The sequence below is a fragment of the Chlorocebus sabaeus genome, chromosome 1 (assembly GCF_047675955.1).
Source record: "Chlorocebus sabaeus isolate Y175 chromosome 1, mChlSab1.0.hap1, whole genome shotgun sequence".
NCBI classification, from domain to species: domain Eukaryota; kingdom Metazoa; phylum Chordata; class Mammalia; order Primates; family Cercopithecidae; genus Chlorocebus; species Chlorocebus sabaeus.
Genome location: NC_132904.1, coordinates 34186890 through 34462244, shown reverse-complemented (window position 1 = coordinate 34462244; position 275355 = coordinate 34186890). Strand labels below are relative to the sequence as shown.

Sequence of the window (275355 nt, the reverse complement as noted above, 5' to 3'; positions counted from 1 at the left end):
AAGGTATGAAATGCTTAGAGCCAGAAGTTGGTCTATGGAAAATTCTTCCAAATCTTAGAGCTCAAATTTAAAAGAAACATGTAGAGGCTTGCCCGAATTTGACAACAATCCTAAAAATTTATTGATATTACCCATCACAACTGATGTAGCTAAAAAACCTTTTCTAACCTACCAAAAGTAAAAAAACAAATTCTGATGATAAAGACAAGATTGAATTATCTTTTTATTTTTGCTTTAGAAAATAATACTACAAAATGATTGTTAAATAAGAGTTGATTCAAAAAATGTAGGAAATAAACATAATAAAGAGATTTGTTGGACAATTAATAATATTATCATGTTATTTTTCTGACTTTTGTGATGTCTGGATTTTTTAAAATCTATACTTCATTATGTTTTTCGATTTAAAATAAAATTACTTTTGCACCTAACTTTGTAAGTACTTTTATATTAGTTTTCTTAAAGAGAACCTCTCAAATTGTATAAATGTCGGCTCTCATAAAACTTGAATTCATCCCTGTTCCTGAGGCCTGGGTTAGCTATTTTCAAAGTGCTGTTAGGCAAAGATGGTTAGATTTGTTTTATACAGTAGCAGAAGGCTAGAACTTTAATGATGGGAGTTACAGGAGGACAGATTTCAGGTCACTTTAAAAATATATTTTTATATTCAGAGGCTTCCAAAGATGCAGAGGGAAGCTATAAGAAGCAATGAGCTCCATGGCAGTGGAGCTACTTAAGTAGAGGCTGCACAGTCATTACACACGGCCATCGCCTCCTAGGCTCAAGCTTAGAAGACTGGGTGTTAATGAGCTTTCAGAGATACCACGCTGCAGAATCTCTGCTTCTACCTGTCTGTCGTACTCTCGTGGTCTTTCTTACATCTCCAATTTTGTTCTCACAGTAGAATCTTGGGGAGGGTGCTGAGAGAGATGGGAATAATGAGAGCAGAAAACAAGAAACAACAATCTTTTTAGGAAGACGAACTGAGGGCTCGGAAGTGAGATTAATAGCATCGCATGTTCAGCAGTTGAGAGGGTATCCACAGCAGACAGCTTCCAGAAACACCTCTACAAGCTTCTCAAAGACCTAATCACGTCCTGAGGGAAAGGCTCAGCGACTCACTAACGGTGAAGGCAGTTGCTTTGACATTAACCTTTTCAAAGGGTCACTTCCACACCGTGAGCCCAACATGCCACCCAGAAAATGTAACTGAACATCAGTTTTGCTTTTCCTCTTGCTTAACTGTTTTAAATGTCCTTGAACTGCATTTCTCCACCAGGCTTAATTTTATGGATTGTGGATTACATTTACTGCTCAGCACTTCTTGCTCAACCCTGGACAATCCCAGACCTACTGAGTTGTTAACTCACATGGTCAGCATTAATGTCTGAGACTAGTTATAGCAAATGACTGTAGCATAGCGCGATTAACACCTGGCCTTACAGCGTCCCAATGAAATCAGCACTTTGGTTCTTCTTTCGCACCCAGAAAAAAACCCAGGAGGAATGCGAGAGTAATGACTTGGGTTAACTGTGCTTGTCTTCCAAAGAGTTCAAATTTCTATACCAGTCTTACTACCTCCCTTGTCTTGGAAAATTGTATTTGAAAGCTGTAGAATGGCTAGTTTCCCCATCTTACAGGCATGTTGTAGAATTCCATAGGAAGATTGTAACTTCTTCAAAATCACACAGAAAGTCATTATGTTATCCTGCTTCTTGTTTTGTCTTGTTACTTTTTTTTTTCACTAGCCCAAGTCACTTGACTATAATAATTCCAAAAAGTGGTTGTAGAAAATACAAATGGTTTTTGAATCATAAGAATCGTAAAGCTGAAAAAGACCCTAAGATATATTTATTGTTTGCACCTTTATGTTTCGAACATCTTCTCAGATAAAGTTGACTACAACTTGCTACATGTATGACCACCTTCAAGCCACCTTATCTACTAATGGAAATGAAAAACCCACTCATGTCAGATGAATGAATCCAAGAAAGTAGAGTATGGTGAGTACAGCTAGTGTCTGAAACTCACTAAAATCATTACTAAAATATTCCCAGTTTGGTATTAATAACTTTACCAACTTTTCTGGTTGTTTTTTTTTTTAATTTTTTCAACCCCATTTGGTATAGATTGTTGTACTGTGAAAGTCTGTCATGTGCTAGGATGCTAAGGTTAAGAATGTCAGCAGTTCTATTTAGGAGGAGGGGTAGCTGCAGCTGCTGAGGATGGGGGGAGAATTCTGAATGTCCTCTCTTGATTCACTCAACCATCCCTCCCATTGCTCCCGTGAAGGGGAGGTTGACAAATTTCTGATATCAAAAGCAGCTGTCAGAACAACATAGGGTAATAGCTGTCCTTGTCAAATGTACCAATTAATTCACCTGACTGTCAATGCTGGGATAATTGATAGACTCCACAATCTGTCTGAGAAATGAAAGTTGAAGGCGTTACTAAGTCCATTTCACCTCTAACAGGTCTTGCAGTAGAACTGGGGCTGTCAGAGTTGGACAATATCAATAAGCCTTTACCAAAACTGAAACTTGATTTTTAAAAGTATGCGTGTAGGCAAGGGGTGGGAGTTTCTTCAATCAAGTGTATCAGTTACTATGAGACCAGTTCCCAAGAATATTACCAGAAAATGCTCAGAGGAAAGCACGGCAGATAAATAAACATTCTACTTGTTTATTCTGAAGTTTGTCTGCAAGCAGACCAGAATCAACACCTCATTGTTTGAGGATATTAGTTAAGACTGCAATAACCTGGAACTTCCTGTACTACTTACTCAGCTAAACATGGAAAACAGAAGTTTAGATTATCAGGAGGCTAGGCAAATGATTTGGTAGGAAATATTCCTTATTCCTATATCAGGATAACCCAGAGATTATCATGAATGAGTACTCATGGCTAAAGATCTTCATTAACATATGCTGATATAATCTAAAACATTGTGAATTCCAGGATAAGCGTCACAATTAGACAGGGAGGAACAGGGCAGTTAAAACTCTGATTGATTCCCCAGGAAAACAAAGGGTCATTTCTAAGGAAGTCAGCTAAGACAAGAAGGAGCAAGTAGGTACAACAGTATAGACAAGTAAGATGTCAAATATAAGGATCATAAAATCAATATCTGTGAACAGGGTTGAACTTTGGTCTCTGCATTCTAACTCTGTTGTTTGTTTCTTCTACTGATTTATACTATTTGCTGAGCATGAACCATCATCAGCCCAAAGGTAATAGTAATAAAAAATACAATTTGTTGAGCACTTGCTGCGTCCAAGCACTTTGCTTAAATTCCATATACATTATTTCATTTAATCGTAACAACTTTATGAGGCAGCTATGACAGCATAAACATTTTTAATGTTCATAGACTTCTAGCCCAACAAAGAGACATCTGTAATAGCCACCTCAACTTTCCTTGTATTCCTCCCTTTCAAAGGAGAAGGATTCTTTCTTGCTGGGAGAGAGGCCAAACATTGAGATAATTAATAAGATGCTGATAGAAGAGAGGGGTAAAGAGTGGAAGAACGACATGGAGACGGTGGTGGAGGATGGGTTTAGTTTTTCATAGTATTTGAGGAGAGAGTCTTTGGAGCAGCTGCAGGGAGTAAATTAAGTGGATGGGAAAGTGCAAAGGTTGATTTAATATTGCTGTAAACCAAGTATTAAATCCTCTATAAAGTCTGCCGGATTCCAGCAAAAAACAGAATATCTTTTCAACAACTTTTGGGCTGTTGAAATCAGTGCTTATGATATGTGACGTTACTCTAAGGCAAAGCTACATGATCTCTGAGTTCATTAGAATTGGGTATAAATATTATCTATTTAAAGACAATGATATCCAAACCCAGAGAAATTATATAATTCACCTAAAGCTTTCAGTACCTCTGTGGAACTATGATTTAGCAACAAGAAAAAACTACCCATTTTTACATTCCTACCCAAGCCATTCTGGAACAATCTCATACTCCAGGATGTTCTTTGGTCAATTATACAAATATCCTTCAGAATCTCAACTCAGAATTGTACTGCTTTTCTCTCAGTAATAATACTTTCAAACATTGAGTGCTTACTACGTGACAAGCTGTGCCAAACCCTTGACTTGCATCTTCTCACTTAATCTTCACGTAATGCCCAGGTAGATATGATTACCTCCAATACACAGAAGAGAAAGCTGAGGCCACAGGAGATGAAGTAAATTCCCTAATGTTGCACAGCTAGCACAGAGCTGAATCAGAGCTTAAACCCAGCTCTGTTTATATATTTTCATTTTTATTATTTATTATACTTTAAGTTCTAGGATACATGTGCACAACCTGCAGGTTTGTTACATATGTATACATGTGCCATGTTGGTGTGCTGCACCCATTAACTCGTCATTTACATTAGGTATATCTCCTAATGCTATCCCTCCCCCCTCCCCCGTCCCCACAACAGGCCCAAGTGTGTGATGTTCCCCTTCCTGTGTCCAAGTGATCTCATTGTTCAGTTCCCACCTATGAGTGAGAACATGCGGTATTTGGTTTTCTGTTCTTGCGATAGTTTGCTGAGAATGACATGAACTCATCCTTTTTATGGCTGCATAGTATTCCATGGTGTATATGTGCCACTTTTTCTTAATCCAGTCCATCACTGATGGACATTTGGGTTGATTCCAAGTCTTTGCGATTGTGAATAGTGCTGCAATAAACATACGTGTGCATGTGTCTTTATAGCAGCATGATTTATAATCCTTTGGGTATATATCCAGTAAGGGGATGGCTGGGTCAAATGGTATTTCTAGTTCTATATCCCTGAGGAATCGCCACACTGCCTTCCACAATGGTTGAACTAGTTTACAGTCCCATCAACAGTGTAAAAGTGTTCCTATTTCTCCACATCCTCTCCAGCACCTGTTGTTTCCTGATTTTTTAATGATTGCCATTCTAACTGGTGTGAGATGGTATTTCATTGTGGTTTTGATTTGCATTTCTCTGATGGCAAGTGATAATGAGCATTTTTTCATGTGTCTGTTGGCTGTATGTCTTCTTTTGAGAAGTGTCTGTTCATATCCTTTGCACACTTTTTGATGGGGATGTTTGTTTTTTTCTTGTAAATTTGTTTGAGTTCTTTGTAGGTTGTGGATATTAGCCCTTTGTCAGATGAGTAGATTGCAAACATTTTCTCCCATTCTGTAGGTTGCCTGTTCACTCTGATGGTAGTTGCTTTTGCTGTGCAGAAGCTCTTTAGTTTAATTATATCCCATTTGTCAATTCTGGCTTTTGTTGCCGTTGCTTTTGGTGTTTTAGACGTGAAGTCCTTGCCCATGCCTATGTCCTGAATGGTATTACCTAGGTTTTCTTCTAGGGTTTTTATGGTTTTAGGTCTCACATTTAAGTCTCTAATCCATCTTGAATTAATTTTCATATAAGGAGTAAGGAAAGGATACAGTTTTAGCTTTCTACTTATGGCCAGCCAATTTTCCCAGCACCGTTTATTAAATAGGGAATCCTTTCCCCATTTCTTGTTTTTGTCAGGTTTGTCAAAGATCAGATGGCTGTAGATATGTGGTATGATTTCTGAGGGCTCTGTTCTGTTCCATTGGTCTATATCTCTGTTTTGGTACCAGTACCATGCTGTTTTGGTTACTGTAGCCTTGTAGTAGAGTTTGAAGTCAGGTAGTGATATGCCTCCAACTTTGTTCTTTTGGCTTAGGATTGTCTTGGCAATGCAGGCTCTTTTTTCGTTCCATATGAACTTTAAAGCAGTTTTTTCCAATTCTGTGAAGAAAGTCATTGGTAGCTTAATGGGGATGGCATTGAATCTGTAAATTATCTTGGGCAGTATGGCCATTTTCACAATATTGATTCTTCCTATCCATGAGCATGGTATGTTCTTCCATTTGTTTGTGTCCTCTTTTATTTCACTGAGCAGTGGTTTGTAGTTCTCCTTAAAGAGGTCCTTTACATCACTTGTAAGTTGGATTCCTAGATATTTTATTCTCTTTGAAGCTATTGTGAATGGGAGTTCATTCATGATTTGGTTCTCTGTTTGTCTGTTATTGGTGTATAAGAATGCTTGTGATTTTTGCACATTGATTTTGTATCCTGAGACTTTGCTGAAGTTTCTTATCAGCTTAAGGAGATTTTGGGCTGAGATGATGGGGTTTTTTAAATACACAATGATGTCATCTGCAAACAGGGACAATTTGACTTCTTTTCCTAACTGAATATGCTTGATTTCTTTCTCTTGTCTGATTGCCCTAGCCAGAACTTCCAACACTATATTGAATAGGAGTTCTGTTTATATGCTGGATTATGTTTATTGATTTGCATATGTTGAACCAGCCTTGCATCCCATGGATGAAGCCCACTTGATCATGGTGGATAAGCTTTTTGATGTGCTGCTGGATTCGGTTTGCCAGTATTTTATTGAGGATTTGTGCATTGATGTTCATCAGGCATATTGGTCTAAAATTCTCTTTCTTTGTTGTGTCTCTGCCAGACTTTGGTATCAGGATGATGTTGGCCCCATAAAATGAGTTAGGGAGGATTCCCTCTTTTTCTGTTGATTGGAATAGTTTCAGAAGGAATGGTACCAGCTCCTCCTTGTACCTTTGGTAGAATTTGGCTGTGAATCCATCTGGTCCTGGACTTTTTTTGGTTGGTAGGCTATTAATTATTGCCTCAATTTCAGAGCCTGCTATTGGTCTATTCAGGGATTCCACTTCTTCCTGGTTTAGTCTTGGGAGAGTGTAAGTGTCCAGGAATTTATCCATTTCTTCTAGGTTTTCTAGTTTATTTGCATAGGGGTGTTTATAGTGTTCTCTGATGGTAGTTTGTATATCTGTGGGGTCGTAGTGATATCCCCTTTATCATTTTTAATTGCGTCGATTTGATTCTTCTCTCTTTTCTTCTTTATTAGTCTTGCTAGCGGTCTATCAATTTTGTTGATCTTTTCAAAAAACCAGCTCCTGGATTCATTGATTTTTTTGGAGGCTTTTTTTGTGTCTCTGTCTTCTTCAGTTCTGCTCTGATCTTAGTTATTTCTTGCCTTCTGCTAGCTTTTGAATGTGTTTGCTCTTGCTTCTCTAGTTCTTTTAATTGTGATGTTAGGTTGTCAATTTTAGATCTTTTCTGCTTTCTCTTGTGGGCATTTAGTGCTGTAAATTTCCCTCTACACACTGCTTTCAGTGTGTCCCAGAGATTCTGGTATGTTGTATCTTTGTTCTCATTGGTTTCAAAGAACATCTTTATTTCTGCCTTCATTTCGTTATGTACCCAGTAGTCATTCAGGAGCAGGTTGTTCAGTTTCCATGTAGTTGAGTGGTTTTGATTGAGTTTCTTAGTCCTGAGTTCTAGTTTGATTGCCCTGTGGTCTGAGAGACAGTTTGTTATAATTTCTGTTCTTGTACATTTGCTGAGGAGTGCTTTACTTCCAACTATGTGGTCAATTTTGGAATAAGTGGGATGTGGTGCTGAGAAGATTGTAGATTCTGTTGATTTGGTGTGGAGAGTTCTGTAGATGTCTATTAGGTCCACTTGGTGCAGAGTTGAGTTCAATTCCTGGATATCCTTGTTACCTTTCTGTCTTGTTGATCTGTTTAATGTTGACAGTGGGGTGTTAAAGTCTCCCATTATTATTGTGTGGGAGTCTAAGTCTCTTTGTAAGTCTCTAAGGACTTGCTTTATGAATCTGGGTGGTCCTGTATTGGGTGCCAATATATTTAGGATAGTTAGCTCTTCCTGATGAATTGATCCCTTTACTATTATGTAATGGCCTTCTTTGTCTCTTTTGATGTTTGTTTGTTTAAAGTCTGTTTTATCAGAGACTAGGATTGCAACCCAGCTCTGTTTAACTTCAACCCTCTGCCTCCCATTTATTCTTTAGGGTCAGTTTCTTTTGCTCCCAGCAAATGCAAATTGTTGGGAGGAAAACGTCTTGAATTTTGTTCATAAGCACCGTAAGCATTCTTCTCACCTCTGCCTGTTTTTTGTTGTTGCTGTTGTTATTGTTGTTTTTTGTTTTTTCTGGTTGTTTGGGTTGTCTGTTGGTCTAAAATGGGCACACCATTTGAATAACCTGTGTACTCAGAGGAGAGAAACATAGAGCAAAAGAGAGAGCAGTGAATGCCAGGCAGGCTGGGGTGCAGGGGGTCCAGCGGTTGGATTAGCTTCCTCCCAGCCACCTGATTGATAAGCTGGGATTTGTCTAGGCAGGCAGTCTTCAATTTGGATTTGTCAGGATCAGGAAGATTTGTTTTCTTCTGTAGTAATGTGAGGCTCAGGGTGAGTTCAGTGTAAGATTTACTCACCTTGACTATGATCTTTAAAATCATGACCATGTTTCTTAAGTCACCCATCTGAGAAAACACAAGCATAGATTTTTGTAGCATTTTCCAAGGAAAATATCTTCTCATGAAAAGATAACTTTTTTTTCTTTTTATACTTCACCTTGAGTGAAGTTTTTTATTTATTTAAATTCATTAATTTTTTCAGATACAAGATCTTATTCTGTCACCAAGACTGGAGTGCAGTGGCACAATAATAACTCATGGTAACCATAAACTATCATTATCAAGCAATGCTCTTGCCTCAGCCTCCCAAGTAGCTTGAACTAAAGGCATGTACCACCACTCCTGGCAATTAAAAAAAAATTTTTTTTGTAGAGAGGATCTCTCTCTGTGTTGCCCAGGCTGGTCTTAAACTCCTGGCCTCAAGCAATCCCCCTCTCTCAGCCTCCCAAAGCACTGGGATTACAGGTATGAGCCACTGTGCCTGGCCCGAAGTTATTTAATAATAATAGTTTTTAAAAGATACAAGGAAAAGAAGAAAGAGAAAAGGGAGATCCTGTCCAGATTTTTGTCCCAAGGATAATGACTACGATATTTCCTAATTAGATTGACGTTCTTGTATGAATGAAAAATAGATGTTTGGTATCCAATAAAGTCATCTTTCTCTTCTTCCCCAATACCTCAATTCAAGAGGCTTTCATTTCATTTCATTTCATTTTTACTTTGGCCAACTGAAGCTGTCATGTTCGGGAGCTAAATGTGTTGTCCTGCGTGGGTATCACATCCATCAATTAACGTTTCTGCCTTCTGTGCTAAAGGAATTATCTCCAAGTTCATCGTTATGAATTTTTCTCTCTACCTCATTACCCAAGCTGGATACAGCAGACTTTTCATGTTTAATGGCTGCCATCTTACACACATTCTGATTCTTTTGAACACACACATGCCCATTTATGGAGGCCCATGAACATTCCATTGACTATTTTTTTTTTTTTTTTGCATTAGAACCACTTAAATTACAATAGCAATACAAGTCCCTTATAAAATAAAATAAAACATTGTATGTGTTTTTTTAAGAGAGAGCCCTTGAAGAGATGTTCAATACATAATCAAGAGTGAAGTCATACTATATATATGTGTACTGTACTACATACTCCTGCAATTTGATTTTTTCACTTAATTTTTTTTTTGAATCGGTGTAATGGCAAAACCGCAATTCCTTTTGCAAATGATACATAGTAAATCAGAACATGAGTAACTGACAGTTTTCTTTATAAATTTTACTACTTAATAAACCTTTACATCTTTAGAGTGCATTTAACCTTTAAACATATTTATATTTAATTTTCTAATTATTCCTCAGATGGACTTATGAGGTTTTATTAAAAGACACCCTCAGTCACCAAGATTCTGAGGTAAATTTCTTATAAATTTCCATGTTTACTTGCTCAGTTTCTAACTATACCAATTGAATGTGGATTTTATGAGGGCAAAGGATTTTGTCTGTCTATGCCATGCCTATTTTTCCCAGTGTAGAGTTTGTTATCAATAAATATTTCTGTATAAATAAACAATAATTTATTCTATATAACTCTATTTTCTGTATAATCAACAGTTCAAGTTTTAAAAATCTAAATGAGTTTATTGTTGAGATATATAAAAGGCTTCCTTGCCTTTTAAAATAGAGCATATTGTCCATAATCTATTTCTTTGAGGTACAAGATTAATACTTGGTTGTGTATTTTACTACCATGATTTTAGGAACAAGACATTTCAGTTTCTTTGCCCTTGCCCTAACTGACCTAGACATTCATATAATCCTATTTGAATCCTCGGGTTTTCTGCCTTAAAAAAAAAGTGACAATTGATGGCATCAATTTTATTTCAGCAAACATCTACATTGAGTGCCTATTACATGCTAGATATCATGCTGATTACAAACAACAAAGACAGTCCCAATACACAGAGACATGTGATCTTATTTCCTTGATGTTAGTGCACAAGAATCTTTCTCACTTTGAATCTGCTTTTACTCTGTAATGTTATGTAGTGAGACCAGGAATCAATATCCAAGTTTATTAGCAACATGTGTAAAGTATGACAAAGAAGGTATGGAGAGAGGACTTTTCCTATTAGTACCATTAGGAAATTTTAAAATGTGGATTGAATAATATCTAGTTTGGTCTTTGAGGAGGATTTTTTTAAAATTGCATTTGATTCTCAATCATGTTTAGGATACCCAAGTTATTTTTTTTATTTTTTATTTTTTATTTTTTTTTTAGACAGTCTTGTTCGGTCGCCAGACTGGAGTTCAGTGGCACGACCTCAGCTCACTGCAACCTCTGGTTCAAGCAATTCTCCTGCCTCAGTCTCCCTAGTAGCTGGGACTAAAGGTACACACCACCACGCCCAGATAATGTTTGTATTTTTAGTAGAGACGGGTTTCACCACGTTGGCCAGGATGGTCTCGATCTCCTGACCTTGTGATCCACCCGCCTCAGCCTCCCAAAGTGCTGGGAGGCGTGAGCCACCGCGCCTGGCCAGGATACCCTAGTTCTTTTTAAAGGAAGTATCACTGTATGTCCATACGACAAAATGAAACTGGACTTGAAAGAATAAATCTCTTGTCCAAGTTTGCATGGCTAGTTAGACGCAGAACCAAAACTAAATCTCACCTTTCTTGATTGCTAATTCCATATGCTTTCCACTAGACCACAAAATGACAAGAATTTGTCACAACATGACAAGCCATACCAGTGTGCCCCTTATGTGTCTGTGTATAATACTCCTAAAAGTTTTATAACATAGAGGATGAGAGTCACTTATTTCCCTTTCTACTAAGCAAGTGCCCAAAGTGAATTTGTTAAAGTCAAATCCTTTAAAAGCAAAGAATTGAGACAAAGTTTTGTGACGTGTGTGTAAGGGACAGGAACTTAGGGAAAACAGCAACAGACATGGAAGCCAATTCAAAGGATAATCAGGTGTCATCTCTTGCTTTTCTCAAATTGTAAGCTTTTACAGATTCCCAAAGTACTAGTTTAGGTGAAGCAAAACCCCTAAGCAGGTAGGGAATGTAATCAATGTCAATATGGTTTTATTTCAATGTGAACTTGTCCTCAACACATGCTTTTTCTGGTCTGGTTTATATTGCTTTCTAGGGGCTGGGTCTTTGTAGCTTCAGTTTCCTGTTGGCTTGGCTTTCCAAATTTTCATGATGGGTGGGAGGTGGCATTTGTGTTGTCTGCTGCTGTGAGGGATCTTCATGCAAGTGCACTGTTACTGAACACAGTCACCAGATGGGCTTTTCCAACATAACAATCCAATCATGTCATTTGCCATCCACCCCAAAACCTTCCACTGTCTTCTTATTGCAATTATAATGAAAACTTAACTCTCATCAAGGCCTGCAAGGATGTTGATGAGTTAGCACCTGCCTCATCCCCTATCTTTCTCCTTACCTCCTCTATTCTCTGGCCATACTGGCTTTTTTTCTACCTTCTTATACAAAAAGCTCTGTACCTGCTATTTTCTCTGCCTGAACACTTTTCTCCCAGGTCTTCATGTGGCTGCCTCATCCACATCACTTAGACTTTTACTTACTGGGTTTCTTATCAGAAAGTTTCTCTGTAGTCACCCTCCTTAATGTCACTCACCCACTCCACCCTGCCCTGCCAGCTAACTTCTATCCCATTACATGATTATTTTCTTCATAGGGTTTATCAAAATTTGAGGTTTTTTAAACTTATTTTCATTTTTTCTTCTTTCTTTCTCAACAGAAGATGAGTTGTAGAGGGGCAAGGACCCCTTCTTATTCATTGCTTCTGTTAGTCCATTTGCATTGTTATAAAGGAATATCTGAGACTGGGAAATTTATAATTAAAAGGGAAGCAGAGGATAAAAGTTTGGAAAATTCACAAACTGATTGTGTGGTGGAGAAGGGAAGAACGTTTTCAGGAGAGAAATATGAGCAGGCTGTGGAGCACCCACTTGCTAGACAGATTAGCACGGGTGAAGGGGAGCCAAGTGCTAATAACCAAGACATTGGGGAAAAGGCCTTGAAGGCATTTCAGAGATTTTCAAGACCACCCCTCCCATCACAGGCCCAGAGGCTTAGGAGAAAAGAATGGTTTGGGGAGTGACACTCAGTACCCCACTGCTCTGCACATCCTTGGGACACTGCTTCCTGCATCCTGGCAGCTCCAATTCCAGTCTTGGCTCAAGGCATAGATTAGGTTGCTGCTTCAGAGGGTATAAGCTGTAAGCCTTGGGAGCTTCCATCAGGTGTTAGGCTTCCAGAGCTGTGATTTAAATAAACCTCTTTTCTTTATAAAATACCCAGTCTCAGGGATTCCTTTATGGCAGCAAAAACAGACTAACACATTGCTGCTTTCCCAGCACTTAGCACAGTGTTGGGGTTCAGAATTTGGATCCCGAATAAATGAATGAACAGAACTCAGATCGGTTGAACTTCAGTAACTCTTGTCACTGCTGGTCCCGCCCTTGAATTCATTCACAACAGTCAAACCCTTCTGATTATGCTAGATGCATGGTCCATGATTCTTACCTTCACTCATATTAGTAGGATTATTATATAGGTCACACATAATAACAATAACAAAAGCAATAGTAGTAGTAGTAATAATAGCCAACACTTATTAAGCCCCTGTCAAATGTTGGGCACTGCACTTGCCTCATATATGCCTAATCTTCACTACAGTCCTGCAAAGTAAACAATACAATCCATGGCTTGCAGATCAGAAAACAAGGCCACATAACTGGTAGTGATGGAAGCAGATCTGAACCCAGGAGCATCTAACTGCACAGAGGGCATGTATATAAGCACAGCTGGATTTCAAAGCCACTATTATCTCAATACTACAATTAATTACTCTGAACATCTAAGCCACACTCTCTCTTTAGTGAAAGACACACAGACACAGTAAAAAACAAACTTGTACAGAGACCTCTGCTGTCAACAGGCACACAACATCTCCATGGCTGAAATGTGAACTCTGAATAATTCTATGACTAAGTTTTCTTAAAATCCACAAGCAGATGCTGTGTACTTGTCAGAATCTTTGAAAATTCCATTTTCAGAATGTTTCATTTATTTGAAACATTTATTATGTTTCAGGGATATTCCCAGTCCCCCATATTCCTTTCAGCATGCTTATCAATATAAATTCCTACTCTGAACAGATAGTCTTTCAGAGGCTGAAGATAAAGGAGGCTTTCAGGGAGGGATAGGAAAGGAGAGTGGCCTCACTGCTGCTGACCACACGGGATTGGAGAGACGCCGTCACATGCTCTGCTTCCATCAGAAAAGGAACTGAGCCATGGGATCAGGGAGCATGTGGGGGTGGTCCCCAAAACACTCAAGGGTTAATGAATTTCATTTTGGGAGAAATATGTGGGAGCTTGGTAAGCATGCTAGCTTCTTTGAGGTGCTGTGGTGCATGATTCCATCTTCTTTTTTTGTTTATAGTGAACAGTCCCAGCAAAGCCCAGTTTGCAACAGAAATTTCCCCCCCTCTCTCCAGGCCTCCACTCCACTGCATTCCACACTGTGACAGTGACAACCCTAATAGCAAGTAAATACCTAGACCTGGCCCTTTTAGAGTTTAAGAGTGGGGACCAGCAGGGGAGGGGCAGCCACATCGTGTCCTTGGCAGATGCCTGACGATGATGCCGGCTTTGTGGGAGGAAGGTGGGAGCTGGGGTGTGCCCAGCTGGAAGCCGCCCGTAATTTAACACTCGCAGATGGAGACTGAGGGTGATATGATACCCCCAGCTGTCTACCACTGCCGCCTTCAAGGCCCCCCTCGGCTGCCTGGGACTTGGGATGCTTTGGGAAGGGCCTGGTGCGGGTGGGGGCGGCCTAATAAAGCAGCTGGTCTATTAGAAGATAAGCTTTGTGGAGAATCACACAATCATCCTGAATCCCCCTAATCCCAAACTTTATTGCCCTAGATAATAAGCTTTGGTGGCGACGCTCCATTGAAATATGGAATTGTCTTCAGGCTGGAGGCACCTGCTGTGTCACTCAGCTCCAGGCCGGCAACTGCCACACACAATTCAGGGGCAGGTGCACAGTGCCCGCCTTGGCTCCCGGAGGGAAGGGGGACAGTTAAGGGGGCCAGACGCTCTCCCACAGAGGGCTCCAAACATTCTGTGCTGGGAAGGCCTGCCTTAGGCCTGAGAATGTTCTCTCTGTGGTTTTGGCATGAAGCTGTTTTGATGACTTGGGAGAGAAGGAGCAGGAGGGACTGCTTGTTGGTAGGGGATGTCGAGGCTTAGAGAAGGGATCAGCTGTCTGCAGAACTGGGGTCGGGGAGGTCATCAGTGACTGATCTGTCTTTCCTTTTCTCCTACAACACCTTATTGCAGTGGCCCCTTATGCACTGACTCCACCTCCCCAGTCTGTTTCCTCTTCCAGCACAGCCCTTCTCCACTGCCTTGCCTATTGTCCACCAGGTGAGCTTCCCTGTCCCCTTCTCCTCATGCCTTCTTTGTCCTCACCAAGGAGAGGCATCTTCCTTCCTTCCTGTGTGTCTCTCTAGTTCTTGATTCATGCCAGGATTGTAACTCACATGATGCTAATTCATCAGATCATCGATCAATTGTGTCTATGGCAGTTTCCTCTAGACTAGGACATTTTTGAAGACAGAGAACATATTTTTGTCCTCAGTGCCTTGGAGATGCTCACAGGGTTTACCAAAGGGGAGAGATAGAAAGCAAGAGGGAGAGAGAGAGATGAACACGACTTACATTACTCAGTTTTCTCTCTGACGGTGTCTTGATTACCTTCCCATTCTCATAAACAACCCCTCAGCACATCTCTGGAGGACGGACTGTGCTAGATTAAGTTCAGAGCAATCTTGGCTTTTAACAAGGCACCTCCACCAAGCAGTTGCCTTGCAAAAGTGATTCATGAATTTAGTGGCCTCTAGCAATGAAGGCTGACCTCTTCCTCCAACAGTCTTTTGACCGCTTAGACTAAATTCGGGAGCCTTGACTGAGGTTGGGTATATTCCCAGCTACACGAGATAGGATATGAGGTAGAACATAGTGTGTGTGGTCACCCACAGAACCAAACTAAGAGCTCCACTCAGGCAAAAGTGGCCAACCCTTATATTTGAAAATGATGCCCTGGAGATTGTCTATTCACTGAGGGTTAATGTGAAATAGGAATTCTTTGTGGTCCTCCTGCTAAACTGCTATGCCAGTTTTTGCTTCTATGTTTTCATAAAATACGTACCAGTGGTTATGATTCTGATAGGCAGAAATTCAGGGACTCCCTGCTTCCTTTCCTCAGGTGGGATTTAGGTTTAAAATAATTCTCAATTAACCAATGAAAAATTTAATAATCCTGAATGGCTTCATTTATATATCCTATCATACGCTGTGCCACCACAATCCTCTGCTTCTCTAGAAAATATATTGTTACTTTTCTACAGCCACTCTGCCCAATTTGGTTGCCTTGACTCTGGATCAAGGAGTCTCTGAGAGGCTGAGGCAGGTGTTAGCCTTTTCAGAAATTGAAAAGGCTAGATAGGGGTAGATAGGGAGCCCTTAGTTTTTTGGAACCTCATAGCTAATGTTCTCCCTAAAGACCAGATAACATAACACAGCAATAATCTGGGGCATCAGAGTATAAGTTAATGGCCAAATACACAGAGTTCCCAAGCCCATCAACACACAAAATACCCACAGCTACTGAATATCTTCATGGGCCCCAGATCACCTGCCTTTAGGAAAAAGCCTCTTATACTCTCTATTCAAGAATGACGGTCCAAATTAAATATATTTAGTATATAAGCGTTGAAATGTAGGCATCTAATTGGCATTTATTACATTTCACAGACATTCAATTATTTATTAATTTGGATTCTCAGCTTTCTTTTAAAATATGCCAGAAATATGAATTTCTAACTTCCCACTTGAGTTCAAATAACAAATTCAACAACATTTTTTGAGCACTGACATGTAGAAGATAGTGATTGACTCCCCTCTAACAGTTTCTTTGTCTAATTTTGGGGTCTTTGCCAGAAGCCACAAAAATAGTAAGCCTCCTCTCTCTTGAAATGTCAAATGCGTTTTTGTCCTTATTAACTGTTCTCACCGGTCTGTCTCTTTAAGGAAAAGTTACAATACTTTTTCTAGGCCTCAAATGTTGACAGCCTAATAGTCTGGGTGTCCACCTATGTTGGCCGAAGTATAAAAAGCCCTGAAACCATCCTTTGGTCCCTGGAGGAGTTTATGGTAATGGAGGCAGGACTCTGGAGAATATATCACTGCCATTGATTGCACTGTGGCAGGTGCTGAAGTATGTCAACCAAGAGTGCACCCTGACACTGCTCTGAACTTCAAAGAAAGACTGTTTCAGTTAGCCTCTGCTGTGTAACAAAGTACACAAAACCTAGTGGCTTAAAACAACAACTTATTGTTAATATCTTTTGGGATTCTCTGGTTTGACTCCAAGGTCGCTGTGCCAGTTTTGCCTGGCAGCTGCATGTAGCTGCAAGGTCAGCTGGGTCCAAAGGCTGAGATGGCTGCCCCTCTCACGTGTTTGGCAGTGCTGCTACCTGTTGGCTAAGGCGCCTCACTTCTCTTCCATGGGGCCTCTTATCTTCTAGTCAATGAGATCAGTTTCTTTGTAGGGTGGTCTCAGGGCAGCATTCAAAGAGGGTGGAAGTGAACTGATCAAAGCAAGTCACACCACCAGCCCAGATTCAAAGGTGTGGAGAAACAGACAGTAGCCCCCGACAGGAGAAGTGGCAAAATTATAGCGCACAGGGTCCTGGATCCTGGAATGGAAGAAATTTGCAACCATTAAACAATGTACCACAACCAGGCCACAGATGGATTGCAGATCCCAGAAGTGAGAGACGGAACTGTCTAGGGGCTTCAAATAAGCTAGGGAATTGATTCTGAACTGCAAGCCCAGTGGCTATGGGCCCCACTCCCTTTATAAAGTAGCTTCCCTCTGGAGGGAAGCTTAGCAGCTTTTTTGCTGAATGGCCTAAAAGACAAAGGCTAACTGCTCTTTGGTATGGTCATTTCAGCCTTTGTCTTGCATCGCTTATACACTCTGTACTTTGGAAGTGATTGTAGACCAGCCCTCAGGTTCCTCATTGAGGAAATCTGGGGCAGGCACCTAACTTTATCAGTTGGCGGAGCAGGCAGGAGAAGCCATGGTCTCCAAATGAAACAGTTGGTAGGACAGTCGGCTCTCAGATAAACATGTCTGGGTTCAGATCCTGGCTCTACCACATATTGCCTGTGATATATGAATAAGAATTCTCTAAGCCTCAATTTTCTTTTCTGTAAAATGGAATGATTGTGTAGGTTTCTAAATGTTTAATCGTATGTGTATATGTGTGGATTCAATAAGATCATGTCATTTTGCTTCAGTGTCTGGCATTTATTAGGTCTTAACTATTAGTTTTCATTATTTTCCAATCAACATAGAAGTCAAACTGAAAAGTGTTGTTTGAAATGAATTTCATAATATATATTTATAGAATCTAAAATCAATAAAAAATTAAAAAATTCAACCTCCCCAGTTACCTTCACATCTAAAACCCCAACATTAGGCTTTAAATTAATGTGATTCAGGAAGTCACATGAAAAGGGTCTGCGTTTTCTAGTCACATCAACCTGGACGCTAATCCTGGCTCTGCCAGTTACCAAGTGTGTAATCCAGAGCAAATTACCTCTCTAAGCCTCAGTTTCCTCATCTGCAATGGAACATATAATAGTAGTACATATAACTACTTTGAAGAAGTGGATGTGAGAATTAAGGTAATTATGTAAAGCACCTGGTGTGTGGTAGGTATTCAAACTACACTATTTCTCTTCCTTCCACTTTGAATTTCTAACTTCCCACTTGAGTTCAAATAACACATTCAACAACATTTTTTGAGCACTGGCATGTAGAAGATAGTGATTGACTCCCCTCTAATGGTTTCTTTGTTTGATTTTGGGGTCTTTGCCAGAAGCCACAAAAAGAATAAGCCTCCTCTCTCTTGAAATGTCAAATGCGGTTTTGTCCTTATTGACTGTTCTCACCGGTCTGTCTCTTTAAGGAAAAGGCCCTGAACAGGCTGCTCACCCCATTAATACTAAAGGCTGTGAGTTTTTCAGTTCCACTGAACTCTGTGTGACCTTCGCAGACAATAATTACTTTAACATAGGGTTAGGCAACAGCAACAAACTTGTCTAAAAATAAGCCAGGGCTTAAAATACAACTTAACCTGGGAGATTTAAGTAGGTAAAGAAGATGGCTTCTCTCCGGAATTGCTTCTTGATTAATCACCCCATCTGAGGTCGTTGGAAAAATGACAGTTTTCAAACAGGGCTTTAAATGTCTCCTGCTCTACTTTTCTACCCTGGCAGGAAGCCAGTCCCTGCAAGCCACTGGTTCTTAAAGGAGACGGGTTCCCTTGGATTTCCCTGAGCTGGAGCTCAGGAGCATGAGATAGTAATGGACAGACAGATGGGAGGGAGTGTTAATGCTCCCCATTTAAGGTTCGTTCACCTCCAAGGTAGACTCAAAGAGCAGTCACTGAGCCAGGAGGAAGGAAGCAGCAATATCTGAGGAAGAAGTGCCTATTTTAAACTGTGCTCAGGGTTTAAGGCAGTGTGTCCACTAGCTTCTTTCCAAACACTTTATTCCATATCTTGCCTTCTATGCTTGGGTCCTGGCATTTTGTCAAGTTGATTGTAGTCTTCCCTCTGTTCCTCTTGCTGGCTTCTTCCCATCCTAGGGTTCTTCTCAACCACCACTTCCCTGAACATTCACTCCTTGTATTTGGGAACCTTCAATTTGTGCCCAATCTGGAGATCACCTCCCATCGACAGTTGTTTCTCTTTCTCCAATTAACTATGAGTCATGTGGGTCAGAGTCTTGCCTCTCCACCACACCTGCTGGGCACTCAGGACATCACTGGAAGCCCAAAGCCAGTGTCCCACCTCTGTGTCCTTCCTAATAGAACCTTCCTATCTCTGCTCTCACTATATCCTGGACACAATCCTAAAGACCAAAGTCTTTAGGTGACTTTGGCTTTATCATCCAGGCCTAAAGCATGCCTCCAACTCATAGGATTTTCAGACCAGAGTTCATCTTGGCCTTGGGTAAGAGATTTTTCCATAGAAAAGTCCCTTCCCTTCATCCCAAACCAAATCAGCTCTGTCCAGGGATGGTTTGGCATAACCTCCTGCAATTTCCTATCCTGCTTACCGGAGTACGTATACCATCTAAGGTAGTATATAGTTATTATTTATTGTAATGTAACCTCCGAGGAGTTTTTGTTATGTTTAGAACTTCATCCTCTGTGCCTAAAACAATGTGGACACATAGGTAGTGCTCAATAAACATTTGTCCAATAAATAATAAATGAATAAATTATATTTAAAGAGTCCCAGAGTTCTGGGGTGTTATGCCTTGTTTATCATAAGTTAGAATGGCTTCTTGGTGGGATCGTTTTTTAAAATATGTTTAATTTTATCCTGTTTTTAAAGTTAACATACAGTTAATTTGACTTGTTTTTGGTGTGCAGTTCTGAGTTTTAACACAGTATAGATTTGTGTAACCACTACTACAATCGGGATACAAAACAATTTTATCAGCCCCCAAAACTCCCCTGTGTTGTTCCTTTGAAGTCATGCTTTGCCCCCATCCTAACCCCTGGCAACCACTAATCAGTATAATTTTGTTTTCTTGAGAATATCATACAAGTGGAACATACCTTTTGAGACTGTCTTCTTTCACTCAGCATAATGTCTTTGCGATTCATCCAGACTGTTATGTGTACTAATAGTTTACTCCTTTTTATTACCAAGTAGTATTCCACTTTATGGATGTGTAACAATTTGCTTATCCCTTCACCTGCTGAAGGATATTTGGGTTGTTTCAGTTTTTGGTGATAATAATTAGAGATACTATAAGCATTTGTATGCAGGTTTTTGAGTGAACATGAGTCATCATCTCTCTAGGGTAAATATTCAGAAGTGAGATTGCTAGATCACCTGTACATGTATCTTTGAATTCATGAGAAACTGCTAAGCTGTGTTCCAGGAGGCTGTACCATTTTTCATTTCTATAAGTAATGCATGGCGATTCCAGTTGCTCTGCATCCTTGATATTTTCAGGCTTTTTTTAAATGGCCATTTTAATAGGGATGTAATGTTATCTTGTTGTGGTTTTAATTTGCATTTTCTTAATAGCTAATAAGGTCGAAAATCTTTTCTTATGCTTATTTGCCATCCATAAATCCTCTTTGGTAATGTATTTATTCAACTTTTTACCCATTTTTAATTTGGTTGAATTTTAAGACTCCTTTATATATTCTAGCTACAAGATCTTTGTTCGATATGTAATGCGCAAATATTTTCTCCCACTCTGTAACTTGTGTTTTTATTTTTCAAAAAGCATATTTGACAGAGCAAGTTTTAAATTCCAATGAAGTTCAACTTACAATTTTTTTCTATCATGTATTGTATTATTGGTGTCATATATAAGAACTCTACATCATTCCAAGTTATGAATATTTTCTCCTGTTTTCTAGATTTATGCTTCACATTTAGATAGATAATCCCTTTTGAGACAACTTACTTTTTTCTACATGTGTAGTTAAATTGTTCAACGCCATTTCTTTAAAAGATGAGACTTTCTTTGAATTGTCTTTGCACCTTTTTCAAAAATCAATTCGTCATACTTGTGTGGCTCTGTTTCTGGAATTTCTGTTCTACTCCACTGTAGTATGTGTCTATCCTTTCAACAGTACCATAGTATCTTGATTAATGTGTATTTATCATAATTATTCAAGTAGCATGAAGCCTCCAACTTTGTTTCTGAATCATTTTCTAACCACTATCATCCTGTGCTACAAAAGTAGGAGAATGTGGAGAGAAAAAAATGAGCTTTTGTTGAGTACTGTCTATGTGATAGCTAATGGACCATGGGGATTTACAGTATCACTTAGATTTTAAAACAATGTATTCCAGGTCAGTACTATTTTCTCATTTTTGAAGATAATAGAATTGAACCCCAGAGAATTTTAATAACATACCCAAGCCTACTTAGTTAATATAAGCCAGAGTTAGGACTCAATCCTAGGTCAGGTCAGGCTGACCCTCAACTTCACACCCTTCCTACTGCACAATGGTTCATGTCAACTCTTCTGGATTCTGGAGGTATGGAAGAGACCTAAGAATACCTTGGATGCTCTGTGTGGATTCAATTTTTCAAAAATCATTTATATTAGAAAGAAGCCTCTTATGAGTTCCCAAAGGATATTTTGTTCCCATGGTTGAGATGCAAACATATTCCTATTTATACAGTCTGAACAGACTGCTTAGTTTGGCCTCTTAAAAAAAATAGTGGTGAGTTAATAATCTAAGAGTAGATTGTCACACTGGCTACAGGAAGATAAATAATAAAGGATTATAAGTCTTTAATTTAATATAACTTATTCTCATTAATTAAATGCCAATTACCTGCTTGTCTTTCCTGGGAACTGGCCTTTGCAATCAATCTTTTCAGAAATGTTGTACACACACGTTCATGGAGGTATTAATATCACTCTCAAGATTTACAAGCACTGGACTCTTTGGCTTAAACCATCCTCAAACACTCTACACTGTAACCGCAGATAATCGTCATAAATTTCCTGATCTTTGACCTAAACGGTTCTTAAATTTCCATTCCCTAACGGGCTTGAGGAGATCGTATTTATCATACTGAGATGCTTGCTTTTAAGGATCAACGCATTCCAGCAAGGCTCTGGATTTCAGATCTCTGATCCATCCTCCTACCTTGGGCTTTTGCTATTCACAACAGATGAGAATCCTTGGGGACTAAGAAAGAAACACTGTCCTGATTCCCCTGTGCAGGGACATAAAGCAAAATCATTCATTCATGGACAATATAACCTTGCAAAATATCTGGAGCAACTTGACCCCTCAGAAGCCTTTTGAATGCCCCACCTGCACTGATTTAAGCATTCAATGGCAGCAAATATCCACTGCTAAAAATATTCCCACTCCAGCCTTTACCAGCTGCCTGTATATACCTGCAGTTTTTCGTAAATTTCTTATCCTCGAGACGGCCTATTCCTTATGCTTAGACATAACAATACCGTTTATGTTTGCTATACATTTAAGTCTTGAAAGTTGTTAATAGTTTGTGTTGCAGAACTGGTCTGGAATATGTGCCTTCTAATTCCGTATTTCAGCTCAATGAAACAAGGAGACAGAGAAGGAAACCAAACTTAATGAAGGAAAACCCAGGTTTACTTGCAAGCTCAGAGACACACCTTCCTACATCTGATCAGCTTCCACCCTTTCTTTCCTATAATTTCACTTTAGGTGCCTGAATAGAATTATCTCCATTTCAACCATGAGTTTGAATGCTCTTTTTTCAGTTTATTTTAAAAACTTAAAATAGTAATGCACACACATGCAAAGTGTAGAAAAATAGAAAGGGAAAGTAAAATTCTTCCATTTCTTGTCCCAATCCTGGGGCAACTACTTTAGCAGCAATTAAAATTTACACGGTATGTTTATGCCTCAATTTCTGGATATATCAAATTAGGTAGCAACTAGTGATTCCCTGCAAAGAAAGACAAGACCACTAATATGCTCAATCTTCTATCTCTCTTCTTTATTCCTATATGTCACCCCTAATTTTTGTTATATATATAGTTATTCTCACATTTTAAAGGCTTATATTCTGTTCTATAATTCAAGTTTTAGTGCTTTGTATGTAAATTGTAATATTAAAACCCAACAATATTGTGCATTGTGATTAAGAAAATATTTACTATAAAATAATGTGATTAAATTAAGAAAAGTATAGAAGTTAAACTCTTTTTTTTAAAAAAATTTATTTATTATTATTAAACTTCAAGTTGTAGGGTACATGTGCACAACGTGCAGGTTTGCTACATATGTATACTTGTGCCATGTTGGTGTGTTAAACTCTTAAAAGAGAAATTTCTAAGTTTCTCAAATGGATTCTCTTCCATTTCTACCTTCTTTTCCATTTTCTGAGTCATACTTATCAGACATTATTTCTTGTATGCTAGTTTGCTCTTCACTTTGGATCTTGTTATAAGTTTCCTGGAGCATCTCCTCTAGTAACTTTCATATAGAGTACGCAGGTGGTAAGCATACTGTAGTTCTTACATATTCAATAATGTATTTATTTTGCTCTTACATTTGGTTGCTATTCTTTGACTTCATAATCATTAGGACTAATTTTGATGATAAAAACTATAATATTGTCTTGACTATTTCACTGACTGCAGTAAGTTCATGGGATTGTTGTGAGATTCAAGGAAGATAAGTCATAAAACAATCACTGACATTCATAAAAGATCTATATAAATGCTTGATAGTGGTAGTAGCTCACGTATCAGGTACCTTGCTAAGCTCTTTACATTCGTTTTCTCTCTGATTTCTTTCAACAATCCTATAATATCAGTACACTTATCACTCCCATTTTAATGATGAGGAAACAGAGGCTCAAAGAGATTAGTTGATCAACAAACACCTCACTAACTAGTGGGCAGTAGAGTCTTGTCCTGCTGTTTGATCCAAATCCCATGTTAAAAATATGATACTAAAAATGAAAGCAACACCACCATTATCATCAACTCATGTTCATTTTTTCAACCATGTACCCCGTGAACTGACTTAACCATGTAATTTAAAAATCAGTCTATTTTGAGTCTTTAATGTAGACCAAACATCTTGCAAGATCTCTTGGATGGAGATTTGTTACTAAGTCATTATCCTTGCAGATAAACATGGTACTAATGATTCCTATCAGTACCTCAAGGGCTATGAATTATCACAGCTGTTTTTTTCTTCCATAGCAGAGTTAGATTTGCCTCAATTCACTCATTTTCTTTCAACCAATCTCCATAGTCATGCTAATGAATTATTAAGTGATAGGGCCGAAATTGTTTGGGACTGTGGATAAGAATAATGAATAATGTTTATGTGATTAACCCTCAAAACTTGTCCTCATTAACACACCACTTTCACCCAAACTCTACCTACCCCACTCATTCCCATAAAGGGGCAGCTTTAGGTCTTACATGACTGGGGCTACAGTTAATTAGATTGGGGTGAACACATGATCTGGGGGTACCATTCATTCACTAGAAGAAAGCTGATCAGATGATTTTTTTACTAAGCTGATCAGATGGTCAGATGACTTTTTCTAAGAATCAGATAGAAGGTCCATGAACAACTACTGAGATTACATGAGGCTGTGAAGGTGCCTGAAGATTCTTGGTTCTTTCCCTCTCTGGGCTTCTTGTTTCTTGAAATTTATTATGTCCGTATCCTATAACAAACCTCTCTTTTATTGATCAAATTGGAATAACTTTTAGTTCCTTGAAATCAAACATCACCCAGCCAAGAGAAAGCTTTTAAAATTTCCTTAATATAAGAAAAAAATCCTTTGGAAATACAAATATGCCAAGATCCATCCACTAAGGAGCATAAAATAGTATGTATCGGACTTGAAAGAGTTAACTTGCCAACCAAAGACTAAAGACTTGACTTCCTTCTCTTCAGTTGGGACCAGGTTAATTCTGGTTGATTATAACGGTTATAAATGGTTTTATATTTGAGAGGCATGGGACATACGTGATGCATGTGAGGACGACCACATGTCTTATAAAGAGCTAATTGTGAAAGATGCTCCACCAGTGACACACACAAGTCTGATATAGTCTGGTGGCCAGCTCTTCTACAACAATTTCATTAAACCAATCACCCTTACACAAAAACATAATGTGACAAAACAGATATTGTCCTCTTTGACCTTGGCAGGATATGGAAACATTAAAAAAAGATCCGATACTTTTTTTTTAATAAACAACATTGTGAAGACCTAATCACTTGGCATTATAAGCCAACCATTTTCTCATTAACACTGTTGTTAATTTTTCATGCTGCATCCAATTTTCTCCATGTCTCAGACAAACCACTTACAAAGGTAAGAAAAAAAATATATGTTTCTCTTTTCCTCCAGAATTAAGACTCCCATCACAGAGAAATGGAATTCTTGATTCGAGAAATCATTTCTTCTAATCCTTTAAATTGGTATTTTATCAATTCTCTGTCCTCTGGAATGTTGGCAGGCATCACACAGAGTGGAACGTAATGCACTGTTTTGTGTCTTTGTAAAAATCATTTTGCATTTATCTTCAGAATTATTTTATCCTTTTATGAACAGATTAACATATTTACTTGTGTGTAAATGGACAATGGGTGAAGATTAGAGAGGTTTCATTTGCAGTGAAGACCTCACTCATGTAGAGTCTCAGTAGATAAATTCATAGAAATATGTTGACTTACCAGCTAAAGTTTATAAACTGTGGATACAAATTTATGGTTAATAAACTCTAACCTTTAAGATTTTGCTTTAAACAGAATAGATAAAAAATATTGGAAGAAAAAATTTGTATTACAAGGATATGTACATATTTAAACCTTTGAACATGCTTGTATCCATATATACACTTTTTTGGTACCAGCCTGACAACAAAGACAGACCTAAACCTTAACACTGTATTAGAGAAACATTTAAAGTCTTAAGTTTGTACTAATATCTTTCACTGTAATAAGAGATAAGTATTTGTGGAGGGTTTATTTATTTTTAATTTTTTTTAGATGCAAGAAAGATTTTATGACAGTCGAAAAATCAGGGTTATACAGCATATTATTTTTAAATTTCGTAGCGATAGGATCTTGCTCTGTCATCCAGGCTAGAGTAGAGTGGCACAATCACAATTCACCGTAATCTCAAGCTCCTGCATCAGCCTCCTGATCAGCCTCCTGAGTAGCTAGGACTACAGGTGCATGCCACCACACCCAGCTAATAAAAATACATATATATATTTAGAGATGGCGGTTTTGCTATGTTGCCCAGGCTGGTCTTGAACTCCTGGCCTCAAGCAATCCTCCCACTCCTGCCTCCCAAACTTTGGGATTACAAATGTGAACCACTGCACCTGGCCCTATGGAGAGTATTTTAAGTGCCTTAATGGAATGAAAAGGAAAATACCCTAAAACTGTAGGAAAGTCTGGGAAGTGTCCAAAGCTTTAGGATGATCAAGGTCCTAGTCATTCTTCATATTTGGGTGTCCATTCCAATATTACTTTGCAGATGTCAATGTTAGTATTAGCCAGACATGTCCTAAATCTTTGAAGACTAGAGCATGCAACTCATTAACCTGTCATGAGACATCATCCAAAGAGTGAAAAGTTTAAAAGGACTGGAACTTTAATTCCCAAAATTCGACATTACCCAGACTTCTCTGGCTTATAGACATGTACTCCAAACTACACCATTCAAGATCAATTACTTACCATTTATTTCTTTTTCCAATAAAATACATTTGTCATCATTCTTTTTTTTTTTTTTTTTCTTCTGAGACAGCATCTTGCTCTGTCACCCAGCCAGGAGTGCAATGGCACAATCATGGATCACTGCAGCCTTGACCTACCAGGTTCAAGCAATCTTCTTGCCTCAGTCTCCTGAGTACCTGGGACCACAGGTGCATGCCACGACACTCAGCTAATCTTTTTGATTTTTAGTAGAGACAAGGTCTTGCCAGGTTGCCCAGGCTGGTCTAGAATCCCTGAGCTCAAGTGATCTTCCTGCCTCAGCTTCCCACCATGCTGGGATTACAGGTGTGAGCCACTGTGCCTGGCTAAACATTCTTAAATGAATTTACTGATACCTTTTTCCTGTTTATACATATCATGGCCCCCAAAAACTGTTATAAAAATAGTGTGGTTTTTGAAAAATCAGTAGAGAAGGTCGTGACTGTGTATTATAGGACAGCAGGTGGAGAAAACAGAACAGCACCACTGATTTTTATTCCCATCACTTGGAAAGAAACAGGCTCATTTGCCCTGGTGCTATGGGTAAGGCTAGTAGTTAAAGCTTTGGTTGGATTCTCTCTTTGGCCTACCTCTGGACTGAATCTTATGCTAAGTAAAGTGCCCTGCACAGGAGGGCCTTATGATACCATTTACCTGTTGCATGGCTGTGAAGGAACAGATGTCCAGTGCTGACCTCAATCTAACTTCCTTTAAGTGCAAGTCAATGGACACTAAAAGCACCTGAAATGATATGTACTGGGTGTGCTATCGCACTTCTAAGCCTCATCCCTAGAATAGGGCTAAAACTGAATATTTTTACCTTTCTGTGGGTAGCAGAAGCATTTTCTTACAAACTAAAGGAACTATATCCATAGATTCAACTGAAAGAAGGTCGACTGTAATTTTTCAAAATTTTCTGAGGAAAGGAACTACAATTTTTTGTTTTTTTTGAGATAGTCTCGCTCTGTCGCTCAGGCTGGAGTGCAGTGGTGCGATCTCGGCTCACTGCCAACTCCGCCTCCCGGGTTCACACCATTCTCCTGCCTCAGCCTTTTGAGTAGCTGGGACTACAGGCGCCTGCCAAAATGTCCAGCTAATTCTTTTTTTTTTAAAGTAGAGACAGGGTTCCACTGTGTTAGCCAGGATGGTCTCGATCTCCTGACCTCGTGATCCACTGCCCTAGGCCTCCCAAAGTACTGGGATTACAGGTGTGAGCCACTGCTCCTGGCCTATGTAAGATTTTTAAAAGGGCTAATGTACACCACCTTTCACAATTGCCTCTAGGTCAGCACAATAATTATTTGGGGGTTATGAAAGGAGAATGTCTCTACTGAATTTCTTTTAACATTGGTCCAAAGTGGTGGTGATTAAGGGGTTTTTTAAATAGCTTTGAGAATGCTGAGCTTTAAAAATAGTAGGTGATGTCCTCAGCATCCCAGCCAAGCTATTCACTGCAAATACTACGAACAACCGCAGCGCTACTGGCATGGATATAAATATTCATATCAATAAATGGGATACTGCTGAATCCACAAGTATAGCCAGAATAACCTGCATATTGTCACTTCACTGGAGATACATGATTTATTTCTTGAGAAAAGTCTTCTTCGAGAGTAACATCCTCACAAAACTCTCTTATGTGCCATTGTGTTGGAAAAGCCCATCACAGACAGAGTGTGATGAGGAGTCTGCCCCTCCTGGTCCCCCATTAAAGCCAGCAGACCTCATATTAATAAAACAACCAGGCTACTCACCTGTCCTGACATCAGAGAAGACAAATCTATTAATTTATAATCTTGAGAAAGATAGTGATAAAAAGATGTACAGAAGTCTTGCATTTTTTTTTTTTTTTTTTTTTTTTTTTTTTTTTTTTTTTTTTTTTTTTTTTTTTTGAGACGGAGTCTTGCTCTGTCGCCCAGGCTGGAGTGCAGTGACCGGATCTGCTCACTGCAAGCTCTGCCTCCCGGGTTCACGCCATTCTCCTGCCTCAGCCTCCCGAGTAGCTGGGACTACAGGCGCCCGCCACCTCGCCCAGCTAGTTTTTTGTATTTTTTTTGGTAGAGACGGGGAAATCTAAAGGTTCATTCAGTTTTGGGTCAGGACAATTTTCTCCTTCCTATTCCTATTCTCCCACCCCCATCTTAGCTTTTTATTAAGTAAACTTCTTTGAGTAATCTCTGAACTCAAATACATTTTGTTATTCTTGGATGCTGTTCTCATGGATATCTCACTTCTTTGGGAAAATGACCTATTAAATAAAAATGTGAGAAGTACAATGCCAATTTACCATAGTTTCTGAATCTCAGAACACAGATTCCATTCATAAGATGTGAAATCAACATATTGCTTCCACTGCAGCTTACAAAATTAGCTCTGGATTTTTAATTTTGGTTATTCAGTCCATTAGAAAACAAGGTAGGACGTTATTATCCTTTGTACACCTTATTTCAATTTTGCTGGGACTCGGAAATATAGGCAGTCACAGGAAAGAATTAACATATGAGACACAGCATCATTGAGGTAGGTACACACATACATTCACCAAAAATACTTTAATGCAGAAACAATGTGTGATGAGTACTGTTATTTTTCTTGTTCCTACAGAATTGACTTCAACAAATTTTCTCAGGTGAAACCTTCCAAATTACATTTTTCAGCTGTTTGAAACAAGAACTAAGAAGGTAAATATAGTATTTCAAACCTCATCAAAATTAATGCTACGGAGAGGAATACTATGTTTAATGTCCAAGGATCTCTATGCCATTTGATGCTTCAAACCTTTTATCTTCATTATCACCATCGTTTAATGAGACAAAAGCTATGTGGAGTGGCCCCTTCTGTTAATTGAGACAGTAGTAGATCCTACTTAAAGATGCCATGCTTTGGCTTCTCTCAAGGAATCTTTAGCAGGTAAGAATTATCTTGATGTTCCTATTTATTTTCCATTTCTGATCCACTACTATGCAAAACTCAGAGGAAGAAGGGGTTATATGTCTTCAGCATGGGGAGATGGAGTTCAAGGAAGTGAGATGAATTGAAAAAGGAAAAGAAAATGCACTCAGATATGTAACACCCTTTCTCTTCCTGTTATGAGTTCCAGAGAGCTCATGAGGGAATCTCATTGCTTGTTCAAATGCCCACTCATAGCCAAAGGCCAAAGCCCTGGTTTTCATTTCCCATCATCCAACCCTAGTAGCCATACCCAGAAGAATACAAGGTCTTGCATCCAGGAGTTATATACCACCATGGAGACCTGGCCTAGCTTCCCAGGAAACATTGGTCAGGAAGATACCATTGTAGCCCAGACCAAAGTCACACTTCAATACACGTTGAGAGATGTACAAAGAAATAAGCGATCAGGGCAGTATTTCTCCAGAGAGCTATTTTGAATTCTCCATAAGAGTAACTGGTGGCCTTGGATAAATCATTCCTCTCATTTATGTGCTGAATGGGAGAAAACAAGTCAACAACTGATGCATGCAAAAGCATTTGGAGGTGATGGATGGAGACATTATGGTGCATTTCGTCAACGGCATGCCATTAGAGAAAACCATTTCAAAGAGTAAATTAAAAAACAAACCAGCTACGTGACAAACTTGGAATTGCCACTGGCCATGCTGGTTTTTCTCCTTCAAGAATGAAGCTACGTCGGACTGACACTGACATTAGCGTGCAGACACCCTTTCTTAGGCTGTCTGTGCTTGTCTGAGTTTTATGCCCCACCTCGTACGTCCCCATACCTATGGCCACTCATGTAACTGGAGAAACCTGTGTATTCCAGACCTCAACTTTCTTTTATTGTTGTCTTAACTATTATTTATATTTTTCATTACCATTTACCTTCATGTGTCAATATCTTGTTTTCTTCACCTAGTTATAAAGACTCTTTCATGGTAAATACTGGGTCTTACAAATGAAGCTTACCAGTATAGCACCTGGCTTATGGTGTTCAGTAAATATTTGTTGATTTCATCTGTGATTGATTTTGCCTATCTTTCTCGCATACCCGGCTGTTATTTGCCAAATAGTGATTAATTCATTAAGAGGGTGTTTCTCTGAACCTAGATGCTGTGAATGCGGATAGAAGGCATCGTCTCTGACCTTGGGGTCTCTATGCAGACAAGCAACAATCAGAACGTGGCACAGCTGGACGTATGTGTGGGAGGTTATGGCAGCACCTAAGGGGGGTGTTCTGGGTCAAGGTAGGTTGGGGGATCCAGAAAAGGCTTCCAGAAAATAGGAGTCCCTTTCAGGATTATGTAGTTGCTACCTAAACATGATAGTCCGTTTGTGCAAAGGCATTTTGGTGAGCCCATGCAAACAGCGAGCATTTGGGTTCCAAGTCATTTGTGATTTCAGGATCTCCAACTGAAAAGCTCAACCTTCCCAAAGTCATCAGCTAAGGTCAGGACAGAAATGGGCTATGAAATCACAGGCCCTTTCCCTGTGGCAAGCAGGCTCTGAGAGTGTTCAGATGTACCTCATGGTAACTGTGGCTTCATAAAAATCTAAGCTGATTGATGGGAGGAGGCTCTCTGTGTTCATGTGTTTAGTCTATCCGTGCTTTTAGTTCCACTGTGGCTGTGCTTCCTAATGGAAATGCATTTCTCTCTCTCACCATTACCCAGATATAGATGCTGTCAGATATGAAAGAGCCTTTTTACCTCAAGATTTTTGTCTTGTAAGGCGTCCTTAATTCAGGAAGGAAATGAGGAGGAGTTGACAAAAACCCACCACAAATATTTTGTCAGATAGTTCAGAGAGAGAGAAAGTTAAAGAACTCATTTTCTGTATAGTTTCTTATACAGTCCAGTTCAAGGGCTGTGGTCATCAGAAAATAATATAAACTTTTGTTTTTGCCCTCTGCTCCTGCCTTTTTTTCTTTTTCTTTAGGAAATTACAATTGACAGAATAAAAATCCTCTACCCAGGGTCCTGTCGATATTACCATATCAATTCTGACAAATCCACTGCAAAATGGGAATGACTCCTTTTCTACAAGTGTGGAATCTGAGGCTGAGAGAAGTAAAAGAGCACATCCAAGGCTACCCAGCATGTCTGATTCCAAAGTTGGGTGCTCTTACCAATACCCAACAGCTTCCAGACCTGACATACACATGTATGTCAAAACGCATGTCAAAGAGCCATCATGTTCTGAGGTAGAAAAGGTAGAAATTGAGCACCCATCTCTCTTGTAGAAGGAGGAATTGGAAGCCTATCGGAATTGTTGCGGGTGGACGGGTTGAAGAAAAGGAAAATGAATCCTCATGGGAACATTAATGGTAAACCTCAGATTCTGAGGTTTCTTTCAAATAATCTTGTTTTCTCTTCATAGATTGGCAGCTTGTCTTGTGCTACAAAATCACACTATGTTAGGCCAAAACTGATCTCTCCATCTTTGATTATTTCTGAATGTCAAGCTGAAAAATCAGTTCATGCTCAAAATGGAATGTCCAAATGCCAAAGTGGAGCATTATCTTTGAATTGCTCTGTGACCATGGTGATGCCACTGACCCTCTCTGAACCTCTCCTATCTCCAGAGGCTGACTTTATAGGGGCACCAGGGAAGACTGGAGCTTCTCAGGGAGTTTTCTGAATCAGTGTTTTTCTCTCCCATGGAAGAGCAAAGTAGGAGGAGGAAGGTAGAGGGGACACTTAGAAAAGGAAGGGAAAAGTAGCTCTAAAATTCTGGAAGAGTGATGCTAGAAGGCCAACACATCCTGCTATTTAATGCAAGATAGGAGAAAACAAAACAAACAAACAAAGTTTTGTGCTAAGAATCTGACATCCAGAAGTGGTCCTGGAGCCTTCTGTGAAACAACACATTAAGACTGTCCCATCCTGGAACCTTCCCCACAAGCAACTGTTCCTACGCCATACCTAGCAGTGTTTCCAAATGCTCAGCTCATGGCCAAATCCTCAAAACAAAGGAGATCTTAATTCACTTTTGTTTAATAATTACACAAAAAGCATCTTAAAACTTTCAGGAAAGTGGGAATAGGGTATGAAAAGAGACTAGGAAGCAAAATAGTATCTGGGAAGTTGACTCTGCCAAAGCTGCACATCCTTGCTGGATGAGCGTGGGGAATAGGGCATTATTCTGAGACACAGCAAGTGTTTTATCCGCAATTGACAAATCCCAAATCCTCCCAGCTTCCGTTTCTCCCTACTTAAGACCTAGGTCACGGTATTTATTTACTTAAATGATGGAGATGAAGGCAGGCTTAAGGCTGGCCACCTGTCAGAATAACAGTGACCTGTTTCTAAAGGGATTTCAGCAACCTCCCAACATAAGACAAAAGGGGATTGTGTGAAAAACAGATAGAAAAGAACTCACTAATTGCAGTAAAAGGGGATGGTGAGGTGGAGTGGAAAGATTGCAAGGGCAGAGAGATGCTGTGAGAAATAAGCAGATCTGTGGGTGCCCTTCCAAGAAACTTGAAAGAGGAGAAACCCCCTCCTCTTGGGAGATTAGAAGTGATTTTGCAAAGAACGATAGCCAAACTGGGAAGTCAGGCTCCCTTATCTGTCTCTCACTAATGTCCTTGGGCTTCTTCCTATCCTTAGGAAGACAGGCTTGTTACAGTTCCTAAGCAATGCAAACACACGTTCTCAGAAACAATACCACCGCTGCTTTCTAGGTTGGAGAGTCAACAGACAGAACCCTACCTGGAGGCCAGGAACGGTGGCTCAGGCCAGTAATCCCAGAAATTTGGGAGGCCGAGGCAGGCGGGTCACCAGAGCTCAGGAGCTGGAGACTGGCCTGGGCAACATGGGGAAACCCTGACTCTACAAAAAATACAAAATTAGCTGGGCGTGGTGGCACAGGCCTGAAGTCCCAGCTACTCAGGAGGCTGAGGTAGGAGAATTGCTTGAACCTGGGAGGCGGAGGTTGCAGTGAGCTGGGATTGCACCACTGCACTCCAGACTGGGCGACAGAGTGAGACGCTATCAAAAAAAAAAAAAAAAAAAAAAAAAAGTACAGAATCCTGCCTGAGGAATCTAAAGACAAAGCGTGGGTGACCTTATTTAACAAACACATGTGCAACACTTACTAGATATCAGACAGTCATCTCCAACCATGAATTCACATGGCAGTTAGAACAACTTCCTCCTCCTCATCACCCCCATTTTACAGAGAAAGTGAGTACCCAGGCAAAGAAATAAGCACGAGTCCGAGGTGGGGCCAGTATGTGGGCAGGGATGCTGTCCCAAGGGTCTGTGCCTTTATCCACCGTGCTGTGCTGGGCCTCGGCGGAGAGGATGTGGTGCCATTGTGGTTGTCATAGAGCCACACTGCAGGGTGTTTCAGGGAGCTGCTACTTGAGGGATAGGATATATCCCCAGGCTTGTGCCAGTCTCTCTCTCTCTCACTCTCTCTCTCTCTATTCTTTTTTTTTTAGACAAGGTTTTCCTTGTCGCCCAGGCTGGAGTGCAATGGCACTCTCTCGGCACTCACGGCAACCTCCACCTCCCGGGTTCAAGTGATTCTCCTACCTCAGCCTCACGAGTAGCTGGGATGACAGGCACATGCCACCATACCCAGCTAATTTTTGTATTTTTAGTAGAGTCGGGGTTTCAGCATGTTGGCCAGGATGGTCTCAATCTCTTGACCTTGTGATCCACCCACCTCAGCTTCCCAAGTGCTGGGATTACAGGTGTGAGCCACCGTGCCCGGCCACCAGTCTTATATCAGCTCTCAGAGGGCATCAACTTATCAGTACAGACACAGAATGATTAAAAGGGCATGGGCTATGTACAGATCTGCTTTTGAACCTTCCATTTTTCCTAGGGAAAGTTATTTAATTTTGGTACATCTTACTTTCCTATCTGTAAAGTGGGGCTTATGTGACCTTACCCAGGATTCTGTGAAGATTAGAAACAAAATACACAACCTGCTCAACAGAGTGCCTGGTGATGGAAGGATAGGAAGTGCCCAATTTGTAAGAGCTGTTTTGAGTATTTCCTTGTTGTAAGGCCCAGCGTAGAAAGCGCTGGGCATCTGGACAGTGATTACGAATGCTTCAGAGGCAGTTCGTGCATATGAAATGGTGGACTGGCTGAAGAAAGCTTTATCCACAAACGAGTCTGCCTTCTAGATTTAGTACACTGGGTAGCTTCCTGCCTCCACAAAATGGAAAGCAATTTTAGTAAGTGCTTAGCTCAATTAGTTTGTGTCCAGACGAACTCTCAAGGGCTGTGCATACACACTTGTCATCATGATTACCCACCTATGTCTGGGAGGCTTGTTTTTCCAGAAGCCACAGGCCTGAGTCTCTGGCTTCTGGTACACTAACCAGATGAAATTGCCATTCAGTAGCTTACCTCTCACTCCAACCCCCTAGGATGTGGCTTTACGTGAACACCCTCTTCTACTGATGTAGAAGGTCAAGGAAGGGTGGTCCATTTGTCATAGTACCTCTTTTGGTCCATGTTAGCTGCGACGGTCATGAGCTCCCTCTGGGGAGCCCATGGGAAGCTCAAGCATCTGCTCTGCAAGCTTGACCCAAATGTCTACCACAGCCTATGGTGACATCCAAGATACTTAATAACTATTAATAACTACAACAGACCAAGATGGTTACATGTGAATCTGAGCGGGAATTCTGGCCTAGAACATTCTCTCAAATTCTGCTGGTACCGAAATCAAGAATTCCTTTCAGAAATTGCACCAAAGGATCCACAATGGGTAGAAAGGAAGAAACATATATCCAGAATACAATCCAACGAGCCCTGACACATAAGACTTTGGGGGTGCACTGCAGATCCAAGATTATGCTGTTTTGCTTCAGTGGTTCTTCCGTGTGATGTTTTTTATTTTATCTGTTTTTCGCCACCCTTCTGCCTATCCCCTCTTGGTTGCCACAGCATTTTGTGGGTGAGCATCACTAAAAAAACCAGTGAGAAGGAGATGGTGACTGCTCTTGGGGAAGATGAGAATGTGTAGTGATTACTGTGTCATAGACTGTTTCCCTAAACTCACTATCAAAAACTTGCCCAAAATACATCCACAGCCTTAACTGCAGTCTCTCTGTTCCTGTGGAAATTACAACAGCCAAAGATGAAATCTAAGGCAAGAGAGATGACAGCATGATGGAAGGAAAGAGTACACTGAGTGCCTTATCGATCTATCTGCCAGCCTGTGAATGGTGGATAATAAAAATTTATTGAAAATTAGGGGAAAAAATCACTTACTCTAATTCTTCTGAAAGGCATTACTGATGCTACATATGAATAAATCCCTCCTTCCTCAGGACGAAACTACCATCCTCCACCAGCCAACCCTCCAAACAGCACGAATTTAAAAATCTTGCAATTTTATTTGCATATAAAGGCCGCTAGATATAGAATATCACAATAAATTTAAAGAAACAACTGCTTTCCTAAATTTCATTAACAAGGTAACGTAAAATAGAATAAAGCTCAACAGCATTTACAATGGGAAAACAGAAATGACTATTAGCGACAATATTTTGTGCTAGCGAAGATTGCATCGACACACAGTGCAAAATGGGAGAGGGGAGAGGAAGTAAGAAGACAATTTGGGGTATTTAAATAGAAAGGACAACTAAGCCTTATTTTAGTTAGCTTCCATTGCATCCATTTAAGTCTATACACGCCTGTAACTGTACCTAGATTTAACTCAAGCTCTTTAAGACCTTGAGTTCTGAGAAAATATGTCAGTTCCTTCCGACTTCTGATGTGCTGCTATACAGCATCCCTTTGCAGTTGTACTGTCCTTGGCAATATTAAACTCCTAACGTAGTCATAATACACAAAAAATACTTATATATATAAACCCATATTGAAAAGGAGTCTGCATGTTCATTTTTTTAACCGTATGAGATACCTGCTCTTGACAGATTCCATTTCTGTATTTTTAAAGCTAAAATAATTTAAAAGAAACAAACAAACAAGAGACCTTGTATAACCACAATAGGAATCTCACTAGCTAAACCATCCTTTAAATGACAGCCATTTTCTTCTCAATGCAGCTTTCTTTATAGTGAGTGTGAAAAGACGTCTTTTCCATGCCTGCTTCTGTTGAGAAGATTGCTATAAATCGGGACCACATCTGCAAAAAAGAAGCATTACCAAGAAAACAACAACAACAAAACATCGCAAATTAAAATATTTCAAACAACACTCTTAAACAGTTGTGCAAATCTCTGTTGGTTTTTAAAACACTGCCTACCTGTTTCTTATTTTTTTCTTTCAGCTTAAAGCATATTAAAATAAGACTTTTACCACTTTTTAAAAGAAAGCTTGGCTGTCCTTTGGCGAACACTAACAATTTACAATGGCATGGCCTTTGAGAAAACAGAAGTCATTTTACAAATTCACAATGTTCCTCTGATTTCAAATGGATGCCCCATTTAAAATAAAATAAAATAAAGAAGAAGCACAACCTCTAGCATCATTTGTGTTCCAACAATTTACAAAAAGAACTCACAGGGTTTGGAAATAAGTAAGAGAATGTAAGTTTATAATTAGAAAAATGGCAGTTTATAGACCTTCCCTCACATTCCAATAGGGCATTTAGAGCTTCAGGAACCCTGTGGGTTTGGAAGGTCAAATATAATTGGAGGGTTGGTCGGTTGAAAGCTGACTGTACACGTCGAGGCATTGATGTACGTTGTGTAACCGTCGGTCATGATGCCATAACCTGTGGGGAGAGAGTGTCACATTTACTGTAATATATTCAAATGAGAGTGACGGAATATAGGGCTGTCAGGCAAGGAAAACAAAAAAATTTTGTCAATGGGCAGTGAGATGAAATTCAGTTGAGCCTCCTCAGATATAATGACTTTCAGAAGCTACTGCCCAATTTTACTCTATTTTCTTTAAACGGGAGAATCTTCTTCAACTAAGAGCGATTATTTTTTTCTTTATTTCCATGCTAAACTTGTTGAAGAAGGGCTGTGATTTCTTTACCAGGGAGAATAAAGAAAAACTTTTTTTCCTCCTTTTAAAATAGGATTTTCATTTCAAAGCCTTGTGTTAACGGTTGAGTTCTAGGGAATAAAATGAGTGATAGAAGGATTACTCCTCAGGGGCAAACACAGCCAAATTCCAAGTGTGATATGGGGTAGGTGAGGGGGAAAGGATACTGCATTGAGAGTTAAGAAATGTAGACACTTAATTTACTTATTTATGAAATAATCTCTTAACTGTCTTTACGAAAGTTAACCATACATGATTTTTGAATTGTGTGGCCTTAATACAATTCCATTTCATTCAAAAGTGTCCACTAATCGCATGCCCAAGTGATGTGTAGAAACATCACCCTAGGTCACTGTTTCCTAAGCCTACCTGGATACTAGATCTTCCCATATGCAATATAAACCTTTTGTGATTTGTCCGGAGCTGCGCGCCCCGGCCATGGCAAGTAATTATTGACGATTAAACGCCTGAGCGCTATTCATTTCCACCTCTCACCTCCTTCCTAAATTTGTCCTTTTCCCCTGTATTAAATACCTCACACAAGATGGCGCTCTTCCTGCTTCTTCTTCACCCATCTTTCCCGCGCGCGCGAAAGTTGTTACTTTATAGCGCAGGCGCAACATGACGTCCGACCGTTGAAACCGAAACCTGCCTGGCCACGCCCTCCGAAATGAGATCATTTCCACCTTGGCCCAACCCCTTCCTCTCCAAGTGTATATAAGGCACTGCATTACCGCCATTAAACGAGACTTGATCAGAGCACTGTCTTGTCTCCATTTCTCGTGTCTCTTGTTCCCCAAATTCCCACTCCCTCCTCCAGGGCCTGCTTCGACAATCCCGCGGGCCGGGATAGTGATTTATTGGGAGAAAGCTGTTTCCCTAGGTGTTTGGTATATATGTTCCCTTGATAATTTTTACTATGTTAAAATGCTTAGCATGTTTGCAAGTTTGCACATTTCCCTTAATACCTTATATTTGCCTTATAGCCTCTTCAACTAAGATTGTAATTCTATGTGGGTATCAGGCTGTTATGGCGCATAAAAATATAGCTGTGAAAAAAATAAAATTACCAAGATATATAGAAGTAACTGAAAAGGCTTTTTCCACATTTGCTAAAATTTCTCCAAGTAAGCCTGTGGAGAACTTAATGAGGGTCAATGGAAAAATCCCTTAAGAAAAGAAAAGAGGCATTTAAAATCTGCGCTGTTTAGTTCTGGGGTCATAAAGTCTTGTTATCTCTCTCCATCAAGAGGTTGGTATTTGCCCTCTTCCTGCCCTCTTCAGCTGTCTTAAGTGAATAAAAGTGAGACAAGTTTATTTGAATATGATCTCCTCCCTTTTAGGCAAGTTTATTATTTTGGGGCTTCGGTGGAATTCCCCAATTGTCTGGCTAGTTTAAAGGTAATTAATGATTTTTTTTTAAGGATAAAATGCAAACTCAGAGTCATGCTGTAGGAATTCAGATCTGTTTTCAGAATAACAGTCCCCCAGAAATGTTGCTTAGTTTACATATGAGGCCCCACCTCCCTGGTCCCCGCTTCAGGCACTCCCCCATCACTGGTGTTCCCTCCATCATACCTTAGGGCAGTATCCTCCTTTACAGGGAGCACAGCTCAAAGCCAGGGCAGGCTGACATCCACTCTCTGGGAGCTGCACCCTGCTTTCCACCCACTCAGCTGGTACCTGCACTTGGAGCAAGCTGAATTTTCTCTGGCCTCAGTAGGATGATTTTCAATATGCTCTTTATTACCCACCTAACCAGGAAGCCACTGGATTTGTGGGCTTTGAAAAAGCCAACTTTGCTTTTTGCTTCCTCAGGCACACAGCCTTAAACACCTCAACTTGACTGCAGATTCATAAATAACTCCAGAGAGCTGCCATAAGCAGGAGCTGGAGAGAATATAGCGGCTGCCCACGTAAATACGGCCATTGCACACAAGCGTGTGTAACTGGGAAAGTCGGCTAGGGACAGAAACCCTTAGGCTTGCTGAAAGAAGGCTTTGTGTCTGTCCCAAAGCCCAGATACCCATGATTTGAAAAAGGTGGGTTGGAGAAAACCCAGATCCCTTGAAGGTTCCTGTGAGGCTTTTGGTTCTGTGAACCTGACTCAGCTTACCTTGAAAGGCAGAAAAACGGCAACTGGACCAGTTCCCATTTAAGACAGATTTAATTATTCTGCTTAACCTCAGCCTGAGCTAATAGCTCTGTTGACTTCTGAGAAGTCTGAAATAGTTTTCTGAGGTTAGTAAGGAAAAGTCTACCTGCAAATGTGCATGTTCCCGCCACTTCTGTTACATACCTTTCACTGCATGTCCCAAGCTATTTTTCAGAGAATGCCTTGTCTTCCTGGGTCTTTGTGTTAATTCCGTATGAAACACAATATTTACAGGTAGGAGGGGACTATACAGGCTTAAAATATCTTCTAATATCCAGACCTTTTCTTCTAACTCTCTTAAGGAGAAAATGACTCCTTGTGTACCTCGGAGTTGCTCTAAAGCAGTGGTTATCAAACATTCCTCGTTAAAGCCCTGAGATTCCAGAAGCTGTCAGGGGGAATGCTGGGTTTGCAGTAAAGTAGACCAGACGTGCTTCCTACTTTCCACTCTGCTTACAAGAGAGAAGGTCCACATAAAATATGTATCAGCTTTATATACAGATATTTCTCATAAGACTTCATCTTATAAAAGGGTCGCGCTGCTAAAAAGTTTGAAAACAACTACTCCAGTTATTCCTAGTTGTAGACTGAGATCTTGGATAGAGACATAACATGTTTTGAATTCTTTTCCGCTGTTCTTACCTTCATGGATTCCACCAAACACATGGAGCTTGGGCCGGACTCGCCTCTGAACCGTGTTTAACAGCTCCACACAGCCCACTCTTTGAAGCTCCTTTGGAACCCAGTCTCGAAAACCTAAGGGCAAAATGCAATCAATACACTTAATTTTCTTTCTTCAGGTAAGGTTTCATTTAGACTTTCAGGAAGCCATAACTCACAGAAGGTTTATTACATTATCTGTAATCCTAGCCCCTCCATTAAAGCTCACAATGGCTTTTAAGAAACTTCTCACTCGTCACTTTGTCTTCTTTAGATTCTTGAAATTTTTTTTTTGGTTTCCATTTTTTTTTTTCTTCCTGTTAATTAACATTTTTTTTTTCTGTAAGAGATTTGATTTATTCAGCCATGGGTTTCAAATCTTCATGAGCTCAGTGACATTTATTCCCGGCAGTCCCATAATATCTCTTTCTCTGTCAGTTCAGTTACTTTCTCTTTTTTATTACATCTTTCTTATAGCAGTTTACTTCTAAGATGATTCAAAGAAGAAGGACTGGGAGGGCTGCCTGTAAACTGGTCACAAGATACCCAGCTCTCTTTAGATACACTAAGTCTTACCTCTTGTGGTTCCCGATGACCAAAGCTTTGGAAAGCCAGGTTGTCGCTGTGGTCCTGTCCTCTCCAGCGACAGGCAAAAATGTGACCTCACAGTGGCATCCAGCAAGCTGGGGCTAATTGACTACTTTTAAAGTAAAAGCCACTTAGTTCTACACTTAATGCAGAAAATCCATAAAAACTGACATCAATTATAGCAAAAGTCAGCTATCTGGATGATTATGGCCTGGAATGGAATCCATACGCCTCAGCAGGATAGGGCATAAAGAAGGCAGGTAGGATGAAAGGCTAAATTGTAATCTCTGGAAATCCATTCCACAGCGCCATTAGGTTATTTCTATTATTTAGAAATAACTGGGCAGTAAGGAACAGCTTTCTGCTTTGTTGGGTCAAACTGCACACATGAACGTTCAGTGTCTCTGTAAAGACACATTTGTGGGGGTTTAAGGAGTGACCAGAGAGTCTGAGAATAGATGGAAGTGAGGTCGCTAGCAAAAATCTATTCAGCATTTTCAAAACTTTTTAAATGGTGGGGCAGAATCCTTAAGGTACATTGACTGGCATATTACCTCATGCATGTGTTTTTCCTGAAGGGGGAATATATTCCATTTCATATGCAAACATCTGAGAAAGCATCTTACTCATACCGTAATAGTGAAGTCCCACAGCAGTGTGGCGCCCCTCACCAGTAGGAAGACATTCAAAGCCAATCTTTCCACTCCCCTCTCCAATGTCACGTTTTCACAAGAATCCCGATAGCTGTATCAACCAAGGTTCAATAATACCTTATGAAAACTTTGCCTGACCTTTTATTTGGGATGATGTAGCTGTCACTATTCTCTACTCACAGCCACTCTCTCATTGACTCCACCTTTACCATAAAGAGAGGGATGCTAGCTTCCCTATTAAGAGTTTCTGGGATGTCTAAAATCCTTGGAGTCTACAGTTCAGACTTACTCTTATTGCCATTTGCTTTTATACCAAAATCAATGACTTGATAAGTTTGTTCTGTTCAAAGTTATATTTCAAATAATACCCCAGTCATGTAAATGTTTCTCTGCTGAAGATGGCCAAGTCCCTTGAAATAAACAACCAAAGGGGAATCATGTCTGCACCCAATTAGGCTGCTCAGACAAAAGGATGAAGGTAGCTGAAAAGATAACTCTGTAGGGTGCTCTCACTGGGTAACTCGTGCTGATCAGCAATTTAATGATGTAGCTACTCTAACGGTTGTAAAATAGGGAACTTAATTATGACTTGATAAAGGTTGTTGGCAAGTGTAATGTTTTAAAACATGGGTTGGGGTGGTCTGGGGATGATGAAAAAGCATGGGAATGGTGATTCTGAAGTGTTAAAAAAGTGAGGAACTGCTGGTCCTGTGCAAATCTGTATAATTCCCATGTCTGCAAGAGAGCTGGCTCTTCTTCTCTTACTTCCCCCATTACTAAAACGTGCCACTATGGCCTCCGCTGTGGTGCTCACTTCCACTGTTTCTTTGTGAAACATGGGCCACTTCCCCTGCAAGAGAAGGAGAGAAGCACCAAGTGCCTTGGAGGAGAAAATATCTACAAAGGTTGAACCTGCATTAGGAAATGAGGGTTAGTTTTTTTTCCTTTTCTTTTTAGGGATGACAGAGGAGGGGAGTAACATGGATAAAAACTCCAAACCACAGGAAAATTTGTGGAAATTATTTATATTTGTATGAAGTGTTTTTCCCCTCTCTCCAAACCAACATGATTAAGAAACTCTTTAAGCACTGTACACTGAAAAATGTGTTAAAAGGGTAGATTTCATGTGATATGTGTGTATGTGTGTGTGTTTAGCCACAATTTTAAAAAGAAAGAAAAAATCGAACACTTCTATTAAAAGTGGAACATCTGAATTTCTTGAGCACACCTTAGTTGTTTAGAAAGGGTCCTGGCATAATGAGTACTGAGTAGATGTGGAATCAGGGTGGTAGTCCTTGTTGAAGAATGTTCTGTAGCTAAACCAACAGATAACAAGTTCGTGAAAAATTAGTAGATAATAAGTCAAATGATCATTCTCTGACCCGTAATGTGGCTCACTCGTGGGTAGGCTTTGAAGCACACAGACAATATAAATCTGGATGCAGGCTCCATGTGCCTGTAGGATAAGTATCCTTAAGTAACTTTCAGCGTTAAGTTCTTACTGAAATACCTCAGCTTAAAAAAAAAGGATTCTTTTCTAAAATTATCAGCTCAAATGTTAAACTCTAAAGGTCTCCCAGGTTCCAGCATTATATGGAAAAGGAAAATGAGCTCCTTTGAACAAAAATTTCCATCATTTCATTGCCATTCAAAAGCCCTGTGATTGGGAGGTCGGTATCTTCCTTCCTTTCTCCACCCCACCCCCTTACTCCAAAGTGAATACAGTTCTTAAAATAAATTATCAAGCTCAAAAGACTGTGGTGCACCATACTCATTTGATTTTTCCCTGACTTGACTAAATCAAAAAATTTAATTTCAAGAACACCTGTAAGCCCAGCAGAACTGCTGAGTTTAATTATCATACTGAGTTTCTTTAAAGACATCGACTTTTCTTTTCGTATTCACTTTTTTTTTTTTTTTTTTTGGAGGAAAATGATTATGTCCCTGAAGCATTATTCATTATGCCTGGAAAAAAAAGGCATCTGGATGACAAAGGACAACCTTTGCTTCACTTACCTAGAGGAGGTCCATGTGTCATGAGTATGTCAATGCCCTCAGGGATGAGGTTCCACTTGTCCAGCAGAGACTGACCTCTGGGTAGGTTAAAGCCCCATCCATTAAACCACGGGGTCCTTTGGGGGAGATAATGCACATGGTATCAGGCCAGCAGAGCCACGGCTCCGCTCTGCAATATTTCTCTCTCGCACATTCCCCCACGGTTTGCATTGCTCTCTTTTCTCTTTTTGATGGTTGGCCCTGGCAGCAGGATGCTTTTTTGTTGACTGCTTCAAAACCAATCCATTTGAAAGCAAGCGTGGAGCCTACGAATTGTTCCACTAGAAAGGGGCACAGGAGCCTTTACAGTGGAGACTTTCCCAGCAGGCCTCTATCAAAATCTTGACAATGCTTTGTCTTCCCCCAAATCTCAGTGCTTCCTAAGATACCCAGCCCTGATCCAAAGCATTTCCACCCTTCCTGTAGTGTCTCACAGCTAAGAAATTCTGCAGTACTCCTTCTCCCTCGCAATCACTGTGGAACTACTTTTTCAGAAAGATTCTCACTAAGTCCTTGGAGAAAAGGATGAGGGCTCTGATACAGACACCTCTGTCCATTAAGATGGTTTGTATACCCTGGAGTGAGATTTCCAAAAAAAATGGGGGCTCTGAAAAGTGAGAAGGAACACAGTAAACAGAAAGTAAATGTAGAACTTTTCTCCTGCCACCAAAAGGAAGATTTGGGGACATCCCTGGTCACTCTGGAATCTACTCTCCTGACAATGGACGTGAGCTTTTTCCAATCCCAGGAACTTCTGCTCCAGGAATGAGTTTTTGAGATTGATGTTCCAAGTAGAAGGGAATGAGTCTTTGTCCATCCACTGAGCATTTCTGATTGGTGCTGAAAATGTCTCTACCATTTAAAATACAGGTAACAGGAGACTGATCAATTTCTCTCTGCAAATACTACAGGCTAAATCACATTAGAACTAAGTAGTTCCCAGTGTCATCCTATTCCAAAACAGAGGTCTAGATCTTATCAGTATTCTTTAAAACTGTTCCATTTTGTTCTGTGGGTAAATTCTAATTTGCTAAGGCATACACGTAACAAACAAGTGGGTCAATTTTCTGGCCAAGCCCAACTTACCCTTTCAGCTTAACCCGCCCCTTCCATGCCAAATGAAAGAGGTAAACCTGTGTATAAGGTGACCCTAACCTTGTCAGTCACAGTTAATCAAACGGAGTGTACCCTTATTTAAAGCCAGTCACTGGCCAGACTAATCAGATTCTTTCAAGAATTTGAACTTAGAAACACTGACACAGCATTCATTTGGTGGTGGACACATATAGTCAAGACCAGAGGGAGAAGAATGGTCATCGAAAGCCATACAAAAATCTGTGGTACACGTGCAAACCTCAGTTCATGCTGATATGGTGGAGAAAGTTCCAGAGAGGAGACTGTGTAGCCCTAGCCAGAAAAGGAGAAACCAGGAAAGTATCAGACTTGCTTCCTAACCACTTTCCAAGTCCTTAAGACATGCCCAGGGTGCTTGCTCATAACAGAAATAAAAATATGAGAAGAAGAAGAATTATTATAGCTATTATTTTATTTAATGCTTTTTCTGTGTCAAGGTACCACTCTAAGCACTTTATTTGTATTAACACATTTAAGCCTCGCAGCAAACTCATGAGGTGGGCACTATTATCATCTCTATTTTACAATGAGGAAACTGAGGCACAGAGAGGGTTAGGTAAACACAATTAACAACTTGGATATAAACCCAGGCAGTCTGGTTCCAAAACCAATGTTTACCACTATGCAATTCCTCTTCTTATATACTATTTGAATTAATTTTCTCCTTGCTCTGGGTGAGACTCTTCTGTACTCTTTCAAGTTTGGGTATCTTGTTGCTTGAAGCCTAATGAGCTCTGAACTGGAATAATGTATCAATTTCATGGTTCTGAAATCCAGTAATAACATGGTGGAGTGGACACCTATTGCTTTTGCCTGTTCAGATCTTTCCTCCGTCTTTTGGTGACAACATCTGAGTTTGTTTGGAGAACCACTCCCTTTCCCACTCAGTACATGTGCTTCTGGTAAAACTGATTCCATCGCTGCTCTAGACTGAGTCTCAGGGATGTACATATGACCCAAGTTGTGTCAACGAGAGTCACCCTCAGGCTTTGGCTGGTGCTATCTAAGAAGAGGTCATGGTTTTTCTCTCTGGGATCCTGAGTCTTAAGACTTATATGAGCCTAGAATTGCCAGGGAGCTATTTTATCTGTCCTATAGATAGCCCTTGCTTGAGAAACCACCACAAGAAACTCCAGACAAAAAAAAGAGGGCTCTAATGATGTTGTTGAACACGTGGATCCAGCTTTACCCGAAGCCAACTGAACTTTTCCTTCTACGAGCCAGTAAAATCTTGTTCTTTTTATTAACTTTAGTTAGATCCAGTTTCTTGAAACTTCAGAAGTCCTAATATATACAATTATTATATGTACTTGGGGTAAGCAATAATGTCTCCTCCACTCCAAGATGTCCACATCCTAATACCTAGAACCTGTGAATGTTACTGTACATGGCAAAGGGAAATTAAGGTCACTGATGGAATTCAGCTGACCTGAAAATAGTAAGATTATCCTGGATTATCTAGGTCAGCCCAATGTAACCCCAAGGGTCCCTAAAAGTGGAAAAGGGAGGTGGAAAAGAAGATCAGAGTGATGCAATGTGAGAAGGACTCAACCTGCTATTGATGGCTTTGAACACAGAAGGAGGAGACTAGGAGACAAGGAATGTGGGCAACTTGTAGAAGCTGGAAAAGTTAAGAAAAACCCAGATCTTCCTATAGACTCTCCAAAAAAATGCAGCCCTGCTGACACCTGGATTTTAGTCCAGTGAGACCCATGTCAGACTTCTGACCAATATATTTGTAAGATAAATACATGTTGTTAGAAGCCACTAAAGTTGCTGTGACTTGATAGAACAGAAATAGAAAATTGATACAGTACCTACAACATCTGAGCTGGCTATAAAAGGCAGGCACAGGGAGTGGCCCTGGGCCTCAGTTGACATATGGCACATGGTCAGTCAACACAGCCCCGCCCCAGCCACACTGCCTTGCTCAGTTAGATGCAGTGCTTTTAGAGAGGAGAAGGTAGTGCTCTCTTTCCTACCTCAATTTGCTTGGGAGGCATCTGGCATTGGAAGCCTGGGGATAATGCCAGGTAGACCCTTTTGGAGTTCAATGAATTGGTCTTTCTCTCTTGTCCTTTAAGATTCTTCACCTTCAGGTTCTTAAACATTTTTATTAGAGTCTAAAATAGAGCTTTTATCATTCGGGATGCCCATCCTTCCTCTTCATTTTACAGTGACCCTCTTCTAAGGTTTGTCTTAAAAGTAAAAACAAAACAAAAAGGCAACTTCGAAATCCAATGAAAACTCAGTGAACATTTTGGACAAAGAGAGGCAGACAAAAACAAGCAAAAGCATCTGTTTTGCTAGATTTTGAAAACAAGTTTCTGGGCCTATGGTTCTCATCTGGACATCTGATAAAGAAGGATTTTAACAAGTCTCAAACACACTCAGGTAGTTGGTACAACGAGGGGATCTGATTTTGCTGTCAGCAAGGACAGTCAACCTTTGATCCCACAGGACACCCAAGGGCTTCCAGAGGCAAAAGAACAGGGCTTAAATTTTTCAGTCTTTCTGGTTTTCCCTTGCAGAATTTTCTCTTAAAACTCCAAAGCCATATTCCCCCAGGAAATCCTCAGTTTTATAAGTGCTCTGTAAAAGATAAGACAAACCTATGGCCTATATTTACAGAGACCCCAAATTTCATTTGGTTAATGTTAAGCTGTGACAAAATCCAGAAGTTTCCAAGTTAAGGGTGAACTTTAACAATGTCTGTCTTTTATTTCAACTCAGATCCTTAGGTGTATGAGAAGAAGAACAGTTATATTCCGGGAAAAAAGAAAAAAAAGAAAAAAAAAAAAACATTTATCATGGCCTTGATGTGCTTTTACATAGAACTTTTACATAAGTTATTGGATTTAGTTCTTCACAGCAATTTTTAAGGTAGGTATTATCAACTCTATTTTTAGGTAAAAACTTGAACATCAGGGATATCAAGTAACTTGTCCATGTTCCCAGGACCAGTAAGTAGTAGAGCCAAGATCTGAACCTGGATCTGCTGGCTCCAAAGCTTGGGTTCTTCCGTTGCACAATGCTGACCAAAACCTACTCGCCAAATTTCAGTTTCTGCTCTCACATAGGTAAAGTAAAAATGAGGCTGTTTCATACAGTGTCTTAGTCTGTGTACTGTACAACTCCAAGAGGTGCCATGGAATTGTGCAACTGCGGTGGCCTTTGGTAAAACATAGTATGATATGGCTGTTCTGGGGGCTCTCCAGCCCTCTAAATCCTCTAGGTAAGGTGTTTCCACAAGACAGTGGCAGGCAGTGGGAAAACCAGGCCACTGATGGATTCCAGAATTATCTCAGCGTGGCATAACAAATGGGGCATACAGAAGTGGGGAAATGTGTGTGCTAATTCTCATGCTATTAATTCACTGGCTCACCTGAACCTTAGGTTAGCAAAAGCTCCCCACTGGTTCAGTTTCCTCACCTGAGAAATGAATGAGTGAATGGACTCAATTACTGGATTTCAAGATTGCTTTTAGGTTGTAGAAATCTCATGCAGAAATGCAATGCACAAAGCGGGCAAATGCAAAGGTGGGGACTGGGAAGAAGAAACTTGGAGCCTGCTCACTCACTCAGCTCCCTCCTCTTTTCCAACATGCACCTCTGAGCACAGCTGGCCAAACCTGCCACTTGATGATCTTTCCATGTTCTAAAAATCCCAATATTTTATAGTCCTGTGCAGATTATCCATGTTCTGAGTAATTGCAGTGAACTGCTCTCAGTGAATTACCTAAACTGCTTGTTAGGGACCAAGTCTAGTGTGAGAGAAATATCTATACAGAGCAGAACACTGAATGTGTCAGTGCCAATGAATAATGCTTTATCCAGTTGAGTTTCAACCTGAAACATGAAACCCCAGCAGTGAGCCCATCAGGGGTTCACTGGAAAATACGTGCACAGCCAACCTCCAGAGCCCCACAATGGGTTTTGTTGTGTGGCAATAGGGGGCGAGGGGGGAAAGGAGGAGGGGGGAATCCAAGGGAACAATGTCTATTGCTTCAGCCAAAGGACTTAATAATTAGCTGTGACTAACAAATACCACATGGGAACCAACTTGTAAGAAAATGTCCCACAAAGCACCCTATTGCCAGTGGGCCAATTTGAGCCTGCAACCTCTTCCCTTCTAGGGAGAGATTCGAAAACTAGAAGGAAGGGGAGCAACTCCATCTGCCTGAAGCCACTGGACCAAAGACTCAGATGGATGGAAGCTGGGGATGCTTTCAAGGCACCCTCCCCCTTGCTCTTGAAATTGCAAGCACTTCGTCTCCCTGGGCTGAAATTCCAGGGGCAGGGGCTAAGGGAGTTAACATAGGCAGAACTTACTCCAAACAATGTCAATACAAAACAGGTTTTCTTTATGGAAGCAAGTTGGGACAAAATCGCTGCAAAGGTCATCTGTGTTTGCAGTACACAGTACGGTGGTGCAGGCAGAAGGGAGCTGCCAAACCATAAATCCAGGGAGGCTTGGACAGGTGAATAGCTATTTACTCCCCCAGAAACTTCAGTGGGGGCTGGGTGCGTCCTAGGAAAGCAGGATTTGGAAACAGGACGTTGGTGCCTGTTATCCTCAGGTGGGCTACTCAGCGTCACAGCCCTGGTGTTACAAATCAACGTCTACAAATTTTCAATGCACAGACAGGTCCTGAGCTGGCTGCATCACAAAGACTTGGGTTCTTATTATTATGGTCTCCTGGGCACCTTCTGCAGGGATTACAGCTTGGAAGCCTTGGGGCAGCTCTGCTCGGATTTGGCACAGAAGCTGTGAAGGGGAAAGTGCAAAGATCACATAGCACCCAGACTTCAGGAGCTGGCAGGCTGGCTGTGCCACTTAGCGTAACGAGGACCTGTAGGCTCTTAAAAAATTAGCCATTCTTATTCTGAAGGCAGTGGTTAAGAGCATGGATTATGGAGTCAAACAGACCCACGTTCAAGTTCCAGACTGGCCAATTATTGGCTTCTCTGGACTTCAGTTTTTACAAATAAAAACAGAATGTTTGCCTATGTGGATAAAATGAGTGAACTTTTGTAAAATTTTTGGCACACAGGGTTAATGTACCGCCTTTAATTTACATATGATATATTTTAACACGCATGTATGTGTGTGTACATATATACAGACACACACAAAATTGCTCATATTATTTTTTTCTTCCTAGAATTTCCCAAGCAATGGCTCATCAAATCATAGACCCTCCTGCTCCAGACTTTTGAAAAGTCCCCAATGAATAGGCAAGCATTACTGGATGGCTAGACAGAGCCTGATTTCCTCTGGCTGATTACTTATTAAAAGGCACTTCCTCAGTTCACTTTTGAGTGGAAGTTTTTCAGAAAGCCATTCGCTCACTCGCTCACTCGCTCGTTCCCTCACTGGCTCAGTCTTGCATAGACAATCCTGTGGAATGCAAGAGCACAGGGCAAAACGGTTAGTCAAGGCTGCTTAGCCAGCTAGTACAGGTGGTTAGATTTTGACAAGATCTTAAATTGGGGAAGTTCAGACAAGGGGTTACTTTGGGTCCTTGGAATATTTATAATAGGGGGCGCAGAGAGGTTCACCGAAGGAATTGACAAGCTACTAATTAATGCCATCACTGCTGCCAGGCACCTCTATTAAGCAAAACTCAGAAACGGAGAGCCAATTTTCACATACACTTTCTTTTCTAAATGGTAGTAGCCCTTCTGAATTGCAACCTTCTTCACGCCTGGCACTCCCAGCCGCCATCGGCCCCTCTCCGACTGCACATCACACCAGGTCCAAGAGAAGCTAATTTAACCACCGCTGGTTAAAATCATACTGCACTTCACAGCGCCTTTCACATGCCATGAAGCTGTCATGATAATTCTTGATCTCTAGCTCACCTGACAGCTCAGCCCTCCCTTGACTGCAAAGCTTCCCCGTCAGTTAGAAATAGCAGTTTCCCTGGCACCAGATGTGTCATCCTGAATATCCAGATGAAAGGCAGACACCTGGCCCCTGCTCCCTCGCCTCCCTGCCTCATTTTCCCTTCTTAGCTCTGGATTTTGTTTGGGAAGGCAAGTACCACCCCGCCCCCAACTCCCAAGTCCCTCCTCTGGGCAGCCTGGAAGTTTCTCTTCTGCACAATTCAGAAGATGTCTAGCATTAGCCCACAGAGCAACTTCACACCTTGTGCAGCAAAGAGACACACACACACACCAACTGACATCGCTAGGAGAGGGAAGGAAAACTTAACATCAGGGCAAGATGTCCACCCTGTGCAGCTGCTTGGGAAGCCTGGCTAGCCCAAACCACCGGCCCAGCTGCCTCCAAAGGGCAGTGCTGGCTTCTCTTTCACCAGCTGTCTGGTCCCATCTCTTCACTACGACTTTGTAGCTTGGTCTTTCGTTATGAGGTCCTTGGGATGAAAAGAGATATTGTGTTGATAAAAGGCAGGCCTGAGTGAATAATGTGGTCTGTGTGTCATGGACAGGAAAGGAACAAATTGTGCCTGAGGTGGTCACCTGAGCCCCATGAGCTACTCGTGGGGGCTTCTTAAACCCAGGCAGCATACGCGGACATCTTTACAAACACACCCGCTGTGTCCCTTTTTTGGAACTAATAAAGAACAAGTGTCAGAATTAAGCCTCTGTTACCGATTTTCCTTTCCCCTGCTGGAAAGGAGGTAGTGTAAGCAGAGTTTGCTGTAGAAACCAAGAAGCAAAAGACATCATGACCAGTTTTCGAACTTGGTGTGCTCTGAATTATTAAAAATAATCCTATAGTGTCTGCCCAGCCCTCTCAAGCATACCTGCCTTTAATCTTGTAAACAAGTTCATAGCAGGAAGGGGAATATTTTCAATCTGCTTCCTTCTACGCGGCTGTAAGAAACGCGACACCCATCCATCATGCAAAGAGAGCCTGACAGGGCAGAAGAAAGATCATGGCAGGACTTCTGTCTTGGTGGACAGGTGAGGCAGATTTTGGACATGACTTGGTGCTTACATAAGTGGCTCTTTGTTTTGCTGCTGCAGAAATCAAAGGACAGCGTACCAGGGTGCCCTCAGTTAAAACAAGGGCTGGTCCTGTTCAGCCCTGGGACCCTGACAAGAGGAAAGGCGGCGAACTTAGCAGCCCCCAGTGGGACCTGCACTGATGTCCAATCCTCGGCAGGGAGAATTCCTCAGAGAGGAATCTCACAGCTCCCATTATCCAGGTTTGAAAGAAAAAGGGAGGCTTAACAGATGGAGAGAAGTAGATGTAAAGAAAAGGGATATTTGTCTTCTCTTTTCCTTTCTTCGTGGCAGTCTTTTTATTGTGGTAAAATATACATAACACGAAAGTTACCATTTTAACCACTTTTAAGCATGTAATTCAGTAGCAATAAGTATTTGGTTGGTGCAAAAGTAATTGCTGTTTTTGCCATTACTTTCGATTACTTTCACCACCACTATCCATCTCCAAATTCTTTTCATCATCCTAAATAGGTCTGTACCCATTTAACACTAACTCCTCCATTCCTTCTCCCCCAGCCCCTAGTAACCACTATTATCCTTTGTCTCTATGAATTTAACGATTCTAGGTACTTCATGTAAGTGGAATTAGACAGTAATAGTCTGGCTTATTTCACTTTGCATAATGTTGTCAAGGTTCTTCCATATTGTAACATGTGTTAGAAATTCATTCCTTTTTATGGCTGAATGATATGCCATTGTATGGGTATGCAGAATTCATTTTTTTCATCTAAGAAGGTTTCTGAATGCCCAGTATGTGCCAGGCACTAAGCTTAACCAAAGAGAGACCTGGATAAGAAGTCCCAGTCCCTTTCTTTGTGAAGTGCACAGTTACTGGATTGTAAGCCCAGTGGGGATTGGCTCAGTAAGGTGCCTCCCAGGGTATACACTCCTTCAACAGACATCACCTGGATGCCCATAATGAGCCAGGTTCTGGCATGGTAGGTGCTGAGAAAATGAAATTGAATACAGTTTGCAGAACAAATCCACAGCCAGCCAGTTCATAGGTAGCACTGCCCTAGACAGAAGTCTTTAAACTTTGTCCTTCTTTTTTAAACAACCTAATTTCAGAGGAGCTTGGGGAACATCAGAATGATGTGAAAATTAATCCAGCAGTTCTAAATGCAGACAGGCCCTGAGGCCAGGAGGTGACCTGGGGCATCTGTGACAGGACTGGTGTGAGCGGGAGGGAGGTCCTTCCATTTCCTCCTATACATTCCCTAATAAGGCTCTGCAGCTGCAACTAGGACTACAACACACAAAAACCCACATCCTACTAGAGACTGAGCCTGCAAGGGTGGCGTGTGTCACATGCCTGGCAGGCTCCAGAGCACAGGATAAACAGGACAGGGGAGGAGGTGGGAAGACCGCCAAGTACTCAGGAAATTCACAGGTAATACCTGTGCCTCCCCTGCCCCATCCCACCCTTTAGGCATGTCAAGGCAACCAGGCAGGTAGATTGTTTTTCTAACTTAGGTTCCCCAACAAAATAAGAAAAAGAGGAAAGGTAGGTTCAGGAGTAGCTGAATTTTGTCTTGTTACATAGTGAACTCTCAAGAATTGATGTTAATAAACAAGTAGGAACTGATGAAATCTCTGCCCACCAATACAGGAGAATTCCCAATTTTATTATGTTTGGTTTCATTTAGAATGTGTTTGTGTGTGTGTTGTTACACATTTATGTTGCTAATACTGCTTTCTTTTGTATGCTATTTAATATTCTAGGGTATCATCAAGGGGATACAACTAGGGAGCATTTTCCTGGTAAGAAAGCCTGCTACCTGAAAAATAGACCCAAAGGGGACGTTGGTAAGTGGACAATAAAATACCATACAGCCATTAAACGTAAGGTCGATTGGAAACTCAATGAGTCTGGCTCACTACTGTGTCCCCGTCACCTGGCACAGAGAAGATGCGTATTTGTCAGCTGAATTGAGTTAAGAATGAATGTTCATGAAGAGTTTGTAAGTTCATGAGAAAATGTGTATTCCTGGACGGTCAGTGGAAAAGCAAAGTATTACCTTTCATGTATCACTATGAATTCAAGCATGTAAAAATCACTTTGAAGAAAAAGAAACAGACGGACATGCCTAATGGTTAGGTTATCTCTGGAGGTGAAGGAAGAGGGGAACGATTATGGGTGATGTGAATTTTTTTCCCTTTCTGTTTCTTTTTTTAAAAATTTTTCTATAATGACTATATATCATTTGGGGAAAAAAATTTATTAAGTGTAAAACTCTCCAGATGACTAAATGCAAGTGGAGCATGGATGGAAGAATTTGGAGAATTCAACATCTACTTCGACTCTACTTTTTCTAAGGTGGTTTCTTCCCTAGCTACATCCCTTTAATGCCCTGGAGTATTAAGGGGGTAGGGAAATTAGTGGATTTGGGGACTTTTGCTCAGGAAGCTGACATACAGCCTGCCTTCTTTCTCTCTACCGCCCGTTTGCATATGTGGCAATAAAAAAGCATCTTCAGCAACGAAAGTCTTAAATTCATCCATGGAATGAATATAAGCCACATTATTGAGCACCTGCTTAGTGCCAGACATCACTCTGTTGCTGGTATATATCTCTCATCTGATTGAGAAATTTCAGTTTAAATGTACACATTATATATCTGTATGCCACTTTGCTACTTACAAATAATCGTCACATTTATCAGTTCACCAAGAGGTGAGCAAAGTATTAATTTTGGGAAAAACAGCCTACATAAATAGGATTTTGGGGGCCGGGCATGGGGGCTCATGACTGTTGTCCCAGCTACTTGAGAGGCTGAAGAGGGAGGATCCCTTGAGATCAGGAGTTTGAAGATGCAGTGAGCTCTGATCACACCACTGCACTCCAGCCTTGGCTGTCTCTAAAAGTAAAAGATAAATAGAAGTTATAGTGACTTGTCTAAGGTTATCCAAGCTAGGCTGGCATGAACCAGAACTTTGTAGTGCAATGATTAAGTTAAGAGGGTTAGAAGTTAGGTCCGGATTCAAATTCCAACTGCTTTCTACTTAGCAACATGACCTTGGATAAGCTCATCTGTTTGATCTCAGTTTTCCCATCCACAAAATGGACATAAGAATAACAACCATACATGTGTGTTGTGCAGATTAAACATTATAATATATGTAATACATTTAGCAGATAGCCTGCCTATATAGATTAAGAATTAAATGGTGACTCTTATAATCATCATTATGAATGTTAATATCATTATAGATATTAATATCACCAACCCTTTGGTTTTTATTCCCTAACTTATCTTCTCCACACTTCGTATCACCTCCAAGTTTACCTTTTGTCTACTTTTCAGTTGTAGGATGTGGATACCAAAGAATTGAGTAGATCTGTCACAAAGCAATGGAAGATGGCATTTGATATGGGTGGGCCAACTGCGAATAAAAAGAAGATGTGACTTGGGAGATAGAAAAGAGAAGTTCTAGTGATGACTTTTCCAATTTACTTGCTATGTAACCTTGAAGAGGTACCCTCTCTGAATTCCTGTCTCCTTACCTGTGGAATGAAGACAAAAATTCCTAAGGCTCTAGCAAGATTGTCAAACAAAGGCCTGTATGTGTGAGTTGCAAACAAAAAGAAAGCACCTTCTGATAAGTGTCTTCTAATTCCCATGTCATTTCTTGTCCCTGTGGCCTGTTTGTGCCGTTTGAAAGCTTGGGGGAATTGGAATAAGTGACAAGGAGGTCAGACGTAAGTTAAAGTGTTAGCCCCCATTTATCTACCATTTTGGCTCTAAACGACTAGTTTCAGTCCAGACCGATTTAGTAAAGTGAGAAAACTGTGACTGCAAACTGGCAGTACACACAATCAGAGGAATGAGTAAAAAGCTTAGGCTGCCCTTCAATTCAGAGGTTAAAGCAAGCACACAGACCCGGTGTCTCCCTCACTGTGTGCCAGCCAACCATATATTATTAATTGGGCTCAACAAACATTATTGAGCACCTTCTATTGCAAAACTCTGGCAGGGCGCTCTGGGGAGATCTAAATGCAATGCGAGGCAATGCCCCACTCTTCACCAACCTGCCATCTGGTTGGGATAACAAGATCGTCACAGGCAAAACTGTTCTCCCCTATCTCGGCCCATTAAAATTTCACTGAGCCCTCAAGGCTCAACTCATAATTAGATTTTCCCCAAGAAGCTTTCCCCAATCCCCTCAGCCCTTTGTTTAATCCTCATTTCTGGAATTTGTCATGCTCTGCATTATTACTTGCTTGTGTGTGTCTTTTTCTCAAAATTATTTCCCACCTCATTCCAACAAGCACTTGAATCCACGTCGTGTTACGGGTATGTCTATATTCTCCCAACGGGTTGCAAACCAAATCCTATTTATCTTGGTGTCCCCCAAGATCTAGCACAGTGTCTGACACAAAATAGAGGTCAAGAAAATATTCATAACAATGAAAAAGTCAAGATAGCTTAAAATAAGTGCCCAAGGGAATGAGCCAGATAATATGTGTGACTGGAGGAGGTTAGGAAAGGGCAAGGCAGATGAAGGTTCAGCTTTTAAAAAGCAAAGGTCATTTTAGAATACTGGATTAGACATATCACAGGCCTGTGCTGCCCAATATGATAGCCGTTTTATGTGGCTACTGAGCACCTGAGATGTAGCTAGTCTGAATGGAGATGTGCTGTGAGTGTGAAACACACATCATATTTTGGATGCTTCATTTAAAAAAACGTGAAAATACTTTAATAGTTTTTATACTGAATACATGTTTAAATGATTTGTTTTTGATAATTGTGTTAAATAAAATATATCATTAAACCAAATTTCATTTTATGTTTTTACTTTTTAATGTGGCTACCAGAAAATGTAAAATTACATATGTAGTTCACATTATATTCATATCGGAAAATGCTGTCACAGGCCATCTATAATGCTTATACTGTGATTCAGTAATCCCTGTCTAGAAATTACATCCTAATGAAATAATCCAAAATTAAGTAAAAACACCATGCACAGAGTTGTTCATCACAGTGTAATTTATAACAACAAAATACTAGGAACAATTCTTTCTAAATTCTGCAGAAAAAAGAATGGTTAAAAAAATTGCCAAAATTGGAATATCCAGTAGAATACGTATTATCCAAATGTTAATTCTGAAGACTAGGTGGCAACACAGAAAATCCTTTAAGACTTCACGTTGCTTGAGAGAAACCAGCCCACAGCACACACTGCACACCATGTTAGAGTCTATGTACAGTCTGCATCTGGACATGCTCTTCCATTCACCTATTGTACACTTGCGGAACTATGACTTCCCACCAGGTTCTGTATTCAGGAAAAATCAAAATTAGAGATGAAAGAGGATGAGGAGGCAGCCAGGTAAACACACAATTGTGTCTAAAATATACGCAGTATATATATGCAAGGTGAGATGAGCACACCTAAGTTTTCCGAAGCTAAGAAATGGCTGCGAAAAATGTGAAGAAAAGCAGGAAAGCCATTCTTTTTGTCATGGATGATGTGGATTTTTTGGGGGGGGGATTCCTATGCTTTCTTGGATTATTACGATAAAAAGGCAGACTAGAGATCAACCTCTGTCTCTACATTGAGCCTCTGACACAGAGCGTGTGTGTATTCTCTGTTGGTTCACTGTTGGCTCTGTGAGGAGCCAGGTAGCACTTAACAGTGCAGCCCTGAAGTCAGACCTGTGTCTGAACCAGCTTTAACGCCTCCAGAGGTTTGAACTTGGGTAAGCTGCTGTACCTCTCTGAATCTGTTTCTCAATCTGTAAGACGGAGATAATTATATTATCTATGGCAATGATACATTGTTGGGAACATTAAATGAAATAATCCACATGAAACTCCTAGCAGAGTGTGTGGCACACAACAACCCCTAAATAAATGTTGGCTTTATTGTTATTGTAAAGATTAGGAAACAGCATGATACATAATTGATCAGAATGATAAAACAGATGGTGGAAACTGCCTGCTTCCTACACTACATTCTAGTTGTACTGGGTCATTACTTTCAGTTTCTAGAATCTTCTATAGCCATTGAATTTACTCAACCAAGGTTTCTTCTCTGTTTTTCCAAGGTTTCTTCTTTCTGTGTGTGTGTGTGTTTTGTTGTTGTTGTTGTTGTTGTTGTTGTTAACACCTTGAAGGATGATGAAATTATAAATGTTCTATATAATGTGATACTGAAATAACCTGATAATTATTTAGGTCCTGTGTTGCTTACTCAGTGGCATAACTCATAAGAGAAAGACTGCACCTTCATTTCAAATTCCACTTTTTTTCAGCTGGGCATGGTGGCTCACACCTGTAATTCCAGTACTTTGGGAGGCCAAGGCGGTTGGATCACCTGAGGTCATGAGTTCAAGACCAGCCTGGCCAATATGGGGAAACCCCATCTCTACTAAAAATACAAAAAAAAAAAGTGTGATTGCAGGCACTTGTAATCCCGGCTACGTGGGAGGCTGAGGTGTGAGAGAGAATTGCTTGAACCCAGGAGGCAGAGATTTCAAGGAGCCAAGATCGCACCACTGCACTCCAGGCTGGGCAATAGAGCAAGATTCTGTCCCAAAAAAACAAAAAACAAAAAAACAAAACAAAACGAAAAACCATTTTTTTCCCCCAAGGGTGTTACTCATTAAGCTCCAATCTACCCAGTTAGAATATTAAGCACAATTTATCAATCTCCAGGTAACCTCTCATTAGTCAAAACTAAAACCAGATCAATTGCTTTGCTGTGTCTTAAAGAGATGCTGATGAATTCAAGGAATCTTGAAAACAGAAACATTGCATTTTTCTGATACTCAGTCTTGCTCTTTTCTCTTATTACTAAGCAACTTTGCATGAAAACTGACTCTGTTTTATAAATAGAACATTGTGCAAGGTTTTCTAGAGGTGTCTGCTAAAAATAAAGTGGGTTATAGTTTACTTCTTTATAGCTTTCAAAACAAAACAGCCTGAGCTTGACTAAATTTGCTATATTTCATTTTTGAAAGGTATCTTTATGTGAGCCAGGTCTGATTTCTTGAAATGAAATTCCCCAGAAGTTAGATTTCCTATATTTATACAAGGCATGCCTGTGCAAAGTAATGACACTAGTGTTTTGTTTTGTTTTTTTTTTACCATATGCCCCAGAATGAATACAACTTAGCGATGCTATACCTCCACCCTATAAAATACACAATTCTTTTTTGAAAATTGCTTACTTCGAAGAGTAAAATAAACATTTCGATGTATATATTTCTAGGTTATCTGCTCACAAATCAACAGTATTACTTTGAAGCTAAACTACAGGTCCCCAACTTGTAAACTATATTCTAACCTATTTCTAGGTTGCTTGATTAGAACTAAAGTGTCATGGTATGGAAACAATGCTAGCTTCCCAGGCAAGTCCCCAGGAGCCAAACTAATTGATATGACAACATACAATGTTAGAACAATGTGAACATGGAAAAGAGCCTCTAATCTTCACCTCTTGATACTAGGGACATGCTTCTCCTTGCACTGTTCTGATGGGGGTCCCCAGTCTCCAGTTCGGTGATGACTCTAGAAGCTGGGTACAGGGACCATGAGTTGGAGAGAGGTGAACTAAGGTTTCCTGGTGTAACTTTCCAGGGCAGTATTTCTCATACTATGTCCAATAAATCTGATTTGCTGAGATTGTTACAGATCAGAAAGCGTTCTATGGTTAAATAAGTTTGAGAAATGTTCTTGCATTTTTCCTCCAATTTTAAGGTATAAAGTGAACATTACCATAGTAAAGATTCTGAGAAACACTGCAGAAAAGAATTCTGTTTGATGTAATGGATCATGTTCCAAACATATTGGACCCCCTATAAATTCTGTTTCACTTTTAAAAAATAATGGCTATTCATAAGAGCTAATATTTACATAGAGCTTGCCAGTAGCATGTACTATATGAAACATTTCATGTACATGAACTCAATACACACAGCATCTCTTTGAGGTCAGTGCTGTGATTAACCTTATTTTATAGATGAGGAAACTGAGGCCAAAAGAGGTTAAAGATTTCCAAAGTCACAGGGAGACCTGTACTTAACTACCATGCCAGAATAAACCCTGGAAACCAATCTCCTTGAACGTCACTTTAGGAAACATCCGAAGGGCAGGTCCACCCCTGTCTTACATTGGTCCCTTGCTGTCATGTCTCAAACCCATGGTTATTCTGAAGCTGGAGTGGGAAATTTTCAAAGGGATAAAAGTTTCTCTCTTTTGCAACAGAGAAAGAGAGAGAAAATTCATTCACATTTTAGAGGAAATCTAGGCTTACTCTATCCTACTATATTGGTTTCCTATGGCTGCTGTAACAAAACAACCCACATTTATTATCTTATAGTTCTGAAAGCCAGGAGTCCAAAATTAGTCTCACTGTACTAAAACCAAGGTATTGGCAACGCTGGTTTCTTTTGGAGGCTCTGAGGGAGAATCTAATTCCTTGCATTTTACAGCTTCTAGAGGCTTCCCGCATTCCTTGGCTCCCGGCCCTAAATTACTCTGACTTCTGCTTCTGTGGCCACAACTCCTCGCACTCTGACCCTCCAGCCTCCCAGTTGTGGGGACCCATGTGATTACACTGAGCCCTCTCCGCTAATCCAAGATAATCTTCCCATCTCATGGCCCTTAATTTAATCACATCTGCAAAATTCTCTCTTCCATGTAAGGTGACATTCACATATTTCTGGGATTAGGATGTGGACATCTTTAGGGAGGGGGTCATTATGCTGCCTACCACATTGGCATGGCACTATTGATGAGCTGAAGAGGAGGTGGGCAGGGATCCAGAATTGGCAGGGGAAGGAGGAAGAGACAAGATCATGGGGCATATCCCTTCCTCACTTGCCCCTCTTACCATCATCAGCTCATCCACCATAGCCCCTGAGCAGCAGAGGTGAGATAAAAAGAGGAGTGCAGGGCTGTAACTCTCAAACAATGGTGTGTTAACTCCCAGGAAGTAACATCTGGATCCATAGATCATCCTGGAGCAACAATTTTCATTTAAGATAATGAGAATTTTCAACTTTAAATCACAATTTTCATATTAATACAAGCTTGTGCATTTCTAGTTCTGCATAAAAACATTTAAAAGCTCTTCCTAGTTGCCAGAGTATATGGAGATAACAGTCTATCTCCAATAGTAATAGTGATATATAAATAAATTGATACCTATGAAATGCTTAGATCAACTTGGCCCATAAGAAGCTCTCAGTAAGTGATACCTTTCTGTTTTGTTGCTATTCCACCATCACTGAAACAATTATACAGTTATCTGCTGGGTGCTTTCAATACATTAGCTTCACAAGAACTCTGGAAGATATAAACTGTTAATTTTTTTTTTTTTTCAGTTTTACAGACAGTCGAATGAGGAAAGGTACACAGTGTTTAATCACTCGATTAGGGTCGTGCATCTGACTGACAAAGTTGAGATCCAAACTCAGATCTGGTTGCCTTTGGAACCTCCAGTTTCAACATTTCTTCTTCTTCAAATTTGCTACCCAGGTTTCTCTGGGGCCGGGACAATGTGTCAGAATCATGAGTTAACCCAGAATTAGCATGGTTTGCGAGTGCGTTCCTAAGAGGCCCTTGTTTGTATGCTTTCTGAGTTATTAGTTCTACAAAGAACACATTTCTTCTTACTTACTTCTTTTGCCAATGTTTTAGAAGGCGAGGGACCAGAATTCTCTTCTCTGGAAAGTAGGTGATTACTGCATGGTATCCCACTCTCCCCAGTCCTCTACTCTTTATCTGGTGACACACCATCTCTTATGTGAAAGCCAGTCAAATACCTTCTTCTTAAAGCCTTTTAACAAGCATGCTATCAAAAGTGGCACTGTCTGCCTTTTTCAACAAATGGAAATTTCCAGAACTCAGGTTTTTGCTGGCTCTCCCTAAAACAGAAAACTTTGAACCAGTGGCAGTGACGCTCGATCACGGTGGCTATACGTTTGGAAGCATGTCTAATATACACACAAAATCTATGCTGCTTCTGAGGACTCTGGCTAAGCATACTGCAGTGAGAAGGAGAGAAAACTGTATTTCAAAATCTCACAAAGTTGAAGAGCAGGAAGTTTTGTGAGTCCAAGAGCAGTGACAGACACTGAACCAACAAAGCCTGGCCACCCATCATTCACATCCCTTCCCTGGACTGGAATCTCTCCCAATTTTGTGAGCTGGCAGGAACTGTGGACTGGAATTTCCAGCTCTGCCTCTACCAACCACTGTTAACTCTGCCCTGCAAACCCCAACCCCATGTCAATCTGTGTGCAATGAAATCAGTAAGTGGCAGAGCTGGGATTTGGTCTCAGGTCAGCCTGTCTATAAACCTCATGTTTTTTCCCCCTAACAAGACACAGGGCAGAGGAGGTGAGGAAAACATGCTCAGCATAGCACAGGAGAGACGCCAAGATCAGGAACCAAGAGACCTGGGTTTGCAACCTCAGTTGTGTCACCAGAAGTAAGCTACTAAACTCCTTTATGTGGCGTTCCTTCCTCTGGCTATTAGTGTTAAAGTTTAGCTTTTTTTTTTTTTTTTTTTTTTTTTTTAACTAACTGAGAATGTAATCTGCCAACCCGAAATAAGAGAGCTTAGAATTTGAATTACTTAATTTTCTTTAGAGTCTGTAAATTCTCTAAATTGTAAACCCCCAGAGGGGAGGCATTTTTGCCTTTGTTGTATCTCCAATAGTCCCTGTCACTTATTGGGTACTTGATAAATATTTATGGAATGTAAGAACCAATTCTGGAAAAGTAGCATCCTGTAATGCAATGTTTTTCAAACTTTAGAGAGCATCAGTCACCTGAAGCCACTCCAAGGTTCTGTGGCTCTAGGATGGAGCTGAAGAACCTTCATTCTAACAAGGTCCCAAGAGATGCAGATGCTGCAGTCTTGGGACCAGAGTTTAAGAAGCACTGTTGTCAGGGTTAAGAGCCAGAGTCTAAGGCAACTCTCCTGAATTCAAATCCTGGCTGTTAGCTTCATTTACCTCTCTAGGCATCAACTTCCTCATCTGTAAAAATGCAGATAACCAAAGCACCTACCACACAAGGTCTATGAAGAAAAAGACTTTGAACAACCTGGAATTTAATAAGCATTTTGTTTGCTATTATTATTACTGTGGGAGTTTTCTCTCCTGCTTTGATGTTTTAGCCTGTGCTGTGTTTATATTTGTTCTTCAAACAACAAAATGCGTATGTATAATTCAAAAATCCTGGACACTGCTGGGGCTCACATTTTTCCCATTAAGTCCTAGATGGATTTAAGTCTAGCTGAGTAATGGAGGAGATTTCATATTCAATAAAGCAATATACTCTTTGACTTTGAAAGTGAGCACCTATATTTTCCAAATCAGGCAACTTCTAGGTTCCAGAGATAAATAGAGGCATCATCTCCTGCCTAAAGAGTGTGACATGATGGCCATTCTCTCGTTGGTAAATGCCATGATGGCTGTCACCTCTCTGAAACTGCCTGGGCTGGCTCTGGGAGGGGAAGAGAGCTTCCTCTATTTAAGCGAAGGAAATTAGCAGTGAAACAAATTAAAACAACAATCAGATTTAAGTGTCCTCTATCAGGAAATTAACTTTAATGAATATTGTCATCACTAGGCCTACCTCAGCATCACTGGGCGCAAGCATTGGGATGCAATGAAAAACTGTGACCTAAACACTAAGTTACCTACCCACAACTCAGAATGAATTTTCTTTCTATTCCCTTATGTTTGTTTTAATACATCCCATTCCCTGTTCATTTAGGTTTTTCTATGATTCTATTAAACTGCTTACACACCTTTGCAAATATGTAAAATTACAATACCTGAAATAGAAGCTAAAAAAGGGACTGGAAGACAGATTTCCTTGTGTTGTCATTGACTCCTACGTGAGACCTGAAAGCTTGTTTTCCCCATCCAATTTCAACCCTAGAATGGCAAAGAAGACTTGGAAGGGGCTGCACTCTGTTTCTAAGTAAGTCCTTTCCTTTTAGGAGAATAAAAAGCTGGCTTGTCACCTAGGCACGACTCTGTGAGCTGGGGCTCTTCTGGATCCACACTTATCTGAATACTAGCCTAAATCTAGTTGCCAGCCTTCCTCTACCCAGCTGACTTTTGCACAACCTTCCCTCTTCATTTAAAACACCTCTAGACTCTGTGCTTTGAAATTTAGTCCTACGGTTCAGCTATCATCTTGACTTATTATCCCTGGAAAATCAAGAGCAGTAAAATGGAGGCAGATAGAAGAAATCTGACCTCACTGAAGAATCCTCTGACTTGTTAACAAAATGTGCTTCCAGGGCCAAGGAGCAGGAATCTTGGGGGAAACAAAGCTGATGGGGCCTGAACAACCTAACCCAGTCCAACTGATAGCAGCCCAGGATGAGTAACAGCATAGACTCTGGAGCCAGACAATTGGGTTTGAGTCCTAATTCCACCACTTAATAGTTGGGTGAACTCTGGCATATCTTCCTGGGTCTCAGTTTCCTAATCTGCATAATGGATATAATAGTAGCTCTTCCACTTCAAGGGATTATACACTTCAAGGGATTATAATAAAGCTCAGTTAAAATATGCAAACCACTTAGAATGGTGCCTGACACACAATAAGCACTAGGTGTTTGTTCAATGAACAAAGCATATTGAGCCCTACTATGTGTCAGAGATGACCAAGAAATGACTCTTATTCTCAAGGAGTTCAGATCCAGTAAAGGAGACAGACTTGAGAAGAAGTGTGGTGAGTGAGCATGGACTGATATACTCACTTACAACAGCTTCCATTTATTATTTCATTTATTCTGTTAGGTACTTTCACATTTGTCCTCTAGTTAATCCCTACAAGAGCCCTGCAACTGACTTATCGCAGTCTCAAATTACCTATGAAGAATAGGAATAAGAAAGTTTAAGTTAAATTACTGAACTAACGGTCAAACCAAAGTGGCTGAAATAGGTTTTGGATGCAAAGCTGTCCAACTTCAACGTTCACACTCTTTCCCTTGACAAGATAATGGGGTGAGACACTTGGGAAACTATGTGCCATGTGCTGATGCATCCCAGTTAAAAAAAAAGGCTGGGCCAGGGGGCAGAAGACCTGGTATTATTTTTTAAATCCATACATAACTGTATAACCTTAGAGAAATTACCCAACTCTTCTGAGCTTCAGCTTCTTTAGGTGAAAGACATTACTATTCTCGATCGTATCTGCACTACCTGCTAGAATTATTCTGAGATCAATAAAGGTAACAAGGGCAGCCCTAAAAAGCAATTAAAGTGCTAGAGAAGAGTAGGATGCCCTAACTCTAAACCTCAGAGCACAGCAGACTTTAGTGAATGATCTGCCACCCTGTCTCTTCTTTGGCTGTTATCATGAAATCGTATCTTAACGAGACTATAAGCTCCTAGCAGGCAGGGATACCATCTTCCCTTAGCATTTGGCTCAGGGTTAGACTCAGAGAAGGAACATGCTAAATAGTTGTTAAAGTATAAGACTCCAGCCAAGGAGAAATATCTAAGTAGAGCAAGACAAAATGCTTACAAGAAACTCATGGAAGGGTGTGGAATTAGACAAATAGGACTAAAACAAATGAATTGGGAAAGGAATGGAGTCTAGTTACGAAGTTTCCTGGGTTCGGATAAACTCAGATTAGGCCCTTGTACTTCCAAATTCAGAAAAGAACAAAACCTTCAAATCTCTAAAGGTTTGCCAATCACTAATTATATGGCAATTATTCTATTTTAGGCATTTGCTAATGAGATCTGGGAAGTGTCTTAATTACCCAAAATTATGAAAATAATTTCAAACTTGACTCTAGGGCTAGTTTTACTCCACTTAGGAAGTAAAACCTAAGTGGATGTACACAGGGTTATTTTTTATTAAGAAATAGTCTACATTTGCTGGAACTGTAGGCTCAGATGTTTCCTATTACACACTCAGGTCTACAGCATCCTGGCACCTTAATGTCTGAAGGTTCGGGCACATTTGCAGTGTCACTATTATGTTCAATAGGCTGCTAGTGGATTTTGGTAATTTCCAGAAAAAGGCAATTTCTTTGATTTATAGTGCCCTAGAAATCCCAGTCATTGCTGAGTGAGTAGAAGGCGAAGCACAGTACAGAAGTGGTAGTGGAGACAAGAGGGCATAGTAAGTATACTACATAATACATGCTTCTTCTCATGAATTGCCTCCTATAGCCCAAGTAAAAGAGAACTTCCTCAGATAACACTACATCGTATCTATATTTATTTACCTTTGTAATTTGTAACCTGTTTTTTGATGTCATGAGAGAAGGGAGTTCAGTATGGTAGCTAAGAGCACAATCCTTAGACCTACTTATTAACTATATTGCCTTAAGCAAGTTACTTAACAGTTCTGTGCCTCAGTTTTCTCTGGTATAAATCTAGGCATTCTGTCAATCCTACAGGCTGAATTAGCAGTAATGTAGGTAAAGACCTTGACATACGTTAGAACAGCAAGCTATAGCCCGTGGGCCAAATCTCTCTTGTTGTTTTTATAAATAAAGTTTTACTGGGGCTGGGCATGGTGGCTCACACCTGTAATCCCAGCACTTTGGGAGACTGAGGCAGGTGGATTACCTGAGGTCAGGAGTTCAAGACCAGCCTGGCCAACATGGTAAAACCCCGTCTCTACTAAAAATACAAAAATTAGCCAGGTGTGATGGCAGATGCCTGTAATCCCAGCTACTCAGGAGACTGAGGCAGGAGAATCACTTGAACCCAGGAGGCGGAGGTTGCAGTGAGCTGAGATCACACCACTGCACTCCAGCCTGGGCAGCAGAGCGGCGTCTCCAAAAAAATATAAAAAATAAAAAATAAATAAAAGTTTTATAGCTGGGACACAGCTATATCTATTCATTTATATATCGTCTACAACTGCTTCCACACCACAATGGCAGAGGTGAGTAGCCATGACAGAGACCATATGGGCCGTAAAGTCTAAGATATTTATTACACCTTCTAGTCCTTTACAGAAAACGTTTGCTGACCCCTGTTCTGGACTCTGGAGCACTGAATGAGTGATGGTTTTTAGGGCAGCTGTAGGGCAGGTAATAGCCATCTTACAGAGAAAAGAGAAGCTCAATGAGGTTAACCTCTTTACTCAAGGTAGCAAAACTGGTAGTGCCCGGCCACGAATAGGTTCTGATCATCTGACTCCAAGTCCAGTGTTTCTTTCCACTGCAGTCTACTGCTGACATGTTCATTTCACTCAATAAACAACCGGAGCTGCCACTAAATCAGTGGCTGAGGCCTCTCCTTTGACTTCTGCATGAGGCATACCTGCTTGTAAGTCCTATCAGCTCAGAGTCACCACAATGATGCATGCAGAGGACGCTAAGAAATACCATTACTAGCATGTTTCCCAAAGTGTGTTTGGTGGAATGGTAATACGTCTTGGCTTAGAAACAGGGTGCCTTGCTCAAACATTTATGTGAAAAGTTGAGTTAAAGACGTGTCTTTACTGCAGGACTTCTCAGAGCCTTTAGTACATTAACAAACTTGTGCATCTCCAAGAGGAGTGAGCGAGCAGCAAATCCCACACCGACCCATTTCCTGGGTTACCAAGCAGAACTAGTGGTCTTCAGAACACTCTTTTGGAAATACTGCGTTTTGGTCTCAGAAATCATATTTTCCCACATCTAGGAAGGGACTATAACTCCCCCTACACAGATGGCATATTTTTTAATTAATTAAAAGAAATTAAAACCAAGGAAATGCCCTTTTAATTACAGCTGAAGCATGTACTGACCAAATAGTTCCCAGGAGTTATTGCTGGAAACACATGCTTTCCAAAACTGCTGAGAAAAGGTTTAAGTAGCAGTTTGTTCTCTTCCTAATCTTCCCAGACTGTCATAATTCTGGGTTGACCATAAGACAATCAAGATCATCTGTTCTATGTGGAAAATCAGAAACGGAACAAGTGAGAGGTCATATTTTTAAACAACGTCCTTCACAATCCCCTTCCATGAAACCAATCACTTAGAAACATCTGTAATGTATGAAATACTAACAATTGACAATAATCTTGTGGTAATGACTTAATTATGGCTCCAAAAGATGCCCCCTTATTCCAGGAGCCTGGCAACAGATCTGTGATTCTGTGGTTTAGGCTCATATTTCTCTCCCACTGTGTCCTTTAATTCAATCCCAACTCTGAAAGTAGGAAACATTTCTAAAGCTTTGGCCTCAGCTTTTCCAGCACCACAGCCTTCATTCTCTTGCCCCTTTCTTTTTGCATAGGTTTCATCATTCCTGATGCCCAGTGGGAACAAGTGCTGAGGTCTCATCACAGTTGTCACAGCCCATTCCCCAGGCTAGGTTAGGCTGCTTCTTATTCCTGATTTATCCCTCTAAAACTCTTATTCACAACCCATGAAACTGCTCCTTCACAGGAGTGTAAGTTCCATGGGGCAGAACCCTGTCTTGTTTACCATTGTGTTCTTAGAGCCTAATTCAGTGCCTGGCATGCAGAAGATGTGAAATAAAAAGTTCAGTTTGTTGATCTCTGGCTCATAGAAAAACTGGCTCAGAGATGGCCAGAAGGGAGCATTCTGTATCCTTTCAAGACACATCACTTAAGATAAAATGCAAAAATTATTGGAAAGAAGGTGGGAGGAATGTGAAGAACAACAGAGAAGATCTCCCAAAGATGGCAGTTTAAGAAGAAAATTCTGAAACTCCGGAAGGAGAAGAAGATAGAAGAGTGGTCTCCAGACTGAAATACTCAGGGAGTCTTTTAGAGAACAGAGAAATAGAGCCCAGCTAATTAGATCTACATGTGAGTATTTCGTCAAATAAAATCTGAATGTTTGGAGACATGTCTCTGATAGGAAAGAGTCTACAGAAAGCAATAGGGGAAGCTTTGCTGATTGCCTACTATGTGAAAAAGTATGTCAGGACAGCAGGGAAAAGGGGAGAGACAAGATTCCTTTTCAGATCCAACAATATCAAGGTCTGGTGAGGGAACCAAATGTGAAAATATTTTAAAATAAAGTGATGTATTGTCATTCACTTATTATTTCACTCATTCAGCCACATAACACAAGTTACTGAGCATTCATTGTGTATAACTATCGAACACTGGTTAGAGTGACACAGAGGCTAGAGTGACCAACTCCACCTGGGAGAGTCCCAGAAAATATCACATTATAGGTAACATTTCAACTGAGTATCAATTGGGGCTCTTTAAAAAAAAAAGTTATCACCATTAAGCCAGGCACGGTGACTCACACAGATAACCCAATACTTTGGGAGGCTGAAGCAGGAGGAGGATAGCTTGAGCTCAGGAGTTGGAGGCCAGGCTGGGGAACATAAAGAGATCCTGTCTCTGCAAAAATTGTTTTAAAAAATTAACTGGGTATGGTGGCTTGAGCCTGTACCCCTAGCTACTCCTGCTTGAGCCAGGAGTTGAGGCATAGAGAGCTATGATCACACCACTGCACTCCAGCCTGGTCGACAGAGCAAAATACTGTCCCAAGGAAAGAAAAAAAAAGTTACTGTCATTAAGCCTTCATCCTTATCTTTTTTGAATCAAGTCACACAAGAAATTCTTCAGACACAATATAAATTTATACTTTCTCTGCTCATAGACACACAGACTCCTGAAACCAATCCTTCTCCAAACCTGCTTCCCCATCCACTCTGCTGGGAACCTAATGGGAAATGCTACTTTAAAATAATAATAAATAAACAAAGCATTTATGATGGGAAGATTGTAAACACAATAGCAGTTAACACTAAGTGAGAGCTTACTGCTTGCTCCATGTCAGGCAATGGACAGAATGCTTTAAGTGCCAGAGCTTATTATTATTACTTAAGTATCAGTATCTTCTGTTTTCAGTGGAGGCACCGGGGTTTAGTAAAGTTAGATAACTTATCCAAGGTCACCCAGCACAGGTGGGAGTCAAGCTCTGGTCTGTCTGACTTCAGGGTCAGGCTTTTGTCTCATTGTCTTCCTTATATATCACTTTCTCACTGTAGGAGGGGAGGGAGGGAAAAAGAGAAGACGGGGCAGGGATTGCGAGTGGGAGGGTGGGGAGTGAAAGCAGACAAATGATAGACTAATCCAAAAGGTGTCATGGCAATTGGAAAGTATCCAGATTGCAGTAATAAGGACCTGGGTTCAAATCATGGCTCTGTAGAATTAACTCAGGGAGTAAGAAACACTTTGTAGGCAGGTGGAGATAATAAATACTCGTCTCCTCCCCCACTGTCTTCTATTCCAAGAAGATGACCAGTAACTAGCGTGATGGATTTTTCTGTCTACTTGAAGACAGTACGAATTACTGACAGTTCTCACCATAAGAAGGACTGCATAACTAAACTGCAAACTCTTCTTAAGCAGGGATGAACCCACCTTATGCTTCTCCCTAGCAATCCAAGGCTTGGAACAGTACATTGCCCTCAATCCACATTTGATAAATGGATGAATGCAAATTGTTAAGGGACACAAGACCTTCCAGAAAAAGCACTAGTTTCAAAGCAAAATAAATGTCTTTTTTGTGTTATTGCTATCTCACAAGAGTTAAAGCAAAAAAATTATTTTAAAAGAAAATTGACTAAAGCTTATTGTAATGAGTTCAAAAACAAGTCGATAAGCAAATGGCTATTCACTGGAAAAGCAAAAAAGAAACCAAATGGATAGAATCCTTGTGTTAAGTGAAAAGTTTGCTCTTAAGGCCCAGAAAGGTAGAATAAACAATACTGAGAGACAGAACTGACTCAGCATGATCTGCATTCCACCTGCGTGATAACGTAATGAAAATGAAGCCATGTGCTCAGGGCAGGGTTGTCACTTTCAATTGCTCCAAATTGTTTTGCTTGTCTCACAAAATGCTTCAAACATATCAAATGCACTTGCCTTCCTGAAGAAGGAGTCCATAACAGGACTGGAAATTAACAGTGGTTTCTAAATTACTCTCAAACACACAGAACGTCATTTTTTTTTTTTTTTTTTTTTAAGAAAGAACACATTTTTCCAAGATGACCTAATTCCATGATGGCTAAATCCATTTAAAACAAACATTCCAAATACACTCACCTCAGAGTTGAAACAAGAAATAAAATGTACATTTACTGTGATTTCAAATAATGTTACAAGGCTTAAAAAGAGGAAATAAATTAACTAACTAAAAACACATTTATTATAATCTTGCTCCCTTCTACGTTGTTTTTTGGTTCTTTACCTGCACATTTTGGGCTGTGTTGGTTTCTGAGAATTCTCCCCACTTGTTTAATTTCTTCTAGCTAAAAAATATTTGCAGTAAAACATTAAACAATTTTAGATGTACTGACAGTAGCATTATCATCTTAACTTCCCATCACCATGTGTAATATGGAACCAGCCCCTGCACTACCTTAATTAAATAGATTTCAGCATATTCTCCGACTTATTTCTCAGGGATTTCTGGGAGTCAATGATCACCCACATTGGGATAAAAGAAGAGGACACATGGCAATTTCTTAACAGCAAATACATTAATTTCTTTTCCTCTTTGGGAATTGTGAAATTAAGTTTGGGAGAGATGAACAGTCCCTTTAAAGCTTCCGTCGTGTCTTTCACTCTTTTCCTCTGACAACACCTAGTCTAGGTATGCAGTCATTACCTGAATGACCTGTGACAAAGAAAAAAAAATAAAGTGAGCAAAATCCAGGCCGGCTTCAGGACAATGTCCACTAGGAGACTCCCTGCCAGAGGAAGGGCTCTGGGTATGTAAGACTGGCAGAGCTGGAATGTTGTTCAACCCTCTCTTATAAATGGAAAACAAGGCTCAAAGTGCTAACATGATTTGTTGAAGACCTTCAACTAATACAAAGGAGCTAAATCCCATGCCTGCTGGCTCCCAGACCAAACATCTTTCCATTCTATTGTTTGAAAGGTATTCAAGGGATTTGCGTTCCAGTCCAGTTGTCACTAATTAACTTTTTTTTTATTATAGTAAAATATGCACAACAAATAATTTATCATTTTAACCATTTGTAATGTAGTTAGTGGCATTAAGTATACTCACATTATTGTGCAACTGTCACTACCATCCATCTTCAAAATTTGTTCATCTTCCCAAACTGAAATTCTACCCATTACATAAGCCTTTTCACCCTTCAGCCCCTGGCAACTACCATTCTACTTTCTGTCTTTATGAATGTGACCACTCTAAGTACCCCACACAAATGGAATAATATAATATATGTCCTTATGTGTCTGGCTTACTTCACTTAGCATAATGTCTTCAAGTCTCATCCATGTAGTAGTATGTGTTAGGATTCCCTTCTGTTTTAAGGCTGATTAATATTCCATTTTAGGTATATATGTTTTGTTTATTCATTCACCTGTCAGAGGACACTTGAGGTGCTTCCACCTTTTGGTTATTGGGAATAATGGTGCTATGAACATGGGTATACAAATATCTGTTCAAGTTCATGCAGTCTTTAAGCAACTGCCGTCTTCCCTAGTGTCACTATATCATCTCTAAAGTGGTGACAGTGGTATGTGTACATTCTTGAGGGTCCTGTTTCTAATACCATCATTTCTCCATGGATCACCCAGTATTTCACTCAGCTGGTTGCAGATAGCTGCAAGCTCAGCCCCAATTTAGACCAATATAAAATGAATAGCTTTGCAGGCAAAATCAAAGGCCGTGAGTTCCTTCCAGGCCCTTGGAATTCTGAGTGTGGTTAGAGGAGACTGGCAAGTCCCCTCTCCTACTCTCTCTCTCTAGTGTTTCACCCACTGATAATTTCTCCTGTAAAGACTCATCATTCAGCTCAGCCTGCCTATCACTTATTGAGCACCTAGCAAGTACCAAGCTCTGCTAAGTATTCACTGGCTTGATCTTGGCATCATTGAAATTATTTTTCTTTGGAGGAAAACACTGTAACAGAATGGCATGTTTCTAAAAGTGCTTGATGTTAGTAGGCATGCTTTAAAATAATAAATTAACCCACTGCAAAGGGAAAATACACAATACAAGTAAGCAGAAGAAACAGACAGCCTTCCATCTCTGGGCATCTTTGTCCATGTCTGTTCGCCTGCTGCAGCCTCCATGCTCTACCAGGCTGTTTCATTCTTCTTTGCAGGCAGGATTTTATATACCTACAGAGCCTGCTCAGTAAAGCAATTAGAGAGCTCCCTGTATATTTCAATCTGGTTAATGGCTTCCCAAGCCATTCCCTCACTAAAGAAGTACATAACAGCAAAGGCAGCCAACGAGCACCCCTCGGATTCCACACTCTCTTAATGGAAAGCAAGCAGCCTAATTTGTTTGCCAAGACTGTCGGAGCCCCCGGACGCCAAGTCCCAGTCTAAAATGACTTTTTATGTCCAAGTTACCAATTTCTCTGAAAACAACAACTTATAATGGAAATGTGGACATTTAACTCAAGTGCTCTTTTGTAATGGTTTGCATTAGCGTTCTGAGAGGCAAAGCAACCACAAAGTTAACGTATTGTGTTTTCTAGCAGGGAAGGAAGGATGGAGGGAAAGAAAAGCTGTGGAAAACAAAAGGTCATTTTATTTGATAATGTTAAAAGAACATTAGATTTGCACTCTATGAACTGGGTTGCATAAATAAGAGGTCATTCAGGTAGACAGGCGGCTGTTTGTCAGGTGGGTTCTCCCCTGCCCTGCAGTGCCTGACATTCAAGTCCTATCTGTATGTGACAGATTCCACTGGACCAAAAGCCATCCTAGGCGCTGCTCCTGCACACCATGGAATTTCATACAAGTTTGTAACTTCCGACAGTCTAATTTGATAAAAATCCCAAACCCACAGTAGCCCATTATATGGGCAAACTATTCATTTTATATTCACCTCCTTGTCGTGTCAGTGCGGAGGTCATCTAAAGAGGAGGCCTAATTAATCAATCTGTCAGAGGCAATGAGGAGGAGCATGTTAATAGGACTTTTATTTCACCCAGGAAAGCAGTGGCCTGACAGGCACCGGAAAATATGGCTTTGGTGTTGCTGTTTATTAGCAATGCTGAGACCAGTTGTAATAGGAGCCAAGCAGTGTGTGGGTGATAAAGTGTGGGGTGTCAAGAAGCGGCAGCAACCAGAAATTAGACTGACAAGAGCCAGCACTCGCTGGATATTGATAGCTGATAAATAGGAAGCTGGGTGCAAAGGGGCATACAAAAGAGAGTGGCACAGCAAACAAGGCTTTGCGCAGTTAAACAGGGGCAAGTAAGAAAGACCAAGTGTGGATTTTGTACTTTGCTGATAGCTAGAGGGGTCTGCTTCACAATGAATCTTTACTTCAATCAACCAGTATTTCCTGAGAGGTTTTGTGAGTACCTGCCCTAGGTGCTGGAGATACAAGGATGCACAAGACGCCACCCCTACCATCCAGTGCTGCATGTATGATCTTAAGGAGCAGATCCCCTTAAGAATGTGAAGGAAGGGCCAGGCACAGTGGCTCACACCTGTAATCTCAGCACTTTGAGAGGTGGAGGTGGGCGGATCACCTGAGGTCAGGAGTTCAAGACCAGCCTGATCAACATGGAGAAACCCCATCTCTACTAAAAATGCAAAATTAGCTGGGGTGGTGGCGCAGGCCTGTAATTCCAGCTACTCGGGAGGCTGAGGCAGGAGAATTGCTTGAACCCAGGAGGTGGAGGTTGTGGTGAGCCGAGATCGCGCCATTGCACTCCAGCCTGGGCAACAAGAGCGAAACTCCGTCTCAAAAAAAAAAAAAAAAAAAAAAGACTGTGAAGAAAGCTATAGACCCTCAAAAGAGAAAATTCATATTTACACCAAGGACACACAATTTGCATATAATTTCAGGGAGTTTACAAAACTGAAGTCCACTCTGAGATGTTTTCAGAGACAAGTCCTGGCTTAAGACGAGGGAAATCCCTGGCTGTTGTCACCATTTACTATACAGGGGGTATTTTTTTCAGATGTGAATGAGTATCATTTCTTGGGGGAGAATGAGTCACATCACAAGGGCATGATTTTCCTAAGAGGGGAAACGGTTTCCAAAGGAAGACTAACAGACATCTTGATGTCACTCACATCGAGCCCCATGCATGTCATGCTTTCAAAAGCAACATCCCTGTTGTTGGGAGGGAGCCATGATGTTCGGCGAAGTCAACCAGCCAAGAAATCAACAGCTCCCTGGAGTGAGCTGGGCGCTCAGACTTGAGCCTGCAGCAGGAGCACCTGAGGATTTCCACAAACACACCCTTGCCAGGGCCCCACCTAGGAGCCTCACTATCCATGGGCTGAAGCCCAGGCTTCTGATTGTTACTCGGGTTCAATAGATTATCCTGCCACACACTAAAGTGTTATGGCTTTATCACATCTATCCTTACAACTGCCATTCAGGAGGTTACTGCTATGAGTCTATTTTGACCTACAAGGAAATGGGCTTTTTAGGATAACTTTCTTCAACAAGGATGAAAGGCAAAGGATTAAAATTTTTATCTTTAGAAGGCCTTTCTTGATGACTCAGAGAAGCACTCCCCACTTTTTTTTTTTGAGAGTCTCACTCTGTCGCCCAGGCTAGAGTGCAATGGCACAATCTCAGCTCACTGCAACCTCCAGGTTCAAGCGATTCTCCTGCCTCAGCCTCCTGAGTAGCTGGGATTACAAGGCATGCACCACCACACCTGGCTAATTTTGTATTTTTAGTAGATATGGGGTTTCTCCATATTGGTCAGGCTGGTCTCAAACTCGCAACCTCAGGTGATCCACCTGCCTCGGCCTCCCAAAGTGAGCCACCGTGCCCGGCCACTCTCCACTATTTTTAACCATGTGCTCTTTGTGGCCTTCATAGCACTTACCATAATTCATAACTGCGTTATTTTGTTTTAGTCATCTGTTTACTTGCCTGTTTTTTAGTCTTTTCTACTAGATTTTAAGTTTGCCACAGCAGGGATTGTGTCTACTTTATTCCTTAATCTATATCCGCTGTCAAACACAGTGCCTGGAACATGGTAGTTGCTCAGTAAACGTTAATGGAATGAATGAATGCCCCTATGTATAGCTAAAAATTACATTAATCAGAACATCATAAATCTTGAAGTTCTGCTGTGTTTGCATATTGAAGGAGTCCAGAATATGCCACCCCCAACTATGCCGCTTTGTCATAAGGATTATTTTGAGTTGAAGGCAATGAAGAATCAACAGACAGGACAGGTGCAATGGCTCACACCTGGAATCCCAGTCCTTTGGGAGGCTGAGGCAGACAAATTGCTTGAGCCCAGGAGTTGAAGACCAGCTGAGGCAACATGGCAAAACCCTATCTCTACACAAAAATTAACTGGGTGTTGTGGTGTGCGCCTGAGTCCCAGCTACCTGGAAGGCTGATGTGGGAGGACTACCTGAGCCCGGGAAGTAGAGGCTGCAGTGAGCTATGATCATGTCACTGCACTCCAGCCTGGGCAACAGAGGAAAACCTTGTCTCAAAAAAAGAAAGAGAGAATCAGCATATACAGGAAAAGTTCTCTGCTCTCCCCTTTTCTGCCTAAAAACAGGCCATAAACTTCCCTTTGTGATGGTGGTATAAATTTCCCCTCCTCCCGAACCAAGATAAAGAGAGATACCCTATCATGAGAGCTAAGGAGCCAGCACCAAGGTAAGTCTGCTTAAACAGACCTTACTAAAATTGCCCTTCTCTTCCATTAGTTTCCCCCCAAATTTCCAAGTCATGTTCCCACAATTCATCTGCCCTAGATGCCCAAACTCCCTTTCCTCTGTCTAGTCATATCTTCACAATTCACTGCCATTTGTTCAATGGCATAAGCCCCCCAAAACCACTTTTTTGGGTTTTCAATTTCCTGTGGAGCCCCTGTGCATGTAAAATTAAAAATATCAACTAAATCTGTATGCTTTTTCTCCTACTAACCTCTCTGGTGTCATCTGAATTCACAGGCCCCAGCCATGAAAAATAAGAGGGTAGAGGAAAGGGTTTTTTTTCCTTCTTTATTCCCCTACAATAGGAACTCATTACTTTATTCCAAAATATTAATTGAGCATCTGCTACTGCCAGGCCCTGTCAGACCTGAAGATGCAGTGGTTAATCAAAGAGCCTAAGCCCTGCCCTCATGGGGTTCCAACAGTCCCGCTCCTTGTCTGAACCAGAATAATAAACACAACAACTAAAGCAAAATGAGTAAACATAGACACTGTGTATAAGTTATTCTTTTATTTCAGGTGTGACACAGAGTAATTTGTATATATTATCTCATTGATTATCACAACTCTCTTATAAATTAGATGCAGTTATTGGTCTCATTTTACAGATGAAGATCTCAACTTGGAGAAGTAAAGTAAGCCAGAATTGTGCAAATGGGAGAACAGGGATTTTTGACAATAGCTGGTTCTGGTTCCAAAACCTGCATTCATAGGATAAGCAATATGGCCACTCCTAGGTGCTTCTAAACACTCAATAAACAAATTCACAGAAAAATCATAGCTGCATATGTGAGCTTCCTAGGGGTCTGCTCAGCACCCAAGTTTTATATTTAAGAGTTTAACAGCATATGTTTTAGTGGAGTTTTCCAGTTTGCACAGCATTTCCACATTAAATGACACATTTTACCCTCAGAGAAACTCGGTATAGGGTACTGATAGAATATTAGCCCCCTTTTTCAGGAGAAGTAATAAGCTCAGAGGAGGTCTGGCTCAGGGCCACACAGTCGGTAAACAGTAAAAATACCGAACCTGGTCTCGTAGGCTCTCTGGCTGCCCAGTATTATTTAATTTTTGCATTTAAAGGATTTATAAACTATCCCAGTGGATCCATGAAAAATAATCTGTGAGCACCATTGTATCATAAGACATGAGAGCAACACCTTGGTGTGGTGACAAGAGCCACATGGCTTCTTCATGCTGGCATCACCCCTAACTAGCTGTAGGGGTCTGAGCAAGACAGTTCCCCTCTCCGGGACTAGTCTTCTTTCTCTGTAAAGATGGGGATGGGGACTTTGACTACATGATCTATATGTTGTCTTCCAGCTTGGAAACTCAGTGTGAAGCTGCATCTCACCCCCTTATTTTTTTCTCCTTTTGGGCTTCCCTTCTTCACCTTTTAGCTGCTTTGGTTACATTCGGGGGTTAGACATGACAAAACTTAGGCCCCTCTTGTCTAAGGACCTTGGCTGTTAGGTCTTAAAAATGCAATTCCCACTGCTAACCTGGCCCACCCCCCTGCAGTTTGAAGTGAGAGCTCAGACTGAGGGATGTGGTCTTTGCCAGCGGGCAACATTTGTTATGATGGATAATGGAGATTCCAAATGCCCAGCGTCCTCTTATTTATCATTTAAGCCTGGCTGATTCAAAGATTTTGCTAATAAGGAATCTTTAGGGCCAGAAGTACAATCTACTTGGATTCTCAGGAACCCGACCACTACCACCCTCACTCTCGCTCAGTGGGAGATGTTCTTTTAATGTTAAAAGAAGCCTGTATTACAAATGTCCACTTAACTTTTACTATTTCCTTGTGTATTTCAACAACATTAGAGACATTAGAGAAACTTTTGAACGAATACAATTGTTTTATGCTGTGGGACTCATTATTATGCAATTTGAGGGGTGGGAGGGGACATTTTCAGGTGCCTGTGAATGCCTGCCGATTCATTTCACTGACTGACAGGCTGTGGTGGGAAGTCAGTTGGAGATCTGGAGACAGCAGACCTATGCCCTAGTTCCAGCTCAGTGCAATTGTAGGCAAGTCATTTAACCTTGATTTCTTACATTGGGAATGGAATCACACCAATTAATTCGGCCTCAAAGGAATGTGGGAAGTAGGAGGGAGCCGTAAAATGATTCCCATTTCCTGTCTCTTCTCATTTTGCCCTTTTTGTTCACTTACAGCTGCCCAAAGCCACTTCAACTTCACTTCTGGTCACTACGGAAAGAAAGCAGAAAGCAGATCGCAGATTATTTCTCTTCTCCACTTAAAAATCTTCAAGGGCTTCTCGCTGCCTAAGACTGAACTCCAAATTCTTGAGCTCCAAACAGAATCCTCCCTGCACCCAGCGCTCCGGCTGCACTGACCCCTATGTGCCTTTTTCCCTTTCACCTCAGTCACCTTGATCTTGTTTCCTGTTCAGAAGGCCTTCCCTCTAGCACTGCCAAGGGGCCACAGTTGAGTCATCCTTCAAGATCTGGCTTAAACACGATCGTGTTTGTGGGCCCTGCCCAGGCCCATCCTGTGGCACCCATACCTTCTCCGTTTCCACAGCACTCCGACTTCCCTTCAGGCAGTTCCTGCAGTTTTGTAATTCACGATGTTTCTGTGCTCCCTCTGCCTCACTATATCAGTATTTCTCCTGAGGTTTTTTGCATCAATATCACTTCAGTGCTTGTCAGAAATGAAGATTTTGGGGTCCAACTAAGTCACACCTGTAGGGGTAACGTATGTACTGTACACGCTAAAGCTTGAGAATGACTGTACTGGTTCATGAGCTCTGGAGTGGCAGGAATTATGCCTGATTCACTGTTGTGCATCCAGATCTGTATCCTTTTCTTGAAGAAGCTGCCTTTGGTTGTCTCGAGAAGGACATTCTGTCTAGCAGTGTGGGGATACACAAACCGCTATTAGGATGAAAGAGCTAAGAGAGCATCGCTAAGTTTTCTTTGCCAACATTATTCTGTGTGGTTCTGCAAAAAGGATGGTGGAAACTTAACAGCAAAAGAGGGATCTGGGGGAAAAAAAAGAGCCTTGCGGGGGGCAGCTTAAGATGGAGACATTGTAGAAAGGGCCCTTCTGGCTAAAGCGGATGCCCAGCACATACTGCACCTTGTCCAAATGTGACTTCCTGATGAAGGTAGCAGGCATTTGCTGCAAGGATGCACAGTGAGTTATGTGTGGTGAGCACTGAAGGGAAACACAACCCTTGAACTTTTTTTCCCCCTACTGAGAACATTAAATAAATATAAAAGGCTAATCTCTCGGCAGCTAAAATTAAGCCTTTGGTGACCACCAAAATGGAAGCAATATATTCCCTAAGGCCTTGTGAGTTTGGGGTTCAAGCTTAAAGGGATACACTGTTATGTCAAACTGAAGACTCAGTTGAAGAAGACTCCACACCTCCAAAGTGTTCCAGGTTCAGAAAGATACTAAGGAAACTGCAGATGTGGATAGACTGCCTCTAGACCATCTATTGGCTCTCAAGATATCCTTCAATTTAGTCTTTTTCAACACTGATCTCTTTGAATTGAGGCTTCGCAGGAGCCCTAGCAAAATGAAGATGGAGACCACTTTATTTTATTTCTGAGACAATCAAATTTCTCTCCAATAGGGCAATTTCAAGACTGCCTATTTTTGTAAATAGTGTACTGCAACCCCAATGGTAACATCAAGCCCTATGTACCTACTTCTGGCTGCATATGGAGACATTCTCTCTGAATTCGTTTCCTTAGACATTTGAGAAATAACTGATTTTTCCTTCCCATGGGGATAACTGAATGCACCAGAATTTCTGGTCATTTTCTACAGTTTGCTCTGTGATTTCAAAATGGTAGATCTCATTGAACACTGATAAGATCAAGCAAAGAAGCCTGGCTCTTCTGCTCTGTGCTTCTCCACTTGGCTTGAAAGGGCAAATGCCCTCCTGCTATGTCTAACTTGATTACTTTCTTCAAAGGCTGGCCAGGAATCTCAGACTGAGTCTCTCTGAGGCTGGCTTTGCCCTCCCTGAGGAGGGGACCGGGACCACATTTGAATGGCATTTGCGTGCAGCAGCAGGCATTAACAAGGAGGCTTTGGGGGCTCTAAGTGTTGCTGTGACATACAAAGGAGTTCTGAGGAGTGTCATTTCTTTCCCAAAGAAGTCATCCCTGATCTTGTCATCTCCTGGCCACACACCTTTGTTTCATGCATTTCTCTGAGCAAACAACAACTTCCTCAAAAGATTCATTTAAAAGGGGGAGGCTTCTTTTTACCTTGGCAAGGAGACTATTGTTGCTTGAAAACAAAAGGAATCTGCACCTTAATCCTGATGACATTGCTATAGGAACCTTATTTACAGTATGTCAAAATCCCGTTCTGTTCTTACAGCCTCATTAAATCTAAGCCTCATTTAACTAGTAGGACATTTTTACAATGGGTTTACTGGCGTACTGTGATAAATGGCTGTCTAACATCCTTCAACAATAGCCGGGCTACAGCCATAACCACGATGTGTATAAACACTACATCAGTTTAACAATACACAGTGCTGAATAGCAGGAAGTGAAGGCAAACATTTTCCCTGAGCGTTTTTTGTATGTGTGTGTGGGGAGGGGGAGGGCTGAGGGGGTGGGGGGGAATAAAAGAAAAAAATCACCAGAGGAAAAAAAATTATAAATTTTTTTTACAAGTTTAATGTTTCTGCTGAGGATAATAAAGATGGCCTTTGAAAGTCATGACCTAGTTTAAAAAAAAAGTTGCCTGAAATTTGATAATTTGATCCCTGAAACATAAAAAGAGTTCGCAATAGAATGAAAATGACCCTGTTCTCTCTCCTTTTTAAAAAATCCTGTATCTGAAAAATGAATAGAATGGTGTGTGAATATATGCAGCTCAACCTTCTAGAGCTGAAATCCTGCTTGCTTATTCAAGAATATGGGTTAGGTTGCTGGGCAAATCAAAACAACTAGTGCTGGGCCAGATTCTGAAGACCAAAGCACTTAAAAAAAATCAGAGAGCCTATAAGCTCTTCATTTTTTTCTCTGTGATGAAGAATCTAGCGATCACATTCCTATTCAAGACTGTTAGGGTCTCTTCCAGGTATTTGTCGGTGCCAAAAGGGTGAAGAAGCACAAGGTTTCCTAAATTAGAGGAGAAACTTAAATGTACTCAACACATTTAGATCCTGCCTGGATTTTCACTAGCCTCTGATTTAATTTCACACCAAATGCTACAGCATAACTGGACAGAGCAAAGCCTCTAGTATTTACACTGGAGGCTAAGGTCTGACATTCTGTCTAAATGAAATTTCCCAGTTGTCCCAAGAAGTTTTTACCCTGTTTCCATGCTAGCAGTTTGAAATGTCTCTACATATTGCTGCAATGACAGGTGAGCAAAAACCAAACCTGCCTTGGCTGGTGCTCACAGCAAACAAGACTGGGAGCCAGCCTAGCGTTTTCTGCCCCGTCCCTGCTCGGGCACTGGCCGGCGCTCTGTCCCACCAACCAACATTGCCAAGGGGGCCTACAAGCTCTGCCAGTGACCCTGTCAAAAGGCCAGTTAGCAGGGACTACAAGCAATTATCATGGAAAAGAGAAGACACTAGATCTCTCTTTCTCGTGCTTTAAGAAAAAAGGTTGCCTTCTGGAGTAAATTTTGGCAATAGTTCTATTTTTATTATTAAAATATACATTTGAAGCATAAAACATGTTTTCCATTCATACGTTAAAAAGAAAAAGCTAAGCATATATCCTTATGTTACTCCATTACGCGCCCTTTGTTTTTTAATGCCAAAAGGCAGCTTCTACAACTTATGCCTTACGCCCCATATGGGATAGGACGCAACCAGAATTCATGTCTGTGTGCTTCATCAACAGTGTAAATCAATTAAGCATCTCTATTCTCCCACTGGAAGGTGTCCCTTTCCAGATCAGCTTGGCTTAACTTGATGAGGTATGGGAGCTCCCCACTCACAAAGGTAAAGAGCCCTCACCTAGGCAGTCCTACCATGCTCAGAACTGCCTCTGGGCACATGCAGCACTCATTAACCTGACAGGCATTCTGCTCTGCAAGATTGACATAGTGACGCTTTGACCAAGAGGCTCTATGACTCAGTTTCCCCACTCTAACACAGACAAGACACTGTCCTGGGTAATGTTTCATCACAGCTTGCATTCAAAACCTCTATGTCTTGCCTTTCAAGTGGAGCATACTTTCTAAGACTTTGACTTCTCTGCAGACATGTCTTTATCTGTCCTTTATAAATATTGTTTCTCGATGGAAAAGCTGCACTATATAAATAATGGAAGAAACCTAAATCCATTCCTTTAGTTTTGCTGGTCATTCTCAAAAACAGGAGTGAATGAAGAATCTGGGAACATTCAACTGCAGAAGAGATGATTAAGGAAAATGCCAAGTTCCCTTTGACTATTTGAGGAGCTGTCTGATATGTGAACAAAGACATTAGATGGATGTGGGTTCAAAGAAAGGGGGTTTGAGTAGGACACATATCCTTACCTGATGAATGGTTCAGTTGAGGGGAATAAACACATGGCAATGAGCAGAAGAGGGGCTGGTACCCAACCAACAAAAATCAATCTTGACCATATATGGGGTAACAGGTGTTGGGATCACACTCCATACATCACTTGGGCAGTAAAGCAGAGTTGATACATTCATTCATTCTCATTTTCTTTCTCTCTTCCTCTGTGTTTCTCCCCAATCCTGTGTGTGCGCACACGTGTGTGTGTGTGTGTGTGTGTGTGTGTGTGTAGTACAGGACTGTTGTAAGAAATCCATGTACTTGATGGTTAGATAAACTTTAAGCAATATTGAAATCCTGAGATTCTATAATCCTAAGAATCAAATAGAGGAATAAAAAGAAGTGGCCTAGCACTCACTTTCTGTTTTTTAGCCCACTTTTTTTCTCATGGGCACAGAATATTCTGGACCTTTCCAATGCCTTAAACAGTGCCATAATGGTTTCATATATAAGACCCTTTACACTAGCACTGTCTTTCCAGGAAGGTTAGGCTCTTAAAGCACTCCGTGGGCACTAATTATTCATGCAATCACACAGCTAGCAATAAGAACAAAAATGGTTTGGAATGACAAATACTTCACTATAGCAACTAATTCACACCTGGAAAAAAGTGATCTATATTCCTGTTAAAAATTAATACTTCATCAAGAGGAGTAAGCTATAGAGAGAAAATTCCATTCCTAGAGGGGGTCAACCTTCTTCTCACTCTTTCTTTGATAAATTTTCTTCTCTGTCCTTTAATGGAAGGCAGTTCACTTATATGACTTCTGTTGGTCTGGGGGAAAAAAACTCATCAGCATTTATGGAGTACAGCAACATGCTTTGAGAATGCACATCCAGCAATGTTCCCTGGACATGTTCTAAAGGAGCTCTGAGAACAAGAAAAAGTGGTGACAAAACAAGGGAGAGGTTTCCTGCCCTGGTCTGTGACAGGTTCCAATAATGAAGGGGCTGGATCCTTACTGATGTCATAAGCCCATACTATAAAAGTTCGCATTTATAGATGAGTCTGGCATTTTGACTTCCTAATTTTCCAAATAAACCAGTTCTTTCTTTTTAAATTGCTGAAAGTTGGTATCACGAGAAGTTTAAAATTACCCCTTTGTATTTTCAAATCGTTGATGTGTGTCCCAAGTTTGCAAAGTTTCAAACTCCAATAATACCAACAAGTAAAGAAAGATCCATGCGCTCATATTTACTTGGTGCCCACTAAATTCCAGGAATCATTACATATAAGATCGTATTTAATCCACAAACTAGTTATTTCACAACCTTTATGTTGACAAGGCTCAGAGAGGTAAGGTAACCTGCCTAGGATGCCACAGTTAATACATTCCCAAACCAGGATTATAACATAGTTCGAAGTGCAAAGGTCATGCCCTTTCCAGTACACTGCAAAAACGTTCGCGATATATGCTGTTTGGGTATTCTAGAGTTAGTAACAAGAGTCATCTGGGGTTTACTTGTGACCAGCCAAACTCGTATGTGAGTCTCCCCCGAATCTCTGTCCCCAGATATAAATTGATGACACATATGAATCAATCCTAATGCATTAAATTCCTAATGTCCAAATGTTGAGAGCAACCTCTGTTGCTGCTGTACCAAATACTTACCGGGCAGGGCTGGAATGCAAGAAATGGAGCCCCACATATGATAGACAATTCATGCCACAGTGCAAGGAGCTCTACTGTGAGAGCTGAAGCCCCAGGCTCTCATGTGGGGTCTTTCAAAGCAGCATCTCCAATTTGTTCCTCAGCTTATTTTCTCTTGTGCCTAATGAGAGATTAAGATGAAATGATCTCAAAGGGCCTTTCCAGTTCTATGCATGGAGAAAATGTTTTCAGAGTGGAAGGGAAAAAGTTAGAAAATAAAGAAGGGAATCATAAGATGCTAGAGATGGAAAGAAACACTGAGATCAAATAGTACAACATTCCCATTTAAGTGCGAAGAAAGTGAAGGTCAATGGGAAAAGATGACATCCTAAATTATGGAACTAGTAAGTGAACTATGTATATAATTGGAGTCCCCCTAAGTTTCACACCAACCCTCCTTCTATAACACAGAGCAGAATGCACTTGAAATCCAACAGATCATTAAGGGAAAATATTTTAGAAATCAGCAAAAAGATCTCAATTACCCATATCCCAACCAACTCAGAACCTGAATTAACTGGCTATTTTAATTTAGTTTGCCTTCCATTTTGGAGGAAAGAAACAGAAAGATGTCCTCATCAGAAGTCAAATTACATGGAGCAATTCTAGGAATAAATACGCCACCAATCTAAACACCTACAGCTTCAAAGTCAATTGTTCTCACACATTAGCGGGCATAAAAATCACCCTGGGTGCTAAAGTGCCAATTTCCTGCTCTACCACCAAAGGTTCTCATTCATGTCTAAGAAGGGCTCAGGCACTGGGTTAACAAGCACTGAGGTCAAAGCTAAGACTTGTATTCAGGAACCATATGTTCTAAAGCTGGATGACTGAGAACAATAAAATTAAGTTAACTACGGACATCTAGAGACTAGACTGACTTAATTTTTTTTTAAGGACCATTTTGCACAGTTCTTAAGGTAAAGGAGTTTTTGTTCAATCCTCAGAAATTTAAATTTACCCAAACACCCCACCTACCAAAGATGCCTGTTTATCTGTATTGTGCTACTTTCTGTGCACAATGTTAGCACATTCATAAAGAAACCCATTTCCTAAAGTGGGACTTTTCTGCAACCATGGAATATCTGGTTTGAAATACACAACATCACTATGACAACTCTAATTTTATAATAAGAAAACCCACAAACATCCCAGCCTAGAAAATAAAACCTAAACTATGGCTTTTGAAATACTGAGTCTCTTGAGGTTTTTCTGCAACTGCAAATGTTCAAGACTTCACAAGATGAAAGCCATGGTTAGCGCCTTGAGGTCACATGATAAGGGGAGGCCTTGACAACATCATAAAATATTCAGTATGGCAGTTTTCAAATCCACAAAGCTTCACATAGAAGCGCGCTCTCTCTCTCTCTGGTATCATATTATTCCAAGAAGTAGAACGAGTTAACAGTTACCTGAAATCAGAACTAATGTCCTCTTGCTCCCTCCTCTTGGCCCAAACCTGCCATATGTGTGGTTAGGTTGGGTAACATATACCAGTATCAAACATTTCTTTCTGTCTGGAAATCCTGAGCATGTGTATTGTAGTTAATTAGCTTTGCTCAAAGGTGGCAACTGTTTTCAGAAAGCCAAACTGACACTCTTTTTTCCCAAAAATGAAAGGAAATGGCTTGAACTATCTGGAGGCAAACAGCAGCAAGGAAGCTTTATTTGAGAGTCAGCCTGGCGTCTGCTTCTCTTTGTAGACCACATGGCCACTGTGCGAATGAGAAAGCACTGGGGGCTTGGCCGTTACAAAGGCACACGGGGCATTTTGTACTTGGCACACACGAGATCAGGTGCACCCTAAAATGAAGCAGCAATGGACAGATGGGAGTTTCACACCCTGCTTATAGCGTTTTCTGCTTAAATCCAGAGGACCCTGTATCCTTTGTGACTGCTGGCTTTTCTTTTGCATTATGCCATAGTTTTTGCTTTTTTCTTCTTGTCTTCTTTTGATACATTTCTGCTTCCCTTGGCAACAATATAAGTCCAGAGTCCAACTTTCCCCCTCGCCCCCAAAATGTAGAAAAACCTTTACTGACAAGAATCAGGCTGAGTGTGGTAGCTCATGCCTGTAACCCCAGTACTTTGGAAGGCTGAGGCAGGAGGATCACTTGAGGCCAGGAGTTTCAAAACCAGCCTGGGCAACTGAGTGAGATTCCTGTCTCTACAAACGTTTTTTAAAAAAATTAGCCAGGCATGATGGTGCACCTATAGCCCCAGCTACTCTGGAGGCTGAGGAGGAAGGACGGCTTGATCACAGGAGTTCCAGGCTGCAGTGAACTATGATAGTGCCACTGCACTCCAGCCTGGGCAACAGAGCAAGAGCTTGTCTCTAAAACATAAAGACATTAAATAAATAAATAAATAAATAAATAAATAAATATTTAAAAAATTTTTAATGTTAAATTAAAAAAAGAATCAGATGAATACTGGTTTTATATTATTGAGAGTAGGGTGTGGTGGGAATTATGTCTGCTAAAAAGTAGCTTACAGATTGCTGGTGGGAATGTAAAATAGGGCAGTCACTGTGTACAGTAGTATGACAAACCCTAAAAATACTAAGCATAGAATTACCATGGAACCCAGCAATTCCGCTTCTAAGTATATACCCAAAGGAAGTGAAAGCAGGAATCTGAACAGGTATTTGTACAAGCACAATCATGGCAGCATTATTCACAATAGTCAATAGGTGGAAGCGACCCTGGTGTCCATTGATAGATGAATGGATAAACAAAATGTGGTCTATAAACACAGGGGAGTGTCACTCAGCTTTAAAAAGGAAGGAAATTCTGACACATGGATGGATCTTGAGGGCATTTAGGCTAAGTGAAATAAGCCAGACACAAAAGGGTAAAGATTGAATGATTTCCCTTTATATGAGGCACCTAAAGTAGTCAAGTTCGTATAGACAGAAGGAGAATGGTGGTTTCTGGGGGCTCGGGTGAAGGAGGAACGGGAGTTATCGTTTAATGGAGACCGAGTTTAAGTCTGAAATAATGAAAAAAGCTCTGGAGATGGATGGCGGTGATGGCTGCACCGCAATGTGAATGTACTTAATGCCACTGAACTGTACACTTAAAAAATAGTTAAAAATGGTAAATTTTATGTTATGTATATTTTACCAATAAAAAAATGAAAAGAATCTATTAGGAAAATGGTGACGCTGCACCAGAGATGCTACAGAACTGGCCTCGGTGAGTGCTGCATTTGTGCCACAGCGAAGCTGAGAGCCAGCAAGTCTACCCTTGTTGGAGTGGAAAGCACTCTGTAGCTGCTGTGACTCACACTACAATGTCTACACTAAGAATAGGAGTCCCAAAGACTGTCAGGCCTGTTGCAGGATAAAAAGATGGAGACTTGCCTGACCTTACAGTCCAAAGTTCAGCACTCTGAGGCAGGCATACGATAAAAAAGGCCTTGAAAAAATAGAGATGTTCCCTGGAAGTTAACTACGGGGGCTGCTAAATATTATTTATGAAGAGTAAATGTTCTTCTGGCCCTCACATATTTAAGCAAAAATCATCCTGACAATTTCATCTCTAGAATTTTTTGCCTCATCTTATTTCAGATTCTGAAGGGAAGCAGCATCTATTTCTTATCACAAATGAAAACTTTGCTACGTTTCAGGAGATTATCCTGTGTAAACATTGAGACAGAAATGCTGGGCACTCACTCTCTTGCATAAATTCATTTGATCAACTTATCAATTGTAAGTCAGCAAGTTTTCATGGCTCCTTCAAGTGTTGTCAGACTTAGAGGCTTGGGATATGGGTTCTGGAGGGAGACCAAGGGAAATACTGCAGCTATCAATACAATAATCTGCACTAAAATACTTGGAAAGCTTTGCCCTAGTTTTGGGCACAGTTCTGAGAAAATAAAACTGAAAGTTCATATTGAACACCTGTTCTTCATTACCTCCTGCTTTCCAGGGTAAAGATGTCCCCATTACCAGGGAGTAATCAAAGATAGAAGCATTCCTTTAACCTAACAATACACTGAAAACAGCAAAAAGCAAACAAAATGGAAAGTCTACAAGCACTAAGCCCCAGTATGAACTCGTTTGTGTGATTCTATGACACAGCTGGAAAGAGAGCAAAAATCACCCCCAACTTATACACCCAACTTGGGCGGGAAGGAATAATAGACTTCAATATATGTTCTGTGTTAAAAAAATCACTGCATAATTGTAAAATAATATGAAGACACCAAGAGTCTTTTAAAAGTATGTTCAAAAATACTCTTAAAAAGGAAAGGGACAATTAGTCTCTTTAAAATTTTTAAGTATTATTTTAAACAATGACTTCCTTTATTTAAGGGAAAAAATGCTGTTTCTATTTCTGGCAAGCAATCTATTTTCCTGGACTGGATCTCAAGAGAAGTTTACTAATGTCCAAGTACTCGCAAACAAGAAGTCTAATAACGTTCCATTCCCATCCCGTCTAACTTCCATATAACCGATTAAATAAAAAGCCACTGTAGTATTTTTAATTGATGGAAAATGAAGTAAATAGATGTATTTATTACCCACATGGCAAAAAGTATGGAAAAGGGCACAGTCCCTATCATCTGGTATTTATTTGATGAATGGAAAGTTTAACAAGATGTTTTAAAAGGCACATATGAAGAGATTTTAAATCTGGAAAGAAAAGGGTCATACAGAAGGAGAACAGTTGGGGAAAAGAGTATGAACTATTGGAGGGAGAAAAGTTGACTTTCCTAAAGAACCTGTGGTTTTCATAAAAGGAAACATAAGAGTCAGCAATAGTTCAGTGACTTTGGAATTGAATCTGTCCATTTTTATTCAATTGGTAAACTTACAACAGGGGTACAAGAGGTTAGAAATCTCTATCACCTTTTCTTTGTATAGATTTATGTCACTATGAAAGTTTTCTCTGCCATCCACTCAGAGTAATTCTGAAATATCAATTACAATGTAATCCTGGTAACAACCGAAGAAAATAGACACCAAATGATTGTAATTGTGTAAAGAAAGTGAGCTTCAAAGACCAGCTGTTCATTTCCTACCCCCAGTAAACAGTTCGTAGTGGACATTTGTTGGTTTCCCATACTCATTCCTCCATTTCCTCTACCCAACAGCCCCAGTTTCCATTTGGGGATCCACAGTGAAGTGGCTGCACTTCAGGCCCAGCAAGGTGGCGCTTGTGACCCAGGTAAGGCCATTCGAGCATTCCACCTCTTTAGCCCTGGAGGCTGGTGCAGGCATGAGCATAGGAGCCAAATCAGCCAGCAGGCTCAGTCTCTGGATTTTGCTCTTTCCTCCTGGCTTAGTTCTGCAAAGTGGCCAGCAGCCATTTTGAAAGCCTGAGGAGACAGCATGCCTGAGGATGGAGCCAACCTGTGAGAAATGGAGCTCAGAAGTGTAAAAGAAGAAACAGCATCCGGGTTACATGTTAAGGCCACATTAAAACCTCTAAAGCCATATCTACCTTTGAAGTTTTAAAATATGGAGACAAAAGATTCCATTTGTACAAGACAGTTTGGGTTGAGTTTTCTTAACACATAATTGCTTGGAACATAAAAACCCTAACTGATACGGGATTATATCTAAACTGTTTCTCTCTCTCTCTCTCTCTCTCTCTCTCTATATATATATATATAGTGTGTGTGTGTGTGTGTATATATATACACACACACTTAAATGAAGTAACACATAATTTGAACCCTACAATAGTGAATTTCAGAAAATACAAGTCAAGGAAGAGCTAGGTTGAAATTTACCCATGCAATACCTAAAAAAAACTTCAAAGGAACCTTTAAACTATTTGACTAAAAACTGGTTTATAACAAGTGTTCAATAAAAATTTGATTAGTTATATTGACATATATCTATAATACCTTAATAACGATGTAAACATTATCCTAAAAAGTAAGTGATACGGTAAATACATCAGCCTGTTTAAGTTGATATTTTATCAGAGGCAGAGGTTATTAGACTTGGATCTCATGGACTAGTAAAATTTCAAGGAATATTTAGGTACTAGTAAGTAGTTAATTTCTATTCTACCATGAAAGGATACTCTCTCACACACATACACACACACACACACACACACCCCACTTGACTATCATCTACTTCTCAATTACAAAAAAAATTAAGCCTAAAAAGTAGGATGGACATAATTTCAGAATAAGGGATCATCCTTCCCAAGAAAGAGAAATTGATAACACTACATTGAAAACACAACCTACTTACACACATCATCCTTTCTTTCTCACTTTTCCATGGTAATGTCAAAAAGTTTACCTTTAGTTTCTTGTTGTACTTGATTTTAATAAGCCACTTTGAAACTCAGGCTTCACTACTTCAAACTGGCTGTTTTCCAATCATCTGGATAAACAGTTGGCATTTCATGTGTCTGTTTTGTGCCATTGGGCAGAAACCTGCTAAGTTATTTTGCTTATCAGAAGAATCTCTGATCAACTTCAGAGGCGAACCTGGGAATATTCAAAGCTATGACTTGTTGTTTATCTCCAATCAATTCACTTTTATGGTTTATAATTTTATAAAATTATAATTTCATAATTCGTGTTTAGTTTCTGTTGTGATAATGCAGGGATTTAGATGAGTAACTAACTCCTCTTCAAGGAACTTATCAGATTGGGGAGGCATTGCTAACACAAATAAGACACCATGGATATCTATCACAGGCTTACCGTTCAATCCAACTCAGTTAAGAGATAGGTTTTGGTAGTAAGCAAACAGTCCAATTTCTACTACTCACTAGCTATATAATTTTAGGCATTTAATCTCTAGGTCTTAGCAATGTGGTCTGAAAATTAGTGTTAGTATACTTTCTTCACAAGGTATGTTGTGAAGTTTTGAAATTTTCAGCAGTATCTGGTATATGGTAAGTTCTCAAACAGGAGAAGTGATGCTAAGCAATTTAAAATGATCTCAAATGGTTTGCGTTGGAACTGCATTTTGGAGTTCATGTAGATATGGTAAGCTGGTGAGGCTGTAATATAAAACATGTAGATATGGTAAGCTGGTGAGGCTGTAATATAAAACAATTGGAAATAGTGACAGGAACTACTCCACACTGGAAAGTAAGTGTTCCACAAGAAGACCTTTAAACTTATTTGGTTTTTTTGTGTGTTTTTTTCTTTGGAGATAGGGTCTCACTCTATCTCCCAGGCTGGAATGCTGTGGCACAATCTCAGCTCACTGCAACATCTGCCTCCCAACTCAGCCTCCTGAATAGCTGGGATTACAGGCCCGCAACATCATGCCTGGCTAAATTTTGTTTGCATTTTTGGTAGAGATGGGCTTTCACCATGTTGCGTAGGCTAGTCTTGAACTCCTGGGCTCAAACAATTCCACTCACCTGGGCCTCCCAAAGTGCTGGGACTACAGGTGTGAGCCACCATGCCCAGCCCAGCCTTTTCTTCTTTGTTTAAATAAAATACTGCACATGGAAAACAACATATTTAACTTCCAAACGTAGCCCTAATTGTGACCTTTGGCAGGTAGAATCTGAAGTAGCAGCAAAAACAGTACAGCTGACCCTTGAACAACACAGGTTTGAACTGTGTGGGTCCACTTATACACGGAATTTTTTCAACCACACACAGACTGAGAATACATTTGCAGGATGTGAAACTCATGAATATGGAGGGCAGACTTTTTGTATATATTTGCTGATTTGAGTATATGTAGGGGTCCTGCAACCAATCCCCCACATATACTGAGGGATGACTGTATAAGGTTTCAGTGTCTTTGAAAGCTACACCCAAGCTTATAGTAATTACAAGGCCTTCCCCAAAGCAGCCTATCATTAAAATATCATCCTCTTTTACTCCTTTGCACGGCACTTCTCAGTGTCTGATATTCTTTTACTTTTCTTTTCAGTCGGCCTGTTCCTTGCTAGAATGTAACTCCATGAGTGCACACTCTTTGCTCTTAAGCCTGCAAAAGGAGGTGCTCTTAAGCTTGAAAAAGAAGAACAGATCTATAACTATTGAATGACAAAAATGAAAGGTATTATTATTTGTTCCTGTGGATTTCTACTTAGAATCTAAGCTTCTGAGCTATAAATTTTAGTCTCTGAAACTTAATAGACTTATCTTCCCCCTTTGAATCAGGATTCAACTAGGAGAGCAAGGTATGATAGAGTCAGGTAATTCAATCTAGGAATTAATATTAACATGGAACATTACTTTTCAAAAGTGTTAGAAGAGGAATGTGGATTTAGCAACTGAAGGATGTTCCTCCCTGCCATGGGGCTGGAGTGATGAAGGGAAGAGGTGCTGCTCAGCTGGAGGCCAGGAACACCCCGACATCCGGGCCAATGGTGGGCTATCCAGCTGGGTCCATTGAGGAAAGGGCTCTTCAGGGATGGCTGGACCCTAGATGGCAGAGGCCAATCTGCCCTGTGACGCAGAGGGGAGCAGGGCAATGGAGAATGTGCCTGAATGCAAAGAGCAAAGGATCAGGGTAGCCATTGAGTTTTCAAACATCAATACTGAAGGGGCGGTGATGCAAATGAACCTAAGGTTAGACCAGAAACTGGGCTGATCCTCAGTTATTTTCTCCCAGTGTGAATGCTTTTGCAAATTCAACTGAAACAGGGCTTTCTGGCCCCAAATACCTACTGCATTTTTGGATAAAATGCATTTGGAAGATATAACTGTTAAGGCCTATACAACCATAACATTCAGATGCTATAATTCCATGCCAATTCTGGTAACAACGGGAAACCATGCTTAATACATATGCCTATTTGAACACACTTCCGAGCCTCTGAATTGAATGTGTGTATGTATGTATCATATTATAACATACCCTTTATGCATATCCAAAAATTTCAAATTTTTCCTTCACATGACAGAATTGTTGATAGAGATACTAATCTGTGTTTGATTTTCTCTCCCTTATTCTAAGAAGACCTCGTGCCCCTTTGCCTCAGGGGTGTTTGTACGTGATGATTTAAACAGAAGTTGCAAAAACACCCCACTCCCACCCTTCCTGGCTTTTGCTGTCACTGAGGGCACAAGGATAGATCAACACATACGGGAGGAGAGCCAGGTGTGTGCCTTTGGGGACAGGGTTGAGGGTAAAGGACTTCCAAACACAGTCAAGATTAAGCAGGAAGGGGACTCCTCTAGAATGAAAAGGGAGGGACTGTCTGGAGTAGTGAAGACTCAGCTGGACTTCCCAGCAAGTGGTCAGGCTGGGTGGGGAGTGACAAGCCCTCAGCTGAAGCAGCTGTGTGATGTCCTAAATCATGCCATCACTCCCAGCTTGGAAAGAGATCCCCAAGCCCAAGTCAGTGAAAACAGAGACATTGCCTGATTTCAAGGGCCCACATGATACTAACAGAGGACACATCAGCAGTGGCCAGTGTGGACCACAGTGCAGAGGGCTCCCACCAAATGGCCTGGATCTCCCCCAGGCCCTGGGCTGGGAGCCAAGGTCGAGTGAACCCCCATCACAAGTGTGATCTAATTCTTTCCCACGCCAAGGGAAAAGGCTCAGATTTAGATTTACTTCCACTCTAAAAACAAACAAACAAATACACTGACGTGAAATTTCTTGCATCTGCATATCATAGTAGAATAACATTCACACCTGCTACACATATTTAAATGTTTAAAAACTCGAGTTGCTGGTGTAGAGTTATTGCTCACGCCTCGGGCTTTCATCAAGAGATGCAGCTGTGGAACTGTTGGGGGTAGGAGGGGGTTGGTTTTATTCAGAATCCTTAGCTCTGAGATGCATTTACTGATGCTATGGCAGAACCAAGGCAAAACAACATGGAGGCTCCTTGGAGATCACTTGGAATGGACCAACAACCACATTCTACGGCTCTCCCCAGAGGCCCCCGATGCAAGTAAAAGATGCCATGTATTACAACAGTGTATCCTAAGCTTCAGTCCTCATGTACTAGAGTCATGATTCATTAGCTACATCTGTGTAGCACCTGTACTAATATTTACTAAGTATTTCTCTACATATGGTATCACTTTTATTACTTAAATCAATTTATCCTTATCCTAAACAAGAATATCCATGAAATCACAAGTGTGGCATACTACACACACACACACTCTCTCCCTCTTTTCAATATGCATGCAATAAATACATAATTACTAAGGAACAAATGTGCACCTGTGCACCACCTAAGATTGTGTCACACTTCACCATGTGGCATAGCCTACCACTGCATGCATTGCTGTAAGATCTATAGTTGTTCTGGATACTCTAATCTCATTTTCTCTTCCCTTCAATCTCAGTTTGCAAACTTTGATAACTTTTTGATGATGGTTAGTCTGAATATAAAATGGCACTAAGGGAGAATGAAAGAGAGGCAGAGGGGAAAAAGAGGGTAGAAGGAGGAGAAGAGGTAAAATAATTAGGAGAGAACCAGAAAGAAGAAAGGAGAGAGAAAAGAAAGAAAAGATGCCCAGGCAAGACATACAAATAAAAATATTAATCATATAGGAACCTCCATATTGTGTCTGTGTGTGTGCAACACAATCACACCGGGAAGTCTGTTCACCAAAACCATGGCTACCTCATGAAGGGGCGGTATTATCTTCAAGGATTACACAACACTGGTCCCAAGCATAAACCTGAAAATAGGGGGCATTTATGCTCTGATCCTCCAGATTCTTCCAGGGACTCCTGTAATTCACTCCACCACTGGATCTTTGCCTTTCACACCATGCAGACTTAACAGCAAGCTGCATAGCCAGCCCTCCCTACATCTTCCCCACTTACCTTCCTTATCAGTTCAGGAAGAAATTTCTGCAAAACTCTTCCCCTGGTCACTGATATCTCTGGGAACCAAATCCATTAAGATATTTTTGATCCTTACTCATGCTATTTTGAATGTCTGGTGCACAGGAAGGAACCGATAAAAATAGAATTACAATGCCCTTACCGCCAAAGTAGCAAAGGAGTTGATTAAGATTGATGTCTAAATAAATATACAATAGCAGGCCCTACATTTAATAGCCTTTGATGGAAGTGGAAAAGAAATGTAGTTTTCACTGACTTTATGTGCTTGCATTTGTTTCCTTACTGTCTACTTTTTTCTTAAAATATGGCCTATCTTTTTCTAATATCAAAAATATTGAATAGTAATGACAACAATAATACAAAATAATGGCTAATATTCATTGAGCACTTACTAGATGATAGACATGGTTCTAGAAAGTTTACATGTATTAACTCATCTAGTTCCCATAGCAGCAAACAACCTAATAAGGATGCATGCATCCTGTTATTCCTTTTTAAATGAAAAAACTCAGAATTGGAGATGTAGCACCAGCATAGTAGAAAAAGCCAAGTTCAGTCCTACTTCTCCAATTAAGCATATTCTACTATTAAGTACATTATCATATAATATCTCTTGAACCTGGCCTCCTCTTCTGTAGTTAGAGGTACCCAAGGAGCAGGTTGAGAACTAAATAGAGAGGGTGTAAAGCCCTTTAGAGAGTGCCTCCCACAGAAGTAAGCCCTCAAATGCAAAGTGTTATTATCATTATCATTTTCACCATCATTATCATTATCATGATCACTCCTTTCATATCCTCCATTGATTAGCAGGCAAATGGCTTCTCTCTCTATACCTATTAGTTTAGTTTCCCTCTCTATACCTAATACAAAACAAGTAAATGTCCCTAGAGGAGCATGGTCTGATTCTTAAGAATTCTTCAAGGAAAGGACTTAGGGCTCATTATCACTGTGTCATGGAAGGTACCAAGAGAAATCCACGGAGAGTAGCTTCAGCCCAGCTAGAATCATATCATTTGACCAGCAATATCTAATTTATTATTTGCTGCAACTTCAACTTGTGAGTGGTTGTACAAGTGCTTGGTGACTGAATTTTTTATCTGTCCATTTTAATCATTTTATCCACTTTGATTTTAGCATGTTCTTTTTTGAAAATTTATTATTCATTTGCATTTTTAAAGTGTACATAGGATGGTCCATCATGAAGTGGACAGCTGGATGGTCAGCTCATGATTCTAATATAAGAGGTTTTAGAAAACCTCCCTTCACTTATCCCCTACCCTATTGACCCAGTATGGTCGGTCAAGCAAACAAGCCCCCATAATAAGCAGCAAGCACACTTAAAAGTTGATTGAAGTATGTATACATTATAGTTAGATGGGAGGGATTTTTTTAAATGTGTCCAGAATAGACAAATATAGAGAGACAAAAAGTAGATGAGTAGTCGTCTGGAGACAGGGGGTAGAGGGCAGAGAAATGGCCATCAGTAGAATTAGAGAAATGAACTACTCATAGTTATGAGGTTTCTTTTTTATGTGATGAAAACATCCTAAAATTGACCGTGGTGATGACTGCCTAACTCTGAACGTACCAAGAACCACTAAATTATACACTTTAAATGGGTGATCTGTATGATACATGAATTACATTTCAAAACTTTTTATAGAAGCCAACACCTTCATATCACTTAGTCTTATCTAAATCATCTGTGCCCTGAGCTACTTTTATCTACATCCCCCGAATCTCCCACTCTTCCCAGCTAAGGGACTGGTGGCTTATTTCTACTTTCAGACTCACGTTGCTACATTCATTAATCTAACCCGTACTACCAAGTTCTAGTTTCAATGGCCGCTTTTCTCCTTGCTTCTTCCCCATCTCTTCTGCCTCTAGCCATCCTGCATAGACCAATTTTTAACCTCTAAGATTCTCTCCATGAATATGCCACCACAGATAATGGAAGAAAGAAGCTTGCAGGATGTGCCACGTAGAAGGGTGCCTAGCTATATCCTGAGCAAATCATCAAATGTCTCTCACAATAGGGTTCCTTGGAAAAAGACTCAATTAGTGGTTCATTATCAGATTACTAGAGAATCATTTAATATTAGCCAGCAAGCCAGAAATCTAATCTTAACTTCTCCCTTGCCCTCAGCCCATTAGTTCTAAATCTTTCGATTCTATCTTCTCCGCTTCTCTTGGGTCTTTCTTTCCTGATTATCTCACATGATGATGCTTCAAAGTAAGATCCTAAACATCTTGTTCCTGGACAATTATAACATTCCTGGTCTCACTTCCTTCCCATTCCCTTCATCTTAGTCCACACTGCTGCTAGAGTTCTTTCCAAAAGATAAATATAGCCAAATAATTGTCCTACTTAAAACCTATCCATGGTTCACCAAAACCACAGGATACAATCCAAGCTCTCTCACCCAGCACATGAGGCCTTTACGGCCTTCTCATCCTACCACACGTCCTGCATTCTTACTTGCTTCTACTCATTGGGCATGCTGCCCTTTCTGCCTTAAATATCCTCTTTCGGATTATTCTTAGTCTTCCTGAAGCTTGTCCTTACCCAAGCTGAATTGGGTGCTCGTCGTGTCTGTCTCCAAGTCATCTTACAAAATTGCTGTAGCACTTGTGACAATCTATTAAATGATCTACTTCTCTCTCTCTTTTACTAAGAGGCTTATAAAGGTTTTCTAGGGTCAGTATTTTAATTTGTTCATTCCCATATTCCCAGCACCTAGGACTGTGCCTGACATTGAAGTGAGCAGGCGTTCGATAAATGATAGCTAAGTTAATGAACAAATGAAACTCAAGACATAGGAATAAGTTTCTACCATTGATGCAGGGGTGCGCATGTATCTTAATTTGCTATCTTTTTCTCTTGGAACCATAACCCATGGGTTTTTGAAGGACAACTAATCAATTTAATGCCCAGACTCAGAATAATCTCATAAACCACATGCAACTAAATGACAAAAAACATTTTTCGAGGTTGATAAAGTCAAAGCGTGATTCTTGTCCATCCCAGCTACAGTGCACGCCATTTGTGCACAACATTTGGGTATGTCTACAGAATATGTCTCTCAAATTAAGCATAAGGCTAGGTGCAGTGGCTCCTGCCTGCAATGCCAGCACTTTGAGGGGCCAAGGCGGGAGGACAGTTTGAGCCTAGCAATTTGAGACCAGTCTGGGCAACATAAGACCCCATCTCTACAAAAAACTAAAAAACTAGCCAGGGTTGTGGTGCACACCTGTAGTCCCAACTACTTGGGGGTCTGAGGTGGGAGGATTGCTTGAACCCGGAAGGTCGAGGCTGCAGTGAGCCATGGTGGTGCCACAGCGCTCCAGCCTAGGCAACAGAACAAGGACCTGTCTCGAATAATAATAATAATAATAATAATAATAATAATAATAATAAAGCATGAAAATCAAGGGAGAAGACGACCTTAGTTGCAGTTTAGGATACTGTGACTCAATAGAGATTGTCAACCTGATGCTCACAGAGAGGCTTCACACTTTTGCTCCAAGTACCTTCACAACCCAAGTGTCCATCAACAAATAAATGGATAAACAACATGTGGTATATACATCCAATGGAATATTATTCAGCCTTACAAAGAAAGGAAATTCTAACACATGTTACAACATGGATGAACTTTGAGGGCATCATGCTAAGTGAAATCAGTTGGTCACAAAAGGACAAATGTTGTGTAATTCCACTTATGTGAGTTACCTAGAGTAGTCATATTCATTGAGACACAAAATAGAATGGTGGTTACTCGGGGCTGGGTAAGAAGGAAATGGGAGCTAGAGAACTGAGTTTTAGTTGGAGAAGCTGGAAAAGATCTGGAGATAGTGTGACAGTTGCACAACAATGTATACGTACTTTATGCCACTTAAAATGGTTAAAATGGCAAAGTCTACAATATACACAGTTTACCATTATAAAAAATTTTGTAGAATAGAATTCAAAATATCAAAGTGCATATTATGTACAATGGATAAACATCCTCTATGAAATTTTTATTTCGGTTCCAATAGTTATATATACTTATTTTTGGTATAAAACAGATTTCTTACTGTGAGTTGTGGTTAAAAAAAAGTTTAAAAGCCACTGTTCCAACAAAATATCTTTAGCAGCTACATGGTATTCTATCATATGGATACACTGCAATTTGTAAACTGTTTCCTTGGTTTTGGACATTTTTTGGCTGATTCTCTCTGTGGTGAACACTTTAAATACAAGTCTTGGCATGTATCTCTATTTTACCTCTCGTTACACATTCACTTTCTCAGCTTGTTTCCGTAATCATTTCTGTACCTCACAATCAAACTCTTATCTAACAGTTTCAGTTTTGTCTTTTTATCTGGTTTGCATTAGTAACCATGAGCATAAACTCCATCTTGCCAAAGGTCCTACCTAGCTTCTGGAAATGCCTCTGTCTGCCTCGTGTATCCAGTCCATGATTTAAGGCTCTCAACAGAAAACTTCAATGTCAAGAGATATTAGCAAAGTATTTCCTCTGTTGCCACTGCCACTGTGATGGGCAGCCTCTAAGATGATGGGTAGCCTCTAAGATGTTCCCAGTGATCTCCCTGTCTGGTATTCATGCCCATATGTAATTGTTGCCCCCTTGGGTATGGATATGGGCTCTATCTAGTGACTTGCTTCTAATAAAAAAAAAAGTTCAGCCAAAAGTGATGGAGTATTACTTCTGTGATTAGATTACCAAAAGACCCTGCTTTCCATCTTCCTGCCTCTTTCTGCTCCTTCTGATTCAAGCCAGTTACCATGTTGTGAGCTGCCCTGTGGAGAGGTCCGTATGGCAAGGAATAGAGAAAGGGCACTGGCCAATAATCAACAGAAAACCCAGAAAACCATGAGAAACTGAGCCCTTCAGTCCAGCAACCTGTGAGCAACTGATTCCTATCAACAACCACCTGAGTAAAATTGGAAGTGAATTCCACCCAAGTCTAGTCTTGAAACGAGACCACTATTCTGGACGACATATTCATTACTGTCTTGTGAGAAAGACTGAGCTAGAGGACCCAGCTAAGCTGCGCCTTGGTTCCTAACCCATAGAAGCTGTAAGATAATAAATGTTTGTTATTTAAGCAGCTGCATTTTGTGTTGATTTTTTTCCATAGCTATAGCTAATCAATACAGCCACACTCAGATTGCTGGGCTTAATGGAAGTTTAAGAAGGCATTAACCATTCCAGGATTTTCAATTCGTCATCACCACCACCACTATTGAGAGTGTTCTAGCCATGAACAGATGGCCATGGTCCTAGGAAAAAGAGGTTGGAAGACAAATAGGACCAGGAACTTAAAAATGTTACCACCAGTGAGATTCCTCATAGTGACATCACTCACCTCATGTGTTTATCTTTGAGAGAGAGGACAACTGTTATTTTTGCCTGTGGAACATTTAAACCACCTTATTCTGGTAACAGCACACCAATTTTCCCTTGAAAACTCACCCCTCTTCCACTGTTAATTTGTGTGGTACAGATGGGGTCCACTCATACCCTGCCCGGCTTGGGAAGGAGCACATGACTATACCTTCCCCATCAGCGCATTCCATCCTCCTTCCCACACTGATTGGTCCAAAGAAAAACATGCAAATCAAGCTAAAACAATGAGAGTCTCATGACTGAATGGAAAGCTCAAACTGCCAGCAGCCACCACAAGAGGAGTCTGTCTACAGATGAAGCCAACACTTAAGGACCCAGCCAATAATACGAAATAAGAAGTGAATTCCAACAGTAACATTGGTATCTGGATCAAGTCATGCTTGATGTTGGTTATCCCTGAGGACTTCTAAGTTATGTAAGCCAGTAATTTCCCACTTTTTGAGTCATTTTGAGTTGATGTCTTGTTACTTGCAGCCAAAAGAGTTTTAACTAATATGCCCCTCTTGCTTTGCTGCTCCAAGATTTCAAGCAAAACAAAACAAAAAACTGCATAATTTGACAGATTTAGCGAATGTTGCTGATACAAATTGAAGTTTTCCCTTATTACTGAAAGCGATAATAGCTTTGAATGTAAGTTATGGTGAGCATGGTTCTAGAAAGGTTATTCTTTGATATCTAAGATGGATAGATATGAAATCTACAATTGGATTATTTTGTTTAAGACGACTTGGGTTTATTTTCATCTTTTTTCTCTCTGATGACAGAAGTGACTGACATAAATGTATCTATCTTCCTTCCTTCATTCTTCAAATATTTGTTAAATCATGTCAAATAAATGTTTAATGAAATAAGCCCCAGAAGATGACATTCAGCCGAATATCCTTCTCAAAACAATTTTATTTGGATAAAATTTATGCACAATAAGCTGTACCTATTCAAATTGTACAACTTTATAAAATGTTGCAGATATATACATAGTATAATGAAGACACAAGGCCATAATTAATATACCAATCATTTTTATCACCCCCAATATATTCCTCATACCCTTTGCAGTCTGTGTCCTTCCTTCTGTCCCCAGTCCAAGCAACCATTGATCTTTCTGTCACTTTAAATTAGTGTGTGTTCTCTAAAATTGTATACAAATGGAATCAGAGTAAATGTACTCTTTTATGTCTGGTGCCTTTCATTCAATATAATGATCTTCAAAATCATTCATGTTATCCCATGTTTTAGTATAATTCATCTCTTTTATTTGCTGAGTAGTATTCCAATGTACAGGTTGTTTCCTGGTGTTGGTTACTGTGAATAAAGCTATTAAGAATATTTGTGTACAAGTCTTTATGTGGACATATATTTTTATTTGTCTTGAGTAAATATCTAGGAGCAGAATGGCTAGGTTGTATGGTAGATGTGGGTTGACTTTTTAAGAAACTGCCAAAAAGTTTTCCAAAGCGGGTGTTCCATTTTACATTCATATCTGCCTCAATTTGTGGATCCATATATTTGTCATTCTTGGTATTGTTAGCTTTTTAAATTTTAGCCATTGTATTGTGTGTGCAGTGGTATCTTGCTATGGTTTTAATTTGCATTTCAGCCGTGACTAATGATTTTTTTAATATCTTTTCATATACTTATTGGCCATTTGCATACATCCCTTTATGAAGAGTCAATTCAAACTTTTGACCATTTTTTATGGGGATGTTTTTGTCTTTTTAATAGTGGGTTGTAAGACTCCTTTATGTATTCTGGATACAGATTTATGTAATATCCAGATTTATAGGTTGAAAATATGTTCCCCTAGACTATGTTCCCCAAGACTGTGGACTGCATTTTGATTTTTGTAATGATGTCTTTCAAAGACTGAAAATGTTAAAATTTTGGTAAAACTCCTATTTGTCATTTTCATCAATGGTTTATGTTGTTTATGTTTTTTGTGTCCCAATCTAAGAAATTTTGCCCATTCCAAGGTTGCAATGATTAAGCTTTCTTCTAGCAGTTTTACAGGTTTCATTTTTTAAATAAATTTTAAGTGTAAGATCTGTTTTGTAATTATTTTTGTACATGGTATGAAGTAAGGGTCATGGTTTTCCATACTGATATTTACCTGTCCAGGTACCATTTATCGAAGACTACTGTTTCCTCATTAAATGGCCTTGAAACTGTGCCAAATTCATTTGGCTGTATATGTATGGGTCTGTTTCTGGACTTACTTTTCTTTGACATTGATCTATGTGTCCACCATTGATCTATGTGTCCACCTATTACTTTGTTTTGAATAATAAAAGCTTCATAGTAAGCCTGAAATCAGATAATACGGTCTATCAACTTTTATTTTTTTAAACTCATTTTAACTATTCTAAATCTTTTTTATTTTCAAAAAATATTACAATCAACTTGTTTATTTCCAAAACCCAGAAGCCTGCTGAGATTTTTACCCAATCAGTAGATTGAGCTGAATCTACAGATCAAGTTAGGGAGAAATGAGCAGTTAGCAAACATAATATATCTTCATTTATTTAGGTCTTCTTTAATTTTTTCAGCAATGTTGTTTGGTTTTTCAGTGAAGAGATTCTACATATATTTTGTTATATTTGCTCCTAAATATTTTAAGGTTTTGGTACTACTGTAATTAACATTTAAAAAATTCATTTTAAATTTTATGCTGCAATTATGAAAACATACAATTTGTTTTTGTATATTAATCCTGTATCCCATAACCTCATTCTTATTCACTTATTACTTCTAGCAGCTGTTTTGTAAATTCCTTAGAATTTTCTACATTGACAACCCTGTCATCTGCAAAAATGGACAATTTTATTTCTTTGTCTCCAATCTTCACTCCTTTTATTTCTTTTGTGTGTGTTTATTACACTGTGGAGGACCTTCATAACAATGGTAAACAGGAGTGTCAATCTGAGAATCCTTATATTGCTTCTATCTTAGTGTGAAAGCATTCAATATTTATCATCAGTTGTGATGTTAACTGTAGGACCGTAGTCTTTTATCAAATTGATGAAGCTTTCTACTCCTGGTTGCTGAAAGTTTTTATTATGAATAATACTGAGTCTTTTTGGATGCTTTTTCTGCATCTATTAAAACGGTCACATAGTTTTTCTCTTTTATCCTGTTAATAGGGTGAATTAGATAGATTTTTTTTACACCCATCTTGTATTCCTGGTATAAACCCACAATGATCATAATCTATTAACCTTTCTACATGTTGTTGGATTTGATTTGCTAATCTTCTGGAAAGTATTTTAGTTTCTGCTCATGAGGCATGTTATTCTACCATTTTTTTGGTAATATATTTTTGTTAGTTTTGGTATTAATGTCATGCTGGCCATAAAACGGGTTGGGAAGCATTTCATCTTCAAATTTCGGAAAGATTTTCTGTAAGATTTCATTACTTCTTCTTTGAATGTTTAAATGTTGATATCTATGGTGGGCAGTAGCTCGGATCTCAGTTCAGACACTTTCAATCTGCCCCTACGTGCATGGCTCAGGGGCCAGAGACTTTGTAGAATTTACACAGAGAATTTGGTGTTTCTCTTATTTGTCTCTCTTTTTCCCCTAGGATTCTCCCTCACTCTCTGGTGGCTCTGGTTACTCTGAACTTTTTCAAACGGTTTCTCTTGCCAAAAAGACTATGGGCTGTCTGTCAGAATTTTAGCCATATCATGACACCATTATACTCAACTGTGGCTACCCTCCAGGTAAACCCACAGAAATGAAAAACTTTATTGGAGTTGCTTCCTCTAAGTTTCAACTCCCCTCCAAAAGCCTACTTGCTTCTGTGCACTCTCCAAAGCCCTTGGGTAGTTATTCTATTTGTTATTTATAGTTATTTGTGGGAGGCTTAATCTGTTAGGAGCTTATTCCTCCATAACTAAAGTAGAAACCCACAGTATCTTTTGTATAAAGTTCAAAATCAATAATTATATATTGTTTAGACATGTGTATTATAAGAAGCATCTAAATAAGCAAAAGAATGAAAAAAACAAAATTCAGATTAATGTATATCTGGAGAAAGAAGGCAGGAGATAAGAGACAGGAAAGCACATAGATAAACACAAATTATTGTCAATGTTCTAGTTCTCAGGCTCTCTGTAGGTTAATGGATGTTCACTACATTACTCATAAATGGAAAAAAAAAAACTAATGATAATAAAGGCTAGGCATAGACCAATAATGGCAATGCATCATAAACAAAGGATTTTGAGTAATTTACTTTTATCCATCTAAAAACAAATGCTGTCAGAATCCCCATCTTGTTCCTGGACTCCTGAAAAGGCTCTAAACCAACAAGATTCTGAGACGCTGTAGTCACAGGGTCTATGAAATGGCTAAGGATTTATGAGATTCATTTATAGGTAAAATTTATGGACCATTCAAATTTAGGCATGTCTTAAAACACGTGGTTAATAACAACAAAACACCTTAAATAACGTTGTCGTTTTGAATGGAAGAAGAAGGAGGAAAACCATGCCTGTGTGTAGTGTTGTGGGGTTTTTTATTGTTGTTCACAATATGAGCAGGCTGTTTGACAGAGAAAAAAGTTCTTGATGCTTTAGATGAAAGGAACAACGAGAAAAGAGATTGAACTCAAGAATATTGAAGCAGTCTCAAAGCAGGAGAAAACTTCAGCTTGCATGCCTAAAAGCTTATCCACATGTCAAGGGCCGTGGGACATTTTCCCAGAGGGGCCTGGACAAGAAGCCTCTCTGGTCTTATTATCCTAAACTAGGCTGAATGGAACACCAGGGAATATGCCGGAGGGAGGGAGATCACACTGGCCAAAAGGGTGGAAAAAGTGATGCAATCAGAGAGCTCTTTCCCATCTCTAATTTTATGACTCTAAAAAGGAAAGAGAATTCAAACCACTTCAAAATAAGATCACTGGAGAACTGACGTAGATGACTGGATCTGTTGAAAAATAAGTTTATAAAGATGCATTTTTCTGGTTGATAATTACATATAATGCCAAAAGAGATCTCCACTTAGTTACTGCTTCATATCAAATAGAGAGTAAAATTTTAAACTAAAGCAGGATAATATCTCTGGCAATTGAGAAGAGTAGGGGGAGAATCTACATACAATAACGCTGAAAAGTAAGGCTTCCCTCCCCAACAACTGAAAGCTTGACAAATCATGCTTGTTGTTTCATTGCTCAGGATGTTTAAAATAGTGTAAGCAGAAAAGTCTCTTCCACCTGCTTGCTACGAGGTTTGATTTTGAGGATAGTGTACTCCGAAAGACATACTTCTAAAGAAAAAAAATACCATTTGATTTTCTTTCCATTTTTAAAATCTGATATCATTAATAATAAATTTTACGTATTTTTCCCAAGTCAAAGAGAGAAATACCTTATTACTGGCTGTCTGTTGCTTGCACTGAAACAGCCATAAAAACATATTTTAAAAGCTATGCCTCCTAAAAGTGCCTTTTTTAGGGAAAAAAAAGGAGACTGAGAAATTTGCTAATTGCTCTCAAATTCAAATCTCCAATCAGCTGAACACAATTGTAAGTAAATAGGACTTCTTGGGGGAAGGTAATCCTAATTATGTGGCAAGCTACAAGGACACCCAAGTTTATGTCAGTAGCAGATTCTGATAAGATATGCACCAAAGGAATCATGTCTGGACTGTTTCAACTGGGAGGGTGTTGGTGTAATGTTGGTATTTAGCTGTGATCTAGAGATCAGCAAAGGTCAGGCTGGACAAAACAGCGCCTAATGAAGCTTCTAGTGTTTGGGGTGAAAGAGCCACAAAGCCTTTCAAATTAGGAGCTGAATCCTGACACTCATTAGTGATTATATATGCAAGGGCTGCATCTTCAGCCCCAACCAGTAAAACAGCCTAGACGCTCTGCATACACACAAAAGAAATAAAGTACGTACAAACATAAAGAACTAAAACCTTTTAAATGCCTTTCCCTTCACATTCTGACATTTTCTCTTCTTTCTTGCTTTCTTGTCTTTTTTTTTTTTTTAATATTAATGATAGGACTGCAGTGTGCTTACCTTCCAATTTCATGTTAAAATAATTACCATCGCCGTGACTAAAATGAGACTTTCAGTTTTTTATTTTAATCAAGGAAGGTCTAGTCAGAAATTGCTCTGCTAAGTTCTGTACAAGACATAATACACTCTTGTTAACTAACAAAGCCAATAAATCAAGCTGAAGCACTTATTAAACTATCTCACAGGACTAAATTTATCACTGATGACAAATTTAATTTGGAGTTCTGAAAGTTTGCTCCTTGCATATACTTCAACAGATTTTTTGGAGGGGGCAGCTATTTCACAAGTAATGAATGCTAAATTTACTTGAAATTTTTAGAGATGTAAAAGACAACTTCCAATAAAAAACTGTGTTCTTCCTAGAGTGTCGCTATCACTAGAAAAAAGTTATGCATTAAAATTCTTTTCCAGTGAAGCTATCCTTTGCACATTAGAGTTAGAAGAATTTTTTAAATGGTGATAATGAGCATTTTACAAAGCAATTTATAACCATCACTCAGCCCACACTCTATCTCCACAGGTAGGTCAGTTTTTGTCCCTTGTTAATGAAGATAAGAAAATTGAGATACAGAGTTTTCCCTACATAACAGGTAGAATAATTTTAATCTGCGGCAAGATCGTTTGGCATAAGGGAGGGTGGAAAGAAGAAAGAGAGGAAATGCACAAAATTGTATTGGGTCTTCTTACAGTAGCTAATACTGTAGCTAAAAGGATGATATTCCCACTTTAAGAATCAAAAAAATTACAATTCAAATCCACATAAAATTTTATTAATAGGCGACCCTTCCTTGACACCATGCTTCTAGACTATAATATAAATAATGCCTTATTTTCTGTTCCAGTCAACTGCACTGTGCAGTTTATTACACACCACAGCCAGGTTACACAAGTTATATTTTCTATAAACTTTTCCTCCTCCTAAAACATCACTCTACGATTCCACTTTAGCATTTTCCTATTGTCTTTTCAAACAGTATTTTCTTTCTTGACAGTGCAATCAGCGAATAAAAACCAAATTTCACCACCTGGTCCCGTTTAAAGCAAACCGAGCAGCCTGAACCACAGCCTGACAAGGCGAACGCATTAAGCTCTTGAACAAAAGCATCCAAGTCGACCTGTTTTGCAGACTGATTAATAGAAACAAGCTCCAAGGACTAATCACAAGTCGAGCCCTGTTTTGCAGATTAATAGAACAAAGACACACGAGAGAGGGGAGCTTACAGCACTAGAATACAAATAAGCAAAGGTAGGCACCAGGCTTTCCTTGACTGAAGTCACGTCCTGTAAAGCCAGACCCAGGAACCCAAGTACTAGGGTGTCACATTCAGGGATGAATCAAAACACAGCACCAAAAAGGTCTGGGTTTTATCATTCAGCCCAGCACTGGAGAGCCATCTAGGTTCTACTATCTTAGGAGACTCTGATTTAAAAAAGAAAACACATTTTTTCGGCTGAATAAATGCATGGTTTTGGTGCTTTGGGGGTTTCCTTGCATGTCAGCCAGGCAAACCACAGTACTTATTGAGGACAGACCCTTCCACCTTCCCATCTTTGAATGGGGTAATCTGTGAAATATGTACATATGTGCCAACCCACACACACACATGGATCATATACGTGATGATGGCATCAAGTTTGAAGGACAGGGTTAATTTCCAATTACTCACAGACACACGTTTTACGGCTACAGAATGTGGCCTCTCTTCCTGACTGTAAAAATAAAACTTACCCACTGTAAGAACGTACTAAATCCCAGGAAAAGTAGAATGAGAGAAAGAAAAAAAGAACATTCGTAAGAGAAAATCGCTGTTATACTTGTGGTGCATTATCTCTGTTTTTGTTTTCTAACTATATTTGTATGTTTTTATAATGCAGTGGTCCATCTGTACATTCTTGGTGAGGATATGGCTTCTAAAATGCTTCCTGCTAAATATAAGAAGAAAAACATACCATTGCTTTCTGATGACTGATGCTAATTCTTCAAGGGACAAACCCATTCAAGGTGAATGTAAGAATGCTTTTACTGGAATTGTGAAATCTTCATCCATGTGAGTATGTGGTTAACTGAGGAAAGTTTGCACAGCTTGGGAAACATAATTTTTAAGAATCGAGATGTCTACTTTTTGCACGATTTCTATTTTTGAAGATTTTCTACATTTAACTATTTCTCTTCAATTGTTTTTTCTACTCTTACTTACAGAAACTCAGATAAAAAGCTTTTTTGGTCTTATTCAGATTATTTGATGCAATATTTTCAGAGTGAGACAAAGAGAATGGATTTTCTCTGGCATATTTTTATTCTACTTAACCAATAATCCACTGATTCTGTTTATTGCAACAATCAACAAAGCAAAAATGCATTCATAATTATACATCAAGAGTTACAAAGTCTCAGAAACAGTCTCAGAACCGACTTTAGAGCACTGTTAAGCCTGTGGTTTACAGGCTAGCCAAACTTCAAAATTTCCTATGAACTGTTTCTTCTATTTCTCTCAGACTTTTCAGAGCAGAGTTTGAACTCTATAGAAGGTAATTCCTACAGCAAATAACCTTAAATACCAATACCCTCCTTAAAAACCAACATCTTCTGATTTTCCCTTTAATAGTAATACTGAACGGCACATACAGTGTGAATGTAGCAAGGCACTCAATACCCTCAAAATTCGCTCGTCTTTCATGGACCTGCCTCTGAAGCTGCTATGCAAGCCGGCAACCACACAGAATTCAACTCCGGTAAGAATTATTTAAAAGCATAAAGGTCAGACCCAGCATCGCAGACACACATTTGGGTTTTCCATTTTTCTACTTATTCTACTGCCCAACAGGTAAGTACTCCTTTCAGAACTTATCTTTCTAAGGGAAAGGGCTGAATGTGGATAAGAAAAGGAACTAGTCTTGGCTATATCTTCTGAAAAACAGGAAGCATTAAGTAATGTTTAGTAACAGAAGCAGTAGCATCAGCATAGCCTAAAATCCTCATTCTCAAATGCTTCCTAAATATTATTTAAAATATATATTTAAATGCAAAACCCACAAGTGAACCCTATGAATTTTTAAAACAAACTTGTCTTCCATAATTTTTCCCCTTAAATCGTAACACCAAAGGAAAAGAACAAAAGTGGGAGGGAGAGACTTCTGCCAACAGCCTATTCCAACTAGTTAGTTTTGCCATCAGTAATTTCTGATTAGGTTTTAGTCTAGCATCTTTTATTTTGTTCTTCAAAGATCAAAGCAAGAAAGGTTTTTCTATTGATGACTGACTCAAAATAATAAGAGGCCTCAATTATGGGTAGTGATTTAAGAGTTGGACTTTTAAATCATTAAGACAATGAAACATTTTTTTTTCCCTGAGTGTCTGTCTTTGACGATCCTCTTTCTAGAATCGTGGTACTCCAAAGCTACTTCCCATGGTTCATGAAGCTTTGTGTGGCATGGAAAGTCAGTATATCCTATTAGGTTTAGCTTTGAGACTGATATATCCCAGAAATTCAGTACATATGGTAGCTTGAAATATAGAGAGAAAAACAATAATCCCAGTTTATTAAACCAGGCAGCCATCAGCGGCACATAATTCTATATGCAATCATTTTGTGCATAATGTATAAAAGAAGTGCATAACCAAGTTTAGGAAATAATGAAAAATCAGTATGTTGACTCTGCTCTTCTTTTTCTTCCCTTTACAAATATAGCATTGGTTTTACTTAGTCTTCAATGTTGACTTACTGTTGATTCATACGAAATTTTAGCACCATTTTTTATTGAATGTGATCCATCCTGTAAACCCACCACACCAAGACGTTGGGCCTGAAAATATCTAAATTAATCATTAAATATCACTGGCACCTTCAGATGCTGTCTTGGGAAATTTTATCCTAGGAAGACTATTATTTAAGCTAGGTCTTAACCACTTCCTCTAGTATGCCCTTCTATACCAGGTACTTCTCATTGCCTTTTTATTTATTTTCTTGCTACAAATTTTATACTTAGACATTATTAGTGATAGTAACTGTATTTACACTTTAACCAAGCTGATCTTTTATATTTGAGCAAAATAGTCTTCCCATATCCTCTCCTGAATTAATGCAGATTTGTAGCTCACCTTTGCAGCTCTTTGCAGAATGCATATGCATGCTGCTAACCCAGAGACTTCAAAGTTTGACACTCACTTGGTACTGGAGCAGCCCTCATGGAACAGTCCACATTTAATTTATAGTCACCATCCAAGATTACCTTTATTCTTCCTGGGTGGAAACACACTGCCAACATGACTCATACACTGAAAATGATCCTCCATGTAAGTGACCTTCAAAATGCCCATATGTCTTCATTTAACAGACATCTATCCACTCTTCCATGCCTTTTGAACAAATGCAGTTGAATATGGGGTTCCTTTCCTAAGTTTTCCTTTCCTAAGGTTTCTACTTATCCAGATCATAAGCAACCTGTCATGCAAAGAACCTGCAATATCCACTTTAAAACATTTCCTCTGTTCCTTTATCTCCCTGCCCCCCAACACACAAACAGGGGTAAGCATTTTCCTAGACTAAGTTTACTATTTATCTCATTTCTACTCTTTTTGCTTCTTCTCTTCTACCATGGTAATACCACCATAGAAACAAAACAAACAAAACAAAACCAAAAAATAATAGCCATTACAAAACTAGGTAAAAAGTGTTACCTTTTGGGGGAAAAAAATATTAATTGAGCATTTACTGAGTGCCAAGAACTTAACACACATGATCTTATTTTAATCCCATGAAAAATATACAGAAGTAGTGAAGAACATAAAGGTTTTGGAGCCAGATTTGGGACTGATTTACAGTTCATTGCAAAATAAGTGTCCTTGGGTCAATTATTTAATTTCTCTAACCTTTAATTTTCTCATCTCCCAAATGAGGGTAATATTATCTCCTTTATAGGGTTGCTTTGAGGCTTAAAAACAATTTTATATCTGGAACCTGTATGTGAATGATGCTCAATAAATAGTAGTTATTATTATTACTTACATATGCATTTGACAGATGAAATTGTGGTTCAGAGAGATTGCATAACATGTATAACCAGGTAAATAACAAGTGTAAATGTTACACATGCAACACATAACATGTGTAACAAGGTAAATAAGTTCTAAATGATCAAAGTGAGACCCACGCTTGTTGGGAACAGTGTTTCTAAGGCCAAAGCCTGCAGAGCTCTGTACCACTGCCTCCCTCCTTCTGTGGATAGAACAGAGTTGTAGATGTTTGAGCTATGCCCGATGTGGGGAGCACATGTCTTCCTGCTGGAGAAGCCCTGCCAGAAGTTTTGTAGCCTAAGGAACTGCTTGTTTAAGGGAAGAGAGAATTAGCAATAATTTTTTTGGAGAACAGTTTCAACAAAGCCTTCGCCATCAGAGGGGATGTCTCCAGGCCCATGGTGGGTCTACAAACCCAACCAAGTCTCCCATGGGCTTATAGATGAACCCTTGAGAGGGTGGGTGACATCATGCCTTGACGTTGCTCTCACAAAGCAGCCTAGAAGGCAGGGGGCTTCTCCTGTACGAAGCACAGAACACAACATGGCTTTGATTATTAAGGCTGTATTGTGAAACAACTTTGGCAGTGTGCAGGCTCATCAGAAGCGGCGGAAGGATGTCCCGCGGCTCTGCAGATGTGGTGCTGGCAGAAGAGGAGCACCCGGTGGAAGAAGCAACCTCATCTGTCCAAAGATATGTGTGCTCCAAAACCCCTCTCACCTTCATCAGAGATTAGGGGAAGGATGAAAGGATCCAGTGTGGTTACCTAGACTAACTTGTGAATACATCTGAGCCACAGAGGAGAAATGCATCACAGGAAGACAGAAGCAGCTAAGGCTGGAAACAAATAAATACAGGTTAAGACTGTCAGTGGGACCCTAGTGGGCTCACTGTCTGGCAAGACCTGGAGAAGGTCACCCTACCCTTGCAGTTCAGAGAACAAAATAAGTAATCCATGTTTGTCAAGTAGCCTGAAAATAAATGGTACAGAATCTACATGACGCTAAGAACCCAATCACTGAGAATTCAGCCACTAAGAAAAGGGAATACTGTATATTTGACAATTGTTTTTAATGTCCATAGGATGTTCTGAGGGCCCACCTGGTCTAGCTTCTGACCAATCTCAAACTTGACGCCAATTACTTTGACTGCAGCCTTGAAGTGATGGTCTCTATAACTAAGAGTAACTTCTAGAGCTGCTCACAGTACGGGAATAAGGTATCTGAGCTGAAGAAATGATACCAAAGAGCCTAAAATTACTGATGGAGGCTTTCTTTGAAAACTCTCACTGCCTTATATGAGGTTTAACGTGAGGTTTGTCCTACTCTCATTTCTCACTTTTATTAAAACATGCTCACCTGGAGAGATGCTAGATTTCTGAGTGTTCAGGAAAAATCTAGGTATATGTACCTTGTTACACATGTTATTAAAGCCCATGTACATCATTTAGGGCTTTGCTTGGTTCCATTTTGCTCTGTCATCTCTAGTCTTCCATTTTGTATGACTGTGCCTGACTTCGTATTGGAAATACTTTCTTTCCTTTTGTCCCACTGGGTGTCTAATCTGTGTAAACCCCCAGTTCACCAGTCAGAGACCTATCTCTACCACCACCACCCTGATTCATTCATTCATTCATTCATTCATTCAGAAGACAGGGACTGAGCATCTACTATGTGCCAGGCACTGAGCTTGCGTAGGGTATGCATAGAGGACAAAGTACAGGTCCCTGCTCTGATGGAGCTTGTGATCACTTGATACTCTCTTCCTATCCACCAGTAGCAACTCTGGATTAAAAGGAGCCTATTAGTGTAACAGGAGAAAATGAAAGAACACTCAGCAGCCAGTCAGCCATATCCCAAAGTGGAGGTCCAGGTCTTCTGTGGAGCACAGTGTGGGCCCATGGCAGGTCTGACTGCAGCCGAAGTACGTTGCCAGCACTTCCCTCTTGGTGTATATTCCCAAGGCTGCTCTCTCTCCACTGCATGGTTCTTCAGAGGGAAAAAGTCACATGCAACCTATACTTGCCTCCTGATATGTGTTGTGGAGGAAGTTGGCTCTGTGGTGCAGGAACAGCAGGAGCTGACTCATGCCTTATAACACATTAAAACACAAATTCATGTGTATGAGAGACAGGGTGTCACTCTGTCACCCAGGCTGAGTGCAGGAGTGTGCTCACGGCTTATTGCAACATCGACCTCCCAGACTCAGCAATCCTCCTGCCTCAGCCTCCCAAGTAGCTGGGAATACAAGCACACACCACCACACCTGGCTAATTTTTTTAATTTTGTAGAGATGGGGCCTCACTATGTTGCCCAGTCTGGTCTCAAAGTCCTAAGCTCAAGTGATCCTCCCACCTCAACCTCCCACAGTGTTGGGATTACAGGCACAAGCCACTGTACCTGGCCAATATATTTTTTTTAAATCCTAGTCTCTGGGTCACTTGTTTTTGGTCTTCCCTCAGTGATCCTATTTTCCCCTAGAAGCACACCTCACCACTTAGTCCTGAGAGCCCCTGAAGGGTGCTGGCCTGGATTTCTGTACACCCTTTTTGCAACTAGATGAAAACGGCCAGGTCTTCTAAGATGAAAAGCAGCTACTTCCTGAGTTGCTCAGGCCAAGGAGTAGACAGACATCTAGGATATCCTGGTTTAGTCTAGCAAACTCCACAAAGGAAGCCTGGATTCTAGTCCTATTTTGTCCTCAAATTAAGTCTGTAGCTTTGGGCAAGTCACTTTCTCTATCAAAAACTCTCTTTGTTGGTCTCTGTCAAAAGGAGGCAATAATGAACAGCAGCTGACACATAAACACTTGTAAACACTGGCTATTGTTAATTATTATTAGTAATACATGCCCTGGTTAAAGAATTGTTGTCAGCCCCGAATGAGATAATACATATGAAAGTTCTCTGAGTGAAATACACCATCCAAATGTAAATTTATTATTGTTGTTTGCCGAGTTGCTCTCTCAGAATGTGCAGGCAAAAATATAAATTATGCCAACGGTTGCTATGAAGCCTAATTGAATGCAGACAAATACTTCTTTAGCACCTCCACATTCTTCCATACAACCACCACCAACACATCAGATAAAGGCACCCAGCAGGCTTTGAAGGCTGAGTTGGACAGAGCTGGCAGAAAGGGGCGAGTGAGATCCCACATGACCGACCAGCTTTGCATAAACTGGCTTTGGAAATGGTATTTACTGATTTGGTCATCAATGGGGAGGTAGGAAGCAAAGTGATCGGTTTTGCTTTCTCCTAAACAGGGCAGTTGTTAAACCAGAAGTGAATCTGATCCCAGCTTTAAGAGCAGTCAGCTGCATTCTGAAACAGGCAAAAATGTAAACAGAGCCCTGTAACTCTAGACTAGGGCAGAACAGCCATAGGTTTCATAATGGGAGAGTCTATGGGCCCTGTGCCAAGAAAAATGAAATGTTACCCTGGGCCTTTAAACAGAATCATGTAAGAGCAGAGTGCATATTTGTTTAACACACACACACACAAGACCTTTTTCTCTGCCAATACCTTTCTGAACCCTCCTGAATAAAAGCTGAAATCCCTGAAAACATGGTACAGAACCAATATTGTTTGCATAGTCTCATTCTTTAGTGCCAAAGGATTTTTCTCCTGAACAGGGAGCTATTTCTTTCTTTTCTTTTTTCTTCTTCTTCTACTTTTTTTTTTTTGCCCGAGTTAATTACAAAGTATGACTGAGAAAATAAAATAAATGAGCCCATTCCGCCCATCCCTGTATCTGAATTCTATCATGTGAGTTGCCAATTGGTTTTCTAATCCTCTCATTCAATATCTGCTGTTAATTTGTTTGCTATTTCAAGAACTTGAAGACTGTCAGCAAAATACATGATGCATTACAAAACTTATAATTGGAAATAAAAACATCTGACACTTTTCTGACAGAGTAAACATAAAGTACTACTATTGCACTGATCAGAACAAGGGAAATGTGAGCAACCTTGTAGCTATTTGTGTGCAAACACAATTAGAAATGCTGCAGAGAGTGAAATCAACACTCAACTCCCACTTTGAAAAACGCTGAGAAAATTACATCTAAATGAATGAATGAATTCAACATGGTTATGATAGGAAATGAGGGGAAGAGAGCAAGGGAAAACAAATCCTGCTCACACTTCCTTTGAAAAAGCGACTCAACGGACTTTCTCTTCCTATTTCAGCCATTTTAGAATTGCACTGCCTAGGCCTGATCTAATTTTCCTGCTGGAGAAGTTAAGGCACTTCCTCCACAGTTACTAAATCTGACAAATTACACCTGGGTCCACTCTAACGTGAAAAAATGTGCTCTTTGTTGCTGACCCCTTGGTCAGCCTAGAGATCAAATTCCTGGACATCGGAAAGCCCCACTCATATTCATTAAAAGCCACGGGAGACCAGCTCTGTATTTCTGTTCAAGAGAAGAACAAGGTGCGGGCTTTCGCTGAACAATACAACTGCTCTGCTTCAGTCGGCACAATATACACCTTTCACTTTCTGCAGCTTGGCTGCTGATCAATTAGTATGTGGATTTTTTTTTTTTTTTTTTTCTGCACAGCATCTTAATATCAAAACTAAGTCCCACGAGCGAGTTTACCCCAAACTGCTTGTGTTAAAAAGCTGGCTACAGATTCAGTAATCAAAAATACAAAAATGATTTCAAAATTCTACCTTCCCTCTACTCTGGCCAGACATGCCATTAGTTACCACAGTGGCTAATATTTGACAGATTAGAATTTTGTCCCCTTTCTAACCACACTCAGCCTTTGGGAAAGATGTTACAGTGCTGAGAGTGAGTCACAAAGACAAAACTGGGCACCACTGGTGGCAGAGAATCAATTTTAGGTATGCAAGCAATCCACAAGCTCTCCCATAGTACGAAGTAAGTATGAGGCTGACCCACCTGCCTGACAACACAAAACCTTCTTCTCCTGCACTCCCAAAAAGAATGAGAAAATAACGACAATAGCAGAAGTGAAGCAATTCTGTGGCTGAACTGTTAAAAAGATGCCTGATGCCTTTATTCCAGAGTCTTGGAAGAATGAGATGGTGGAGGAATATATACAGATGCCATAAAACCTGCCTTAAGGCCTCCTGAGGTAACGGTGCCCCCAGAGAATCCATCGACTCTTGCCCTCCCATCTGAGGGAGCCCCTTTCCTTTCAGATCTGGCATCCCACTTACAACATCTTCAGTTTAGGCCACTGAATTTTCCCAGACCCATCAAACCACATTCAAAGCCTCTTCCTTGGGGATCTAGTAAGCACTACAGAACATTACGGTTGCAAACATATATGAATGCTCTGGTGTGTTGTAAGTTATTTTCTACATACCAGTTCCTGTTAAACTGTAAATTAGAAAACACTACTTTAATTCTCTCTAGTCTTGAGGTAGCTTTCAGCTGTGTTGCAAGTTATGAACGTGTAACGAATACAGACTAATATTCTTTTTCTGTAGCTAGACCAGGTCACAATCCATATTTTCTAAATACATGAATTACAGCTATTTTCCTAGTCTGATGGCAATTACTTTTAAGAAACCTGTGAATCCTTAATATCAGGGTTCTTATTTTGATTTCTATTTTTGAAACCACTAGTGGTATCAGCAGAACTTAATACTCACTCCAAAAAAGTCACTGTAAAAACAGGGAAATCAGATCATCAATTTACATTATTTTCTATTGAAATATCTGCTGGGTTACTAAGCAAGGACTCACCTATGTGTAAATCTCAGAGATGGAAAAAATCTAATTTCTGAAGGGAGAAAAGTGGGTAAGTACCTATGGTATAAGTTCTCCCAAACATTGCTTTGAGGCAAATTCTTTTGTTGTTGTTGTTGTTGTTGTTGTTGTTGTTGTTGTTGAGATGGAGTATTGCTTTGTCCCCCATACTGGCGTGCAGTGGCCCGATCTCGGCTCACTGCAAGCTCCACCTCCCGGGTTCACGCCATTCTCCTGCCTCAGCCTCCCAAGTAGCTGGGACTACAGGCGCCTGCTACCACGCCCGGCTAATTTTTTGTATTTTTGGCAAAGACGGAGTTACACCGTGTTAGCCAGAATAGTCTCGATCTCCTGACCTCCTGATCTGCCCGCCTCGGCCTCCCAAAGTGCTGGGATTACAGGTGTGAACTCCCAGGCTGGAATGCAGTGGCGCGATCTCGGCTCACTGCAAGCTCTGCCTCCTGGGTTCACGCCATTCTCCTGCCTCAGCCTCCCGAGTAGGTGGGACTACAGGCGCATGCCACCATGCCTGACTAATTTTTTCTATTTTTTCAGTAGAGACGGGGTTTCACCATGTTAGCCAGGATAGTCTAGATATCCTGACCTCGTGATCCACCCACCTCGGCCTCCCAAAGTGCCTGGAATTACAGGCGTGAGCCACCGGGCAAATTCTTAATAGTAAAAGATGTTAAAAATTGTACAAGACATTGAAGTAATTCAAGCATACTCGCAAATATGTATTTTTTTGAAAATTCTAACTTTGATGAGTGGGTGGTACATGAGAGAAACTAGAGAAGACCTCATTTCTCATGTTTTACAACTAAATGAAAAAGTTAAATGACTTGCCTAGTGTCACCCAATGAGCAGAAGGTGAACTAGGGCTAAAACTTATCCAATCTCACTCCTTATGAAGGCTGACAGAAGTATAGTTTGGAAACACTAACACACCACTCTTAGTAGTAATAGCTAACAGTTATCAACTGCTTACTCCATGCTAAAAAGTCTTCTGTGTGCTGTGGATGCATTAATTCTATCTTCATAACAACTATGAAACCATAATGTTGTATCCCATTTTAAAGAAGAAACAGAGGCAGGCAGATGTTAAGAAACTCACCCAAGGTCCCACTGAATAAGTGATAGAGATGGCAAATACTCTCCTCCCTAGCACAGAAATGCTAACGCAGACATTTCTAAATCAATGTTCAGATTATCAGTAGTTCTGGGAATGTTAATTTTGATGAAATATCTTCACAGTGAGATCCAAACTACTGAGGCCTCCCAAAAACAGATGATGAAACTGAAATATCCTTTTTGTCAACCTCTGTATTCTTGGTCAAAATACAAAGTATCAACAATTCCAATGGATGGGGCAAAAACCATTTAAAGAGCTCCCTTATTGTAAAGAGATGCTCAATAGGAAATGGTTGAAGCTTTGTGGAAATCTCAACAGACATTAAGTCTAATGACAACTTTAGGAGAACATTTCAGAAGACTGATTAGTGCTTATTTTCTTGACTTTTCTACCCTTGCCAGTATTAAAATTAAAACATTTTAAATGACATGAATCCAGTTCAGATATAAACTTTGTCTGCAGTTTGCACCACCACCAAAAACAGATCATGCCCTGTCACATCACATATCTGAATTAGTCTGTTTGTTTAATTTCTTGAGATGCTGCAAGATCTGCCTGAGGACCAAAATCATTCCCTCATTCATCACAGCTATAATCTGGTTTAGCTGAACCCTGTCCTAAACAGATTTGAATCAGCTCAGATAATAGAGGAAGTTTGTTGCTGTCATCATTTCAGCAACTATCAATCCAGGGACCTCTGAACATCCTGCTTGCTCAGGAATAGCCTTAAATGTCCTGTACCTTTTAAGGATTTTTCAAAAGTAATCTTAAATTATTTTTAAACAATGATCTTAACTTGCATGTAGAGCATCTCTGCCAATCAGAAGTCATTCCTCAACTACTTCACTGACATTAAGAACTGGGCTGTGAAGCTGGAAATGCTCTCTCTCCTGCCCTTTACCCAGAAATGCTAATATCAATATCCTACACGACCCCAGATTACAGTTTGACAGCACTGATTTCTGCTGTTTATTCTCTTGCCCTTTACCACATTCTCACACATTAAAAAAATAAATTGACGTACCTTACTAAAGCTAAGTATAAACTGGATCTGCAGATTATAACCACCAATTACCACATCCCCACCCCCGCCATCCCTCAGTCATGCTGTATACCCTGGAATCAGACTCGCCAGGTTCAAATCATACCTCTTATTATCTGTGGCGATTCTTGAGTAATTACTTAACTTTTCTGCATCTGGATTTTCTTATCTGCCAAATGAGAATCAGAATAGTGCCCATCTCCTAAAGGCATTTTGAGGATTAAATGAGACAACACATATACAAAAAACGTAGGACAATGCCTGGCATATAGGAAGTACTTAATTAAGAGTTCAAAATCATTGTCAGGGTTGATTTTAAACAGAGATGTACTTCCTGTACCCATTCATCAGTCCTTCTGGATACCAACTCGTATAGCTAGAAAAAAAATTACAGAAAATATCTCAACCTTTTAACTTACAGAGGACAAGCCAAACTGTCAAGTAAACTGGCCAATCTGAATTCAGTCTGCTTGTCTGTTTCCAGTCCTATCCACAACTCCTAGTGAAGGACTGGGGTACTTTCTGTATTGAGTGAGTAAAGGTGAGTTCTTCTGCTCTATATACACACACACAGGTTAGTTTTGCTCTACATACATTCTCAAAAAAAAAAAAAAAAAAGTCCTAGAACCTAAATGATTGACAATCATTTAGTCTAACATTCTCACTTTAAAGATTAAAAACAAAAAAACAAAAAAACAAAAACAACTTGCTCTAGGGCCTAAATGACTTGCCTAAGTTGCCATAAATACTTAGTGGGAGAGCCCAAGGCCAGAAAAATTATAATTGATACCCTAAGCAAACTATCTGATATTCTCTAAAGTCCACTGCAAACTTTACCTATTTTATCCTCATCATAACCCTCTAAAATAGATATCATCTTCACCATCTTAAAGATATGAAAACTGAGGCTCAGACACTGTGAAACTCCTTTAAAACCTGACAACTGTCAACTGATAGAGTCATGCTTCTTGTCTGGCTTCCAAGGATATGTACCTGTTTCAAGTTTTCCAGAGCTTAGTTCTGAGAATTCTAGCGCCATTTCTCAACCAGTAACTTTCAAACCACCTGTGCATCAGTCTTGCCCATGGAACTTTAAAAAATAGAAACTGCTGAGCTTCATCTCAGGAAGGACAATCAGAGTCTCTGTAGGTGGAGCTTCAAAATCTATATTTCTACAGAGACGGTAATTCTGATGTGTAGAGAGATTTGAGAAACCCTAATCTAAGCAAGATATTTTATGATTGCTTCCAGTACAAAATGAGAGGGAAATGAGTTACCTAAGGCTGATGGAATGTTCAGAGTAGCTGAGTCTGTGTGAAGGGTAGCATGGCGACCTCCTCTCAAATCCTTTTGTGTCACACAGACATACACCCAGCCCCAGTAGCATAAACATATACAGCCAGCCCTCCATAATCAGGGGTTCCACATCCAGGGATTTAACCAACCAAGGATAGAAAATATTAGAAAAAGGGCCGGGAGCGGTGGCTTATGCCTATAATCCCAGCACTTTGGGAGGCTGAGACGAGCCAATCACCTGAGGTCAGGAGTTCAAGACCAGGCTGGCCAACATGGTGAAACCCTGTCTCTACTAAAAATATAAAAATTAGCCGGGTGCAGTGGCGTGTGCCTGTAATCCCAGCTACTTCAGAGGCTGAGGCAGGAGAATCACTTGAACCCGGGAGGCAGAGGTTGCAGTAAGCTGAAATCACACCACTGCATTCCATCCTCACTGACAGAGAGATACTCCATCTTGAAAAAAAGAAAGAAAATACTGGAAAAAGGATTGCATCTATGCTAGATATTTTTTTCTGTCATTGTTCCTTAAACCATGAAGTATTAACAATGATTTATATCATATTTACATTGTATTAGGTAATATAAGCAATCTAGAGACGATTTAAAGTATACACGAGGATGTGCATAGGTTACATGCAAATACTATATCATTTTATATAAACGACTTGAGCATACTGGAATTTTGTTATCAGTGGGAGGTCCTGGGCCAATTCCCAATGGATACTGAGGGAGGGATGACTGTATATATCTAGGAAAGCCTTAACTCCCATTGATCTTACCTAAAGGGATCTCTATCACAATGAAAACAAGTGTTGCATTTTGTAGCAGTACAGAATGTATTTTGTTAGAAATACAGCAATAAGGTTTCCTTCCATCCTAATCATTTTCATTTAAAGCATCTAAGTCTGAGCCATGTTTTTTCGGTACTGAGCTAAAAAGCAATGTGGAAAACTGTTTGAATCATCACTTACCAAGGTGCACCGTATATCCTGAATCCCTTCACTGTTACCTCCGAATCTTGTAAGTAAATACTGTTTGTCAGGAGGGACTGAACATTGTCAAAGTCCTCTGGTTTCAATTTGGACACAGAGGGGAAACGGTAGTAGTCCTGTTTAACAAGGTCTGCCATGAATTCCTTATCAAATGTCAGTTCATGATTCCCAGCAATCACTATTTTATATTCATATGGCAGGTTTCCTGAAATAAGAAAAAAGAGCACCAATTAGCACGTTCATTTCCCATCAAAAGTACAACAGCCGAGACTATGTGATTAGCAGACAGCTCGCCCAAATGAAATAGCGCACACATTCCTTTACATTTCCATGTGAACTGGAATTTATGATTAGTCCTTTATGCTAACAAAAATGACAATAACAGGAGATAGGAAGCTGCTAAGTAGCTAAAACGTTGCTAAAAAGACATTAAATTTTCTAGTTCCATTTCCCTCTTCTGTATGCTACATATTCATTGTGATGAATCCACAGGGTAGTGAATCCATACTTTATATTTATCCAGTAAAAAGCACATTAATCACGATCCTTAAGAGAAGGTCTAGACCTAGTTTGGTTCTCAAAACATAATCTAACCAACTATTCTTAACAACTCAGATAACTACTAGATTTTTAGTATATCCTTCAGACAAAAGACATGGCATAGTCAAACATTCCATAATTGACATACAAGAAAGGGACCACATAGTACAATTTCATATTTCAATTCTAATTTTAAGTTTACCTTTTGGGTTGTGAATAAAAAGAACATTAGGAAGGGCCCCCTGATTAGACGGCTAACTTTCCTCCCATTGGGATGGGAGAAGAAACTGTAAAGCTTAACCCACTTTTAATATTTATGGTATGGAAATGTGAGTTCTCGGTGTGTGCTTTTTATGCAAAAGTTTCCCGATCAAAATGAGATAATTCTGGGAAGAAGAATGAAAGCTATAAAGGAAAACCCAAACACCAGACTTCTGCATAGATTTATAATGTTTGAATAAAGTACGGGTCATACATATTAATAACTCACCGTGATGCTATAAGAACCAAAATCCAAAGGGAGAGAGTGCCGGGCAGCTGTCCCCACCTGAAATTAATGTTCTTTTCTTTATGCTGTCACTACCCATCCCTCAAGCCTCACTGTTCATCTGCTGCTTATTTTATTTTGGAGGAAAAAAAGAGTGGGACAATGGCACCTATAATTCCAGCTTTCTGAGACCTATGGATCTGATGCAAAATTAATGTTTCCTGCTATTCCAGGAAGAATTAAAGTTACCACTAGCAGGAAATTGGATACACTTGTTGTAAGAACTGGTCCTTACCAGCAAGCCAGAGTCTCAATGATTTCATTAAGGAAGCTTAGTGGGGAAGAGAATTTTTGCGGGGGAGGTGATGGGAGCAAGTTCCGTCGTCAGTCCACTTGGATTTCAGCAATTCAAACTGTAAAGATTACATTGTGAAGTCCACACAGTCTCAGCAGCACATCACGAACGTATTTGCTAATATTGAAGCAGTTTTCAAGACTGTCAGATCATGTTTTGTAAAATTACTGCCTTTTCTTTAGCTATTAATTGTTAGATTTCTGACAATAATAAAATTGCTTATATAGCTTGGGCAATAATGGGGAGGCTTAAGACAGAGATGAAAGCAGTCTGATAGAAAATAACACTGAAGAGAGAAGAAACCAGAAATGCTGAGGCCAAGAAGCAATGGATATCTTTGACTACTAGCCCACAGTGCTGTATGTCATGTCGTTGGCCTCAGTTATTTGCAAGGTTATGATGAAGAGTTCAGCAAAGAATAGGAAGCCTCCCTCAAATGCACATTTTGGTAATTAAGAGTATGATGTACATAGCATGTTGCTTGGATAGAATGGTGGTATTCTGCACAATTCCTGAACTTCAAGTGAAGATGAAAGATGTGTTAATAGGGCCATAAATTCCCAGTACTACACATGCTGGACATTTGTGAGAGGCCCTATAACTCTAATATCATGGCTCTGTTACTCTATGAGCCTAATACTGCTCCCCGCCCCAATTCACCTCTGCTCCCAAAGCTGGAACAGGCTAAGATGTTTTCCCAGACAGCAATCTCTTCCAAGGCAGGTCCTTACTGTGTGATTCTTGGAGCAAAAGATTTTACCTGTACAAATCACACTGTAGTTGCCCATTTCCCCTTTAATCATTCACAATGATGGACTCACCGTAAACCCTTTAATTATGTGCCGCCGCTCTTGAGGAAGCCTGGGTTTCTCAATTTATCCTCGTTTTAGGGCTTGGGTTCAGGGACAGCATGGGTGAGACTAGCCACTATGGCAAAGGAAGTATATTTTCCCCCTTCAGACTGGGTTTTTCTTTCTTTCTTTTTTTTTTTTTTTCTTTTTAAGTAAAGCTGCTGCAAAGTAAATCTTTCTCAGGAAGACAAGCATCTTTGGTGTCTTTTAAATCAAATTTTGGAGACTCAGTATAAAAAGGTAGCCACCAAAATGAAGAGCCACAGAAAAGGTGATGATATTTACACATCACCAACAAACTCATCTCTTTCTGAGAATCCAATAGTAGCTTCCAACTTCCATCCTCTGTTACCGATGTTATGAGATTGTCTGACATATTTTCTTTCTTGCTGAACTGACCTTTCATCTATAATCTGCCAACCTTTATGTTTTATATGAAAAGTGTAAACAGGGCAGCTGACAAATCTCCTGTTACTTGATGGCATTTTCGTGGGTTTTCTTTTTTTTTTCCAGACTAGATTAATTTGGAAGGCTCTGCAGTCCAGCTTCAAACTTCTTGGTATTCAAATAGCAACACTTTAAAATTGTCAGGCAAAGAGGTGCCTGCCTTTTTCCATTTTATTCACATCATACCAGCTAAGCTGACCTGCTTGTACCAAAAAAAAAAAAAAAAAAAAAAAACAAGGCCATATATATATTCTAACATGAAAAAAAAAAATTCTTGCTCTGAATGACCCAAAGAACTCTACTGGCCGGGCATGGTGGCTCACACCTGTAATCCCAGCTTTGGGAAGTTGAGACAGGCAGATCACCTGAGGTCAGGAGTTTGAGATCAGCCTAGTCAATGTGGTGAAACCCCATTTCTACTAAAAATACAAAAATTAGCTGGGCGTGGTAGCAAAAGAATTGCTTGAACCCTGGAGGTAGAGGTTGCTGTGAGTCGAGATTGTATCATTGCACTCCAGCCTGGGTGACAAGAGCAAAACTCATCTCAGAAAAACAAACAAACAAAGAAACAAAAAAGAAAAAGAACCCTACCAACCAACCAGTTTCATCGTTCCTAAGACATGGTATATGTTCTACTAATGGTACACAAGATTATTTTAGATGAAATGGAAAGGAACTTTGACAAAATGTCAAACAGTTTTGTATTTTAAAACGACATTTGAGAATGTATTGTTTGGACAAATACAATATAAAAGTGTAAGGAATGATATATAGCTTCCTTTTTTCTATCTTTATATGTAAAATAAGAGGTAATTTCAAGAAAATTACTGAGCAAATAGTAGAGGTAACTTACAGGTACAACAAAGTGACTATGGTAGCAAGTGAATTAATGAAATGTGGAAAACTTGCTCATCAGCTCAGGTTAGAGCTACAGAATGTGAGTGAGACCATAAACTCATAAAGGCAGTTATTTGAGTTTTATCTATTCTGTATCTTCTGTACTTAGTGGTGTCACATAAGTAGATACTCATGAACTGAAAGTCAACTGGGTCCTCACCGTTACTGGACAGTTCTAAGTGCGCCACACTCCAGCCACTACCTCCCCAAAGCAGCCATCACAAAATGTGTCCAGGTTCCTCTCTAGCTCCCAGGCTCCAACCGAGCCCCTCTCAAGACATGCAAAATATCCTCTAACCACATGTGTAAAGAAGGAGGAAGTTTCTCTTCACTTCTGCCTTTTCACTTTCCCATCACTCCATCTGTTTGCATCTTCTCATATTTCTAACAGAGGTTGAGCATCCTTTATCTGAAATGCTTGAGACCAGAAGCACTTAGGATTTTGGATTTTTTCCGATTTTGGAATATTTGTGTCATACTGATTGAACATCCCAAATCCAAAAATCCAAAATCTGAAATGCTCCGGTGAACATTTTCACTGAGTGTCATGTCTGTGCTCAAAAGGTTTCAGATTTTGGGACACTTCGGATTTTGGATTCTCATAGTAGGGATGTTCAATTTGCAAATTGGCCCCTTAATCAGATTCCTCCCACTCCCACAAGCACCTTCCTTTTCCAAGCATCTCCTCTCTTTGATATTTTGGGTCTCTCTCTATTTATACATTGAATCCTCCTCATCAGTGAGTTTATATTTACCCACTCCAAGAAAACAAAAACAAACAATCCTTGACACATACACACACACACACATGCCTCAAACATGATCTTAAACATTCTTTGACCTTTTTGCTTCTTTGAGATGCTTCCTCATTTCACTTCTAAACTTCTAAAAAGAGGATTCCATAAGCTTGCTGCTGGTAGGACAAATTCAGCCCTCAGATGTGTTATGGTTAGCCCTCGACTGAGGTTTTGTTTGTTTGTTTTGTTTTTTATTTTGTTTTGCTTTTGTATTTAACTAACATCTAGAACTCAGAAAATATCACCCAAAAGTTTCTGCACTTTCAGCTTCTTGTGAAAAATGAAAAGATCAGGCAAAATTGATCTCCAGTCTGCCAACAGACCTCCTCACTCTGATTTCTTCTCATACAGCCCACTTACCACATTTGTTTTGCCTGATGGGCCACTATATTAATAGATTTAACAATGTATAGCCAAATGGTTACTCAAAAGTTATTCAATGCAATCTGGCTTCTGCTTCTACTCTCTTTCCAAAAGCTTCTCTGGAATGTGACTAATAACTTCCTAATGGCCAAAGCCAAGGCTTTTTCTGAATTCTGACCTCTGTTGAGCACACTACAGTGGTGTGATCCGTTCCCTGGATTACTGCTGTGGCACTCTCCAAGTTATCCTCCTCCCTCTCCGATATTTCTTCTCTTCTCTCTTCTTCTTCCTCAGCTTCCTTTGCATCCTATCTCATCTGCATGCTTATTCCATGACACTCTCCTTCTTCATCTTTACTTCTAAGGGCAGTATTTAATAGTCGCTTACTGGGCTTCTCACATTTCTATTCCTAATGATTTGATTTTAAAACTATTACAATTTAAACTATGGAGGCAGCATGGGGATAAGAATGGGGACTCTGTAGTCTGCCACATGTTAGCTGTATGACCTTGGAGATTCCTTATGTTCTCTAAAGTGCACTAGCAAAATGGGGATGATAACACCTACCTCATGAGTTTTGGCAAAGATAAAATGAAATACAGCCTCTAAAGCACATGCATGATGCAGAGTAAACCGTCAGTGCATGTTCACTATTACTACTCCTTTTTTGAGTTTTGCTTTTGTATGTGACTTGTCTCCCCATAGACTTGAAGACATGGATCATGGCTTGTTGTTCCTTACTGACTCAAAGTACCTAGTCCCAGATCTTCAAAATGGCAGACACACAACTCAGATTTGCTGAGTAAGTGAAGGAATGTATGAACCTCCACAAGATTTCCTGGGAACTTCCATAGAATTCCAGGAACTTGGGTTGTCATCTTAGGCTATGGCAAGGTTTAAGCCAATGTTACATTTTCTTCCAACTTTAAGCCCACATGAAGTGTCCTGTTCCTTCTCACCAACATCCAGTCTTCCAGTCTAGCCGCCTAATCTCCACTCTTTTTAAACAACAGTTTTCTCAAATATAAATAGGGTAAAAATAAAATACTGATTCTAAAGTTTGGTGAGGATTAAACAAGATCCTGCATATAAAGAACCTGCACAGTTTCTGACACTTTATATTCATTCAATAGACATTAGCTGTGTTGTTATGTTATTGTCATGCCCATCTTTCCCAATCCCCATCAATCAATCACTGGTTTATCCACAAATTGAACCACTCCCTGATACCAGGCACAATATCACTACTCTCAAAGAAAAGCATCTGAAGATGAAAAAGAACATTTTGATTTTTCTCATGGCAGAAACTGGCATGTTCCAACATGTCTTTCAAACTAACAAAAGTATTATTAGGGCCAATAAGCATTTGGATCTAAAAGTGAAGGTCAGTGGGCCTATGAGGCCTCCAACCTGCACACAGTGCAAACACAGCATCTCTTTTGAGATAATCCTAACCTCGCACAATGTATTCCCTTAACACACAACTTCTTGCCTCCTTCTCTTATCCAGATATCTCTCTCTTCCAGTATTTCTCAAATACCAAAAAATGTGCCAAGAGTGGCCTCTCATTCATGAATGATTAGTATAACCTGTGAGAGCTTCCAGACTGTTTCTCTCAAAGAGGGACTACTCATGCAGAATATCCAAAACTTCTTCTTAGAATCAGGTGGGGGTATTCCTCTATGAGCATGTAGCAAGGAATAGATTAAAAATTTAAGATCTCCAGCTATGCACATGTCTGATGAACTCTATAACAATGTTAAACACATAGCAACTTATGTCAAAGTCAGCATAACTCCCTTATAAAACTCTGGACATTTAACATAGCACTTATAATGGCTTCGATGAATCACAGCACGTGTCCTCCAAGACAATCTGGTGGTTTGAAGTTGTGCTCCGTGAAGCCTCCCCAGGGATGGAGAAGGGCAGAGGGGAACGACTTTCTCTGAGGTCCACCAGAGCAGCTATGCTTTCCTTGATTTTACCATCTGGGGAAAGATGTCATCATTCAAAGAAAGTTAACCCTGGCTTAAAAAAATTAAGAGGAAACCACTGATTCATGCACTTCCATTTTATGGATGAAGAAACTGAGTGCCAGAGAGGTGCTGCCACTTACTAAGCACAGTCACAGGCCACAAGTAGGGCCAGAATCTAGCTCTTTGGCTCCCAGACCAGTAGTTTTCAGATGACCCCAAATATGTGACAACTTGATAAAGTTTGACTTAAGGCCTGGTACATGAATCCTCCTCATACCATTCTCCATCTACAGTAATCTTTTATCTAATATTAGGCACTGACAGCCCTTTTTGTTTGTACCCATAAAACAGAACTCTCCATTCTAGATGCTTCTCTGGCTATATCATAGAATTCTCCTGTATGGGACATGAGGCAGTGTCAGCCTCACACTACGACAATTAAAACACATCCTCGCTCGATTAAAACATTCCCCGAATGCTACTGCAGCTGGTGGTGTAATTTCTTACCTACAGGCTCCCAGGAGAATGTGGGAGCCTACCAAATGAAGAGAAGGCCAACTTTATGTGAGGTCCCAGAATCTAAAACTTGTTGGCAACAATTATGAGGATTAGGATGAGACTCTGATAGGAGAATGGAGGTCTGAGGTAATAAATTCAAACACCTACATGAAACAAACAATGTGAATTGAGCTGAACTAGGTGGAAGATAATAGAGAACAATGAGGACTGGGGGCACATGTGCATCAGCATTTTAAAATAAACATATATAAGCACTGCTCTAGCCAAACATGATTTCCTCTCTAGCTTGCCCCTCTCCCTCAATACAAGTTAATGTTCCTCAAAAATAAGTATCATACAACTGCAATCAGGTTTTCTGCTATAAATCCTTATAGAATGAATACCTCTAGAAAACTCAAGTTTAGGTCAAACCAAAATCCAAGGTCAATTCCAGAACATTCATTTTTCCCAGGAATCTGCCTGTGATATGGTTTGGCAGTGTCCCCATCCAAATCTCATCGTGAATTGTAGTTCCCATAATCCCCACATGTTGTGGGAAGGATCTGGTGGGAGGTAACTGAATCATGGGAGTGGTTATCCTCATGCTGTTCTCATGATAGTAAATTCTCACGAGATCTGATGGTTTTATAAGGGGTTTTAACTCCTTTTGCTCAGCACTTCTGCTTGCTGCCACCATGTGAAGAAGGACGTGTTGGCTTCCCCTTCTGCCATGATTATAAGTTTCCTAAGGCGTACCCAGCTTTGCTGAACTATGAGTCAATTAAACCTCTCTCCTTTATAAATTACCCAGTCTCAGGTGTATCTTTAGTAACAGCATGAGAACAGGCTAACACAGCCTGCCAATTGTTAGAAGACAACTCTTGACCCATACTCTTCACTCCTCATGAACAGGGAATATGGAAAACAGGGGCAACCACAATGGTTCATCAGGTCATGGTTAACACCAAATATCCTTTCTCCACATCCTTCTTTTTTAAATCAGAGATCTGGTCGGCAAGGCTAATTGATCACTATCTACTATTTACTCCTGCTGAAACCAAGAGAAAAACCCCAGCATTCAGCAGTAGTTATTTGTGAAAGAGAGCCTCCAAAAGCAAACATGGCTTGTTGTTTTCCTGTATAAAAGAAAACCTAGATCCATAAAGCTGACATATTTTAAGACTGCCAATCCCTATGGCCTCTCCCCTCTATTCTTCCAAATTATAGGTTTTTAAAATATATAAGGAAACCAAAACCAAAAATGTCTGTGGCATAACACTCACAGTCAGTAAAGCTCATTCTATAGCAGGAAGAAAAACAACAGAGGTGACAGGACAGAAGAGGAACTTGCTATGGCTCCCAGGTGCCCAGGAAAATCCAATTCATAAGGCACAGCCTTCAGGCTCACTTTCCCTTGGCAATGTGCTAGGGAAAAAAAAAAGCTAAGTTGTTGGGATCTAAAAGAATCAAACAAATATATAGTCAGATCTGTTATCACAGGACTGTTTCTAAACATGAGATACATAACAATTTGAACACATTTCTGAAATCTGCCTGCAATGGGGCAGTGTCAGGGGCCTGTTTTAAAACACTGTTCCCTAATGCCAGTGATATAAAGTGACTTCGTTATACCCAAGGCAACAGAAGGAGGAAATTTTTCCTATTTAAAAGTATGATTATATGTTTAATATTGTAACTCCAGCAGGAACAGGGAAAATGTTAAAACTCTTGAAGCCTCTCTATTTCACTGAGGAATGAACAAGAATAACCTGGGCTTGAAAACTGGCCAAGCAGAAAATTCTGCAGGAGGATGAAAGGAAAAAAGTCATACCAACTGCTAGGAGCATGGAAGAACTATGAGGTTCAGGATGGGCTAAGGAGACATTTCATCTAAATTCCTTCCTTGGCAATTACTGGGGGCTGATAGCAGAGAAAGCTTGAGGCCAGCCTGGAGGTGGAGAGGGGGTTCTATGAGCTATGAGGAGGCAGAGCCAACTTTTTGCTGTTGTACCCCCGGCACCTAGAAGAATGCTTGGCACTTAGTTGGTACCCACTGCATGCTCCAGAAATCCCCCTTGGCTCCACGGTTTGCACTCACTTGCCTCAGCTTCAAAAACACCAGAAACATTCAGTCAGGGCAAGCTCTGTCTCTGACCTCAGTCTATCCCCCGTCAGGCTCCATTAATTTTCACAAGTCCTGACAGCTCTAACATTAATACTCACACTTGCTGATGGAGCCACACAGCAGGTTCAGACTGCTACCTTCTCCTCTGAAACTCATGCATTAGGGTTTCTTCCATGCTTGCAATGGGAAACCAGGTCTAAGAAATATTAAACACAGAAAACTATATTACAATAATGTCAGGGCTGAGCCAGAAACCCAGGAGAAGGCAGGGGATGCGGAGTGAAAGCCCTGTGGTCCACCGCAGGAATTAGGACCAGTGTAAGACACCACAGCAGAAATGCTCCCTCCTCCGCTTCAGCCTCCTCCATGAAGAGAATCCCAAGGCACCAGGAGATGTGATAAACCTTAGTCCACACAAAGAAGACAGAAGTCCACTCCCCTTCCCTTACAGTAGTCACTACTGCACCTCACCGATGGCAGGTAACAACTGAGAAGTGCAAACGATGGGGAAGCAGGCCATTAATAGCCACACTTTTTAGACCATGAAAACAGCCCAGAGATTTTATTGCTGCTCAGCAACTCCTTGTTTGTAAGCATTCTTGCCTCAACCATGGCCTTATTCCAACACAACTTTTTGTGACCTAAACACACACATCTACACACTCGCACATACTCATTCACACTTATATATATGTTTAAGATAACCGCAAGGTAGTATAAATGAATGACAATATTCTCCTTGCTTCCCAACCGAGTATCTCTAAGTTGCCACCCAAATCAACATGGCATGCTCTAAATGGGAATCCCTAGTGGTAACTGTCCACCTAAATGCAACTCCAATTATATTCCAGTATTGCCATCTGACTGGACAACAAGAATCGTAAGGTAGACCCTTCCACTGTTTATTTTATCCAAACTTTCCTTTACAAATGAGGGCCTTGGCTTGTTAAAAAAGATTTATACAACAAATCGATCTGAACAATCAGACTAGCTTCTAAAGACCCTTCAATCTGCTTCCTCAAGCATTAGAAAACTGCATCCAAATCAAGCTTCCACCGGACAGTCACAAGAAAAATTGCTAAAGACATTGTCAGGTTTCATCTGGATCAGCTGTGTGCATGTTTATACAACCTGAACTTGTAGGAATATATGAATACATGGCATGAAGGAAAGAGCATGGACTTTGGAGTCAGACAGATTTGGGATCAAGTTCGTGATTCTGTCTCTTATTACCTGTTAAACTCAAACTCCAAACACACTATTTAAGCTTCACATTACTCATCAGGAAAAAAAAGAATTGTACAATCTACCTTATGAAGTGGGTATGGGGAATAAGTGAGAGCAGGAAAGGACCAAATACAATACCTGCCACATAAAGGATGATAATTATTATTGTTATTATTACTAACAATTTTTGAAATGCAGTCTCACTCTGTCCCCCAGGCTGGAGTGCAGTGGCACGATTTCAGTTCACTGCAACCTCCGCCTCCAGGGTTCATGCGATTCTCGTGACTCAGCCCCCCAAGTAGCTGGGACTGCACATGCCCACCACCACCCCCAGCTAATTTTTTATATTTTTAGTAGAGACAGGGTTTCACAATGTTGGCCAGGCTGGTCTCAAACTCCTGACCTCAGCTGATCCCCTCAGCCCGCCTCAGCCTCCCAAAGTGCTGGGATTACAGGCGTGAGCCATCGTGGCTGGCCTATAATTGTTATTTTTATTCTGTCTTCTGTTTTACAGTGTAACTTAGGTCACAGTAAGGAGCCCATCTCCTACTTCCTACCTCTTTAGAAGAGTATTTAATAAATATCTTTAATAAACTAGTATTGTTGACTGACAAAGTCTCTGATGAGATGAAGAATGATATGTTTATTTTTTCCCCACAAAGCCTTTAAAAAGTAACTGAGAAAAAGGTGTTCCTTCCAGCAATAATTACAAAATAAGTGGCAATTATTCTACTGAATAATTAGAGGAACAAATGCAAATCCTGTGTGTTTGCATTTTAAACCATTAAGTATGGTGATGATCAAATTAAATAAAAATAACATAAGGCATAAAGGCCATATCTTTCAAAAGAAATAACAATTTTAGAGGCTTTTTAAATTCCTCCCCTCCTTAAGCCTGCAAATAAGAATTTTAAAAATCTCCTTGTAATAACTACTATTTTTTTTGCATGCTGAAATAACATTTGGGCAGATGATGCAGGATTTCGGTATGCAGGAGTTCTGCGGGGCAGGGCTGCAGAAGCCAGAATGGAGGGTTGACAGTGAAAATAAAATCTCTGCGTTAACAGTGCCACTGGGGCTAGATGAAAATGGTCTTCCAGAACTTGATTAAAACTAAATTGAAAAAGAACATATTTGGCTAATATTACATTAGACTAAAATATAGAAATGAACCCTAATACTCTCAAAATCTAATAAGAAAAAGCCATCTCAATTTCCAAACTTTCAAAGCATCTTCTTTAAATGCATCACAGATCAATTTACATGGTACTTTTGTCAATAAGCAAAACCAAATCACGGGTTCCAATTGGCTTATATTGGAAAGTGTAAGAGCAAATGCCAGAAAATGCAATTACTGCAAACAAACTCCATTTTCTTCCCTCTGAAGGGAATTTCAGGGAATATTTTATTGCCATCAAATAATATTTCTGAAGGCATCAATACACAGTTCTATTCTCCTTTCTGAGTCCCCACTCACTGTATAATCTAATCCACTCTACAGAATATCCTGAAATTTAGAGAAGTGCCTACGAAAGGGGATATTACCTTGCACACACATCCTATGTCAATTTTAATAATATTCACTCTGGACAGGAAGCTGCATGGAGCAAAATTTAGGATCCAATAAAATTGATTCTTCCCATTTTATAACTCGAAATTTCAATGAAGCATTTCAAGGATAAAATTTACAAAGAAACCCCTCAGAGAAGGTTATTTTGATCAATAGTGACAGTGACAAGATAGAGGGAATGGAAACCATATTCATTTCCTCTTCCATCGTGCTTTCTCTGCCCCTCAATGGGCAACATTTACTACTATAAGAGCTCCCCTGAATCAGAGCTACTAAGACTTCCTAGGGGGTGTGAAATCATGAAGCCTCCTTTGGATAAGGTTTTGGTTCCACTGGAGCACCAGTTCCAATAGTCTCCGATATTTCTTTGGCAATGCTTTTGTGGCTTTATCCCACAAGCCTCCCACTGGTGCGAAGAAGTAAAAAGTATGTAGTATAACTCCTCAGGAAGAAAGGATTTCTGGAAATTCCATCATGGCCCTTGGTGCCCAAGATTCCAAGAAGTAGAGTTGGAGGTCTATTTTACTTTCTACATTTTCATTCCTTACTCATAGGTTTTCCAATTTCTAGAGATCTAGGCCGCAGCATCTTAAAATTTATCAAAAGATACATTTACACTGTCTTTCTAAATCCATATTTTCTCCTAATTAGTATAATTAAGGCATAAGGTGTTCCATAAAGTTTTTCCTTAAATAATTTGAATTAAGTATTTTAAGGAATTCAGGTAATCAGAACACAGTTGGAGAGCATATGCTGCTGAACGCTGTTCCAAAGCAAGACAGCAAAAATAAATAAATAAATAAATAAATAAATAAATAAACAAACAAATAAATAAATACGTGTTTGGCATGACAGTAAAATGAAAAAAAAAAAGTGTTTGCTCTATGAGGGTCTTTGTTCCTAGACATGTGAAGTCAGGTAAATGCATACTACGTTCGCCTTAAATTGTTCATTAAAAAACATGTAAATTGCTCTCCCTCTTCACACATATGCATACACTATGTCAAGGAGCAGATAACCCCCTACTTTTTGGTTTGCTTCTGTTATGGGCTGAATTGTGTTCCCCCAAAATGCATATTTTGAAGCTTTCATCCCCAGTATCTCAGAAATTGACCATGTTTGGAGATGGTCCTTTAAAGAGGTGATTAAGTTAAAATGAGGCCATTAGGGTAAGCCCTAATCCAATATTACTGGTGTCCTTATTCAAGACACTTGGGCACACAGACACCAGGATGCGCATGCATGGCTGAAAGGCCACGTGAGGATATAAGGAGAACACAGACATCTACAAGCTCTGTAAAAGAGGCCCAAGGTGAGACCAAACCTGCCAGCACCTTGATCTAGCCCCCAGAACTGTGAGAAAATAAATGTCTGCTCTTTAAACCATGTAGTCTGTGGTTCCGTGGTTGACAGCCCTAGCAAAGTAATACCCTTCCTAGAAGGGTGCCTTGGCTTAATCCTTCCTACACTAAAGCTGGGTGATCTCATCAAAATACAAATCTGACCATATACACTCCCTCACTTAACAAGGGTTTACTCACCCAACTTAGCATCTTCCCAGATTCTCTATTACTGCCCACAGACAAAGGGCCAAATGTTCCATGGTATGGTGTGTAGAACTCTCTGTGATCTGGCCCTGCCAGCCACTTCCCCACCTGTATCCAGGGCTCTGAGCTTGCCAAGTGCTTGCAGTTCACAGAATGAGGATTTGTCTAATGAGTTCTCTTTCTCCCACTTGACTATGGCCCTCAGGAGGGTTCAAACTATATTCATCTTTGTATTCCAAGAAAGTTTCAATCATTATTTATCAAATAGATGAATGAATGGAGAAATAATTCTATATTGCCTGAGAATCATGTGGACATGACTAGCGAGGGTCTCAATTTTGGATGCAAAGTGACCTTTAAGTGTTATAAATCCTATTTTTATTTTATTCAAGGATGACACCCATTATATACATCACAAAGTATACTGTTAATTTTCTATTAATAAACTAAGTCTGATTTTCAAAACCTGTTATACAGTGGCTTTTTTTTACTGGGAAAGGCAAAAGGGAGCAAAGAAATTGGCCCGCCTGCAGTAAGGGCTCCATTTTGTTGAAGGAGTGAACAAATAAATGGATGAATAAATGAATAAATGAACTATATACATCACACAAATAATGTTACAATTTCAAAAGAGAAGCGAATTATTGCTGCATGGTTGACACTATGCACTTAAAGATTTTTCCAGCCTTTGTTCCCGGTAGCTCAGAGGAGTAATCAATAGATGGAGTTAATGGAATAGCCATTCATTATTTGAGGAAGCTGCCTGTATTTCTTCATGGTATCCCTTCATCTGAAAGTTTTCACCCGTCGGCCTCTCAGGAAAATCACTGCTGTTTTGACAGCTGGCTTTGCAGAGGCCACTCTTTATAAATGAGCCTACTGCCCAGGCCCGAACAGGACACGTGTGTGCATCTTCTCAGGCCCCCAAGCCACTGGGTCAGATGAAAGAATCCATGCTAATTTATGTGCAAGGCTAGTTCTATCCTTTTGCTTCCAACAGAAAATCAAGGGACAGCAGGGGGCTCCTGACCTTTTATCCTCTAATTCCAGGCTTACCGAAATTCCAACCTAGCAGAGTCCTCGGAGATTTGAATCATTCCTTCCATGGAATGGGAAACTAAGACCCAGCAAGGCTAAAAGGACTCCTCCAAGGTCACCCGATGACTTAGTTGCAATATAGAACTTCTGATTTTGCAGACCAATCCTCTTCTTCTCCACCATATCACATAATCACCGGGTCAGAGATTCAAAGGATTCACTTTGCAAATCAGAATATTTAGGTTCAGAGAAGCTAAGAAGCTCTTCTAAAGATTGTGCCTACAATCATGAATCCTGGGTCCTAACATTCATCTGCCACTACTAGCAAGAATCATGCAGTAACGTCCAGGCATATAGTCACTCATTTCTTCTTATTTCATAGACACAGAGGGCTAATCAAATTTCATTGTTAGGATGCTCTTTTGTTTTTAACCTGTACTATCATGGTTTAAGGCCATTTTTTTTTTTTCATTTGACTCATGGAAGGCATCTATTTAGCCATCTTAACCATGAACTTAAATTGGGGAGTAGTTTAAGATGACAGAAATTATCTCTCTGGGTCTAGCTATTGTTCTTCCAAGTTTTTCTTCTGTCTCTGACACTATCCCTGAGGTACCTTTAATGAAACTCAATGGTAAAGTTCTTCCATGATACGAACCTCACAACTTTTACTTTTATTTTCATCAGTAGCTAAGGGGCTACATTTGCTTATCCTCAGCCAATACAGCACCTCTTTTTCATATCAATACCACCAATGTGGTTTCTCAAGGTTGAGAGCAAAAGATTTTCCAGATTGGTATCTTTTTATAATATGTAGGCTCATCTCTAGCCTAGTATTTCATTTCTACATGTCTCTAAAATGCCAGCTTTCGTTTTTCACTAAGATTATTTTCCTCAGAGTGGAAGCTAAGGCCCAGATCACTGACTCTTAAATGGTGAACATGAAGGGTGACTTTCTTTGAAAAAGGCTACTTTTATTTATTTTTTAAAATTGAATTACTTTCGAGTGTTTTGACCAGAAACTGGAGATTAGATACACTTGTTTAAAAAGAAGGTATTTTTGCAGAGTTTAACTTAATTCTCCAAAATGGAAAACTCCAATCTTTTCTACTCAAACCCATCCAAAGCTTGTAAAGTTGATCCCTTACTAAGAAAGTGTGGTCAGATTTCAGTTCTTCAGGTTAAACTGTTTTTACTTTTTAACTCTGTCATGTGGCATTTCACTTTCAACCCCACATTCTCAGATTCATCCACTTTGTGGTTTAACTCTCTCTTCCCTCATTTTTCTTTACATTTTGGCTCATTTCAAGGGTTTTGCGAAGTCGGGTCTCAGTCTAATTTTCTAATCCAGTAGCATTGGATAAAAGAAATCCCATTAGATTCCATTAAATCCCACTAAGCTTCTGACTCTCTCAAAAGTCAGGATGAGGTCTGATAATGAAATAGGGCCCCAGAATGCCATGAAATGATCACAGTCTTTCTACAACCTCCAAGAAATATTCCCTGGGGTCTTAGGATGTGACTGGCAGTATGATGGGGCTGGCTGGGAATATAATAATGCAGCAAACAGAACAGGGTCTCTGGCCTTATGGAACTTATATTCATGTGGGAGTAACAGATAATAAAGAAGTAAATAACCTGCTAACATAACTCAGATTATAACTGCAAGGAAGATAATTAGCAGGTCCTATGAAAGATAGTAACAGAGAAAATTACCAAGATACGGCAATCCGGGAAGGTGTCTTTGAGGGGGATCAGTCAATATTTTGTCTGCCTAGCCCTTTATCAATGAACAGTAAAGAGAGCTAAGAAATAAACTTCCTTGATCATGTACAGCACAATGTAAGAAGGCAGGAAATACATGCATGCACACCACACATGCACGTGCACACACACCCTTCCCCAGAGGTGTTAAGAACAGTATATCAAGCACATAGTTCCTTGTAAATCTCAATTTTCATTAGAACACTCAGTGCAATTGACTATAATTGATTAGCTGACAATTAACTGGATAATATATTTTAAAAATCTACCCTTGTAAGGAAAATTTTTTCTAAAATATTCAATTTTCTACCTTCGGAAGGCAAGCTGCTAATGGTCTAATGTTGAAGCAACTTTGAGGAGATTAAAATGCAATGCAATAGCAAGATTGGGCTAAATGTGTGTATGCTCTGAACGTCAATTCCTGTTACTGCCCTTGTGGTTATTGTCTGGGCGTGGTTTGGAATAGTTCAACAAAGCTAACATATTTGTTTATTTTCTTAGACTCTACTTTTGTCTCCTTAAAATTCTCATTATTATAGGGAATTGGACTCTGGGGAGTTGAGGTATGCCACAACACAATGACTTCACTGAGGAGACACCAAATAGGCAGTAGTAACAGTGTCCTGTGAAGACTCTGTTGTTACTGGGCTCCCAGAAGTCCTGAGGGGGAAGATGTCCTCATGACTAGGGTCATGCGCCTTGGTTCCAGGGTCCCCTTCCATGGTCATTCTACTTGGCCACCATTGACTTTCCATATGTTGTTCATGTGACTTCAGACATTCAGTGCCCCCAATGGGATTTTTCTCTCACCTCTGCCAAGATGGCCTGGATAATGACATTAGGAAGCGATGGCACCCTGTGTCTCGGCCCAGAAACAGATCATTTTTCTTTGTGTACTGGGGCAAGTGGGGTGAAGAAAAAACTTTGTTCAAAGAAAAGTTTATGAAGAAGTTTGGATTTACAAAAAAAAAAGAAAACAAAACAAAAGAAAACCAAAACCTGAAATTAGGTCTGCTGTTGTTGTGGGGGAAAGGAGGGAGGGATAAAGTTTTACCCCACAACACCATATTTCTAGCCTCTCAGGGCCCTTGGAAAAATCACTGCCCTAGAACCTGTATTGTACAGACCCTTTAATGATTATAAGGCCTAAGATAGTCACTTTAGGCCAGTAGTTCCCAAACCCGTTTGATCTTCCAAACTATGCACAAGTTAAAAAGTAAATCATGGCTGGGTGCAGTGGCTCATGCCTATAATCCCTGCACTTTGGAAGGCGGAGGCAGGCTGATCACCCAAGGTCAGGAGGTCAAGACCAGCCTGGTCAATATGGTGAAAACCTGTCTCTACTAAAAATACAAAAAATTAGCGAAGTGTGGTAGTGCACGCCTGTGATCCCAGCTACTCAGGAGGCTGAGGTGGGAGAATGGCTCTAACCCTGGAGGCAGAGTTGTGCTGAGCCAAGATCACACCACTGCATTCTTCTGCACTCTAGTTTGGGAGAACAGAGTGAGACTCTGTCTCAAAAGGAAAAAAAAAAAAAAAAAAGTAAATCAATTTCCAGGCTTTATCCTGAAAGATTCTCTTCTCTAGGTCTGAGTGGGCCATGACCTTAAAAAAACACATTTTTCCATTTTTTCTTTGAATCTCTAATGAGAGATAAGATCTCAGTGACCAGCATTATCCGAGCAAGGAGGGAAAATCGGGGCCTCCTGCCCTACTTTTATTCTAGTCTAGAGACAGAAGGAGTCCTCAGTCCACCCATGGTTAAGCCTAGTTCCTCTATAGAGGGAAATGAGCTCAAAACCATTAAAATAATACAGATGACTGTTTTTCTTTCTCTTTTTTGGTCAGACCTTGTCTTCTGTGCACATCTCTCTTTCAAGAGGTCTAGCCAGGGATTCTTGCTACACTCTACCAGTGGGCTCAGATATCAACCAAGTGTCTTTCCATCTCTTGGTGGCCAATTGATGGTGACAGATAATTAGCTTGAATTATTAAAAGTATAGTTCCAACACTATCTTCAGAATCTCAATATGCCAAATATGTGATCTTCAGGAACTAAAATATTCAACTCTAGATGGATAGGACAGAAGGTTAAACTGCTCCAAACAGCCATGAAACATGACAGGTGATGATAAGTTAAGCCTCTCAGAACTTTGGAATCTGACCACACAATAGGAACCTGTCTACTTCTCTTCTGAGATGATTTCTTTCACAGGTGGCTAGAAGTCTCTCCTACACATGGATCCTGGTATAACATGGACAAAAGAGGAAAGAGAAGAAGGAAAGAAAAGAGAAGAAGGAATAAAAGAAAAGGAAACAAGAAAAGTAAAGATTTCAGGATGAAAATAGGAAACAAGATGACAGCCATGATATTTTAAAATGTTACCCAAGCCTATCTCAGTCACTGGCCAAGCCTCACTACAGTGCTGTCCCCTGCCATGCCCAAGGGACTCCATTCTAGGAAGACCATAGGCTACTTTCCTCAAGGTGCCATGCAAAGGTACTTCGTTACGAGACTCATTAAGCAGATGCTATTGATGGCACACTCAAATCCTCACCCCACCTTTCCTCAACAGCACAGCCTCCAGTTTTATTCATGTATTCATCTTTCCCTGGGAAGCCAAGGGCTCCAGAAAGGTAAACTTATTCATAGACCCAGACGAGCTTATCTTGATTAGTTAGTACCTCTATTTCCCTTGCCAATGACTGGTTTAACGAGGTGCAGTCACCCAATCCTGGCCAGCGAAACATGAATTAAAGTCTGTGGATGGGCTTCAAGGAAATGGTCATCACCTACATACAAAGAGACATACTGGAAGAAATGACCTTGTTTTTCCAGTGAACACTGTCATTACTTCATGCTACACCTGGAACTTCGGCAGCAGTCACTCTCAAACCTTTGGGACAAGGCCACCATGTGAGAGGAATACTGAAAGAACCTGAATTCCTGGTATCATCACTGAGCCCCTGAATTACCAGATGCTGAAAATTGCTTTGTGCCTGGATATATATATATATATTTTTTTAATGAGAGACTAAATTCCTTGTTGCTTACAGCATTTTGTTTCTTACAGTCAAAAGCCTCCTAACTGTTCTATGTTTACATGTTCATAAATTCAAAAAATAGTGTTTCAACCAAACAAACCTCTTTGTATACCTTCTGCTTCTCACAACAGCCTGGTAAGAGATTATAATTTGATTTGCTGCCTCTGGCAAGGATACTCAGTGTCCCTGTAAATGAAATCAAATGATGATGACAATTATGAGATTTGGAACCAACACATCCAATATTTACCACTGTCAGGCACCATCCTAAAAAACTTTAGCTCTGGCACAGTGACTTAGGCCTGTAATCCCAACACTTTAGGAGGCCGTGGTGGGCAGATCACCTGAGGTTAGGAGTTCAAGACCAGCCTGGCCAATATGGTGAAACTCGTCTCTACTAAAAATACAAAAATTAACTAGACATGGTGGCACACGCCTGTAACCCCAGCTACTCAGGGGACTGAGGCAGGAGAATCCTTTGAATTTGGGAGGCAGGGGTTGCAGTGATCCGAGATTGCACCACTGCACTCCAGCCTGGGCAAAAGAGTGGGACTCTGTATCAAAACAAACAAACAAAAAACCTTTATACGTTTTACAGTAACCTTATGAGGCAAAATCTATTATCCTCTTTCACAGATGAGCTAAATGAAGTCTACAAAGGTCATCATGAAAAGAGAGTGGAAAAGAATGGCCTGGTTTAGGATAATAGGAGTATACAGAATATATCCCTAATCCTGGCAATACATTTTATCCATAAGCAAGAAAGTGGTAGTGCACTGGCTGCCTGAGAACCAGGGAAGAGCTCATTAAAGCTCCAATTATGAGGACTTATCAGTAGAGAATTTGATTTAATAAGTCTGAACTAGATTCCAGGAATCTGAATGTTTAACCACCTGCCTGAGAGATTCCGATGGGCAGTCAGACTTAGGAGATAGGAACTAGGTGCTAGAGAAAACTGAGGTGCCCAAGATTTGGGGGATATAACAGGATAAATTGAATTGAATTGTCTCTCCTGATCTCTGAATTCCTTTCCGAGTAGGTATGCAAAAGGCTTCAAAAGCTAACCACCATCAGAGTGGTTGTACAACCTTAATTCTTGCTATAGATTTAGCATCATAAACCAAAGTTAATTTGCTTCCTAAATCCTATAGGACCCCAAAAGTTGTATGTGTTTTCTTGTCTTCTTGACAACTTTACTAATGTACTACCCCCAATTTGCCTCATAGACAACTAAGAACCTCTTGGAACAGACACAGAATAGCCTTTAATGTGAAGAAAACTTTAAAATCCCATCAAGCCAAAATCAGTCATTTCAAGAACTTTGTATTCAAGATATTCCAAAGTCTAGACTGACTCTGAAGAGTTAAAATAAAGTAGGCATACATTTCCACCACAGCAATTTTCTGCCTACCACAGTCATAGAGCATGAATATGAACAAAGATGAATGACACTATAGCAGGCACAGCAAAGGCATGGTATGAGTAACCACACCCCTACCCTATAGCATGAGAGACACTGCTGATAAATCATAACATCTTTCCCACTGAGTTTGGATATAGCATGAGGATCCTTCCTAACAAAGTGCTTCAGGGAGCCACTTTAGATTGATCAGAGTTGGCAAATGTGATGAACTCTCTCTGCCACACCTGTGCTGAAACCCCTTCAAAACAGGAATAAAAATTAAGCTCACTCTCTTCTAGAAGGAAAAAACAGCGTGCATTCATTTTTCCAGACACTCTTCTGAGGCATCCGAGTCTCATTATTATTATGTCTATAGGTCTTCATTTCTTGTTCTTAAAGTGTACTGTTTGCTGAATTTAATTTAATATTTTCTACTACTTTGGCTAAAGGACGTAGCATTTCCCTAACATGAATATTAAACTCAGAAAAGCCCATGAAGCACTGGAGCCAAAACAGTTAATTAGCAAGTCACCAAGGCTGGTAGCAAGAAGCAGGAGGCACGGCTTAGGAAGCTGCCCATTTTTCTTGCAATAAAGAAAATAAAGACAGTAATTCTAAGAACATTTATTAACCCCCCAGTATGGGTAATTGCCATCAGATGTGGGTCTGTCAGTCTTGCATTAACATAAGCTACTTCATCTTGATTTTCAATGGCACTGTAATGCCCATGATACTGTAGATAAGTGCTAACGCTGGAATTTTGAGAACCAAACCCTGTGTCCAGCAAATGCTTTTAAAAGAATTTCACTCTCAATGGTTGCTTGCCCAGAAGAAATTCATTTTGTGTTAAAAAAAGAAAGAAAGAAAGAAAACAAGGAGGCATTCAATTGAGCAAGTATTTTCTTAACTCATTTTAAGATAAACTCTTACATTCCCCAACAATTTCTCCAATGGATGCAAATGTGGAAAGAGACTCTGTATGGGTGGCTGTATGCTCCATTCTGTATTGGTATACGAAATAAAATAATGGAATGGTGATAAAACAACAACAAAAAAAGAAAAGGCTTTATAATAGTCAGGACACGCCAACCAATTTTAAATTGAATTACACAGCCTGCTAATCTTTATGATGGGATGGAATTTATTTCAACATTATGCATTATACTAAAATTTGCAGCAATTCTCCCTCCCGACTTCTTAAGCTGCTACCCCCACATACTCCCCACACATCTCCCCAGTGGGAAAGCTTCCCTTCAACCCCAAAAGCAGTATTCCTGCTGACTAGGAAGGCAGGGCACAGCTCTGTGCAAGATTTCATTTTTATAGCTATTGTTAGTTGATATATATCTATATTTCGTGCCAGGGCATACACAAACACTTTTATGAACACTAGGCATATTTTCCTAATAATCACAAGCACAAAATTTTTAACAAGGTAGATTCAAGCCTATATACACGGTAAAAGAGATTTTTTAAACCAACAATACTGAGAAGCTTTGCTATATTTTACAAATGAATGGACAGAACACTATACACTATATATTTGATGAAGCAATCACACTTCAGAAATTCTGGACTATCCACGTCAAGAAGACATAATAACCCAGCTAAAGTATAGGCCTATGTGTCTGGGACGTGTCCTTCCTCATCTTGCGTGTTTGTCTCTCTCTAGGCAATGGAACAGGGTACTAATGAGAAAGGAAAGAGCTTGTCCTGTAAGCACGAACACCCTCATACTTCAACCCATCTGGCCCTGATGAAAAGAACTACAAACGGACGAAGAAACAAGTGCCATGCCAAGCTTCTTGATCTTTCCTCCTTCTGTCATGGGAGAAGGAGTCTCCATAGTTACCTTAGTAAAATCATGTATAAACTATTTCTAACAAATAAAACCCTTCTTAAAATTTAAGTTCCTCCCTGATACCTTATACTATGGATTCTTACTCTGCGATGCATTTTGGTTTACTTATAATAAAAATGAGGAACTCACCCACCATGTACACTGACTTGTGAACAACAAATTCATGCTATCACTGAACTATATCGATGATATTTTTAAAAAAACAATTCCCAGGCAGGCAAAGAGATCATACATTAGATCTGAGAACTACTAAAAGAGTTTATGGTGAATTATAAGCCACAGAACAGCTACCAAGAACCATACACAGTCTCTGCTTAGGATCCTTCTATCTTTCTAGATATTCTAGACACTCTTTTAACGGACAGTTTCCAGTCTCTCTGAGACACATACTGTCTGCTGCCCAACATGCACTTACTAACAGCAGTCAGAGGCTGTCTATAGTAGACACCTGTGCTCTTCTGCTCCATGCATGGTTGTCCTAGAGCCACCTGTGTTTATCTCCAAACCAGTTTATCCAGCTGTATTTTTTAATGTAATCATCTCATGTAATTATAAATGACTTTAAAAATCATAGCATTCTAGAAGGATTCTGCACTCAGATTGTTCCACAAGCATCTTTATGTTCACCAATAAATATACCAAAATGAAGATGTGATAAATTTTTAATAAAGATGAGAAATTAAATGTGTGATTTACCCAAGAAAGACAGTGATGACCTGTAATTACTGTGTCCATACTTAAAGGGAAGGCTTCAGTTCTACCCCAGAACACTGACCAAAGCATGCACATCTTATGCTTCACATTAACATAAAACTATTTAGCCATATGATTATCATTTGTATGGGTTCCTACACTAGCTGACTTTTTTGATGAACTGAACACTTTTCGTTCCTTCTCAGGTTGGATAAGAAGGCTTTAACTGGGCTAGGAGCTGCGTATGCACAAGACTGTGAAGACGGAAGTCTTTCCTGCCTTCCCACCACCCTTAACTCTTGCATGGCCTTTTCAAAGGACAAAACCTCCAGGCGCATTACAAAAGACATACATTTTGGTTTTGCATTTTTGGTTTCTATTTTTATAGATGAATGATTAGTTTACTCACTTTCCTAGTATTAAATGTGTATGTTTAAAGATTCATTTTGGAATTCATATATAAAATCACATTCAGGGCCAGGCACGGTGGCTCACACCTTTAATTCTAGCACTTTGAAAGGCCAGGGTGGGAGGATCATTTGAGGCCAGGAGTTCGAGGCCAGCCTAAGAAACACAGGGAGATCCCCATCTCTACAAAAACTTAAAATATTAGCCGGGCATGGTGGTGTATAATTATGGTCCCAGCTACTTGGGAGAATTGCTTGAGCCCAAGAGGCAGAGGTTACAGTAAGTGGTGATCATACCACTGCACTCCAGCCTGGGCAACAGAGCAAGATTCTGTCTCAAAAGCAATCAAATAAAATATACACGTACACACACAAAATAGTATGTGTGTGTGGGTGTGTATATATGAGTACATATGTGTGTATATATATACACATATATATGTGTGGGTGTGATTTTAGCATTAGTAATAGCCTATAAAACACACACATATAATAGTACTGATGGTGGTGGTAGTGGTAGTAATAGTAACAGTAGTACTGGAGCTACTAGTAGGAATGCTAGAATACACATATATATGAGTGTAAAATCATAAAAATGACTTTAAGGATATATATGTATGTGTGTATATATACATATACACACATACACATACATACACATACATACACATTTCAGGCTCTGTAGTTACATTGCTTCCTAAATCCAGGATTTCTATGAATAATGGATTCACAAAATGAATAATATACAATGAAAATACTAAAATATCTGTTAGGTTTCGTAAATTCCTAAATTACAGCTAACTATTCTAGTATTCCTACTAGTAGCCCCAGTACTCTTATTACTATTACTACCATTACTGTCACAATCACCACCATTACCATTACCATTACCATCATGATCACCACCACTAATAACATTATTATATGCTCTTGGTTGATTAACAATTCCAAATTGAGGTAACAAAGGTAAGAACTACACAGGACTTGGTGGGCACTGAGTCTCAAACGACTAGGGGATATGATTAATTTAGAGTCAGCAAGTTAGTTTAGAGTCAGAAGAACTTCCTAACATTGTTCTCAACATTTTAAAGACAAATCAAGGCTCAGAGGTTGTGTATTTTATAGTGAGATGTCTGCCCTCACAGGGGCAAGTACAGTCTCTTCAAAACCAAAAGGAGTTTTACCTCCTATTTCCAAACAAAGAAGGATAAGTGAGATTCATAAAAATGGCAGTGAGAAGGGAGACAACATAGTTTAATTGTACACGTTTACCCTGAAATTAGAAAAAAAGAATGCTGCTTCTTTCCTGCTCTTAAAATTTGAACAGTTAAAAAAATGTTAAAAATGTATAAAAAGTTTACTTCAATTTCATAATGTACATAAAACTTGCTGCAGTAACATCTATGATAGATCAATAATGCACGTTATAGTTAGCTGTTTAATTATTCATTTTGGGTGTACTATAAATATGGCATCAACACAAATTCCAGATGTGAAAAAAGCTGGGAAATTCAGGCAACGTAACCAAAATTAAAAGTCATTTTCTCCCTACATAAATGCTAAAATAAGGCAACCAAAAAGAATGTTCATTTGGGGGACAAATCAAAACAGAAGACTTCTTTTTGTCTGCCTTTTTTTTTTCCACTTTTTATTACCTATCTTTGGTTAATGTTTTGTGCTAGCGTTTATTTTTATTTGTCACCTATGACTTTTCGATACTGTCTCATATGTCATTTTCATATACAGTAAGTATTGGGAAATGAGGGGAGTATTTAGAGCATTTGATTTGAGCATTTGTAATAAATAGCCTATAAAACATACATCATTTCTTAAAAGAACTATAAATTTCCTTAGTCAAAATGTCACTTTTTATGTTAAAAAAATAGGGGAGATTTTTATAATGTTCCAGAAAATAATTATGTTGGAAGAAATGACTTTTCATTTTGGTTGCAAAGGTTGTTCACTGTACAAGAAGAGTAGCAGCCAAGGGAGTACGTGGGAGCTATCTGCCATTCACTGAATATGTCCCCACCAGGCCCAGGGGACACCTTTTTACACTTTGTACAAAAGCACCTTACAGAGAAGCAGCAGCCCCAACCAGAAATGACATATTGGAAAAATACTGAAAAATTTTAAAATGAAAATGCACAACTACCCCCACTTCCTTCCCCAAGTGGTGGTGATGGTGGTGGTAGTGGTACTACTCCAGGGGGCAGTAGTAATAGTAATAATAGTACTGGGGTTACTAGTAGGAATGCTAGAATAGTTAGCTGTAATTTATGAATTTTGGGGGAGATTTAGGAAACCTAACTGATATTTTAGTATTTTCATGGTATATTCTTCATTTTGTGAATCCATTATCCATAGAAATCCTGGATTTAGGAGTAAAACAGAAAGGAAAGAAAAAAAACAAGAATAAACAAAACCAAAACCAAATGTAGGGGAGTAACCATAAGTCTGGAACTGAATCACCCCCACCAGCCCCATTCAGACTAAATTATGAAAGCTTGTTCATCAAATGCCTTTGTAAGGGCCATTCGATTCACAACTCTGGAACGTGCCTTCAAGTTTCCACAACGACTAACAGCCAGGCCAGAAACACACAGAGTATCTCAGCGTCCAAGTGTCCAGTACCACAAGCCAGGTTATCAAGGCTCTTTGGATTTCATTATTTAGCACTTTCTGGTCAGCAGTCTAGCAGCATTCCATTAAACAAACCTAGTTTATTTGACATTTGTTACAAATTGCATTAATTGTTAAAGTTAATTAGGACACCAGGCAGTATCTTTTGAAGTCAAAATATATATTAGGTAACTTTCTAATGTAAAATATCTTCTGATCTTTGCCAGTAAAACGTAAAAACTAGAAATGAAACAAATATAACTTCAATCGATTCCACATGGCTACTAGTCTCTAGGATCCTGGAGTCCCACCCTTCCTGTATGCCACAGAAGAATGCAGGATGTGGGACACAGATACTGCCCCCTGGAGCTCTGTGACCCACAGCATGGTAACCTCTCTGAGTTGCAGCATCTGGAGCTTCACATCAAGAATAACTTCCTTGTATGTTTGCTAGGAGGACTGAATGAGATAAATGTATCTGCAAAACATACACCTAGCGTGGTGTCTTATCACTTAATATACAGTAATTCTCATGATTATTAGAAATGTAGGTCCAAATCCTAACTTCATAGGACTGTTTCCATTAAGAAATATTCATTCCTTAAGGCCACAAAGTAAGAAACAGTGTTTTGATTTTTAAAACTGACTGCAGGCCGGGCGCGGTGGCTCAAGCCTGTAATCCCAGCACTTTGGGAGGCCGAGGCGGGCGGATCACGAGGTCAGGAGATCGAGACCATCCTGGCTAACCCGGTGAAACCTCGTCTCTACTAAAAAATACAAAAAAACTAGCCGGGCGTGGTGGCGGGCGCCTGTAGTCCCAGCTGCTCGGGAGGCTGAGGCAGGAGAATGGCGTGAACCCAGGAGGCGGAGCTTGCAGTGAGCTGAGATCCGGCCACTGCACTCCAGCCTGGGTGACAGAGCGAGACTCCGTCTCAAAAAAAAACAAAAAAAACCAAAAAAACAAAAACAAAAAAAAACAAAAAAACAAAAACAAAAACTGACTGCAATGCATGATTCTGTATAGAAGCCTGGAATAGAAAAAAAAAATGTCACAAATGGCATGATTAAGATAACTGGAAAATTTTGAAAAAGGTCTATAGATTACAAAATAGAGTTGTATTAATTTATATTTCTTGATTTTGATAACTGTAATGAGCTCATGTGAATGAATATCCATATTCTTAGAAAAGATACATTGAAATATTTAGGGTGAAGGGGCGTGATGTCTATGACTTAAATTCAAACGCTTCAGGAAAACATACATACACATACACACCCCCCCCGACCCCAAACACACACACATATGGAAAGAGAATAATAAAGCAAATGTAGCAAAGCATTAACAATTGGGGCAATCTGTGTGAAGGGTGTATGAGTGTTCATTGTATTATTCTTGTAACTTTCCTGAAACTTGAAGAAATATTAATTTAAAAAGAATTAATCAATGGAGGCCGCCCATCTGTGTGAGAAGTGCTGTCTACACATTTAACAGGCCTGATGCGAGGCCCTTCTGGGACTTAACCTTGGACTCCACTCCGCTTTCACCTCTCTAGGCTAGTGGCCTGCCCTGCATGTGGGAATGGCTGCACTGAGTTACGTGGACAGTGCTGTAATTATGTCGTCTTCCCTTTCATCTTCCTTGCAGGACTCCAAGTGAGAATATGTGGAGTGAGCTGATTTGGCACATATCTCTGATGAGTACTATATTATTTGCATCAAAATATTTTCATTTCCTCCCCCTGCACATAACGCCACATTGACAGCAAGGTCAGTTAAGTTACTATAAGGGATTTTTAATGAAAACAATTATAAATTTAAAATAACTGTGTTTAAAGCATTTAACAGTCACTAGGGTCAAGTGATTACAGCAGTTACAAGCCCCATGGGACATGTTCACACCAAAACAAAGTGAATAAATTACCTCAGCTGGCGCATGTAATCACTAAGTGACCACAGGGGTCAGGCAGAGTAGAACCCTGAAGACTTTCACGCAAAACCAATAATGAAAATTTATCAGTCAAAGGTGGGGGCGGGTGGCGAACGTCAAGAATTAGTGAGTCCAGTGATAGACTGGAAGCAGAACTGACTCTCCATACAGCTTGAAGGGCCAGGAAAATGGCATTCAAAAACCCAGCAGACAGATGGAATCAAGATTCCTGGAAACAATATACAGGCAGGCTGTGGGGAGGTGGGGAATTAAGATGAAAGGGATCTATGGAGTACTGGGAACTTCAAAGCCAAACCAAATGCCATGTTGGTATAAGGATGACTATCCTTATCCAGAAACCTGTTGCAGGGACTGGAAGCGCATTGGGAGGCCTCCCACCTAGGGCAATGAGGGATAGGACAGGTTGTTAACACCAAAATGATCACGTCTAACATTTACATGACATTTGACATCTTCCAATGAGGCGCCTTCAATTTCATCCTCACGACTCTGTGACAACTTCCCCTTGTTGTAGAAAAGAGGGGGCTGAAGCGCAGGGAAGCAACACATCTTGCTCATAGAAGCACAACTGCAAAGTGAGGAAAGCCAAACATTTATTGCAGGGTTGCTATTTGCTACAGATTCCACTGAGCACATCCTCTCAAGTGGCTCATATCAAAAGAAGAAACCAAAAGCTCTAAAAGTACTGTGTGCTAACGGTCTGAACATACTGTGCAGGGGAGGAAGGTATGACGACCCACTGGGAAAGCGAGGGCCACTTTCACAACAGAGATTACAATCTCTGAATTGGGCCTTAAAGAATGAACAGAAGTTCACAGAGAAATGGAACAAGATTGGCAGCAGACAGTGGGACCAACATTCATTATTCAGCAAAAATGAGTTCAGTATTTACTACACACAAGGCACTGTGCTTGTGATCTCATCAACAGCAAGGAGCAAGACAGACACGTGTCCTATTCTACGATGCATGCTTTCACTCATTCATTCACTTAATACACATTTTTTGAGCAGCTCTTGTGTCAGGCACTGTTGTAGGTAGAGGATGCAATGGTAAACAAAACAATTCCAGACCTTCGCAGAGCTAGCATTCAGTGGAGGAAAACTAACAATAAAGAAGGATATGCAGAAAGAGGTAAAATAAGAAGGCTTCACCAAACAGGTGGCATCTGAGCAGAAACTGACAGACTGAGGAGATGGTTAAGTACAAAGGTTCGAGGTGGGAACAAACTTGGACCAGAAGGTCACTGTGGTCAAGAAGAGAGAACAAGGGGCTGGGTGCAGTGGCTCACGCCTGTAATCCCAGCACTTTGGGAAGCTGAGGCGGGTGGATCATCTGAGGTCAGAAGTTCATGACCAGCCTGGCCAACGTGGTGAAACCCCGTCTCTACTAAAAATACAAAAATTAGCTCAGCGTGATGACCGGCGCCTGTAATCCCAGCTACTCAGTGGGAGGCTAAGGCAGGAAAATCGCTTGAGTCAGGGAGGCGGAGGTTGCAGTGAGCTGAGATCGTGCCATTGCACTCCAGCCTGGGCGACAAGAGTGAGACTCTGTCTCAAAAAAGGGAAAAAAAAGAGAGAGAGGGAACAAGGGAGAAAATAGTAACACACAAGTCCAAAGAGTGAGGGAGAGGCCAGAAAGAAGTGTGGTGGGAAATTAAGGTGGACAGATAGGTTGGATCAGTTCATGAAGAGCTCTGAATGCCACAGTAGACTCTATTCCATCTGTTCACCATTCCTAAAATGCATTCCACAAAATATCAGTGCAATGGGAGGGCCCATAAGAAAGAGATACCAAGTCTTCATCAGTAAAAATGATGATAACAGCATCAACAAGCCTCAGAGTGTTGTGAGGATTAAATGAGTTAATGCAGGTACAGGGTCAGGCAATAGTGGGTGATCAATGAGTGTTAGTTATTAGTATTGGGGGATTCCAGGAGAGATGAATGGCAGGTTGGGGCTTGGCAGTCTTTTTAGGCACCATAGAGGTCAGAAAGACACTCAGGAAGTAAAACGAATGAATTGTAGTCATAGTTCCAGAAGGTTTAGGTACCTGGATTAATGGTACTGTAAGTCAAAAGGGGAATTTAAAAGAACAAGCAATATTTGGAGGAGATATATTTCACTTTGAGGTATTATTGGTTTTGAGGTGTCTGTGTACCTTCTACCATCTATGTCAAAATATCTGATCTCCTGTTAGATGCAAGTATTTGGAAAGAGAGGGAGAGATTAAGATAAAACCAGCACTCCATTCTAACAATAAAATCTCAGATAATTAGAATAATCTCCTAGGTTTTGATAGGCAGACTTAGCCTATGATGAGAAATGGCATCATATCTGAAGGAAAGACAAAGCCCCCAGTCCTAGGCCTCCCACTGGCAAATCTGTGCAAAATTGGGTGAGATCTTTTAACTCACCGAATTCTAGTTGCCTCATTTACAAAATGGGAAAATAAAAAATGACAATCAGAGGCTGGATGCTAAATGCAGTGACTTCGCTTCCGCATTCTCAGTGTCTCCCACAAAGCAATACCTGGTCCTCACGAGACACTTAGAATATACATAAGTAATCTTCTGAGGATGAAGTCTCTTCATGTGCTGGGACAAAAGGGTCCTGCTCTAGGATTTAGGGGGCTTCAGTGTTTCCTCTTGGACCAGATAGTTTGGAAAAGTTGAGGACTTTTTTGTTTTCAAAGAGCCGCTTTTTTATTTTGTTTAACAGTGATACAATTTTCATACAGTAAAATTCCTAAAACGTTACCCTTCTCAGGAAAATGTTTTCCTGGCTTTTCCGCTAAGGTGATGAAGTAATAATTATGCATGCCTTGCCTTTTTTTTTTTTTTTCTTTAGGAGATGGAGAGATTTCAGGAAAGGAGAAAGTAGGAAGCTTAAGAATTAAAGGCTGGAACACAGAGTCAAGTCAGTGACTTCAGCTTTCATGGTGGCTCCAATGTGACCCAGCCTACCCTTCCACCTTTCTGGATCTCCACCCATCCATCAGTAAGACAGAGATAACACTATCTGCCCATATCAACTCCCCTGAAACAATATAAGCATTAATGATCTAATATACTCAAAAGGTACTCTGAGTCCTTTGGAGGAAAGATGTCATATAAATTAAAGGCATAATAATTAATGTAATTTAAGTAAATGGCTGCCCATAACACAGAGGATTGGGTTCACATGGATCACAAAAGACGTAGTCATCTTGTTCCCAGGTCACTAATGATCCTTTCTAATGAAACAAAATCCAATCTTACTTATTTGAGCATATTCAACCATGCTGTGTTTTGGTTCATTATTTTCCCCAAGTACTTTACTTAATTCTGTTATCAAAATTGAACTACACTTTAAAGTTAATTTCATCCTTATTGGAAAGATGCACTTTTATATAAATTAGACCAAGAAGTAATTCATATAGGAAAAAAAAATATTCAATGTAAAGAAAGACATACAGATAGTAAGCATGAATCAACTGTTTCTTGTAGTAAGCAAATATTCTTATCCTGTACTACCACAGACAAAACAAGCTGTGTTACAGCTACCTGACAGAACATACAGGCAACTCATAGACACCTACTGAAATCCTAGAATTACACACCATGACAAGCACAACAATGATGGTGAAGAAGAGGAAAGAAAAAAAAATAGAAAAACAGACCCTAAGTGGATTTCTTTTTTTTTTTTTTTTTTTTTTTTTTTTTTGAGACAGAGTCTGGCTCTGTCGCCCAGGCTGGAGTGCAGTGGCCGGATCTCAGCTCACTGCAAGCTCCGCCTTCCGGGTTCTCACCATTCTCCTGCCTCAGCCTCCCGAGTAGCTGGGACTACAGGCGCCCGCCACCTCGCCCGGCTAGGTTTTTGTATTTTTTAGTAGAGACGGGGTTTCACTGTGTTAGCCAGGATGGTCTCGATCTCCTGACCTCGTGATCCGCCCGTCTCGGCCTCCCAAAGTGCTGGGATTACAGGCTTGAGCCACCGCGCCCGGCCGGATTTCTTGAACTAGAAAGAGAAGCTTTCAATAAATCATAACTCTAGGATGGTTGCTAGGAAAACCAAATTATGAATCAAAAACTTAAAAGTACAGCATATTAGGTACTGTTTTTGTGAACAAGCTAAAGATTAAGAAACTACTTGAGTATTAAACTCTCAACAGTAAGAATCAGATATCCTGACTCTAGGGAACCCTCTGGCATATTCTCCTTTGTAAATCATGAGAAGAGTTATCTTATCTGCCCCTCCCAAAGCCTCCTACCCGCAGGAGGTTCCAGTGAGCTGAGGTCGTGCCACTGCACTCCAGCCTGGGCTACAGAGCAAGACTAAATCTCAAAAAAAAAAAAAAAAAAAAAAAGGCCTCCTACCTTTACCTCCTTATTAGATATGACTATTAGGTAATCATAAACTTGCATGACCATAAACATTCCAGTGAGGCTACTCTGCTCAACTCCTTTCTGATGTGATTCTTTGGGAAGTGCCGGGTACTTTACTACAGAAAAGTTGCCAGGTATCAATCTCTATTTTCTATTTAAAGTGGCATCTCCTACCTTGCCCAGTTCACCAGCTCCAGTTCCTAGTATTTTTTGTTGTTTCAAAAAATCAGAAACCTTAAATGTGTGAACCATGCCTGGAAAGTATTATGTGGAAGAGGTTTTTTTAAAAAATTAAAAACTGTCCTTGGTAACCTGGCAAATAAAGCCTGGTGCTGGAGATTGTAAGACAGGAGCGGGTGGGCAGGGGTGGTTTCTGGAAGGAGGGGTGGCAATGCTGGAGGGGAGAGAGAGTGGGTCAGAATAAAGAGGGGAACAGAGGGGAGAGGACACGAAATGGGGGAGAAAGGGAAAGGAGAGGCCCTGTCCCCGTGCTTGTGTGGTTCAGATGTTAATCAGAGTCTAAGGAGAGGTCAGGGGTACTTGGAAGGGGACAGCATCAGGTTTCTGGTGGCCAAGTAGGGCCACTGTGTCACCGTTTTCTCTGTTGTACAGGCAGAGTGGGCCACAGGCCAGCAGGTCACTATGACGCAAGAGACTTCAAGGCCACTTTCTCCGAGTTCTCCCCTCCCCATGTCTCTCCGATTTCTGCCCTCCCCAGGAGTAACAGAACCTCAACAACAGAGCATGAAAGAGCTATCACTGCACAGCATGCTCGGAAAATGTCATAGCAGCAAATAACATTTCCTGACCATTCACTATTTGTATACATTGGGTGTCCTTTATCTTATTTAACTTCACAACAATCCTTAGAGGTTGGATACACTAAGCATTAATAAGTCTCCTTTTGCAAATGAATACATTGAAGATCACATTAATAATGTGAATTAATAATGGCAAAATCAGGATATAAACACAGGCAGGCTCAATCCAATACTCATGCTTTTCACCTGATACCACACTGCCTTTTTATACACAATACACACACACACGCATGCACATCTACCACATCACAGGACACACACCAGCCATTAACAGTAGTTACATGTGAACTGTATAGAATATACTGGCAATTTTAATTTTTTTCTGTATCATTATTTACATTTTTTTTTGAGACGGAGTCTCGCTCTATTGCCCAGGCTGGAGTGCAGTGGCACGATCTTGGCTCACTGCAACCTCTGCCTCCCGGGTTCAAGTGATTCTCCTACCTCATAGGCACACACCACCACACCTGGCTAATTTTTGTATTTTTTTAGTAAAGACAGGGTTTTGCCATGTTGCCCAGGCTGGTCTCGAACTCCTGACCTCAAGTGATCCACCCTCTTTGGCTCCCAAAGTGCTGGGATTACAGGCGTGAGCCACCGTGCCTGCCCTCATTATTTACATGTTTTTACAATGAACATGTGAGCTTTCATAATTAGAAAAACACTTATAGTCTTTCATTTATTTATTTATTCATTTATTTATAATTGAGACAGGGTCTCACTATGCTGCCCAGGTTGGTCTCCAACTCCTGAGCTCAAGTGATTCTTAGGCTTCAACCTCAAAGTAGCTCAAACTACAGGTGTGTGCCACAGCATCCAGCTATCATCATCTTTTACAATCCTTTAAAGGGTGACGATTTGCTGCCACTGAGGCTACTCAAAAATATGTGACATGGACTCTCAAATACTACTGAGAGTATCATGGAGAAATTGCAATCTTTATAAAGAGAAATTTGACAATACATAATTTTTTAAAAATACACATCATCTGAAGAAACAATTCTACTTCTAGGAATATATCCTGTGAGTATAATTAAGGATGTTTGCAAAGAGAGAGCAAGAAGGATGTTCATCACTCCAGTGCAAGTAGAATAATAAAAGAATGGAAATACCTTATGTATCTAGCAATAGAGATCTAGCTAAATAAATTAGAGTGCATCAGTACAACAGAATGCTATGCTGACACAGAGCATGATGTGTTCTTCATTTTTTTAAGTTACAAGGTTACACGCATAGTTTCATCAATTTTAAAAGTCCTTAACAAAGGCCCTTAATGGGTGAAGATTTCCTCCTATTGAGGCTATTAAACACAGAAACAGAAAGTAGAAAAATTTTTGAAATGTTATACACCAAATAGCAAGTAATTACTTTGGAAATAGGATTATGGAGGAATGTATATTTTATACTCTACACACATCAAATATGTGGATTTGTATAATGTTATGTGTATCTTACAATGAAAGTATTCTTGGGAAAAAGTATTTTAGTCACATTCAGTGATGTGAAAAGTGGTTCATGATATATTGTTAAGATGAAAAACAGACTACAAAACAATACTACTGTAAGACTTACATTTTGGTAAAAGATATTTGTGTGTATGTGTGTGTATGTGTGTATATCTATAGAAGACTTTCCATATGAATACACACTAATGTTAACAGTAGTTACGTCTGTTCATAGGTAATTTTGTTTTCTTCTTTTCACTTATCCCTAAGTTAAAAGGAATGCACATGTATAACATGTATTACAAGAATAAAATAAATAGCTTAGGAGGTGAAGGTTTCTCCTAAAGACCAGCTCCAAAACTTTGGGCCAATAGCAGGATCACTAGAAAGGGAATATAGTCTTCTGAGAGGGGCAAAAATTGATTTGTGTATCTGCAATCTGGGATGTTGGTTACAGTCACACTCTGTTACAGCCATGTCTAACAAAATGCTATTACAAATATGAATGACCCTCTTCCTGAGATTTTCCTTGAAGCATTTTTGTTCTCCCTTTTATGGCTGGAGAAACTGAAGCTCAGAACTATTAAATGACAATCCAGACCAAAGAAAGGTCATAATTAAAAGTTCATGGCAATGATGCTGTGTTAAAAGGAATTTTTGACTGACCGGATTGTTATATATAAACTTTTGACTGAAAGAATAGACCACCCAAAAACCCTGTCTTTCTCATTATAAAGTGGAAAACTAAACAGCAACAATATGCCCTTCTTATTTCTGCACAATATATAGGAATCACCAACAACAGTCAATGGGATACTATAAGTTCTTTGAGAATAAAAGAAAAAGGAAGGGGAGGGAAGGATTAGGCACTATACATACAGTGTGACATAATTTTAAAGTTTGGCCAAAGGTGCAGGCAGGAAAAAACATCTTGTACCTTTATGTTCAGCCACTCACTCAATGATTCAACAAACATCTGTGTACACCAACAATGTTCCAGGCCCTATATTCAGAACCAGGTGTACCAAGAGCACTCATTATGCACACTGCTGTCTGGTAGGGCAGAGAAACAAGTAAACAATGGCATAGCCATGGGAAGGGATGCACAGATGGGTGACTGACGTGTTAAGGAAAGTAGCTTACTATGAAAGATAACCTGTAATAAAAGATGAATTCTCCTAGAGACGGTCGTTCCAGGAAGTGAGAACAGCGTTTGCAAAGGGAAAGAGGTGTGAAGGGACATGCTGCATTTGAAGAATGGGAAGAAACTGAGTATGGGCATAAGGGAAAATCAGAAATAAGAAGGTGGACGTGAAATCAGACGATGAGATCGTCTAATGACCATTTGTGTAGCATCCATGAGCATACCTGCAATATTCAAATATTCAAGAAGGCTACCCAAAGTATTCTGAAGATGAAAGCACAACAGGGACAAAATCGAGTGAACAGTAAGTAATCTCAAAGAAGCACAGGTGGGAGGAACACAGGGCCAACATGCAGGAAGGTCACACATGGTAAGAGGCCTTGCAAAATGTACCTTTAGGGAATGTGGTATTAGAAGCCACTGATGTTCAAGGCAATAAAAATAATCACATTTTAACTGACAGGTACTTTATCTAGTTCACAAGTTTATGTTTAAGCCAAGTCTGGGATTCGTATGCATTTTTGCCAAGATAAGCAGGAAAATGTTATTAACTGTTGGGTGGCAGGGTCCCAGTTCAACTCACCAAAGCCTATTCACGGCTTACCTAGAACACATCTGAGCTAAAATGTTAACGAGACAATAGGAGCTGACTATCACTTTAAAAAGTATTTCTTTAAGAAAGATTCACCTGTACCTCTTTCCATACACTCTGGCAATAAATCTTTGGCAATAAGAAGCCACCTGTCCTTCTGACCCTGGACTGGATCCCCTGAAGACAGCACTATGGGCAGCAGCCAGTTGGAGAGAGGCACAGGCTGTCTGAGCGAATGGAGAACTGGAATGTCTGATTAGCCAGACTGGGGAGAGATGGAAAACAGGGGCTCTGTCACTCCCTCCAGCTGTCAGATATAGGGATTCTAAGCTTCATTCCCCAATCCATGGCAGAGATTTGGGAGGAAAGGGGTCAATGGGGTTGTTAGCTGCAGTTTTTAGACTATCCTAATCATTTCAAGTGTTCATAAGTGGGAAATACTTGCCTAAAAAGATGATATTTCCAGGCTACCATCAGTAGCTACTCATTTCCAGGAGTGGTCAATGAAATGTTAATGTCACAACATAATTTAGACTATTCTTTGGAGCTTACATGACTGGCTGCATCTGTAGAATTCTTTACAGGTATTTGCTTTGTTGTAATTCACTGCCACTGGAATTGTCTACACCAAATGGTGAGAATACTTCCCCACCTCACAATGCTCTTCCATCGGCCAGCTTACACAGAGAGGCTGTGCCACAAAACAGCTTTCGCAGGAAGTAAACCACCTTAGACCCTGTACGGATGTACGTGTAAATACTTGTGTTAAAAGGAGGCAGTTGTTTGAAGAACCATGGTTTGACCCAGGATATGGTTCCTCCAACAGATTTCAAGCCCCACTCTGGGAAGAGAGATGATAAGGAAATACACTTGGGACTTGGAGTTTGATGGACTAAGTTCAAATCCTGAAGTCACCACTGAACTGTTAAGTTCACCAAGGCTCAGTTTCCTCATGAGTTAAAAGGAAGCTAATAATACCTACCTTCACAAGTTATTGTGGGGGTTGTGTGAAATTACACATGTAATGCAGGGGGGTACAGCATCTGGACCTTACCTCCCACAGACAGTACATGTTAATACATGTTAGCTCACCCACCCCACCCTACCCCATCCAAATTCTATCCCAACTTGGCTATCAATTATCTGAGAAACCATGGACAATTCATTCAATCTCTCCACTCTCAGTTTCCACTTCTATCAGATTAGGAAGTGGGACTCCATGGCCTACAAGGTCTCTTCCTGTCCTAACATTCTGTCTGGTTAGTGTCACTGTTATAAGGGAGGCTCGTTTTTATACATTTTGGTGTTCCCTCTTTACACTCTGGATCTCTCTTTAAATGCCCAGGGCCAGCTCCTTTTAACTTCTGCTTTTGGGATTCTATGACACTAGCTCTGTTGGTTTCCTCTACTCCACTAGTTGAAAGTTGTATATAGGCCAGGGGTTGTTCTAAGAACAGCATGAGCTTTTTCACAGAGCACATCCTCACAAGCACCGTAAGGTGTATTATCATTATGATGCCCATTTTAGAAATGAGCAAATCAAGGCTGAGAGTTTATGCAACTTATCAAAGGCAGTGAATTCAAAACTGGCTGGGTCTTCCCAGTAGCTCATAATCATTACATGTTATACTCCCGTTCCATCCTGTAATGATATCTGGTTTGAGTTCAATGTTCTTATGACCTAAGATGAAGCTGTGCTCGATTGTCTGATAAATTACCCATATTAATAACTTTACCTGTTACACCTGCTAGGTGACATACATACAGATTAACCAGGGACCATAATCTCTGAACCAACAGAGAACTCATGATGGGAATCCCAGGCCTTGCAGCTGCTAGGTCAAGGGTGAGATTTAAGATGGGCAGAGCTTAAACATATCTTTCAAATATGTGCAATATTAGCACATAGTCAAACAGCTACTCAGCTTCCACAGGAAGCTGCCAGAAGCTACAGCACTTCCTAGTGCAAGCTTCAAATCTGCATGCTTCTAGATGCCACAAGCCCTGTCATAATACCACAGAATGACAAAGGAAAAGGGCTCACACTTGGGATCAGACAGCCCCACGTCTACTAGCTGAGTGAACTTGGGTGGATACTCAGCCACTATGAGCTTCTTACATACTAAATGACCTTGGGTAAAATGGGGATAACATTAGCAACTTCAGAAGGATGTTACAGGTATAGAGGGAGTGCCTGGCCTGTAGTAGAAACAAATTAGCTCAGACACAGAATAAAGGAGCTTGGGGGACAGTCAGGTTGTTTTCAATAATCAGGGTAGTCTATACTAGAGTCGAAAGGTAGAAATCAGAGACTCACTGGACTCTAAATGCCTACCAAATCTGTGAGACCCATGCCCCACTGATAGTTGGATGCCCTATTATGGCAAAAGCCCTAAAGCTCTAGATTGATCTGACCTCTGACTCCACTCTGCCAGGCCACCTGGCAGCTGCTGCTAGAAGCACCCTTTCAGAAAGGGTCCTGATTGAGCCAAGTGGTAGAGTGTTATCACACACCATCTCTTACCCTCTGAGCACCATGAGGTTGCCTGGGTAACAGTGAGCTATTCTTGGCCTTCTCTATGGGATCCCAACTCCTCTAACTATATCCCAGGGCTCCCTTCCGTCGTCTCACATTCTGTACCCCATGCTGAAACCTCTTCCTCCTGCCTCACCAGATCATAGGGGAAATGAGAAGAGAAGGAACTGACCATGCAGCTGTGCCTTGGCATTTCATTTCCTTATCATTGTATTTCCTTAGTTACGGCACATTTCCATTTATGGAGTACTTTCCCTTATAAAATCTCCCAGTGTTTACTTCTAATCTACTAAATAATTCCTCTGGCCTCTTCTTGTTTTTACCCTTTAAATATATGTTGATGGTTCATTCGGCACATTCCCCATTCAGTTATTAATGGCCCACAAAAACTTACTAGCAGCAATCATTTACTGATTAATCTACACAACAATCCAGAAAGACAGGTAGTATTAATCCTTCGTCCTGCAGAGGGAAACCAAGGGGAAAAGGGAGGTTAACTCAGTTGCCCAAGGTCAGTGGCTAAACAAGATTATAACCAGCCCTAACCTGTCCTCCATTTCTATAAACACTTCTCACAGTGCTGTTGTCTTCCTTTAAAAATCAACATTGTCAACGCAGCTTGAGCATTTCTGTGTTGAAATTCCATTGACACAGACTAGTTTAAAATTGTCAAAATTTACCCAACAAGAATTTTTAACTGCTAATAGTTCATGGATAAAAGTTGCTAAAATAAAGAGATTATTGTAGAGGAAAAAAAAAACAGAAGCGAAGATCTGGATTTAGAACCAACTCTGCCACTATGAAACTGAAAAAATCTCTACATCTCTGTGTCATCTGTAAAAACGAGATTATGCTAAACAACATTTAAAATATCTTACCATTTTAAATAACATGATTAAGTACCTACTAAAACAGCACAAAATATAAATGCTCCAACCTCCAATGCTGCCAAGACCATGGTAAAACTGGTATCTATACATTTGTTCACTGCTAGTGAAACACACAGCTGCAGTGCCCCTGGAAAGCAAGAGGCTGACATGCAGCAAACCATAAAGAATTTCATATCCTTTGACTTAGCAACTTAAGTATAGTATTTTTCCCTCAGAAATAAATCAACAGGAACAAAACAACATACACAAACAAAAATGCACATTTCAGTGCTAGCTACCGGAGGAAAAATTGATATCAGTTTAAATGCTCATTTTTAGAGAGATGTCTTATTAAAGAAAGGCATAGCCAACCATATAAATGCCATGCTGCTATTAAAAAGAATAAATATGAAAACTATGCAAAAACATTTTAAGTCTTACCAATAACTACTATTAAATGAAAACAGCCAAAAGTCAAAGAGTAGACATGTACTCAGATGTCAACCATATAAAACGTGAATAGATGAGCAAAGTCACATGAAAAATCAAAATAATTATGTTATTAGTTAAGTTTATTGCTTATAATTCTAAAATATCATCTTTCCGTTAACACATACATCTTATCATTTAATCAAAAATTTAAAAAATTTTCAAACCCTGCTTTAGTTTGATGGAAAACAAAATTGTAAAGTTTTTGCCTAAATCTCCCAAGTTATTTTTGTTGGCTGACATATTATCGATGATGCTATGCTCCCAGAGTGATGTCTACTCTTTACTACCTAATTCTTTTGTCTTTAGAGATTCTAAAATCTCAGAACATTTGCACTTCTTTCCCTCCGCTAAGAGGAACCAGGATCCAACATTTTGCAGTAATTCTGACCTGTGGGTGCCTGCATAATACCCAGAATATTGCTATTATCCTTTTTACAGGACACAGGGCAATTTCATATCTTAAGTTTTTACTTTACAATAATACATCTCATGTTTTCAGGGGTCTTTTCACTTAGGAAACCTGCTCCCAAGCAGCACTGTGCTACAGGAACTTCGTTTCATATAAGGACTTTTATATCCCCCTTCATTTCTTAGAAATGTTATCTTACTAGTAGGTCATTTGTATATCTTTGCTTATAATATCAGGGAAAGATTGCAGAGCCAATGAATTAAAAATATGATTCTAGGTCTCCTGTGTGCCAATGAATGCCCTCATTAAAGCAGAATGAGTGAGATGAGATCGGTTTCAAAGCTTTCCATCCCTTTGCCCCAGAGCCGCCAAGGCCAGGCACTGAAAGGATGCACAGTAAAATTAAATATCTAAAAATTCATCTTTAATTAACAGAATTGGATTAAAGCTAGACATCACCGCATATCACACGAGAAATGGCTGAGCTGGCTTCCAAGTGCTCTAATTCAATTAGGACGCAGTGAGTGACACTCGGACGGGAAAGGTTAATTGGGGCCGCCAGAACGCAATCATTCCTTACCTAACCAGTCATTAAACTTCTTAACCTCTGAGGGCAGTCCCAGCTCGGTGAAATCGCCTGTGTGGAGAAGGATGTCCCCATAAGGCATCTGGATACCATCTGTTCTGGAGTGTGTGTCTGAGATGCAGACAAACCGCGTGTGGCCCGCTGGTTTTGGAGTGTCATATGGGATGGGGTCGACCCTAAAGTAGACATAACAGATCCCATAACAGTTAAACATATTAGAACCCTTGAAATTGTCATCGCACATACATATTTATTATTATTCGTGAATGCACCCAGACAAACTGATACAAAGGCAGAAGGGCCCATTGTAATTAAGGACACTTCTGGGTGTAAAGGCGACAGCATCACCCATCTACAAACCCACTGGGCAAATTCAAAAAGACTTACTTACCTGGTAGGAAAATTAAAAGGAAAGAATATCTTACGTATAGATTTAAAATAACCCAGGAAACCGATAGAGTGATTAATGGTGAAGTTTAGGGATATTGAACCTCAACTGGGAAAGCAAAATTATGCTATTTCTCTCTCATCATGCTCCAATTGATCCCACTTCTCATTAGGAAACGGATAACTAATTTATTCCTTCTTAAACATGCATAACTTAAGCAATGAACTAATTTACAGAGAGCAGTCTGCACATGCGCTGCCAACTGAGATGTGGAGAGATAGCACTCTATATTTAATTTCCTTTCCACAACCATTCAACACCTGTATCTTCTCGTTTTTGCTATGCACAAATCAAACTGTAGGGAGGGAAGGTGATGCCAAAATAACAGGGCTTTAAAAAATTTAAAAAAACAAACAAACAAAAAAGAAACAGACACTGGATGTTAAAAGAACTTTGTCAAACTCGTTTTTACTGCGATGAATTATCTGCAGTCCCAGTTACACCTGAGGTTACTAGGAATGCTCAGCTGTCTTGGGCAAAGATTCTACTCAGTACAAATACTAAGCCTTTTAATGAGATGTATATATCTACATATGCATTAATATATGTATAGTTTTAGAGACCTAAGCACTGTGAAATTACACCAGGGCATAAGAATCAGAAGGCAAAATGATCAACCCAAAGCAAAGAAAATGAAACAGAACATTCTCATTTAATTGAGTGTAACAAAGTGTACTAAATAAACTTGGTAAAGGAATGCAAATCTGACTCTTCAAGCATACAGTTTTAATTATTTAAGGGGTTTGTCGCAGAGTTAAGGATGCTTTAACCATATTAACTCTACACTGACAGCTTCCTTTAATTTCTCTGTAGGAATGTACACTTGCTTTTGGATTATGGGTGAAAAGAAGCAGTTATAAATGCAAAGGGAAGGTCACAAGAGAAGCAAATATGCAGTGCAGAGATTAGAGTGTGAAACATTAAATAAGGAACAATATTTCATATGCCAGCCCCAACCCTTGATAGTTAACATGCAGCAGAGAACACACTGAAAGCTCCACACAAGACTCCCTAAACATATTGCCTCTACAGGCTTTGCTTAATTTGTTTTCTCTTTTCCTTTATTTATTTATTTTTTTAAAGAAACAATCTGTTTTAACAATGACAATTTCAGTGAGGGAAATAGAAGAGACCAGCGTGCAACCTAGATAGTCTCACATTTCTTCAATGACTAAACTTTTTATTTCCTCTTATCTTTGTCGGAGAAGAAAGAAAGTAAGAGGAGCAAGAAGAAGGAAGGGCAGAGAGGAGGAGAGGAGGCAGGAAGGAACTGTGAACTGATTATCACAGTGGGGCTAATTGGAAGTCCAAAAAGAAAGTTTAACTTCTGCAAAAAATTAATGGATTTTTCCTGTTAGAAAGGTTAGAAATTAATATGCTATTACCACATAGAAAATTCACAAATCCACTGTGATCTCATTAGAAACCTGGAAACCCTTCTCATTATAGCCGATGTTGCTTTTTTAGATGTAAAAATGTCTGATGTCTTCCTTTCCATCACTGAGACTTAGTTACACTCAGTCTTGGTGCTTACAATTTTGGCAACATTTCCTGTCTTCCAAAAGTAGTTTTCCCAGAGAACAAATGACTGTTCCCTGCTGGGGCTGACTGTGTCACTCTCTAAAAGTGGTAAGTAATATTCTTATCCCAATAGTTAAATGCTCACTAGAATGGGACTGTTTGCATTTATACTTAATGCACCAACATTTGAATGAAAATTTAATAAATCAGTCACTGTATCTCTAAATATAGGAATAAATGTAATATCTACCTACTCTAGTGTTTGTTTTCTAGCTTTCATCATAATACTAACACATAGACACAGACCCATTTCTTCTTTTCTGTAACTCAGCTAAGCTACAGACCCAGCCACTGCATCAAAATCCTTTGGGAGACCATCTCAGCTTATCAGAGAGACATCATTGTCATTATTTTGAAGTAGACTGAAAGTAGCACAGATGTAAACCTCCTGTTGTAAATAGGTCCCTGCTCTATGAATCTACCCACTTTAGAGTAGCCAATCATCATATGGTACATAATTGGTTCCCCATCTTGCCTCCATACAGGGCAATAAATTTTCTGACATTATGGGGAACACTAGGCAATTTCTGAATCGCTTCAACTTCTTTCTCCACCTCCCACCTCCTTCAGAGAAACATTTAAACATCAAAGGCCAAGGAACAGTAGAGTAGAGGGGACAGTAAAAAGGGGAAAAGTGTTTCTTCTCAGCTTTGAGCTGAAATAGTGTTTTTTCTCAGTTTTGAGTCCAAAGTAGACAGCAAGGTAAGCAAAGAAGACTCGCACATCTACACCACCACCATGATGCCATCAAAGAGAAACAATTTGTAGACATTAGGGAGAATGCACAGAAGATTGATTCAAGGCAGGGATGGGGGAAGTGAGACGTATAAAGACGCAGACTTTATGTAGCTATCCTGACCCAGAGGCATTGAGAACCTTTGTTATCCATAGGACTAAGTACAAAGCAAGAGATGGTTTCAGAAGACAAGGCAGTGCAACACGCCAACGCCACTCTGCTAGGTAGTACGACAAATATCACCTGGAGCTCACAGGAAGAAGACATCTCCACCCACAGGCATTCAGAGTTGAAAATAAGACCTCTAGCAGAGTGGGCAAATTCCAGTGGAGATAATTAAAACTGAGACCATCCTCAGGAAGCTACTCCTCCCAAATTGGGGATTTGATAACACCTCGAAAAGTTAAGACAGCCAAACATTTTCACTATAAAAGTACATCTGAGGGAGAATCTGACTGCTATTGGAAGATCCTATCTGTTCACGTTGTGTGAAGGCCCTCACACTTTATTTTCATCCTTAGTTTACAGCTTTACCACTTAGTGTTTATGCTGCTGAGTTCTCAAATGACCTAATATTTCCCCTAAGGCATCATGTCAAATATCCTAGCAAGTGAGTATCTTACCAAGGCAATCTAAACCCCAGAGCCAGATTCAAATATTAGAGTGATATTTGCACATATGTTTGAGTACACCTGGGGGACAACAAGGTGACATGGGAAGATGAGAAAAAAAACACAGCAGCATAAATCCCAGAGCAGGACAAAATCTTATGGGGCATCTGGTTCAATGTTTTACATGACGCCTGGATCTCCTCTATCCCTTCCCTCTAGATTACATAATGTTTTGTGTTTATTTGTTTTGTTGGTTGTGTGTTTGTTTGTTAGTTTTGAGACAGGATCTTGCTGTATCACCTAGGCTGGAGTGCAGTGGTGCAATCATAGCCTACTGCAGCCTCCACCTCCCAGGCTCAAGCCATCCTCCCACTACAGTTTCCAGAGTAGCTGCGATTATGGGCATAGGCAACCACACCCAGCTTATTTTTCTTGTTATTAGTAGTAGTACAGATGAGGTCTTGTTATATTTCCTGGGCTAGTCTTGAACTCCTGGGCTCAAGTAATCTTCCCACCTCAGCCTCCCAAAGTGCGGAGATTACAGGCGCGAGCCACCCCACCTGGCCTCAATTTTCATTCTGAGGTTTCCAGAGAAGGAGAGCTCCATCCTCCCCCTGTGCAATCCAACCTAGTTTTTGATAGCTTTACTTGTTAGAAAGTTTCTGTTTCAGATTCTATACCTCTGAGAAAGCTGAGCATGGTCCAAAGACTTTGGCCTGGAACCTGAAGACTGAGTAACAATTTTAGCTTAGTCATTGGCTTTGGGCAACTTCCTTGATTTCTTTAAGCTTCACTTTTTCTCATCTGTAAAATGGGAATAATAATGCCTAATTTTCTACGTTGCTATGAGGATACAAACTATCAAGTACAGCATTTGACACACAACAAATGCTCCAAAAATAGAGTAGCAGAATAGTGTAAGGGTGAAAGATGTTTGGCTGCAGAGCCAGACTGCCTGGCTCTGAAATCCACTCCACAAATTATTAACATACAACACCAAGCAAATGGCTCAACCCTTGTGCCTTGATTCCCTCATCAGTAAAACAGATATAAATATAGTACATATCTCCTAAGACTGTTACGAGAATAAAAAACGATAATGTACTCAAAGCATTTAGAATGTGTCTGACATGAAGTAGATACCCAATAAATGTATTTTTTTTTTTTTTACTGGTAACTAATAGTATTTTTACTGCTATTAGTAGTAGCATCATTTAACTTCCCTGATCCCTATCTCTTTTTCTGTTGTAGGGAGATAATAACATCTACCACTCAGGGGCTTTGTGAGAATTAAAAGAAATCACATACACAACATCCAGCATATACTGGGAGTAGAATCTATGGTCTTTAATATATTTGTTTCCTGCCTGTCCCTCCTTCTTAATCCTAGTTCTGCACTCTGAAATAACAAGAAAGTAAGAACCCAATCCCTTTTCCACTGGACAGTTCTTCAACTATTTGCAAACAATCTATTATAATCCCCTGAAATCATCTCCACTCGAGTAGCTACAGTTTCTTCCATTTTTCCTTATGTCTAATGTCCTCAGAATTTAGGTGATTTCCTCCCAGATACAATTTCATTGGGGAGAATCCCTCCCTTTGTAGTGTCAGAATTCATGGTCTGTGTGAATTCATGGACCAATGGGCTGTTTATCAAAGACAGATGCTAGTCCAGGCCATGGGGAGGTGGCAGTGCTGAACAAACTGGCAGATTTTTCTAGAGGAGGCCTGAGCTATCATCTTAAACCATTTTCCAATTAACTCTCCAAGTTTTGTGCCAAGCCTCAAATCTTGTTCTTGAAGCTTGATCATCAAATGCTTACATATCTCACTGCATATTCAAACAAATAAACCAATCTTGTTTATTCAGTCTTGACGTATTAGGGTTTTTTTTACTCACAAAAAAGTATGATAGTATTATGGTTTCCATTCTGATTCCTCTTCCGGGCATATTTGTTATTTTTTTCCAATAACAAATGAATACAGTATTGCAAACCTCATTGGTAGATCTTCAGAAAAGCTGTCATGTGGTTTGCTGTGAGATGGATTTCTTCTTTAGATCATGTGTGCAGTATAACCTGTGCATATACAATCAACCTATAATTCAGTGAGAGAATAGAACTGTGTCCTTACAAAGCATTTTAAAGGGATTTAAACAGGTTTAGTAACCCCCATTCCACTTTAAAACCCTGATGCTGTGCTTATTGATTCCACTGACTTCTTATTTTTTTTTTTTTTTTCCGAGATGGAGTCTCGCTCTATTGCCCAAACTCAAGTACAGTGGCATAATCTCACCTCACTGCAAGCTCCGCCTCCCAGGTTCAAGCAATTCTCCTGCCTCAACCTCTCAAGTAACTAGGTCTATAGGCATGTGCCACCACGCCTGGCTAATTTTGGTATTTTTATAGAGACAAAGTTTCACCCATGTTGGCCAGGGTGGTCTCGAACTCCTGACCTCAGGGGATCCACTTGCCTTGGCCTCCCAAAGTGTTAGGATTACAGGCGTGAGCCACAGTGCCCAGCCCACTGACTTTATCTCTAAAATGTTTCCAATGTGATATCAAGGCTTTCCTTTTTACCCAGAAAATTTAGATAGCATGAATGCTAAACTTCTATTTGTGACGTTCTATCATCTGACCTGGACATACTATTTGATAAAGACAGGTAAAACCTGCCAGTACAACAATGAACAAACAAATAACAGGTTTAAGTTACCAGAATTACAGAATTTTTACATTTAAAGGACCTTAGAGATGATCTGATCCTGTGTTCCACTTCTTTGAGGATCATGTTCACGGTCTTTGCCTTATTCACTTGTACTAGTCCTTAATTTTTGTTAAGTGCTTAATAATTTTTACACAAATATTTTTTAGTTTTGCCCTGAAAAACAGCATCTTTGAAGACATCAATCAGATATGATGGTTTTACTTTTCTACTACACATTAAAATAAACACAAGCCAGGTGTGGTAGCTCACGTCTATAATCCCAGCAGTTTGGGAGGCTGACGTGGGTGGATTGCTTGAGCTCAGGAGTTCAAGGTCAGCCTGGGCAACATGGAGAGACCCCATCTCTACCAAAAATACAAAAAAAAAAAAAAAAAAAAAAATTAGCCAGGCATGGTGGTACATGCCTGTAGTTCCAGCTACTTGGTAAGAGGATCGCTTGAGCCCAGGAGGTCAAGGCTGCAGCAAGCTGAGATTGTGCCACTGCACTCCAGCCTGGGTAACAGAGCAAGACCACCTTAAAAAATAAAAATAAAAATAAAATAAAATAAACATAAAAGTATTCAATTTTTGTTTAAGGTGTGTCTTCTCTAAAATGTCTTGTTTATTAATACTAATGATACATAGTCCATGCTTTGATAAACACTGATCTGGTTTAAATTGACTCATTTTACCATTAAGAATCTGAGCCATAAGCAGAACTCAGATTTTCTAACTTTCAATTCGCTTATCTTTCCACCCACTTAATTTTGCAAGCTACAATATACCTGCACTTGGAGAATAAAAATAATTTTTAAAATGACAAAACACTGGCAAATCATTCACCTAACTCTGGCAAATGTTAATATCTAGAGAGACTGTCCAAAATTATTGGAACTAGTTGTCAAAAATATCCAAGTTTCAGTGCTCTCTATCCAGTATCCAGTCATGGATAATTTACATGGAAGTGAAGTAACGAATTCTCCTAAACTAAATAAGTCTCCTAAGTTTACCAAAACAAAACAAAACAAAACAAAAGTCTCCTAAATGAAAAATAAAATGCATATTACAGGGAGTGAACAATACAGAAGTCTGATTTTTAAAATACTGATAAAGATACAAAGGTTCCTCATTCTCAAGGATCTCACGTCACATGTACATATGGATTTTGCTTCCACATACAGGTCTCTTCAGAAGGACTACTTCAGTTGACTGATGAGTCTCATTAGAAAGAGCCCTGGCTGTGGAATCCAGTGGCTTTTGTGCTCCTACTATGTATATCATCAATAAACTGTGTGACCCTGGGCAAGTCACTTCCCCTCTTCTAGCCTCTGTCCCTCGAGTGTGAAAAGAGGGGCAAGACCAAATGACCCCAAAGTTCCATGATTAGCCACACAGTTTAGACACCACTACTTACTGATGAAAGACCAGAAACAATTCAGGTTCTGAAGTCACTTCAAGCATGTTCTTTCTCTTTGCAATTTTATTTTATGCTTTCCCAGACAATGCAAAGATAAATGTCATCCAGATCTATCCACATATAATCAGAATTAGCAAGACTTCACATAAAGAGAAGTGAAATTGCAATTTATGACTATAGACTGAGCTTCTAGGTGTATCTACTCCAAAAGAGAACAAAGAAGCCAGAATTCCAGTTATAACAACAAAACAAAAATGACAGGATATGTGATTGAACTAAGGCGTTCCATAAACGGCATTGTTCTTATTTTTTGGTTTTTGTTTTTTGTTTTTTTAACTATGAGCTGGTAAAATTATCTTAGTTTCGCCGTCATGTCCCAGAACAGTAATGGTGCTGAAACACAGTAAGCAGAACAGAACCAGATGTATAAATATATTCACATTTGTACCACAGGCACTGCTTTCCTTTAACTGCTGAACTGCTGTATCAACACTGTTCTATCACCAACTAATTATAGCTAACAAAGCCCACTGCACGGAGTGTGTCTCCTCTATTTTTTCCTCTTACAAAAGTACAGTGCCGACATTCAATGAATGTTAAGTGGTAACAATTTAATTCTTTGAGCACTGCATGCAATATGAATTCATGGTCCTTCTCCTAGTGCCATCTGAGGTGTTTTTATGTCCATCAGGCTAACTACTGTGTCAGCCACTGAAACCTCTCAGATGACATATTGCTGGGTCATAAATATCCCACTGGAGATGTATTGTCCAGGGTTAAACGTTTCCCTCCCTTCTAACATGGCGATCACGTTAATCAGCTTAAAATTCTGGGTAATGGCCTTGCATTTGAGAAAAAAAGGCATGTGATACTGTACTGAGTGCCCATTATTCCACACAGTATGTTGATCTGGCAGTAGATCAATAACCATGTCTTAAGCACCTACCTGTGTACCAGGTACCCTGGTAAGTATAAGGGAGACAAAGAAGCAATAAAGATGATTCCCTCAAGGATTCTGCCAATTTACTGTTCAACAAATGCTTATGAACATGCCTGGCAAGTGCTCTGTCATCTAGTCATTTCACAAGCATTTATTGAGCACCTTTTATGGGCCACAGTCTGTGCTAGTTTGCTGGAGAGACAGCTACCAGCAAGTCTGAGATGGTCCATGTGATATGTAAATAGGTGATTTATGAAATAATGTGCTAAGTGTTATAATTAAGAATGTTTGAGGTGCTATGGAGTAAAGGAAAAAATATCCAGCACTGCCTATGGGCTAGGAAGAAGGACAGGTAACACTGCAGTGGGCACAGAACACAAGGTAGTATGTTGATTTCAAATGCATGAGACAAAGGATTGGTACTATTAGGAGCTCAGAAAAAAAGACGCATGAGAGTGGCCTGAAGCTGGGACCTCTGGTGGAATTAAAATAAGCACAAGACTTGGAAACTCAGGAAGAAGGGCATCTAGAGAACTACTAAGAGTGGTGTGAAAGCACTTAGCATGTTCAGGGACTTGTGAGTAAACAAGCATGGCAGAAGCAAAGTCACTATGACAGTGAGCAGCAGAAGACTTGAAAGGCCGACAGGATTAGGGTCTGAACCTCAGGGAACCAGACTATGGGGCTTGAACCTGGAGGGCATGGAAAACATCTTTCTCCTTCTACCCAGTAAGAGGAACAGAGGGCCACAGGGAAAGCTGAATTTTAGGAAAAGTGGGATTGCTCCCTACAGGATGGGAGTTGGGGGGATTCTTCAGGAAAGGTTGGTTTGTAATTTATTGCTAAGCATCTAGGCATATTGTGATAAAACCAAATCCATTTGAGAAGAAAATACAAAGGAGAGAATGTGAAGGAAAGGCAAGAAAAAACTGATGGTTATCGTAAACAGAAACCATCATGATAATCACATAAATGTCTACTGTAAGGGAGAACTGGAGAAGTAGTCAAAAATGAACTACAACATCCTACACCGAGTCTCCCGTAGCTCTATCTTATAGCCATCTATACCACTGATCAGGACACTAACATCATTTTTTGGCTGAATAGAGTAATAGTGATGATGATGATGATGATGATGATGATGATGAGTAATGGCAGCAGTTTTCATTTAAAAGCCAGGCACTGTGCAGGGCACTTTACATGGATCATTTTCATTTGACCCTTATGGCGACAGGCTCTTTTTCCCATTTGACACGCAAAGACTCTGAGACTCAGATTAATCAATTATGGCAAAGGTACAGGAATAGGAGGTGACTCTGCCCCAGTGTGACTGCTCAATGTCTGCTTTACTCCAGCTTCTGCAATCTCTTCTTACACAAAACAGCACACAGAGATCTAAGAGCAGATTCTGTTCTAAAATGGGACACATAGTTTTAGGCATGACTGATTTTTTTTTTTTTTTTAGACAGAGTCTCGCTCTTGTCGCCCAGGCTAGAGTGCAGTGGCACGATCTCGGCTCACTGCAACCTCCACCTCCCGGGTTCAAGCTATTCTTTTGCCTCAGCCTCCCGAGTAGCTGGGATTACAGGCGTCTGCCACCACGCCATGTTGGCCAGACTGGTCTTGAACTCCTGACCTCTAGTGATCTGCCTGCCCTGGCCTCCCAAAGTGCTGGGAGTACTGGCATGAGTCACCGGGCCTGGCCACAACTGATTCTTAAAAAGTAAGTTTATCAATTCAACCCAAAGTTTGGAAAAAACAAGAGAGACATGCCTAAAACTATTATTTTAAAATCATAGTTGTAAAATCAATCATTACAACATCGTGAACAAAATGTGGATTGTTTCCAAACACTGCCCAGCCTCAAACTTGTCTTCACCCAGCTCACTCCAGGAGAAAGAACATTAAGAGCCATCAAACACAAGAACTTGTTTTTTTAATGCTGTAGGGAAGAGAGTTGGGAGTGGCGTTTACCGGGAGCATTAACTGACCCTAACTGACTCTACAAGATTTCTTTTGTATTAAAATTCAGCCCAAATTGAGAACAAATTCTGTCTTTCCTTCCTTTCCAACTCATCAAAGCCCAGTTTCCCAAAGCTTAAGGTCCCACAAGTAGTTGTTAATGGGCTTCATTGTTTAGTTAATTGTGCTTATCGGAAGTGCAGGTAACTTCATATTTGCATGGCTAATGGACCTTCTTTAAATTGTGTGGCCATTTTAGTTGGCTTTTAATGGTCTGTATTGTTTTTTGCCAATTTTGAGTTGAATTGATAACTTACTTTCTAAGAATCATCAATGCCTAAGATAAAAAGACCATTTTTTACTACATAGGGGACATCATTTACATGAGTTTGAAGACAAATGCTTATTTGTAAGACAACATGATGTCAACAGTCGACCCCGTTTCAAAATTAATCCAATACCATAATTATTAGACTTAATATTTGTTTCTCTGGAGGTGGTTTTGTAACAATAAAGAACTATTTTACCCTACCTCTTTATCCCATGCAGAAATGGTTGGTTCATTTTTTAGCCACAAAAATCACATAGTTCCCTCTCAACCAAAGAACTCATGAAAAACTACTTTCTTCCCTCTCTGGGAATGCATACTTACTGCCTTGGCAGAGTATTTCATAGTCTCCTCATGATTTTCACAGGGTTGGCATATCCAAGTTGTAGACGTGATGGGCTGACTTGCCCAAGATTGCCCAGTTAGTATGTGGTTGAGAGGGGAATCAAATCTAGGTCTGACTGCAATTCCAGTGTTAAGTAATTTCAAACACTAACCAAGAGAACTACCATCTACTGTGTTGTGCTACAACTGGAGTGACATGTCTAGAACGCTTTCAACAGGAAAAAGTTTGTTCACTCCTGATTTAGTCACTCAACAAACATTTAGTAAGCAACAACTACAGTTAGAACTCTGAGAGCGGCTTTATTACTATTAACAATCAACCCTAATATTTAGCAGTATTTACTATGTGCCAGGGGCTTTTTCTAAATTATTACCTTTAATCTTCTCAAAATTTCTGTGTGATGTTTGTGTATGGGTATGTGTGTGTGATTTTCTGAATTCTCAAAACTTCACTTAAGGTCAAACATTAAGCTTCGAAGTTAGAATTTGGATTCTGACCTATCTAAACCATGAGTCTATGTTCTTTATATTGTATAACTTTGTAACTTACAGATAACGAAAAGCAATGCAAATAATTTTTGTCTACAGATGCAAATAAATTATGTCCAGTGGAGGTTCAATCGACTTCCCCTCCACTTTTGATCCATTTGCAATTAATTTCAGCATTTTTTTAATTCCATGTAAATTAATGGTTCTACAAATCTGTTACAACTTTCTTGGTTCCCTCATTCATTAACAACTTAAGTAAATTTTCTGACAAGCATTCGTATCTGTATATGAGTCAATTTTTTAAAAATTATTCTTTTGCAGAGGTTACCAAGATGCCATTTTTTACTATCTTGAACCTCACATTTTTATTTGGGAGGGCATACATACCAAACTGTAATCAATGTGACCACAAATTATATATACCTATGTACAAACTGGGGAGGGAGAGTGAGAAAGAATAAAGGGATTAAGAGGTCACTTCAGCAAACAGTGAGGTCACTTACGGAATTCACAAGACCTGGCTTTGGAACATGGCTCTCCCACTGCCTAGGTGTGAGACTCTGGACAAGTTACTAAACCTCTCAAAGCCTCATTTACCTCATCTATAAACTAGGGATAATAATAGTATTTGCCTCATAAGATTGACTAACTATCAACACAAAAATTAAGTAACTATCTTTTTTTTCCTTAAGTGACGGGGTCTCTCTCTCTCCCAGCCTGGAGTGTAAAGGTGTGATCTTAGCTCACCGCAGCCTTGAACTCCTGGGTTCCAGGGATTCTCCCACCTCAGTCTCCCAAGTAGGTGGGACTACAGGCATGTGCCACTACACCCGGCTTATTTTTATTTTCTTATTTTTTGTACAGACAGGGACTTGCTATGTTGCCCAGGCTGGTCTCCAATTCTTGGCCTCAAGTGGTTCTCCCACCTTAGTCTCTCAAAGCACTGGGGTTACAGGTGTTAGCCACCATGCCCAGCTTAAGTAACTATTGCTTGTAAAGGGCCCAGTGCATATCAAATGTTTAGTAAGTGTTAGCCATCATTATTGAGATTCTTCTATGAGAAATACTGATGAAAGAAATTAGTTCTATTTAAAAATGGGTAGATCTTCACACAAGAAGGTGCATTTTACCTGGGACTTGAAAGGTTAGGTCACCAAGCAAAGAACTGGAGTAATGGCATTTGACATAAAAGAAACAGAATTTAAATTAAAGAGAGAGTCACGAAAGGGTCAACAAAGGTGAGTCATAGTGCCAAATTTACAAAGAAGGTAATTCCCAGGAGGACACTGCATTTGTCAGGTGACCTGAATTTTTCTAAATTTGTTAAAGCTTGTACCTCTCTACTTCACAGTTGTATAAAGATTACTAAAGCCAAACAGGAATGCATTATCCAGGTACCAATTTACATAAAAACCTAGACACCAAATTATCATGACTACAGTTGTGACCACTCACCAAGTCAAATACCCTTCAGGAATAAGTGGTTATTTTATTCTAAACTTTATAAGCAACAAAAAAATATGAGTTCAAAGTGCAAACCACATTTTAGACAGATCGAACTTTATACAACATACTTTAACAGCTTGCATTCAATGTGCACACATATGCATCCCTATACACACATGAAAATAACACACAAAGCCAATTACATCCTTGCTCTTATCCTGGACATAACTGCTTTCTTTCTGTACCTGGTTATATGTCATTTCTACATTTCATTGGTCTTGTTATGGTTCACATTAAAATTTCCCCTGCTCTATTTCCAGTCAATTGCTTTCTTGGATACTTTGGACAGGAGAATAAACTTCAGAGAATTCTCAGTTCTGTGTCAACATTTGCTAAAAGTTTACTCTAAACTCTTAATGCACCATGTTTGCATAATCCCATCTGTTTGCTCCTTTTTATTCCTTCATACACTCAAGTGAATGCTAAACTGTAGAAGGCCCACTATCTATACATATGAGTTCTACAAAGTTGCCTACTGTAGAGACTTGCAAGTCTCCTATAACTCAGGAATATCAACTGTCTCTGTTAGAGCAATGATGGATAAGATGGAAAAGATTTAACTTTGAATTTTGGGCAGGAAGATTACTTCCTCAAAAAGCCTTCTCCTAAAAACAAAAACCTTACAGGTACTCCCTGTGCTGTACTATTAGAGCTCATCCCAGCTCTAGCCTCTGGAGGTTCTGCCCTGTGATTGTTTCAAGCTCTCTTCCTCATGAAGAGGTACACACGTGACTGCCGCCATCGATAAAGGCTGAAGTGAGTGTACTTAGCTAAAGGGCACTGCAATAATTTTTCTCTTCCATGTGAGAAAGTTAGCCTTGAAAATTCTCTGGCTCACTGCCTGTTTTTAAATCATCTTTTGGGGAGGGGTGGCCAAGGGGGCATGTTACTTTCAAATCAGCCCCTCTTCCCACTCCCATATCAATTGCTTTTTAAAAATAATAATAAGATAGTAGCACCTATCAAGCCTTCAGATTTGTTTTCAAGACAGTGCTAATGACTCAATATTTTAATGGGCAATGCCCCCCCAGTGTCCATTGTAGGGAAGCAGTCCTGGCTGATAGATTAAATTTGATTAGCGCTGAGGCTGTGGCTGTTTCGTGGAGGCAACGTGATTCCTATAGGAATCTAGGGTGAATGGTGGCCTGAGAAATAGTCAGTGAAAAGATTTATAATCCCCAACAACAAACCAGCCCCTGGTTCCAAAGAAATCATTGTGTCTTTTCCACCCCTGCTGTAGCATGTTATCTATATTAGGAAACACACTGAGTATCTTGAACCCATTTCAATGAGTGCAGCGGGACTAGAATATAATTTTTCTTTGTTTGCCCTGACTCTTAAATGTTTGCTTCCAGAGCCAAGGCCCTGCAGTACTCCCATTATGGCCCTGCAGAGGGGATGTGAGAATAGTCAGGAATTTTGATAGGAGTTTACCAAAGCAAAACTTCGCAGACCACTGGTGGCAATTTAGGAAGCAGATAATTTTTATAAGCACTTGGCCTGAATGGTATGGACAAGTTCACACACACCTCTGATGTTTCCACGGCTTGCACCGCTGAAGAAATGAGCTACTTCCATTCTCCTCTCACTCCAGAGTGAAAGAGTAAAACCTCAGCCAGGCCTGTCCGGGACACTTTACTAACCAGAAAGCATAGCCTGGGGAAAAAATGCAATAAGATCTCCCGCCAGGTCCAGTTCAGACCCCTTCGTGATGAGAGGCCAAACATCAGGAAAGTTTGGGAGCAGTAATGCTAGGTTTCTGAGTTAAAGTGTTTTCTCACAAGTGATTGAGTATAATTCACTCAACTTGTTCTATGCAAACCGGACTCGTATGAGAAAGTTTCAGTTAGGACTTAAACCCAAAGAAAGTTAACCACTTTGCCCCTCTGACCTGCCTGCTATTCCCCTCCATCTTTATCATGTATATTGGTAGAATCCTTCATACTTTTTCAAAAAGTTGACTCATACGTAATTTCCATTCATTCTCATCTTATCGGTAAAAAGGACACTGTTATGATTCCCATTGGGGTCTAAGAACCAGAAGGGTTGAGTGACTAGTTCATGGCCAATGTTAGCAGCAGAACTGGATCCACACTCTATACTTCCTAACTCTCAGTAATAAAAATAATCACTACCATCAATGAACACTATTCCCGCGCTTAGGCACTGTGCGGAGCACTTTATGAACATTACCTCGATTCCTTGTGAGAACCCTATAAGGTAGGTATCATTAATCCCATTTTACAGATGAGAAATACTGGACTTATGAGGTTACATAATTTCCCCATGATGAGACATGCTACAAATCATGAGGGCTCTGTTATAAGGGGAATATAAGTCCTCAGCTTACCCACTATTACAGTGCCTCCCAGTCCAATGCCTTTGTCTACGCAAACTCAATGCTAAATTGAAAAATTACAAGTTTTCTCTTGATTTCAAATACATTCCTTTTAAACTATCTAATAAATTTATGAAATTCTAGTTTGCTCCACTTTGATATTGTCAAAAGGCAAACACTCTGAAAACTGAAAAGTGCTGTCTTTTGTCAGGTGTTTTTACTGATCCAAGTATTATTCGCTTCTATCTCTTATTTTGTTTAAAAGAAAAACAGATGGTCTAATATAAATTCCCGCATGAAGTTTTCTAGACTCCCCAGCAAACTTTATGAGCATAGTAAGTTCTAGAAACAAACAGCATGGATTTAAATCCCAAATACACAAATGGACAACTTCTGGAATATGGGCAAGTTGCTCAACCTCATACTTCAGTTTTCTCACGTCTGCGTTACGGGTAAAAATACTTCACAAGGATGTTATAAAGAAGAAGTAATGAGAATGCACTGAGCATGATATAAATGACCAATAATTACTGGAATTGTTTTCTTGTTATTTCTGCCTCTGCAAAATGTCTCAGGATTGCCCTAATTTCACTAGGTCGAAAAAACCTGAAAACTCTCCTTGATGAAATGTTCCAAATGCAGGTTTCTCATAAACAGATAATAAAGCATCCTACACCCTAACTGGGGAATAAAATGTCATTTTATACTTAAGTCAACTCCATCTCTTAAAATTATTATTCATCCAGTATTACTAAAACTGTCATCTTCTACAGCACCTTAGTACTCCTATCAGATAGGTGTTCTTGAACACAATGTCCTGTGTTAATCTGGTCAAACAGGAGCCATCTGCGAAGCCAGAATGGCAAGGCACAAACAAATTTCCCCGATCCGCAAAGGGGAGTTTCCCCAAAATATAAGAAGTTATATTTTTATTGTGAAAATGCTTTTTTTTTTACCCTAGTTATATAATATATGCTTACTAAAGTTAGGGATAATTAACTTTAGTAAAATTAAGAATATGTATATAAAAAGCAAAGAAAGATGAACCCATAATTCTGCCTCCCAGAGATAGCTACTAGTAACATTTTGGTATCTTTCCATTTCATCTTTCTGCTATGCATTTTAAAAATATAATTGGAATCATTCTGCATGCAAAATGTTATATTCTGGGTTTTCTTTCTTTCTGTTTTTTTTTTTTTTTTCTCTCTCTGCTTAAACCGTTATAACGTCAGCATTTTCCATGTTACTGCAGACTTTTTATAAACGTTTTCACTGGCTATGGGATATTTCATAGGTTAGTTTTGTCACAATTTTCTTAACCATTTCCCTTTGCTATACCCCCCAGAAGGCTTTTAAGCTGTCAAGCCCAGACAAGATTTCTAGACACACAGCCCTAAGGATGGGGCCTGCCTGTGGTCATGAACCAGGCCATTTTGGGAACTAGCTACATCACTTTTCACCATAGGTAAGAATCACCGTGAGTCCTCCTCTTCAAATGCCAACAGACCCTGAGTCCAGGGATGTGTAAACCCCAAATGCCAGTAGTTCTGGTCAACAATTACAGCAACTCCTCTAAGATAAATAAAATAATGTTCTCGACAGGCCTGGCCACCCACAGTGAGCACACGGAAGAGCACAAACACCTCCCACCCACCTCTGCAGCCTGTGTTCCAACGCAAACCAAGGGTGCAGATGTGAATCCCGTCTTTTCTCCTCTTGCCCTACTCAGTTTATTTCCAAAAATCACTGTTCCATCACCACTTAACACCATTTGCCATGAATTGCACCATAAAACATACTTTTTAAATAACAGATCATGTTCATTATATTTTCTTTTTTAACAAAGAAGGCAGAAAGGCAAGGATTAGGTAGATAAAACAATGTAGAACTTGCAATAGTCATAGAATGTAACACTGAAATCAGAAATCACAATTACCAAGGCTCTTTTAACACCCACATGCACATGCATGACCTTCATCTTAAAATCCAAGATTCAAAGCTAAGTCTTTGAATTTAAAAATGGTTGTGTGGTCTTACAAAACAACTTCTAAGTTGCATTTGCATTTCAAACAAACAAACAACAAACACGAATTTTTGTTTTAAGCAGTTCAAGTTTAAGCAAAGAGAAAACAGCATTTTTGCACTTCTAGGCACAGTAGCTAGAATTTAGAAAATCTTAACCGTTCCTGTTAAAACAAGATTGAGAAACAGGAAAGAAACTGCTTCAAGTTGAAAGTAAGGATAGCTTAACGGAAAACAATGGACTTTGTCAGGATAAGAGCTGGGCCTGAATTCTGATTCAAGGCACATGCAGGAGGGATAAGTAGCCACTTCAAAGGGTTCTTTGAATGTTAAATATGGTACCTACAATGCCAAGTACCATCTCTGGCACAGAGCAAGTATTAAAGTGTAAGGACTGCAGAATTATTGTCAACACGAAGAAAAGCCTATACCGCAAGAAGGAGGAAGCTGTCAGGGAGTCATATTGCACTGATAATTTATGAGTGTAAATAATCATAAGCATAAGGTCAAGGACCTAAAGATTAAGAACCTAGGACTATTGCTTCTTTTTGTTAACTTCATGAAGCAAACCAAGAACTGAGAAGAAAAAGTACAATCTTCCTAGACTTCTTGGTTTGTCTTGAGGCAGCCTGCCCAATGCAGAGTCCTCGGGCACTTTGTGAATTTCTCAACTGCAGAGACCGGTTCTCTGCCCTCATGTCAGTCCCCTACACAGAACCATGGCAACTTTATGCCCATCACTCAACTCAGTCCAAGGTCAGGCTCCTAAACCCACCCAGACTATAGATGGCACTCAGAAAAATCCTAATCCAGGCTTCACACAGCTCAGGGACAAGTCATTTTGCTTGTCTGCCGCTGCTGTGTTTCACTTCAATTCTAGTAAATGGGCTTCTGCCTCTTTCCTATTGTTAAGCTTTGCTGTCCTACCACAGCTCCAGGGACTGCAGTATGTCCTTGTTCCTTGAAGGGTGTCTCCCATTTTTAAATTTCTGCTCTGAAACTCCAAAATATCTATTACATGTTTGTCACCTGCTCCACATTTTAGAGGCTGTTTTGTTTTGAGATAGAGTCTCACTCTGTCACCCAGGGTAGAGTATAGTGGCACCATCTTGGCTGCAACCTCCACCAGTCAGGTTCAAGAGATTCTCGTGCCTCAGCCTCCCGAGTAGCTGGGATTACAGGGGCCTGCCACCATGCCCAGCTAATTTTTGCATTTTTAGTGGAGATGGGCTTTCACCGTGTTGGCCGGGTGGGTCTTGAACTCCTGACCTCAAATGATCCGCCTACCTTGGCCTCCCAAAGTGCTGGGATTACAGGCCTGAGTCACCATGTCCAGCCTGCACCACATTCTCTTTGGGTTAGAAGATCCCCATGTGTGTCTGTCCTTAGGCCTGACATCAGTTCTCTAAGTACATTGCTCATTGTGATTTCTTGTCCTCCCCAAACCCACAATTAACACCAGCCCCAAATGCAGATAGTCTCCCAGATTCCACAGCAGTGCTGGTCTAGACTACTCTGCCTTCTCCACCATTTCCCAGATGCCATGGTAAATGACAGCAGAATTACCATCATCTACTTATCTCACCCCACAGGACAAACTATTCTCACTCAACTACAAATTATTTTCCTAATGTTGGACTTTTCTTCTTCCTCCTCATGGAAACTATTTTAGTCCATGTCCTCTGAACTGGTCACTCAGTCAGGACTCAGTCCACTTGACAGTACAGGCACCCCAAACACCACCTCAATACTGTGACTCTCTTGCTATAGTGATATCAAGATACCCCGATTCACAGATTTGTAGCACCAGAAAGCAGTTTTAGAAACTTACTTTATATCTTACAGATAAGAAAATGAGACCCAGATATTAATATCAAAGGGTGAATCAGTGGCAAGGCTGAAACTAGGAATTTCCAGACCTAGAGTACTTCAGGCTACTCTTCACATGGTTCTTAGATGAGTGATACGGTTTGGCTGTGTCCCCAGCCAAATCTCATCTTGAATCGTAGCTCCCATAATCCCAACGTGTGATGGGATGGAGCCAGTGGGAGGTAATTAAATCATGGGGGCGGGTTTTTCCAATGCCCTTCTCATGATAGTGAATAAGTCTCATGAGATCTGATGGTTTTATAAAGGGCAAACCCCCTGCACATGCTCTTTCCTGTCACCATGTAAGACATGACTTTGCTCCTCCTTCACCTTCTGCCATGACTGTGAGACCTTCCCAGCCATGTGGAACTGTGAGTCCATTAAACCTCTTTCGCTTGATAAATTACTCAGTCTCAGATATTTCTTCATAGCAGTATGAAAATGGACCAATACAATGAGTATATCTATGAACCAATGAAAAAACCAAATCCTTTGCACATTCCCCTGAAATCTCAAATTCTTCATTCCAGTCCAGTCTCCACATCTTTTTTTAATACTCCCATACTGACATGTTCTTTTAGGAAATCTCTTTCTTCCATAGGCCAAAGATGCCTCAAGGTAGAGAACACGTTTTCATTCTTAAATTTTTCCACTCAGTTTTAGATGTTCAGCTGAAAAAGTTAGTAGCCTTGAGTGTTCCTTCTGTAATTCCACGACTTACGAGAGTGAGGTTTCCATTTGCCACTCTCTCCTGCATTATCATCAATCCCTGCAGCCTTTCAGTGGAAAGTCCAGGAACTAGTAATACAAAGAATTCTAAGTAACTTCAGCCTAAAAGCTTAGAATGCTTGAAATGTAAGGATCCTTGGAGGCCATCTGCTCTAACCAGTATTAGTCTCATTTTACAGAGTAGGGAATGGAGGCCCACACCATTTGACTCTTAACCCAATATGCTCTTCTCCATGCCATTCCCCAACCTCCAAATAATGAATTCCTCTATATTTGTTTCCGAGTGAAGATGTCATCCTAGGTCATGCTTCTGTACCAGACCTCAATCGGTAGAACTATCCCAAAAATATGTTTGTGGGTTTGGATTGCATTTACCTCATGCTTCTTCATGAATGACTTCAGTTCCACATGGTTTTATCATGAACATTGTTTGAAAAAAGAAAATAGTCAAATCCACAAGTCTGTCATTGCCTCCTTGACAGATTAGCACGGCCTATAGATTCAGGCAAAGTTGTGTGTCACTGACAAGCTGTAAAACCCAGGTGACCCTTGGCAGCCTCTTTTAGCCTTGGTTTTCTATCTGCAAAATGGGAACAACACCACTCACTTCCCAGGGGATATAATGTATTATGACAAATAACAACTTGGCTTAGTACACAATAAGCATTCAATAAATGGTAGCCATATTATTTATTATCGTTACTATTATTATCATTTCTGTGGATTTTGCCTTGTCTGCCTTGGCTCTTTTTGACTGGTCTCTTTGTTCTGACTTAAGCCGTTTCACCCTATAGTACAGAAAATGTAAGAAGAGAGACAAAGGATTCCCCAAAAGCAGTGTTGAACCAAGTTAGGGCAATAAGATGAGGAAAAGATCATCAGAATAAAAAAAATCAAAATCATAAGGGAGTTAGTTTTACACTCCAGGCTATCACAAATTTTGTATCAAGACTGATACACTGAGCATTACATTGAGCCATTTTCCCCCATAATGCATTTATGAGACTATGATTTCAATTTGTTAAATAGTCCTAGATTTAGGTAGTTTGTGTGCCTGGCACATAGCAGGAATTCAGTGAGTGAATGAATAAAAGAATGACTGTGTCGAACAAGCAAATATATATATATGAATAGAAAGTATATATTTTATATATGTATATATCTCAAAACTCTGAAACAGCTGTATTTGCTATGTCATTTACAATGTTAAAGTAAGTTTTAGAATATTTCTATCTTAACTGGAGATATGAATTAAAACATTTTGTTGGAGAAAATGTGTAATTTCATATAATGCAAAATATAATAATTCAAATATACTTTTGGAAATTTATAGATATTTTCATGTATTCATGACTGCTGATAGCTCGAAAGCAGCTATTATGTCAAGGCAAATTATTAGCTCTCACAACTGTGTAATAAACAGAGCTATAATTCATGTTTATTTACAAATATTCTTTCTAGTTATTATGAGATTTAGCACATGTCCATCTATTACGATTGTTAGTTTCCTTTTGTTTTCTTTTAAGTAAAGGCTACTTGCTAAATAACCAATCAGCAAACATCTCTAATCAGCTATCTTGGTGCCGTTAACAACAGAATGTGCAATTATTTCAGTCTCCCATATTCCCATTTATATAGAATGATCTGGATCAACTGCTGGGTCAACTTTCTGACAGTCAGTACAGTATATCTGAAGAGAAGTGAAAAGTTGCTATAGTAATATGTATATGAGAGCTCTTCATGGCAATGACCATGAGGGATCCAATCAAAGAAACATTTAGCCTGGTAAGTCTGAAAAGCCTCATGGTCAGAGGGAGAAAGTCAAATGTGAGACCTCACTAATGAATTTTATTCGTTGGGCATGTTGAACTGGAACCATAAGGGCCTTGCTAGGAAGATATAAATAAATACGAGTAAAGATAATGTCTGTGGCTGGAAAATATGAAGAACTCTTTCTCTATGTGTCCATGACCTGGCTCCAAGGACAGTCCTCAAAGTGGTTTCACAATTGTTTTCAGCAATATTGGTATTGCAGGAATTGGTCAGCCAATAGAATATGCACACACACATACACACACGCACTTATATATTTTGTATGCATTTTATTATTATTATTTTACCTATTCTGGTAAATTTATTAAAAAGAGAAGAAAAGTCTGGCTGAGTAGTTTATAGTCACACTTCAAACCCAATAGTCGCTCTTAAGCTGAAATTCTGGGATCATCCTGTATCTTTCTCTTTCCTCAAAAGCTATAAGTTCAGCTATTCCCAGGTAAGAACTGCCTTGCTTATATGTACTTTGTAAAACTTTTTCACCTTTTTCTTTCTCTTTTTTTTTTTGTTTCCTTTTTGTTGTTGTTGTTTTTGAGATGAGGTCTTGCTCTGTCACCCAGGCTACAGTGCAGTGGACTGATCACAGCTCACTGCAGCCCTTACCTCCCAGACTCAAGCAATCCTCTTACCTCAGCCTCTCAAGTAGCTAGAACTACAAGCACATGCCGCCACACCCAGCTATTTTTTTTTTTTTTTTGATAGAGACAGGGTCTTGCTATGTTGCCCAGGGTAGTCTCAAACGCCTTGGCCTCCCAAAGTGCTGGGATTATAGGCAGGAGTCACCTTGCCCAGCCCTTCCTTCCTTTCTTCCTTTTTCCTTTTCTCCCTCCCTCTTTCCTTCTTTCTTCCTCTTCTTCTTTTTTTTTTTTTTTCCCTGGTTTGAGAATACACTAAAATTTGAAGAGAAAAATTGAAAGCAGAAAAATGCTTTGAGCCACAACCAGTTCTTTTCAAATAGTCTGCAAACCTGGTCCTCCTCATTTGGACAATTACAGCCAAAAGAAGGATCTAGTTTCAAAGTGCAGCTGCTCATTTGAAGTGGGATAAGCATGGTTAATTTTTTCAATGAGAAAATGGTGATGAATGGAATAGAAAATAAAGATATCTTTAAAGCTAGACCAAAAAAAAAAAGTTGTTTTAACTCCAGAAGGTCATCAATTTGGAAATATTATCCAGAGAGTTTTTCAAATCACAGAGAAGAGCTTCCAGGAAATCTTAAATGACTACTAATGAGAAGTACTCCTTAGAGTCCAGTTGAAATAAAAGTCACAATAGTCACATATGTAACTCGATGCCCTGAAACACCCAGCTGCAGCAGAATCTATAGGAGCCCAATGGGATCCCAATGTGCAAAATTATCTTCTTTGTAAACCACACAGCAATAGTAACAAAAGTCTTCACAATTTTTATTAATAAAAATTTATTGTAAATTGCAATCATATTTAAATTCTTATGATTTCATAGTATTATTTTGCAAACTAAAACAAACAAAATGATCTTTAAAACCATAGTTAATTGTGATCACACGAGTATTTTGCTTTGTGGAAATTTATTGCATGAACATGTTTAATTTGTATACATTTTAGCTTGCATGGTGTGTCAATTAAAAGCTTACTAATTAAAAAGAAACTATACCCAATCTTTTCCTTCCATATGAAATGTTTTTCCCAGATACATTCTTTTAAATAATATGCAAACACAAAATTGCAAATCTCCTTCAAAGTCTTATAGAAAAAATTGTAAGCTATGTTTGAAAGTTATTTTTAAAAAATTTTATTTCTTAAATGTAATTTCAAAAATAAATTATTTTTATTCCATATGAGGCATGTTAAATTTAATACCTCTCCAAATAACCAAAGAGCATTTTGTATCAAGCACCTACACTGTGTTGGTATATCATTATGACTGGCACGCCTTTTCTTTTTGAAAATAGTCTTCATATGTAAGCAAAGGGCATAATGAGCACTATAGCTGCCTGTTGCCTTATGGAGTTTTATCAATAATGTAGTCAATAAACAGATGTTTTGTGGGTAACCACACTGTGTTATAGGTTATCTAAGAACTCATACCTTTGCTTTGACTTCCACCAGCATTCATGAATTAAGAAAACCTCAGGGTAGAGGGGAGGTGGTATGTGAAATAGAGCATTCTTATTTGTCACCAAAATTACTGACTTTTGAAGTCAGTAATTATTTTTTTATTGTGTTTAACTATTTATTTTCAAGAAAATAAGTGGGAGAATCTTACAATGACTTCTGAGTCCTCTGTCTTAGGGATACCTCTTAAAGGGCCAATTAAGATATGTATTGCATAGTAGTTACTAAAAAAGATGACTAACAAGTTTAAAAAAAAAAAATATGTTAACCATTTTCTGTGGCCAACTGCCTGAAAAGCTTCAGATTGCTTTGTATTTCCAACCAACACTGACTGGCATTTACTCTTAGTAAGCAGAAGTTGTCACAAACGACAGAAAGTGATTAGCAATCACTTGCTACACGACATGAGATAGTCTTAAAACTCCCATTTACCCCCTACTGAACCAAAATCTTAGCTCATTCTAGAGGACATGAATGAGTATTTCTCTAGCAACTAACATAAGTGAAAATACAAGCCCTAGCTCTGTAGAATGCCACAAATTTGGTCACAAAGGAAAATGAAAGCAAGCACCCTAATACCAACTCAAGACACTTTACTTGGAGGAAAACAGCCTGCATCCCATAACATTTTATGATACCAAATGAGATGCAGGCAATGTAATTTCACTTATGTGATTCACTTACAGGCGATGCAAATGCAATCTTGCTGATTACATTGAAAACAAAGGACTGAATCTGCTTATTTATAGAGCAGGCCCATAGTCATGCAAAAATCATGCTACCCCCCACTTGGTGCGGAAGAAAAAGAAAACAATCAGGCTGAAGACCTTTACATCTCCACAGAAAAAAAATGATGTTAACATGAACCCTGGGTTGACCCAATAGGCCTAACAATGTGGCTTCTTGGTGCCCCGAATAGAAAACAAGGTCAACTGTGTGAGTAATCGTTAGCTGAGGTGTTCAACCCACATGCAAACATGTCCAATGTTTTATTTGTTTTTTAAATAGCCAAAAGAAGTGTTCTGTAAGCATTTTCAGCTATGTTTAATTTTAAACCTTCATGTGGGTGTGCGCGCGCGCGCACACACACACACACACACTTATTTCAATATGGACAGCAGAGATGTATAATTTCTACAGTGAAATAAATACTGCTACAGCCAGTATATTCACCAGTTGGACTCTTCACAATGCGTATTTTATGAACTTCTCTGCCTACTAAGTTGGGGTCTTGAGCATTCCAGAGCCACTGTTTTTAATCATCACCAAAAACTAGAGCTTTTATTAGATAATTTCCCCATTATGAAGTTCAATAGTTCAACTGAATGTGAAGTTCAACAGTCTCAACTGAATGTGAGTTTACTGCCAAATGCCGCCTCTGAACTTCCCAGAAAAGCAACAGAGCTGGAAGAATTCTAGCATGTCCTGTGATGCTCAGTTTTCAAAGGTCTAACAGGTAATACTGGCTCAATGCCGGCAAATAAACCAATGCCCAGTCACCAGCCACTGCACCAACATCCTAGGAGTCTGCCTGCAGCCTTACTGATAGCTAGATCTGTAGCAACCAAGGCAAAGAGGGTTATTGCCAAAGCCAACTTTGGCCCAGCTGCAGTCCAACATAAAGAAGTTTAATGTGATACCTCACACCTGCCACCCCACATTTTCCAAAAGGAAAATTGCCTGTGGCTAAAAGTGCTCCTTGTGGAGTAACCTGTGACCACAGGGTTTCTCCACCCTAATGAAGAAGATGCACTTTAGTAGCCTACCAAGTGATGCCAACACCAATGACAGAGAACAGAAGCAATTTTCTGTGCAATAACACCACTTCCTTTTGGTCAGAGACATCATTTACAAATAGTAACCTCCATGAATTTCTCAAAAATGGTGCCTTTGAAATTACCCTTGATCTTTGATACTCGGCCATAGTCAGGTCTGAAAACCACACTCAAATTGAACTTCGTGAAATATACTGGGTTGAAGCATCCCACCTTTCATCTTCATGTCTCCAAATGGAAAAGACTTAAAAGCATATAGGTTTGCTCATTTCAACACACAGCAAGCAGTGGGCCAGAAACCATCTAACTTGTTTGAAATGTAAGCCATTATCCAAGCCACAGCATATGGCCACACACTTCTCAACTCCCACAACCAAGCAAAAATGCAATTGCTGTCCAAGTGTGCACAGGCTCTGAATAGGAAATGGCAGTGGTTTCTGAAGCCCATAAGGCCAGAAGATGCTGCCAGACTTGAGAAGAACCAAAGGACAGAAGAGTGGTAGAAACAGGAGGGCATATTCTGAAATGAAAGTAAAGTGTGATCCTCCAGGGCAGAAAATAGCTGCTCCTGTTTATTTTAAGCTGCTTTCCATCACAGGGTGCCTCCTACGGGAAGCCTACCTTCTTTCACGTTTGGGAGAAGAGTCAGACCTGATGCATGCCTACAGGGAAAAACTAGGAAATAACATTGTAAAGCATTTCAGTAGAACTAGGGCAGATGCCCAAAAAGTCTTATTTTAGACATGTTCTTGAATTCTTCCTTGCTTCTCTTACTCAGTTAGCATTTATCGTCTGCCCCAAACTGTAAGTTCCTTAGGCACCTACAGCTTATTAAGGGTTATAAAAAATCACACTCTGTACTAGAAACCAGCAGTCCTGCTTGACCTTGAGCACGTCACTCAACCTCTCTGGGCTGCCAGTAGGCTATACGTAAAATTCTCTACTTCCATTTCCTTCACAGTGAGTACAGCACAAAAGTACTTTAAGAACCTTGATATTCTATTGACAATAATGCACACATGATTATTTTATTAAATATTATTTATTTCAGATGAATTTGATTGTGTCTCTAAACAGGCAAGACACGCTAGCAGACAAGGATTGGGGGTTTATCGTTCTATATTATCCCGACTGCTAAACCCAATAAAACATTCCTTCATTAATTTGTTCATCAATAATTGTTTATGTGTCAGGCACTGTATTATGCATTGGGGTTAAAACGAGAAGCAAAACAACCAGGATCCCTGTATCCCATGCTACTTCCAATAAATACTTATTGATTCATATACTGTAACATTTTCAGTGACACCCAGCTTCCCCCAGACATCCCACTCTCCTTGCTCATTTCCTCCCTCCCTATCCTATAGATCAGCAGTCCCCAACCTTTTTGGCACCAGGGACAGGTGTGGTGAAAGACAATTTTTCCAAGGATGGGGGTATGAGGAGGTAGATTTCAGTATGAAACTGGTCCACCTCAGATCATCAGGCATTAGATTTTCGTAAGGAGTAAGCAACCTAGATCCCTCACACACACAATTCATAATATGGTTTGGGCTCCTATGAGAATCCAATGACACAGCTGATCTGACAGGAGGCGGAGCTCAGGCAGTAATGCTGATGCAGCTCACTTCTACAGAATACCCAAGGTAGCCTCAATCACTTAGTGCCAAAACATGAGAGCTCCCAACAAACCATTCTTAAGGTATTGATGAGTAAGTGACAAGAGATGGTAGGGGCAATTTCAGCAAACTATAAGGAGAGACACCGAAGCAAGCATGGTAGGCCATTAACTAGTGCTTGGGTGAGCATGTTAGTAGCAGGGGCAACTCTAAAGAGGGTGGGGAGATTTTGAATTCAGACAGAATTCAGACAGAAAAATGGGTAGAGAAATCCCCACATACATTTACTGTGAGGACAAAATGACAGGACAAATACATATTGAAGACTGTTTATTGATTTGTCAAAGATGAATTTGTTACTGAACTCATGGACAAGGCAGAGGATTCACGATCAGCCAGCATCAATCCTGCCCTTGTAGGGCTTCTAGTCTAGAAAGGGCAATATTGCTGTGTGTGGGTATCCCCTTATAGGAATGAATGCAGATTTCAAAATGGAGGTAACTAGTGCTGGGAAATTGATGGATTTAAGTCATAGACGCTATGTAAGGCTGATCTTTTGATCTTTCTCCCACATGCCTCTTTGTTCTGGGAACAGGTCTTGAGAAACAACTGGGAAAAGGAAATTGACAAACCCTTTCTTCTACTCTGGCTAGAGGAAAGCTAACTCTCTCTTGCTACTATGTCTTAACCTTTTCTCAAGATCTCATGTTTATCTCCCTGAGTCACCTGGGCTGGCAAGATACACATCTACTAAGCATTTTGTATTTTTAGTGGCTTCTTCTAATTGACCCCAAGGTAATCATTCCCTGACTTTGTCTGCCCTCAGCTTTCATGTATATCTATCCATTCAAGCACACATATGCTTATAAATTCAGGCTCTGGGTGTTCTGTACCTAGTCATGCCCAGTTGCACTGGAAGGTCTTTTACCTCTGATAATGATGATAACACCAAAATGAAACACTTCTATAGAACTTACTACGTCCCCAGAAAATTTGGTAGGTACTATACTTAAAGCAGTTGACTTAACCTTTGCAACAGTCCTTTGAGAAAGGTACTACTTGCTTCCCTCATTTATGGATGAGAACACAGAGAGGTCACATTTATTGATGAGAACACAGAGAGGTCAAGTAACTCGCTCAAAGTCGCACAGATAGTAAGAGTGAGACCAAGATCCAACTTTGGCAGTCTGCTTCTAGAATCCATGTTCTTAAACACTATATTGCTTCCCTGTCTCCTCAGGCAATAAAGCTCAGAAATATATTTCCAGACCTTCAGGCATTTATTTCAAAACTATTTATTGAGGCCTTATATGTTAAACTCGACTACATGTTCTTAATTTACTGAGCATTCATACTTATTTTAAAAATCTAACCAAGTGACCAAAATGAGGGAGAGAGTACTTGAAACAAATGCACTCAATTCTGTGTGCATGGAATGCGTTCATGCCCCCCAATCTGACTCCATGTGTGAGCAAACAAGATACATAAATCTGAGTAGCGTGGCTGTTCATGTAAACAATTCAGAATCTTATCATTTCTCTCTGAACTGACTCCAATTCATCAAAAATGTAGGAGCGGGTTATATATGACCCCCTCCATTAACTGAAACACACCAATAAATTTCCAAAATGTAGGACTCAGCACCAAAAAGAAAAAAATGGGTAGAGAAATCCCCACATACATTGTGGAACTCCGTGCAGCCTGTGTCTCCCCTGTGCAGTCTTGAATCATGCATAATGCAACACCGCAACTGCTAACAGCAGGCGCGCACCAGATAATTTACACTTGTTTTTATGGACACGAGGAACTGATCTTTGAAGCTGTCCCTAATGAGATTCCGCTTGGCCCTAACAGCATCCTGAGAGAGTGTTCCGGTTTTCTACTTGGCATCCGGTGCATATTTATAATACAGAATACAGACTCATTTAAATTGCGCATGTGGATTTTGGTGTCTTCCCTATTTTAAAGAAAGATTTTCATATACTAAGGAGCACTGACTCCTCAATTACTAAACCATACTTTACCTAAACAATGTCACTGCCAGCCCTACAGGTACTTATCAAAGAGGTAGGTCCATCAAAGCGCCTTTACCTGCAGGGCAAAAAGCTCCTCCAGCTCCAACCCTGCACTCAAGTCCAGAGACTCAATTAGGTCTTCAGCCAAAAGGCATCTCCAGAAAGTCTAATTATACAACACCTTCCTTAGTAGACACAGCCACAGGGAAAGTTAGAGAGAAAACCTGAAGTCAGTCATCTAAATTAAAAACTTCCTGCCCCAAAAGTGCTTGCAATACAGACTTCTCTTTCTTAGTATCTCCCCTCTTTTAACTTCTGCGCCATGTAAAATTTTCTTAAGCCTGGCACTTTACAGCAGGATCTTTTCCTGATCATTTGCTTTTCAAGGGGTTTGCAGTTTAGTCACCCATAATTAGAACTCCATTGCATACTTACTTTGAATTTCCTTTGTTTTACCTTCAAGTCAATGTTTTTAAGAAAGGTTTTCAATCACTGTCATACCAATACTGTTATGACGGTGTTATCTGTATTTAACCCAAATCACAGATTTTTGTCAAAAAAGTTGTTCTGTAAAAATGTTAAGTGTTTACTATTAAAAAAAATTGTAAAGTCATTAAACATCAGAGGACAGAATAAAAATTGGTTCGCCTTATTCAAAATGCATGATTCCCATGATGACAGAAGACCCATTTTCAGGTCTTCATTTCAAGTAAACTCCACATATTAGGAGCAGTTGCCGGGTTCCAGGTAAGTGGGCTGAAATATATCTTAATTAATTTCACGCTTCTGACTGATAATTGTTGACTCCAAATATGATCAATAAGTGAGCATTTTATAAGGAGTTAAAACACTATACTTTCCAATGCCTCCATTTTTAAATTAAAGAACAATATAGAAAACCCAGATCTCTAGGGTCAAATTGAAAGTAGCAGCTTTGATATTTTTTCCTATGTTAGAAATGAGAGTTTACTATTGTCAAAGCAAAAGTCAACTGAAGGCAGAGATGACAGCATTAATGTATGAGTATCAGAAATACTCACTCTGAGCTTCATCCAGCTCCATCCTGAAAAAAACACGGGAGACTTACATAAGTTACCCTTTTTAAAGCCAAGTACATCCTCAAGTCTACATATCTGCTCTCAAAATGAATGAGTGATTGCAAGGCAGCACTTACTTCCTGGGGAAGCACATGTTAATCCCTCGAATTCTTGCAAACTCAGCTTTCATTCATTCATTCATTCATTCATTCATTCATTCAACAGGTGTTTATATAGTCTCCAGAACATGACTAGCATTGTGATAGGTGTTGTGAATACAGACAGCAAAAAATAAATAAAAAGAAAAAGATAAAGTCACTGCCCTCATACAGCTTATATCCTAGTGGAAGACAGACATTTCACAAACAATTCAAGAATATATTTATGATAAGTACAGCCAAAGGACAGTACCACTCACAGGTTTGGGAGTATGTATAAGGGGGACACCCAATCCACAGAGAAGACAGGGGCTCCCTAAAAATGTGACAAAGTGAGAGAGAGAAAATAGTGTTTAGGGAAGAAGACTGTCCACATTCTTTTGTGACTCAAAGTTTACGGCCACGGATCAGCCTGTTGCTCTCTGGCACCTCTCAGTATCTCTCAACTTGAAAAAACAAAAAATACAAGAGGTGTGCCTAGAAAGCTGGACTTATAATGCATCTTTCCTTCGATGTCAGCACTAAATCCAAACGGTTTTGAAGACCTTGGGAAAAATTCGGTGGACAGATCACCAAAGTTGGCACTAACTCTTGCCAAAAGTCTGGCTGGCACCAATGCACAGACTAAATTGGCCATAAAAACCTCACTGTAGTCTTGTTCCTCTCAAAGGAAATCATTTTGTGATCAACAATGAGGCTTACCCAGAGGCCAGACTTAGGGGGAGGCCTAGAATTTTGAGCTTAACTCAATTGCACGGTTTAGGGCAAGAGTTTCATGTTTCAGATGTGCAGTCAAGTAATCTGATCCCATCAGAGTTTTAATGGCTCCTAAAAAATTCAAAGTGTTAAATTCTTTTTCCCAGCCTCCCCGAGAGCAATCAGAGGGTGCTTTTTTCCAGCTCCCAATCTCCTCCCTCCAGTTTCTTATTCTCATACTCGAACAGTTACTAAGTCACTAATTTAATACATTTACTACTCATGTCTTAATCTCAAAGTCTGATTATAATCTGTGTTCTAAAGTAGTGCCCAAGCACTTATCCTGTCCCCTTTGAAAAACACTGAGAGAGAAGACATACAAGGATAATGAAAGTGGAATATTTAGAAACGGTGCTTTATTTCAGGGCCGACACTATTATCATGAACCCCTATAAACCTGCGAACATTTTCGCCCAAGCAAATTCCACAACTCCAGTAAAAGACACATCACTGAGAGTTACACTGTCCCAGGCAGCAGGCAGGGAGCTAAGTGTTTATTAAGTCTCTGCCCCTGGCTATCAGGTTAACAGAGACTCCATCCCTCCCTCCCTGTGTCTCCCCTGGGAGACAGCAAAACCGTAAAACTTCTTGACAAGAATAAAACAGACACACCAAACTTAAAGGCACGAAAAATGTTATAGTGATGACAGACTATATGTCACTATTAAAACTGCAGAAGCTCATGTTAATGTTTTAGAGGCAATAATGATACATGATATTGTTAACAATAATAGCCACCATACATGGAGCATTTAGACACTGCACTAAGTGCTGTACTGGGCACTAAGCATTATCTTCTGTAACCCTCACCATTACTTTTTAAAGCACATATGATTATGACCCCTGCTATAAAGATAAGACACTAGTAGTAGTTCTGGGTATACTTTTTTTTTCTTTTTGGAACTTCTCAAATGACTTCATTTTTAAATACTTTAATTGTGCCCAGATTTCTGCTTAGCAACAGTCACTCTATTCTCAAATGCTTCCCTCTAAAATACAAACCTTCATTCTTTCCCCCTCTCACTCTTTCATGTTCTTTCGTTTACCGCTTTATGAAGATATTAAGCTCAACCATGGTTCCTGTAGCCTGTGGTACAGCACCCTGCAAAACAGTGCTATCTGTTTATAACATGGCACAACCCTCCCTGCAGAGTGTGAGACCAGGACTAAAATCCACTAATGACTAGAAAGCTCATTTTAATTCTATACTTGACAAAATAAACACCTCATAAAGACAGGCAGGCAGAAGCTACTTCTCACTCTGGACTGCTTTGTTTTAATAATCTTTAAAAAGGAGGAAGTAGCTGAAGGGAACAGGCCCTAGCATACAAAAAACACAATTATGGCATAAAAAGATTGAGATAAAAAGCAAAACCCCTTATTTAAAGTTAAATTATTTCTTCCCTCCAATGGGGAGTACCTGTCACTAATGGTCTGTATTAGACCACTGCTGAATTGCAAAGGTTCTTTCAGTGCAAATCCTGGCTGCATTAGTGGGATCTCACTGAGCCCGTCTGAAAAACCAGGGCACTTGATTTCCCTAAAACCAGCTCCCAAAAGGGCTCATTTTTTTTGTTGTTGTTCTCTTTTGTCCACAGAAAATGAAGCTCCACTTACATGTTGGAGGAAATATTTCAAAACATTCCCTTTTTTCTCAAAGTGCAGAATTTATGGTAACAGATAATTAACAACAAATGACAAACAATCTGAGCGGTAAAGGTCCCAGTTTGGTTGCCAAGATGATGGGATCAAATTCCAAGATAAACAGTGGAGCGTGCCGACAGCCATTAACATCGTGGTGGGGTGGAGATGGAGAGATGCGAAACAGGGGAGCTATCCGCCACCACCAAGGGACACAACATGGAGCAAACAGACTCCCATGGGATTATTATTTCCCTTCCGAATTCTCAGGAGGGTCAGTTGCAAGAGGGGCTAGAACAGGACCCACACACTACTGTACCAAACAGGATACCCAAGCCTTTACATGTATTTTACATGAAGAAAGCATTAGACTCTTTGAACTGCATTATGGAAGAATTAAGAATTAATATCCTTTAGGAGTCAACACCTCCTAGCCTGTTTGTTCTTCCCAAAGACTCACCCCTTCCCATTCTTTTCTCTAAGTTTATTGAGTCAAGATAGGTTTCAGTGCTACCAGCTGTGCCCAAAATGTAGGAGTGAAGAACAAAGTGAAAACAAGTTAACCTGTAAAAGTCAGAATTTGAGCACAACATATGGTAAGTCTCCTAGATACTAACAGATGGCGAACCTTGGGAAATCACAGCTTCAGATATTCTTACATTTCTCGAAAGCCAGTTCAGAGTTCACTATTTGTCAAATGATTTTTTAAAAAATATTGAAATACAAGCCTAAAAGTTTTGAATTACCCCAAAAATTGTTGCTTCTCAGAGATCAACATAGGTCTGAGCGTATCAAAAATTCAAAGTATCAAAGTATCAAAAATTGCTATCCTGATCCTTTCATATGCTAGACTCATTGGTATATTGAGTCAGCATGTGTACCCTAGAAAGCCAAGGTGCAATTTTGTCTCAACAGAGGAACTTTGTTGACTGAAGTCCAGGGATGCTGACCCGCTCCCGGTGCTAAAGTCAAGCCCAAGGGCGGGACATCATAACTGCCAAGGAAGAGTTATGATCTCACAAATATATCTGCTATATATTCCCTCATACTTTCTCCCTCTCTCCTTCACAAATACCCCAATTTCTCCTCTTCTTTCCTCTATAAAATTCATCTTCCCATTATATTCCCTGCCTACCTGCCTTGGGCTCTTCAAGATGCTATAACAAAATAGCATAGACTGGGTAGCTTATAAACGACACACATTTATCTCTCACAATTCTGCAGATTGGAAAGTCCATGATCAAGGCAGATTCAATGTCTGCTGATGGCCCAATTCCCAGTTCATAGGCAGGCATCTTTTCACCGTAACCTCATATGAAAGAAGAACAAGGGGTTACTCTGGGGCCTCTTTTATAAGGGCTCCATCCTCATGAGAAAATCACCTCTGCAAGGCCCCACCTCCTAATATCATCACCTTTGGAGTTAGGATTTTAACATATGCATTCTGGAGGGGCACAAATATTCAAACCACAGCACTATCCAAGCAGAACCAGTATATAAAAGTCGTATCATTCTTAAACACAGAATGTATTAAATAAAAGGTGCTAAGAGCAATAGGTACAATTTTATGATTAAAAAATCGAGTACAGTTTGATAGGCTTCGGTGGTTATCTTTGAAATCTCCAGGCAAAGCAAAATAAAATAAACTGGAGAAAAATTTTCCAGAACTGACTCAGGACTTAAACAGAGCTAGTAAAATGCCTATGTCATAGAAGAAGGCTAACTCTTTCAGGAAATTAGGGAAACATGCTGAGCTTGCTTAGCTGGTGGGAGACTTAACTTTTTTCTTGATTTCAGTTTAAAGTCTTTGTTCAAAACATATTTTAAGCTAAGTGTACAAATATGTACAAGGTTTGAAACTTGGTCTTTGGCCCAAATACCTAAAGCCAAATACCACAAGCAAGCCACTTTTCTTAGCCAATCAGTATAAATGCCAAAAAAACCCATAGCAAGACAGGAAAGGATATTTTTCCAATCCAAGAATTATCAAATCTTTGAGCTGGAAGGTTTCAGAGGCAGTCTGTACAAAGAAATGTGAGTTTCAGTAGAGTCCATGTTTTGATGTAGAGTCCTGCAGTGTTTTAAGGAAGCCACTACCAACAGAGGAACTTCGGTAATGGTCTAATTCTCACTTAGAATTTTAAAGATCAATACTATCAAATGTGAAAAAGTTATCTGTTCCCTCTCTTCCATGGTGATGTTAGCTTTCTTTATCTTTTTGGGTTTTTTCTTTAAACTAGTTTCAACAGCTCTGAGGCTTAATAAAAACTTGCACAAAAATGTAAATCAACTAGAGAAGCTTATATTCTTGATTTGTGGTAAAGAAGAAAAAAATAAAAAAAATCTGCAAAAATGCATTGTCTTATTTGCATATATTTTGTCCCTTCCACAGGGGAAGAAATTGAATAAAACCAATCTTCAAAGCAAAATAGAACAAAAATATGCAGACCCAAATACTGCAAGAGCCAATAAATCCAACAGTTTCCTCTTTGCAGAGTTAGCGTTTCCACACAGACAAAGTCTCTAAGTGTACTTTTTACATTAAAAAACAAAAAAGAAAAAAAAAAAAAGAAGACTAACACGGTGGTCAGCAAAAGTGTGGCAGTTTTGTACATACTGATGTTGAAATAATAGTCTAACCGTGCTAGGATAGCTACTTAAACATCTAGTTTCCAGTATGCTGTGAAAGTCCAAAAGGGAAAAAGACATGGGAAGGAAAGAGCTAAGGAAACACTGAAAAAGAAGAAAAATAAACTGATGAATAGATCTTCCAAGACTCAGTAAGCTTCTCCTTTTTGGAAACAGTTCAGAATTATCTAGAGTTTGCCATACAGGATGCAGTAGATTCAGCAGCATTAGCTTTGTTTCTACATCTTAAAAGCTCATCTTCATAAGCTTTAAAATCTCAGAATTAAAATCGAGTATGTCACAAATACAAACTACCTATTTCATTATGGCCTGTTTAGTTTGTCTTGCCACTTGAATAATTTTTACCAAAATATCCCCATGAAAGAAGTTTAAAGAACAAAAATTGTATTTAGAGCAGGAGTTAAATAGATTCAGTCTGTAAGGAGAGGTGATCTGAATGGCTCCCGGTTGCAGGATATGTCTATGAGTTGATTATGACTATGCTTTCTCTATGAGTCGTTCTTTATCCCTACAAATGTAGGTAACTTTCCGAACCCAAAATCCAGGTATAACATAGAAGACAGGATTTGTTTTATTTCACCAAAATTCTTTACTCTTCCAGAAAGTCAAGTAGCCAACAACCAAATAAACAAAAAACACTGTCCAATTATGCAACATACAGCTAGGGTTCTAGGAACAAATTCCTATGGACAAAAAACAAATCTAATTTTAGATTGCTTCTTTAATGCTCGAGTGCAAACAAAGAATTGTACAGAATAGGAAAAAAGTCAGCTCTAAAATGAAGTCCAACTGTCACGGACCACAAGACGGGTGCCCTCAGGGAGTGTATAGGAAAAAGAATTTATTTTTAAAAATAAATGAGAAAAGAAAACAAAAATACCCAGTGTTTATATATAAAGTGCAAACTAAAAGGGCCATTCAGCATTTCTACAATGAATTTCAGATAGAGAACATTTTACAAATTATGGCCACCATGCTAATGTGCAGGACACTGATGAATCTGTAATGAAAATAAGAAAGTGGCTTACCAAGAAAGAAGTGTATGTTTCGATTTTTTTTTAAATAGCAAATGCAGCCCAACTCTGTAACAAAATTAATTTCTACCTTGTTAGTAAGTGCCATTTTACAGAGTTCCAGACATTCATTCATTCATCCACTGACACGACTTTTCCTCTGTGTGAGCGTTAGGGGTCATTTCTCTTCTCTCACCACCATATCCCAATGATGTCTCTATTATATTCTTTCCCTACAGAATATCCCTAATGGTGTGGGATTTGTGTTCATAATTTTACATGGACAAATGTAAAGGTAAGGAATGGGAGAAACCTCAGACTGTTAAAATGGGAAGAGATGATGCTAAGGCCATCAAGTCTATTGACTGGTAAGGAACTTGAAATTGAAAGAGGCCCTACTTGCTAAAGATCACAGAGCTGATTAGTGACCACGACAGGACTAGAATGCAGAGTCCCTGAAATGCTGTCAAGAAGTCTACTACTGTATACTCTTTTAGCTTTCCCAAATGGATTTGAAAATACAGTCATGAGCTGCATAATGACACTTTGGTCAATGACAGACCACATATATGAAGGTGGTACCATAAGATTATAATGGAGTTGAAAATTTTCTATCATCTAATGACACTAGCTGTCATAATGTCATTGTGGTGTAACTTATTACTCATGTGTTTATAGTGATGGTGGTGTAAACAAACCTGCCCTGCCAGTGGTATAAAGTATAGTACATACAATTATGTATAGTACATAATATTTGACAATGAAATAAATGACTCTGTCACTGGTTTGCTTATTTGCTGTACTATACTTTTAATTGTTATTTTAGAGTGTACTCCTTCTACTTATTTAAAAAAAAAAAAGTTAACTCTAAAACCCTAGCTGCCTCAGGCAGATCCTTCAGGAGATACTCCAGAAGAAGGCATTGCCATCACAGGAGATAACAGCTCCATGCCTGTTACTGCTCATGAAGACCTTCCAGTGGGACAAGATGTGCAGGTGGAAGGCAGTGATATGAATGATCCTGACCCTGTGTAGACCTAAGCTAATGTGTGCTCATGTCTTAGTTTTATACATACACACACACACACACACACACACCACACACACACACTTTTTATTTCAATAGCTTTTGGGATACAAGTAGTTTTTGGTTACATGGATAAATTGTATAGTGATGAAATCTGAGATTTTAGTGCACCCATCACTCCAGTAGTGTACATTGTATCCAATATGTAGTTTTTAAATCCTTCATTCCCTTCCTACCATGTCTTTTCAACAAAAAGCTTAAAAAGCAAAAAATAAAAATAAAAAAAAATTAGTATAAAAACATCTTATCGAATAAGAATATAAAGAAAGAAAATATTTTTGTACAGCTGTACAATGTATTTGTGTTTTAATCTGGTATATAAAAGAGTCAAAAAGTTTTAAAAAATTAAAAAGTGTATAAAGTAAAAAAGCCACAGTAAGCTAAGTTTCTTACTTTATTGTTGAAGAGACAAAAATATTGTTTATAAATTTAGTGTAGAGTGTTTGTAAAGCCTAAAATAGTGTTTAGTAATGTCGTAGGCCTTCACATTTACTCACCACTGACTCACTGACTCACCCAGAGCAACTTCCAGTCCTATATGCCCCGTTCACGTAAGTGCCCTATAAAGGTAGACCATTTTTAATCTTTTATACTCTACCTTTCTTATACCTTTTCTATGTTTAGATATATTTAGATACACATTAGTTATTATTGTGTTACAATGGCCTACAGTATTCAGTACAGTAAGATGCTGTACAGGTTTGGAGACTAGGAGCAATAGGCTATACCATATAGCCTAGGTGTATGGTAGGTTATACCATCTAGGTGTGTGTAAATATACTCTATGATGTTTGCACAAAGACGAAATCGCCTGGAAGATGCATTTCTCAGAATGTATCCCTGTCATTAAGTGACATCATACTTCTTTAAAAATGTCCAATCAGTTATAAGACAATGAAGCAGACAACACTATTCTCATCTTCCCACACTTGAGAAAGTTGAGTTATACTGAACCAATGAACAGCCTTTGGCCTATTCCTTGATTGCAATATAAAACAGAAGAAAGTGCTACCCAAGAAAGTGAGGACAAAATAAAATAGAAGATTCACATCAGATCAAGACTTTAAAGCAAATGTTACAGGCAAAGCATAAGGACTTAGAGACAAATTACATTTTTTATCAATCTTCAAAAAAAGTTTTTATCATAAAAGTGTCAAATACTTGTTATAAGAACAATTCAAATTATATAAAAGTACAAGAAATAAAAAGTAAAAGGTCCTTATCCAACACTCCTTCCTGCAAATTCAGTTCCAAATGCATTCCCTAAATAATCACCAGTAATGTTATTTATCCTTCCACACACTTTTATATAGTTATTTAGCCAAATGACACCGTTTCTATAACACTCTTCTGTAACACTGTTTTTGTACGCAAGCATATCTAATACAGAACTAAAACAAACAGTTACTTCCTACCACATTCTTGAATAAGAATGAAATCTCAGATCAGACAAAATCTTATAATACTTTGGCATGAAATAATCACCCAGATACCCTAAAAGCTACAGATTTTTTTTTTTAATAGCGATCGCCAAGCAACACTGACAGATACTACACAATACAATAATAAAACAATTTGGACTTGTCAGGTTTCATATAGCCAAGTAGTTTAGAAAGGAAAATGTTAACAACTTAACTCATGCTCATCAGCTGGTAGACAATACCATAAATATTATCATAGAATCTATTTATCAAGTGGTATCTTTTGGGCACTGTATGTCATTATGTATCATTTCATTTAATGCTCACAACCATATTAAAGGATCATTAAACCTATTTTACAGATGAGAAGACAGGTTCAGCAATTTTTCCATCGTCACCCAGCCACGCCAATAACTGGCAGGATCAGCATTTGTATACAGATCGCTGATTTCAGACCACATTCTCAGCTACCATATATATGTTGTCCTCATTCCCCAGCCCAAACTGTGCCTTTTGCACTCAATTCTGGTTAATTAGTTAGCGCTTGATGTTTCTGCTTTAACCACAGATAGAGGTGGGAAGTCTAAGAAACTGACTCGGGTACAGAGAACCTAGGTCCAGCTTATGTGGAGGAAGGCCACTGTGATTCCACAGAGAGCAACCAGTCAGTACTCAGCTCACAAGATTCCATCTCCCCTTGGGATTGCCACTCCTGTGGAGTAACTGGAGGTGGCACTCCTAGGCTGTAACTGAGACACTCCTAGGCTGTTTATAATCTTGACAGGCACTAAACCAGGACACTTGCCAACCTTTACAAACCAAAATCCCACCCAGAAAAGTTTCCATGACTCTTTGCTGATCATGGCTCCATGAGGAAGAAAGGACAAGATTTAGCAATGACTTTATTTACTCATTTATATACACTCCACTGCTTTTCAAAATGAACTGGCAGTTTAAAATTAAAAACCCAGAATCAATGAAACAATTATTAATGATAACCGCTAACATTTACTGAGCATAGTCTATGTATGTATAAGCATTAACATGTAATACTGTTTCATTCTTTTATCCTCCACAGCCTTTTGAGATAGACATTACTTTTATGGTCCAGATCTTACAGATAGAAAAATAAAACATAAGGAAGTTACAGTATTTCTCCACAGTTGGTTACACAGCTAGTCAGTGGTGCAAGCAAATTTTAAACCCGATAATCTGTTTCCACAGGTGATGTTGACCACTATGCTACCCTGCCTCCATAGAACAAGGGTAAAAGAACAAGCGCAGAGCAAGATTCGAGGGGTGTTAACAACAGAAGGTGCAAACAAGGAAAGCGGCTAAAACTGAAAACTTGATTTGAGCTCCCTAGTCATCAATCCTTAAAGAAAAAGATGAAGAATTAACTTCAGTAGGGTATCCTATTGTCCCGGTTTTCACCGGGCTGAGGCGTTCCAATAACACAGGGATTTCAGTGCTAAAACTGAGATGGCTGAATCCCCTACTAATAAAGTTTTGTAACATTTGATTAGGCCTCAGATCATGAAACACATACAAAATCTTTATGGTGTTTTCAGACCTACACTGGCTCCTTCAGCACCTCCTCTCACCATCATTAAAAATACTAAATAATTTTTCTTAACATTCTGCTTGGGAAAGATGAAGGGGTTGTGGAAAAATGAAGCCCTGTTAATTGCTGGGTTTCAATCATGACATCTATTAGTATGTTCAAGAGTCTGGGTAAGCAAGGCACACAAATTCTAGGTTAAATTTTGCTCTGCCAACTCCAGCTGTGCTTTAATTTTCTTTCCCAAGGTCATACAGGATTGCTTTCTTTAAAAAAAACAAAAACAAAAAAAAACTTCCCTACATAACAAGCAGAGATTCAAGCCAGTCATTCTTAGAGAGCTTGGTGGTAATCTTGTCAGAACTCAGAGATGAAAACTAAACCAATGCTTCTTAAAGCTGTTTGAAACATCAGCTCTGAAATCAGCGATGAGCTTCATGAAAATGGGGACTGGGTCTTATTTATTTCTGTTTCCTTAATAGCATCGTCTTGCAAATAAACATTGTCTTAACTGCAATCTTAAACTTAGCAAGTCAGAGCTAAAAAGATCCTTAACCATCATTTAGTGCAAATGTTTACATATGAGTAGAGACTTGGAAAAGAAAATTCGTTAGTCACAAAACTGAGCTGAGACTAATTGAATTAAATGGGAAGTGAGCTCTTCCCAATTAAGGTGAAAAAACCCCAACTACCACCACAAGACTGTAGGAAAGAAAATAAGACATCATTAAAGGGATAGGATTTTTAACTATAATCCAGGTGATCTGTCAGGGGTCTTCAGAAATCTCAAGTGCAAGTGAAAAAAGGAAGCAAATAATTTAACAATCCGTGCAAAATAAATGAGCAACTATGCAAGTGGGAAAGACAAAATATCTTTACCTTGGGGAGAGGAGCAAAGTTCTGCCATGATATGTTGAAATTTTCAGAAAACCTGAAGACATTTTAGACTAAATATTTTATAGATATTTTCTAGCCTACTAAAGTTTCTAATTAGATTAAGGCCAATTGTTTTTCTTAATATAACAGAAATATGACATGATTGCATCCAACCAAGATCCCTGACCACCTACGACAGGCCAGTCACTGTGCGAGGCCATCAAGCCTACAAAACAATGGCATGTTCTCAAGCAAGAAAGAGTGAAGCCAAGGAAAAGGTAAGCCAGCCTCCAGACAATACACACCGTAATAAAAACATTCCAAATGTCAAGAACTGACAGAAAAATCCCAATGAAAATCTCCAAGCATCAATCCAATCACTCTATCCAATGCATAATCAAATCAATGGATCAATCGACCAGTAATTTTGAGCATCTGTCACCTGCTCAGAAAAACAAGCCTTTCTTTAAGAAATAAAACATTAAGAGAATAAGACACAGACAGGCAGATAGATACAGACAGGCAGACAGGCAGGTAGGTAGACAGACAGATAAAGAAAAATAATGGAGGTGGTATAAAGTGTTGCCAAGTAACTTGGGCAGGCATGATCATTTTGGATTGGAATGGCTTAAGTGGAGGAGCCTAATCTGGCTTTGAGGCATTTGATGAGCAGAGTGTAACTGTGTTACAGTTGTGAGAAACAGTGATGGCAGTGGCACCAAGATGGAAGGGACTAAGGTATGTCCAGATGACAGGGAGCCAAACTGTGTGGTTGAAGCAGACGGTTCAAATGGGAAACCCTCATTGGCGATAAAAGTGAAAAGGCACACTGGAACTAGCCTGTGAAGAATCCTCTATTCCAAGATCTGGAGTCTGGTGAAAGCACTACACAGCTGTCTAAGTTGCCCCATTTTCAAGCTATTTTTTTCAAAAGAGGTATAATTTGATCCTTCAAATTTGTTATGGCTAGATATAAGCAGATCAACTTTAAAGTTACGTGATTTTTAAAATATCTTATGTGCATTCACAGGTTGCCAGTGGAATCTTAAGGCCAAGAACAAGTGAGCAGATGTCTGCAGACTTGAGAACTAAGCTGGCATTCCCCAGCAGTCATTTTCCAAGGAATCTGGGCAAAACACACTTTCTTTTGCCTGAGTGGAAACAGCATCTACAAAGTTCCTTGTAGTTCTTTAAGACAAAAACATAACACCAGCAAAACAGAGCTGAAGCTATTCAAAGGATGGCTTACACAAATATTGTAGCATATTTGAAGAAAAAAAAATAGAAACAGTAGAATAAAAAGAATATTTGAATTGAACATATATTTGTTGTTCAGAAAAGCCATTTTAACAAAGAAAAACTTTATTCATCTTAAACATTTTTCCTTAAAATCATGTTAGCGATCCTTCATAATCATTAATATATACTCATTTAAAGAAAGTTTAAAGTTCTTACAAATAGTTTAGCAGTAACCACTTACAATGATTGTCTTTTCCTTTTTTTTTTTTTTTTTTTTTTTTGTCACTCAAGCATGTTGCTTTAGAACCGTTGCTTTGCAGAAATCTCATCATAGGTAACTGAGTCGCTCTCCAGAATATACTTGCAAAGCAACATCCTAGTATTTACACTAATATCCAGGCAGTCAAGGGAAAGACCCTTTTGTTTGGTTAGCGTTTCTAGATTCCAGGGGGGCAGGTGTGTGTTTGGGGTGTCCTACTATTTTTTTAAATGCTCACATAAAACAATTACTAAAAAAGGAGCTTGTGACTTGGACATGCCCCAAGTTCAATTCTTACAGGAGTGGTAAAAACAGTCAACAGAGTCCTAACCTCCTTTCTATCTTGACTATACAATAGTTTTCAAAGAGGTTTAGTCCTACTATGAAAGACTCATGTTAGACATTGGAAGGGTCTCATAGAGAATGAGCACCAGGCCTTGAATAAACAAGAGAGATGGTGACCTTTTGCTCCCTTCTGCTGAAAGCCCAGCACATCCTGTAGCAGAGGACCAGAAAAAAGTTGATGTGCAACCAGGTGCTGCGAAATCCTTGCCTCTGGGTTTCTGCCACACTTTGTTCCTTAAACAGTTTAAACCTCAACATGACTTAAATAGTATTAGGGAGTGAGAGAAAAGTACAATTCCTGGAACCAACTGTTCCACTCTCCCTTATTCCTTTGTTCCCCATATTGTTTGAGTCCTGCAGCATGCAGCACACGTTTCACTAGCAACAGGCAAGACAATGGATCTAGCAGTAGCTGGACAATTAGTCCCAATTAGGCCTATTTCCCAGCTGAATGTAAAGGGGTAGTGGGGTGAGGTGTGGGGGAAAAAAAAAAAAACTACAGAAATTTTAAAGAAATATTTCAGAATGGAGGCAAGCAATACAATGTAAAGCAAATTTAACTAGGGGTCAGGAGTCTCAGGCAAATTCGCTGTGTGGCATTGCAAATACTTTAACCTCTCTGTTATTTTCTGTTCTTATCTATAAATATGGGCAACCAACCACCAGCCCTCAGAGGCTCTGAAAATCTAATGTCAAATTGTGGTTGAAAGTGCTCCGAAAATTCGAAATGTTACGCAGATGTATGGGATTCCTCCTGAGCTGTATTTGAAACCACAGATACCCATCTGATTTGTAAATCATTTACCTGTTAGTCTCCCTAGCAGAAGTTAAGAGTGAATGCTTTTCTTTTTTTTCTTTCTATTTTCCTGATTGCTAATTTTGTTAAGTTCATGAGTGATACTTACATATGTACATGTGGAGGCTGGAATCTGCTCTGGTTGATGTTGTAGTGCGTGAATGCCTGGGTGGGGTTTGAGCTGTACTCATCCACCGTTATGGTAACTTTGCCTTGAGAAGGAATCCCATGTGCCATCCTTCCTCCCTATAGGCATGAGCAATTCACAACTTTACAGAGCAAAAGATGGAAGCAGGCATGGTGCGTTTCAGCCAACCTCTGAATCCAAGGATCTACTCATCAATACCACTGTGCATTTCTGAAAGAAAAAAAAATATGTATATAAAATGAGAACAAAGAGAAAAAGGGTGTTCTAAGAGACATAAATTTAACATCTAGATGTGAAACTAGTTCAGGGAAAATCTGAATATGTGTTGTTGGCTCGTGGATACAACTGTTCCCATCTCTCTTCCCTTCATGCATTTCAAAGCGGATAGTACACTCTATACATCATTGCTGGGTGCTAGCAAATCATCTCAATGGAGTTCAAACTAAGATTTCCTCTTTAATTATAATTATGGCACTTAACGTGAATTACGGAAGGGGCATATCCACAGTTGCCATGGCATCTGGCTATACATGGTTTGTGCTCAAAGTGAAGAATCTTCCAAACCTTCCCTGCTAATTGGAACGTTTGGTCTTTACAAAGTTGGTGTCATATAATCATTTGAAAGCTCCATGTTTAAAACAGCTATATAACTCAATGACAGATAAGAATTTAAAATGTTGTACTTATAACAAATACATGTGTATAACTATAACATGCTCATAATACCCACACAATACACATATTTTTTCTTTCACAAGCAGCTCCCAAAATACATAGGTAGGCAATGCTTGGCATTCCTCTCTGGCCCAGAACCTTGTGGTAAGGTAAATCCTTCTTGTTAAATGTAATGTCATTTCTTTCAACACTCCAGTCACTCAGGGAAAAGCCAAACACCTCCAGGTCTGGACCACCACTTTGAATGCATTCTTTACCTCCCTTCTTCAAGCCCCGATGGAGCGGTAAAGAAGGGCGGCCATTATATCTGCCACCTCATTCTTGGTGCAACATAATTCTCAGTAGTTGGTTTCGTTTTTTAAAAATTTCCATTAGTTCTGATTTTTTCATAAATGTCAATATATTATTTGCTGCACTGGGTTGAGAAATGAAGATGTCTATTTTTATGGTAGGTGTGCAAAGGCAGAGGGAAGCAAATTCTCATGTCCAGGTTGTTGCAATTGATCAGTGTGGTAGAGAAGAATCCGTAGTGCACTCCTCGGGTAACCCTTAGGTAACCCATGTTCTTACTTTAAGTGCTCCACATCAGAATAGGTTTGCCGTGTGCACCATTAAGCTCTGAGAATCTTATCTGCTATTTCAAATAAAAATATTTAGAATAATAAGATTGGATTTAAAATTGGCATGAAACACCTTAAATATCGAGCAAAAGGCAGATGGCCTGCCATAGGCCATTTATTTTATTATTTTACAACCCGGGGCTTGTGTAGGCCTCCATATGCTAGCTGGGCTAAGAAATTCCAGAGTGTTCTACTCAAATCATTGCCTTCTTCATATTAGCAAAGCAAGCTAAATAACACCCACCCTGCCTGCCTTCCTAATGTCAAGTGCACTGCCAAGAGATGAATCCCTATGCTCTGGCATTTTAAACAAAGTGTCACTTTGGGTTCTCTTTCTCTTTCCTGACTTCATGGGAGGTATGAGTCTTTTAAGCGCCAGATGACAGACAACCAGGCCAGTAGGATTAACTAAATTAAAATCTTTCCCTGCTCCTCTGATGTAAGATATCTATAAGAACTGCTTACAAATCATAATGTAGCAGTTTTCATACCAAGTTTGCAGCTGTTTCCTTAATTTCCCCCACAATTATATTTTACTGTTATTTTGCATAACAGTAAAACACAACACCTGCTTCAAATTGCAGTCCTGTTCTAAGTACTGTAATTCTCTTTTGAGACACAAAGTACCGAGACACTACTGAAGCGCAAAACTGCATAATTGCGTGGCGCTGAAAAGTAAATACAAATGAAAACATCTTCCTGTTATAGAAATGACTGTCATTAAAAAGAATGTTAGCCATCAAAGCACAGAGGGGGAAAAATACACATTTTCAGACTGTGAGAACTTAGTGTTTGCATAAATTAGAGAGTGGTGTAAAAATTACTTGACAATTCTTATGTTCCTTCTTCCATCAATGTCTATTGTATGAAATACTGAACATTAAGAAGCAAAGGAAATCAAATTCATGTCTAGACCACTGTGACCTCTGAGTAACAATCTCTGCATCCAATACTAGAAAGATTTTAAATGTTTCTGGAGTAAACACACTAAACCAAGCAAATGTGGCCTAGAAATAAAATATACATAACTAATATTTAAACATCTAAGCAATGACTTGTAGCAGTTAGCATGATACCCACCCAAGTTCTACTATTTGAAGCTAAGAAGAGACAGAACTTAGCAGCTGATCAATTTGCACTTCTACATGGTCCGCTTGATCCTAAAGTCATCCTTCTCTATCAGTGAACATTTATGCCTCTTTGCACCTTTGCCCCAGGAAGACAAATAGAACATCTTTTCATCAGCAAGCACAGGCCCCTGTAACTCTGAAAGGCTAAATGGGTGGCTGGCACCTCATTTGAATTCATCTTTGCCATGTTCCCTTTCAAATGTTTTATCGAAACAGTGCACCTGCAGCGTCTATCTTCTTTAATCTGGAGTCCTTTGAAGGAAATGTCAGACTGAGGCAGAGAGCTTCAAAACTTTCACAGCACCTTTACAGACAAGTCAAGAAAAGGCTTATTTTTAAAAATGCTATGTTCACCCCCACCCATATCTCAAAATGAACATATCCTAAGAATTTTAAACATAAACACCTGGAAAAGACTTTTTTTTTTTTTTTTGTAACTCTCAGAGACAAGAGACAATGGACAAAACCACTTCCTATAACCTGAGAAATGTGGAGAGAGTTTGAAACAAGACAGAATGATACACTGCTTACAACTATCAAGAAGATGTGCATTTAGGCAGTAAAACCTTCCAAATGATCAGATTTTGGTGCATCTCGCCCTCTTCACACTTACTTTGACTTTTCACACACATTATTTAAAGACAGCGCTAATCTTTTCATAAATTTTCATTTTGTACTTCAACACACTTGCTCCACAAAACAAAGGAACCCAGGACGAAATACCAAGAAGCCAAAAGAAAAATCTAAAAGGGACTGACACTGCCAAACATTCATGCTGGTGCTAGTCTGACTTTTCTCTTTAAAAAGAAAATCATGTGAGTATATTTTGCATTTCCTAGACAGCAATCGCTTCTGTCCTTTAAGCTGTACAACTAGCAATATTCTTTTCCAGGAATCTAGTTGGAAAACCTTTTAAAGTCGCCTGGTAATAAAGGGATTAAAAGCTGAGGAATTAAATAACTGTCTCCACCTCCTAGACACCAGAAGTCCAATTTACCAAAACTTTCAAAGCAACAACTCATGACCTCTCTACCCCTGCACTGCCCAGCACAGCCTATGAGAAAAGAGCCCGCGGTTTTCTCGTTTCAACAGGAATGCTCATTTTAATCACTTGCCCCAAGATCTCCCGACCGAGCCTGGCGGGACTTTGGAACTTGCCTGCTCCAAATCCGCCAAATTTCGCTCTCTCCTCCCTCTGCCGCGCCGATCCAGTGCGTTCTTAACTCACGCCCCTACTCTTTTATGCCCACTTCCAGTTACTCATCCCTGTATCTGGCAGCGATGCCCACACGCCTTCCCGGCGGGCTTCTCCGCCAGGGTTTTTTTGGGGGATGCTGACATAAAGTTCCACGTGCTTCTGTCCACCGAGCGCCCTCCCTCCCACCGCACTTACACCTGAACTTGTCTCCAGCACTGCGGACACCCGGGTGACACATTCTTTCGGAGAGGGAGGGCAAGACTTTTCTACGGAGCCTCTGGCAACTCGTGGAGTCTATATAAGGTGGGGCGGTGGGGGGCGCGGAATTCTCTACTTTGGATTGGTTTGTTTGTTTTAAATCTAGGGTGGTGGGCAGTTGCGCGGAGCGGGGTGGGGGGGGCTTTATCAGCTAACACACACACACACACACACACACACACACACTCGCCCTGCCCTTCTAGGCTCACGGCTGGCTCTTCCCGGCTACAACTTCCCCTTCCTTCCTGGAGCACCAGCGCCTTACTCGCTCAGTCCCCCGTTGCCACCTCCGTTGCCTCCGCGGCCGCCACTCCTGCTGGCACTGCTGGCGCTAGCGCTCGCGGCCCCGGGCTCCGCTGGACGCCTATCTTTTTTCTCTCCCTCTTCCCTAGCTCTGGGTTGATTGATGACCACCGGCGGCCAATGGCTCTGACACCACGCCATCCTCGGTCGGTCATCACAGCCCCACGTCCCCGACGTCAGCCTCCCGGGCGCGTTGGCATCCCCGAACCCACAGCGCCGAGCCCGAGCCCGGGGCCGCCGCCTCCTCCCTGCTCTGCGCCTGGGCGCTGCCAGGTTCCTTCCCCGGAACGGCTGAGAAAGGAAGGGAGGGAGCCAGCGAGCGTTGGAAGGGGGTGTGGAGGCCACGGGATCTCCCCCTCTTTTGAAATCTTTTTTCACTTAAACTTTTGCTTGTTTTTCCCCCCCGACCTGTTTGTGTTTGTTTGCAACATCTCAAATCAATTATACATTTTTCACGACTCGCATTGGCACTTAATTTGGGGTGTGTGTGTGAGAGGGGGGTAGTGATGTACTATTATAAATCAACTCCACTGGGGCATCCTTAATTTATTTTCTTGCTGACGGATTCCAACCCGCTCCTGAGCCTCTAGAAAAATGCCCCCTTCACCTCCTAGGCCGCAAAACCCCGTAATTCAAAGGCTTTACAAAGATAACCTTGTTACACGTAAATAGCAAGGAAACTCCTGCCTCTGTAGAGAAGAAATCCGGCGGCAACGGTTACTTTTCCTGGCTACTCGTCCCCCGTCGCCTAGCCCCGACCCCAGCTCGGGTCGCCGGGTCGCTCCGCAAGCTGCGAGCGCGGAGACGCAGGCAGCGGCGGAGAGTGAGGTTGGGGCGCGGGGACTGGGTGAGAAAGAGCCCCGAGCGAGAGCGGCGCGCGCGGGCGGCCCCCGGGGGCGGCCGCGGGGTGCAGCCCGAGCACAAAGCTGCGCGGCGCCTTCCCCTAGTCACTGCACCTGGCCTCGGGCCGCCGCGGGAGACCAAGGATCCGGCCAACACAATGCACCCGGGCCTAGGCCGGGGCGGCTCGAACACATCACCCCGGGACTTTCTAGTAAACAGCTCGCTGAGCCCTCGTCCCCACCCCCATCTCCGTCGCCCGGCTTTCGCCGCAGCTTCTCGCCGATACCCCCTCCTTTCCTCCTAAGAAATCCCGGTGGAGGAGGGGGCGAAGAGGTGGGGACCCCCAAAGGTCGGGGGGCTGATGGCTGGAGGGGGGTGGGGGGAGAAGAGAAGAGGCGCAGGATGGGGAGTGGGAGGGAAGACAGCTCCTAAAAAAGAATTTGCTTTCGCTCAGGGGTTGAAAATCAGCCCTCCCCGGGCGCCGAATTGCCCGGGAGGCGCCCGCTCGTGCGGATGTCAGGGGCACCGGGGCAGCCCGGGTCCGCAGCCTCCGATCCCCTCGCACGCGCCTCTGACAAGGCACCTCTCACCCGGGCTCCGCTTTGTGTGTGCATTTTTTTCCCTTCCTCTCGCGCTCGGCACCAGGCTCCCGGCCGCCTCCTCCCCCTCCCCCGCCCTCCGCCTCCCTTCCCGGGGCGGATTACCTTTCCCGGGCTGCGCTCCGGGTCCCGGGGATGCCTTCAGCGCCCGGCGAGCAGGCAATCCATAGCTGAGCGGCCCGAGCTGGCTGGAGGAGCGCTGGGGGCGCGCGGGGGGGGCGAGGGGCGCGGGCGGGCCAGAACCTTCGACCCCGGAGGTCCCGCCGCAGGCTGGGGCTGGGGGCCAGGGGGCGCGGCGCTAGAGGGAGGCGGGGGGAGAAAGGACCCGAGCAGCCTCGATCTGGGGAGAGAGCGAGCGAGGGGGCGAGGAGAGGGAGCGAGGGCGCGGCGAGCCGGAGGGAGCGCGAGCGGTGCAGTGACAGGGACTGCCACTGGGGTCAAAGGAGCACAGCTCCAGGAAGCAGGGCGGCTGAGGCGCCGCTCCGTGCGCGCTCCCCGGCGGGACCCCGCGCCCCTGCACGCCTCTCCTGCAGTCCCTGCCCACTCGGACCCCTACCGGTGCCCCGAAGCCCCAGGGTTTCGAGAGGAGGAGGGAGCCGAGGGCGAGGCCCGGCAGCCTGCTGGTGCTCCCGGGTCAAGCAGGCGGCAGGAAGCTGAGCTGCAAGTTCATCATCATGAGTGTGATCTGCGTAAAAAATGATAGGGGAAGCAAGGCAGGCTACGGTGCCCCAGGAAAATAAGGGATCTTTCTCCCAAATGGTGTTCTTCTGCAAAGAGAACACCCAGCTCCCCCCACCCACCGACCTGCCAGGCTCTGTCAGGAGTCCTGGCACCGTTCCAGGACGCAGGGCTCACCGTGGGGGTAAGGGGAGCGGCTGGGACACTTCACTCAGACCTAGGAAGGCGACCTTAGGTTCCCTCCCATCTGCTGATCTGAGGCTTTCCTGGGGGAGAGCTGTGCTCCTTTTCCCCCAAGCCTTTCAACACGCCAGGCACACACACTCACACACACACACACACACACACACTCACACACTCACCTCTTTCTCTCTGCAATGTTGCTGAGAAAGAAAAGGCCAACCCAGCTGATCATTTTTTTCACCTCCATGAATTAAGGCAGGTTCAGGACAGGAAGGTGAGGAGAGGCAAAGACTCTAATTGTTTCCATTTTCGTCTTTTGGATCAAATTTTCCCCAAAAGATAAGCACGTCAAAAGCATTTTAAAAATCAAAGTTAGTCCAGTTTTGTCTGCTACTTTGGAAAATGGAAGAAAAGGTTTTCGGAATTGTATACAAACACCACAAGGAAAGGAAATACCGCTGAAATGCTGGAAGACAGAAAACAAGGGAGAGAAGGCTTTCAGAAAACTTGGTTGGCAGGGTTGTCTGTGAAAGATGAGGTGGCCCTGTGATGTTATGCCATTGTCATTGCTGAAAGATTGGGACAGCAACCAGATCTAATTCCTTTCTAGGAGTCAGACTGAAAGAGCTGTGCATTCTCTGAAGGGAAATCCAATGTATATGTGTGAGAGAGAGAAGTGTGCAAAGTATACTATGTGACAATCGACTAGACATCCTAGCTGAAATTATATCCCCTAAAAATAAAAAGGAGCCATTGCAACCTGGTCTGTGGCCTCTGTGCTGAGACTAATTGGTTTCCAGGGTCTGGGGAGGAAGGGAGAGAGGCTTGTAGGAGCCCCTATAAAAAAAAGATCAAACGGAATTCACTTGAAAATATTTCCTTTACAATGGGCTTTCCTGGCACTTGAATTTTAAGTAACCCATCTCTTATGCCTAGGCTGAAATGAAAAGGGAAATGGTCTTACTAATGTATTTATTTTATTTTACAGCATGCCCAGAGTGTCAGTACTTGTCAAATGTGCCGGGGTGGAAAGGACAGTGTCTTTCCTTGCCCAGCACAAATCAGAACAAGTGACATTGACATTAAAGGATGCCAAAGATGGGGGCATAGGGGCACCCTTACATTTTGTTTTCTTTTGTTTTCTAGTCCATCAGCGAACACTGACTAGAATCACGTTTTTGAAGAAATGCTTGGTTTTGTTTCCCTTACTCTGTGACTTGAGTAGTACATTCCTCATATCTTAACAGTTTGAATTTTTAGACTGATTTGGGCTGATTTAATCAGTTCAAAAAAGAAAAAAAAAAAAGCATCACCAGCCAAATAATTTCTGTGGTTTCCTTCTTTAAAAAAAAAAAATTGCAGTCAAACAAAGCAGACAAACTAGTTTGAACATGATTCTGAATCTAAATATGTGCAACCAGACAGTAAATAATAATGCTTTCTACTTTAGTGGTACATTTTACAGGATACTTAATGCCATAAAAAATCAAGTGGGTTATCCTTTACAAAGTTGATGAAAATTTGTATACCATTTTACTGAGTGGGGAAAACTGAGGTAAAAAGACTTAAAATTGTAGTTTGTAGTGCTGGAAGAAGTCAACTTGCTGATAGATCAATTATCCAATAATGACCAAGGTATATTTGGATTATGAAATTTTATTTTCATTAGGCTACTAACAAGCGGGAGATATGAAATTGAGTTTAAATAATAAACCAGGAACAAAAAGACACTCACTTTTCAAATAATTATCTTTACGTGGATTTGAACATACCGCATTTTGTTAAATCATATTGTCCACAAATACAGCTACCTACACTAAAAACTTAATTTAAAATTATTGGATGTGAACCATGTCTATCCCACTTCCCATATAAGCTTTGAAATGTTACCTTATTATATTAAATTTTAAATCCTATAAGCTGCAGTTTTTTTTTTTTTCTAAGATAAGTGAGTCTATAAGTTCCATTTTGTTGTTGTTGTTAAATTCAGCTTTTACTGTGTATAATGGAAAAGAAAAGAAGGACAAAAATCAAATACTAAGTTTATGATTGGCTTCAAGGAAATATTGCAATTTTTTTCTTTTAATAGAACTCAAAGCTGGACCCTTTCCCCAGTGATTTCATTGAAAGAACTGGTGAATATGCTTCCTGATAGGCCACTGCAACACCTTTTAAATTTTCTTTTCAGAATGCATTTAGGAAAGAAAATGAGAAAGAGGAGCGTGGGAGAACTTTGGGTGAAAGCTTGGAAAGAAAATGATGCTTTCCTTGAAAGCTCAATACTTTATTTGGAGTTGGCTTTTATCTTCCCTATGAGAACAGGTTTTCCTGTACTTCAGAGATGTGTATGGCTTAAAACTTGGTTCAATACTATGGTTCTTCTTCTAAAAAACAATCCATTGAAATTACTGCGTTTTGTTGGATAATTTCATCGAAATGATATATACCAGTCTAACTGTAGGAACAAACAGCAACTATTTTATTTCTTTTTTTCTTTAAGTTGTAAGCATTTCTATCATTTTACAGCAAAGGCTAAGATGTGTATTATCAGAAATCAGAGCCTCTTAATAGAATTACCACTATGATGTAGTTAAAAAATAAAACTGAACCAACAAACTATTTTTTTTTCTAAATTCTCGCAGTTCTTATGTTTTTTTGACTTGTTTCATTCAAATGTTTTATTATGACCCCTCCAAGTTGAATAACAATGTCCTATATTTCTTTGGGTTCTTTATGTTGGGAATAGTTGTTAAATCACTGTATTTGTCAATAAATGAGAAAGTAAAGAGGAGAACACATCAGTGAATGAGGCAAATACACAATGAAAAAAAATCCGCACCAGATCTGCAGGAGAGGAAGTGATGTCATGAGGCAATGTTGTAGGATAAGAGTTAAGGACTTCCCAAGGAGTTAAAATAGCACATTTTAAAGGTCTTGCTAATGTCTTTAGAAATATGAAATAATCCGAAGACTGTTTTAAAAATTAATTTTCTCATAGAGAGACAAGATTGTTATGTATCATGGCCATTTAAAGGCAGCCTTCTTTTTAAATACAGCAGGATGCCACAATAAAAAGAATTCTGAGTAAAACTTGTTCCCTAAAATGTACAGAAATGTATCAAGCCATTCTCAAAAGAAACTTATATGATTAATCTAATTCCTTAATTGATCCTTTTTGAAGTCCATGTTTTTTTTTTTTTTTAAGTGTGGTACTTTGTATTTAAAATTTTCTTTGGTTAACCAGTAAGAATATTTATGGGTTAAAAAAAATAGAATCAGGAAACACTAGAACTGATAAAATTTCATTTCATAAAATAAATGTTATGCTCATTATCATCTTAGAAAGGCTAAATTTAATTCAGCTTTGCCTGCAGCTTAAGTAGCAAGCATTGGGGAAGAATCTTAAAATTTAGCAAAACACTCACGAATACTTAACATATTTACTAGCCAATATCTAGCATGTATCAAGAAATCAGATGAACGTTATTTATGCAATAATTAATTGTAAAAGTCTGAACATGATACTGAGCCTGGATTCGTGTGTTCTTAGCATTAGTAACCATTCTAACAGACATCCATAATCTCTGTGTTGACCTAAAGGGAATAGGCTATGGCACAAAATATAATTTAAAGAGTTTACTTGAGCCAAAGTGTGAGGACAACTGCCTGGAATATTCACACCCAGGTAACATTGGACATGAGCTTCCTTTGGTCTTTGTTGCAAGCAAATTTTTAAAGCCAAATATGGGAGACAGGGAGTAGGCTGACACAAAGTTCTCTGTGAAGAATTCTCATTGGTTTATAGAAAAACGTTGATTGGTGGTTGGCTAGACATTGTTAAGCTATAGGGTGTGAGTTATAGTTTCTGGTGCAGCATTATTAGTTAATTTATAGCTAGTAGGGACAATAACAAGCTATTTCAAGAGATGAATACATATCTCAAAAGGTGGGAGTTAGGATGGACTTGCTGTCTCATTTTAATGACTTTGTAGACCTGATAATTTAAAAGGACTCACATTCCTCAGATAAAAGATTTTTTCTCATTTTAAATCAATTAATGCTTGCTGAGTCTTCCCCCATGTCATGGTCCCAATTTTGGGAAAGTGGTAGAATTTAGTTGTACTTGGGATAGGCTTGTCATGGTGGAAAAGAGCTTTCTCATTGAAGTAAACTCAAAATAATCTCTCTTGAAAGATGAGCAGTATAGAAATCCCATAAAAACCTGGTAAAGAAAAGGTTTGTGAGCATTTCCAAGTTTAATAATTCAATTTGGCAATCTTGCATAAGATATCTGTATTTCAAGAAAGCAATATGTAATGTAACGTTCTTTCTCAGCAAAAATAAATGAATGAATGGATACAATTGTTTTACAACTGAGTTTGAGAGACTAGCAGAATGTAAAACCTTTTTCTCACTGTATTATTAATGTAATGGCTTGATTACAGTATTCAACAAATATTTTTAAGCTCTGCTGTGTGTGGGGCATAGTTCTTAAACCATGCTGATGGTCTAATGATGTAAAAAAAGCAGAGTTCTTTCCACATTATGAAGTATACAATCTCAGGGGGATGGGGAGACAGTGACTTAAAGCATCACATAAATGAATGCAAATTATGGCTGCGTAAAGGAGAGGCCCCTCGTGCAAAGAAAACAAAACAGGGAAACCTTTTCTCCTCTGGGGTTGAGCGAAGACCTCCCTAGTGGAGGAAAGGAATATAAATAGGTCACAGGAAAAAGAGAAGCCAGTGTGGCCAGGTACTGAGAGTGAAGATTTGCATGGTGCAAGAAGTGTCTGGGATTCATCTGGATGTGTGGGTAGAGGCCAGAACCACAAGGCTATGCTAAAGATATTTGAAGGTCACAGTAAGGCCCTGTTTAAAACGTTTGATTTTATCCTGAGGGCAACGGGAAGCTGTTTTAAAAATTTAACTGGAAAGGTAACATGATTAGATTAGTGTTTTGAAAAGATCACTCACCCCATTTTGTAAAACGTATTTTAGGGAACTAGACTGAACACAGGGAGGCCATTTGGGAGCTATTGCTGTCACCGGGTTGGAGTTGATGGTAGCCTTAGCCAGGACAGTTTTGGAGTAGAAGATGAGACCTAGAGAGAAATGAATAGAAGAGTTTTGAATACATTTTACATAAGAGAAACAAAGATTACTAGAATCTGGAACTACTGGCTAACAGCACTGTGGTACCCAGTCAGAGAGGTTGAGAGCCATACTCACCTAATGACTTTCTTAAACATCTAATTCCACACACACTCCAGCCTCCCTATGTCTCTAAGCCATCTTCATCCTATCCTTTACACACCTCTTGGGATTCTGTGTTTCACGAAGAATTATAGCATTAAATACAACACTGGCATAAAATGTCACTAATCTAACTTGGTTGAAACTGACAGATCCTAAAACTCACTGTATCCTCCTTTCAATGCCCCACACCTATTTTTGGCCCACAGACAAACTTGTTCTTATTTCACATGAGATATAATTGCAAGAGGCAAATGTATTTGTGTTTTTCCTTAAAGTTTTTGAATGCTACATCAATTCCATATCTGTCCTCATCAGAATCAGTTTAATATAATTTAATTATTTAATATTCCATGCACTATTCTAAGAGATCCTTAACAAGTGGTCACTTTTTTATTGAGATCTTCAAAGAAACAGATATGCTTTCGAGGGAACACAAGAAACCAACTACAAATGAGAATATTATTCTCTTGGTTCAGGTATTGTTGCATGTGGAACCCATCAACCTTGAAAAGCACATGGTAAGGATGATACTCCAGTGGCTGTTTCCTTATGGATACAAGCTAAGTTACTATGACCCTGCTCAGCAACTCAGACTGCCAAGGAAAGATGTAATAGTAATATGTTTAGAAATGTTAAGACTAATAGATGACAACTGTGTTTTCTAACTTTATTCCTTTCTTGACATTTCTGCATTTTGAAAGTTCTATCAGTTTCTTCTGTTCTCATTATTCCCCATAGTGACCAACTGTAAACAAAGTAAAATCTCCACACAAGAGAACAGTTCAATAGCCAAGATCTAGGGCACACATTTTACTAGATGCATAAAATAAAAGGAAGGTTTACTGGAGGGCAGTTTAAAAAAAAAAAAAATCACAGTGCTACATCCAAATCCCTATTTCATGCTTTAGTACAAACAGAACTTTAAAAAGATTTTTTTTTTCTTTTCAAAAGCACTCTATTGATTGTTTTATGGAAAAACTGGAAAATACAGACAAGCAAAATATAAAAAATAAAAATTAACCATAATTCTATCATTCAGAAATATCCACTTTTAACATTTTGTAATATAGTTTTTCAGTCAAATGTATTTCACAAAAATGGAACAATAGTGGAATGTCAAGAGCAGAGAAGGGTTTGAATCCCATTTCTGCCTCATAGTACCTGTGTGAACTTCGATACGTTACTTAAGCCCTCTATGTCTTGGTTTCCTCATTTGTAAAAGAGAAATATTAAAATTATCTACTTCATGGAGTTATTACGAGAATTAAGTTAATATTTTTAAAGTACTTAGAATAATGCCTGATACGTATCAATTATTATACAGTGTTATAATTCACTTAAAAATTTTAATACACATTGTAAATAAATACAGAAGTAATTAAGAAGTAAAAGTTGCCCCTCTTTCTTCGTCATATCCCATCACCTTGATAGCCTGTTCTTTCAACCAAATAAAACACTGAATATCTTTCCATGTTGTTATACATTTTTTAATGGTTCCTTATGATTCCATCTTTTTATGAATCTAACTTTCATTTAAAAAGTACTACACATGTTATAAGTTCAGAATAACCCAACGATCCATATTGTAATTTCAGGATATTGCACACATATAATAATCATAGGGATTACTTCAAGAGATTCAGTAATTCTAAAGCATATTAAGAAAACCCTTCTGATATTCATATTTTGGAGCTTGATTGAGTTAAGGAAAGATTAAAAGCTTTTCATTTAGTTTCCTGTGAGTTTAGCACTGATTGTACTAGTTCCCTTTCTTTAAGGCATGAACAGTGTTCTAAAAAACAAATTGAAGATAATATGCTTTGCCAGCTATAGACAGTTTTTATTTATGCTGTTTAAAGTCATAAGCAAAACAAGTTGGAAGTTCGTTGAAAAATGGTGACTGATATTTAAACTTTATCAACAATTATTGATATAAAACTTACTTGCATGCTTCAGAATTATCTGGAGTTTACTATGGACCCTAATCTGTGTCATTTGTCTGACAACGGGAGCTCCAAGACGTGACAGAAAGAACACAGGAAAGTTGTAGAATTTAAGAGAGAAGGGATTTTAGAATTCTTTCGAACTTGGCAGTTCTTTGGCAAATTGTATGGCTGCTGCTTTTCCATTAGCTGGGATATGAACTGTATGGAAGTATGTACGGCCACTGTTCAGCTTATCGTAACATTTGCACATCAAAACTAAATAGTTTGCCATAATCCTAACACTTCACCATAGACCCAGGCTAATCCAGTTAAACAAATATGGTGTGTTTGGTTGTTAAGGGGTTGGCCTGGTAGCTTATAAACTTTTCATTTTAGAGAAGGCTATAGTAAGAGAAAAATGTATTCTACAGCAGCTATTATCTGGTATCTGAATTCACTTGTTGGCAGACTGGTCTTTGCATGTCTTTGAGGCATATGGAAATTGATGATGAAAGTGTCTAGTGTAACTAGAAATATAATTTGATGAAAACTGAAGCAGTGAACTGTGAGAAACTGTTAAACCAGTGTCATCAAACAGTGCTTCAAAAATAATGAAACAGGAATACTAGTCCTTTACAAGTAATATTGGGTAAATGAGAAAAGCACATGGCGTGCGCAAAAAGTTTAAATATATGAGGTAATGCTTTTTAATTACTATTATTATAAAGACCACTCAAAAATTCTACACCCAGACTCTTTTCCATTTATCTCTAAGGAGACAATGACATCACGTCTTCTCTAAATTATTCAGACTCAGGGGATGGAATTGGCCCATTCAATAGGGAATGCCATGTTTGGTATTGGCACAGTACTTAAAGCTTCTCTCCACGTTATCCCAAAACTGAAAAGCACATTTGATGGGAGCCAAATGAGTTAAAAAATTTTTCCTCTAGACTTTAAGCACTCAGAAGCACATGAGAACAAAAATAGAACGGCACCATAAGGTATAATCATAAAACGTCATAGAAGGAAAAACTTAAGAAGTAAAAAACACTCCAGTCATCTGAAGGCTAGCAGTTCGTGAAGTCATTAAAAGTCATTCCATACAGGCTGAGTTTGAGGAAAAGTCAGAGGTTGCTTTGTTCTTGACTCTGAGTGAAATCAAAACCTACCCAGACTCTATACAAAGGCAACAGCGGCCTGCCTTTCTCTTGCTGGGTATATGCTACTAAACACACGTAAATGACTAGTGTTCAGAAAAGTCTGTGATTCTGTTCATATTAATCCATGTCGCAGGCTGGCAAAATGCCCAAGCACAATCAAAGAAGGGGGTAGAAGCCTGCCTTTTCAAACAGGCTAGAAAATTTGTACCAAAAGATCACAGGGCAACAGAGACAGCTGGAAAAATTGGAGCTGGGGCTCTGATTTTTGTGCCAGTGTTACACCTAATGCAAAGGGAATGCAGATGATAGATTGAGAGTTATGTATGTTGTTTAGTTCACCAGCCCTGTGCTTACACAGAGGCGAAAATGTAACATTTTTTTTTTAAGTAATATCATAGTAAACATAACATTTAAAACAACCTCACTGTAGCTAAGAATTAACACATCAGAATCTAGCAACAAGTTGCTAATAAAACAAGATAAACACATGCAAAGAATAAAGAGTGAAAGGATAGCTCTAAAATTAGTCAATATAAAGATGTTTCACTAATGTCCTTTAATAATCATTTCTACGGAAAAGTAGTCCCTGCAAGTCTTTTAACACACATAGAATTTTCTGCAAGATAGCTTACGGTGCTTAGGCCACAAGGGGTTTTCAAATCAAAGGTTTTGGGACATTTGTGATTCTAAAAAGAACATTGATGATTTTTCTTGCCTTTTAGTAGTGATTTTACTCATAATGTAGAATAAAAAACAAGGTATTGGGTGTAATTCTCTGTATTATTTCTCTGTTTGAATGGACCTTTTCATTCAAGGTGTTATTTAATATAATTTTGTTCAGATGAAGTGTGTCACCCACAACTGAAATACTGTGTATAAAATGGAGATAATTGAAAGTTTTATTGAGATGCTGTTGAAAGTCTCTGGGGTCCATGCTGATTCAGGCTGTGTTTGCAGGCTTCAACACTCTGTGGCCTTTGACAGGCATGAAGAAAAGCAAGACCAAAACAGTTCTCACAACACAGCCGGTGGTCACAAAGAACAGCCCATGGAGATGTCTGTCACTGAAAAGAGTGGTCTCTGGAAAAGAACCAAAAGTAAAAGAGGTGGAAATGGAGTTAGAAAAAGAGAGATTGAAAGTAGATGAAATATAATATTTGAACACTTAAAGGTAAAAATAAAATCCTGAAAAACACCAGTGACTAGAATCATAGGCATATATTTTCTTTTTCTCTTTTACCTCCAACAATGTTATCAGTAAAAAGAGCTTGGAAGTACAGGTGGTCAATCAAACAATTAGGTTTTAAAAAATCTTCTAGAACATTCTGGCATCTGAGGAAAATTGACTTCTAAGTCCCAGAAGGAGGAATGGAATGTTCCTAGAAACAATAAACTTAGTCCCTCACTCCATTATTTATTTTATTTATTTATTTTCATCCTTAATAAAGCAATATCACATTCTACATATTATTCCATTTGTTATTTTTCTAAACTGTATTGTTGATATGCATGTGCTTTTATGTCAAAATTATTTTCTTTTTAGGAGAAAACAATCTTTTGAGGATCTTTGGGAGGATCTTTTGATGACTGACTGATAATATTTTTTGAAATATACATTTATTTGAAAATACACACATGTCCTGAAACTTTTTTTTTTTAAGATTAAAGGACTATAAACACACACAAACATATATGTACACACAAATAAACCCATGCACCCCTAATATGTAAATTATTCAAACTAGCCTGGTTAAGATAAAATCGTAAGATAATATATAGCTGGGCTTCTATTCCACCATTCTCTCACCACTTTTTTTTCTGGTTTTCCAAATAAACAGCAGGCCCTAAGGGCTCTTTGAAGTCACTAGAGTGTTTAGTTTAGCAATCACTGGTTCATGTAGCTTATCTTTTCCTGGTATTTCTATGTGATTTAATAGTTCCAGCCTGGTCTGGGGAATGAAAACTTCTGGGTCTGTTACTGGAAGCAATGCACTCCCCATTGCCATCTGTGATAAACCAAATAACCTTTCTCTGCCTCAGCTCATTTCTTATAATCATGCCTATTTTGCAGCAATGGAATGAAACTTGACAAAGCAGTTGCAGTCGTTCACCAGTGAAGCAAAGTCTTCTTCCTAGTCACGCAGGTATGTCTAGGAATTAATTAATTAATGAATAAGTACCAAACTCTCAATGGTGGTGTTAATTAAATATCCAACATTAAAGTGGCATTTAATTGTCAAGGGTTTAATAAAACAGATCCTCATTCTATTAGATTGGGATTCTTTAGTTATAAGTAGTAGAATCTGACCCTGGGTAAGATCAGCAACAGAAAGTTTAGTGAAAATTACCAGGATTACATCAATCAGAAGATTTGATGTGGTGGGTGAAATTTTCCAAAGATGATCGTACTAGTATATATCCTGTCCCACATGTTCTTCTTACAGTGTGATATTGTCTGTACTCCATTGAGAGGTGGGTGTGTTTAAGTTCTTTGCCCTTGAACTTGAATGGACTTCTACAGTACTTCAATCAAAAGAGTGGTGCAGAAATGACACGATATAACATCAGAGGCTGGGCCATTTTAAAAAATGATAGAGTTTCTGTGTTGATCTTTCTTGGGGCATGGATCTTTGGATCCCTGAGCTGCCATTTAGGAAGTCCAGTCACCCTCTAGCAATCATGCTGTATAAGCCATTTAAAATTATGAGAGTTGCTCATAGGGTCCCATCTGTTCTGGTCTTCAGCTGTTCGAGTCTTCCCTGATCAAGTGTCAGACAGTTGAGCAAGCCTTCAAGCCCCTGCCTCTGAGCCACCGTATGCAGAAATGAGTAGAAGAGAAACAAGCTGCCCCTGCTGAGCTGTCCCTGCTAAAACCCTGCCCCAGAGTCCAGTCTTGAGCAAGACAGATTTTATTATTGTTATTGTTTTAAACCAGTAAGTTGGGGGTGGTTTGTTACACAGCCATAGTAATTGGAACACTTGGGTAGGAAGCAGGAATAAAAGAAGAAAGAGTGAGAAAGCTGGGAACCAAGAACTAGAGAAATACCTCATAGCATTTGTAGTGGTGGTGTGCTACTGCCACCAGGATGACTCAACTCCAAATGTCTCTTCAATCTTTGTATCACTCGCTTAAGAGTCGAAGTCCTGGACAGCATATCCACGCACCAAGCTGAGACTGTAAATCTAACTCCTACCTGTATCTGAGTGATGCAGGAAAGATTTGGTAGAAAGGGCCCCCAGTAGCTGCAGTGACTCCCCAGAAGGAAGGCATGATTTTCTAGCACCTGGATTTATCACCCCCACTAAGACAATAACATGGAGGGAAAGAAATTCTCAGAAAAGAAATTGGAGTGTTTTTCAGAAGGGCAGATGGAAGTCAGAAAGTTAAAAAAAACAGTCAGGGTCCACTCAGAACACATTTTATTCTACTTAAATAAGCAATTTTCTATAGTAGTAGTTTCCTTGAATACAAATGAATCGCAAGTAAAATGTACCATCTTGTCTGCTAATAGTCTTCAAGATAAAGTGATTCACTGGAGTTAGAAGATATTAGGCTGCTCTATTTCTTTTTCTTTTTTTTAAAAAAAATGATCTTTAATAATTTAGTATTTAGCACCCAGTCTATAAAATATTCACAAACATAAGACAAGAGTCTGCAGATTATCAAAATACTTAACAGCTGCCTTAAACCTCTTCTGGAACAAAACTGAGGAATAAATAAATAATAAATTAATAAAATACTGAAAAATTTCTCTGGGTCATTGTTTCTCAAACACTAGTCCTTTTTCGTTAGATTTAATCTGTTATCAAATGCTGTGGCCCAACACACACATACAGAATTGCCTCAATCATTTTCAATCAAATAAGCTGCTCGACTTCTTGAAAATGCTAATAAGACTCACTGATTGCTGAACTGCATTGGAGGTTTACAGTATTTGGTTGAATTGAAAGGCCATTGATCAGTGGCCTCATAGATAGAAAATGTAAAGAATAATTTTTCTTTATTGTCATTGTTCATTCAAGTTTGAATTTGCCTTAGTTATTTAACAGGAGACATTGCTCCTTTTTAAATGATAGTATAAGTAGCAGTGGCAAAATGATTCTTCATCATTGAGATTTCTCTATGATACTAAACAGGAGAAATAAAGAGTTTTAAAAACCAGGATGCCTTTTTATTTGTAGAATAAACAGCTTTAGAAGACTTATGATTTTCCTAAGTATTTCAATCAGACTACACACATTTAGATCAATATGTGCTGAAACAGTACACTCTTGTTAAGAAAGTTTATTATTGCACATGCATAGGATTAACTTGGGAATAGAACAAAATAGGAAGTATTCATGCCAATATTGGAAGTCTTATATAGTTTCAGAACTTGTTGGTGAAATTATAAGCTATATATCTTTTAATTATATATATCTTTTTATATATTTTATAATTATATCTCATATGATTTATATATCATATCATATATATATATGAAATTGGGAATTCCACATTCTGTTTTGAGGTTTTCTTCTTTTTCTGCTACCTCTGCTTTTTTTTTTTTTTTACAGTTTGATTTCGCTAATGAAATCTGATGAAATCAGGAAAGTGTCTTGAGTGTGCAAAAACAGCGTAAGAGTGAAAAGCCCAATATCATTGGACAGTCTCTTACTGTTGTTTTTTCAGTATTTTGTAAAAGCAAGATTTCTCAACTTCAGCACTATTGAAAATACTTTGTTGTAGGAACTGGCCTGTGCATTGTAGAATATTTGACCTCTACCCACTAGATGCTAGTAGCACTCCCCAGTCTTTTTATTAAATTGGGGTCATAGATATAAAATATAAAATTTTCCATTTAATAATTTTTAGTATACAGTTCACTCAGTTCAGTAGCATTAAATGCATTCAAATTGTTGTGCAATCATCACCACCAGCTATCTCTAGAACATTTTTATTTTTCCAAACTGAAACTACTCCATACATTTCTAAACGATAACTTCTCATTTCCTCCTACATGCAGCCCCTGGTAACTACCATCCTACTTTCTGTCACTATGAATTTGACTACTCTAGGTACCTCATGTAAGTGAAATCATACAATATTCGTCCTCTTGTGACTGGTTTATTTCACTGAGCATAATGTTTTCAAGGTTTATTCATGTTGTAGCGTATGTCAGAACTTCCTTTTTATAACTGAATAATATTCCTTTGTATGTATATCCCACATTTTGTTTATCCATTCATCTGACAATGGACACTTGAGTTCTTCCACCTTTTGGTTATTGTGAAAAATATGGCTATGAACATGGGTATACAAATATCTGTTTGAATTCCTACCATCAAGTCCCTTGGGTATTTACCTAGAAGTGAAATTGCTGGATGATACAGTAATTCTCTGTTTTCTCCTTTGAGGCATGTAACGCCAGTCTTGACAACAAAGAATATCTTCAGATACTGCCAAATGTACCCTTGGGGTCAAAATGGCTCCAAATTAAGAACAAGTTATCTAAAGTAACAAACTTTTTTGAAAAATGGTGTTACCACAGAGCCGAATCCCAGATTTTTGGTTTAGAAGAGACATGAGTTGAGTGAATCATCTCCGCCTGCTCTCTGAGGCTTGTATTTGACCACCAAAATTGTTTGGGAAGTCAGACACCCATAGGGCCACCTCAATCTTGTCCCATCAATTCTTCATTCCTTAATCTCTTTTAGTCTACTGGTTCACTCTTATCATGCTACAAGTGTTTGTGCCTCTGTATCTTCTACCTTCTAGTCACCAACAGACATCTTAACATGCTAATCTATAAAACTTCAACTCTCAATAACGGATTCTTCAATCAATTAACACCTGAAACTGCTTTATATATAGTCACCTAGATTTAATCACACACTTTCTTTTATCTTTTTGCTTGATCTAGTCATGGCAGGACAAGTTTAGGAGTCATGACTCCTAGATTTGAGTCCTGGTTCTACCATGTGTTAGCTGTGAAAACTTACATGATTACTTAAACTCTCCAGCTGTCTGATAGAACTTTCTGTGATGATGTTCTATGTTTTATAATTTGAGCTGAACCGTACAGTAGCTGCTGTTGAGCACCTGGAATTGGCCTGTGTAACTCAGAGACTGAATTTTAAATTGCATTTAAATTAAATTAAGTTGAAATGTTAATAGCCACATGTGGTGATATGGTTTGACTGTGCTACCATCCAAATCTCATCTTGAATTGTAGTTCCCATAATCCCCATATGTTGTGGGAGGGACCTTGAGGGAGGTGATTAGATTGTGGAGATGGTTCCCCGATGCTGTTCTCTTGGTAGTGAGCAAGTTCTTGTGAGATTTGATGGTTTCATAAGGGGCTTTTCCTCCCTTCACTTGGCACTTCTCCTTCCTGCCATCATGTGAAGAAGGACATGTTTGTTTCCCCTTCCACCATGATTGTAAGTTTCCTGAGGCCTCCCCCGCCTTGCAGGACTGAGTCAATTAAACCTCTTTCCTTTATAAATTACCCAATCTCCAGAAGTTCTTTCTAGCAGTGTGAGAACAGACCAATACATGTGGTTAATGGTTACTTTTTGGATAGTGCATATCTAAGAATCAGTTTTCTCATCTATAAAATAATGACAATGATAATATTTGCCTCCAGGAATAGTTTGAGAAAAAAATGAGATAATGTATGTAAAGTACCTAGTTTATTACTTGGAACAGCAAAAGAACCTGGTAAATATCAGCCATATATTTAACTAGCTTTATAGGCAACTTACTTCACCACTCTGAAACTCACTTGTTGCTTTTGTTTTTTAATCTAATGCTATGTAAGATCCTCTGAGTAATGCTGTATCTAATGATTTAGGTCTGCCATAAGACATGTGTAGGATGCATAATAAGGGTTCCATATGGAGGATCATAGGACAGCTTTTGCTTGGATGATGGATTTTTTAAATCTTATTTGACTTCAATTTCAAAGCTCTTGGAGTTATGAAAGTTTAAATGTCTAAGACAATAAAAGAAAATACAGGGTGACCAGAAGAAATGACAGGGTGACCTAAAGAAACTTTGAGTAAACTAAAAATATTACTCTATACCAAAAGCTTTCTAATTTGGATCTCAAAGCAAGCATGAAGGTTTGTTGAGTTGACTTTGTTGTGTGCTAAAGTTTCTGATATTCTAGTCTCACTGTATCCAATAGCCTTCCTCTTTCCCTTAAGAAAAATAAGAGTTGCCATGAACTGAGTGCCTATGATATGCATAATACTCTCCTGGTTATTACTGCTTATTCTACAATTTTGCAAAGAAGGTATTGTTATCCCTATTGTGAAAGTTGGGAAATTGAACCTTGGGAAAATTAAATGAGTTGTCCAAGGTCACATGACTAAAAGTAGAACCCTGCCTTACCTGGCTCTAAAGTTTGCCATCTGTCTACTACAGCACATTGCACCTCTTTAGATGAGTATATTGAAACTATAATAGCTGCCCAATCATTAGATTATCCAATTAGTTTATAAGTTTGGCTTCATCTGAATCCATATAATTAATTTTTCTGAGTTCTTTCCAAAGATGTTGTCAAGTATTATGAGTGTGTTTATTTGTATGTTTGGGGAAGTTCTGCTGTAAAGGATAGAAAACAAATTACTAAGATATAGCTATCACTTTTATAGCTAACATTTATTGGCAATTAATCAAAACTAGGATCTAAGTGCTTCATCTGGAATATCACTTTTAGTCCTTTTAACCCAATCTCATGCATGCCATTTTTACTTTAATTTTATTGACAAGTAAACCGGGGCAGAGAGGACAAACAATTCATCTCAGATTACCCAACTGCAACCAAGATTTGGATCCAGTTACTGTGTCACCAGCATCCAAGCTCAAAACTACTACACCATGTTACCTGCTGGTAGTACTAACATGAGACTTGACCACTGGTCAGTACTTGTGTGTGTGTATTGGGCATACAGATTTCCTTAGCAGCATCCTTATCATAACCTGTCATACTCTTTTTGTTGCCTCCTTTGTAATATTCCTGCCATTACATTCCTCTCTTCTAGTTGACTTTCTGTTTCAGTCTCTTCTATCTTCTGCCAATTTTACTACTGGGATACTTAGGTAACATTAGAAAGTGTAGTTTTTTTTGTCAAAAAAAGAAAAAAGAAACTCTTTATTGACCAGAGTAATGAACTTTCAGAGCACCTGGCATAAAAAATGATTTTGTGAATTAAATAAGTAAACAAGTCCAAATAAAGTTACTTCTTTATTTTGCCACTATAGTTTGAAATAGTAAAGGGCAACTATGTTGTACTGAAGCTCCAATATTTTACATTCTGTTAAGAGGGTTTAGTTCCAAAGGAAAATCTATGTAATTTTTTGCTTTTGGAAAAACTGCAATTCTCAGGACTACAATATTTAAGGGTATTAATGAGAAATATCCAAGGGAAACACTAATCATTTGAGGGGAAAATACATTTTCTATGTCAAGCAAAAAATATTCCAGTGTTGTAAGTGAGCCAAATTATGAGAATTATTCAGAGACCTTTTTTTTTTATAGCACTTACCAGAGCAGTTAGGATAATCTATGCCCTATTGCATCATAAGGTACGTTCAGGATTTGGCATTTAAGTATGATACATGCTGAATTGAAAATATGCACTTGTTAAAAAAAGAGAGTAAGAGGATTCAATGCGTGGTTTTTCACCTGTCAGGGGTTATCGGAAGCTGTAATTCAGGAAAAAATGAAAGGAAAAGATATAGGTTGCCCAATAGATTAACACTACTTATTGAACTTTCAACCACCTTCAGTGGGGTTTTCATTTGACAGGCAAAGAAGTGATATACTTTGACGACGACAATCATGGAATCCACCATAAACGTATTTGAACAGTTCCAGAATATGTACAGGTCACTAAGATATGAAAAAAAAAAAAAAAAAAAAAAAAAATCCCAAAGGGCTAACCTTAATTAATAGTTTCTATTCTTTCAATACTGCCAGCCCAGAAATAATAGAACAAAATAATGAATTGGATGCTACATGCTGAATGACATCATTTTTAAGTTTGTATGAGAATTTACATTTATCTTAACAAACCATTTTGGGGACATGCTCTGAGGTTCTTTAAACTATAAGTCTCTATGTTTCTGTAAACTATTAGGAGCTTTCATGAGGGAGGAAATTATATACGATAGGCAATATGAATGATATTTTTATCTGATGTCAACATTCGAAGAAATCAGTTGATCCTAATAGAGTGAATCATATGAAATAATCAATATTTGACTGTTTTTGGTCTACAAAATGTTGATTTCATGTGGTTCAATCTAATATTTTAAGGTGTGAGTAAGCCACAAAACAAAAATGTTATTTTTGGACTTCTAACAGTAACTGGGATTGCATTGGAATTTGTTCAAGCTTAAAGAAGCTAGGATGATTTGAACATTTTTACTTCAAGATTGTATTTCAAAGTGATGGACTGAAAAATAAATAGAATTTAAAGTGTACTCTGACATTCTTACTATATCAAATTTGTTTAACACAGCAGACACTTTCAAAATTATCAGAAACCCAAACAAACAAATCATAAATAGATAATGCAAAACATCTAATGATTGTATTTTCTGTGTCAATCTAAATACTATTATGCGAAAGAGGAGCACAGGTGGCTTTTCCTTTTTAGAAACTCTACAGTCATACAAAGGATCCTTGCCTGTGTAATAACAGGGAAATGAACACAGGAAGGAAAAAGTCACTGACATTAGGTAATGTTTAAAATCCTGATCCCTTGATTTGGACATATGGGATTCACTTTATCATTTAACCCATATGGAGACATTTCCAAGAGTGAAAATAAAATGACTCATTAAAATGAAAACTACAAAAACAAAGGTCAGCTAGTTCCCAGAAATTATAATTAGTAAATAAACAAATTATTCTCTCCCCATTTTTATTTTGAAATATTTTAAAACTACAGAAATGTTGTAAAACAATACAATGATTATTCACATACCCCTCACCTAGATTCACCAAAGTACTAACCAATTGTTAGCATTTTGTTATCTCTCTGTATCTTCCTCTCTCTCTCTCTTTCTCTCTCTCTCTCAGTTGTTCTATTCTGACATTCATAAATAAGCAAAGATATATTTTAAGGATTTTTCAATACTCTTCAAGTCAGGTGTGAATCTCTCCCTGTCCACCAGGTTAACCAACATGTCAAAGATTCATAGAAAGATTCTGTCATTGGAAAGTACCCGGTTATCTCAGGAACTTACTCCTAATCTAGTCCATTCCGTACCACAGAGTTCTGAAGTTCATTCTTTCGAGAAAGAGGAAGCAGCAATGGTAATTTTATCATTCACCCACAGGGCATGTAGGTGACAGTGATATATTCACTTGGTACCCTCAGTAACAAAACAAACTCCAACAAATCAATTTAAAGGGGGAAGGGATTATATTATCTTCCTCCTATCAAGGCAGGGTCTAAGTTTCACAGCAAAACCCTTTAGGGAATTTGTGTGTTCTTCTCACCTTATCTTGTGCCTCTTCTGGAATAACCTGCTAATTGATTTCCTTGCCTCCCGTTTACCCCTTCACTCTCTAACTTATCTTGCACACAGCTGCCAGCGCAACCTTTAGTAGGAAATCCTACTTCGATCCTGTCATTCTCCTGACCAGAAATGTTCATCAATATCCTATGTCAAACAGGATACATTTCCAACTTCTTAGTCTAGGACTGATATTCAGCTGGTATGATTTAGTGTGGTTATACCAGTTGTTACAGTATTGAAATACTTCCATACCACTTGATAAAGGAAATACTTAACTTACTGACTCTATAAATGACCTACGGATCTAACCCAGCATCAGCTACGACAAAGAGTAATGGGGCTTGGGAATGGTGCTGACATGAAGGTGGCTGGTCAATGGTGATTGCTTAATAGACAAAGGTAATGGAGGTGGTGCCAGTGGTGGTGGCCTGAGCAGATCCTGACAGCTCCAAGTCAAGACACCATCTTTGTTTTAGGTCTTGCCTTCAGACCATATATGCAGTCTATTAAAAATAAGTAAATAAAACTGGGTGTGATGGCTCATGCCTGTAATCCTAGCACTTTGGGAGGCTGAGGTGGGAGGATCAGTTGAGGCCAGGAGTTCGAGACTAGCTTGGCCAACATGGTGAAACCTCATCTCTAGTAAAAATACAAAAATTAGCTGGGCATGATGGTGTGCACCTGTAGCCCCAGCTATTTGGGAGACTGAGGCAGGAGAATCGCTTGAACCCAGGAGGCAGGGGTTGCAGTGAGTTGATTGTGCCACTGCACTCTAGCCTGGGCAACAGAATGAAACTCTGTACCAAGAAAAAAAAAGTAAATAAATGAGAAATCTGCCCATTTCTCACCAATAGCACTGGTATACTCTAGTCCAGGCCACCATCATCTCAGCCTTCACATCAGGAGGTCCTCTTCCTCCACTGGCCAGCCAGGGTAATCTTAATGCTTAAATCAATACACACCAGGACACTGCTGAAAGCAGCAGCTCGTTGAGCATAGTAGATGAACATCAACACTCCCAATCATGGTCTACAATACCATATGGGCCCTGCCTCCTCTCTGCATTCATCATCTTCTACTCTTCTCTTACTCTGGTCACACTGGCTTCATTTCCATTCCTCAGTTATGCCAAACTTGCAGCCCTCTTGGGACCTTTAACATTTGGTTTCCCCTCTACTTGGAATAAACATCATAAAGTTTGCTTCATGGTTGCCTCCTCATAAGTCAGGTCTCCATTCAAAGTCAGTTCTTCATAGAGGCCTTTCCTGACCAGCCTAGACAGCCCTTATCTCCCCAGTCTCTGTCTACCTCATTACCTTATTTTCTTTGTTATATCAGAGGCTTATTTTCTATCGTCCTCCACTGGATTCTAAATTTCTAGGAGACAGGGTTATCTGTTTTGTTCATTGCTTTATCCAAACACAAAGAACAGTGGCTGGCCTAACATGTTTGTTGACTGACTGTCTGATTGACAAAAACACTGAGCACGGTGCCTGGCACTTCGTAACTAGGTAGCTGTTAGCTATTTTATTGTCACAGTATTCTATGTAGTTATATATCTGTTAGCCTCTCCTAATCTTTTGGCTTCACCTCTCTTACATTTATATCCCAGCACCAGCACAGTGCTTGGCACTAAACTGATTTTGTGGAATCTAAATTTTTATTATAATAAATTATTATCAATCTGTTATAGACCTTGGACAGAGACTTCTCGGAGTAGCTTTATGCTTTTCTTTTTCTTGGTTTTGACTTTGGGAGTAGAAAGAATCAGATTCCTTATAAAGATCTGTTATAAATTTCTCAAGTTATGCATGTTGTCTATAAAGCAAATGTTGGGAACTGGCAGCCCAGAGGTTCAATATATTGCTGGATGTTATTTGTTTTGCTGAGTGGTGGATCGAAGTTTTTTGAGGATACATTTAAAAATCAAAAGAGTTCCAGTTTTTCATAGAGAAAAAGAAATCATATTTCAGGTTTTTATTTTAAAGGAAGATCTGGACACAACAAACTCAATTTCGTGCAACAATTGGCTGGAGCTGAGTAACAGTTGCTCACTTCAACCTGGGCATGAGCCCCTGGGGTTGCCCTAGTTACCACCTATCCTTTCTCATTCATTTGTCATCTGGCTTGATCCCAGGAATACCTTGAGTTTGTGATTACTATTGTAAAGAAAGTTTCCATAAGGGGCATTGCTTTTTTTTTTTTTTTTTTTTTTTTTTTTTTTTAAACACCTTGCCATGTGGAATTAGAATTTTCCCAGCTTTTCTGATCCAGTGTCCTGGTTTGATAGGATAGGAGTTAAGAAAATGTGGAAAAGGGCACTAACTTAGATATGAGGGGGAAGAGAGCAGTTAGGAAAGGAGCAAATTCAGGTTTTATGGGACGAGAAGCTGATATAACTTTTGGGATCCTCTTTTTTTTAAAAAAAAAAAAAAAAAAAAAAGGCCGATGTGGTGGCTCACACCTGTAATCCCAGCACTTTGGGAGGCCGACGCAGGTGGATCATGAGGTCAGGAGTTCGAGACCAGCCTGGCAAAGATGGTAAAACACCATCTCTACTAAAAATACAAAAAATAAAAAATACAAAAATTAGCTGGGCGCAGTGGCAGGTGCCTGTAATCCCAGCTACTCGGGAGGCTGAGGCAGGAGAAGCGCTTGAACCCGGGAGTCAGAAGTTGCAGTGAGCCGAGATCACACCACTGAACTCTAGCCTGGGTGACAGAGCAAGACTTTGTCTATTAAAAAAAAAAAAAAAAAAAAAAAGGGGAAAAAGAACATAAAAAAAAAATTGCTAGGATCTTTCCCAGGGCCTTAGAAGAGACTGGAGCAAGAGAGGTGCCCTGAGGTTTATGAATTATTAGCTCTATTGTAAGTCCACCTCCAACTAGAGTGAGAAAGGAGGTGGAAGGCTTTATAAGCAATCATTTAGACAGTAACATCTGTGCTGTCTGCAACGTCAAACATGAAACTGAAGAACTGAGGTAGTTCAATAAAGTTGATAGAGACTGAAGCACATAGGCTTTGTGCCAAAGCATATGTTTATTTTTTTCTTCATTAGCTACTTTATTCTGGATGTAATCCTCTTCTTGGATCTAAGGATTTTTAAATCCTCTGCAGTCTGTTTCCCAGGCTCCTATGTCAGATGCCTTTGGCCAATGGGAGCCACTGGCTGGAGATGCCAGGGTGGGAGAGTTTTTATCCAGACCTCTCTGTCTGGGTGGCATCCTCAAAAGCAGCTGCATCTCCTCCTGTCTCTAGGTCTTACTGGATAAACACTTTATGGATCTAACTTCCAATAGGAAACTTTAGCCCCTGGGCTTTTTTCATGGGCCCCTTCCCTTTATCTCTCCAGCAAAGTGGTAGTAGACATTTCTGCTTGTTGCTAATCTCTGGGTTACCTCATTATTTCCCCTTTGACTTTTCTGCTCCTCTGTCAGCAGAGGAGCAAAATGTATTCAATTCCCTGCATTAAAATTCTCTTGTTTTAAATACTCAGAGTGGATTCTTTTTCTTTTTGTTCTGTTGGAATCTGATGCATTGATTGATGTTGGGACAATTTGTCTAGCTTTATTCACACATTGTACTGATGCTTAATGCTATGATCTTATGATTCTTATTGAAAACTGTCATTTTTAATATAAAGTCTTCATGCTTTTGCCACCATGTTCTTTACTTCATGAAGTTGACTTTGTTTGTTGACTTGTTTGATTATTTAAAAATATCTTTGAATTACCCAGACTATGAATTACCCAACAAACTTGGGTTGTATGTGAGTGATTTTCTTGCACAGATATGCAGAGAGCAACCCTTATGAATGAAATATTGAAGTACTAAAGTACGTCCCAAACACTGTTCTTATAAAGTATGTGAACTTAGTATGGATCTAATATAAAAACATATATTAGATGATGACATAAGTAGTGCTTGATTGTATGAACTTCTTTTTATTATGGAAAATTTCAAACATATACAAAGTAAATAGAATTGCATAATGAATCCCTAGGTTACCATCACCCAGCTTCAACAATTATCAGTACTCTGTTATTCTTACTTCACCTATACCTCCATCCAATCCCTGCTCCCCCACTGAAATATTATAATTTCTATAGTTTTTTATAGTAAAATTTTACACATGAAAATATACAAATATATATACATATATATGTGTGTATATATGTGTGTGTGTGTGTGTGTGAGAGAGAGAGAGAGAGAGAGACCTCTGGCCTCAAGAGATCCTCCTGCCTCAGGCTCCCAAAGTGCTGGGATCTGCCATACGCAGCCTAAAATAAACAAATCTTACTTATACAAGTTTGACTAATGGATGTCCCTGGGTAACCATATCTTTATCATAATAAAGCATTTTCAATCTCCTAAGTAGGTGGTCTCCTATAACCCCCCAGCAACTCCTATGCTATCCCTGAAGGAACCACATTTCTGATATTTTTTAACCCTTGTATTAGTTTTGCCTCTTTTATAATATATGCAGACATAAAAATATACAACATGTAAGTGAAATCAGAAGTATGTACACTTCTGTGTCTGGTTTTATTTGGTCAGCATATCTGTGATACTCATTCACGTTGTGTATATTAACAATTCACTCCTGTTGGAATTGCATTGTATGGATATATTGAGATTTCTCCAATTTGCGGGTTTGGTAAGTTTCCTGGTTTTGTGTCTTTTGAATAAATTAATAATGAATATTCTTATACATGCTTTTTTGGTGATCTGTTTTTCATGTCTCTTGGATAAGTAGGAGTAGAATTATTGGGTCAAGGGTAGATACTTAACTTCATACTAAACTACTAAAACTTTTTTATAGGTGAATTGCCTTTTACTTTCCCATCATCAATATATGAGAGTTTCAGTCATGTCACAATGTTGCAAATATTTGGTATTGTTACACTCTTTATATTTTTCATTCTAGTGAGTGTGGGGTGGCACCTCATTGTGATTTTAATTTGCATATTTCTGAGAAGTAATGGTATTGCATACCGTTTTCATTTGCTTCACTCTTTAACTAGTCTTTTCAAGTGTTTTGCCCAATTTTTAAATTGAGTTGTCTTTTATTATTGAGTGGCTGTAGAAATTATATATTCAGAATATGTATCTCATAAATGTATTCTTGATATCTGTGGCTTGCCTGTAATTTTATTTTATTTTATTTTATTATTTTATTTTATTTTATTTTATTTTATTTTATTTTATTTTATTATTTTGAAGCAGATCTCACTCTTTCATCCAGGCTGGAGTGCAGTGGCACAATCATTACTCAGCTCACTGCAGCCTTGACCTCCCAGGCTTGGGTGACTCTCCGACCTCCGCCTCCTGAGTAACTGGGACTACAAGTGCATTCCACCATACCTCCCAGCTAGGTTTTTTTTTTTTTTTTTTTTTTTTTTCCCCCCCTGTATTTTTTGTAGAAATAGGGTTTCACCATATTGCCCAGGCTGGTCCTGAACTCCTGGGCTCAAGTGATTGGTCCGCATCAACCTCCCAAAGTGCTGGGATTACAAGAGTGAGCCACCACACCCCAACCTGTTTATTTTAAAGAATGGAATTTGAATAGCAACAACTTTTAATTTTGATGTAGTTTAATTTATTCATATTTTCTTTTACAGATATTGCTTTATGTGTCCTGTCTAATAAATATTTGTCTACTACCAAGCTGCAAAGATAACCTCTTATATTTTCTTCCCAAAGCTTTGTAGTTTTACTTTTAGATTTTTATCTATAACCCAGCTCAAATTAATTTTCACGTATGGTGTGAGATAATGATTGTGGTTTATTCTTTTCCATATGTACACCAGTTACTCCAGAACAATTTACTGAAAGGTTTATCTTTCTTTGTAGAACTGCTTTGGAGCTTTTGTCAAAAAATAACTGATTGCATAAGTGTAGGCTTATTGCTGGACTCTCCAGTCTGTTCCATTATCTATTTGTCTGTCCTTAGCCAATATGACAAGACTACAGTCTTTATTATGAAAAGTTTAATGTAATGTTTAGTATAGGTCCTTCAGTTATATTCTTTTTTTCAAAATTATTTTGACTATTCTTAATCTTTTGCATTTTCAAGTACATTTTAGTATCAGTTTATGAATTTCTATAAAAATGCCTACAGTGATGATAAAAGAGACTGCGTTGAAGTTACATATTATGTTGGGGGGAATTTGCATCTTAATACTATCGATTCTACAAATCCATAAACATAGTATATCTCTCCATTTATTTAGTACTTCTTTAATATCTTGGTTTTCACTGTAGAAGTTTTTGAATCTTTATTAAATTAATTCTTAATTTATATGTTTTATGCCATGTTTTAAAAATTCTTTTTCAAATATTTGTTGTGAATAGATATTCATTTGTTTTAAAAAACTGACTTCAAATCTAAGACCTTCCTAAACTCACTTATTAGTTCTATTAATTTATTTTTATGGAAACAATTATGTCATCTGCCTATAGAGGCAACTTTATTCTTCCTTTCCTTTATTTATTCCTACACTACTATGTTAAATAAAAGAGTGAAAGCAGGCTTTCTTTTTTATTTTTTTTTAATTTTAGGGGAGAAAGCATTCTGTATGTCATTAGCCGTGACTTTTTCATAGATGTCTTATATCAGATTGAGAAAGTTTTCTTCTTTTTCTTTTTCTTTTTGGAGATGAGGTCTCTCTCTATTGCTCAGACTGAAGTGCAGTGGTGTGATCATAGCTCACTGAGCCTCAAACTCCTGGCCTCAAGCAATATTCTCATCTCAGCCTCCCAAGTCATTGGGACAACAGGTGGGAGCCACCTCTCCCAGCATTTTTGTTCCTTAGTTTGCTGAGAGTTTTTATCAGTAATAAGTGAGAAATTTTGTCAAATGTTTTTTATACATATATTAAAATGATCATATGTTTTTCCTTTGTTCAGTTGTATGTAGGATTGTATTTATTAATTCTCAAATGTTAACCAACCTTACATTCCTGGGATAATCTCTACTTGGCCTGATGCATTACCTTTCCACATTTTAAAAAATGTTCTCATATATTGTTATGGTTTTTTTTTTTCATATATTTTCAGGAGACACTCTGATCTACAATTTTTCTTCTTTCTTTACTCTTTTTCTTTCCTTCTTTCTTTTGTTCCCTCTTTCTTCATTTCTCTCTCTCACTTTCTTTCTATTCGGATACCAGAATTACTATTGCTTCCTAGAATAAATTTAGAGATGTTTCTTCTTTCTCTATTTTCTGAAATAGTTTGTGTAAGATAAGCATTATTTCTTTCTTAAATATTTGATAGTATTTACCAATGAAAATGTTGGGACTGGAGTGTTTTTGTTTGTTTATTTTTGTGTGTACTTGAGGAAGATTTTGATAACAGATTATTTTCTTTGATAGAAATATGAGTGTCCAAATATCCCATTTTATCATGTTCACTTCTAAGTTGTGTGTTTTCAAATAATTAGTCAATTTTATTAAAGATGTCAAATGTATTAATATAACATCGTTAATAGTACGCCCTTATTTTCATTTTGATGTCTGAATGGTCTATAGTGGAATCTTTTTTATTATTGATATTGGTATTTGGTGTTTTGTCATGATCAATCTTTCTAGGTTTAAATTTTTTTCTTTTTTTTTTTTTTTTTTAATTTATTATTATTAAACTTCAAGTTGTAGGGTACATGTGCACAACGTGCAGGTTTGCTACATATGTATACTTGTGCCATGTTGGTGTGCTGCACCCATCAACTCGTCATTTACATCAGGTATAACTCCCAATGCAATCCCTCCCCCCTCCCCCGTCCCCATGATAGGCCCCGGTGTGTGATGTTCCCCTTCCCGAGTCCAAGTGATCTCATTGTTCAGTTCCCACCTACGAGTGAGAACATGCGGTGTTTGGTTTTCTGTTCTTGTGATAGTTTGCTAAGAATGATGGTTTCCAGCTGCATCCATGTCCCTACAAAGGACACAAACTCATCCTTTTTTATGGCTGCATAGTATTCCATGGTGTATATGTGCCACATTTTCTTAATCCAATCTGTCACTGATGGACATTTGGGTTGATTCCAAGTCTTTGCTATTGTGAATAGTGCTGCAATAAACATACGTGTGCATGTGTCCTTATAGCAGCATAATTTATAATCCTTTGGGTATATACCCAGTAATGGGATGGCTTTCAAGGAACTAAATTGTTAACTTTATTGATTTTATTCATTGTTTTCAATGTTATTGATTTCTTCTCTTTACATTTCCTTTTTTCTACTTCATTTAGATTAAGTTTTCTTTTCTTTTTTTCTAACTTCTTAAGATTGAAAATATAGATCAATACTTGAAGCTTGTCTTTTTTCTACTATGAACACTTAAAGCTGTAAATTTCCCTATAAGCATTGCTTTAATTGCATCTCGTCATTTCTGAGGTGCTAAATTTTATTGTCATTCAGTTAGAAATATTTTTAAAATTTCCTTTTGGTTTCTTTCTTTTTTGACCCATGAATTGTTGAGAAGTATGCTATTTAATTTCCAAGTATGTGAGACTCTCCAAATATCTTATTGTTACTTAACTCCACTATGGTTAGAAAATATACTCTATAAACTCTACACTTAATCTTTTGAAATTCACACATTTATTAAAATATTATTTGATTTTATATTTTTTGACTTATAAAAATCAGTATGTATTCAAGGTATACAACTTGATGAGTTTGGGGATAAGTATACATTCATGAAACCATTACCACCATGAAAGTCATACACATATTCATCACCTCCCAAAGTTTCCTCTCATGCCTTTTATTACTATTATTTTTGTGGATGTGGTAAAACACAACATCTCTTTATTTGTCTTAACAAATTTAAAGTATATGATACAGTATTGTTAGCTATAGGCACTATGCTGCATAGTAAATTTTTTTTTGTTTTTTGTTTGTTAGTTTGTTTGTTTTTTGAGATGGAGTCTTGCTCTGTCGCCTGGGCTTAAGTGCGGTGACACAATCTCAGCTCACTGCAACCTTCACCTCGCCTCCCAGGCTCAAGTGATTCTCCTACCTCAGCATCCCAAGTAGCTGGGATTACAGGCGCCCACCACCACGACTGGCTAATATTTTTGTATTTTTAGTAGATACAGGGTTTCACTATGTTGGCCAGGCTCGTCTTGAACTCCTGACCTTATGATCCGCCCGCCTCAGCCTCCCAAAGTGCTGGTATTACAGGCATGAGCCACCTCACCTGGCCGCTGCACAGTAAACCTTTAGAACTTATCTTGCACAACTGAAACTTTATCCTTTGACCATCACCTCCCTGTTTTCCCCTCCCCCTTTCCCCTAGCAAATACTATTCTACTCTCTGTTTCTATGAGTGTGATTATTTTAGGTCCCATATTTTAGGTCCCATATATAAATGAGATCATATAGTATTTTTCTTTCTGTATCTGGTTTATTTCCCTTAGAATAATTTCATCCAGGTTCATGCATATCACACAAGGCAGGATTTCTTTCTTTTTTAATGCTGAATAATATTCCATTGTATATACATATGCCACATTTTCTTTATTCTCTCATCTTTGTACATTTAGGTAGTTTCCATATCTTGGCTATTGTGAATAATGCTGCAATGAGCATAGGACTACAGATATCTCTTTGAGATTTTGATTTAAATTATTTTGGGTGAATATCTAGAAGTAGGATTACTGAACCAAATGGTAGCTCTATTTTTAATTTTCTGAGGACTCTCAATACTGTTTTCTATAATGGTTGCCCCAATTTACATTTCCATTAATGGTGTACCAGAGTTCCGTTTTCTCCATATTCTTGCCAACACTTACTATCTCTTTTTTAAAATAATAATAACTAATAGACATAAGAAGATAGTTCATTGTGATTTTAATTTGCATTTCCCTGATGGTTAGTGATGTTGAACACGTTTTTATGTATCTGTTGGCCATTTGTATGTCTTCTTTAGAGAAACATCTGTTCATGTCCTTTGCCCATTTTTAAGTCAGGTTATATTGTTTTACTGCTATTGAGTTGTATGATTTCCTTATGTGGTTTAGAGGTTAATCCTTTATCAGAGATATAGTTTGCAAATATTTTTCCCATTCCATGGGTTGTCTTTTCACTTATTGATTGTTTCCTTTGTTGTACAAAAGCCTTTTTAGTTTAATGTAATCCCATATGTTTATCTTTGCTTTTGTTGTCTAGGCTTTTGGTGTCATATCCAAACATTCATTGTCAAGGCCAATGTCAAGGATTTTTTTTTTTTAGGAGTTTTACAGCCTCAAGTCTTCTGTTTAACTCTTTAATTTTGAGTTGATTTTTTTGTGTATCATATATAATAAAGGTCCAGTTTCATTCTTTTGCATATAGATATCATTTGACCAACACCATTTATTGAATGAGCTATTCTTTATTTTGTATTCTTGGCACTGCTGTTGAAGATTACCGAATATGCTAGATTCTAGATTCTGTTGTATTATTGTAAAGAGTGAATTTTGTCTTAGTAGAAAGTTAATATGGTTGGATTCAATACCTAAATTCTGTTTACCCCTGTGGTCAGCAGTGGTGGGAATCTATGCTCATTTATTTAAGCTTCTATTAAATTATCCTCATACCTCTATATTTTTCTTGTTTTAATATAAGAGGACAAGAAACGTGCTCAGAAAACTCTCTGTATTGAGCTTGCCTCCTTCAGTATTTGAGTTAATGAATGGAGAGACTATGATATATACAGTCCTGAATTCAAATGCTGAAGACTAATTCATTCATATTTTATTGAATAAATATTTCTTAAACCTGCTTTGTGTCAATTACTCTGCAAAGATCTAGGAATACAAAAATGAAGAAGATTTTCAAGGACCTTATAGTCTAGTGAGTGGGACAACCAATACATAGATTAATATAAAGGAATATAATAAGTATTTTAATGGAGACACAGAGTGAATTTGTAAGAGCATACAGGACAGGTATCTAACCCAGCCTGATAGTATTAAAACAGAAATTTTTGTTTGTTTGTTTTCTTTTCTTTTTAACATAGGTTCTTGCTCTGTCACCCAGGCTGGAGTGCATGGTGCCATCATAACTTACTGCAACCTCAAACTCCTGGGCTCAACTGATCCTCCTACATCAGCCTCTTGAGTAACAGGGACTAGTATGTACTACCATGGCCAGATTTTCTTTTAATGTATTGTAAAGCAAGGTTTATGCTGCCCAGGCTGGTCTCAAACTCCTGAGCTCAAGCAATCTGCTTGTCTCAGCCTCCCAAAGAGTTGGAATTACAGGCATGAGCCACCTCACCCAGCCTAGAAAGTGTATTATAAGGAGGTACACCCTAAGTAAAAACATGAAAATACTTAAAGACTACAAGAATGAATACAAACCTCCATACATTTCTAGCATTTTTGTAAGATATTTTATTTCATTTCAACCCAACTAAAGTTTACTAAATATTTACTGTGTGTCTCACATTGTTGTAAACACTAAGGAAGAAAAAATTCTTATGAAGCAGCTCACAATACACCCAAGGAAAAGGAAGGAAAAATGGCCACTCTTTTCACACACAAAAAATCTTCATTAGCCATCATCATGACTTTTTGAAATACTTTTTTCCTAATTTTAGGTAAGAAAATGGACTCTCAGAAAAATTAAATAACATAGATAAGGTTATAGAGATAATAACTGAAAGAATAAAGACTGAAAACCATATCCATCTACTCCAAAATTCATGCTATTTCTACCAATTTTATAAGAAAATATTAAGAAAACTTCTAACTTTATCAATTTCTATTTCATTTTCAGAAAATAAAAATCAATACGTTACAAGTACATAGTTTTAAAAATCAAATAATTCTGACAGTTATAATTTAAAAAGCTCAGAAAAAAACCAAAATTTTCAACCACAGAGAAACATGTAAAATGGAGAATTATATTCCAAAGCACAATGATTTATGTAAGTATTTATCTAGTATTAATATAGTATAATGCTTGGAAAATGATAAAACATACTGGGTAGACATAAAATTCTGTGTAATATCTAATTTAAGCTACATGTAATGTGCCTTTAACTTTGTGTTTTCAGAGTTTGCCCTGAGATTTTGCTAGTTTATAATGTGCCATTATAAAGAGGTAAAAAAATAACAGAATGAAGCCATATAGTTCTATATCAGTATCTTTACAAAATGAACGATTAGCAATATTTCAAATAATTCTTAACACACATCTACAATTTCAAGGAATTAACACAAGAAAACTAGCACTCATTCATTTTCATGTCAAGAAATATTCAGGGTATATGATTTGAAATAATAGAACCTCACTATTGGGTTTACTAGATGAAATATGCAGGATACTACTACAAGTGTCATTCTATATAGTAGCTGAGTACTGTGACATCGAAAATAAGTGTGGACCATCTGCCACACTCAGAATACCAGCAAGTCATCCCCTGTTATGGCTCAGGAGAAAAAATAATACTTTTCAGATCATAATGGGGACACAATTAAGTCCTTGATTAAAAACAAAACAAAATAAATGTATTCCAATAAGAGAATAGCAAGAGAAATAATGACGTGGGAAAAGTTAAAAATGACCAAATATTCCAAAGTGCATTGCACACTACTTTGTACACTACCAGGGTTCTAGCACACATAACAATATTGACACTTCCTAACAAATGCTTGTGTTTCAGAAATTTGTTTCTAGGGCAATTGTGTATAATCATAAACAACTCTCTAATTTAAGCAAGTGCTAAATGGTGTTTGAGTTCTAAGTTAAGGCCAGAGAAACTCATTTAATAGTGAATAACTTGATTGTAACATAATGATACTATACAACATAAGCACTATTGAGAACATTCAAGAAAACACATTCTATTTTCTTCCTTGAAACTCTAGAAATGTATTTTCCTTCATTGAGAAAGTAGCTTTAATAATCCACTGGGGTAGGGAGAAAGGCAGAACAGGTTTCAAATTAGGAGAACAGAGGAAATTGCAGAAGGTAAGACTCTGGTAGGGGCAGTAGAAGTTGAAACACTGAATGTGACTAGAATTTATTGGGTAGAGTTTCTGGAAAAGCACTTTAAAGAGGGCTGAGCTTTGAGAAACATGCTCTTTGCTCTTTGCTTATCCTGCCCTGAGTGCAGATGTGATGGCTGGAGCTAGAGTGGATGTCTTATAGTCATGAGCGGACTTTAAGTGTAGAAGTCATGCACTAAGGATGGGAAATAAGAAAGGATACACTTGGAAAATTGGTAGAAGTGGAACTGTTTTTCAGCTTGACACTGCCTGCGTTTAAACTTCATTTACATGAGACAAAATAAACATGAATCTTGTTTAAGTCACTCATATTTTGGATATTTGTTCCTAGCAACCAAATACTAGTCCTAAGTGATGCAAGGGACATAATGAAAATTTATTGAGAACATTCTCTTTGCCAGGCAAAGTGAATCTGTTCTGAGGATAACAGATGAAAGACATTACTCTTACTTTTAGAGTGCTCAGTCTATAGCGAGTAAACCAATGACTATAATAATGTGTGATGAGTGTTTGTGTGTTAGAAGAGCACTTAGGAGGAACACTCAATCTCACTTGTGGCATTCTTTTAGTTAAAAAAAAATCTTGTGCTATTTGGTCATGATCCTGATTTAGCTAAAGAATTTTATTATATTACAGCTGCAAAATACTTGTAGGATTAGATTCTTACTTTTCATTTCTCCTTCCCCAGTTTTTTTCATTTCAGTGAATGGCACCTACTCACCCAATTTAGATTTTCATTTTGCCTTTGATGATTTGTCTAGCTGTGAAGCAGTTTCATATATCCTCTTGGAATTGGTTGAGGTTTTTGCATCTGTAAACTGATATCTATCAGCAGTTTTGAAAAATTCTTAGCCATTTTCTCTTCAAATGTGGCTTCTGCTTCTTATCTCTTTCCTGTACCCTGAGGCTCAATCAAATGTCTATTAAATCTCTCCCTGTCTGCTCTGTGCTCAATTCTGAATTTTCTATCCTTTTGTCTTTCCCTGCTTAATTATTGATATTTTCTTCTACTTCACTGATTATCCCTTCAACTACATCAACCATCCATCCATCCATTGACTTCTTCATTCTGTTGTTTTATTTTTCAATTATTGAATTTCAATTTGGTTTCTTTGCCCATCTGTCTTGCCACTCTTTAAGAGTTTCTGAGTCTCTGTTCGAAATTATTAGGATTGAAGTTTATCACCTTGAATATAGTTGATTTACATTCTGTGATTGAAAATTCCAAGATTTGAAGTATTGATTGGTTTATTTTTATTTGTTTTACATCTGCTAGTCATGTCTTCTCATATATCTAATTAGGTTTGGTTTTATTCTTGGCTTGATCAAATATTTGTAGAAAAGTTTGTAGAGAATATTATCTTTCTCCAGAAAGGATTTTTGTCTCAGACAGGTACCTGTGCATTAGTAATTAAAGATTATCCTAATCCAATTGCCATGCCTGAAATTTGTCTAAGTCACCCAGACGACTGGAAGCTGGGTGCCATCTGTGCAAGTGCCGTTTTGCCTTCAGTTCACCTATCCTTCATGATATATCCCATCAGGGTGCAAGGCCAAGGTAGAGATGGCTCAGCAGAGTTCCCACTCTTGCCAAACTTTGGACTGACTTGTATTTCGTACACTTCTTAAGGATGTTAAAAGTACAGCGCAACCTCTGGGCCTTCTCTCCTGGATGGGCAAATACAGGGCAAAACCCCTAAAATATTTGGCTCATGTCTCTAAATTTTCATCCCTTTTTGGATGTTAGTCTATTGATTTCTCACGTATTTGTTAGCTCTTGTATTACCTTTAAAAGATTTTGAAAAAATGACTCTGCCTTCCTTAGTAGTTGTTACGGTCTGAATGTGCTCCCTGTGAAGTCATAAGCTGAAACTTGATGGTGAAAGTGAAAGTGATGGCATTAGGAGGTGGGGCCTTTAGAAGGTGATTAAGTCATGAGAGCAGGGCCCTCCTGGATGGGATTATGGTCCTTATAGAAAGAGCTTTGGGGAATAGGTTTTCTCTTTTCTGCCATATGAGGACAGTGTTCATCCTCTTTTGCCCTTTCTGTCTTTTCTACCATGTAAGGACACATCTATGAAGAATGGGCCTTCACCAGATACCCAAGCTGCCAGCACCTTGACCTTGGACTTCCCAACCTACAGAACAGGGAGAAAATAAATTTCTGCTGTTTGTAAATTACCCAGCCCGTGATATTTTATTATAGCAGCACAAACCAACTAAGTTAGTAATTTTCATCAGTGCTTTGAATAATCTGCCATTATCAAAACTAGAAGTCCAGTTCCATCAGTATTTCTACAAACTGCATTCTGAGTGAATCTACTTCCCTCTATTTCAATACCAACAACTTTGAAAAATGCCATCATTTCTACCTAGACCTCTGCGATGTTCACTTAATTTAATTTTCCTGTATCCTTTGTTGCTTCTTTCATTCCATAGTTTCTCAGTCTTTGCACTCTGGATATTTTGGGCAGAATAATTCTTTTTGTGGATGGAGGCAGGAGATCTGTCCTGCACATTATAGCATATTTAGCAGCAACCTTGGCCTCTACCCACTAGATGTGAGTAACGCCTTCTCCCTTCCCTCTGCAGTTTTGAGGGCCAAAACCATCTCCTAGAGGGAGACATTGCTAAACGTCTCCTGGGGAACAAAATCACCCTCCTTTGAGAACCACTGTTCTAATCCATCCTTTACACAGGCAAAAGTAAACTTAAAATATATAAGTTGTAAGTCCTCATTATTGAAAGTCTTTTAATGGCCCTAAGAAAATAATGTTAACGCTTTATAAAGTCCTTCAAGGGATTACATAAGAGGGTTTCTGTTTATATTCCTAATCACATCTCTTACCAATTTTCTCTTCAGGCTTTGTTTTGCAGCCACATTGACTTTTCTTTCTCTCAAATCTTTTGACATCTGTAGGACCTTTGCATATGTGGTCCTTTTGCTTTTGCCCTTCATCTGTCTCCTCATCCTATAGATCTCAGTTTAATTGTTGTGTCCTTAAAGCAGGCATTTTGTTGAATGAAAGAATGGGTGAATAAAGCAATTTCAGTTCTCAGATTAGATACTATCTTAGAAGAGGCACCTTATTCAAGACCTTCTTAATGAAACAAATCAAATCAAAATAAGACAAAACCAAAATCAATCAACCTCCATTATCCTCTATATCACAGCAACCTATGATTTTCTATTAATTTGCTGAGTCCCAGAAGACAGAGGTCCAAATAACACCCACTGACCAGTCATCAGGGCTTTTCTGCTATCTTTTTTCCCTAATACTATCCCTCAGATGGTTCTATGAACTTATGGCCAAACTAATTGTTTCTAAGAAAATTAGAAAGAAAACCAAGTTCCTATATTTTCCTCTACCTTTTCTCCATATTTCCACAAACTGCAATTTTAAAGCACACATTGAAATTATACGGACAACATTTCTCAACGAAAATTTTGTTAAATGTGCTTTAGTTCATTCTTTAAAAATAAAAATATTAATTTGACTTCAAATTTATTTATTTTTTCCTTTACAGGTTTGGAAGGATGTTAAGTGATGGAATTTCTATTTAGCCTATTATTTTAAGTTTCAGCATAGTGATGCTTCTGTCTTAAGGTAGAAGTTAGTTTAATTCTTCAAATCTCAGTTGAAAGAATTCTGGTGAACTCTATTCCAATCACCAGACATTCACATTAACTAACTTTCCAATGGAGGAGAAACAGTCTGTAAATGCTGAATATGGAAGGCAGGCAGTAATGCCCATTCACAGTACTTTTTCCATCACTGTTGCTATAAGTTAAGATTGTAACATATAGAATATTAATTTCAATAAAAGAGTTTGAAACGATAAGACTGTAGTAGAAAATATTTTGAAACCATATACTGTCTTTTCATATGTATAGTTTATCTTCATTATTTATATCAGACTATGAGAAACAGATGCAAGATGTCTGTTGTTTTCTCTAGGGAGAAATAAGTAATACTAATGAAATACAGATTATGCTTAAACAGATAATCAAGAAATTAAAATTTATGGCACTGAACAACTCTTGGCATGGAAACGATCTACTTGAAGCTTCTGAAGAACATGTGTACCTGAGAAGAAATATTAGATGTACTGAGAAGAGAAAAAGAGTACTTGAACTGCATGCTTCTGAAATGTTAAGATGAGGCCTTTGGAAAATCCTGAAATGCAAATGAGTCTAAACCCTATTTTCTCAATCGGAGTAATATATGTGGCATTAATCAGGACGCAACTAGAGCAACATCTGGGAAATTATGATTCATTTATGAAAGAGTAAGTCAGGCTCTACGTAGGAAAGGGCAAATGACAAACAAGTATTGTACCTAATTTTTCAGCATAAGAAACACAAATTAAAACTGATAGGTGAGTAGGATGTGGTGTAATAGGGAAACTGCAAAAAAAAGAGCTCCAGCTTCAAATATTTTCTCCAGCTGTGTGATCTTGGGCGAGTCATTTACTTTTATCTTACTTTCATTATTTTATTTTTTCAAATGAAAAAAAATTGTTTAGAGAAGTTTTAAGTTCACAACAAAATTAAGCAGGAAGTACAGAGTTCCTATTAATATATACTCTCTGTCCTTGCACATGCACAGACCCCACCGGTTATCAACATCCCCACTAGCATGGTACATTTGCTCTAACTGATAAACCTGCATTGACATTTCATAATCACCTGAAGCCTATAGCTTATATTAGGGTTAATTCTTGATGTTGTACATTCCATAGGTTTTGACAAATGTATAGCAACGTATCTTCATTGCTGTAGTGTACAGAATTGTTTCTTAATCACTGTAGCATACAGAATAATTTCATGGCCACCAAAATTCTCTGTGTTCTATCTGTCCACCTGTCTTTCCTTCTTCTGAAGTCTGCTCTGCATAAAATTAATATAAAATTAATATAAAATTAATATGTAGCTACCCCACCTTTCTCTTAATTAGCGCTAACATGCTACATACTTTTAATCAATATATGTCTTTATATTTAAAGTGGGTTTCTTGTTGACAACATATAATTGGGTCTTCTTTTTTAGTTCACGCTTACGATCTCTGTCTTTAATTGGTATATTCAGACCGTTGACTTTTAAAGTGATTATTGATACAGTTAGATTAACATTTACCGTATTTGTTTCTGGTTTCTACTTGTTGCCATTGCTTTTTGTTTCTATTTTTTCCTTCCATACTTTTCCTCCCTTTTATGGTTTTAATTATTTTTTATGATTTCATTTTCTGTCCTTCCTTAGCATATTAGTTACACTTCTTCTTTTTTTTTTTTTCCAGTGGTTGCCCTAGAATTTGTAATATATGTTTACAATTAATCCAAATTCATTTTCAAATACTGTTTCACGATGGTGCAAGTACCTTAGAATGACAAAACATTCCTAATTGCTCCCTCCCGTCCCTTCTACCATTGCTTTCATTCATTTTACTTATACATAAATACACACACATGCACACACACACACACAGAGGCACACATAATTCTATACATTGCTGCTATTATTATTTTGAACAAACTGTTAATTGTTAGATCAATTAATAATTTTTTAAAAAGTTTTTATTTTACTTTCGCTTAATCAGTCTCCAATGTTTGTTCTTCATTTAAGTAGATCCGATTTTCTGATCTGTATCACTTATCTGATGAATTTTTAACATTTTTTGCAAGGTGTATCTACTGGCAACAAATTTGTCTGAGAAAATCTTTATGAGTTTTTTTCTCTCATTTTAAATATTTTACTCCACTTTCTTGCTTGCATACTTTCTAAGAAGGGTATAATCCTTATCTTTGAGCCTTTACATGTAAAGTGTTTTTTTTCTCTGACTTCTTTCAAGATTGTTTCTTTATATTTATTTACTGAACTCTGTATATGACATGCAGAAATTTACTTTTTTTTTCTTTTGCATTTGTCCAGCGTGGTGTTCTTTGAGTTTCTGAATCTGTAGTTTGGTATCTGAAATTAATTTGGGGGAAATTCTCAGTCATTATTCCTTAAAATATTGCTTCTGTTCTTTCTCTCTTTCTTCTCCTTCTGGTATTCCCATTGTGCATAATTACATCTTTTTTTTGGGGACGGGGGGCGGGGATAGAGTCTTGCTGTGTCGCCGAGGCTGGAGTGCAGTGGCGTGATTTCAGCTCACTGCAAGCCCTGCCTCCCAGGTTCACGCCATTCTCCTGCCTCAGCTTCCCTAGTAGCTGGGATTACAGGTGCCCCCCACTACGCCCAGCTAATTTTTTTGTATTTTTAGTAGAGATGGGGTTTCGCCATGTTAACCATGATGGTCTCCATCTCCTGACCTCGTTATTTTCCCGCCTTGTCCTCCCAATTACATCTTTTGTAGTGATCTCACAGTTCTTAGCTATTCTGTCCTGTTTGTGTTGTTGTTTTGTTTCTTTTGTTTTGTTTTTTCCCGTTTTCAGTCTTTTTTCTCTTTGTTTTTCAGTTTTGGAAGCTGCTATTGTTATATCCTCAAATACAGAGATTTTTTTCCTCAGCCATGTCCAGTCTGCTAATGAGCCCATCAAAGGCATTCTTCATTTCTGTTACAGTGTTTGATCTCTAGCATTTCTTTATTATTCTTTTCAAAATTTTCATCTCTCTGTTGACATTATCCGTCTGTTTGTGCTTGTTGTCTACTATTCATGACGGGGGCGGAAACACTGTTCTATGGTCCTGTGATCAGGTCCCAATCTCTCGGTGAGCCAATGGTCCCAGACTGTGAACTTCACCAGTGCTTCTGGGGTTTTTTTTGTTTATTTTTTATCGTCGCTTAGGTGGGACAGGATGGCTACAGTAGGCTGGAGTCGGGTGTTTCCCTTCCATAAAGTTAAAACCCCAGCAAGTTAAGCTCTGGTGAAATAGTTTCTCATGAGGGCATTTTTCTTTAATATTCACTTTAAGGACCTGTTAGAGCTTCTGGGTAAAGTTCACAAGATTATTAAGGCCCTCCCAGGTCTGTGACCCCTGGAGTTTTATCCCTCAGGCTTGTTCACACTGAACCTCCAGCAGTTCATCAATTAATTTAGAGTTTTCTTCCCAGGTATTTGTCCCTGCAAAGATTTCTGCTTGTGGATTTCTGCCCTGACACATTGAGATTCTCTGTATATGAGTCTCTAATGTCTATCTCTACAGTTTTGGGGGCAGAGGTGTGCCCTGTGAGCTCACTTCTCTGAAGATCTAACAGGAGCTGTTGATTTTTCAGCTTGTTTAGTTTTTAATTTGTTGTTAGGATGGAGTGAAGAGTTCTAAGTTCCTTATATGTTGGGCCAGAAACTGGAAGTCAAATCATTTACGTTTTAAAGGCTCAGTTTCATTGGGTGTAAATGAATGAGTCTGTGCCCTCAATGATAATTAACTTTTGTTGAAGGAGAGGGCCATTCGGAAAAAAAAAATCATGTTATAAAGGCCTATTTGTTTTTCATTCCAAATGAAAGTTGCTTTATTGCATCTCCTGGAAAATGTGTACATTTATCATTCAGATTACCTATTTTTGTTGAACAAAGTACTTCAATGAGAATATTAGCAGTGTTTTTTGCTACACTCTTAACAACTGAATAAAGAAAAGAGCAGAAAATATGGAGGCACTTTTCCAATCATTCATGCTGAAATTAGATCTTAGATCCTGTGGAGAATCTGGACAGGACTTGTTCTCTGAGAACAATAGATACTCATCAAATGACTATGTTCATTCCAGGTTAAAAATTACATAAATGCTAAAATCTTATGTAATCCTACCACCCATTATAAGATGTTTAAGGCACCAGGTGATAAAATTTTGGTGCTATTTTAGGGACTAGGAAAATTATATATGTTGGAGTTAGAGATAGCTCTATAGTAAGTCACAACCAGACTTTTCAGAAAATTTAGAGAACTGGGATGATAGTTCAACTTTATTTAACACTTTAATCAGTTTCTGAAAAAATAAGAAGTTGCCTATGGACAAAAAAACTAAAATGCGAGTGAATAAAGAAAGCTCTGAAGATACCACGTAAACTTCAGAGCTCATCTGGTGCTCATTAGAAGTTTCAGAATATTTCAGAACTGCAAAGGAACCTTCTTTTGTCAGGATGAGTGAGAGGGATGAAGGCATGAGTGGCTCCTGGGATTTTCAAGGAGCAGGGTTCATTCATCCTAAGTGTTGAGTGGAGCAAAGGGACAAGGAAGAAAATGATGATCTCACAGAAGTAGAACAACCAAAAGGATTTCCTGAAGATCATGGGTCAAGAGAATAAAGTAGATATGAGTGTTTGGGGATTTAAATTTTCATCAGTCGTTGAAAAATTCGTTTTTCACACATTGCTTCTCTGGACCCAGGTTTGCAGAAGTAAAATGTTGGCCTGCTAATCTAATCAGGCCCCAAAGACAAGGAAATAAGCACCTAATTATGCAGGGGAAAACAGAGATGGAGATGATGTGGACATCCAAGCGATAGGGCTGCTGAGTCTTTGACAACAGAAATCCTTTATGTTCCCCAGCACTTAAGGAATGAATATTCTTCTCCCTAAGGAACTGCCTGACCTTCTGCTCATTATTTATTTCCATAGGTTATATTATGCCCTTCATGATTTTAATTTCTCTATGAAGCATCAGTTCCTGAAAGAAAACACAAAACCCCAGGTAGAAGAAGAGTTTCTCCTTTATAACCCAAAATACCCTGTGCAAATCTCTACTATGGTTCTTGAAACGACATATGGCAGTGGGTCTCAACTTTTTCACTTTTGAGCATAGAATTCTCAGCAGAACATTTGAAAACATTAAGTCATATTTATCAATGTCACTTTGTTCACTTGGTAGCCCTTTAGCCTTGTGTTTCTGTTTGAGAGGGACATTTCACACCCTGATTTACACACTCAGGAGGCAAACATCTGAAGCTTTTCAATAAATGCACACTTTCTCAAGAGCTCTGCCTCAACGTTGCATCTTTTACTCCTCATGGTTTTTATCCTGCAATACACCACATTGCATGAACTGCTCAACTTATTTGTTCTCATAGTTTGTATCCTACTTTGTTATAAATAAAGTTTTCAACGTGACTAAATTTTGCCACATGCCTGTGGAAGATGCACAGTACATCGAAGTGTCACTTTGCTGTGGTTGGGAAGCAGTGTTCTATCAAAATTGTTGAGTTTTTTTTTTTCCTATGGACTATGGTTAAATAAATAAAAGATTGAACTTGGTAAAAGATATTATAAATATTAAAGTCTATATATTTCAAATGGAGGAATTTAGGGACTTTTAAAAACTATGCAATGCCCTGAAATTTTAGCATTTAGTTTTTAAAATCTCACAATTCTTTGATTTATGCCACTACTAATTTTGGGAACTTTCACATACAGATTTTGCAGACATGCTTGCTCTTTCTTCCTTCATTATATTCTCCCCTTTGTCTTTTGTTTGGCACAACTCTCTCTGCTCTTCCCTACAATTCAGTATAACTCAGAAGGTTACATAAACTTCAGCATGAGAAACTTCAAAACATTAAACCTCTTTTTTTTTTTAAGCTGAGGAATGTATTTTATGGGGTCTGCCCAGGAGAGTTCATTATTGCAAAGCCAGTTGTGGCACCTAAATAATTAACCTATAACCAATGTATGTGTGAAATTATTGCCTTAAGCTCGCCTTGGTGACTGTTTGCCATTAAATTAGTAGGATAAATAATTTACACCAAAATGTGGACCTGAGATAACACCATTAAATTGATAGGACTTGTTCATTAATTGTAAGGCATTAGATGAAACACAATTCCCCAAGTGTGAGCTATCCTGTGGTGTAAACGGTGTGTTAGTTCTATAGTTGCATAGAGGAATAGATGAAGACCCTGGAATTGTTCATCTGATGCAATATCTAATTGAGTAGGGCATTTGTAAAGCATTGTACTAAATATACATAGAAGGGGGAGTGCCTGTGAAGCTTTGAAATGACTAGAAGCCAGAGAAAGCACAACATTTCTTGGCTCAAAACAACAAAAAAATAGGACTATCCATTTTTGTTTACAGTTAATGGTAATTGTTTTTGAACTCTGCTGGTCTAAAATCACGAGAGGTAATACTCCCCAAGAAAATCTGATACTCTAGGTCAAGCGTAGGACCTAAGAATATTCTTTTTAAACAAGCACTGCAAGTGATTCTGATGCAAGTGGTATGGACCAAATTTCAAGTAACACTATTCAGGGTGATTTGATGGGTTTTATCACCCTGTGGGCAAAGTCCCTGTCTTGTTTACTTGTACAGCTCCAGTGTTAAGGTTGGTGCCTTTAATCCATAAATATTATTTTCCAAAGAGTACTTTGTGCCTAGCTCTGTTGCAAAGAGTGGTCAATAAGGCAGATGAAGCTTTGACTGCTCAGATAGAGGGAGAGGTTTTCTAACACCTCATAGTTCGCTTTTCTTGGCACATTCTCTCAATGTAGCTCCCTTCCAATAATTTTAAGGCAATATGTTGACAGGCTGGTGGGGACTATGATAAAAATCTGTCAAAAGAAACAGTTGAAACCAAGAGTTAGACTGTTTAATACACAATGGAAGCATCAGTGCTCACATGATGAGACAGGTAAGAAAACATTGTGTTGCCTTCTTTATATTTTGCTCCCTCACGAGCCAACAGGTTTGACCTCATTACCTGGCTTATCCTCTCCCTGAAAATATTCTCCTGTTGTTAGAACCAGGCTGCACCCCAGCCTAGTGAAGAAAACAGCATCAAACAGATTATTTTCAGTCTGATGAGTGTTACATAAAATACACTAAAGGAGAATACTACGTGTTGCTATCTTAGGCTAGGATAGTCAAGGGGAACATTTCTGAAGAATTGCTGTTTAAGCTGAGAATTGAAATCAATGGAAGTTACCTAAGCCAAGAATATGAGGAGAGGGATGGATGCGGGGGATTTCAATGGAAAGCAAACCGAATGTATGGTGAGATGACTTAGGAAGGAAGCCTAGTTTGTAACAACAGCCAAAAAAATAGTAAGGCTGGATTTCTACAGAGTGATAGGAGGCAGGCTAAAAAGATTCATAAGGGCTAAACTAGGGAGAACTTTGCAAATCACTGAAGTTTTAAGCAGGATGAGTAGGCACTTAGTGAATATTGCCATTGAATAGATTTCTGAACTGTATCAAGATACAAATAATCTCAAAGTTCACAGATTTCCTTGAAATCTGATTCTGACAGAACTTACTAATTTTCTATCCCTACTCTTACATGCTCAGAGAACTTCTGTTATTTGAAGCCAGCAACATAGCGAGCCCAGGGGATGAATCAGAATAGATCTAACACAATCACGTCTATTTTATTTGTGTGCCAGCTACTTATTACCCCAGGGTCCCTTGTGTCTAGGACTCACAAATATGTAGATGATACCTGGCCAATCCAACGTATAGGAAAGTGTACTCAGGGAGTCGTATTAACTTATCACTGCTGCTATAACAAATTGCAGCAAATTTAGAGGCTTAAAACACACACTTATTCTCTTCCAGCTCTGGAAGCCAGAAGTCTGAAATCAGTTTCCTTGGGCTGAAGTGGAGGTGTCAACAGGGGTCTTCCTTCTTGAGCCTCCAGGGAGAGTCAGTTTCCTCACCTCTTCTAGTTTCTGGAGGCCACCTGCATTCTTGGCTCATGAGTCCTTTCTCATATCACTCAAACCTCCTGCTTCTACTTATCTCTCCTGCTTCTCTTCTTTTGTGTCAAAGCTCTCGCTGTCTCCCTCTTATCAGGACACTTGTGATTATATTTAGGATCTACTGAGTAATCCAGAATAATCTCCCCAACTCAATTTAATCACATCTGTGAAGTTCTTTTGCCATTTAAGGTTTCATTCGCAGGTTCTGGGAACTAAAACGAGGATAAGGTGGCCAGTGTTTAGTCTATCGTAAGGCCTCTGGGCAGATTTTTATTTCCGATAATCAGAGATCTCTCTTTCCAGTCTCTCCCCTTTCTTCTTTCTAGGATTTTTTTGGGGATATAACTTGATGCCTGGAGCTGCTACTGTCATTTTATGTAAATGACATCTAAGGATAAAAACCACACACCGTAAGCACAGAAAGAGCTCAGAACCCAAGTTATTGGTAACAATGTTGAGCTGCTGTAAAGAATCATAAGGAACATGCCTCCACATTTTCTGTTAGGTATGATCATTAATTGTCTTTCCTTTTAATGGCACAGTTCATTGGTATTATGACCTGCAGCTGAATACAATAGCCCACTCATCCATTGTTTCTCTTTCCTTGGTTTCAGTTACCCAAGGTATAGTAAAAGAAGCTATTTTGGGAGGAAGAGAGAGAGAAACTACATTTTTATAACTTTTGTTACAGTATATTGTTATAATTGTTCTACTTTTATTATTGTTGTTGTTCATCTCTTACTGTGCCTAATTTATAAATTAAATTTCATCATAGGTATGCATAGGAAAAAATATGGTATTATATATGATTTGGTACTATCCTTGGTTTCAGGCATCCACTGAGGATCTTGGAGCATATCACCTTGGATAGGGGAGACTACTGACTTACTTACTGCTCTATTTGACAAATGAAGTTTTGTCTTATTTGCAGCCAGGAAAATTTTATGATCGAGACTTTAATACTTATGTAGAAATAGGAACTTACAGGGATAGACAACAATGAAGACAGCATCTGTTCCAGCTTCTTTATTTTATAGATTTGAGGCTCAGAGAGGTGATATACTTCTTCAAAGTCAACAGCCAATTAGTTTACAACTGGGATTACAGTTTCATCTCCTGGCTCTGGGTTTAATAATATTCCCCCACATCATAAAATCTTGGAACTATTGAAATGATAGCTTTGAGGGGAAAAATAGGCAAAGAACCAACATGTTAAACTTTCCCTGGGATGCAGGCTTTAATCAGGTTTCAAATTCTTCTAACATAATATAATTTAATGGTGAGAGCTCTTGACATTAAGAGGTGAAATTTATATTTGAAAGGCTAAGATCGTGACATATTAAAGCACTTCAAAAATGTTGGCAACAAATACCAAGAGTAACTGATGGTTGTTATTATATAAGAACAAAGAAGTTCATCCCCCGGAATTAAAGGTGTGTTCGTGTCACTGTTGCTCATGGGGAGGAGTAGGCACCTGACTTCCTTTTTTTCCTTACGACAGCTTTATCCAAATAAAGCACGGTGTGTTTCATCACCCATAATGGAAAGTGCCTGTCACTCCTTGAACATCATCATATGGTTGGTGGCCGGTGGATAATGGACCACTGAGTGTCAAGGTGACTGGCTTTCAATGCACACAAAACTAAAAATTATAGACCTGTCATTCCAGAGGCAGGCCACAATTAGCTGTCTATGCAACTTGAAATTTCCATTTTGCCAGTTGAGTAATCATTTGACTAGAGTTTTTCATTTGGAAGCATTTCCAAGCCTTTTGTATGCAAGTCTTTTAAAATGTGGATCCTAAAGTAAATAAACAGTGCACTTAATCAGATGTATTCTTTTTAGGAACACCCCTTCGGAAACACACAGGCAAATCCCAACATTGTTGTAATAGTAACAACAATAATACGCCAAAACAATATAAGACTTGGGTATTTTATCTAGGCATCTTTAAAGTTCACACTGAAAAGTAAGAATCATTTCTTAATATCTCACAGTGTAGGATTTAGAAAGAGAAACTGAGATTTTGGCAGTCAGTAGCTTGATAAGCTCACCAAAGGAGAAGTAAACTCAGAGCTAGGGGTCAAAACTTGGGAATTTCAGTGTTGGAAACATTCACTGATTCAAAACTATCCATTTACCAGTTTTCTATTTACATTTGGTTTCCAATTCCATACCTGAGTTCTATCATTTCTCTGAATCTTTGAGGGATAGAGGAAATGATGCCAAGTGAAGTCTGTTGGAAAATTGTGTTGTAATTTCCATTCAGTTGTAATTTTGTTGTAATTTCCATTCAGTTGCTGTATGTAAAGTAAACGTACAATCTCAGATCAGATTCTAGACCATCCAATTGAACCTGGATCTTCTTTTACCCTCTTCCTGCCCTGTCCCGGGTCCACATTACTCTTTCTCCCTCTCCCTCGGATGATTTATATCTACATTTAAATTGCCGAGCCACAAGGATACAAGAGAAGTTGACAATCCTGAATTAAGGAAAAGATCAGAAGTCTGAGATCGGAAGCGTTTGAGTGAAATTCTCCATACAAGTCTTGGTAACCTCATGATTTTATTTAATTTTCCATCATGTTTTGGATTATTGGGAATGTTAGGCAGGGTTACAAGGAATAAAAAGGATTTGCCTGGCACAGTGAAAGAACTGAATTTGGATTGTACTAAAATAGGTCCTAACTAGGCTGTTGATGGTGAAATATTGACGATTCTATTGTTTTGAATGACTGAGTGTCATATTTTACTGGGAATTGATTTCTGAACTTCAGTCAAGGAGTGATTGAATTTGCAATTAGAGTCACTCTGTTGTGTAACTCAGATTATGCAAGGATCATTCTGAAATGGTAACCAAGATATAAGCCCATGGTGCATGGCTTTTCTTTAATTTCTAATTTTGTGTCTGCGTTCAGTTTTTAAAGGACCAAAACCCTTTTTTTTTTTTTTCCCCATCTCTCTAGGAAAAAAAAAGAACATACCCTAGGATTATAAGGGGCTTGATTATCTGTTTTATAAGAATCTTAACCCAGGAATTGGTTAATGTTCTTTCTCCCATTTAGAAAAATAGTAGGCTTTGTCATTGATTCCTAATGATTAGCACAAAAAGGGAAAGCTTTTTAAAACCAAGATAAAATCTCTTTAATTCCAAAAGTGTCCATTTAAGAAATATAAACTGTGAAGATAAGCAATGGCTATTTTCTCTAAAGGAAAGTATTTTCAAATGAACAGAACAGGCAAATGTGGCCTTAATTAGGTGGAGTCAGATGGGTATTAATTATTCACCTTTCCAGGGTGAGAATACTAGCATTGTTACTAAAGAAATGAAATAAGGCATTATACTTCTTTCCTCTTCATTCTGTGAAGGCTGCTCTGATCTGAACTGGCTAAAGATGGGATAACAGGAGGACAGACTGAAAATTTGCCCTTCCCTTCACAACTGAGGGTAGATAGTCTTTCGAGAGTGTAGTATCCTCCACTGAAATAAAATGTTATTGACTACCTGCTTGGAGACATAAAAATCTTCTCATGTTTGGAATGTGCATGTACTTGTCTGTTTTGCTCTCTTGAACATTTTCCAAATAGCTAAATAAAATTTTTCCTCATTCTTAGAGTTCTGTATATTCTAGACTTGGAAATAGTGGCCAACAGTGAGTGATAATTCACACTGATGATAGTCACACCAGACTAGCTTTGTTTAATTTTGTTATAGCCTCTAAAAAGCATTTGCTAAGCATCTGCTCTGTTACACGGGTAAGATCTTATGATGGATGTAGACTACAAATGAAAAATACTTAAAAGCACTGCAGTAAAAGATCAACACTTACTCGAATATAATTTGTTAGTTGCAAGTGCCAAAAAGCGGGGTTCGAAAGAACCTAAAGGTAAGATTTAGCAGGTCACATCCTGACACTGATGGTGACTACTTGTTACCTACCTCAATTCTGGTCATAAGAGCTATGAGTGTGAATGTGTGTGTTAAGTAGTGTGAGGGTGTGTGACTGGAAGGGGCTGGAGGAAATAGAGGCAGAGAAACTCAGCAACCCTGAGTTGCAGAAAAGGAGCTTTTTTAGTGTCTCTGAGAAATGACTCTGTTATTATGTCTGCATGCCAATTATACCTGTACTCTACATACTTTTAACTTTAGGTAACCTCATGTTAACTGCCTTTTTTAAGCTGAGGAAACCAACACCCATGAAGATAAAATGACTTGACTCAAATTGGACAGCTTGTCAATAGCAAAGCTGGAACCAGACTGTAAAGCTTCTGATTTCTTGTGTAAGATACATTTTTCCCCAGATGACTTTTTTAACCACGGGGCTCTGAAAATAAGCGGTCTTTTCAAAGTAGCACTGTATCCCTATAGGTTGTTGCAAATAGCTCTTCAAAACTTGAAATAATTATATCATCTTAACAAATGACTTATAAATTCCAATTCAATATAAAAATATGATTTAGGTATATTTTAATTAAACTATCTTTTAAATTCCATAACCATAAAGGAAAATAATTGTAGCTATACAAAAAAATCTATTCTTTATTTAAATACATGTTCCTTGTGGGAGAGGTGTTTAAACAATAGAATCAAAAACACTGAATCAACTTCTGCAAGGGCTGTTTAGGTAAAAATCCTTCGTGAAGCTGAAAACTGCTTGAAGAAATGTTTATCAGTAGAGATGTGGCAGAAGTTTGTCTTAAACTTGAATCAGCTGATATTATTTTGAAAAATAATATTCCATTTTACAAAGCCTGAGAGTCATACAACAAAATATGCCTTCTTTTGAAAGGTGTTAAATTAGACCACAATTTTCTTTAAAAATTTATGAGAAATATACTGTGAATCACAATTGGTAAACATTCTATTTCTCTAAATATAACTGAATTTTAGCCTCTAACTTAAGACAAATTACAATACACTTCTGTAAACACATTTTTTTCGTATTAGATGCCGTATTTGTAAAGAAGTAGGTGAGTCAGAAACAAAATAAATGCTATGGAGAAGATTATTTTATTTATAGATGAATGTAATGAATAAATTAAACTCCAAATTAGTGCGGAACTAATGATGCATTCTACATATCTTCCAGATCTCAGTTTATTACCATTTTGTAACAGACTTTCTGCATATTCTAACTCACTGATGCCATGATATTGTTTTTGTGGGGAAAAGAACCTTTTTCAACAGAATAGAGGTTAACCAAGTTTTATGTCTTAAACTATTTTTTTGCAGATCACCAGAATTATGCATTACTATAAGTAATCTTAAAATTATATGTACATAAAGATTGGCCATTTAATGAATGTATTATTCTTTGTTAATATTACAGGTAGGCTCATATTCTGCACTAAAATGGTCATAAATAATATAGTGACTGCTAAGTCAGGTTAATTTTAAAAGCAGAGTTTGTGGTGCATCTTAAATACCAGCATTCTCAGTGCTATAGTTTAAAAAAAAAAAAAAGTCATGCACGTAGTTTATACCCCCACCCCTTGCCCCCCAAATTCATCTGGATAAGTTTTGTGGGGCTTTTTCTTTTCATGAAAATTATTCTGTCACAGCATGTGCGTGTATCTGTCACTTTATCTGAATTGCATGTGAATTATACCTTGAATAGATTCCCCAAACTGGAGAAGCGAAAATGTCCCCCTTCTGAATATTTTAGACTTGTATGAGTTCTCTAGTATTTTTGTTTTTGTGCAAGGCCGCTTGTAAGGCGGCCTGGAGCCTTGAATCCTGACAACCTCCATTAGCATTAATGCTGTTCTCTTATCTCCCGTTGCTCTCCTCCGCTTCCCCCTCGCTCTTTCTTGTCTGATGGTTCACTGACACCGTTGACAAGGCTGACACCACCAATCAGCTTCGACTCAGCAAGGTCACTGTTCAGACTTGACTCGTGATTGGCTGCTGCGCTTCAGTGTGTTATTACTGTCTGATTTGATCGGAGGCAGGGGGTGGTCTCCAATCAAACAGAGAAAAGGTCCTAGAGAAGGTAATTAAATCCTGTCAGAGGCAATTATCGGTTCCAGGGCCATGACTCTGGCCCTGAATGCAGATGATCTGAAACTGTATTCTTGTAGAAATTCAAGAGGGCTCCTGGCATGGTTCAGTTAGGCATAAAAGAAGCAGCAGGCTTTCTGCAAACAATGCAGCCCTGTATTTTGAACCTTTCTGCCTCTTTTTCCCTTTACCCGAAGACTTCTGTTTTCACTGATCAAAAATATTCCTTTTCAGGCCACATTCTAATTAATTTAATAGACAAGGTTTTCCTTTCTTGTACATAAATAATGACAAGTTTTGCCCAAGAACTTCTGCCCCCAAACACGGGCTGTGACAAACAGCCTTTATCAAAGCAAACCAAAGCATTTAATGGAAGGACACCAATCCGCAGTTTAGACCAAGGAAGAAAGAAATTTTAAAGACTCTAACATGGATGTTCTTCCTGTGGTGGCTTTTGCCCTGTTTATACATTGCAGTGCACATGATAGAGTTGGCTGCTATGACAAATCTTGAAGTTTCTACAAGGTAATCTAGTGATGACAGCATGCATTTAATGGCTACAGGTTTTGTTTTGTTTTTTTTCCCACAGAGAAAAACTGCAGCAGATTTCAGTATGTGGGGTAAGTGCCTCACCAAAACTATTTAGTAGAGTTAACATTTAAAAACTGAGGCCTGAAAAATAAAGACAGCAAGAAAGAAATGCTGTAGTTTTAATTGGGGAAAGAAAACAGAGATGAATGCCATAGGTGTGCTTTTGCTTTTAAATAAATAGAAGACTTCAGTTTTGTGTCCTGGTGATTTCTCAATTGCTGTTAAATAAGCTTTGTGATGTCGCTTTCCCCAAGAACCCAGAGCTGAAAAGTAAACCTCTCTTCATATCCTGAATAATAGTCATTGTTCTCCATAGTATTAATCAGTTTAGCATGAAAAATATTTGATCCAGTATGAAGGTATATCATAGTTTCTATATCCTCACACTACTGGCTTTAACAGACTTTATAAAATATTGCACTCAATAAATGCCAGCCTTACAAATGCATAGCCTCGATTTCAACCTTTATATTTTGTGAGCATGAGTATTATTTTTGCAAGAATAAGATGTTCAAAACACCATTAAAACAATTTCTGTATTGTTGCTGATGAAACAGTTTAACCACTAGGGTTTCTCCCCAGGGAACAGTTAACTTTCCTCTAATCTTGGTTGTTTTCTTTGTTTCTAAAACACCATATTCCTTAATATGCCTGCCTTTATTTGTTTTGTTGAAACATAAACAGATGCTCTAAGCGAAACATCATTTTAAAAAAGTAGTCCCTGCTACTAGTCCATTAATCAGAATGAGGTACCAGGCTGGCAAAGAAATTGGTGGCAGAAGATGTTAATAATAATGAAAAATGCTTTGGACACTAGTTGGTTGGATTAAAAAAATCACAAGTCTAAATCTTTACACATGACTCTGAAAATGATGTTTAATTCATTCCATATTGCGCTTTTGGAACATCAAAGGCTTCATCAATTTCCTTAATAAAGATAAAATAGATATGTAGAAAGAAGCAAAATACTCACGAATCTGGTGGCATATTTTAGATCATTAGAACCAAGGTTCATTGCTAGTGCCAAATATTTCTCTTTCTTCCATCTGAGTGACAACTCTATCTGTATTCATTTTTGAGCTAGGTTATTTTTATTTGACCCATCATTGTATATTATTGTGTGGTTAAGTTATTTTGTTTTGTTTTGTTTTGTTTTGAATTGAAGTGCTGGCTGTTTTAACGAAGACTTTTCTTCAGAAAGAAATCTTTAGTTGTGAAAAAAAGGAACAGTCCTTATAAGAAAACAAACAAAAATTGAAATGGTTTCCCCTGATATTTAAGATCAGTGCTTCTAAAAGAGAAAAAGAAAAAAGAAAAAGAAGAAGAAAAACCCCTGAATCATCTGAAACTGTATTCTGGTGGTAATTCAGGAGGGCTCCTGGCAAGGTTCACTTAGACATAAAACTATACCTAGCTTACTGAACAGTCCTCCGTATTCCAGCCAACATCATTTTATTTGCCCTGGTTGCATCTTTTGGAGTCTTCACTGGATTGAGAGCTACTTAAGGGTAGAAATGGTATACTATTCCATCTGGTATACCCAGGAAACCAATAAGTAGAAGACTGCATCAATTCCACAGACCTTTCACGTAAGCCCTATGAGATAGACCTACCCCCAAGTTGGAATCCTAGAAGTCAGCAGTAACTACTTTGCAACATGATTCAATCAGAGAGGGATTAACTAAAATGTCTTATTAAGGAGTGGACCCTGGTGTGGCTGCTATTACCCGTGTCAAAGTCTAATTTCCTCTCTAAATAAAGATAGGAGCTTCTTTATGCTATTACTTAATTCTGTGAGCATTCAAGTCCTAAGTAGCAGAACTACCTTAATGCAAAATATCTGAGGTCGTTTGAATTATGAAGGTGGGCTGTCTGCATGATGTGTCTTTAAATGGTTTGTAAACAGAACTCTCCAGGGGACATTATGTTCATTCAGTATTAAAATGTATTTTAAAATTTACAGTGTTTATGCAAAACATAGAAAATAATTCACATTTATCTCCTTATGTTCAGTTGCTTTGGTCAGCATTATTGAAATGGGAAGAGAGGATTTGCCTTTTAATTGATCTTTTCCAGATTTCTGGTGAGATTCCTAGCACTACTAACTGCAGGAATACACATCCCAAACAAAGCCCACTGGGGTACATTTTCAGGATGGTGCATATGGGAACAATAATTTATGAACAGTAATAGGAGCTGGGTATGCAATTCCCTCCCCAACACCAGGATAAGTGTACCCCACTGATTACTGAGTGCACTGAAAATACTTGAGTAAATAAGATAAAAGCCATCTGCACATCTCTTTATTTGTAAGTTAGAATTCCTCGAAAGCAATTGAAAAAAATGACATCAAAATCACTATTAAGCAATATGTACTAAGAAATATATATACATACATATATACATATATATACACACACATACACACACACACATATTTTAAAGAGGGGCTGGCAGTGAAAAATTAGCTGGGCCTTGCTACATGGAGAATAAAAAAATTAACTTTCACCGTTCCGTGATGTCGCTGTGAATTCTATGTATTTCAGGCTGCATATTCACCCCTCAAGGGATCTGAAATCTTATCAGGTTTTATTAATTTATTGGCTCTGCACTGAGGTGTACTGTAAACCAATTTTAAGTACTTCATTTTGGTATTTATTCACTACTCACTAAAAGAAGCAGCCTTTCCTATAAACCCCGAGGGCTTCCATAATCAGTTGTATTATGGTTTCCTCAACCTGAGGATATGAAATCTAAATACATTTAAATATTTCATTTGATGTTTCTTAATGGGTGTCACCTTCCTTCTTGATTTGCAAAATTAGGAACACATTCTTTCAGCAGCAATATCAAAATTGCAGACTTGAGGGTGTGATTCAAGAAGATTCTCTTCTCCCTATATATTGTAGATGGCAATTTTACCCTTCTTCCAGAGACAAAAACTGGGAATGTGATTGGTGGGATAGATAAGCTAACTTCATAACAAATTTGAAGTTGAACTCAAGGGTCAGAGAATGGTGCACTGGACTGAAAGTTGGAGAACTCAGTCCAGATCTGGTTCTGCCCTAATTAGCCACCCATTACGTTAGTTGTGATCAGTACTGTTCAGCATCTGCTTCATTTCCTTTCCTTACTCCAGGGTTGCCACATAAAATACAGGACGCTCGGTGAAGTCTGAATGTCAGACAAAGAATAATATTTTAGTAAACATGTGTCCCAAGTATTGCAGGGCACATAGTTACACTAAAAAGTTATTTTATGTTTATGAGAGATTCAAATTTTCCTGGACACCTTGTATTTTCTTTACTAAATCTGGCAGCTCTGCCCACTCTACCTGCAGAGATTCTCGAACCCTAGTGCAGGCCGATGAAGAAGTTCTCCAAATATGGGGCGATGTCAATGTGAGTACAAACACTGCCCCTTGATCAAATTTCTACTAAAACTTGGTGGTTAATTTCTTGCCTGTTATCTTTATCATCTTCAGATATCCCTGCAAATATTTTCTTTTATACTCTAATATCCAGACTTATCTGTTCATCTGCTGCTCCCCAGTTAATCGTTCCTTTTTGTTTCTTTCTCTCAATTCCTTGCACAATGTGTCCAGGCATTCACAGTCCTGTTATTCATAAAGTCCTCTTCATCTCATTGTTGGAGTGTCCTCCTTTCGTCAGATGCCTTTGAACCACAGTAATTCCATCTTGAGTAGGGACTGGGTAAAATAAGGCTGAGAGCTACTGGGCTGCATTCCCAGACTGTTAGGCATTCTCAGTCAGGATAAAATAGAAGGTCAGCACAAGATACAGGTCATAAAGACCTTGCTGATAAACCAGGTTTCAGTAAAGAAGCCGGCCAAAATCCACCAAAACCAAGATGGTGATGAGAGTGACCTCTGGTCATCCTCGCTGCTACACTCCCACCAGTGCCATGACAGTTTACAAATGCCATGGCAACATCAGGAAGTTATCCCATATAGTCAAAAAAGGGGAGGCATGAATAATCCACCCCTTGTCTAGCATATCATCAAGAAAAAATGGGCAGCCCGCAGCCCTCGGGGCTGCTCTGCATGTGGAGTAGCCATTCTTTTATTCCTTTACTGTCTTAAGAAATGTGCTTTCACTTCACTCTATGGACTTGGCTCAAATTCTTTCTTGCACGAGATCCAGGAGCCCTCTCTTGGGATCTGGATTGGGACCCCTTTCTGGTAACATCTTTCTGGTAACCATGAAGGGACAATACTAGGGAAACCCCTTACTGAAAGGCTAATTTTGGGTAAATGATGGGGTCTGATAACATCTTTCTGGTGACCACAGAAGGGACAATACTGAGGAGACCCCAGACCTAAAGGAAAATCATCTGCACACACCAATTGGCTGATTTTGGGTAAGTGGGGGTGCATATACCCAGGTAAAGGTTTGCATATACCCCGGATTGGTTTTGAGGTCCAGCTTAGGGGAGTTAGAGTCTCTCCTGAGACACAGGGAGTTAAAGACTCCTCTCAATAAAAGGCAAGGATGCTTGACTAAACTTGGGTTTGAGGCCCAACTTAGGAAGGTTCGAGTCCTCCTTAAGATTCAAGGGGTTAGAGGCCCCAAGGGGTTAGAGGCCCCTCTCAGTAAAGTCCCTCTTGACTAAGAATGGGTTTGGCACCATGGGATGTTAACTGTTATTGTCTTTGAATTAATCTACCTTATACTTTGCTGAAAGCTGTGAGTGACAGGATTAGGCATGTACAGGACCATGGGACATAGGGAGCTTTTTTCTCCCTAAAAGGGAAAACTTGAGAGCTAACGGGACTGCTGGAAAAGATCCCTTCACCACTGACAAGCAGCAGCCTGAACTTTTCAGTGTCGCTGGGATAGGTGGGTCTTTTCAGTGTCCCTGGGATGGGTGGGTCTTTCTCTGGCCTCTGTGAGCTGCTCACCTTCCCCACCCCGCTGCAGACAATGCTTTTCTCTCCCTCTTTCTCTTTCCTATCTTTTCTGTTACTCAGGGCCATCATCTTGGCCAGAGACCACATGTTGAAAAATGTCCTTGGGAGCTTAACCTTGTAACCACGTGGCCGTGATTTCTGTTGGTCTCTGCCGCCGCAATGGTGGCCCAGGTGGAATTCCCGGCTTAGGGAATGAAGTCCTTTCTTATTTCATATGGATCTGTGTGACCTTTGTCATTTGTTGATACTCTTCCCCACCACAAACCGTCTTGAATTTTCCTTTCTCTGAGCACCTGTGAGGTTACTCTTGGTAAAGTTCAAAACCCAGACATATCGGCTGCTTGGCTGACTAAAATTGGGTAAAAAGAAATTTCAAAAGGACTTTTTTAAGAGAGTGTTATGGTTAAAAGTCAGCTTAATTAAAAGTGTATATTCAAGCTCTAACAGGCTGGCACTCGCTGGGAAAAGCAGAGGAGGCGCCACAGATCCTGTTTTGGGAAAAAACTCTGTTTTCCTCATGAAACCCCAGGAATTGGAAGTGGGTAGATCCTTCTCAAAGTCTAAGGCTTTGTTCTGTTTTGCATTGTGTTATCTGACGTTTTTGATTTTTGGGGTTATCAGAAATTACTTTGCATTATGAGAGAGCTTTAGTGTGTAATAACTAGGTAGCAAATACAGTTTTTGGATTGGCTGATTCCTTCTTTTTTGGGGATCCAGCATCAGGTATAAAAATGGGACCCTTGGCCGGGTGCGGTGGCTCTCGCCTGTAATCCCAGCACTTTGGGAGGCTGAGGCTGACAGACCACCTGAGGTCAGGTGTTCAAAACCAGCGTGGTGAACATGGCAAAACCCCGTCCCTACTAAATATGCAAAACTTAGCTGGACATGGTGGCAGGCACTTGTAATCCCAGCTACTCAGGAGGCTGAGGCAGGAGAATCGCTTGAACCGGGGAGGTGGAGGTAGCAGTGAGCTGAGATTGTGCCACTGCATTCCAGCCTGGGCAACAGAGAAAGACTCTGTCTCAAAATAAATAAATAAATAAATAAATAAATAAATAAATAAATAAATAAAATAATTTTAAAAAAAGGACACTTAATTTTCGGAGATCTGTTTTTCGTTCCAGCTGTGTTTATTAGGCCCTAAACACTGCATGCATACTTTCCTGACCCTGTACTCCAAAGGCTACACCCTAAAGTCAGTAATCCAATTAAAGAACTGACCAATGAAAAATCTTACAACTACTGGATCTTGTTCTGTCTGCCTGTGTATTCATATGTATTGTGTATGTGATGTTTATATATGAAAGAGCTTTAATTGGCTTAAAAATAATAACCAATTAAATATTTTGTGAGAGAAATAAAAAGTATAATGCCTTTTGGTTCACATGGCTTTAGTAATCTTTGGGAAATAAAAATAGTTTTAAAGATTATTGGTAAAAGTCGCTAAGAATTGACATTATATCATGTCATTGAGACTACTGAAGAAACAGTTTGACATGCAAGGTATGTAAAGAAAGTGAAATGTGTTTTTGTAAAAGATTATAAGAAGGCACGGAAGTGTGGATTTTTTTTTTTTTTTTTTTTTTTTTTTGCCTAAATTAAAAGGTTAAAGGATTGTTTTAAGTTAGGTAGAATAAAGCTGAATGTTTGAGCAAATTGTGAAAAGTTTGTGAAAAATTAATCTTGTAAAACAATTCTGTGTGTGAACATACTGGCTAACGCTAAAGGGGTATTACTCAGTTTTTCCGTAAATGGAGCCTTGGAATAAAAGCACAACAAGGTTTTCTGAGAGTATGCATCTGCTCTTTGAGAGAAAATCTGTAAAGGGTTATAGAAGGTTCATAAAAATCTTATCTTATGGTCAAACTGATTAAGATTGGATAGATTTATGTATAAAGTTTTATTAAAAATTGGGGTTTAACATTAATAGTATACTAATGTAAAGGTGAAATGTGGCTTATTTGGTATAAAAGTCATACAGGAAGCATTGTCAAATATGAAATGATGTTTGCTTTTGTTTGGGCTGTATTTGTATAAATGTGTTATTTGTCTGTTCCAAAATTCTGAGAAACTCTTATAAATCTGATATGGCTTAGTGTATGTAATTAATAATTATAATTGTTATATAAAATTGTTATATGCCACAAAAGTAGCCAATATTTCCTTTTCAATTGTGGCTTTAATAGTGGCTCTCCTAAGACATTTTGTCATCCATAGACAACTGTTGTCTTGTTTTGATCCTCTTTAAAAGGTGGTTTATAACCAACCATAGGATTCTAACAAGTGTTATTAAATGCAGGTTTCTGATAACTTTAGAGATTGTGGCGTTAGAGTAGAGAAAAAAACTTTCAGGGCTCTCATGGAAAACTAGAATGTTCATGACTATCAAGCAGAACTGGAGTTAACTGAATGGACTAATGGAAGACTGAATTAATATTTTTTTACTTTTTGCTTAAAACGTTGCTGATCCTTTGCTTTGTTTTTCAGAGTCAATGGAACTTTTATTTTGAGCTATTTCCAGTTTGTAGCATTTGAGTAAAGTATACTCCTGTGAACAAAATTTGGAGCATGTTTGTTTCTGTCTTTACCTAATTTCTCCAGAATTTGGAAACTATTTGTAAGTATTTTTAACTTATGGTAATACAGTTCTTTGTTTAAGTGCAATAAGAGTCTTTTCCTTTTGCAACAGGGCACAATTGGAGAAACTGGTTATTTTACAAAGGCTTTGACTGTAATGGCATGCTCACAGGATTCCTTAAGAATCCTGTGGTAAGGAAGGGAACTCAAGAGAAAAGGAATTTACCCAACTTATAGGTATTTGAAGGTACAAACCCATGGTTGGGCTTGGCTTTAAAAAAAGTCTTATCTAAAAGTCCTTCTATGGAACAAAGTTCCGTCAAAGCCAATTTAAAAAGCCTACGTGAAAATAATTATTCTTGCTACACTTTATACAAATAATCAGGCCAAGCATAAAAAACTAAAGCTTATGTTTACAAACAAATCAGTCATATTATGATTTGCCTTTAGCAAAAATGGGAAATGGAGAGAAAAAATTATGTTTCAAGAACTATGGTACACCTGTTATTAGATTCTAGTTTTATCAGTTTTTTTTTTTAAGTTTTTTTCCTGCATTTTATGCTGACCTTGAGTATTCCTGTGAAGCAATCAGTGATCTCTGGCTGCCACTCAGAAGAAACAAGAAGGATGGGTAATGTAAAGATCTGAACCAATATTCTAATTCTGGGCACGTTGTAATCAGCTAGCAACCCCGTATCAGCTTGGTTCCAACAGTAACCCAGTTCATGGAAAGCCTTCTAATTTAGTTTACTTCGATAATTTTACTTATTTTGCTTTACTGTTGTGGAATATATTGCTGTTGTACTCTATGTGTAGGAATGCAGGATAAACTTACTCATCGTTTTCTTACATTGAACACTTATTAATCTTCCAGATATCACCTTTTGTCAGAACTCAAAAATTATAAGTGACCCTTGCAAACCACAGCTTTCTGACTGAGCTCCTCTCTACCCTGAATACAACAGACCCAATAGTTAGGTAGGAATATAGTCACCCCTGTTCAGCATGAAGAAGTTACAGAAGATGGATCTTTGTCCCTCTACAACCCTTAAGATTAAGAGTTCTCCTGGGAGGTAGAGGTTGCAGTGAGCCGAGATCACACCACTGTACTCTAGCATGGGTGACAGAGCAAGACTGTCTCGGGGGAAGAAAAAAAAAAAAGTTCTCTTGTAAAAGGGAGGGGGAAATATGTCAGAGGCATTTGAACCAGAGCAATTCCATCTTGAGTAGGAGCTGGGTACAATAAGGCTGAGACCTATTGGGCTGCATTCCCAGACTGTTAGGCATTCTCAGTCACAGGATGAGATAGGAGGCCGACACAAGACATGGGTCATAAAGATCTTGCTGATAAAACAGGTTACAGTAAAGAAGCCGGCCAAAATCCACCAAAACCAAGATGGTGATGACAGTGACCTCTGGTCATCCTCACTGCTGCACTCTCACCAGCACCATGACAGTTTATAAATGCCATGGCAACATCAGGCAGTTACCCTGTATGGTCTAAAAAGGGGAGGCCTGAATATTCCCCCCTTGTTTAGCATACAATTAGTAAATAACCATAAAAATGGGCAACCAGCAGCCTTCAGGTTGCTGCCTATGAAGTAGTCAATCATATATATATATATATATAAAATGGAGTTTTGCTCTCGTTGCCCAGGCTGGAGTGCAATGATGCAATCTCGGCTCACCACAACCTCTGCCTTCCAGGTTCAAGTGATTCTCCTGCCTCAGTCTCCCGAGTAACTGGGATTATAGGCATGCGCCACCACTCCCATCTAATTTTGTATTTTTAGTAGAGATGGGGTTTCACCATATTAGCCATGCTGGTCTCTTGGCCAGGCTGGTCTCAAACTCCTGACCTCATGATCTGCCCGCCTCTGCCTCCCAAAGTGCTGGGAATACAGGCATGAGCCACCGTGCCTGGCTTTATAGATGAATTTTATAATTATCCTTGAGAATTTTAGCATCCATATAGAGATTTTACTGATATCCTTTCTTGGCATGATTTTGCTTCTTCCAAAAAAATTGCAACTAACACTAATGGTTAGGATGTGAAGAAAGAGGCAGAAAAGGAAAAAAGGAGAGCAGGACCTCATCTCAAGGTTGTGATCTGAAGAGGTGAAATCCTTTCAGGATTGGTAGCAGAACTGACAACATGCAAGTGGAAACCTGTTAAAGGATAATCACGTCTAGACAATTTTATCAAAAGTATGTAAAAAATATCTTCCCCCAAACGCACCATGAGCCATCCATCCCCAAATTAATACCCGAGAGAATGACTTGGACAATCATGGTCAGAGTTTGGTTCAAACAGGTTGTAATTAAAGAGTGCCTATAATTATGGAGCCTCAAATAATCTAACAGTGCATCTTTTTTTTAACAACATAATTGAGGTCTACAGAGATGAGATGCCAACAGATGTGTTTCAGTGGCTTCCAGGGATTAGTATGGGAGTGATAAGCCCCAATACAGCTAGATTTGAAACTTAAGAGATAATAAGAGAATGACAGAGTGTAGGTAAATGTTATTAACTAGGAAACCTGATGAAGAACTAGCATCGATAGTGAGGAGGATGCTGAAGTAGAATGAGCATTATTGAACTTCTTTAATCTCATGAATCAGCTGGGACAAAAAAATTCTTGACATGTTTACCATCACATTTGCTTTTCATGGCTAGGCCCACCTTTAGTAATCAATTATAACCTAGTGTCCTGTTCACATGCATGGGGCTTCTGAATGAATCTCTTTCAATCCAGCAAGCCAGGCAACTCAATCAATACATTAAAAGTGACATATGAGATAAAATCCCATTTCTTTACCTTAGACTAGATTATATGAAACAACCTTTACAGCATTAAAATTATTTCATGTTTAACATGAAAAAAATCTCAATGAGTCTTTCTCTGCTTTAGGAGATGATACAGACTGTAGCATATTATAATCTGGGCACTCACATGAAATTATTTCAAGTTCCAGAAAAAAAAGAAGATACAGACATTTGCTATCTTCAATCCACTTTTCAAAATTTTAAACATAGAAAACCAAAAAAGACATTTAAATTTAATTTTGTCAAGATGAACAGGAAATTTCATTTTTGACATGTCTAACCACCACATTATCAGATATACAGCAATATTCAATTTTGTGAGCTTTT

At 39.2% G+C, this 275355-nt stretch overlaps 1 protein-coding gene across 4 annotated transcripts; it reads right to left on the bottom strand.

The window, feature by feature from the left end:
- Positions 1 to 35979: 35979 nt before the first annotated feature.
- Positions 35980 to 214996, bottom strand: MPPED2 (metallophosphoesterase domain containing 2). 4 transcript variants are annotated; one of them, XM_008003385.3, is made up of 7 exons: positions 214786 to 214996; positions 208081 to 208329; positions 163763 to 163944; positions 122030 to 122255; positions 43696 to 43811; positions 40421 to 40534; positions 35980 to 37345 (listed from the first exon to the last, which is right to left on the bottom strand). In XM_008003385.3, exons 2-7 carry the CDS (start codon positions 208206 to 208208, stop codon positions 37227 to 37229), a joined length of 885 nt encoding a protein of 294 aa, XP_008001576.1. In that variant the 5' UTR covers positions 208209 to 208329; positions 214786 to 214996; the 3' UTR covers positions 35980 to 37226. The 4 variants fall into 4 exon arrangements, with proteins under 4 accessions (XP_008001576.1, XP_008001539.1, XP_008001548.1 ...); XM_008003348.3 differs by lacking the exon at positions 214786 to 214996 and adding an exon at positions 213851 to 214522; XM_008003357.2 differs by lacking the exon at positions 214786 to 214996 and adding an exon at positions 212266 to 212397.
- Positions 214997 to 275355: the final 60359 nt, after the last annotated feature.

Coding starts and splice junctions, on each gene's coding strand:
- MPPED2 (XM_008003385.3), bottom strand. CDS start 208,208: ATGGCACATGGGATTCCTTCTCAAGGCAAAGTTACCATAACGGTGGAT. Junction 163,945..208,080: donor CAGCCTCCACATGTACATAT/GTAAGTATCACT, acceptor TGTCTACTTTAG/GGTCGACCCCATCCCATATG. Junction 122,256..163,762: donor GAAGTTTAATGACTGGTTAG/GTAAGGAATGAT, acceptor TTCTTATTTCAG/GAAACCTGCCATATGAATAT.